At 45.7% G+C, this 203494-nt stretch overlaps 3 protein-coding genes across 5 annotated transcripts; 2 read left to right on the forward strand and 1 right to left on the reverse strand.

The window, feature by feature from the left end:
• Positions 1–2773: 2773 nt before the first annotated feature.
• Positions 2774–24526, forward strand: SERTM2 (serine rich and transmembrane domain containing 2). Of its 2 annotated transcripts, XR_009115135.1 has the most exons (4): positions 2774–3036; positions 5986–8119; positions 13470–13613; positions 24515–24526. XR_009115135.1 is itself a non-coding variant. In XM_058032920.1 (2 exons), exon 2 carries the CDS (start codon positions 6566–6568, stop codon positions 6839–6841), a length of 276 nt encoding a protein of 91 aa, XP_057888903.1. In that variant the 5' UTR covers positions 2774–3036; positions 5986–6565; the 3' UTR covers positions 6842–8850. The 2 variants fall into 2 exon arrangements, 1 of the variants encoding a protein (XP_057888903.1); XM_058032920.1 differs by lacking the exons at positions 13470–13613; positions 24515–24526 and having other exon boundaries at positions 5986–8850.
• A 239-nt stretch (positions 24527–24765) lies between these two features.
• ALG13 (ALG13 UDP-N-acetylglucosaminyltransferase subunit) lies at positions 24766–50044 on the forward strand. The gene is given in 28 exon segments (XM_058032947.1): positions 24766–24914; positions 25317–25488; positions 25670–25808; positions 27042–27143; positions 28749–28962; positions 29279–29362; positions 30087–30137; positions 30861–30907; positions 31930–32002; positions 33344–33425; positions 33771–33951; positions 34656–34731; positions 35439–35547; positions 36744–36808; positions 37688–37788; positions 38386–38510; positions 39176–39410; positions 39832–39939; positions 40140–40293; positions 42253–42385; positions 42622–42657; positions 42791–42846; positions 43487–43549; positions 43916–43976; positions 45333–45407; positions 48505–48545; positions 49440–49623; positions 49738–50044. Coding segments are annotated over 28 exon segments (3114 nt in total). The 5' UTR covers positions 24766–24833; the 3' UTR covers positions 50004–50044.
• Positions 50045–61939: 11895 nt separating this feature from the next.
• On the reverse strand, positions 61940–166660 carry TRPC5 (transient receptor potential cation channel subfamily C member 5). Of its 2 annotated transcripts, none has more exons than XM_058032918.1 (11): positions 166575–166660; positions 135988–136386; positions 118752–119273; positions 102278–102614; positions 98658–98797; positions 92943–93265; positions 87848–88043; positions 67944–68150; positions 67073–67114; positions 65299–65388; positions 61940–64668 (listed from the first exon to the last, which is right to left on the reverse strand). In XM_058032918.1, exons 2-11 carry the CDS (start codon positions 136363–136365, stop codon positions 63934–63936), a joined length of 2970 nt encoding a protein of 989 aa, XP_057888901.1. In that variant the 5' UTR covers positions 136366–136386; positions 166575–166660; the 3' UTR covers positions 61940–63933. The 2 variants fall into 2 exon arrangements, with proteins under 2 accessions (XP_057888901.1, XP_057888902.1); XM_058032919.1 differs by lacking the exon at positions 166575–166660 and adding an exon at positions 165064–165380.
• Positions 166661–203494: the final 36834 nt, after the last annotated feature.

Consider the following 203494-nt stretch of genomic DNA (forward strand, 5'->3'; position numbering starts at 1 on the left):
GCTGGTATAAATTGTGGCAGTATTTAAAATTCATCTGTCATTATTATACCCTGCCACAAAACAAACAAGAAATCCAAGTGCACCCACCCAGCAAGCAGCAGCTTGGTCCTACAAAAGGGAGAGATAATTTATTGCAAAATCAACAAAAAGAAGCTGGATGGCATGGACAGGGAGAGAGCCTTTCATTTCAGCACTGCTCATTAGCATTATATAGCAAGCAAGGATGCAAGGTTTCAACATATCTGTCTCTTCTGGGTCTCATAAATTCAACCAGCAACATAATTCCTGCTTAAACAGAGCTCTCACTTCTTTCTTCTTAAATACAAAGATGTGTACCAAGGGTTTGGAGGTAGTTTGTTGGTAAAGCAGCAGTTGTAGCAATTCCAGGGGAAAAATACACAATCTTCCTTCTGCTTTACCACTGTACTTTCATTCCTGTGTGCCTAGCAGGGAATGGTGGCATAGACTGCAATATTGGGGACAGCACTTGATATTGCAACAAAGGAAATATGAACGAAAGTCAGCAGTCAAAGCTGCCTTTTATGTCTTAGTTTACAGAGTTCATCCCTGCACAGAAGCATGGAGGAATTGGGGTTTCTTTTAAGGGACTATGTTTTATTTATCTAAAGAGCGCTGCATTGTAATAATACACTGTGCTTGTGAGCTCCAGAGACTGAAGAGCCTTTGGAGAGATGGATTTATAATGCATCCCAGGAGGATGAAAGAGCTGTGCAGCTCTGGCTTTCATTACCCTTTGGCCCCTCTGCTCAGGCTGTGGCCATGGGGAACCAGGGAGGGAAAGCTATTCTAGGAGACAGCTTGGAGATTAAATGTCTCTATTTTGTCACACAGAAAGCTGCAGAGACAGCGAATTAATAGGTCTTTCCAAAACGCCTGTGCAGGACCTACTTTTCAGAGGGGAAGTTTATTTCCAGTGCCCCAAACACGGGCCATGAACAACAACCTAGGAAATTCCACAAACCCAGAGGCCAGAGTGGAGCTGCGGGTGAGGTCCACCCCATGAAGGTGCCTCCAGCCCTTGCTGGGGCACAGGGACATCGGCACATGAAATACAGCTGCACACAACTGCCCAAGCTGCTCAGAGGTGCAAACTGCATCTCATGTGCTGGTGACACCCTGGGGACAGCTGCAGTCTGTTGGAACTCAATACATCCCTTTGGATACCCAGAGTTGCTAAGAACCTTGTCAGAGGGCTCAGAGACCCTGGCACACAGCCCAGAGCACCTGGGGATTTGATTTTGACCCTTGGAGCAAGTTGCCAACTTTGAGGACCTGAAAGTCACAGAGGTTTGAATGGTGTAATAACAAAATTATCACAGGGTAGATGCACACAGATACATCTAGAAAATGTAGATTTTAGGATTTTTGGTATGGGGGTTATGGGGACAAGATGGAGGAACTTGGGCATGTCCAGCCTTTCTTCTTCTTCTTCTTCTCCATTTTCTGGAGTGAGGTTGGCACTTTGGGATTGGTTTAGAGTAGAAGGGCACTGTCTAACACAGGTGATGGGTATTGGGAATTAAGTGTAAATATGTTATATGTAGTTTGTAGTATAAAAGGACAACACCATCTCAGGGGCGGTCAGAGTGCCTGTGGCTGCCCTGCTGAGCAGACCTCAGCTGGGCAGAGAGAAAATTTTATAGATAAGAATTAATAAACAACCTCAAGATGGAAAAGTGAAGAGTCCAGACTCGTTCTTCAGCTACAGAGCCGAAGCAGAAACATCCTGCACATCTCAGGGCAGCAATTAGCAACAGCAACCCGAGAGCAGTGCATCCCAGACTGGCATCTGTCACAAAACATCCCCACTCTGTCAGCCCAGGAGGGTGAGGAAATGCAGGCTGGGAGGTGTGGCAGTGAGAGGGATCCATGTGCTTTGGGTTCTCACTCAGCCCTGGCTCCTCCTGCCTCATTTCTGTGTCTGTAAATTTGTGCTTCACACATTCATAAATCAGCAAAAATCATTTTTGCCCACAACACTGCAGGGTTGGGGCTGTGCTTATTCTTGCAGTTCCAAACTACTCAGGGGGGTCAGGACCTGTAAACTCAGCACAGCCCTTCCCAAACCGCCGACCGGCAGGCACAGGGACAAAAATGCACCAAAACCTGCACGGCCAAAGAGCAACGCTTGGGGTCTGTCCTGAGGGCTGGAAGGGGACAGGTGTCCGTGCTCTGGACAGGATGCATATAACAGGGTCTCCTCCCCCTGCAGGGTCGAAGGATGTGGTGTTAAGGTCACGGTCTGTAAGGACTGGAAGGGACAGAAGTAGGCTACTGCGGTAATTAGGACTGATCGGGCAAATAGGGGGGTTAGGAACCCTCACCAGGAGGCACAAAACAAACAAAAAACCCCAAATTTTGAACTTCCCTAGAAAACGAGAGGAACCCTAAGCTGCTCTCCAGGGTGGTGTCTCACTCCTCAACCAGCGGCAGCGCAGCCTTGCGAGCACGAAAGGGTTAAACGGAGAGAGAAAGAGTTAAAGCGATAGAGAAGGAGTTAAACCGAGCGAGAAAGAGTTAAAGCGAGCCTCGCACAAACTTTGCAGCGAGCTGAGCTCAGAGCGTCCCTCCCTTCGCTCGGAGCCGGAGCTCGGCTCATCCCCTCCTGGTGCTGCCGAGGGAGGGAGAAAGGCAGGGAGGCTCTGCCCGCATCCATCCCACAGAGCAGCTCAGCCAGAGCAGCTCCCTGGCCCTTGCCCTGCCCCTGCAGGGACCCAGGGGTGCCCTCCATCATCAGCTGTGCCCTCCTTCATCAGCGGTGCCCTCCATCAGCAGAACCACCCTGCCCTGGTGGCATCCCAGGGTCGGGATTTCAGTGCCATCCCTGCCTCGGAGATCCACAGCAGAGGAGGAAAGTGCACTGGGGTGGAGGGCACTGTGCTGGCTCCAGGACAGCAGAGCCTTCTGCACAGACCCCACCGAGGAGATGCTCCCGGGGACACCAACAGCAGCGAGCTCATGGTGTGGAGCAGGGGCTCTGGAACCTCATCCCAGCCCTGCTGCCAGCTCTGAAAGGTAATTGTGCTTTATTCTCTTCTCTCCCTGTGCACCAGCACGGCCAGCACCCTCACAGGTGTTCAGCATGAGAACAAAATATCTCCTCTGCCACTAAAAGAGGAGACACAATCACCCCCCTACCTCTCTTCTCTCCCCGAGGGAGAAAATGCAAGCCATGGATGGAATTGATAATTTTGATGGTTTTTTTGTGTTTATCAGTGCTGATATTTTTCTGTAAAGGTGACCTGAACAGAGCACACCTGGTGCTGTGTGTTCAACCCCAAACCATCCTGGTGCTGTGTGTTCTGTTCAACCCCAAACCACCCTGTACTCGCCAGCCAGCTGGGTGCACTTGAAGAAGCTACACAGGGAATTGCTCTATTTTGTCCCACTCACCTGTTTGTAAGTTTGGGGACTGTCCTGAGGGCTGGAAGGGAGGAGAGGCCAAGGGGAGCTCAGCGAAGTTGCCTGCACTTCCAGAGGTGCTGTGCTGGCAAGTGGTGCTCACACTGAGCACGGGAGTAGAAGGAAGCAGGTGGGCAAGACAAAAATATTTACTGCAGCTGCAGGGTCAATTTGTACTGCCTGTGTGCAGTGTTTGGGGAAAATCTTTCTTTCTGCTCCCCTGTGACCTCCAAAGGTGCAGAGCAGAGCAATGCAGGTTTCATAAACGCTCCCCAGAGCTGAAGCTCCCCACACCCTGAGAGCTGCAGTGGGAGGCTGCTAATGTCAGTGCCCATGAAGTTTTGGCTGATGAATTTCCTGGCTCAGAGACACACTGTGGGGAAAAAACCCTTCTCCTGTTGTGTATGAAGGCTTCTATTTTCATTGCAGATTTTTATTAAATGAAATGTGTTGGGTTTGGGTTTTTTTAATTCCTGATTAAAAAAAGCCACAAACTGATAAAAAAACCTCCAAGTGTCTGCTTGGAATCAGTCTGCACCCACTGAGCACCAGTGATCAGTCAGAATTGGAGCATTGTTCAGCCAGAGAATGACTGAATCTTGGAAAATGAGATCACAGGGAATGCTCCTGTGTCCATGAATTTGAGGGCTCCTCATGGTCACCAGTGAGATTCTGCCTCCTCTAATCTGAGTCACACACAGCTTTACACACAGAATTATTGTCTACCACTTGTTTTCACATCATGTTGGTCTCTACAGTCATTCAGCTTCTCTTCCTTAGAGGGAAGTGTACAAAATCTGAATCTAATGGTATCCAAAGAGATGTGCTCAATGGGATAATTGGTAGATTGAAAAGCAAAAAATCTTTGGGGTTGCCTGGAGCTATTGAATTATTTCTGGCTCATTTCTGGAGAAGATGCAGTTAATGTTGCAGCTTTCAATAGTCTGAATAGTTGATTGCTCCTGACAAATCTATAGTTGAGCCTAAAACCCCCCAAACAGTGTCAGCTCCCCATTCCTGATACTTCTTACTATTAATCTGATCCTTTTTTCAATAAATACCCAACTGAGCTTTACTAATCCAGCATCTTGGTTTGTAGTTAATTACTGAACTTCAGACTAATGTCCTTAGCATTCCGCAGTCTAATTTTATGAAGGATATAAAGCAATTAGGCTGTCTGCTCGTTAAGGAGAGAAACCAGCTCTGGCTTTTTCTCTCAGCAGCAGAGCAGATGGGATGGGCAAAGACATGGCTCTGTGCTTTAACTCACACAAGTGTCAGATTCCAGGCTGGTTGCACTTCATTATCAGCAGAGAAATCACATTGTAAGAACAGAATTTAATACAGTTACCTTCACACCCTCTATTCCCCACCTGCTGTGTAACACGAGAATATTCTTCACGGGAGAAGAATTTCCATTTATAGATTCCAAGTGTGAAAATCACAGTTATTGCCCTGTAATTGAGAGCAGAACAGCCTGGCTGCCCTGCCCATACCTCTGCATCAGCACCAAGCCCTCTGCCAGAGTAACTACAGGTTAATACAGAAAATAAATACAGAAAATACAGCTCCAGAAGGGCTGGGTCAGCCCCTGCAAGAACATTGAGCTCAAATGCTTTGGTACTGAAGGAGGAGCTGGGAGGCAAAGTGTACCCAAGCCCCCATGTCCCTTCTCCAAAACACAGCAAATCAGATATTTCCTCATCCCATGAGCCAAAGCAGGTCTTTCTTGCTTGTAGTGAAAGTTTGAGTCCCTGGAAAGTCAAAATGTTTTGCAGCAATTTGTCATTTAGGTGAAATGTGTCAGAGCTTTTATCATATTGACCTCTTGTTTCATTTATTCTGATAATCATAGTATATTACCATGTTAATATTACTCTATTTGCCATGTTAATATTACTCTATTTACACCTTGTGTAGGTTTATAGGCAGTGGACATTATAAATTATTGCATCAGTTTGTTCAGTGCTTCCATTTTTGTTTCAGCTAAAACCAAAATTTTGGTCTTATCAGAGCAGACATAATGCTTTTGAATGCACCATTTACAGTGAAATTTCAGAATTTTCATTTCTGTTTCCAGCTGGAAGAACTGAAACAGCAAAAATGTTAAAATTCCCCCAATTTCTAGTAAATCGTACTGCCAGGAGAGGGAAGTGTCACATCCTGCAGCAGGGGGACAGGTAGGGCTCTGGACAGCTGCCAGGTGCATCCAGCCACAGAAAAAGAGGGTGCTGAGACACAATAAATGAGACACGTGGTGAAAAACACTGATTGGATTCATATCTCCCCTTCCTCTCTGACATCTGATTGCACAGCTTATGCAATAATGTATTACCCTTATATGTATTACCCTTAATAATGTGTTACCAGAGAGGACATCAACCATTAGATTTGCACTGTGTTTTTCTAAAGTTAAATACTCAGTGCTTCTCCTCATCTCAGAGTGCCTCCCAGGAGCATTACAGGGGTTTTCTTATCTGTTTGCTCTAAAGATACCACATCCAGGCTAGGCTATTTTGCTACCTGGTGTCATTTATCTCTCTCACGCTTTTTTCCCTTTAGAAATCTGACTTTTTGACCGTTCCTAATGAGAAACTCGGAACTCCAGACTCCTTAAGCCCTGAATTAGGAGAGAAGAGATCCTCCCAGACGTTTGGCAAAGCAAAAAACAACCTTCCCCAGCTCACCCAAGGATAAACCACCTGCTGTGGGAGAGAGAAGCTGGCAGAAAGCTGATTGCTCAGTCTGTCTGGAAAAACAACACTTGCAAAGACCAAAGCTGTGCCAACCTTCGCAGCTCAGCTTGAGACAAGAACCAAAGCTTTTCACCATCCAGAGGAGGTGACCTACCAAGAGGAGGCCCAAAGTATTTATAGGATGGAATAAAAGCCAGAAGGAAGTGTAAAGCACAAGTGTGATGCTCGTTGTCATTATGACAGCGAGGTGCAAAATGGTCTGCACAGGCCTGTCCCTCAGTTGTGTGAGCAGCAGCCTCAACACCGAGGGGATGGAGCAGCTCCTGCTGAAGCCATCCTGCCATCTGTGCTGAGCTTCCTCTCCTGACCTCCTCTGTGAGCCTGGTGAGGGGAGACAGGAGATCTGAAGGTAAATACAGAAAATGGACCAAAGCTGACAGAGAGCAATGACTGAGATTTATTTCAAGTTCCGCGGGAACCTGACTGGCCGCGTCCACCTTCCAACCCTGGCTACTGAAGTAGACACAACAGCAGACAAATATTCTGGCCTCTATGTGTACGTGGGGCTGTTCCTAACCCTGCTGGCTCTCCTCCTGATCCTGCTCTTCTCCATGCTCCTGCGCCTCAAGCATGTCGTGTCCCCCATCACCTCCCCAGAGAGCACTGAGAACGTGCAGCACTTCACGGACGTGGAAATGCACAGCAGGATCCCCACCACGTAGGGATCCCACAGCAAAGAGGGCTCTGTGCTTGGGAAAGGTGTTTTTTGTTCAGCAAAGGTGGTGGACAGAAGCTCTGGCTGCCTGCTGAGCCCCACAAGTTCTTGCAAAGCCTCAGCAGCATCTGGAGGGTGTCGCTGGTACCACGGGCAGCATGTGTGCAGCAGCCTCCATAAAATGGACATCACAGAAACCTGCTGCTGTCAGGGAAGGCTCACACACCCCTAAAAACCTTGCAGAAAATGGGAAAAGCCACATTAATGACAGCCAAAAACCCAGAGAAACATAGCAGAATGTGTCCTGGAGCCTGTGTTTGCTGACCTCTCTCTCTGAACCAACAAAGCTGAAGTGGTGTAAGTGGGAAGAGCCCACAGGGCACACACAGAAATTGTGGGTGGCTTGAAAATTCTCAGGCATTTCTCACATTCAAGAAGGAAAACATTAAATTGTTCTCTTTCACTTGAATGGCAATTAAACAATGGATCTTCACAAATATAGAAATCTTTCATCACCTGCTGGAACTACGTCTTTCTGACATTAGAACCCATTTAGCGAATAGTTGCACACCAGATATCATAAAGAGACAGAACTTTAAAGAGGAAAGAGAATAAAGCCAAAATTGAAGCAAGGTTTAAAACAAAAAGAAGCAGCAGCAGCAGGAAATGAGATTTAAAAAAATTATAAGACACTCTACCTCTTCCTTAGTCCTTCTTTATATTAACTGAGCAGAATGCAAACATTTTATGCTCCCATGCTTTTAGGCTCCCCAGTATCACTCAGTCATTAAAATGCAGTGTAAGTTTTGGGAGCCCAATTGACATTGCTCTCCCAACAGACTCCACTTCATAATAACATCTTCTCTCATATCCATATTGGGTTTTCTTCCTCAAAAGACAGACGAGTTCTTCTAAAGATTTTTCGTTTGTTTTCCTCCGAAGAAAGCTGAGGAGATGCCCAGGCCTGGCACTGCAATAAGGAATAGTGGGAACAGCTTTGGACACAGACTAACAGGGAACATGCAGATGAAAAATAAACTCACTGAGCACTGAAAGATATGATTGGATTCAAATATCCTGATGGAATCTCACGAGGGAAAGAAATGTTTATTTGGATTTATGGAACAACAATCTGACCCAGTCCTATGAGTGACGTACAGAGGTAGTCTTTGCTGCTGTGGATGGAAAAGATGGAACCAAATATGGCAAAGCACTCCTGGGACAGCCACTGCCTCTCACAGAAAAACCTTCAGTGAATTGTTTCAGCCACATCTCTAAAGGGCAGGTATTTCACACAGCTTGTCCACTTTATTACAGTCTAACTCTAGCTCAGCAATAAAATCCCCTGGATGTTTTCCACACATACCTACACTCTTACTTGCCAATTCTCCTCTCTCCAAGGGATTGGACAGTGCAAAGTCCTCACACAAACCCAGTGAAAAATTAGAGAAAACGCTGTCACTTGGACCTGTGATAGTAGCACAAAATTTTTCTTCAAATGCTCTGTGTACAACAGGTTCTTTTGCTTACCTTTGAAGGTCTGGGTGAGCTGTTTGGACTGGGGATACCTGGGCTTTTGCAGATGGTTGGGAGGGAAACAGAATAACAGGTAAACCCCCCCCCAGATACACTGGATCCATTGGCAGGACTAGTGCAACTTCTCACTGATGTATTGAGTACAAAACCATTTAAGCATTGCTTCCTTATACTGAATAATTCCTTTTACTTCACTAATCCCTGTGAATCACAGAATCCCAGAATGTTTTGGATTAGAAAGGAACTTAAAGATCACCTTGTTCCACCCCCTGCCATGGGCAGGGACTCTTTCCACCATCCCAGGCTGCTCCAAGCCCCAGTGTCCAGCCTGGCTTGGACAGTGAACCAGAACAGTGATTGTGTGAGGGAATACACAAAAAATTCACTCTCAGCAGTGTCTCTCCATGCCACGCTTGGCTGTGTTTCCCTGGAAAAATGGCAGGATGCAGGTTATCCTCTGTGGAGACAACACCAGGCAGGATCACAAGATTGGCTCCTCACAGGATCTGAAGATTGGCTCCTCAACTCTCAGAACTGCACAAGAGCCAAATTTTTTTGTGATGATCAGGATATTAATCCAACTAAGACAGATGGCTACTGAGTTAGACAGTGACATTTAAAATTAACAAAAATCCACGCTGCTCAAATTGGTTTGGTATGTGTCATTCATGAGGCAGCTCAGCCCAGGCTCAACATATGACTTGCCCTGGAAAACTTCTCCATTCAAAAGCTACCACTTACCTAGACCCTCTTCTAACTTACTGAATCAGCAACTCAACCACATGAGCTTCCCAGCACAACTATCTGCAGAAAAGCCTTGTATCCAAGAGTCTGCAGGACAGACTCAGCTTTTATTGATATAAAATATCAGACCTACTGATGGAAAATGACAGTATCAAATTCTGAGTGCTCTGACCTCAGCCCAAATGGCCCCTGAGGTACAGGTCAGGACTGAGCTTCTTTCCATCACACTAAGGAATGTTAATTCAGAAGAGTCCCACAACACTTTAAAACTTATTCAGTAACTATCCTTTAAATAAATGAGTAATCTCTTTATATATCAGATGGTATCTTTGGGCAGACTGGGTATTTTTATAGAGTACTCTTATGGAAGGCTGCCCTATCTTCTCACAGGAAAATGACAAGTTTTCCTTTCCAAAGCTTGATTTCACATAAAGTCTCTGTGTCCCACTTGACACATCTACAGTGGCACCCAGGGTGCCTCATTTGTCTGCAAAATGCCAGTATATTTTAAAACTTTTCCCACTGAGAAATAGAACAATCCTTTTCCCTTCTTTTCATTATCATTTGCAGTGTCCCAGACCTGAGGGATGTGTCTGGGAAGAGAGAATGTTTGGGTGTGCTGGTCTGTGCTTGGTGAGTGGCCTCTAGTGGAGTTTGGCATCCTTTGGCCTTCCGAAGTGGTTATTGGAACTTTCGTACAGTTTTGGAGCATCTTTTGGAACTTCTGCTGCATCTTGGAGCACTGCAGGTCTCACAGCCATACCCTTCCCCTCCTGCAGGCTGTTCCCTTCCCTCTTGTCCATGTGCTATAGAAAATGGGGTTTTTTACAAAAATAAAGAGGCACAGTGCTACCAATGCTGTCACTGACTGCTCTGTATGTCCTCACCTGTGGGTCTGGAGGACCAGCCCACAAAAAGGCTCAGGAGGTGCCGCTATTCCAAACCAACTGGGCAAGAAAACCCTCCACCACTCTGTGTGAGTATTACTTGAATCAACACAGTTTGCCCCCACCCTTACTCCCATCAGACACTGGGAATAGAGTATTGAGTAAATTCCTCACCTCCTCCACGCCCTGCCTGCGGGGGAGGACAGCCACCTGTTGTTGGGAAGGAGCAGAAAACACACCCAAGCATCACCACCAGTGTTCCCAAATCTCGCAGGGTTCTTAGCCTGGGAGCTGTCAGGAGCAGGGTGTGACTCCCCAAACCACACAGCATTAATCATTGAGTAATCTCACCCACGTGGTTTCCAGCCACAAGCAGGAATTTTCTGTATTGACAGACCCTTAGGGGTGGATATGTAGAATGTGTTCCTTCTCTATGTCAGAATAAACATAAATATTTTCATACCCTGTTGTGTTTGCAGGGTCCCCTGTGGCAGGGAGGAATGATGCATCTGACTCCATGTTCTCAGAAGGCTAATTTATTACTTTATGATACTATATTATGTTAACGAATACTATACTAAACTATACTAAAGAATGCAGAAAGGATACTTACTGAATGTTAAAAAGATAATAATGAAAACTCCTGACTCCATCCAGAGTTTTGCCAAATGAGTCAAAATAACTCACACCAGAATCCAATAAAACAATCCCCTGTGGGTAAACAATCTCCAAACACATTCCAAAGGAGCAAAACACAGGAGAAGCAAATGAGATAAGAATTGTTTTCCTTTTTCTCTGAGGCTTCTCAGCTTCCCAGGAGAAAAATCCTGGGCGAAGGGATTTTTGCAGAGAATGTGAATGCCACAATACCCTCTTAGAGCTGCAGAGAAAAACTTGATTTTGCAAACAACATAACTCAGCAGAGGTTCAACCCTGATCCTTGATCCTTCCCAAAGGATCTTTTTGGATTTTACTTGAAAAAGAAATTAAAAATGTTCAAAGCCTCAAAATTTTGTGAAGTCACCCATACATTTAACTGACAGCATTAATGGAAAATTCGATGTATGATTTATCCTGACTAGGAATTGATATTTCCTTACATATCTTTCCCTGGAGTCACTGATGAGGTGACTGCTGAGGAGGGAGGCACAGACAGATAGCTCCAGCTTTAGGGCAGGTTGGGGAGCAGGACACATGCAGACAACTCCTCTGTGATAATGCCACAGATCTGCTTTTGCTACAGGTTGGGCAGCAAGGGAGGTGAAATTGTGGAATGGCTGCACTTTTTTCCAAAGAAATGCATCTTTGTGTTGTGTCTACACTTCAGCTTAATTCTGGTATGGAAAGAAAGTTGGTTCAGTTTATTCATGTGCCTGCAAAAAATGGGAAATGGCATTCATGACTACAAATTCAGATGCAGATATATCTGGAAAGGGGAAATCCCAAACAGTGTTTTGTTGGTGCATGAGCTGTAGACTCAAATGTTGACATTTTAGTAGAAAAATAAAGCTGGAGATGGTGAAGTCTGCTTGATCTTTGCAGTGGGCTCAAAAAAAGGCTACACAGAATGTTAAGGAAAAAAGAGAAATACTTGTGGATCAGGGAAGGTATTTTCAGTTATGGTTCCTGACACAGATTTCACATTTGTTCACAAAAAGGAACTGCATGTTATGCATTCCATCTGCCAAAACCTTACCCCATACAGCCTTCTCAGATCTTCACCTTCCTCAGGCTTTTCCAGAAGGTTGTGAAGTTCCAACAAGGGTAAGAGCAGTCTTCAGCTCCTGGTGTTCACTCATTCATGTGGGGACAAAGATATCAAAATTAAGCCTAAAAAACCCACAGTGATCATTTGGTTTCTTGTACACTTGCTCTCCAGAATGTGATATATGAACATTCCCTCCTCAGCCCTTTCATTATCAAGAATAGTTAAATTGTCATCTAAATTGACTGATGTTAAGAGTGGAAAAATAAACTGGATTTGAATTTTGATGGATTGGACTTTTCACTTAGAATTTCTTCAGCTGAAGGCAAAAAGAATTTGCCCAGCTGTAGTCAAAGCTAAGTTGTGAAAGCAGATCTGGCTGCAAGAGGGAAAGGTCTGTGCAACTCATATGTAATTAATAAATAACCCACTCCTTATACTCCCACCTGCATTTCATGGCTATGTAAACTTGTCAAACAAATGATGAATAATTCAAAATACCTTCTCCTCCCTCCCTGCTCCTCTAGATTTATTAACCCATTTTCAAAGTATAATTTGATCAAGCTAATAGCCACAGACTTCCTAAGCTGACTCTCTCTGCATTAATTCTCTCTGCATGGCCATAGTCCTACTCCCACAGTACCAGCTAATAAAAATCAATTACAAAACAACAAAAGGCACCTGAAAGCCAAATGAGAGCTCAGCAACATTCTTTGATGCTTGAAGTCTGTTCTTCTCTGCAAGCAATAAATTTAGCTTATTTAAGCTGGGCTGTTGTCCTGAAGCCAGTTCCTCTATAAGTCCTCAAACACTTAGCTACTGGATGAAGTTTATTTATGCAGTTTTGGTAAAAACAAAAACAAAAAAAAAACACCAAAAAAACCCCAAAATAACCAAACAAACAAAACAAAAACCCACACACAAAAACAAAAGAAAAAACCAAAACAATACAAAACAAAATAAGAAAACCAAAAGAGACCCAAACCAACAGTGCTGAAGGATCAAGGAGGGCCTGTCTGGGATATTTCTGTGTGATATTTTGCTCACATGTGTGAGCAAACAACAGGCAGAGAAGCTCTTCCTTGCAGTGCAGGGTTGATTTGGAAGCAAACTGGCCCTGGGCTGCCCTTTGAGCTGTGTGGGCAAGCAAGTTCTGCACTGGGAAACTCTACAGGACAACACCTGAGCTGCATTTGAGTGTTCCACAGGCTTTGGCATCCTCCAGCTTCCCATTCTTCTTCCCATACCAGAATTCTGTCTCACTCACAAGTGAGTGTTTCCAGTTTACTCCTTCTGCCTTAGCAACCCTAATTCAAATTAATTCATGCTCCCAGCAGTTACATGCAGCACTTTTTGTCATGTTACTCCATAATCTTTAGGTAACAAGGACGTGTCCAAGTTGGTGTGGCATGAGCAGCACACAACGCCCCAGGAAGCTCAGATCTGGGCTGGGGTGAGGTTTGCTGCAATGGACTCAGTGGCAAATCTCACAGCTTGTCACTGCAGAATCAAACTGACGTGGGCTTGCTGTTGTTCACAAATTTTTCATGCTTTCACACCCCGGGAAAGCTCCCAACAGCCCTTTCAGCACTGACTCTGTCAGGATGGGAACACCACAACAGTTTGCACTTCATGTTGGCACCTTCAGGGGAAGAAATGTGACTTCTTTGTGTCCAACAAAACAGAGGAAAGCAGGAAGCACCCTGAATGCACCTGGTTTGGGCTAATGCTGGGCTGAATTCCCAAGCTGTTTATTCTTTCAGAGCATGACCAGCACTGAAGGGATGGGTAACAGATAACCCCAGCACAGCAGTATTCTCCACGTGCGCTTCTGCAAGCTTCTCAGGAAGAAAGAAACCGCTGGGATCAGAGTGCTGAGGCTGCTTTTCCTTTGTTTGCCTTTGCTGGTAAGTATCCATCAATTTACTAGAGATACATCATCGTTCTGCTGACCTGCTTCCCTCCACTCACACTGCTCAGATGAATAATAATTTGTGCAAAGCAATTTAGAAAATAAATGCTGACAGGCTGAGGGTATACTTAGCCTAGGTGAGATTTTGTTCTATTTCTACTTTTTCAATGAATTTTGCTGGATTAGAATTCTAAAAAGGTCTCCAAAAGGAAACTGCTTTTGTGGAAATTCAGTGCTGTCACTATAGGACATGAAACAACACAATGCACACACACTGCTGTTTTTAAGGTGAAAAAAGGGAAGTTTATTTTCTGACTTAAACATTTATAGATTTCTAAAACTGATAGTGGATTGGAGGGTGAAAGTACTACCTCTCCAATGACACTGGACAAACTAAGAGTTTATTAAATTTCTCTTTTTTAATAAAAGAATGCAAAACAATAAGTTCTTTACAGAAAGCATGTGAGAAAGTTTGTTACAAGAATGTAAACATCAGAAAGTTTAAAAATCTTTAAAAATTAGAGTAACACAGTGCCTTCAAGGCCCATGCTGGACAACAGCAATTACAAAGAGATTGGGAAGAGTTTATCATACTTTGAGTAGTGGGATGTCTTGAAGGCCTTTCTCTAGAAAGCTGCCTTCCATATCCATGAGCAAGTCACAGCTCCGACATAAAGCTTGTAGACAACAGCTTTGCATTTGGTGTCACTTCTGTCACTTAAAAGCTCAGATAAGCCTTTCTATCTTATGAATACTGATTAGTTCAGCATTGTTGCCTCTTTTTTTTTTATCCTCCTGAGGAAACTTGAGAACACAGGAATTATTCATACCTCAAGAGCAGGGGACAGAAGAAGATATTTATAATGAAAACTTTGGGTCAGAGTGTCCAGTTCATGCAGGCACACAAGTACCCATGACACAGAGAATATTAATCCATAGAGGAGGTGTGCAAGGCCAAGGAAGGTCTGTTGTGGATGGATGTGTGACTGTAGCTTTCTCCTACTGTTTTACCCATAATCCAGCTGAATCCAAACACAACAGTAAATCACAGGAAGGAATCACAGCAGAGTGCCAGCAATGTTCATAGAGAGTAAAAATACATGTTAGGATACATCAGACAAAAAGCCCAGACATTTCTCACTTCAGAGCAATGTGCCCTCCCTCTCAGCAGGGAGCAGATGCTGAGAAACCAGAAACAGCCAAACCAAATGCAGGAGTCCAAGCTGCACTGCCAGCCTGGGACTTGGGAATGCAGACAGACCAGGAGTCTGCTTTCTCTAGCTATGCCCTGCTTTGAAAATCTTTTGGGACAAGCAGCCCCTTCCACTGAGGTCAGGTTCAGGAGCTGCTGCTTGGCTGTGCCCCGTTTGCCCCTCCACACATTCCGTGTGCTGCTCCTTCCATTTTCCTTGGCACATCACTGTGACAACCACTCCCAGAAGAACACAGCAAACTGAGAGCAAGGAATTAGCTAGATAAAATCTTTGAATGTAATTTAAAGGTAAAATAAGGAGAAGACAACCAGCTCTCCCTGGACTGCCCCTACATGGTTTGAGTTCAGTGTTATTGAGGCAGGAAGGTCTGAGAATTGCAAGGGCTTCTTGTCTTTCTGGGTGTATAAATTCTCTCAATGGTTTCCTTGAAGGAAAGACAAACATGACAAACATCCCTACAGCCAGGAAGCCTGAGAGCTGTTGTCACCCCCTCCACGCGATTAGATCCAGCTGTACCAGGTTTTCAGTTCCCAAGGTATCATTTTTCAGTAGTAATCATCATTTGGTTTGTTTGGTTTTTTTTAGCAGACCAATTTGCAAATAAATGCAGTCTTGCTCTGGGGAAGGCTGTTTATTCTTTCTTGTAAGTGAGTCTGAAAGATCTTTCATTCAGTGTTATGAAGTATGAACATATATTGCTTTCTATTGAAGGAAAATAAGAGCTTGGATTCAATTTCACCAGACAGCTGGGAAAGGCAATTTCAATATTAAACATTGCCTCTTTATTTAATACTGCTGGTTTTAAACTCATAAGAGAACATCAGGCAAAATAAAATATGTGTATGGGGAGTTTTCATCCCCGAGTGACCACAGCCTAATCTTTGTCATTTTCATCCTCCGCTGTGCCAAAGAAGCCTTGCAGCTCTTCTCCCTTTTTTGTCACTCAGCAGTCTTTTGAACAACCCTCAGCAGAGCTTTGCAGCTTAGTGAACCATCTCAGATCTGCAGAAATCCAATCAAATCAATGCTGGAATTTAGGATGTAGATTAGAGCTGTGAGTGAGGAAATCAGAGTTTTTCCCTTCTTGACCACAGGCAACCCATTCTGGGATGTAACATGCCTGGTGACAGAACCACTGGTCCCATTATCTCAGAATTTCTTAGTGATGTAGAACATGTTTTCAGCCATTTTCTCCCCAAATTTCTCAAATCCAACAATATTTCTTGATTGTATGTCAATAAATCCATCAGCAATCAATTGACAGTAACATTTCATAGATCAGTCATTTTATTTAATACAAGCCTAGGTAAAGTATGAGAGGAGTTTATACAAACTATTACACATTCCTTCTTCGTCTCCAGGCTAGTCCTTCATGGTTTTCTGGGGGCTTTCTTTGAGGGTTTTTTTTTGTTTGTTTTGTTGTTGTTGTTTTGTTGGTTTTTTGTTTGGTTGGGTTATTTTGGTGGGGTTTTTTTTTGGGTTTTTTTTTTTTTGTGTTGTTGTTGTTGGTTGGTTGGTTTGGTTTGGGTTTTTTTGTTGTTTTGGTTTTTTTTTTTTTCTGTGGCTGGCGCAGGCTCTCTTTATCTATTGCAAAATTCATTGTAATTGGAGTTCTTTAAGATTTTTTTGCATTTCTAAGGGGAATTAGTTCTTCACAGAGGAAGGGTTTCTCCATTGTGGGATTCCTACCATAATTAGACAAAATGATGGGCTAAGTCCCAATGGAGAAAATGCACTGTAATTGGTGTTCATTTTTGTTACATAAACCCACAGAGATCATGCTGGCTCTCCTCTTGCAGCCACTTCTGAAGCACAGAGTTCAATTTAAAACTGATGTACCACTATTATCTAGAACTCACAAATATCTTCAAAACTTTCATCTGAGTCTGACATGAACCTCCTTCCTCTGAGCAAAATAAAATTTAAGATCAGTTTAAGGCATCTGCATTACCCAATCTCAGAAGCCACAGATTACAACCAGCTTTGCTTTGTGTTTGTTGAGGCATCCTTGAAGTCAGAACACAAACACAACACCTGGCATGGCAGAAATGATATTTGTATGTCAAAGTAAGGCACACAGAAGAATTTCTTCCAGCCTGCACAGCACCTGGGACATGAAAATAGCTGGTGACAATCACAGAACAAAGGTACCAACCCCTAAGAACAGATCTTACTGAGTGCAAATAAGATGTGGCCAGATTTTGTGGAAGATAAACAAAAATATTTAAATGTGTTTATTGCATCTAACAAACCCTTGTTGAGGATAGTTGTTATTAAGAATTAACTAAATATTTGTAAGTAGTTTTTAAGTGAAAAATACCAGTCTCACAAATTTTTGCCATTGCCTTGCTGATTTCAGAAAACAGAGGATGTTCACAATTAAGCCAAGTCACATCAACCCCAAATGTATTTTTACAGAGGAACAAACCATGCTCTGTGTACATGCAACTCCTGCAGCTAATTAGCACCTTGGGGTAGGTTGTTCATAAACAGAAAACAGTAAGGGATCACTACATCCCAGCAGTGCCTTGTGTAATACCAATCTCAGAATCAATGAAGATTTTACCTGAATCCTCACCAAGTCACTGCCTCAAAATAAAAAATAAAACTCCAGGTTCAAAGAAACCAAAGGGAATGATTTTGCCTATGATGACAGAGATCTAAGGCCCTGGAGGGACATGGGACACTCCTTCAGAAGACATTTCCTTTTGATCTTAGGCATGAATCATTTCTTTAATATCGAGCTCATTACCTTTGGAAAAATTAATTTATTTTACTAGTTATGCCACAAGTGTCAATATATAAGTGTAGGTGCTGCCAGGCAATTCCATCCTTTTGATAAGGGACAGAAAAGGAACAACATTTGCTTCATGGCAAAGACATTGGGTCAAATTTAGCACTGGCTGACTGCTGGTGGCACAGCAGCCTGCAAGGGTCCCCAGTCCAATTTCTGGTAGCCAGCTGCCCACACCCACACTGAAACCTCAGAGCCATCACCAAAAGGATCAAACATGGACCATGCTGCAAAGTGGGAAGAATTTTTCAGCTTTAATAGTTCCACCTTCCAAGCCAGGCACATAAAGCTGAGCTGTCTGTACATCTGCCATGCTTCACCCCACTTCTGAGAGATTTAGGGCTTCAGCCATCAGCCCAATCTGTGATACACTTACATATCAAAAAACAAAACCAAGGCCCTTCTTTTGGATGGATTTAACCATGAATCACCATTTTAAGATGGCACAGGAAATGTTGGTACACAAAGCCTCATTTAATGAACACAAACATTCAGCAGCTGAACAGCTCTTGGTTTCAGCAGGGAAAGAGGAGAAGGAGAAGGAGAAGGAGAAGGAGAAGGAGAAGGAGAAGGAGAAGGAGAAGGAGAAGGAGAAGGAGAAGGAGAAGGAGAAGGAGAAGGAGAAGGAGAAAGAAAAGGAAAAGGAAAAGGAAAAGGAAAAGGAAAAGGAAAAGGAAAAGGAAAAGGAAAAGGAAAAGGAAAAGGAAAATTACTGTGGATGAAGTACAGGTGGCCATGCATAAGTGTGCTAAGGGTGAAGCAAACAGGACTAATTTGAGTGCAGAAGATTTCTCTAGAGGCAAGATAATGAAAAATATTTTTGTTTTGACATTAGTGCATGCAGTAATAATGGCTCTCCCAATTGTAACACCAAGCTCTGATTTAGATCTAAGCTAGTTCAGTCACACCTGGGATGAATCTGGTCCAATATCTCCCAGCAAGTTGTAGAATGATGATTTATTTTAAACAGCTTAATGTTATCCTGGAATTATAACACAAGAAATCCTGAAAGAAGATTCACCTAAATAGCAGATACCTAAATAAGAGGATTTATTTGTAAAGTACACATGCACACACACTCAAAACTGTTTTCCAGGCATAAATATGACTTTAGATGTCTCTTACATGTCTCTCTGCATATATCTTTAGAACACTAATATATAAGAGCCACAATTTTTCATCTTTGTGAAATTCACTGCATACCATTAACCTCCTGGTTTGACTCTGCATAAAACATTTCTAGCATTTCTGGTGATAAAAAGAAGGCCATAAACAGGAAATGCATGCAAAAACATTTCTGGTATTGATTCTTCTCAGTATATGCTGTATATCATGCACACAAAAAAAAACCTGGTGGCCCAGAGCTGTTAAAGAATCTCCAAATTGAGCTCAGTGGTTTTGCTGAGTACCTTGTGGCTGCTGTGATCCCTAATGTCTGATGGAAACTAGACTGCTTGCAAATAATAAGCTATCATCTTGTTAGCACAAACAAACAGCAGAGAGAAATGAATCATGACTGACACTGCTTTTAGCACCCCTGCTGCTGTGGCAAAGCAGCAGGGGATGATGCAGAGGGCACAGACCCTCTGAACAGGACTGGCTGCAAACAGGCAGGCTCAGTCCATGAAACATCACTGGATTCTCAGACCTTGAGCAGATCTGTGTTGGCTGTGGCTGGGAAGTGAGCCTCAAACGCTTTCACTGTTTCTCTTTGGTTCTGAGAGGCGGATTGGCAATTAAAAGCAGGCTTTGCAAATGGGAAGATGCTAATGCTGTGCAGGAAAGATGGAGCAAAATGGAGCCTGCAGGCTGGGTGCCCTCACTGCAGCGAAGGCAGGCAGCCCTCTCCTGGTGTAAACACACTGCTCACGTCTGCCCAACAGCCCTTTGCTGTTCTGGCAGAATCACAGCAGCTTTTCATTCATTGTAGGGCATTTTCAGCAAGTCTGCATTTTTCCAAAATCCATTTACTTCATCAGTGGGCTGACTTAGGAGTCCCTGGATGCTTCTGGAGAACAATTCAAACTGTCTACATAGACTGCTGCTGTCTCAAGCCAGCTTCTGGAGAACAGCAGGCAAATGGACAGAAGTGAAATTTAGTCTGAGTTCACACTGGGTTCACCTCCTTACCCATTTTTGTGCTGTGTGACAAATAAAGATATTCGTATGCACTTGGATAATTGGGACTGTCTGGGAAAAGGAATTTGGCTCAGTTGGAGTTCCTTCCTAAAGATCTAAAACTGTTGGTTTACTTGAGCATAATATTCTAATTTCCTTTAAAAATGCACATCAAAAAGAATAATTGAAACATGAATTCCATTTCAGTGCTTGTAAAAATGCATGCAAGGCACCTCAGGATTTGATTATATTTGCACCAGCACAAGTTGCCCTGAGAGAACAAAGCTCAATTGATTTCAGGGAGCCTGATTTGCCTGGATGGGAATGAATTTTTAATAGATTTGGTTGTCAGAGGGATTATGCAGGAATATGAAGCGGCAGGGTGCTGCTGTGGAGGTGTGTGCTGGTGGCCAGCAGGCAGGAATGGTGGTCAGTGTTTTCCACAGACAGCAAGGAGCATGATTCCAGGGGAGCTGAGGGGACCAGTTGCCAGGAGACACCACAACACCGAGTCCTCCTTGCAACAGACCTGACTCCCTCCTTGCTCTGCACACTGGCCTGCTTTGCCACCGCTCTTCAAATTATTTCCTTTAATCTCCCAATAACCCAAACACTACTGCAAACAGACAGCTTTGAGAAATTTCATTTATTTGATATGAAGCCCATTTTCTGGTTCTTTAGGTGAGCATTTCATTTATGACAGAAAACTAGCAGAGGCCTTGAGCATCAGTAAGGATCCAGCTCCAGGTACCAATCAGCCCAGCCACAGTCCTGTAACAAGGATTGAAACACAGCATGTGCTGTATCCCAGGGCAGAGATGCCCTCCTGCTTCATGGCAGAGCAAAGGCCAGCAGCACTTCACTTCCATAAATGAGTAAACACTCAGCTTCCTGAAGCTCAGGTCTACATGGATCATTACATTGTTTAAATAGGGAGCAAAACAGGAGTAACAAACAGATACATAGTTATAGATCTCCAACAAATTTTGTTTGTGTCCTGAGAGTCACTGAGTGGTTTTCCGTCTCTTCTTCAGAAACATAAAGCCTTAAAAACTATGATTCCATAGTTCTAGAACTAGGGGCCTCAAGGCACACCACAAAATGTGGCAAAATTCAGAAAAATCCATGAGAGCTGTCAGATGGTGGACACTCATTCTGGCTGAGCCACAGCCTCCTGTTCCACTCCACGTGTGAGATGTTCAGTCAGAGAAGTTCCTCCCTGTACTTTGGTGTCTGTCTTCTGCAGTCAGCCCTGAGGAGGAGGTGATCCAACCTCTCCCTGTCTCCAGCCAGCCTGAGCCTTTGTGTCAATCCAGCTGCTAAATAACAGCCCCACAAAGACACAATTCAAAGGATGTAGAAATGTGGTGAAATATTTCAAATTGACATTTGCCTGACAAATGCTACTCTGTTATTTTCCCAGGCCAAGCATCTCTGAATCACAGTAATATGAAGGAATTATTCCCCAAAAGATCCTCCATCTGATTTTTAAAGCTCCCTACAGTAACAAAAATATCAACCCTCAAAGGTACAGCACTATATCTCAATGTGAGAGGAAAAGGAAGCAAATATTTTTTCAGTTCAAATTTATATAAAGCAAATCAGAAAGAGAAGTAAGACTACCTTTACTCTTTCTGCACATTTATAAACATAGAAAAATGATAAATTTAGTGTGGAGAAGTCTAATTGCTCTCCTGTGCTTCATGTCATCCACTGCAGCATTATATCACAAGCCATATGGAGAATCAATCTGTGCACAAAATACAAGGGAAAGGAAAGTCAATAACCAGCCAGTCATTGGCTTTATTTCCTTCAAATAAAATCAAAGTTTGTAGACTCATACAGGTTTCTTGTCTTCCTGTTGGTGTGTATTTTTTAATGACTCATTATTTGATACATGTGCTCCATGCATTTCAAGGGTCATCTGAGTTTTTTCTCCACTGTTGTGGGTCAGCCTTTAGACTTCAGGAACAAACTAAAGGCGGGATATAGTTTTCAGAAACAAAGATGTGAGCTGACTAGTTTATTTTCATTCACCTTCTTACCCCTGAATAACATAATTATAGAGCTTTCTGGGCAAATTGTGGCAAGCTGAACTGAATACAAAGTGACAGTGCTCAGAACTGAGCCATCCAGAAACATTTCAAACACCAGCTCAGGAGAAGAGGGGAGGGATATGTCATTCCTCCCTCAACAAAAAACAGCTTGCACTCATGACATCTTCACTTGCTTGCCCAGATGTTGTCACAGGAAGAAAATATGAGAATATAAATTATGCCCTATAAAACACAGATGGGAGCAAGCTCTCACGAGCTATTTTCCATTTCAGCCCTATCCTAGCCCCTCCCTGGGGCCCAGGACCACGTTATGTCAGATTGAGCCCCTAGTTCTGGACTGTCCTGCTAATACCACACACATATAGACTGGAGAGAGACAATTGGCACTGCAAAGAGAGACTGGCCAGCCCAAGCAGGGCTAGGTTCACACAAGGTTTGCCCCAAAGCTATGGGCACTCAGCTGCCTGAGCCACAGGGCTCAGAAAATGTGCCTGCAGCTTTGGCCAAAAAAAGATGAATGCAAGTGCAATCCCCCAGTGTCTAAAACAGACTAAATCCAATGTACCACAGCTCTGCCACCTCCCTGTGCTGGCAGTGCTGCTTGTGCAGCCCAGTGAGCTGATCTAACTGCAAACAAGTCACTGGCAGCTCAGTTCTGTGACCACTCTGTGGTTTATCACAGAGGCAGCAATGAAACAATACAGAGCACCAAGCCTGGATTACATGACCTCTACCTGCCTCAAAACTGCACAGGCTCAGCTCCAAGCACCTCATTTTGAGAGTGATCTGTAGGTCTCACAGACCTCAGCCTAAGCACTCATGGGCAAAATTCTACTTATGCCCTACACAGCTTCTAATTAAAACAGCAGGTACAAATTAGCATGAAATTGAGTCCCTTAATGGATGGTTTTCCCTTTTCTCTTCCATTTAAAATCACCCTAACAAGTCTTATTCAATGTGCAAGTGGAATGTATCCTCCAGTGAAAATTCAAATTTAAGTCACTGCAATTTTACATGTGAATATTTTTTCTTCTAACCCCTATATAGCATGAATCTGGAAGTGCTAGCTGCAGAGGACACTAACTTCTAGTGACACACAGAAAAAAAAAACAAACAAAACACAAACAACCAAAACCTCTAACATTTAATTATCCTGTTCTTTACCAGGTGCTGAACCTTTTCTCCAATACCTGAAAAATTTAGCATTTTCCTTTTCATCCCAAATCTACCTTCTTCTCCCACAGCTGCCAGGGCCCTGACTGCACTATTTGTGCGACCAGTCTCAGCTGGAGCTTCCACTCACACTCTTGGACAGGGACTTTATTTAACCTTGGGGTTTAAATAGAACCATAGAATGGTTTGGGTTTGTAGGAACCTTAAGTTCATCCAGTTTTAACTTTCTGCCATGGTCAGGGACACTTTCCTGTTCCAAGCCCCATCCAGCCTGGCCTTGGATGCTTCCAGGGATCCAGGGGCAGCCACAGCGTCTCTGGGCACCCTGTGCCAGGGCCTCACCACTCTCACAGGGAAGAATTAATTCTCAATATCCAGCCTAAATTTTTCTGCCCTTTTTCAGTTTGAAGCCATTTTCCTGTGTCCTGTCACTCCAGGCCCTTGTCCAAAGTCCCTCTCCAGCTTTCTCTTGGAGCCCCTTTAAGCACTGGAAGGGATTCCAAGGTGTCCCTGGACCCTTCTCTTCTCCAGGCTGAACACTGAGCTCTCCCAGCCTGGCTTCCAAGGGGAGGTGTTCCAGCTCCTGAGCCTTTTTGTGGCCCTCCTCTGAACCTACCTAACCATGTCCTTCTCCTGCTGGGATGACAGAGGTGACTCATGGGTGTCTTTGCTGCTAATTCTGTTCATGAACTGCTCTTTGGGTTTCCTGGGGCTGACATTGTGTCCATGTCCTTGCTGGACTGTGCCCTGTTTGTGAGGTCTTTACCTGGCTGGTGTTGTGGTCACCCTCAGCTCCCAAATTCTTTTTCCTGAGAGACAATAGCAAGAGCTGGATGAGGCTGGGCAGAGCCACTTGTCCCTGTGCACTCAGGACACCAAAAATGTTTTGTTCTACAGCATTTTCCCCCCAGACAGTGTCTGCTGTCAGCACTATTGCTTTAATCAAAAAATAAGTACATTTCAGCGTGGCTCATTAGGCTAAATGAAAACAACAGGGGGCTAATGAGCATTGTGAACAAGGTATTAACATGGCAATCAGAGGTTTCCACGAGAAGCTGCATCCCTCTTCCAACACCATGTATACACAACTGTGTATACAGTTGTGACCTCATCTGTTGACTTTAATTCAGGGAATAAATAGATTTAGATGTCTAACTTTGGTTTATCTTTGTGGCAAATTATGCATTGTGTTACACTTACTAATAAGAAACAAAACTGCCAGCTCAGTTTGTGCAACTGTTCAGGGGTCATTCTTACTCTTCAGTGAACACATTTAACACATCTAATATTCATAACTGTGTTAGCACATTTAATATTCATGATTTTGGAGTAGAAGTTAAAGTGTTACTCCCTCAATAAGTGTTGTGGGAGGCTTGGACCAGTGTCAGTCTGTACAGGGAAGGTGGCTGTGGCCCTGCTCTGGCAATGGCACTTCTGAACACACCCACCCAGGCTGTTATGTGCGTCCCCAAAGCTGAAATAATACGTGGAGGCCAAAATCTCTTTTTCAAATTTATTTTTTACCTCTTCTCCTTTGAAGTCTAAAAGCGTGAAACAGCCTCTAAACGCTGCCGGACAGTGGGCTCGTTAAAGCGGCCACCATCGCTGCTGGTGTGGCACCGAGAGGGAGAACCCCATAGCGCAGCGGCTCCAGCCCCGCCGAAACGGGCGTACAAGAAAACATCCGTGCAGAGAAGCCGCGGGAGTGGACAGGGAGGGCCGGGCCCGTGAGGGAAGGAGGCGTTCCCGCCCGCCCCGTCCCTCCCCTCAGCCCGGCCGCCATTTCGGGAGCTGTGCGCGGGCGCACGGCGCCCTCTGGCGGCCCCCCAGCCGGCCCGGCCCGTCCCGTCCCGGCGGCCATGAAGTCCGTGTTCGTCACCGTGGGCACCACCAGCTTCGATGAGCTGATCGCCACGGCCCGCTCCCCGCCCGCGCTGCAGGTCAGCCGGCCGAGACACCGACAGCGGCACCGCGCCAGGCCAGGCCTGCCCTCCCGGGGCTGGCGCCTGCGCGCCGCGGGCTGCCCCGCCCTCCCTGCCGCGTCCCGGCGTGCCTGAGGGCGCCGGGGCCGTTCGGGGATTCCCGGGGGAGAAGCGTGAAGTGTTGGCGGAGGAAGGGGAGGGACGGTCTGTGAAGCCGGGAGGGACGGGGAGGGGGCGGCGGGTAGTCGGGAGCTGGGCACACCCCTCACACGCCTTCTCTATCCCTGCTTCATGTCCTTCATTCTACCTCCGTTATCCCCCTCTTCTCCATCTCTCTCTTCATCTTCCCCCACCCTGCATCTCCCCACCATCTTCCCCTACCCCCGTTATCGCCTCCATTCACCGGTGCCGTGCCCGCAGGCGCTGCAGAGCCGCGGCTACCAGAAGCTGGTGCTGCAGGTGGGCCGGGGCTCGCTGCCGCTGCCGCAGCCGCAGCCCAGCAGCAGCCCGGCCGTGGCGGTGGAAGCGTTCCGGTTCAAGGACTCGCTGGCTGAGGACCTGCAGGGAGCAGACCTGGTCATCAGCCACGCAGGTACAGCCCGGCTGCCTCTGGGGCTGCGGGAGGTCCGTGGATGAAATCTCCCCGGCCTGGGGTGGGCTGGCTGGGAGTGCTGAGGTTCACACTAGAGTTGGGTTGTTCTAGAGGCTCCCCTGTTTCAGCAGCAAGTAGGGGGTTATTTGATCTCTCACCATGTTTTCTGTTTCTCTCATAGGTGCTGGTAGCTGTCTGGAGACTCTAGAGAAAGGAAAACCACTAATAGTAGTAATAAATGACAAGCTGATGAACAACCATCAGCTTGAGCTGGCCAAACAGCTGCACAGAGATGGCTGTGTCCTGTACTGTAACTGCAGGTATGGAGCTGCTGGGGCTGTTCCTGCTGGGCAAGAGCATTCAGTCCATGAGACTGCACAGCTGAGAATGCAGCAAGGAAATTTACATCCTTCTCTGTCATCTCCATCTGGATATTACATTTTCCAGAGTGAACAAACTAACACTAGGTAGAAATTTACCACACTTACCAAGCCTTTTTACCACAACCTCTTATAATAATTTTTTTTCCATTTGAGGTAACATGTACTTAGATTAAAAAAAGAAAAACACTTGGATTCAGGGGATTAATAAATCAGATATTTTCTGGTTAGTAACTTTAAGTACCCTTGTCTTCAAGTCCTCATTCAGGCTGCCCTTTTAACCAAACTTCCTGAATCCACCATACCCTCTGACAAGGAAATTCACAGATCTACTGCCTGTCACTTCAGGAGAAAAACCCACCCCACAAACAAACAATGCATGAAAAAATCCCACCATCACCAAAACCCCTAGCTCCTTTTTTTAGAGTTCATCCTGACTCCTGTTGGGTTTATTTATTCTCCTGGTTTTGACTGTATCTTACTGTTTTCTCTTTACTTGTGATTAACTCCACTCTAAAAATAAAAGATTACTTTTAAACTGAAGGCAGAAAAAATGTAACTCCCATTACTTAGTCTGCATCTTATTCCTTTGCCCTGCAAGCAGAGTTTCATATGTTTCAGAAGAGCTTTCTGAACAGACCAGGCCTGGCATTCATTTAAATTGAGCAAGTTTCTTAAGCTCATTATCTTGGTGCTTCTGTCAGCTTTGGAATTTTTATTTCTTTGTGTTGGGCAGTGCCAAGCATTTGAGCTTTATTTGCAGCCTGCTAATAGCAAGTAACAGATTGATGTAGCTGTTCTTTCTGGCTCTGTGATCAGGGGAGAACTCTGCCATGTGTTCAGATAGGATGGATTTCCTCTTATGGTTCATGGAGCAGAGCCTCAGATCTTGTTCAGTCTCCCAGCATTGCGACCACAGAAGATTAAAAAGTTTAGAAGTTGAATTTGTCTCAGAAAGCTGATGGAAGTGTGTTCTCAGCAATGCTGCCTATGAGCCAGTGCTGGCTGGGGCCTGCTGCTCTGGGCATTCTCTTCCTTTCCATACATACCCTTATTTAATATTTCCATGCTAAAGAATCATGTATGGATGCATGGAAAGAAAGCTGTATAAAAACATTTCCTGTGGGATGGCTGTTTCTTCTTTAATTTTTGCCTTTGGTCTGTTTTTTACAGCACTCTTGTGGAGACACTGCAATCGATGGACTTGTCAGCTTTGAAACCTTTTCCTCCTGGACAGCCAGAAAAGTTTGCTTCATTCTTGGATAAAGTTTTTGGGTTACAATAAACAAAAAACAGGAATATAAAAGTTGGAATAAAATGTGTCATCTCTTCCACTTAAGATCTGCAACTGGGCCAAACACTCAAAGAAAATATCATTTAATATTAACTGATATTAAATGCCTTCCAATTTGGCATCAAACTCATTCAGCTTTATGCATAAAAGAGAACAATGCCAACAATGAGGGAGTATGCACTGTCCAGTGGCATGGACAGACCTATTTCTATCACAAAAGCTGCACTGAGATGGTAATTCCACGGATGAGGACAAGCTAAACTACTTCTTTACAGGCATGGCATATGCCTTGTGGTCTCTTGACCTTTTTTGCCAAGTACAGGTGGAAATAAATTGTCCTTGTTGATGTTCCTGTGATGTCCTGCAGATGCCTTCAGCTCTTGGTTCGTGTGTTTACAGAATCACTGAAAAGAGAGCTTAAAAGTGAGCTATTTAAGGCTCAAAAGGGAAAAAGGCATGTGGTGCATCCAGGTGAAAAAAGTTACAAGCTGCCAAACTGCCGCCCTTTGTTTGGGTGATTTACCCACAAAACATAGGACAGGAATGGGCTTGGCAATGCAATTGCTCCTTTTGCATGGTGTTACCCCATCATAACCCAGTGTTTCCTATTTACATTATATGTAAGGAAGAAATTCTCCCCTGTGAGGGTGGGCAGGCCCTGGCACAGGTTCCCAGAGAAGCTGTGGCTGCCCCTGGATCCCTGGCAGTGCCCAAGGCCAGGCTAGACAGGGCTTGGAGCAGCCTGGTATATTAGAAGGTGCCCTGCCCATGGTAGGAGTGTTGAAACCAGAACTTTAGGGTCCCTGCAAACCCAAGCCTTTCTGGGATTCTTTGATGCTGATCAGAGCTTCCCATTTAGAGTATCGAATTTGGCAATGACGTGTTACATCGATTTCTTCAAGTAAATATTTTGAAAACCAAAGGGGGTTTGGACTTTAAAACCTCCATGCAGGTTCTTAGGTTTCTAATGCTCTAGAACTTTAGAAGTGTATAATTGGTGCTAATTGCCCTTCCCACAAAGACATTATTGGGGGGGGCGGTTGCTTTTGTTGTTTAAAACAAGAAGATGAAAGTCCTGAATTGGCCCATTAGATGTCTAAGTACAATTTTCATGAGGAAGTTAAATGTACATAGAAGCATTCAAATCAAGCACGATTAGCCACAGGTGGAACAAATCAGGCCGCACAGCTGTGCAAGGCTCAGTTTTGCCAATCCCCCAAAGTTTGCCCCAGATATTTGATTAGGACCCACTAAGATTCTTCACTCCCTTAACGATTTCTACGGAGTTATTTCAAACCCACTGCTAGCAACTCGCCTCCAGCTCGGCAGCTGGAGGAATCCTGGATAACCACCGGGGCGATGTCCGCGCTGGTTCCCCGCAACCGAGCCATGAAGTTGAGCTCAGCCAAGGCAGGTACGGGAGGAGCCGCTTCCCACGGGCTTGGGATGCGCACCCACGCCGGGCACCAGGCACTCTAAAAACTGCCCTAAACCAACCTAAAGTAACCCCAGCGGGATCCGAGGGGCCGGGCCGGGCTGTCCGTCCCGCAGGTGGGCGCGGTGCCTCATTAGCGGCGCCTTATTAGCGGCGGCCGCGCGCCCGGCGCCTCGCGCCTCGCCCGCGTCTCCGCGCCCGCCTCAGCCGCCCCGGCCGGGAAGATGCACAAAGGCTCCAAGAAGTACTTCGGGCAGAAGTCCTTCAGCGAGGTGGCCATGGACGAGTACCTGGGCAGCCTGGGGCTGTACCGCAAGATGACGGCCAAGGACGCCTCCTGCCTCTTCCGAGCCGTCTCCGAGCAGGTGCGCAGCCGGCCAGGCTGGGGGCAGCCGGGGCGCCTCAGGCCCGGGGCGGGCCGGGGGTGCCCCCAGAGAGCTCCTGGAGACCCGGCCGTGAGCCCAGAGCGAGGAGGTGGCACAGGGATGGCTGGGAACGTGTGTGGGGATGGGTGCGAGCGGCTCCGGGCGCTTGGGCTCCCCTCAGCTTCAGGTGTCCCCAGGTGTCCCCAGCCTCTGCACCGCCTCCTGTTGTGGTGGCGTTAGACTGGAGGATTCATGCCTAACGCGAGGCGTGGGTTAAACTATTGACGTTATCTCTTTGTTACCGTTATTTCCCCAGCTGTTTTCATCTCAAATTCATCACGCAGAAGTTAGGAAAGCTTGCGTCTCGTATATGAGGCAGCACCAGTCGAGGTTTGAATCCGTAAGTACCCCGAGTTCTGTGTCTGAGCTGGGTGCGTGCGGTTTGGAAGTGCTGTGGGAGGGGGTCACTGGTTTAGCACCGAGAACACGATGGTTTGGCGCACTTGATGCTTGAAAGACAGGGGAAATGACAGAGTGACTGCTTCCTTATGTTGAGTTGCAGTTACACAAGTTTTACTTGCCTTTGGTTCTGAAGTTTCTGAAACCACTTAGTAGTGAATGGGGCAAATTATTTGTGTAGTATATTGTCTGTGGAGTGACCATTGCAGAATTTAGTAGGTGGGAAATGCGTAGGTTTCTGGAGCGAGAAATTCATATCAAAAGATGGTGGGAAATTCTGGAATAATTACATAAAGTCATGGAGTTTTGAGATATGGTTTTTGGTTGGTTTTGTCCATGGCAGTTTGTGTGTGTGCATTGTGGTGTTGGAGGGTTTTGAGGTGTTTTGGGGTTTTTCATTGTTTTCCCTCTAATCACATTGAAGTGCTTCATTTAATCTAGGAGGAACTTGAATGCTACTTGGACTCATATCCTTAATATTTTTTTTTAGAATCTCTTGGTATTCTCACATTGATACCTCAAATCATTCCTATGTTCTATGTGCCTTGCCCCTTCCTAAACAACAGCTGGTAGCTGTTAAGTAGTCTTTAGGTTTAATTTTAACTTTGCTTTCTATCTGCTTAAGTTTTTATATCTGTTTTCTTCTTTGTTTTTTTTTTTTTAAGTATGTGGAAGGCTCATTTGAGAAATACCTAGAACGACTAGGAGATCCAAAGGTAAGCCTGATTTTAGACTTATTAAGAGACTTAAATTTGAAGAAACTAGAACAGGAAGGTGTTTAGATAGTTGTTTGAAATGTGATTATTTGAATTTGAGGGGGTTTTTTTAGATAGACCCAGATTTTGGGGAATTAATTACATAAGTAATACCAAGGGTTTGTACTGATAAATGTGAATAAAGTGTACATGTATAAACAATACCAGTTTTAGTAGGGAATTTGCATGGGTGCAAAGGAGCAGTCCAGTCTCTGCAGGCTGGACTGTAAAAAGCTTATTCCTAACTGAAACTCTTTAAGAAGAAAAAAAACTAAATATGTGGAGTACACCTTAAATGAAATGTCTGTCCGGCTTTACAATTCCCTGCTTCCTCCTTTACTGTTCAGACTTCTATTTCTTTAGTCTTTAACCAGTAACTTTGGTGAGTGCAGCAGTTTCTGAAACAAATGTGGGTTTAAAAAAATAATATCTAAAGTGATGTGTTGGAGCAGCTCAGTCTTAAAAATTTTGGTAATTGTGGCCACCCCATGTAGCAGACTTCTTTTACCTCACTCTCCCCCAAATCCTTGCATCTCAACTTTCAGTGCATTATTGCTTTAACAAACTGATGATTTTGAACAGATGTTTTAATAGTACAGAATTCTAATACTACAGAAATGTAGAATAGAGTTGTTGATGTTTAGATTCTCCTGCTGTCTCACATATTCTCATCATATTGCCTAGGAAAGTGCTGGCCAGCTGGAAATAAGTGCCTTATCAATGATGTACAAGTACGTACCCCTTTCTTAAGGTTTACTTTGTTTTGCCCTTTGGTGTGGGGATTCTGGCTCCAAAACTTTGTGTTTGCCACTGAGAGGTGAAGGTATGAAACAGGATGAAAAATGCTTCCCTAAAAAACTTAACTGACATGTAAATGGTGCCATCACAGCCCCTGTTCTAATGGGGGTTGAGGGCAGGGTCAGTTTCCAGAGATGCTTGTTTGCTATCATGTTGCTGGTATTAAACTTGAATGTCAGGTGTTTGCTTCTAGTGGCTGAAGACTGGAAAATGGGTGGAACTGAGGAGCTGTGTGCAGTGCAAACACTGTGTGGTAGTTACAAGCATGGCTAAAACTCGTGTAGGTGTTCTTGAAAGCTCCAGCAGTGAGGAGTACCTGCCCTACCTGGTGTGTAAACACTGCTATTTATTTCAGAGGTAACACAGAACTGTGCAGGTGCTGCTGTCTTGCTGAATTAAGCTAATTAAATGATGCCAATTGTAAAAAGCAGTCTGGCTCTCTAGTGGTGGGAGATAAAAGCCTCCTTTTGCGGGCTCACTCTGTCCCAGTACTAAAGGAGCAACTGAAGTTTGGCAGGAATCACTAGCTCCCTGCACTGAGGTTCTAGTCCTTTTGCAGGGTGCCTAAGTCACTTAGACTGAATAGTAAGAACAGGAATTAAGTGACTAGTAGAACAGTAAAGCAGGAATTACTAGCTCCCTGCACTGAGGTTCTAGTCCTTTTGCAGGGTGCCTAAATCACTTAGACTGACTAGAACACCCTTCTGTAGGTATAAGTACTTGACTTAATCTATGAGTAAGCATCATGGCCTTTCACAGATAATTTTTGTTTCCCCCTCAAGATAGGTTTGCTCATATGGCTGTTCCTTTATGGTAGCGTTCATTTATCAGGGAAAGTGCTTTGCTTGGTTTTTCTGTAAACCAACAGCTCTAAACTGCTCCCTGGAAATTTCCTTATAAGATGGTTTACTGAGAGTGTGCTCTTGCAAGTCTTGTTTTCCTTCTGCCTACCTAGGCGAGACTTCATAGTGTACCGGTACCCCGGGAAGGCACCCACACGTGCTACAGACAATGGCTTTGAAGACAAGGTCAGTAGAAGTGAGGGAAATTTCCTGCTGTTCCCCTGCCAGTCTGTTTCTTTACTTTCACTGAAGCTGGATGGGTTGTCTAATTTTTTCCCCGAGAAGGGGAAGTTAATAGGAAGGGATGATTGTAATAAATTGATTGATTTTTGTGGCCTGCAAACTGATCCCAGTTCAGAGTGAGAGTTATTGGAACAGCTTATGTACATCAGAACTGCTGATAGTAGTAGGAGCCAAAGGAAGGAGCATAAAGACAAATACTGTGTATTACCTTGCATCTGACCCCTCTGGAGCTGTGTAGATGTGGGTGCACAATTATGTGGCTACTTCAGGCATGATGCCAGTGAAGCTCCTGTGGCATGGATTTCAGTGTGGGCTGCTAGATTTGCAAAGGTGGCCCGTCTGCTCTGAACCTGTGCTGCTGCAGCTGTTACTGATCTGTTGACAAGCATTGCTGTCTTCATTACCTGTGCTTCTTTCTTCATCGACACAGTTTCCTGTGTAGCTTAATTTAATTCCAAAATGAGCTGAGTTTAAAAATCAAACAGCATGGTCTAAGTGCTCAAGGCTTTCCCACCAGAAGTCTCATTAAGTGTTGGCAGCTGTCTGGCATTACTCTGTTGAGTTTGGGCAGCAGCTCCTTCTGGTGTTGCTCCTCCTCGCCACAAGAGGAGAGCTTGTGTTGGCAGAATCCACAGAGCACCCAGAATGAAGAGTCCTGGCATCTGGGCTCCTTCTGGGAGCTGGTTTTCTGGGCAGCATCCTCGCTGGCAGAGTGCTGACAGCTGCCTCAGGGCTCCTGCCCATTGCAGTTGGCTGTGGTTGTGTGCCAAGAAGTTTGGTGGCACATGTTTACATGATGTGTCAATGCCTGTGATGCAGAAAGCATCTCTTCTGCTTCTAAAAAGCAAGTTTTTAAGGGCTAGAGAATTAAATGCTCTTCTAATCTTGCAGGCAGAGAAGGATGAAATGTGCCTTTGACACTTGGGATAGTGTGTCTCAGGGTGCTGCGTGCAATGGGTTGTATTTATTTTACCTCCTGAGCAATTAGTGGTGTTGGAAACAAATTCCTGTTTCATGTTCAATACAGTAGGATGTACAGATGGGTTTTTTTTCTTTGTATGATACAAAGTTACATAAAGACTTTACCTAAATTTCAGTTTTGAGCTGATGGTACAGCTCAAAAAAAGCTCAGCTTTTTCGTGTTTATATTGAGAATATTTACTGTTCTCTTGGTGAGTTGGTGTCAACTGTAGAATAAAAGGATATCAGAATTTACTGAATTCATCATAATTGATGGGATTACATCATTCCAGCCTTAAAACTTTGTTTTTTTAATTTTCCCAGATTTTACTGTGTTGTTCCGGTAACGGCCATTATGACTCTGTGTATACAAAACAATTTCAGGAAAATGCTGCCATTTGCCAGGGTAAACTTGAAATCATTTTTCTGTGAAAGAGAATTGTGTGTTTTCATATGTTTAGAGGCAGGGTTTGTTTAGTTTTCAGGGGTGGGGAGAAGAGAGATGGAAGCTCACTTCTGGTATATTTTTATGCATAGACTCATTTTTTTTTACCTGTTAAGTGAGTTTTTGAACTAAATGACTTCCAGAGGTCCCTTATTCCCAACTAAGTTACTTTATGATCCTGTCCTTAACTGCATTTGATGTCAGTATAGCCCTTTAACAGTAGATAATATCTGAAGATCTGCCTGCCTTAAACTGCAGGAGTTCTTATGGATCTCATATTGTCGAGCTTTGTGTTGGTTTGTTCAGCTGTATTATATGAGATCCTCTACAAAGATGTGTTTGGCATGGATGAGGAAGAATTAAGGTCTGCAGTTGAGGTGTTTCGAAGTGGATCCAAGAAGAACAGAAACAGTGCTCCTGTAGGAAGTGAGGATGCAAACTTTGGTTGTCTCCATGAAAAAGTGCCCCGAAATCCATCAGAAAAGAGGTAGTATTCTGGGAAGGGGATCTGGTAAGAGGAAAGCAAAAAAAAAAACACCTTAAAAACCTTGCAGAAGACAACTTTTCCAAGTTTCTATGGATTTTTGTGGAGTATTAACTCTTCTTTTCCTATGTTATGACACAAACACAAAGCTCAGGTATATCATTGAAGAGAGCGTGCTTTTCTTGGAATTGGGAATTGCCACATAATTGACTGTCCTCTGCTGCAGGCTGTTCTATAGTTGTGTGTTACTCTGTAAAATGACAGCTTATTTGTAAGCAAAATTGCTCCTTATTCATTAGAGCTTTTTAAATTATTTTTTTAATGAGAAACTTACTCTTCTAAGCCTCCATAGCTCTGAAAGGCTTGAGAGCTGCCTCTGAATGCTTGCAGACAGCATTGGTTTGATGGTACCTGGCACAGTGTCTTTTTGTCCTTGACAGTGCAAGAATTCTGTCAGTGGGATCACCTCCATCCTTTCCTAATGCAAGCCCTCATTAGGGGTGGGTATTGGAACAAGCAAAGGTCAAGTTCTTAAAGCTTGGAAAAGGCTGGTCCTGCACTGCATTGCACCTTGCTGGTGTTTAAGGCAAAATGTGCCACTTGATGGCACCATGGTGCTTTTTCAGCTTGTCTGAACAGTTGGTGATATTAATCCTGGCTGGAAATTGTGTGTTGTAGCTTTTGTAATCTTATTTTCAATTTTTTAGACTGGACGACTGGGAAGGCAATGATGCTGACAATCCACAGGAAACCAAGTTCAAACAAGGCATTGAAGAACAAAAGGTTTGGCACTTCAGGAAAAATCCTTCTGGTTTGCTTTTGGGGTTTTTTTCCTGTTGTATGGTGTTACCTTTGTTAGGGCTAAATCCTCTTTACCACTTTCTAAAAATGTATTTTTGGTTAGTAGGTGGTTTATTTCTTCCATCTACTTGTGTTTTGGTTTTACCCTTGAGATTCTCTTAAACTGGAAATGGCTCTTTTACTTTCTGAAATTCTCTAGTCCTTCTCTAGTTGATTTTTATTTCCCCCAAAAGATGGAGCTTAGCAGATGTTTCCTGATTTGTTTGTTTTTCCCAGAATATGGTTTAAATTAGTTCACTTTTGTCTTGACTGTAGTATAAATTGCTTCAGAATACTTCTGGAAATTGTGCAGAGTTTTCAGATGTAATAACTGAAATGCTCGCTTACTTTTGAAGCTGTGGCATCATTGATCTGGTTAGCTTCCTTTGATTCATTTTGAGTACAGAACAATGCCAAGTGTTACTCTTGAGCCTGTTCTGCTTTCCAGAGTCAGTTTGCTCAGCACCTGAGTGCCTGAATCTGTTTTCATACTCTTTGAGTTTTAGTTTTTAGGGAAATACAGTGGAAGTGAAAATTTTGGAAAATAGCATCTGTACTTTTTTAAATGCTGCACAGATGCTGGCAGAATAGAGACTGTGCTGAACACATGAAATGCACTTGTTAATGCTCCATTCCAATTCTGTTTTTAGCCTCCAGAAAATCCTCCAAAGATGCCTGTTCCTTATAAAGTGCTAAAGGCACTGGACTCTACCATCTATCGAAATGTGGAGTTTGATGTTTGGCTGGACAGTAGAAAAGGTATCTTTTGGAAAGGGAAAAGTCAAAAAGCTCTTCCTGTAGTAGGGTTAGCATTAAATTTATGAATCTTGAGTCCTGTCACCTGATTCTTCACAGCTGAAATGTGAAGGGTAGGGGTGAACCCAGCAGATAGCTGTAGGTAGGACATGCTCTTGGTGTCCTGTCTGCCATTCAAAGCACAAAATACCCAGCTTTGGATACTGTATAATGGTACAAGGTTGCTAAAAATCTGATCTCTGCTACTCATTGACTGTACACAGGAAATAGGAGGATTCACAGCAGAGCACAGAACTCTGTTGCCATTCTGTTGTATTGGAAAGTGTTCAAATGTGAGAGTTTTTGGTAGAGCATGTGTGCAGAGACTTCTTTTTAGAGCACGATTTTGGCCTCAGAATTGTATAATAATGAATATCTCAAATATAGCATTGAGATCTGTCAGATGAGTTTTTCTCCTGCCTCCTAGCCCTCCTGGGCTTGAACATTCTGCGGAGATTTTGTGGTTCTTGTGGCTTGGGAAAGGTTGGCTGTTTTTTGGCGTTCACTGTGGCTGATCTGTAAAGCAAGAAGTTACCAAGAAAGATAAGTTTTTAAGTGATGCTTGATGTCTGACCCAAAGTGCTTTGCATGCTGAAGAACTCCAGCATTTCACCACGGAGTAATCAGTAATGAGGATCATTAAAATTCTTGGAACAGAGTGTGGTAACCAATTATCTGTGTAGAATACTGACGTGCAGAAGAGCCAGGCAAGGAACAGAGGTAAAAAAAGTTGAAATCTAACAGCAAGGAGACTTTAGGCAATGTTAGCTTTTCCTGGATGACATTTCATGTTTGCCAAGTGCCACTGGGACTCTGGCAAGATAAGAGATGTCCAACATTTTTAATTCCAGGATTTATATTAAATGCAGGATTAGCTCTGTGCCGCCACAGAAGCTGCAGTGTTGTAGCAGTGCTGCTTGCTGCATTATCTGGCTGTTGCTGGTCTCATGTGACTTAGCCTGGTTATGGTCTATTGTAAGAGCACCTAGAGTTACTCCACTGTTACTATGGGGAATATTCAGGTATGCACAGGAAGTATTTAACTCAGTTGGCCTATAAATTGTAGTTGGCTGCTGTCATGAAGTATTTTAGGATATGTGAAGAAAGAACAGTAGCTGAAAGGCTTTTTCCCCCCCATTTATTTATTCATTTCTTTTTAGAGCTTCAAAAAACTGACTACATGGTGTTTGCTGGGAGACAGTACTACTTAGGAGATAAGTGTCAGGTCAGTACTCAAAGGAGATTCACTTCTGATCAGCTGTTAAAACTACTTTAAATGAACTGTGATAAACAATGAAGTCATTTGACTTCATAGAATTCTCTAATGCTTTTCTAATTCTCTTCCCTGTAGGTGTTCTTTTAAATGAAATTTCTTTCTGAAATCTACCTTTAAAGTTGGTAGTCTGATAGAAAATCAGTTTGGGGATTCAGTGTAAACCAGTCATCCACATTCTCTGAGTGTGGAAGTTCCAGGCAGAGCTCAAAATGCACAGGGGGTGCTTTTGATGTAGTTGACTTTAGGTTTTTCACTTGGGCTGAGCAACAATTCTGGATAGTCTTATGTTTCTCAAAAGTGAAGTAGCAAAATATTTTTATAAAATAAAAAAGGAAGAGCTAAAAAGGGAGGAGTAGAATGATCTGGACAGGAGATGCTGAAAGGAAGGTCTGTTTTCTTTTGTATTCTGATGTCGTATGTAGTGAGGGCCCATTTTTTATATCAATCTTTAAGGTCGTGCTAATTATTCACTCAGTGATTCGTTTCTTACTGAGCTGAGCTTTCCTTTTCTTACTTTATCTTCTGTTTTCCTTAAGTTCTTAAGCAGCAGTCTTCCTTGGCACTTATCTGCTGGGCACAGGCGATAAAAATAAGTTAGGGAGCTGGTATCTTGCCTCTCAGTTGCTCACAAGACTGATTTTGTCATTTTTATCCTCCCTAGAGTTAGTACACTGCTCTTTATTTTTGCTGTTTTGAAGAAATATTTGAGACTCCTGGGCCAGCTCACTAATGTGGGACTGGCTGGGAGCAGCCTTTTGTGTTAGTGGTTTGGGGGCAATATCCTGATGCAGTTCAAGTTTTTTAGAGCTTTCCTTATTCTCCCTCCAGGTGCGTCTGGAACCAGGAGAGAAGTATTACAATGCTCACATCCAGGAAGTTGGACAGGATAGCAACACTTTGACTGTATTTGTTGAGGAGCTGGCAGAAAAGTAAGCAGTGATGACTTTGAGTTTAAACTCTTTATGGTTGAGGGCTTTCTTTTTTTTTCTAATGACCAAAATCATTATTGTAATGCTTTATGTGAAACCTTGCTGCTTTTCCTTCACTGGAATGTAAAAGTGATCTTTACAGCTTGGGCTTAATTCACAGAGAGCAAATTGCCCTCCTCTGTTGGGTTTCTCTGGAGTTTTTATGCTGTACCCAAGCAACAAAATAATTGGCACTTCTGGTGAATCTAATCACTTTCTCCCCCTTGCTGTTGAATCATTCACCCTCCTCCAAAGCTGGGATTGACAACATCCTGCAAAAATTCCGTGTTGTACCCTGCTTTTAGGTGTACCTCTGGAGGCACACAGATGCAGGCTGGGGAGAAAGACTTGACCCAGGAAATAATAGTGATTAAACTAAAATAGTGTTTAACCTAAAGCCTAGCTTGTTTTTCTTATTAAACAAGTAGCAGTAATGTGCCAGAGAAGCAGATTATTTATTTTCACAAGCTATTTCCTCTGTCTTGGTGTTGCTTCAGCTTATGTTATTGTGCAGAGTGTATCCCTGGGGCACTGCTAACATGGGTGTCCTTCCTGCAGGCACACAGTTCCTTTGGCAAACTTAAAGCCAGTGTCACAAGTGGCTCCTGTCCTCGCTTGGAATATGGCTCACAACAGAAGAGGAGCTTATCAGAAAGTAACAGGTGGACACTTCTCAGGAATAGGTTTGTACAATGCTTCCAGAAACACTTCTTCCCTGGGGAAGCAGGGGAGTTGCTCATGGGAGCTGTAACTGTAGCAGTCTTTGGATATTGGAATGGACTCAATTCACCCTGTGATGTAAAACTTGGTCACTGTAGGGGTTTTATAGAAAGCTATCTTTCAGACAGGGATGAATTGAACTTTTCAATAGAGCAAATCTGTTGAAATACAGAGTAAATTTGGTATTGCTCAAAATTGCCCAGAACAAATTTGCCACTTGAGAACCATCTAAAAACACGTCAGTGAACCAGAGAGCTTGTCTGACCTGGCATTAGCAGAGATGCATAGATGGACCAGGAACCCACTTAAATATGGGTTCAATTTAATTTGGAGGAGGAATTGTGAGGTTTTTTTACTTTTATAAATAAACACAGCCTGCATAGAGAGATTTTAACACTGAGTACTGGTTGGATCAGCTGAAGCTGGGAAGGTGTTCCCGTGTCAGATGCTTGTATCATGAATTCCTGCTTGATTCTTTTAAAGAAATGTCTAGTGTCCATATTTACAATGCACTTTTTTCTGGAACATGCCTCTGGCTTTCTTCTCTATGGGCTCTTCTTCACTTTATCATTTGAGGCCATAGCTCAGGTTTAAGGTGTAAATCTTTTCTGTTTCATGGAAACTGCAGAAATGGATATGAAAACACGGAAGAGGATGCTCAAGAAGGTCCGTGGGAAGGAAGTGTTCATGGCTGTGGCTTACAGCAGGGGCCAGCCAGTGCTGCCCCCCAGGCTGCAGCACAGTGCTCCCTCAGGGCGCTTCCCTCCCATCCACTGCTCCCAGGGAGCTGCAGCCATGGCACCCTACAAACCCTATCACCAGCAGAACCCTCCCAGACAGCACCGTGACTCCGGCATGCCCAGGTAGGAACCTTTAAAAACATGAGCTGGCCACTTGTTTCCTGTTCACTCTTGCTGCACACTGGCTGGGAGAGAGTTTGTGCTATTCTGGTAAAACTACAGCTGAGAGGCACTTCTGGTAGTTGCACCTTTTCCCCTTTAAACTCGGGGGATCTGCCTGGTTTGTAGACATGGGTATGTACGTGGTTTGTAGACATGGGTGTGTATGGGTTTTGTAGACATGGGTATATATATATCACCTGGAGAGAGAACAAGGGAAGCTCTAGAAAAGCTTAAACTGCATAAGAATATAGTCACAAACCCCTAATAGCACAGGCTGCTCCCAGCCAGTCCCATGTTACTGAGCTGGCCCAGGAGTCTCATATTTCTTCAAAACAGCAACCAAAATAAAGAGTGCTGTACTAACTACAGGGAGGATAAAAAGACACAAAATCAGTCTTGTGAGCAACTGAGAGGCAAGATACCAGCTTGGCCCTCAGATAGCATTCTACCCCAGCCCAGGGGAGAGAGGCTGTCAGAGTTATGACAGCTTGTCCTGGTGAGTGACAACAAACCTCTTCCACCAAAAATTGCTCTACCAGGATGCTGGGGCACGAATTGCCTGTTTGCAGCAGAGTGTGAAAAAGCAGGTTTCTTGGTGGCTCTGCAGAAGGAGCTGGGTTCAAAGTGAGCAGCCAAAGGCAGGTGGAAGTGCAGGTGGTGGTGACTGCTCAGCCCTCTCTTGCTCCCCAGCTCGTACAGCCGCAGCCGCCGCCCGCTGCCGTGCCCGAACAAGGAGTGCCAGTACGGCTTCGTGCCAGGGGCTGCCGAGGAGCCCCAGGGGCCAGAGGAAACTGTCACCTTCTGTGAAATCGAAGGAGATGACACTGCTTTTCCTGCTCTGCCTGTGAGTTATGAACAAAGGGTAAGCTGAAGCCTCTCAAAGAGAGAGGAGGAGGGGGAAACTAAACACGTGATGATTCTTAACCAAAACAACATGCTGTATATTTAGGTATTCTTGGAGTGCAGTTTATCAGTGAATGCATTTTTGACAATGGAAGACTGAAATTAGTCTAGTTCCTGTAAAACCTGCTTGAAACTTCAGTTTTTCTAGATATTCCCTTCTTTGTAACCTCAGTAGCAATGCTTGTTTTCTTTTAAGCATCTTTTCATAAGCATAATCATGTTTCTCCTTTCTGTTGCGGTTTGAAAACAAACTATTTTCCTCCTGTGCATATCTGTCTAGCTCTAAACATTGTGGGAGAAAGCTTTTCACTTGTTTGCCACACTATAATTTATCATTTGGGGAGCAAGATTCAGAAACTGGATAGTGATAGCCTGGGTGTTTTTCCCTATGAATTTGTAGTTGTGATGTCTTGGATTAATGTGTTGTTCCTGACACAGTTTCTTCTGCTACCAAAACAAGGAAAAATTGCAAACCTAGACTTTTCTTAAAGCAGTCTTTCTGTTGAGTTGTAGATAAAGTGGCCAAGTGTATTCTTAAACTTTAAAATGCCTTTTTTTTTTCTTTATTTGTAGTCTAAACCCAGTCCAAAGCTGGGAGTGCTAAAAAAAAAATCAATTTATACTTGGGTATCTGAATAGGAAAACAGATTAAAAAAACCACAACCAACCTGGTATGTTTGAATTTTTTTGCTGTGTTGATGCAGTGAACTATTGTTAGACTCATATTTAAATGAGGAAGAGAGAATATGCTTAGGGCTGTTTCAGCACCAGTCATTTTTTCTTTGCTCCGATGTACTAGATCCGTAATCTTTGCTCTGATTTTTCCTCCAAGAGTGCCAAGGAAGAAGAAGGACACATTATCCTGCAATTTCTTTTTTCCAACATGAAATCAATACAGCTCAGTGGCTTTTTCTCCCCCTTTGCTAGACTTGCCTGCAGCTCCTAATGAATAGGTTTTCATGTTCATTCAGTGACTTTGTTATTGTCAATGCCAAAGCTTTTTCTCTGTCTCTTCCTTGTCTTGTTTAGTAAAGGAATGTGACATTTCCTGGGGAAAGATGCATCTCACAGAGGACTCTGCCATGCTGCCAGAGGCCTGGTGGGAGAATCTTCTGACTTACCATCTCTGCTTCAACCTTGGAAATCTTTCAAGCCTCTCTGAGCACTTTATCGATCTCGTAGTCACCAGTGGCTTCTGAGGAGAGTTTTGAGTGTCACCTTAGCCACCACAAGAGTGAATCAACTTATTTTACTTAAGCATCTCAACCCTACATTCCTCCTTCAGAGAACTGATTTTTTGAACTGGGGTGCAGCTAAGGATTTATTTCAGTGCAGCAGCAAAGGGCCTGTAAAAAGCTGAAGGAGTGCTGTGGGCGGCCTTGGGGTGTGCTGCTCTCTGAAATAGTCAGGGTTGCACATGTGGATCAGCCTAGTGCAGACAGTGCTGTCTATGCCAGCAGCCACCTTCTGGTTCCACTGGTTGGGACTAAAAATGACCTTTCTCCATGGTGATCAGTGTTTGGATGAGCTGATCTACTGCTGGTGTGGGTGGAATGCTCTGGAATGAGGAATGCACTAATGCAGCCTTGCCTGGGATCTGCTCCTTCCTTTGCAGCTTTGTTAGAGCTTGGGAAAAAGCTGGCTGAGTTCTGGGAGAGAGCAGCTTGACTGCCTGCACGGGACAGTGGTAAAGCTTCTGAACTGCCTTAAGTGTGCAAGGCAGAACAGGAGGAGAAGGAAAGAAATGTTTGTTGCATTAGAATGGACATACAGATGATGCTTCTAGTAAGCTTTGGTTGCAGCAAGCTGGGTCTGCCAGCCTGGTTCTGTGTGTCTGTCTACAGAGCATGGAAAGGTTCTAAATTATTTCTAAATGTGTGCTTCTGTCTTTGCTTTTCAGAGCCACACTAGCCATGCTCCCATTGTCCATGGTCCAGGGGCATTTTGGGTAGCAAGGAGAGGTCCAAACTCTGTTCCATCCAACAAGCAGACTCTGAGTGCCTTAGAGGAAGAGGAAGAAGCAAGTGAAAACGGTGAGTTCTTGAAGGATTAATAGACAAAAAAATGTTTAAGAGATTGTATCTTTTAGGAGATGTAAGGAACCTGCTTTTGACAATGAAAAGCACATTGACAAAATGAGATGATACTGAAAGCAGGTTATTTATAGATGCACTGAAGGATAATTGCAGTAACTCCAGGCTTGAGCTTTTTTGCCTTCCCTTTTTTTTTTGCCCCTGAATCAAAACTTCCTGTTCTCTTTCCCTTGTAGGGAAATTTCATGAGGAATATATCTATGTATCTTCAGGTAAGTAAAAGTTTAGTCTTTACTGATAGAACATTTGGTGAATGTAATACACTCAATTATGAGCTCTTTATATGTTTCTGAAGGATTAGATTTAGTGCAGCTCTTTTCAATTAATTTTGCTTATGTTCCCCAGATCCCAACTGTGAAACTGCAACCGTGTTTGGTTCACCAGAACCTGCAGCAAACTTGGTAAGTTTTACTCACAGACTGTTCAGTTTTGAGATCTTTGAGGTGTGTGGCATTCATGGAATGCCACACACCTCAAAGATCTCAAGACTTGGATGCACAGTAGGTTAGAGACTTAATAAAAGAAATGAAATCCGCATTCCTTTCTATATTCACCATCCTTTTCCTCTGTGAATGGTGTGGTTTTTATCTGAGTCTGCAGGTACAGTCTGAATTGCACTGGATGCATTAATGATTTTCCACCTTTCCCTCTGCAAAGAGGGAATGTGTATTTGAGTGCTGTTTACTTTTCTTTCTCTGCTCCAGACAGCACTTGCTTTTATCAGGCAACCCTTCAGGTTACATTCCAGTTAATCTTAGCCCTCCTCTGTGAGACTGGAGAGATCTCATCTGTAATAGAACTTATCTTGGAACTTAATTTTTTTTTTTAATTTGAAACTAAATCTTTAGTCACCTGCTGCTCCACAGTGGATGTGAAAGCAGTCCTGAACATGCCAGAATAGAACTGTGTTTAGTGGAGCTACAAAACACACTCTGGGTGTATACTCCATAAACTTAAAAATAAAAACTAGGGGTGTGGTGTGTGTGCCTTGTGGCTTGTGGCCACTGAAATGGACCATGCTGTGCTTTGGAATCCCTTCAGGAAGAAGGGCCAGTCTCGGTGTCACCTCCAGATGAAGTGGCTTCCTACAGCTATCCCCAGAAGGTAGTGTCTGGTACTCTGAACTGTATCTCACACTGCATCACACTGCACTGTGGTGGCCCTGCAGGGAGGTGACCACTCTGCTTGGGCTGTGGCACTTTCTGGGGACCCCTCACAGCCTCTGGCAGCAGAGAATGCAATTCCCTCTAAATACAAGCAAAGCAGAAGATGCCTTGCAGGTGTCTGCAACTCTAAACTGGTATTTTCAAGCCAATTTTTTCAGAGTTTGGATAGTTAGTGCCTTTACAGCTAGGATTTACAAGATGGATTTGTGTGAAGTGAGAATTTTTGAAGTGTGTGGTATTTTCATAGTTTTTGTCAAAGCCAGTTGCAGAGGCAGACTGTTGAATACTCTTGACTCTTTTCCAGGTGTTGGTGAACTCTGCAACAGTTTCCACCTCCACAGATGTTTATACTGCTCCAGCTACAGGTCTCTCTTCAAATTCTGCTGCCTCCACTCCAGCCAGTGTCATTACAGCAGCTCCCCCACAAACAGCAGTGCAGCCTGTCATAGTATCTCCCTTTTCTGTGGGGAGGCCAGGTAGAGTGTACAGACTGCAGCTGTGGACTTGGATTTCCAAGTTTTCAGTTACATTTTCCCTTCCCTTTCTCCCCCCATCCAAAACAAGTGTTAAAAGGCTTTAAAAAAAAAGTGTCACTTGCTTTGGTTTAAGATTACATAGCTGTAACTTGGCTGCTGGCTTCTTGTTTTGAAGGGGCTGTTGCCCCTGAATTTTTGTGGGAATTGGAGTTCTCTGCTTTGGGTTCCCCCCTTGCCACCTTTTAACCATTAATGCCAAGTGTTTGCTCGAAAATTCTTTTCAGAAGGCAGAAGTTCAGTGTGACTGCTTTCACCTCCCCTTTCCTACAGCTAATTTTCCTCTAGAGCTGAGGTAGCAAGCCTCTAGAGCACCATCACTTCCAGGAGAGTCACTGCCCAGGGTGTTCCAGTTTATTTTTGTGACCCTTAGTTTCCTCTGTGCAGGGAGATCAGGTTTGTGGGTGCACAGGGTGCACTCTCCACCTTAGGTCCTCTATTTGCTTTGCTCTTAGAAAATGGCAGTTATGAAAAAATTCTGTTTTTCTTCTTACAGAGAGCACTTTTCCTGTCTTCTGTAACTTTTCATTTAGCATCTAAGACATCTCCACCTTCCATTCTGCTCAGTTCTGTCTCACTTTTCTTGGGTTTTTTTTCTGCTCCTACTCTGCATGAGAGTTTAGTCAGCATGGTTCTCAAAGCTGTCTGCTCACTGGTGCCAACCTGCTGCTGTGTTAGAGGTGTGGGCTACCTAAAAGGATATTTAACAGTTGTCTATCCAGAAGATTTTTGTTCTGATATGTCTCAAGCCTTCCCTTGTTTTTGTGGGTTTACTGTCACACTTCTGAGGACTTTAGGTGATTAGCCTAAAGCTGTTGTTCTCTTACAACAGAGGAGTCTGGCCTGCCTTCTAATATGAAGAAATAATTGAAAAATACTTTTTTTCTTTAACTGGGATATACATCTTGCAGATAGAAGCGCAGTTAAGGCCTGAGAGATGGGAAACCTTCCTATCTAGTTACAAAAATTCTTCTGTTTGCCTTTTAAAGTGATTGCTGAACAGAATTTTGTTAAAGCCTGTATCTAGAGGCACCAAGGTGTCAAAGTGCATGCTGAGTTGTGTAAGTTAACACCTTACTCATTTGACATACCATGGCAAAGTTAACCTTTTGGGTGACATTTGTTTCCTTCCAATTGTAGCAGTTTCTTCAGTGCCATTCCCAGTTTACTCAGCTCCTCTTCCCCCAGTGAGTGAGGTGGGAGAAGCCAGTGCTGTGCTTCCAGCTTACTCCTGTGATCCCAGTGGCAGTGATTTGCCTCGAGGTAATTAATGATGGTGGTTTGTATTTTTACTCCTGTTGCTCTCCAGCACACTTCTGACTTGTGCTCTCCTTGGAAACTTAACACCAAGTGAGAATACATAGTGAGAAGAAATGGCTCTCTGCAACTTGCAGGGAATGAGAAATAATATTATAGGTACTTATGCTGAAACATTTTCATTCCCAGTTTGGAACAGAGAGTTTATATCTGACTCAAATATGTGATTTTTGCAGCTCTAGACAGCACCTTAAATAAATGAAAGCCCAGGGAGAGAGTGCTTGGCCTGTGTCATACTTGTTTGTGGCCAAATAACCACTTTTCTGACAACTGGTTAAAATAAGAACTGTGTGTTTATAAGTTGTGCTGTTGCACAGTGGGGTATTTTAGTTGTTTTCCTTTATGGCTCCAAGCTGTAATTCTGTGATATTACAAACCAGGGCTGAAGTGTGGGGTCAGCTTGTTCCTTGGGTGTGCAGCTTTGTCACACACTGCCCTCAGCTGGGACAGTGTCCCAGGTCCACGTTGAGCAGTGAGCGCAGAGCCCAAGCCTGCTGCCTTCACACTGCTGCTGCCGTGCTCTGCAGTTGCTCTGCTGCCTCCCCTGTGCCCTCAAATCCAGGATTTGTTCATCTTGGCTGTTCTGGCTCCCTTCCCTGCTGTGGTAGCATCACTCTGACCCCATGCACACATCAGAGCTCCTGCTTTCCAGCTGGAGTTGAATGCCCTTTAACTGAGGCTTTCTCCACTTGGGAGAATGGGGTGTGAAGTGTGTTGACAAGAATCTGGAGTGGATGTGGATTAATAACCTCTCCAGACCCTGCCTGGAGCTCTTCAGCTGAGTCAGTCCACATCATATTGGTCCTGTCCTTGGCACACGCTGTAGGAATTTTAAAGGTTGCTTGTTAAATGCTACATGCAGTACTGTTATGTTACACTGCTGGAGTATAATCTGGATGGCCTTTAAGTTAAGAAACCCAGCAGGTTTGGAGTAGGGCAGGGTGAAATATGTGGGTGTGCTTGATCTGGAGTTCTGTGTGCTTTGCTAAAGATGCCAGGCCTGGTATAGATAGGGAGCAGGACTTGTTAGTAGACTGGAGTCCTGGACCTGGGAGGAAATCCTGCTGTGGGCTCTAGCATTGGTTGTATCTGCATTTATTCCACTTTTCATAGCGTCTTGTGTCTTGTTTTAATGGCATTTAGGATTTGTCAAGTGTATTTATTAACCTCAAGTGTCCTGCCCTTGCATGGTGCCTTGTATTTGAAGGAGCTGTTGATAAAAGCCTGCTTGAAATTGCTGTGTTCCAGAAACGGAGTGTTCAGTTCTGGCCAGAGCTTCCCAACAGCACAGTGAAAATTCTATCACCAGATGAGATTTTTATCAGGCATCAGTGTGATCTTTATATTTTCATGTCAGAACGGGTAACTTTTTATGGCTTAGCTGTTGCTTCATAAGCAGCACATTTTACTGAAGATGGACTTGATTTCCAGACATCTGAAAGAGGAATCTAAACACAAACTGGTCTCCTACTGTACTGGTTCCTTTTCCATCATTCCACAGATGTCAGTGTTTCCAGTGTCACTTTGTCACTTCAGTCTCCCAGCAGTTCCTTTGTACTGTTATTGCTGCTATGGAAGCAGCTGTTTCATTCAGCTCTTATGCTTGCTTTGCATAGATTTGCATAAACAATTGAAGAACAAAATTGGGTTTTTAAAAAAACATCCAACTTCTTCCAGATGTAGATGGAATTTCAGCTAGATACTAAAAGGTTTGCACTTGTGTAAGCCTTTGATTTATTTTTACTATTTCACTGACCGTGGTCAGTGTTACAGCCAGACCACCAATACCTCCAGGACTAAGTAAGGAAGGATCTGTGAGCATTTCCTGAAACAGCTGCTTGGATTGTTGCCCTGATAATTGGGCTGAGCAGTAAAAGAATTGAGAATTGGCAGCAGCGACAAAGGAATAAATCCACATGCATTTTAAAATTGTGGTTTGCTTTGCTGATGCTTTTGCCTTCCTGCAGCAAAGCACAACACAAAGTGCCACAGAAGCAGGGCTGGGGAAGTGTGGGAGATGGGTGGGCAGGGAGGCACTGTGGAGCCTGGTCTAGGGCAGGGTGGGTGTTTGTGAGGATGGAATATGGTAGCTCTGGAGGTGTTGCTGAGTTGAATCCCTAGAAAGTTCCTTTTGAGTTGTCTCCCTGCTTTCCCTTGGCTTTCATACAGCTGGGAGCTCAAGGACTGTGCTGTGGAACAGGTCACTTGCTCTTCCTTCAAAGCCTTCAAAGCAAATCTGGATTGAAATCTAAGAAATCAATTTTTCTCATGCACAGTTCCAGAACTCCATCATAGGATTAAACACACACCCTCTTTTTTTTTTTTTTTTTTTTTTTTTTTTTTTTTTTTTTTTTCCTTTCAGTGGGTCAACTTTAAAGGTTTAAAGCTGCTTCACAGCTTTTGGACAGTTGGAAATGTGTTTCCAAGTTCAAAACCCTGTTGCTTTTGGAGAGAGGTTTCAAAGTCCCTTCACACACCTGGGACTGTTTCTCAGCATGTCACTTACTTGGCTGGGGAAAAATTATTCAGTACAGGGAAGAGAGAATAAAAGACTCTGCAAGACAGTAGGGAACTGAGTACCCTTGTGAGGAAGGAATTTATTCCTTATTCCTGCCCCCACTGAGCTTAATATAACAGTTGGAGGGGTGCAAAACTTGGTGAGAAGCTCTGTGTTAAGTCCTAGTTGCTTAGACAACTTTTTTGATTATTTTGTAAAAAAACTGAGTTATCATTTGAGTAATCAAGATGAAAAAAGCAAAACTAAAGCTAATGTAGTCATTGAATTAAATAATTAATTGGCCAGACAAATGCTCTGCCATTGCACAAACATCTAACTGGATTTAATTTAAAAGATAAAACTACTTTAACAACTATTTCTATTCAAGATACTTTCGTTACCATTGATATTTTAAAGAAAAGGTAGTGCTGAAATACTGTTATTCATTAAGTAAGAATAACTTCAGGTAAAATGTTCTTAATGTAAGTTGCTTTTGCTTCTTGGTTTATATTCCTCTGCTCTTTAATATCCTGTCTTTAATTTCAGATACAAAGGTCTTGCGGTATTATTTTAATATGGGATTGCAAGTAAGTGCTTTTAAAATGATTATAGCAATTGCCTGTAAAAACTGCTGGGTTTTCTGACAAATTTACTGATGTATTCAAAACTTCAAGTGTCCTAAATGTGCATTTTGTGCACTGGACTATTAATATGGATGGACTTTCTTGGTGGAGATTAAAGCCTGGCTCAGGAAGTAAAGTTCTACCACAAAATGTGAAGTACACCATATTAATTGTTTTACTGTGGGTTGTGGTGTTTTGGTTTTACTGTTAGCTTTTTGGGGTTTTGTTGGGTTTTTTGGGATTTTTTGTTGTTTTGTTTTTGGTTTTTTGTTTTTTTTTTTTGTATTTTGATGTTGGATAAGTGTTCTTTCTATGAAGAGAAGGGAAGAATCTGAGCCATATGAAGAGAAGGGAAGAATCTGAGCCATTCTTAAAAAGAATTTGTGTACTTAGATAAGAAATCAAAGACCACTTAGAGATGTGTGGATGGAGTCTCCTAGGGCTTGTGCAGCTGAGCTCAGACTGGTTAGCACCATTTCTGTGTTCTGGAAACCTGCTCTGCTGAAGCATTCTCTGTACCTGTAAAGTGCAGTGTTAGTGCTGCTGCTCAGGGAAGTAAAAAGAGCAACATGAGCTCCTTCAGCTGAAGAAATGGGAAAAATCTCTGAAAATGTGGCAGAGTTAATAAGTGGGAATCTTCTTTGTCTGTAAAGGCTTCACACACAACAGTAGCATGGCTGTTGCTGCAGGTATCTTTCCTTGTAGGCTATGTTGGTTTGATGGGTTTTTTTGTTTGTTTATATGTCTTCAAAGGGGTAGGGAGGAAAAAAAATGACTTTTCCTAACTTTAGCTCTGAAAGTAACAGTGATTTGAAGGAGGGCTGGTGAGTGTGACCATGTTTTTCCTTTTCCTGCAAGTACTGCCATCAGAGCTGCTGGCCTTCCATGATGTACATGCAGCCAGTGCTGCCTCCATCTCCAGTGGAAGTTTACCCAGCCTATGCTGAGCCAGCTCCTGTCCTGGATCAGTCAGTGCCCCAGCTCTTCCCTGATGCTGGGCAAGCTGAGGTCCACCAGGTCCCCTTGGAGGCATCAGCAAATGGTTTGTACTTGAGCAATGCTGCCTTCATACTCATGAAATCCTGCATAAAAAGGCCATCAGTGTGGCTGAAGTGTGTGAATGAGCTTTTTTGTTCTTTTTTTTTTTTTTTTTAAGGAAACTTCCAAAACACAGAGCCTCCACCCCTGTCCTATGGGCCAGTGTATTACCCAGTGGTGTCAGACCCCTACAGCCAGCAGCCTGTGCCTGGCTTTGACTCTCTGGTTCCTGCCTACCGCTACATTGGCACCTGGCATCCTGTAAATCCTCCCCATGGAAATTCCCCACCTGTGGCCAAGGCTGGGAGCTCAGGAGCACCACCCCAGGTGGGCTACATGGCCTCCCCTAACCCTGCACCTCCTGATGCACCTCAGGGAATGTAAACCTGGGAGCTGGAGCCTCCTCCTTGGCTTCTCCTTTCTTGTTTGCCAGCTCTGGTTAATACTGTTTTGTAAATGTTATCCTCTCTTAGAGGGTTGAGTCAGTTTGCTCAAACTGTGTTCAAATTTCGTGTTTCTCTTTAGGTTTATGCTACTGATAGATGACAAGATGTTGCTTTAGTTGATTAGGGAAGCATAGGAGAAAAGTACTGTAGTGCAGGGAACAGCTTGGATGTGAGTAGAGGAAGGATGTGAAAAAGCTTGCTGTGACTAAAGACATGTTGTGTGTCTCTGAGGGCTTGCACTGAGCACTTAAACACCTGGTTCTTGCTGAAGCACTGAACCACTGCCATCACAACTCAGGTAAACACTGGGCACAGGGTCATTAGAGGGGGATAATAATGTTTAAAGTAAGTTGACTTTTTCAGATTTTGCAAAACAAAGCTGCTTTCTCTAGCGGTCACATATTTGAAACACATATTTGTATTTCTTCTGTCTGACTTTGTGGTGCATAGGTTTCATGGCTGTGGAAAGTGCAAGAATAATGTTTTGATCTGTTGTATATTTGTAAGGTTTGTTTTGTGAAAGCTGTTGCACATACGGTGGTGGCCGTGGTGGTTAAGTTGCACTGACAGCACAAAATAAAAGCATTAAACACCTGAAAATGAGTGGTCATTTATCACTGGCAGGTAATGTTCCTGACAATGAGCTATCCCACAGCCTGGAGTGAAGAAATGCACTGGTGTGGGACAAGGCTGTTCTAGCCTTCTGTGAGAAGGCAGCAAAAGCTTTCAGCATGGAAATGGAAGCAGAATAATTCCTGGTAATTGCACCTTTTCCCCTCTAAACTCAGGCACAACATGCTTGGCCCTCAAATGGCATTCTACACAAAATTTAAATCAGCTCTATTGGCCCATTCTACTGTTTGGTGATTTTTTTTAAAAAATATTTTTTCCTTTCTGTAAAACGGGTGGTGGTGAAAAGGGGATTAAGCACAGAACTGGGAGAGGGGAAAAATTGTATTTCCTTTGGTATCCCTTTTTAGTAACCCTGGAAGCTAAACCACAGTAGGAAAAGGTGATTTGTTACATTTTTGTCTTAAATTCACGCAGCACTGTTGGTGTTGATAATGTAACTCTGTAGGAGCAGGGCTGCAAGCTCAGCTTTTAGTTTGTCTACTGCAATTTCTAATTGCTGTACATTTAATTTGGCAATTTAAAAATGACTTTTCCAAATGGAGCAGCCAGGTAAAAAAGTCAAAGCAAGATGAAAATGACCCCTGAATAACTAATTTGACTTTGAGCTGCAGTGCTGTTTTTAAAACAAAACATTTACACAAAACTGTTTATGAAATAATGGGTTGCCCTTTGTGTTTCTGCCTCTGGAGGAGCACTTGACTTGCACAGATGTTTTTTAGAGAAAATAACATGAGGATTTTTTTCTTTTTCTCTGAAATAGCATTCACTGGCCTAACCTCTTAAAGGAACTAGTAAAGGCTGTGATTTATTTGAAGGAATTGAAAGTGGCACTTACCTGAGCACAGTCTCCATGCTGGTGTCATGGAGTGTGGTTCCATCTGTCATATCCCAAGCAGCTTCTGTCAAGCACTGAAGGGAATTGGAATATCTTCCCCTTTCAGGCTGTAGCTCTGAATTCTGCCTCCTCTCTTCCTCTCTGTGAGACAGCCTTGCTGTTTTCTGTACACATGGTTATCACAGCACAGTGTTGGAGTTTTGTGTTCTGGTATAGTCTGTCCCTGGAAGTCAACGCTTTTTTTATTTTAATTAGAAAAGCTGATAATTCTGCTAGAATTCTCCTGACTTTTTTGGTTTTGCTTACCCACCTAGGACCTTGATTATTCACCATTAGCCATGGCTATTTTGGCCTTACTGGCCATTTCAATACACATGAAAATTACTTTAATTGATATAACAACATGCCATATGTGGCCAGTTAACTTATTTATGGATTTGATATACAGGAAGTACCCCAGTGGCCCGTTTTATGTATTTTTTCCAAGGCTTTTAAGCCTCAAAATCAGCTTTTTGAACTAGCAAACAGGAGCTGTGGGAAGTGGTTAGCACTGTGTGAATGCTGTCCATGGATAGGAAATGCCCCCTCTTTACTAACAGTAAAAGAGCTCAGAATGGCACAGAAATTTAAGTGATTGCTGGGGTCTTTCAATTCTGTTTCCCAGAACTGTGTTGCAGTACAACAGCTCTGCAGCACTTTTCTGAAACAAGAACAGCTGCCAAAAAAGCCACAGCTCTGCCCAAACCACAGCTGACCTGCTTTGTGCTCCAGCCCTGTCCTCAGCTGGGGCTTGCCAGCTGTGGCTGCAGCATCCCTGGATTAAAAACATCCCTGGATTAAAAACATCCCTGGGTTGGGGGCTCATCAGCCTTTCCAGGGGCTGTAGGATAATTCACATCAAAATTACACTGAGGGCTGGGGCTTGGTTTGAGAGGTTTGGGATGGTTTTTGTTGGGGTTTATGCACATTCCAGAATGTGGGCTCAGGGTCTTTTCTTTGGTGGGGAACCCAGTGTCAGCCTGGTGCTTTTCCAGACCTCTCTGGCACATGTTTTAGTGTGATTATTTTAGTTTGATTGCTGTTATAGTTTGGTACCAGACCAATGCTCTGGGTTTTTTATGCCCAGCAGAATTGCTGTGAATGGGGATATTGGAATACAGTTTGAAGCCATAACCATATTTTATCTTTAGTTAGAAGAATGAAAAAGTCCATGAGTATTGATTTCTATCTGGAATTAATTTTTTCTGCAGATCAATGTTTTAAAATTTTATTTTTATTGGACTTCTTGAATCATGTTGCCTAATAGTAAATTTTTTAAAGCAAATATTTGATCCTGGACTGGGAGGGTTTTTGGGTTTTTATTTATTTGTTTGGGGGTTTTTTGTTGTTATTTTGGTTTTTGATGGGGTTTTTTTTGTGGATGGCTTTTCAGCCTTGAAAAGGGAGAACAGAAGAGTTCAGCCAGGTTTTCACTAATCATGCTTGCCACCTTCTTCCCTTCACTGTATTTTTACAGATGAAAGGCAGAGGCTCAAATTAAATTAGCACCTGCAGGCTTTGTGAAGTGGCAGCACCATGGAGTGCTGTCCCTCCATGTGAACCCCTAGTGACAGAGGACAAGGCTCCAGCTGTGCCAGGGGAGGCTCAGGCTGCACACCTGGGAGGATTTCTCATGGGAAAGGTTCACTGATGAATGGGAGGTGTGGAGTCCCCATCCCTGGATGTGGCACTCAGTGCTCTGGGCTGGGTGACAAAGTGGGGATCACCCACAGGCTGGGCTCAGTCTTTGGCGTCTTTTCCATCCTGAATGGTTCTGTGATTCTTCTGAACCTGCAGGATGGACAAAGCAGTGACCAGCCTCAGGTGTGGCACTTTGGGGTGTTGTGCTTCTCAGTGTTTGAGTCTGAGGAGCAGGCTCCAGCCGTGTGAGCTGCCAGGCTCCAGAGTCTCTGTTATCTCTCTTATCTCAGCACCCCTCGCTGCACAGTCAGCCCACGCTGGTGCTTGCAGAGGTGTCACCTGTGTCACCCCCAGGGCAGCACCAGTCCTGCACTGCCAGCCTCTGCCTCTCTCTGATGGGACTGCAGTTCCATCTGTGCTTGAAGAAATGATAAATACTGCACGGACACCCTGCTGGCTCTGTCTCCAGCAGCACTGGCCGCTGGGCTGTCCCCTGCTAATACTCCTGTGCTGTTTTCCCCTTGCTCACATAACCAAACCAATGCCTACAGAAAGTTTGTTTTTCTACCTCAGTTGTTGTTTGTTTGTTGGTTTTTTTTTTAATTTCACTCCTAGGTTCCATTTCTCTCAGCAGTGCTGCTGGGATACCTTTTCTTATATAAAATTACACCATCAAAGGCTGCATTATACATGGGAGATACTCAACATATAAATCCACACCCAGAATTCCAAGTAACTGCTTTTTTCATAAGGGAGAAAGATAAAACCCTTGAACCAGAACTTTATAGCTTTGAAATAAGATCAGAAATTAAATTTTGCAGGGCAGACCTGTATCTAGGAGCTCCTAGCCACTGCTGCTGACCAGATTTCACAGTCAGCTGGGCTGCAGCACATAGGAAACAGCTCAGCCACAGGCTCAGAGCACGTTCAGGCTCTGAGTGCAGCCCAGCCCTCCCTCCAGTGGGGTGATCTGCAGCCCCAGAGCAGGTGCCTGAGCCCTGACAGGGTTTCTTTATCTCTTAGGCTCTGTTTATGGCAATACTTTTATTCCAGATGCTAAATCTTGCCTTCCCTGGAGCAGCTGAGCATTTTGCCACAAGCTTTGGGGCAGGTAAGGGTCAGTCTGTGCTCACAGCTGTGATGAGGGCTTGGGAAAATGGACTTTTAAGAGAAAGGGAATATCCCCTAATGATAAAATTGATGGATCATCCAACTCCCTCTATAATTTCCTTTATGTATTTTTTTCTATTCCCTACCCTCCCTGTTTTCATTTTCCAATCAATTGCAGACATGTGGTTTCTAACTCTGTTTAAACCAGTACTTTTTTCACATGTCATAGTTGAAAGCAAAAGATGTTTCTTTTGATGCTTGTGGTGTTTATTGAATGTGTGATTTGTGTAACTTTTCAGGAAGTGCAAGTAAGAGGAGTGTGCTGAGTCACTCCCAAGGAGAGGGTGGGAATCCCTGCCAGGTGAAGTTCAGTCCCTGTTTCTGGAACAAGGACCAAAACTGGAGATTCACAGTGCCTTAACTTCAACTTTTAGCTTTCTAATGTGAGTGGGAATGTGTTGCAGACATCTTTTCATGGAAAATCCTTTCCTTAGGATTCTTCCTCCTGAGAAGCTGGGAGGCCTCAGGAACAAAATGCAAACATTGATTATCTGCTGCTGTGGAATGCAACAGGTGCATCTGGGATTGGTCTCGTGTGGTTGTGTGTAATTAATGGCCAATCACAGTCAGCTGGCTGAGACAGTGGCCTTTGTTATTTATTCCTTTCTATTCTGTTCTTAGCCAGCCTTCTGATGAAACCTTTTCTTCTATTCTTTTAGTATAGTTTTAATATATATCATAAAATAATAATCAAGCCTTCTGAAACATGGAGTCAAATCCTCATCTCTTCCCTCATCTGAAAACCCCTGTGAACACCATCACAGGAATGTGCACATCCAACTGCAAAAACTCCTTTTGTATTAAAAAAAAAAAAGGCATAGCCTTTTGTTTTTATGTGAATATTTAAATTTCTGCCACTGTGGATGCCTGGATTTTGTACAGCTTTTGCCATGGTCAGTGTTAATTTGCGTGTCCACGTTGCCTCCCTTGTGCAGGAATCTTCTGCATTCCAAGGGAAGGGAATTGCTGTGGTTCAGCTTGTGGAAACTCTTGTTGTCCTGCAAGCTTGACCAAAAGCCTCTGGTCAGAGATGGAAACCTGAAATGTATCTCCAGGACTTTAATGAGATTTGCTGGAGGACAGCTTTCCAGGAGCAAATTATGTTAATACAGTTCTAAGTTGTTGCTTAATGACTCCCTTACACTATTAGCTATATTGCTAATTGTGTGGCCCATGCAGTTTTGCTGGGCTGAGGATATCTTTGGGGAGTAAATTAAAATGAAATTACACTTACTTAGACTTTTCTGTGCAGGAGTAATTGCATTCATGTGGTGAATTTTATTTACCAACACTTCTAGTGGGTTGCTATTTTCTGTTGTAGCCAAAATATAATGAATATTTTGGGGCTGTTTTGTTGTTTGGTTTGGGGTTTTTTTTCCCCCAAGCAGATGTTGTTCAGCTCTTGCTCAAATTTGGGTGATCAGCTTCACTGGAGGCAAGCAGGACTGTGAGATGTCATTTTTTTATTGAAATACCAATAAAGTCTCCATAGAATCAGAGCCTTTAAGTGCTCCTCTTACCTCTGACAGCCCTTGAGAAGTCTGTGCTGAACTTGTTTTTTAAAAACTCTAAAATGTCAGATCTGTTGCTGTTCATAAATGTTTATTATCAATAGGCAGCTGGAAATGTTACATCTGAAAAGGTAGAAACACCTTGATTTTTCAATAGGCTTACATTTTTTGGGAAAAAAATTAAATGCTTTTTATTTGGTTTTTTTTTTTTTTCAGTTTACAGTTAAGCTAAAAATACACATAAAATAAATAATTTCATTTGTTATGTACATAGTTTCATTTTGTACAGGTTATACGAGGGTCTGTCATGGAGTCTGCACTAGGGGTGGAAGAGATGCAAGTAGAAAAGTACATAAAACTAAGCATCTGTTTTTGCTTTTTGCTCTTGCCCTTGTCTCCAGGGGTGGCTGTTACCACTCAACTGGCAGATTCTGAGGTCCCCATTCTGTCTTTGCATACACAAAATTCTTACAACGTGTAAAAGCTCTTTTGCCTGGAAGAGGCCTTGGAGTTTTTGAGCAAAACTAAAATAAAGAAGAAGGGGGTGGGAGGATGGAAAAAAGCCTCATTTTTTTTTTGTTATTCCATGAAATAAAATGGCATTCTAAAATATGCTTGGGTGTGAAGGCTGTTTCTGTGGTTGCTTTTTTTATTAATGAAGATTTAATTTGACAATAAAACTTGATTGCTAAAAAAACTTCAGAGTCAGCCCAGGTCTCCAGGGCTCTCATATAGAAAATAGAATACTCAAGCATCTGCTACTGCCTTTTGCTTCTCAAAATCCTTAGCCCTGTAGCTCCCAGACCTGCCTTATAAACACCTTCAGGAATTTTTAAATAACTGTACAATAGCCAGAAAAAATAGCTAAGACCCAAAAGTGCCCCCTTGCTGAAAAACAGCTATTTATAGTCAAAAGGCCTCACTCTGCTGGCTAAAGGTATCACAGTGTTCTGTCAGCTCCTCCTGGGGCACCTCTGAGCCCTGGGCACAGCATCTCTGCTGCCTCAGGGGTGCTGCTGATGTGGGAATGCTTCCAATGGGATGGAAATTAAAAACATGCCCCAAACAATCCCCAAAGCAGGCTGTGCTGGTGTCCCCGTGGGTGGCACTGATGGAGAAGGGGCTGGCAGGACACAGAGGGTGGAACAGGGGTCCCTTCCAGCCCAAAGCAGGATTCTGTATGGGAGGAATGAACTAGATGTGAAATTCTGTGTGGTTTGAGCTCTATTGCTGTTCTGCTTGGGGGTTTCGTTTTGCTTTGCACACCTTAAAAAAAAACAAAAACAACAGAGCAGGTCAAAATGTTTCCCTGAAGCACAAAATGCTATCAAAGGTTTGGATGATGAGGATCAAATGCTTTTTGCTTTTTAAGTGTACTTCTTTAGATGAAACATGTTTTCTTTTTAGAACAATGGTTCTTGGTCATGAATTGCCTCCAGAGCAGTTGTTGGTCTGGGTGGAGGCAGTTACATGAATAGTGTAGAAATTACTCTTTTTGTAAAAAGGGCCTGAAATGGGGAAAGTGTGAAAACATAATTTAATCGAATTATAAATGTTTAGGAAATAAGCTGATGTGGCTAGCCCAGAGTATTCTCTGTCTCCTCCAAAAAAATCCAGTGAGGAAGTGACTTTATAGCTGTTTCAAGTCACACATTCACTGAAAACTGCAGATTCTGTTGGGGGACACTTTATTTTAGATGCTTCTCCAGAGAGTGGATTCATCATCCACCGCAGTCTTGCTGACTCCAATTAATTTCACCATGGCATTAATTAGAGTGCCTGATGCTTGCAGCACACCTGGGGAGGTGTGAGCAGCCCTGGCCCCTCCCTCAGCTGGGGCTGGAAATGCTCCTTGGGGGAAGAGGGGCAGGGCACCCATCCCAAAACCACCTCCAGGAGGGCTCAGTAGAACCCAACCCTCGTTCACTGCAGGCAGCCCTGGTGGCTGGGGTGGTTTTGATGGATTTTTGCCATTCTGTGTGTGGAATTGCAGCAGAGGTGGGAGGGGGGGGGTCCTGATCCTTTGGGAATCAGCCTTGGAGGCTGCACAGAGCTGTGTCTGCCTGTGGGACAGGGGTGGGCACTGCAGGAGGAGCTGACTGCTTAAAGGAGAGTTCAGCCAGCACTGAGCTCCTCCTGGTTAACTGAAATGTGCTTTTCTTTGGGATTTGGGTCCTTTGGAAAGGAAAGGAGCAACACCAAAGAGAAGGGAAGGGGGACAGAGACGTCATGGTGTGAGAGCAGTGAGTGCTTGGGTGGTTTCCAGCACCCCGGGGGTGATCCAGATCCTTGCTTACACTGCTGTCACTGTGCAGATATCCCTGTCAATGACATCCAGGTCCCCAGGGCAGGGACCTGCACGTGCTCCTGTCCCTGGCAGGGAGCTCAGAGTGCTCAGAGTGCCCTTGCCCTGCCAAGTCCCCTCTTAGAGCTCCTCTTGCTCAAGCCAAAGACCTTCATCCAGAGTGAACACTAAAGAAAACACATTGTACAGAGAAATCTGGGTGAGGAGCCCTTCCCAGGGATGCAGGGACAGTGTCCAGCTGTCCAGGCTCCCCCAGCAGCCACAGTGTTGGCCACCCTCTGCTGCCTGGGTGGGTGCCCAGAGCTGCTGTCCCCTCTCCTGGGGCAGAGCAGGCAGCAGGGCCACCCTGCTCCAGTCCCAGCCTCCCTCTGCCCTCCTTGTGAGCTGTCCTGCCAGTGATGGGGTGAGAGGTGATGATCACAGAGGTGATGATGTGAAATTTCCCCATAGCCCTACCCTGGTGTGCACCAGTGCTGAGCTGCCTTGGAGCCCTCCCCATGCTTAGAATGCTGTTGTACCAACCAATTTTAACCTCTTTCAAAGGTAAGGGTTTATAGTCATACATTAATATATTTATTTAAATACTCTTAATATTTACAGTGGCTGTTTTTGCTAAAAATCATGTTACAGGGGCTGTGGGGAAAGGGGTGGAACACAAATAAGGAAGGTGACATTTGGGGTGAGGCATAAATCACAAAAGCAAAGGTGGCAGAATTTAGGCTTCCAGGGTATGCTGCTCCTGCTCTCTGTCTACTGCAGAAGTACCCTAAATTCCCTTCATGGGGAAACCATGCGAGTTTCCTACATGGAAAATTATCATAACAGACATAACAGTAAAATCCTAACCTGAATTAATTGTAAGAAAATAAAAGTACCTACTACTGCTACCAGTGTTACCTACGTACTGTATATAGCGCCTTTAAATTGCAAAGTGCTTCTAAACACTGAACTAACCCCCCCTGCGAGGTAGGTGAGTATTATTATCCCTATTTTACAGATGGGGAAACTGAGGCATTCCAGAGGCTGAGTGACTTGCCCAAGGTCACAGGGGAGGCAGAGGCAGAGCAGGGAGCGGAGCTGAGCTCCCTCCTGGCTCTGAACCTGCCCATGCTTCCTCTGAGGGGACACGGGTACAAACACAGCACTATTTACATATTTACCAGCGAGTGAGCCATGTACAAATGCAGTTATCCAAATAACCTGCGCTGATAATTCGGTTGATTTCTTGTTTCTTGAAGCAATTTAGGTAATCTCTGACCTGAGTACAAACACTTCCCAGCTCTATTGAATTCTTAACCCTGGGTGTTATTTGTTAATTTTTTAATTGGTGGTGATGCCCTATCCCTGGAAATGTCCAAGCACAGGGCTTGGAGCAACCTGGCCTTGTGGAAGGGGCCCTGCCCATGGCAGGAGGGCTGGAAAAAGAACTTTAAGGTCCCTTCCAACCCAAACCATTCCATAATTCCATGACCATTTGCAGGTGTGCTGCTTTACAAAGCCAGGTGAAAATGACACTGGGATGGGAGGTGAGGAAAAATGCAACTTCAAGAGCAAGAAACCTAAAAAAGGGCAAATGGTTGAAAAATCTCTGTTATTCCTCACTCCAAACTCCTTGCATACATACAAGGGTCCTTCTTGAAGCCCACAGAATAAAGGCCAGGTGTGAACCAGCTGAGGCAAGGAAAAGTTTAACTCCTCAAGTGTTCCATCAGCTCCTACCCTGACCCAAGACAGCACAGGGGTCATTCACTGATTTCTCTGCAGGAAAGAACAACTTTCACTAAAAGATGCTTTCATTTTTGAGCAACTGAAAGCAGAAAAATACTGGTGCAGTCCCAAATACTGTGCTGCAAGTGAATTAAGCAATACCTGGGTGAGGTTTTTTTATCAAATGTATTTTTCAGAAGCTACTTCAATTTCACTCCCCTGAAGCTCCTGTTTTAGCATAATAATAATTCACCAGCTGCTCCAAAGTCTATTGCTATCTGCATGCATAGATGCAATCAAAGAGAATTTTGCCTTTTGGGGGGACCAATTTGAGTTTTTCAAATTCCTGGACATGTGTATTAATCACAGCCAAATCAAATATTGTGTTGAATTCCAGAGTCACCTCAGACTCGTTCATAGTTGGGAGCAAGGAAGGATCTCAGTCATGAAACAAAGCCCAGGGAGCCCCAGCCAGGGGACCAGAGAGCATCTCCCCCTCCAGATCTGCCCTCCACGGCCATGGGGCAGCTCCCAGCCCTGCCCTTTCTGCACCAGCAGGGCAACCTGACTCACACAGCCTGCAGGGAAGGGATTTTTGCATTTCTGGGGGCAGCACTGCTGAGTTAATTCCGTCTCTTTGTGCTGTTTGTACCTGGTGATGCATTGGAGTGACACCGTGTGAGCGTCACCAGCGCTGGGTGCTTGCTCTCACTGAGCACTTCAAAGCCTTTCTGCTGTCCAAGGACACAAACCCAGCTTCTGGCCCAATTTGATGTAATCTGCATAACTGGACTTGAATTGTTTTCATTCCTCCTCCTTACCCAGGAAATGCCACAGAGATTCTCTGGCCCCTCGTCAAGCAGAGTTCCCAGACTGCAGAGTGGGTTAGGTGAGGCACCAAAGGACCCAAATTCACCCACCTGCACCCCTGCAGCACCTCCTGCTCATGTTTATCCTTGCAGAAATGTGCTCAGTTTGGTTTCCTGACCTGTGGGGCGTTTATTGTGACCACTGCCTTGGTGGGTTCTGCCCGTGGCTCTGCCCCATCCATGGATTTGCTCCCCCAGCCAGGGGTGCCCGATTTCCTGAGGGAATGAATGATCAGCAAGCTGCTCCCCCTCGGGTTTTGCAATTCTCCTTGTGTACCACCAATGTCAGTTTGCTCAGCCTTCCATGAGGGAAGAGGAAATGCCGTTTTCAAAGACAACCCTAACCCTGCAATTAGTGTGAAAGCCCGAAATCTGTTGATACAAAAATGCCTTTCACTCTGCCTTAACTAACACATCCAGAGGCTTAAATATTTGGGGTTTTTACACTGCCTGTTGAGAACAAGACTGCTGTCATCATAAGCAAGGAATACAGAAATGGCTTGGAGTCTCTGCTCCTTGCTGCTGGTTTATTCCAACACCACAGAGGAGCCACAGAGTCTGCACTGAACACTGCCATGGGTTTGCACTGAACACTGAACACTGCCCTGGGTCTGCACTGAACACTGAGCATTGCCCTGGGTCTGCATTGAACACTGCCATAGGTTTGGGGTGCTTTCTCTCTCTGTTCCACTTGCTGGGTGAAGCTGCACGAGTGCCCAAAGGGAACACCCCACAATGGGGAGTTTGCCCCCACAAGAGAAGGGAGGCAGGGTTAAAATTCAGGCAAAGCTGCAGGTGTTGCAGCATCTCCCATCCCCCTGATCCCCCATGCTCCCAGCAGAGCTGCTCCTGCCCCTGCTGATGGAGTCTGACCCGCTCCAGGGGCAGGTGTGATTTTCCAGCATTCGGTTCCTCCAGAGGCAATTCAGAACCCAGCTCCCAGGTGAGGTGAGTGCTGGCAGCCACCCTGGGGAAATGCTGGAGCTCCTCAGCCCCTCCTGGGAGCAGAGCCCTGCAGGAATGGGGACAGGAATGGGACAGGAATGGGGCAGGAATGGGACAGGAATGGGGACAGGAATGGGGACAGGAATGGGGGCAGGAATGGGGGCAGGAATGGGGACGGGAATGAACAGGAATGGGGCAGGAATGGGGCAGGAATAGGACAGGAATGGGACAGGAATGGGGACAGGAATGGGACAGGGATGGGGACAGGAATGGGGGCAGGAATGGGAACAGGAATGAACAGGAATGGGGACAGGAATGGGAACAGGAATGGGACAGGAATGGGGACAGGAATGGGGACAGGAATGGGGACAGGAATGGGGCAGGAATGGGGCCAGGGATGGGGACAGGGATGGGGACAGGAATGGGAACAGGAATGAACAGGAATGGGGACAGGAATGGGGACAGGAATGGGGACAGGGATGGGACAGGAATGGGGACAGGAATGGGGACAGGGATGGGGACAGGAATGGGGACAGGAATGGGGCAGGAATGGGGCCAGGGATGGGGACAGGAATGGGGACAGGGATGGGGACAGGAATGGGGACAGGAATGGGACAGGAATGGGACAGGAATGGGGACAGGAATGGGACAGGGATGGGGCAGGAATGGGGACAGGAATGGGGACAGGGATGGGACAGGAATGGGGACAGGAATGGGACAGGAATGGGACAGGAATGGGGACAGGAATGGGGCAGGAATGGGACAGGAATGGGGACAGAGATGGGGACAGGAATGGGACAAGAATGGGACAGGAATGGGGCAGGAATGGGGACAGGAATGGGACAGGAATGGGGACAGGGATGGGGACAGGAATGGGGACAGGAATGGGGACGGGATTGAACCCATTCCTGAGCTCCTGGGAAGCAGCTGACCAAGACCAGCTCTGAGGTGAGTGCCAATCATCTCTGCTCCTTAGCAACACTGCAGAATAAAGTTCAAGTATCCCATTGTTAAAAACTTAAAATAACACCCCCTAAAAAAATCCCTGTTAAGAATTCAACCACCTTGCCCTTGATGTGGTTTTCCCCCACTTTGATGCTCCTAGGGACAGCAGCAGTGACAGTGCTAAGCTCTGTCCAGATACCCCCACAGCTGGGGAAATAAAAGATAATAAAAGATTCACCTCCTGGCACACTCCTTTTCGTTGCACCTCCGAGAAGGACCTGCAGAGCTGTTCCATGCTGCTCAGGCTGCTTTTCAGACCTGCAGCTCAGGGGCCCAGGGAAGATTCTCTCCCTCAGGAGATGGATTTCCCCTGGCACCCATCAGAGAGGCAGCAAAAAGTGAATGCAGCACTGGAAGTAAAATTAGGAATTGCAAAATAAGGGCAAGGCTTAGAGCTGGGTTTTGGTTCAGCCTATTAGAAACTACTCTGAGGGTTGTATTTCAAGCAGCCAGGGTTGTTTTAGGTTGTTTTTCTTTTCAGTTCATCTACACAGGAGTTGGAGGCAAGGCCAGGTGCCGGCTCCCACTGTCAGCCTAATTGGAAAGTCCTTCTGCTCCCCAAAAGGGAAATTAGGTAAATAAGCAAATATGTTAGCAACAAAAACATGTTCCAGGTGGATGATCAAAGGGGTTTCATATTCAGTAATACCTTACAATATTAATATATTGGCCTGAAAAAACAAGCACAACCAAAAGAAGTCATATTGCTTAAAGGGAAAAAAAAAAACCCACCAGCTATAGGTCAAAACCCTTTTAAAAACATTTTCAGTGTGATTCTCAGCCTCCTGCTGAGCAGCTGTTTGTGTTGATGAGGAGCACTGAGCAGGATGCAGAGCCAATGGTGCTGGACAGCAGCACTGAACCCAGCTGGGTGGGATGGTGATGGGAGCACTGGAGAAATCCTTTCCTCAGCCACCTGCATGCCTCAGGTCTGTGGGGTTTGGAGACTAAGACTGCATCCAGAGGGATTCCTGTGGTTTATGGCAACCTTATAAATGGTGAAACCATTATTTTAGTATTAGTGAGTGTAAAAAAAAGAAGTAAATTAAAAAAGGTGCAGATGGCTATAAAATAGGCTATAACATGAGTAGGTTTACACTTTTTTTTTCACCTGTGGACAGAAAGGAAACAGTGATGCTGAACCAGATGAGAGCAAACAATTACCAATACTTGGCTGAGTTTTGCAGTGAGAGTGAAGAGAGCTTTGCTCAGAGCCGGGTGGTAACGTGATCCTCCTGCCCATCTTTCCATTGGTTTATAAACAAGTCACAGGCCTCTCCCCACGAATCAAACACATCCTCTGACGAGTCTATGAGTTTGGAGTTAGAGGAACAGATACTGGAAGCACAGTGAAGGGAACTGGTACAAACCACAGGGCACTCCTTGCTCTGTCCTGTGAGTCTCGTGTTCCCACTGTAGGCCACCTCATTGAGGTTAATTTCACTTTTGGAACAATTCTCTTCTCTCTCTCTGTCCATGGGAGAATATTTAATGTCTTTCCACATGTAGTGTGGCTGGATGATGCCGTCTGAGATGGTGTACATGGGTTCTGAGCTGGGCTCGGGGACGTGGCCGTTCATCTTGGAGAAGAGCAGGCCCAGCCTCTTGAAGGATTCCTTCTTGGAGCTGGAGAGTCTCTGCACGCGGTTCCCGTTGCGCACGAACGAGCGCTTGCTGATCCCGTTGCTTTTTGGCTTCTCCTCCACCATGTTGATCCCAGACATGGTTTTAATCAGGGCAGACACGTTGAAGTCCTTCTTCTTGTTGGCTACATTGAAGGACACGCTCTTGGCTCTGGGTTTTTCCACAGCATTGTCCTCGTTTGTCTCCTCCTTTTGGGACACCTCTGTGCTGCTGGTAGAGTAACTTCTCCTCTGGGGCTTCCTGTTGCCCAAGAGGTCAAGAACTTCATAGCGAAAGCTCGAGATGTCCTGTTTTAATTCCTGGGGCAAGAGGAGACAGGAGTTACCCCAGCAGCCTAATCTGACATAAAGGAATGACCACATTCCCCCGGGAAGGCTCAGCTGTGCCAGTGGCTGGTACCAAATCACACAAGAACATCACACCCACGACCAGTGTCACAGAATTGGGACCTCACAAGGCTTTTGTCTCCAAAAGTTGGGGACTGGCCCTGTTGATCAACCCCCTCTGCACACCCCAAAAAGTCAGATAAAAGAGTTACAGAAAACTGCTGAAATATGGCAGGAATCCTGCCTGGCTGATAGGCCCAATTTTGCATTCATTGGTGACTGTTCTTAATATCCCCCAACCCATTCTTTGGCTCTGTCTGCATTAGGATTGGGAATGTGATGTTGACTCAAATCACATATTTCACTCCTACTCTTTTCCAATGCTCTTGTCTGCATAGCACATTGTATATTAAAATATGGGAAGTGGTCATATAGGAAGACACTCAATAATAACTCACTCTGCCCACAAAACCCCACATTCAGAGCTCCTATGTCACAATTCTATTTCCACACACCACAAATCACCCTAACGAGTTAGTGCAAACTCTGCAAGTGGCTGTTTGAATTAATAAAACAAATTATTATTGAGGAATAATAAATTACCTTGAAGTTTTCTTCAGTTAAACCTTCGTTGGTTTTGGAAGTTCTTATCATTGCAGCGACGTATCTTTTCACAAGATTTCTTATCACTTCCTGGAATAGGAAACAGTCCAAGTGATTCAATTGCTGGATCAGCCCAAACCCTGTTCTTGCTGTGTTTCCCTGAGCTCTTGCCAACAGCAGCTGTCCTGACTCTGCTGGTTAAAAACCACTCACCAGCAGAAACAAAATGCTTCCTTTTAAGAACAGCAAACCTTGGGAAGGGGTGATACAGCTCCCATCTTATGGATGCTCAGTTTTTAACTGTTAACTCAGTTTTAAAGGCAAAGCAGTTGTTTGGTGCTGGGGCTTGTAACTGTGCAAGTCATGGAGAAAAGAAATTCTAGGAGTGCTCTCTCCAAGCAGTTCTTGGATGTGCTCTTTAGTCTCAGCTGCTGAAAGGTTTTACAATTACCAATCTCATGTGCACACTGCGTATCGTGATGGACTAAATTTGGCATCTGAAGGTGGTTTATCAAGTATTTGAAGCCAAGGAGCCTATCTTAGCAATAAATAATGTGAAGAACAGCCAGGATCCCATGGGTCAATGGACATTCACCTCAAACCACATCTGCAGCTGCCTGAGTCTTCCCCAAGGGCAGAAACTCCTTTAAGGGTGGCTGCACCATCTGTGGGCAGCACTGGAAGGGCCAAATCACACTCTCAGTGACTTCTCCAGGGACTCTCACTCCTCTGTGTCACCCGTCTGCTACACCCCATGTTTTTGGTTGGATGAGCTCCGTTTTGCTCCACTCATGTCCCTCTCTGATGGCTTCACAGAAGTAAACTGGTGCTTTGAGCTTGCACATTTATGTGTGCCAGCCAAAACACACCCAGGCTGTTTGTGCCTGTTGTGTGCAGGGAAGAGACTGCTCCAAACCTGCCCTGTATCTCCCCCCCCTCACAAACAATCTGAGCAACACCAAGCTGAAGATGGTGTCTGCAACAAGGCTTTGATGGGAGGTTTTTCAGAGATCCCAATGTCGCAGCCCTAAGCTGTGCTGTGAAGTCAGAAAGCTCCATATGCCAGTTGTCAGAGGTGACTAATTATGTTAACCACCAACTTCTGATAAAAGTGCTCTTCAGAAAGCAGGAGATGTCTTAAGTAAGACAAATTACTAATGGCTTTTGGCAGTGCAGCCTAATGTACCACCTAACATTTTGGAGAATTTTTTTCCTTCCAGCGTGCTGGCATAATACATCCCACTGAATTCAAGGGCTGAAGTTGGTGTTTTTAATGAAGTTTCATCCTTTTGTAGGTTGAGTTTAATGAGTACTTGATGACAGGCAGGCTGAGAATAAACAAACCAGCAAGATTCAATAAAGGAATTATTCCTCCTTCCCGAGCAGTCCCTAACAAAACAATATCCCAACCACAGTCTGAGTTAGGGGTGCTTTACAAAAAAGAGCAAGAGAGGAACAACACAGGAGTGTAAAAATGCTGCAGAAATAGTTTTAATCAGGACGTCCTGATGGCAACGGGGATGTGACCTTGACTTCAGCAGCCACACTGATACCTACAAGTTTTCCACTATTCCAGAGGGGCTGAAAGGCAAGGACAGATTTACTGAACCATCCACCTCCAACGAGGAAATGCTTTAATCCATGATAAGCTAAATCCTCTTAGAGGACCTACACTTATCAACATATATTCTGGAAACAAGCAAGAACTGAAGTATTGGAAAATGAGGAGGAGAAAGAAACAGCAAATATAAACTTTATGTGCCCAAAAGTTTACCTGGTAATGTTGATTCTGAATCAGGTTGTCAGCGTGACGTTCCTGGAAAGAGAAAGGCACAGGGGTGTCACCTGTCTGATCCTGCCTTTAGAGCTCCCCATGGCTCTGAGCAAGTGTCTCAGGTTTAGCTGGGTGTGTGTTCTATTTGTTATTTGTCAGAGCTGGGGCAGTTCTCTGCTGTCCATGGGCAGTTTTTCCTTTCTCTCTCCCACACCAACCCTCCCTCCAGCAGATCTCTGCTGTCCATGGCCACTGAGTGTCCCTGCAGGGCTGATCCAATCCCAGCACCCCATGGGGAGCTGCTCCGCCCAGGGGAGGAGCCAAGCATTCCTACCTGGATCCAATCTGAGCCTGGCACAGCACAGCAGCCTCTGCCCCCTGCACTGCCAGAGGAGCAGCTTTCTGCTGCCCTGCATGGCCAGAGGGAGCCCAGGCCCATCTGCAGCAGCCCTGGAGCTGCAGAGGAAAACTCCCCCCTTGTGCAGGATCCCTGCTGCAGCAGAGCCACAGCTGGCACTGCAGGAGGGCTGAGCCCCCATGGCATGGGGCTGGGGCACCGCCCTGGCACACAGGGGGCAGGGACTGCTCTCACTCTGGCAGTGGGGATTTTTTTATGATTGCATTTTTATTTTATTTTTCCTAGTAAAGAACTGTTATTCCTATTCCCATATCTTTGCCTGAGAGCTTCTTAGTTTCAAAATCATAATAATTCAGAGGGAGGGGGTTTACATTTCCCAGTTCACAGGAGGCTCCTGCCTTCCTAAGCAGACACCTGTCTGTTCAAACCATCACAGCAAGTGATGATCCAGCAACCCTCTGCTGCTCCCTCACAACCCTCCAGAAACCAAGCACAAGCCCGTGAGCTCCTTACTGTGAATGTTTTCAGGTTTTCGTGCCTCTTCTGTTCGTTGTCAGAGTCATCTCCTGGGCACAGCTGGTTGTGGATCCACTTGCAAAGGTACCAGACCGACTTGGGGCTGGGGACAATGTTAAAGGGAGGGGGCAGAGTGGCGCCTTCATCAAAGTAACTCATCCAGAGCTTCGTTCGCGCAAACTTCCACTCGATGTCCGCGTGGTCCTGTGGGAGGAGGGCAGAGGCCATCAGCAGGTGCAGGCAGCTGTTCCTGGGGCCAGGCTGAGCAGGGGAGGCGTGAGGGATTCCCCCAGCTGCAGGCAGAGCAGTGTCACTCCTTACATCGCCCTCACTGGGGGTGGGCGTCAAAAAATTGGTGTGAAATTTAACCGGAGTGAAAAAATACCAACCACTGAGAGACCAGAGGAGAGCAATACCCAGGAAGGAGAATTCCCTGTGCTAGAGGCCGGAATAGAGCAATACCAGCAAGGAGAATTCCCTGTGCTAGAGGCCAGAGGAGAGCAATATCCAGCAAGGAGAATTCTGCGTGCTAGAAGCCAGAATAGAGCAATACCAGCAAGGAGAATTCCATGTGCCAGAGGCCAGAGCAATACCCAGCAAGGAGACTTCCCTGTGCTAGAAACCAGAGGAGAGCAATACCCAGCAAGAATTCCATGTGCTAGAGGCCAGAGGAGAGCAATACCCAGCAAGGAGAATTCCCTGTGTTAGAGGCCAGAATAAAGCAAAACAGAGCAAAGAGAATTCCCTGTGCTAGAGGCCAGAATAAAGCAAAACACAGCAAGGAGAATTCCCTGTGCTAGAGGCCAGCTTTGTCCTTAAGAGGTTGTGCTTATTAGCTCACCAATGCAAGAAGAAAGAAAACACATTTCTTATTTTGCTCTTTGCTAGCACTTTTATTATCACAAACCACTGTTCCTCATGTCTAAATCAAATGAATTCTCATATTCTTCCCTGGGAAAAAAGGTCTTCCATAGTGGTTTTTGATTTGTTTTTTATGGCCTCCATTAATTCTGCTCTTATAAGGAAATGACACATTTTATGTGTGCCGTATTTTACATCCTGCCTCTGCATTATCCTTACAGAAGCCAGGAGACACTTTACTCTTGGGTTGGTGGGTTTTGTGTTTATATAATCACTATGACATCTTGCTGTGCCCTGGTGTTTTTCACCCCAACAAAGTGGAGGTGGGAAGTTAACACCACCATTTCACAGCTGCACAGACAGAGGGTCCATACAGTCCAGAGCAAAGGAATGCTGAGCTATGGAAGAGACTGACCTTACAGACTTCAGAATAGCTGGGTTTGGGGAGCAAAATTTAGTCAATTTTTAATGACGGTGGAGCCAACCCAGTAACACAGTGCATATTCCCTCCAACACCAGGGCAGAGGCAGCTCCCTGCAGCCAGAGATGCTGCAGGGACCCAAACCACACCTCATGCTGCTCTGTGCTGGTTTTAAAGTAAAAAAAAAATGCCACTGCTTTGTAGGTTCTGCAGAAATTCTGACATTAGGCAGAAAAGGGGGGGAAATAATTAGTGCTGAACGCAGCTGACAGCAGCACACTGAGCAGAAGTGGTGTAGTGTGTGTTGTTACCTCTGCAGAGCAGCGCTAAGCTGATGGTTGTGACATTTCAGCATTTGCGCGAACGGTGTCTGACACCAGATTAAACCAGAGCCACGGTGATTCAGCCTAAGAACAGCACAAGGTGGGAGAAAAGGACAATGCAGGAGTTTAATTTTCTGAGGAGATTTCAGCGAGGCTGGAACAAGCAGCTTATTGAGCGAGGGGTGCTGGGCTGCAGCTCTGGCAGGCAGGCACTGAAGTGTAGGACGGAGTTTAATAAAATATTGCTGAACATCTACCCAAAAAATTACTACACTGGCTCTCTGGCCATGCTCCAGCGCCCTGACACGGGTAAAATATGCTCACATTTTGACAGTGAGGTGCAGCTGAACTCCATTTTGGTAATGTATTCAAATTACGTGCAGCCCTGGATTTAGAATGACTGTCTCAGTGGCCCAGGAGCACATTAATCTCTGCAGATGGTCTCAACCAGCCCAGAACATTATTGTCCCCTGCCAGTTTACCACAGGGGTTCTCTGCAAGCTCAGAGGTGCAGCCTGTCCTGCCCCTTTTTCCTCAAACACCATCACACCCCATAAACGGGTGAACTGCAGCATTGCTGTGAAGTGTCACGAGTTGATGCTGCTGGAAATGAAGTCCTGGGTAGTAAAAAAAAGACAGTTTGTAGCAGTGGGAATAACTGCCACCAGAAGGAAAGAAAATTAAAAGAGAGGGAGGGAGGGAGGGAGGGAGGGAGGAAGGAAGGGAGGAAGGGAGGAAGGGAGGAAGGGAGGAAGGGAGGAAGGGAGGAAGGGAGGAAGGGAGGAAGGGAGGAAGGGAGGAAGGGAGGAAGGGAGGAAGGGAGGAAGGGAGGAAGGGAGGAAGGGAGGAAGGGAGGAAGGAAGGAAGGAAGGAAGGAAGGAAGGAAGGAAGGAAGGAAGGAAGGAAGGAAGGAAGGAAGGAAGGAAGGAAGGAAGGAAGGAAGGAAGGAAGGAAGGAAGGAAGGAAGGAAGGAAGGAAGGAAGGAAGGAAGGAAGGAAGGAAGGAAGGAAGGAAGGAAGGAAGGAAGGAAGGAAGGAAGGAAGGAAGGAAGGAAGGAAGGAAGGAAGGAAGGAAGGAAGGAAGGAAGGAAGGAAGGAAGGAAGGAAGGAAGGAAGGAAGGAAGGAAGGAAGGAAGGATTCCTGCTCATTTTTAGTTCATTTGTCTCTGCCTCCAGAAGCAGGGCTGGCTGCTCCCTGCCCTCACCTGGAAGCTCCCTCATGCCCATCTTTCCACCTGAGCCTTCCCAGGTCTGGGCAGCCTGAGCTGAAACAAGAGGAACAACGGGCACTGCAGGCCAGGTGAGCCCAGAGGGACCAGGGAGGGGGGAGAGAAGGGGCCTCAGCTGCACTTTCTGTGCTTCACCTGGATATAGAATGATTTATCATGGAAAAACCCTCTGAGATCATCAACTCCAGCCATTCCCCAAGGCTACCACCACTAAGCCCTGGCCCCAAGTGCCACATCCACCCTCCTTTTAAATCCCTCCAGGGATGGGGAACCACACCACTGGTCTGGGCAGCTGTGCCAGTGCTGGACAAATCTTTAGGAAAAGGAATTTTTCCTGATAGCCAAGCTAAACCTCCCCTGCTCTTTACTCAGTGGCAGCTGCACGTTGCTGGTCTGAGCATCTACAGCATTTTGTAGGGGAAGATCTGCACGAGCCCAGGGCTGGATTACACAGCCCTGCTGGGGCTGAGCAGGAACTAAACCTGGCAGCACTGCCTGGGGCAGCTGGGGAGCTCTGGGCAAGGCAGGAGCTGAAGGATGGTGCAAAGACTTCTTTTGGATAGAGACGGATCTTTTGAGTTCTTTGTCAGCACAGGAGTTGTCGGGATCTTTAGCTGGTCAGAGTGACCACAAGAAAAGTTGGAAAGTCTCTTTTCCCAGCCTGGCACTTGAAGAAAGAGTCAGGGCTCTTCATTTCTCGGTCTCAAGGTTGTTTATTGTATCTTATCTATAAAATATTTTCTCCTGCCCTGCCGAGGTCTGTCCAGCAGGACAGTTCCAGGCACTCTGCCTGCCCTCAGAGCAGTGTTATGGCTTTATACTAAAAACTACCTGTACAATATTTACAATTACTTCCCAATACCTATCACCTATGTTAGACAGTGAGCTTCTACTCTAAACCAATCTGTGAGTGCCACCATCACAGCAGAAGATGGAGGCCAAGAAGAAGAAGGAGAAAGGCTGGACACGCCCAGTTCCCTCCATCTTGCCCCCTGAACCCCCATACCAAAACCCCAAAATCTACTTTTCCACCCCGTGATAACTTCACTATTATTCTACCTAAACTGTTGTGGCTTGCTGATCTTCATCTAAGGTTGGTAATTTGCTCCACGGGTCATAATCAAACCCACAGGTGTTCTGGGCTCCGTGCCAGGGTCTCTGAGCCCCCTGGCAGGGTCTTGGCCATCCTGGGCAGCCAGAGGGATGTTCTGGGTCCTGACAAGGAGTAGGTGTGAACGTGCTGCCTTCCAGCCCAGCATATTCTGTGATAAATCCACCCCTCGCCTGTACCAGAGCCCATCAAAGGCCTGGTATCAGTGTGGGATCTGGAGTTTCCTCCAGCACAGCATCAAAGGGCCCGTCCTGGGCTGGTGCAGTTTGGCACTGGATGCTGGATGCTGTTTGAAGAGGAAGGTAAGGCAAATCTCTACCTTGGGGATTGCAAATTTGTTTCTGGGAAAGGAAGGAAAAGGCTTAAAAAGCTTTTCTGCACAAAGTGGGTGGTTTTTTTAAAACTTTTTGTGCTTTCATTTTTAAAATAGCTGGATGGGACATTTCACCCCTGGAGTGTCCCAGGCCAGCCTGGGCAGGGCTAGGAGCAGCCTGCTCTCATGGAAGGTTTCCCTGCTATGGCAGAGGCTTGGAAAAGGTGATCTCAACCCAAACCAGTCTGGATCCTGTGACTGCACAGGCTTTCCTAGGGCTGAGAGCTGTGGAGCTCAGCAAGGCTTTTCCCTTGGGAAGTTTGGAGGCTGCTCTGAACAAATCCCTGCTGGTCTCTGTGTGCCTGTGCATGCTTCCTTCACCCCACCTGCATTTCTTCTTGTGCTGTCTCAGTCAACAAGTGCACCACAGCCTCTCTGACAAGACAGACCAGACCCTCTGTAAAAGCTCAAAGTGTCTTCACTCCCCTTCTCTGTTCTGCTGCTGCAAATTCCCCAGAGTTTGCAAACGCAGCCTGTCTCAATTATTCACCTTGATGTTTTGTGAACCTGAGCAAATCAGATGAGAGCTCCTGGCAGCAGTTTTGTGTTGGAAATATACAGCAAAGAGACACTTCAATTTTACTGACAATGTCTTTGCGTGCCAGGAAACCACCATTTTCTTGGTTCGAGCTCTCCTTAGTGCTGTAAGCAATAAAATCCTCACACAGAGCTGCAGCTCCCCGAGCTCTCCTCCCTGTGCTGAGCACCAAAAAACCACTTCAGTGTCTGTTCTGTAGCCAGTTCAAAGCTGGGACATACAGCCAGGACATCAGTCCCTGCAATGGCTGGGAATGTGGCCCCACCAGGTGTGCTCCAGGTTTGGGGCGTTTCCTCACTGACTGTCAGCCCCTGGGCAAGAAACACATTTTTGGGAGCTGCCTGAGTCTGAGCAGTGAGTGCAGCATCCTCCCAGCCCTGTGCTGCCTCATGCAGTGTTCTTAGATGACAACTCTTTGGGAACATTTATAATAAGCTCAAACCCCACATTCACCAGCTTTGCCAGCCTGACCTTGCTGCTTCAGGAATTTTCATCTAAGTTGGGATTTCAGTGTCCTCTCTTTGAGAGCTTCTGTCTCTCTCACCCTTGTTCTTGTCACCATTTCCTTTCAAGCACTGCTCAGCGTTTCAGCTATCAAACACTCCACACTTAAGAGGGCCGAGCCCTCAAGCTCAAAGAATCCATGAACTCAAAGAAACCAGCACTGGCTCTGCTGTGAGGAAAAAAAACCCGTCTCACTTCCTAGCACAATGGGAATGTGTCATCCTGGCCACATAATCCTCTTGCAAATCTCTGCCATTTGAAGTGAGAATTAATCTCCCACAAAGATTTCCCTGTGGGATGGCTGAAGCCATTTCGCTGTAGCTGTTGCAAATATTTTCTAATTCAGTCAAAGTGATGTATTCACAGATGTGCCAGATTTTAAATGATTACCTGCTACACTAATTATCCATGGTAATTCAGACATTAATCTCCGTCCTCATCTCTGTGTAGAAAATGTGTTGTTTACAGTTTCTGAGATGTTTTCTATAAAGATTTCCATCACCTCTCCTCCTTGGGCCACGCAGGTTGGGGCACACTTTGCCAGTGACAGCAGTGAGTCCTGACCCAGCTGTCTGGGAAGGTGCTGTCAGCTTTCTGCATGAGCTGGACACTCTGCCACAGGCTCCAGGTTCCTTTAGCTCCCCAGGAGTTATTGCACCTCCCTCCTGCCTGGGAGCTGGTACAGGGAATCACTGTGAATTCCTCTTAGCACACAGGAGCTGAAGCTCATCCCATGGAAAGCCTGTGGCAAATCAAGGCATGGAGTCCCATCTCCTGGCTCTTAACACCCCTGGAAGCCCTGGGATAGCTCTGAGTTTTGGTTGGCTCAGGGCTGAGATGGATTCTGGGCACCCTCTTGGTTTTGCAGGTGTCTCTGCACTCTGGATCAGCAGAGCTGTACTTCAAACCCTCAGCTCCCAGGGCAGGGTTAGATATTGAGATAAATTCCTTTACTGTGAGAGTGGGCAGGCCCTGGCACAGGTGCCCCTGGATCCCTGGCAGTGCCCAAGGCCAGGCTGGATGGGGCTGGGAGCACCCTGGGACAGTGGGAGGTGTCCCTGCCATGGCAAGGGGTGGAATAATGTTTTCATCTTATTGCAGAAGTTCCATCCTTCTTGGCAATTTCTCATGGGCATTTCCTCACAGCACTGACTCCTTCTTCTTCACAGCTAAGCTAACAAACTCCATCTCTCTTCTCCACCACCTAATCCACTCTTTTGTAGCATTCATCTTCTCATTGGACACAGCTGTGGCCTGTTAAGGGCAGGGCTGTTCCTGATCTTTGGGGATTAGTACAGCTGCAGCTCCTCAGGGGCGAGACTATCTTCTGCACTCTTTATTTTTTTACATTTTATTCCTCCACAGAATAAGATGATCTTGGAGGTCCCTTCCAACACAAATAATTCCAATGTTTCTATGAAATCAAATGCTGGGGTGATTTGATGCTCAGCAGCCAGGCATGCTGAGATCCTCTAACTTTTCCACTGTCAAACAATGCCAGGATGACCAGCTCCATGTTGGTCCATCTCCTCTGTGCCACTCAGAGGTGCCCAAGGGCTCCTGCCCCTTCCCCTGGCAGTTCCTGGGATGCAAATCCTCCCCAGAGCCACTTGGAAGGAACCACCTACAAAGATCTCTGTCGCAGACGTCTTTCATGAAAAAATCCTTTCCTTAGGATTTTTCCTCCTGAGAAGCTGGGAGGCCTCAGGAACAAAATGTAAACAATGGTTATCTGCTGCTGTGGAATGCAACAGGTGCATCTGTGATTGGTCTCATGTGGTTGTTTCTAATTAATGGCCAATCACAGTCAGCTGGCTTAAACACAGAGCCCGAGCTACAAACCTTTATTATCGTTCCTTTCTATTCTTAGCTTAGCTAGCCTTCTGATGAAATCTTTTCTTCTATTCTTTCAGTATAGCTTTAATGTAATATATATCATAAAATAATAAATGAAGCCTTCTGAAACATGGAGTCAGATCCTCATCTCTTCCCTCATCCCAGAACCCCTGTGAACACTGTCACAGATCTCCAGCATCGCTCTGGCTGGCACCGAAAGGGCTGTGTGAGCCTTTCTTGTGTTTCATTACACAACAGGCAGCGGGCTGGGCTGGGATCAGGCTGCTGCCTGTCAGATGCAGATACAGATGGCTCTGACAGTGCCCTGGGGACCAGGCTGTGGCTGAGTGCCTCTCGAGGAGGGCTGGGAAGCTTTCTGGCTGTGCCAGGAGTGCTGCAGTGATTTCTGCAGCAGGAGCAGCTCTCTGCTGCTGTCCCACCCTGGGAACAGCCACCAGCAGCAGCAGCCCCACAGGATCAGGATATGCCCAAGCTGTGCTTTGCTCTGGGAAGGAAGGAGGAGATGGAACATTTACCTTGCAGGCTACTGAGTAAGGGAGGCTGGCTGCCCCAGAGGCACAGCAACTTCAAAGGTGCCTTTTCTGCTGTGTAATTAGCAGTGCTGCAAAGCCTGAGAGAAGTCATTAGGCTCTATTCAATACATTTCTCTCTCCACGTGCCTCTTTATTGCTCTGTGCTAAACTCAGCGAAGGAAACTGCGCAGAAAATGCATCAGGGCTGGCTTTCAAGCACAAGAAAGATGCCCTTGTGTGTCCTGAACAGAAAGCACTGCAGAAAGAGGGTCAGGAGAAATTTAATCTTTACAGAGCTCCACACAGGCAACTCTTGCGCTGTTTCAAAGCTGTTAATTTTGTAATATGTGTCAGGCAAACTGGAAATAACATCAGCAGGGCTCGGGGGTTCGGTGACAAGCTCAGAGAGGCAAGCAGCAAAATTCCAAGCAGGGTATTTGACGTAAGTGGTGCTTAACATTTTTTCAAAAGAAAGGATGTCATAGAAAGAAAAAAGTCTGTGAGAAAATCAGGAAGCTACAAAGTCAATTAATGCATAGGTAATTCAGCTGCAGCTGGCAACAAATGACTTTGCTTTCAAAGCTGGGGATGACATACTGAGGGGTAAGAACTTAATAGGATCAATCTCCAAAATAATACAAGAAAAAATTACTAAAGGAGGACAAACTAGCATTAGGAAAAGCAATTAGAACAGTGAGGGGATGAGACAGCCAGAGAACAGATGAAAGCACTGAGGAGCACAAGGCAGGTGCTGGGCAGCAGCTGCAGGGGCACTGCCCTGGGACAGGCAGCCCTTGGCAGAGGAAAATCAGGGAAAACCCACCTGGAGCAGCAGCAGGCAGGGCAGGGCAGGGCAGGGCAGGGCAGGGGGGAAAGGGAGAGCAGCTCCCCAGGATGCAGCTCCAAGGGGGACACAGGGGAAATTTGGCTCCAGCACAGAAAAGAAGCAGGGGCAGGTCCTGGGGAAATGCTCACAAATAAATACTAGCACTGGGAAACAAGGAAAGGGAATTCTTGGACCAGGATGCAGGTAAATGACTTCAGGTAAGACCTTGTCTGGTGTGACAGTGTTCACAGGGGTTTTCAGACTGGGGAAGAGATGAGGATCTGACTCCATGTTTCAGAAGGCTTGATTTATTATTTTATGATATATATTACATTAAAACTATACTAAAAGAATAGAAGAAAAGGTTTCATCAGAAGGCTGGCTAAGAATAGAATAGGAAAGAATGATAACAAAGGCTTGTGGCTCAGCTCTCTGTCCAAGCCAGCTGACTGTGACTGGCCATTAATTAGAAACAACCCCATGAGACCAATCACAGATGCACCTGTTGCATTCCACAGCAGCAGATAACCATTGTTTACATTTTGTTCCTGAGGCCTCTCAGCTTCTCAGGAGGAAAAATCCCAAGGAAAGGATTTTTCATGAAAGATGTCTGTGACAGTCTGGCAAAAGGCAGCAAGGCTCTTAGGAAAGCAAACAACACAAAGAAAGAAAAAAACTCAAATGCAAAGTTTTATACAGCAGATAAACCTACACTGGGACTGTGAGCCTTCAGAACCTGAAAGCTGGGGAAGATCCCACATGGCAGAGCCCGTGAAAGAACACACTGTAATGGAGGAAGTGAGGAAAAATTTCCATAATTTTGCAGTGTCCAAGGCCCCTCACTTGGGAATGGCCAGTGAATGTCAACAAGGCACAGCACAGGACCTGCATTTTGTTATGGGTTGGGTAAAGGACTCCATCTCTGGAGCACAGCCAAAGAGGCTCAGGAATTATGGAAATGGGGTTGGTTGCAATGGAAAGGAAAACCACAAGTGGCTTCTGAGCACACCAGGTGGGTCAGAGAGCAGGGACAGCCCAGCAGATCTGTCACAGGAGCTGTGGCACTGCCCATCCCTGCCCTGCTTCTGCCAGCCCCAGGGAATCAGTTTGTTTGTACTTGGAAAATGCATGCTTTAGCATCTCTGCTATTTATAACTTCATGTGCAGAAGATATTCATAATTAAAATTTTTATTATGGCTCGCGATGTGCTGCATTCCACAATGTATTTAGGTTATATGTACATATATAGATATATATCAAATACTTTTCATCTCCCAGCAGCATCTTGGATGGAAGCAATGATAGCTAATGAGAAGGCCAGGGAATATTATATTGGAGAAAACACAGAGAACTGGGGATTGTGCTGGTTTTATTGCAGTTAAATTATGGGAACTGACACCTTTTTGTTTCTGCAGTCATATTCCAGTTAAGTTCAGTTTTTATTTTAATAGTCAAATAAATCTGAGCAGTGGGAAGGTCATGCAGAGAAGCAGCTCTCTAAAAGCCTCAGCAGGAAGATATCACCAAGGCTTTGTTCTTCCTGCCATCCATTCTCTCTCCTCCATCACTGCCTGATAAGAGCCTCTTTTCACGCTGAAGGTCAGAGAGATAAGGGGCATCTGTGCTGATAACTTCACCACCTCCAGCCAGGTCAGAACCAAGTAACTCTCACATGTCCTGGGGAACTGGAGGGCTGAGCAGGTATGGAGAACCCAAAGTGTTGGAGTGCTGATGACTCTGTTAGAGCTAAGGCAAAAAATAAACAAACTTAGCCTCATTTTTACTTGCCCTATTTCCAGAAGATTGTCTTTGATTTTTTTTCCTGCATAGCCAGTCAGGCTGGGATTTGATCTTCAAAGGTCTTTTTTTAACTCAAGCCATTCTAAGAATCCATAAAGTTCTCATTGCTAAAGAGAACTTTAGCAATGAGAAAGTTCTCTTTAGCAATGAGAACGTTATGGATTCTTAGAATGGCTTGGGTTAAAAAAAAAAAAAAAAAATCTGCATTACACTTGGAGATACTGCTGGGCTCAAGAAAGTGCCTGTTCCTCTCTGAGCATCCATTCCCAAAGCTTAGAATCAAACTGAGTTCTCTGTTCTGGCCTCAGGGTGCTCAGTCTGTCAGTCCAGGCCACCTTCTGCAGGTGGATGGGAGCCCTGGATTCCCTGCTGGACACAGCCAGGATGATTCCCTGGCACACACTTGCCCTGGCAGGAAGGAGCACTGCAGAATTCCCCACTTTTCACTCTGTGTGCAAGCACTTGGTCTGACCTTGGCTCCTCCAGCTGAGCTGCTGCAGGTGAACTTCAAAGGGGAAGGACAAACCACAGAAACCAAAACCCAGCCTGTGAGTCACGGTGTCCTGCTGAGGATGGAGCAGAACACTGTGGAACTGGGCTGGAACAGCCTCTGGGGTGTTCTGCAGGTGCCAGGCTCCCCCAGTCTCAGAATTCCCTCATCTCCTCAGAACCAAAGGCAAGGCTGCTGCTCCTCGTGTCCCCTCCCTGCTCCTGGCAGGAACACGGCTCTGTGCAAGTAATTCAGGCACCAAATGCCTCAGTGCTCTGCTCTTTTATGGCTGCCCATAAACTGCCTGTCCTCAGCACAGGAGTGGGGCTGGATTGTGTATTTTACTGAGCCTGCAAAGGTCACAGCACCAGAGGGAGCAGCAGGTGCCCAACACCTCTGCAAGGCAGCCTGCTTAAATGCAGCGCCTGAGCTCAGCTGCCAAAAACTGAGTAATTGCTCAAAAATTAAAAAATCTTGTGTCCTGACCATTTAAATCCATCCTTGAGCTAAAGGGAAGGGACAGATTATAAATGTATGAGATTGCCTGAGTCTGTAAGTGAACCTTGAGCTGTGCAGATAGCACTGACTCAGGAGACAAGACTCTGTTTTCTCCCCCAAAACTCAGGGATTGTAGCTGAGTGGCTACAGGGAACAGGACCAGCAAACAGAAACAGGTTATTAATCACATCCCCATTTAATTAGGAGTGATTGTGTGTATCCTCTCTCACCTGTATGATCAGCATCCATTTATTTGCAAGGTTGCAGCGTGTTGCAAAAGGAAATCTCTGAAGCACTGGCAGCTAAAAAGTCATATTTCAGAGAATTCTTAGTAATATAGCTGTTTCCATTGTTCAGCATCGGGGAAAGCTCTTCCCAGATAAATCCCTTTTAGTATTTCATTGCTTTTTCCTCAGTAATATTGTCCCTTTATCTTTCACTTTTCCCCTTTTCTCCTGCCTTTCTAACAAGAGTCCCCTCGATGCAGAAGCACAAGATAATGCTAATTGAGCTTGTCAGGCCTAAATAAAAGATGGGATAATGCAGGGGCTGCAACCTATGTGGTTCCATCTGGAGACTTCAACTTCTATCATGTAGCACGAGCAAACCTTGCTGTGCTGCTCACACGAAATGGGCAGAGAGTTATTGACCTGTCAGGCAGGGCACTGGGGTGTTAACCACACCAACAACCCCCAGAGCCCAGCCCTGAAAATTCCAAAAATAAATGCCAGCACTCCCTGGAATGTCTTACATCAGCCAGGGCTCATCTACAGATTGCAAGCTCTTCTTTCTTTTACTTGAGCATAACTTTTCTGCCCTGAATAAGCCCCGAGATGGTTTGGCCATGGTGGTTCCCAGGGACACATAAACTCCTGTGGTTTCAAAGATTAAAAGCCGCAGAAAGGCTGAAGCTCCTGATTGTGCTGCCAGTTCTCACAGGAGAGGCAGGATTGGATCCCAGGATGGAGCACAGGCTTTGTCTGGGCTAAGAACAGAAGATGCAGCCTGTGAAGCTGGAGCACATCGAGTGCCTCTATTTAGAGGCTCTGCAAACACCAGATGAATATTAACAATGCGATTCAAGTCCATGGGTTACATGTAATTAGGCCAAAGCCAGCAAAAAGACAAACAGTTCTACACCTTCAAATGAATCCTTTAGCTTGCTAACAAAAAGCAATTAAGCTGCCTGCCAGTCTGGAGCGAGGCTCCAGGGCTGATTTCACACACACAGGCTGCATGGGAGCATCCCAACACACCACTGCTGCATATTTCCCTTCACTTTCCAATAAAAATGTGCTGGGGTTCTCCCCACACCCAGCCCCAAGGTGCAGAGAGAGCACTCAGCCTTGGGAATCAATCCCACTGCTCTAGAGATGGGCTGCAGCTCCTCAGGAGGGAACAGGAGTGGGATCCAGCATTTCTTCACATGGGAATGGAACAGAAATCATGGAGTCATGGAATGGGCTGGGTTGGGAGATCTCAGATTTCTGCAGCTGGAATGGCTCCTGAGGTGTTAGAAAGTCTCTTTTTTCCCAGCCCCACAACCAAAGAAGTTGAGATTCCTCGGTTCTGCTTTTCAAGATTGTTTACTTTCTCTAATCTATTCCATTCTTTCTCTGACCTGCTGAGATCTGTCCAGCAGGTCGGGTTGTGGCACAGCCCCTGCCCTTGGGGTGGTGTTGGCTTTTTATACTAAGAACCACATGTACTTTATTTACAATAATTTTCCAATACCTATCACCTTTGTTGGACAGTCTGTCTCTCCTCTAAACCAATCCAAAAGTGCCACCATCACAGCAGAAGGTGGAGGACAAGGAGGAGAAGGAGGAGGAGGAGAAGGAGAAGGAGAAGGAGAAGGAGAAGGAGAAGGAGAAGGAGAAGGAGAAGGAGAAGGAGAAGGAGAAGGAGAAGGAGAAGGAGAAGGAGAAGGAGAAGGAGAAGGAGAAGGAGAAGGAGAAGGAGACATTCCCAGATTCCTCCATCTTGCCTCTTGAACCCCCATTCTAAAACCCCAAAATTCTACTTTTTCACCCTGTGACAAATTAACTATCACTCTACTCAAACTCTTGTGGCTTGTAAATCCTCACACAAAGTTGGTAATTGTTTCCACGGGCTAAAATCAAAGGCACAGGTGTTTTTGACTCTGTGCCAAGGTCTCTGAGCCCCCTGGCAGGGTCTCAAATCACCCAGGGCAGCCAGAGCAATGTCCTGGGTCCTGACAGGGAGGGACCTCAAAGTTCATTCCAACCCCCTGCCATAGGGACACCTTCCACCATCCCAGGCTGCTCCCAGCCCCAGTGTCCAGCCTGGCCTTGGGCACTGCCAGGGATCCAGGGGCAGCCACAGCTGCTCTGGGCACCCTGTGCCAGGGCCTGCCCACCCTCACAGGGAACAATTCCTTCCTTATTCCTGATCTGAACCCACCCTCCTTTAGCTCAAGGCCATCCCCCCTTGTCCTGCCTGCCTGTCCAGGTGTCACTGAAGGCACTGACTGAGTGCAGGAGAATTCCCCTTTCAATTAATTACTGCTGGTCCACAGATGAGCGCAGTAATTGAGATCTGGGTAAATAGAGCTGTGGTGTAGAATAAAGCAAAGGTGTGAGTGTGTCACCTGCACCTCAAACACTTCTGAATGTGGGCAGTGACCAGCAGATGTGTGTGCTGGTCAGCAGGAGGCTCAGAGGACCACAAAACTGAGGGGCAAAGAGGGGAATTTCACTCAGCTGGCAAACCAAGGAAGAGCCATTTCATCTTCTTTCCAGAACCCCCTTGTTTCACTGCACCATAAAAAGCTTCAAGAAATATTGATCCCAGCTTGTACTGGCAACACAACAAGAGCATAATTTCATTTCCTGCTGCATTACAGAGTTAAAAACTGATGGCTTAATTTCTAAGAAATTCAAATTAATGGTGCTGAAATGAGCCTGGGAGATGAACATTTCCTGATGCTTTAAAAGAGTTTAGTTCTGAGACCAGATTTAGGAGCTGGCCTTACCTCTACAGGGGAACAGCCACCACCCCAAAATCTGCCACATGCACGGACTGGGCAGCTGTTGTACTTCAAACTGAGTTTATTGATTCATAAAATTCCTCCTTAGCCAAACCACCAGGTAATAACTGTGCAGGTCGTGCGAGCAGAGGAACATTTTCTGACAGTCCTGAGGGTCACAAATCACAGTGGGGAACAGAATTTCTGCTGGTGCTGTGAATTAAACTGGCTAGCAATTACTGCCACGGTGCTGAGGGAGTTCAGCTGCTGCAGAAAAGTGCAGGAATCTGTGTGCTTTGCAGAAGAAGAAAAGTTTGAAAGTGCCACCTGGGGGAAATCCAAAGTTATCTTGGAAACAATGTAATAGGGAGCTGAAAAATCTTTATGTTTCTCTGAGCCTTAATTTTTAAGCTCTCTTGCCTGCAAAAAATGATAAAATTCCATATCTAATATCCCTATACTTACAGTCAAAGTTTTATTTATTTTTTAGCTGCACATGCCATGTCTGTTAAGTGTACAGCTTTTGTTTTGCTATGCAAAATATTCTTTTCTTCATTCTTGTCCTTAGCCACTTGTGTTAATCCACTCCATTTAATTTCATCATCTAAAACTGCATCCTGAGGTTGGTGCCCAATGCCCTGATTCCTGCAACCCAAACACTGGCACTAAGTTCCAATTTAGACATACACTACTCTCAGAAACATACTTAAAACTTATTTTTATTTTAAAGACTGCAGCCTTTTGCAGGAACAGCTGTCTGAGATGAGCCAGCTTGAAATCACAGAGATACCAACCAACAGGAGGATAGAAAATACAATATACAGAACAATTTTGTGACTTTATGCTGGCTACTGAAGTCATTATTCCAACATTACACACAGACACCGCATTACACACTCGAGGCTGCAACACCTTCCCACATGGGAGTTAGAGGGAATTTTTCTCAGGCTCCCTTTGGTGTTAAGTAATCCCAGAGGTATTAAACATCTCTGTACTTTTATCCCAGAACATCTGAAGGCTGTGAGGGCCCACATCTCTCTTTAAAGTGCAGAGCTGTGCACCATTCATCACCCCAGCTCACCTGCAGCTCTGCCCAGCAGCAAACAGCCCGTGGTTGCTGTTCTTACACTGGTACTGCTCCTGCTGCGGCACAGTCACCACTCCTGGTGCAGCTCCAGTGACTAATTCTTGCCTGACTCCCCAGAATAATCACAGGTGTGGCCACCAGGAACAGGCTGTCAGAAAATACACCGGAAATCCCCGCATGTGTTCCTGCACTCGAGTGTCGCAGACATCTTTTATGAAAAATCCTTTCCTTAGGGTTTTTCCTCCTGAGAAGCTGAGAGGCCTCAGGAACAAAATGTAAACAATGGTTATCTGCTGCTGTGGAATGCAACAGGTGCATCTGTGATTGGTCTCATGTGGTTGTTTCTAATTAATGGCCAATCACATCAGCTCACACACACACAGCTCGGGCTTGGACACAGAACCCGAGCCACAAGCCTTTGTTATCATTCCTTCCTATTCTATTCTTAGCTAGCCTTCTGATGAAACCTTTTCTTCTATTCTTTTAGTATAGTTTTAATGTAATATATAAATAAAATAATAAATCAAGCCTTCTGAAACGGAGTCAGACCCTCATCTCTTCCCCAATCCAAGAACCCCTGTGAACACCCTCACACCCAAGGGCACCCCCAGGGCCAAAATGCACCTGCACCCTCAGGAACACCAACTATGCCCCTTATTCTGAAAAAAAAATGAGCATCTGGCAGGAGGATTGTATGACATGATGAGAAACAGCCCATCACACAAAGTGTCCTCATCACCCACTCACTTACTTTCTGCCACTTACAAATGATGCAGCCACCTGGGCACCCTCACATCATTCCCTTGTCCTTCCTCTTGTGATTGTGACAAATTCCTCTTCCCATCCTCGGCTAATGGCATTTCTGTCATGTCTGGAAGGTATTGAGATGAGGGAGCTGGCAGTGCATAACATCCCACTGCATCCTGTGCTGCTTGTATAAAACATTCTGATCTTCCCATATTGAAACAGCACGAGAAGTATGGAAATCTGGGGCATTGCATTTGGATTTTGTTTGCTTTCTTGGTGAAAGATGGTGTCTGCCATAACCAAAGTATGGTTTGGCAAAGGAGAAAAATGGGCTGTCTGGAAATAATCGATATTGAAACTGCTTCAGGGCACTCCTGGAAGTATGTGTTTATTGAAGTCTGAAACAGCTGAGGAAAAAACCAACAAAATTATGGCAGAAAAGTTTCTCCTTCTCTGAGTCAAAAACCACTTGAAGCAAAGGTTTTACTCTTTGCTTGCCCTGCTCTGCCTTCCACAGACATTGGTGCTTTCGTGCTGTGTGCCTGCAGTGCCTAATTAAACACCAAGCCCTAATCCCCAGACTGGGGAGACACAAGGAAGGGTCAAGGAGGAGCAGCCCAAATTCTCCTTTCTCAAACCTCCCAGCCAAAAACTTATATGTGAGTACAGGAGAAAAGCTGACCTGAAAAATAACTGCTACAAATGCATTAGGTGTACTTGTCCCTGCAGGAGAGGAGAAAGCCTGTTTGCATTGCAGCAGTGCCTAGGGCTAATTAACAAACAGGATTAATGAAGATGTCCTCAGCACTCCACTGCAGGGAGTCAGCAGCAGAGATGCACTCTCATCTCATCCCCACATCTGTTTTATTGCTCTGCAGTGATGCTCAGGCACAGGATTTCCTGCTGATGCAGAGGAAGACCTGCACCCCACCCCAAGGACTCCTTCCCCTCCTTCCCCCTGGAATTCTGTCATTCCACGTGTACCCACTGCAATATAAATACCAGGAGGGAGAAATGCCCAGTCTAGCACCCAGCCTGCTGTCATTCAGCAGGGGGTGAACCTGATTACAGGAGGTTAATTAATGCCCCACATTTGTAAAGCTCAACGTTTATTAACGACTTGTTTTCTTCGGGGGAGAGATTAATTGATGTTTGCCCTGAGGAGACACTCGAAGGAAGTGTGTCCCTGAGAGGAAGAAGGATGCAGGAATGCAGCTGGGCAGAGATGGGAAGTGTCTCCCTCCTGCCTTCCCAGGAAATGTCACTGCCCTCAGCATCACCTGCAGCCAGACACTTTCAGTGACGACTGTCAGGGAAGATGAAACGGGAAAGCCTTATAAATATGATTGCCTGGCAAAAGATTTTGAGAATATGGAAACTATAAGCAAGATTGAAATGAAAGCAAGCTTTGAGATACCTCAGTTGCTGAACAACTGGAAAACAATGGCATGGCCAGCTGAAGGTGATCCCCTTTTGATGGAACAACACCCTCTGCTTGCAGACAGGCCCAAGGGTCAGAGCAGACCCTACAGCTTGGCAGAAGGGGCCCAAAGAGGAGTTTTTAGGGTTTAAAATGTATCACAGTATGGTAATGTAGTGATTCTTATAGGTTGTATGGAAATGCTATAGAATTTGTATCTTGACTGGTTAGTGAGAATTAGGATATTCAACACAGAAGAAGATTTATTGTGTTGTAACGGGAACCTCGCACTCTTACCCTTTTGCTCTCTTACCCTCTTGCTCTCTCCCCCTCTCTTCTCTCTTTGCTGCTCTGAGCTGTGTTTGGCAGCTCCCAGCAGGGCCCTGCACCCAGGCCCTTTGCCATAAACCCCAAATCCCAGCAGGGCCCTGCACCCAGGCCCTTTGCAATAAACCCCAAGTTCCAGCCCTGGCTGCAGAGATCTCTGTCTCGGTACATCCTGACCATCCTACCCCCAATGCTCCTACAGACAGCAAAATCTCCTGCAGCATTTCCAGCGTCATTTTCCCAAGCAGGGGCTCATGCTGCTCGCTGAACTCCATGCTTTGCCTCAGTTATCTGGAGAGTTCAGCCCTCCAGCCCCGGCTCTGTCAAGGGCAGACTCTCTGATGGGGCCAGTCCCTCTGCCAGCTGCTCCAGACACAAAACCATTACCACGACAGCCCTCCCTGGACCCTTCTCTTCAGTTAATTGTTATGATGGGTCCCTCTAATTCATGTGGGATTGTGTGTAATGTGTCATTGCATCACTGGAATTATTCAGGGGAAAGAATGATGAGTGGTTTGTGGCCCAGTGAATAGCAAATACTGCTATTCTTGTGCCAGTCTTAGGCTGGGCCTTTGTCTTAGTGACAAGCCTGTTCGATGACAATAAAGGAAAGGGAATTGGAGAAAATGGCCAAGGAGAGAATCTTTGTTTTCTGTCCCTCATTCCAGTCTCCCTGGAATGTGAGGAGTAGCAGTGAACAAAAAAAAAGCACTGGAAGCATTGAAACAGACTGATAAATGCCTTTGTGATAAACTGCTTTTCTGCTCATCTGGAAGGTCAGTGGTCCAGTTTTTCTCATACTTTTTACCATGATAAAGATCAGATGTCCAAAAGAATCAGCAATTTGACCGAGTGAATTTAGGAACCACTTGAATCAGCAGATAATCAACAACAATTGTGGAACCTGTTCAAGAAAACAACTCAATACTCCCCTCTGTGCTTCAGCCAGGAAAGGAACTCACCCACACACATCCCCGGAGACTTGTCCAGGAATTTGGAAATGGAAATTGTAGGAGAACTGCTTCTGGTTCTGTTTTTGCTCTGGTTTATCTTCCAGAATAAAACAAGAGTCACTCAAAGCAGAGGAGGAAGCTTCTACTCTATCTATGTGTACTGAGTGACCAGGCAGGGACACAAACAGCTTCCCCCATTCCTGTTTTGCTCCCAGATGCTGCAGCAGAGCAGTTCAGCACCTCCCTGTCTCCAAACCATCGTGTTAGTGGTCACAATGGAGAGTAAGTGCCCACTGATTTATCTGAACTCCTGTGCACACAAGATTTTGCTTCCTTCCATACTGTTCCTGACCTAAAGAGCCTTAAAATGCAGAGCCACGCTGCTTTAGCTTTCAGTCTGTTGACAAATTTAATCATCAAGGTACAGATTGGCTTTTGGGTACACAGAATGAGATTACAGTGGGGAAAACAGTTTTGAGCATTCAAATGAAAGTTCAGTTTGATAAAGGCTCTACAGCCCCGAGCTGCCTCAGCTCAGATCCATCCTGCACTGGGATCACTCAGGAATCTCACACAGACAGGAGACTCTGGTATTACACATGGACATGATCTAATTTCAAGTGGGAAGAGACTGTGGAAAAAGAAATTGCAGGACTGGGCTCCTGACACACATGGTTTCACATGAGAAAGCAGAAATAGGATAAAAAAATACACCACAACACCCACCCCCCAGGTTCTAACCAAACATCAGGAAGCAGTGGGAAGTTTCCCTTTATATACCAAGGTGGTCAGCAAGGTCCCTCCACAGGAGGAGACAGGGGCAGATCACAGCCCATGAGCCTTTTCCAGCTTTACAAACAGAGCAAAACCTCCTCCTCAGGCATGATTCAGGCTGCTGAGCAGAAATCCCAGCTACCTGCTGGCAGAACCTGGGGGCAGCGCTCTCCAGCAGCCCCGAAGGGACCCATGTGCTGCAAGTCAGACAAATGAGGCACAGAGGGAGAAATGCCAGCAGAAAGAGAAGGGGTAACTCACAGCAATGAGCTGGTAGGAGTTGTTCATCATGGCTATGAGCATGTTCAGCAGCACAACGAGGGAGATGACGTTGTAGGTCCCAAACATCGTGGCCCCAACAAACTCAGTGAACTCGTGTCTGGCTTTCACGTTGGTCACGTAGAGATTCAGCAGCCCAAACACAGACCAGAAGAGTGACTGGAGGGTCTCGAAAAGCCTGCAAAGAAAACAGATTTTTAGCTGGCTACCTGATGCTGGGGGGTGGAAAATGATCTTTTCCCACACAGATATTGGGAGACATCACCTAGCACAGCCTTTTATCCCTCCCTGGGGACAGCCTGTGCTCAGCCAGAGTGACCCACCAGCCAATGCATGTGAGAGCTGTCCCATCAGCAGCATTTGCTGTCTGTCCAGGAGCCCAGACCACAATCTTGTGAGATGCAGCGAGCACAACTTCCCCAAGGGACCCAAGGCTCCCTTTCCCACTCTGCACTCTGCACAGAACAGCCACAATATATTCCATTTAATTAAAATTGCCACGCTGCGATGCTGCTGCTATCTATAAACTCTCCTGTTTAATCAGTGCCTGCATCATTAACATGTCTGCAGGATAAATGCTCAGGGAGCCCATCCCCAGGCGTGACTGCAGCAGTGAACAGTGCACAACAACAAGGCACCACGAGGTGGGACATGGCAGAAATCACAGCATTTGCACCTTTGCTCTGTTTGGAACACACCTGCCCAAAACACTGCTCTGTTTGCAGTACACCTGCCTGAAATGCTACTTTGTTTGCAGTAGGTCTGCCTAAAATGCTGCTGTGCACCTGCCCAAAATACTGCTCTGTCTGCAGTGCACCTGTCCAAAACTGCTCTGTTTGCAATGCACCTGCCCAAAATGCTGCTCTGTTTGCAGTGCACCTGCCCAAAACTCTGCTGTATTTGGAATACACCTGCCCAAAGTGCTGCTGTGTTTGGAACACACCTGCCCAAAATGCTTCTCTATTTGCAGTGCACCTGCCCAAAATGATACTGTGTTTGCAGTGCACATGCACAAACTACTGCTGTATTTGGAATACACCCGTCCAAAACACTGCTGCTCTGTTTGCAATGCACTTGCCCAAAAACACTACTCTATTTGGAATATACCTGCCCAAAATGATACTGTGTTTGCAGTGCACCTGTCCAAAACTGTCCTGTTTGCAACGCACCTGCCCAAAATGCTGCTGTGTTTGGAATACATCTGCCCTAAACACTGCTCTGTTTGCAATACATCTGCCCAAAATGCTGTTCTGCTCACAAAGCACCTGCCCAAAACTCTGCTGTGTTTGGAATACACCTGCCCAAAACGCTGGTGGCTCAGTGGTTGGAGCAGCAGCTGCCACCCACCACGGGCAGAGTCCCTGGCAAAACCCTGCAACCACAGCCCGGTAATGACTCAGATGGAAGAGAGTCATCACATTAATTCAGCTCAAGGGTTTCTCTTCTTCTGAAGGCCTCCTTCCCTAGATGAACCAGAGCTGACCCCACTGAGCTGGTGAGATCATCCCAGGTCTCTGTGCTTCCAGTGACCTTTCGCAGTCACGTCAGATGCGCAATCAGCAATCGAAGTAATTGCTCTATTTGGGCATCTTTGTTTTGGCTTGCCAAAATATGGCATTTATATCATCCAAAAATGACATTTATATGCCTGTTTAAGAGTTCCCATTTTGGCCTGAGGTCAGCAGATGTTTTCAAATGCAACTTCTAGACACATCAATATGAATAATTCAGATGCTTTGCTTGACATACCAGGAATCTGTTCTCCCATCATCTCCAGGCATTTGTTCACATGTATCCCCATGCCTTTTATGAGGATTCTGTTTATACTTTGTGGATGTAGCTTATGTTTTTCACTGGCCAAAATCATAAAGATGCTTTAAAGCAAAAAACCTTTATCCCAAAGCTCAGGCTGTTTGTTAGGCTTATTAAATAACTAAGGTAGTAAAATACAGATTAACCAAAGAATGCCAAGCATTTCTTTACTAGAAGTGGTGGAGTGCTAGCCGTCTTTTAAAATATTTATAATATTTTTACTATTAATAGTAGAAATACTACTTGGGCTGTAGGTACAAGAGAGACAGGGGTTCTAGTCACTGAACTGAAATCAGTTTTAGAAGCGATCAGTGCGTTGTTCTGGATGCACAATATTACCCAGGTGTGTAATCTGGGCCCAGACTAAAGCAAATATGCACATGTAGTGCCCTTGACAAAGACACCAAGTGGTTCCTGCAGCTCTGCAGAGCAGTGAGGATGCTGTGAGGTGCTGTGTCCTCAGTGTTCAATGACAGGACAGGTCCACAGCCTCTTTTCACAGCCCATGTTTCAGGGCAGGCTCACACTCCTTTGGAGAAGCAGCTATAAAGAAACAGAATTTTGGAAATGGTGATTGAGAGGCTCTCATGTCTTGCTGAGTGTATTTTGAATCCTAATCAAACAGAAGAATTCTCAAAGCTCCACCACTCTCCATGGTGGCTTAGGGAGAGCAAGTGCCCCCTGTCCCACAGGAACCTGTGCCCAGGGAATGGCAGAGAGAAGGACACAGCAGGCAGGGAGGTGTGACTTCCTCCACCCCTTCCTCCTCTTCCTCACTCTCCTCTCCCCCCTTCAGTTGCCAGCATCACAGCTATAAACATATTTTCCAATCATCTGCCTAAGCAGCAGGCACTCTGCTTTCTGAGGGATGGCAAGGCCAAAGCAGAAAGCCTTAAATTATTCATTACTTCCCCTCGTTGCTGTCACAAAGGAATATTACTTTTCCATGATCTGTGTGTGCAATACAGAAAATTTCATCGCCAAGAAAACGTTAATCCCACCCTTTGAGAGTAATAGGAAATAACGTGGCAGTAAATAGGTGTCACACTTGACACAAGCTGCACACACACCAGGGGCGTCCTCTTTGCTCCCCTGGAAGAATTAGAGCTCATTGTGAGCCCAGGAATGCTGGTGGGAATCAAAGTGCACTGATTCAGAGCTTTGCAGATTTATTCCTTCATAAGGAATGAGCCATGAGCAAAGTCAGGGTCCCCAGCCCTGCCTGGACTGGCTCCAGCCTCCTTTGCTTCCCCCCCAAAACAACATTTGGATCTGCAGCTGCTCCTTCCCAGCCACTGCCCCGTGCTGTGCATCTGCTCCCCAGCCAAATGTCAGCTTGTGCCGGGGGTGTTAATAAAGACCATTTAAACTTTTAAGAACACGTTAAATAAATTTCTTAAGCGAGCCTCAAACAAAAAGTACCTGCAGAGTGTTCTGTCCCCTGCCAGGAGACCTCACTCCTAATGGATCCCCTCCCACTGGGACTTTGTTTTACACAAACCTCTGCCACAAACGCTGAGCCCCCTCAATTTCCTTTCTGTGCTACATTCCCCTGGCAGGGGGTTTAAATGAACGTTAGGGTGGCAGGAATTGTGGTTTGTATTTAAGCTGATCGACACACTTTCTGCTAAGTGTTTCTTGTATAATTTTTAGCTCTCAAGACATTACACCTTCTTACAGACTTCAGGATGGTTGGTTGGTTGATTTGCTTTTTTTCTTTCCCTGCTGGCCCAATGTTCTTTTTCTTCAGTCAAATCCTGCTGTTGCTTTCTCCACTTACCTGACACAATGAAATCTATAAAAAACCCAGTGTGCAGAGGTGGCAGGCCCAAACCAGAACTGAACACATCTGTTCAGCACAGCTCCAGAGAAAGGCAAGGTTTGGTACTGGATTTCGTAGGCTTGACCCTTCCTGAGGTAGAATTTACCCCTTTACACACACTGTGCTGGCCAAACCTTCCTCCCTCTGGCTGCTGCATCACTATGGACGCAGATCAAGGAATAATTTTGTTATTTAATTTAATTCCTTTGCCAGGGCAGCACAACACATTTCTGGGTCATGTGAGGCAGCTAAAACAGCAAAAGGTCTGAAATCTTTAATTCTGTTTTTCATTAGCACAATGCAGGTCCATTCACTTCCCTCAGACAGAGATGGGTTTCATGAGAAAATTAATCAAGCCCGTGGTGTTCCTGTTCTGCAGTGGGAAATGGCACATGTCTGCTGTACCAGGGCCTGCTGCTCTTGAAGGATGGGCTCTATCCCATGAAAATTCCGTATTTCTTCTAGGAGAGAGCCCACAGGACAAAGCTGGAACCTCTCCTCTCCCAACCAAGTCACGTGGCCTGAGCCATCATCTGTTTTTGATAACAGTGCAAATACATCCCAAATCCTGTCTTAACCCCAAACCTTCAGCTGACAGAGGGAGGAGAATTATTGGGCATCATTTCAAGTTTTATTTAATTTAGCATAAAGTGGTGGACAACAGTTTTGTTTTGCTTGTTTGCAGGGCGTGGGCCTTTTTCTAGCCCGTGCTTTATTTATTTCTCCTGCCATTGTGAGTTAAGTACTGTGCAAGCAGCAAGAACAATCGGGTGGGGGCTGATTATTATAATTATTTCTACTATTAGTAATTAAAACAAATACATCAGCAAGACAATTCATGTCATTTTTCAGCATGTGCTCGCTCTTTCAGCTCTGCCAGATGTCCTCACAGCAATTTCCATGCCAGCATCTCAGCAAAGTACCAGCAAAAAAAAAAAAAAAAGGTTCTGCTGGGATTTTAGTCTGCAAGGAAATCAGAGAAGCCTGCAACATCACGTATCCATAAAAATGGTCTAGGTGAGATTGTTGTGGTTGCTGCAGGCACATTATTTATTAATAAACAGGTTTATTCCTTATTTTCTTCATTTTATTCAGGTTCTCCTCCTTTCTTCAGTAACTAGGTAAAACAATCACTGTGGCAAAATTACACTTCCTTTCTCAAATCTACTGAAATTGTGCATAGTCATAACAAGATTCAAGTTGCAGGATCATGCAGGGAAACCCCTTGGGCCAGAACTAAAAGGTCTCCAAGTGCCAGACCTGAGCGAAAGTCTGTGACAGCAGAGCTCAGCACAGTGTCTGCCCCACTTAACTCCCACCTTTCCTGCAGGGCCAACCACCTCACCTGGCACTTGCAAATGAATAAATACAGGCTCTGTCAGTGCAGTGACAGGCAGGGGACAGGCGAAGCAGCCTCAGAAGCAGAAAGAGAGGATGTCTTACGTGGAGAAGGCATTGTTCTGTTTCTCACATCGGATCCCCTTGCAGTTGTTGGGTTCCTCCGAGGCACTGGTCTCATAATAAAAATAAAGCTGGTTCAGTCCGTTGGCAAAAGCCAGAAGCACCAGGCAGTAGATAAAAAGGAATTTGAGGATGTCTAGCAGCATGCGTCCCAGAGAAATCTGCAGGGGTCCCAGGTGCGAGTTGGCTGTAAACAGGGAGATGAGGCGCAGGGAGCTGAGGATGTTGGATATTGCAAACAGAGCTTCTGCAATCAGGGTCGGGTGCCACATCTCCCACTCCTCCCGCGGGCGAGAGCCGTTGTACTGGCAGGAAGGAACAAAGAACAAGGGCAGAAAAGTGAGATGAGGTGTAATGACTCTGAGGAAACTCCACTCCAAGGTCACACCCACTGACCCAACACTTTGCAGGTAAATCCTAACCAGGTACTGTGGCACAAAAAAAGCTTTTAACTATTGTTGCAAGGAGGCCTCAATGCTGGGAATAATGTGCTCTGACTCCATGATTCAGAAGGCTGAACAATGGCTTTATTAAAACTATACTATATTACACTATAGTTAATTTTAATATATTACACTATATTCACACTAATTAAAATTAAACTAATTATATTACACTAATACTACATTAAAACTATACTAAAAAACTATAAAAACTATATTAAAACTATACTAAAGAGATACTATACTATACTATACTATACTATACTATACCATAGCATAGCATAGCATACCATACCATACCATACCATATTATATTATACTATACTATACTAAAGATACTAAAGAAAAGCCTGTGACTGTCTGAGACAGCCAGGACACAGCTTTGAGTGACTGGCTAATCACTCAAAACCACTTTCACCCATGTCCAATTAACCAAGTCACTTTGGGTAAACAATCTCCATAACACGTTCCACACGTGCAAAAACAGGAGCAGGGAATAGAGATAAGAATTGTTTTTTCTTCTTCTCTGAGGTCCTCATTGCCTTCCCCAGGAAAAATCCTCTGTGAAGAGAGCTGAGGCCACATTTAACCCCTTACACCCCAGCTGCTGTCAGGCTCATTGTCAGGATTCAGGACTGAAGCTGACTTGATGAGGGTAGAAATGAAGGTTTAAAGATGCTTTTTTATTAATTGTGGCTACTACATTATGACCCCCTGATGGTGAGAGATGTAGGACCAGTTTTTCTTTAGAGGCTTTGGGTATGTTGGCTGTTTTTAGCCTAAACTGAAAAATTAGGATTTTTAAAAATTTGTTTTACTTTTGAGTTCACAGTCTGTGGGTTCCTTATGTCCATGGCTTCATACACAACCTCCTTATCTTTCAACGTTTAAAGGGGTGCAGATTTTAGCATGTTTCAGATGTAAATTTCCAATTACTTTTGTTCTTTCTCCTGCTAAATATGTCTGCACATTATAAACACTGCACATTCCAGGAACAATGGGAGGCAGGGAGAAGGAAGGGAAGAAGAAAAGCAGTGAACTATTGGATGCTTTCCTTCCCATGTAATCTCAAAAAAAAAAAAAAAAAAAAAGCAGGCAGCCCAGAACCAAAAGGCTTTTTTCGTATTAATTTTCTTATTAGTTAATTTGTCATGGCAATTTTAGGAGAGTTGCTAAAGCAGAGGTCTTAATTACAGCTGAAACTGGGTACAGTTGAGTGCATCAATTACAACATTAACTGGGTTTGTAATGTAGCTGTAAAAGCAGAAGCATTTTCTGAGCAAAGTGCAGCCAGATGCGAGCAGGTACCACAAAAGATTGGTTCTGTAAAATGTAACTGCTCTGTGAAATGTGAAATGTAACTGCTCTGCCTTAACGACAGTGGCACGGAGAATGGAGTCAAAGACATTTAACATCAAGGAATAATTGTCCTTTTAACATTTGTCTCCGCTCATTTACCATGCATAAAAAGGCAGAACTGCACTCAGGATAACACAGCTCAAACCATAACCAGCGTGTCTGGGATGGTTTAGGGCTCCTAAAATAATTCTGCTACCTCAGAAAAGGAAATGGCACCAATATCACACTGACAGTTCGAGATTGCAGAGACTTTCTATTTAAACCTGAAGGTCCAATACACAAACTCCAGTGAATTCAAGGGCTCCCAGTTTTTTCAAGGGCTCAGCAAAAAGCAGGTTGATATTTCAAACTATCCCTCTGTATGAAGGAGATGAGACATGATACAAAGGCATTTCAGCATGACCTCGGATTGCTTCTGACATTTCCAAACTGTTCTTTATTACATGAACATCATGGCCTGAGCCTGTTAACTTGATTTGAAGATGGGTCTTCAAATGCCTACAAACAGGCAGAGAGGTGAACTTTTTGTGGATATCCAGCAGTGGGGGTGGGTGGGATTGGGAAGCAGATTTGCTTCTGGACAGCAGATTTGCACAGTTATTCCCAATTCCCCTCTTCAGGCTGGCTGGATACAGCAGCCCAGGGCTCTCTGCTAAGGTTTAGCACAGATTGCACATAAAAGTATGTGGAAAATAGCTTTTTTAAAGGTATTAGTATTTTTTAAAGTATTTAATATTTTAAAATATTGCCTTAAAAAGAGGTGTGGCACACTCTTCTGTGCAATATTTAAAGCAATAAATAAATAAAGCAATGTTTATGTCATTAATGTAATATTTTAGTCCTTTATGAACTGATGGTATCTCCTCGCTTGGCAAATAGCATCAGAGCAGCCTGGCATCACAGGTAACAGAGAAACAGCAGATTTCAGAGTTATCTAATGAAGCTGGGTATCTGGGAAGGCTGGAGTAGTTTGGTTTTGTGTCTGTTCAAAAGATGAAACACAGCAGAGATATACACAGACTTGTACAAATAAATTACACCATGCTGTCCCATTTACCTTTCCTCATTACACGATAATTCAATGCAGCAAATGGAAACTGATTAAGAAAGTATTTCTACCCTATAATTAGACTGAAGATTCCATTGGTATCAGACAATATTAGAGCCAGGTCTTGGAACCAGTCAAATCAAGGAAAAAAAAGTCTTCACATAAAAACAAGGATGGAAAGCATTTAGTGTCAGTATGCAATTTATTTTTTCTGCTATTTGGCAGAAAGTTAAATGTCCATGTAATCCTTTGAAGTTCTAAGAAGTGTTAGAATATGGTATATTGGCATATATCCCAGCCTCTTCCAGCTCAGGGCTGTTCTATAAATAAAAAATCATGTTGCAAAATGTTTTGTAGCCATTATCAATGTTACAAACCCTCACACTGCAGAGCACACTGAGTGACACAGGGCAGAGGGGACTTCTGTGACCACATGTGTCACAGACATCTTCTATGAAAAATCCTTTCCTTAGGATTTTTCCTCCTGAGAAGCTGGGAGGCCTCAGGAACAAAATGTAAACAATGATTATCTGCTGCTGTGGAATGCAACAGGTGCATCTGGGATTGGCCCATCTTGGATGTTTGTAATTAATGGCCAATCACAGTCAGCTGGCTCGGACAGAGAGCCAAGCCACAAACCTTTGTTATCATTGTTACCTATTCTATTCTTAGCTAGCCTTCTGATTAAACCTTTTCTTCTATTCTTTTAGTATAGTTTTAATGTAATATATATCATAAAATAATAAATCAGCCTTCTGAAACATGGAGTCAGATCCTCGTCTCTTCCCCAATCCGAAAACCCCTGTGAACACCGTCACAAATGTGTTTCAGAAGATTTTCTGCACCTCTCAGAATTGCCTGGCATGGCCCTCATCAGGAGCTGACCTGAGATGGGCCAGGTTTAACCCAGGAGGGTTTGATCTGGGCTCAAACTGATCTGTTCCTGCCAATCCTCCTTTGTGTGCTGGCCCGTGGGGTTTTGGGGTTGGCCTGCACGTTTCTGTGGCTGTTACAGGGAGCACAAACAGAGCTGCATCTCCTCTGGGGCTGGGCTTTGGCTGGGAGTTGCATCCCAGTGTGTGACTGCACAACCCCTGGATGCACAGCTCCTCTAGCAATTTGTGTGTGAGGAAGAACCAGATTGGTAACATTTTTAGTTTTGTCCATGCATTTTACCATTTCCAGCTTTTTTTTTTTTTTTTTTTTTTGCATTGCTTATGGTTTAAAGACCAACCTTTCAAGTCTGTAATTTCCTCCCTGGTTCTGAATGCTGGGAGAATAAAAGACATAATCTGTTCCTGCTTTGATGCTGTTACAGAGCTGCCTCTTCAGGGAGCAGCAACCAGCTTAAAAGCTTTTCCCTTTGAAAATCTGACTCACCAGGACTGCAGCCTCCAGGATTTAACAAAGGCCCCATAGCAGGGCTGTTTGCACTCTGGAGTCAATGGGCTTGGGGAAATTTTCTCCTCTTCTTCCCTTCTGCCTGCTGGGCAGGACTAAACAAGGCTGCTCTGGGGAAGGGCTTGTCCTGCTTATTGGGAGCTGGGCTGGCAGAAGTGGAGACCTTACAAAGCTGGGAAAAGTGGCCAAGGAGCAGATCCCAGTTGCTGATTTACACCTGAGTAATTCCACTGACTGCAGAGAAGCTGCTGCTGATTCATAGCAGGGGAAGAAGTAGGCCAAGCACGAAGCTCCAGCTGAAGCCAAAGAGAGCTGTTGCATAAGGAATTTTACTTTTGTGTCTTGCCTTTGAAAAAGGGAGACAGAAGGAAAAGTGCTTCAGGCCATCCCCTGGCTTCAAACCCTGTGCATATGCTAATTTGGAGCATCAGAAGTTTATAAATGTTTTTTTGATAACTCTTCATGGTAAATTTGATAACTCTTCATGGTAAACAACTTCAAAAACTATTTCTCATTAGCTTTTTTTTTTCAGCTCTATTAGACACTACTGTAGTTAAAAATTGAAGTCCTAGGTTTTAAGTGTGATTTTCAAATTAGCTATCACACCAGCATTTGACCAATGCACTAAGTGTGAGGGGATTTGTTTTCCAGTTACTCTGAAAATAAAAACACTTCCTTTTATCTGGGCAACACAACACAACTATCAGCAGTCTATAAGGCCAAATCCAAATTGAGCATAGCACCAACAGATACACTGAGAATCATAATTATAATAATCATAATTATAATCATAATAAGGTGCTTTTGAGAATGAGCTCTGATGTGGGCTCTCACCGCAAATGGAACATGACAGGGAAGAACCCACAGGGTGTTAAAGCTCCAGCTTGCTCCTTTGTCACTTCCCTGCCCACAGGTTACATATTGAAGAGTGACTTGACCCCTTTATATCAGATTATCAGAGAGAAGCCTCCTAATAACAGTCTTGCTCTTCTCAGTAGACCTGTCACAAACTTTTGATCACTAATCTCCAGATCTGTAGGATCATACAGATTATGAAGCTTGGTTCTAGAAGTTTTCAGGTAACCCTGTTCTTGTTTTCCCTTTACCATTTTATTTAAAAGCCATGTTTTCACTATGCATTGTTGAAGGAGGTGCCAGCACAGAAAACAAAAAGTGCCTTGGCAACTGAGTAGCTGCAAAAGGCACAGAAAGTGGAGAAATTTCTCCCCAGTGCCCAAACAATCTATTTAACTTTTAATCAAAGAGTCAGAACGAGCAGGATGTTCATTCTCCAAACAAAATAGCTTTCCAGGTGAATATTCAAAATTGGACTGCTTGAAAAGCTGCTATTTTCTTTGCTTTGTGATTTTGATTTGAATAGTTTGTACCCTGTGTACCACAGCTCTCACCAGCACATTACAAATTCCCTCTCCCAAGTCACTGTACCTTGACATAGGCAACAATTTTGAGGGAGATAGTGGCAAGATAGAGGGAGTTCATTGCAAAATCCATCAGATTCCACCAGTCATGCACGTACTCATTGAATCCACCATCCCACATTTCCTTGATTTCTCCCCAGATGAAACCTGTAGAAAGAAAGGGAGTTCATTACCATGACAAGGCATTATTTGCCATTAAAACCCTGTGTATATACACATGATGTAACAGCAGACAATTTGAAATTAACAGCTTGGAAAAAATGCCTCATCCCTCCTGCCTTCCACAAAGCACAATGCTGCTGATTATGAGACATTTTACAAGTCTGTGGGGAATGCAGTCTGGAGAGAGCTGAAAAAGACCTTGGTTTCCTACCCAGGGCTCCAGATATGCACATGAGGAGACTGCCTGAAACACATGTTATTTATAACCAGGACGAGTGAATTGGCTCAGCTGAAACTTGCTCTACGTGAACAAACTCTTCAAGCAGCTCTATTTGGTATAGTTCCTAATAGATTGTCTGCTCTCACAGACACTGTGAGCAATTCATTGCTCTGTTGGACAGCACTGATTTTCCCTGACTTCCTCTGGCAGCACCAGAACCAGCACAGCTCCTCCCTGACCTGGAAATATCACCCCAAAGGAGGAAGAAAATGGATCCATTCTCTGCTCAGCCCCTGCACTGATGCATCCTGCTGCAGAAAAAGCCCACAGGGATTATTTGTGAGGAAAGGTGAGACTCAGCAGGAAGCAGGGCAGTGACTCACCTCGTGTCAGATATGGCTGTGGGGTTGGTGAGCTGTTTGTTCCCAAGGATACGGCCAGAGCCCATCATGCCAACCCTGAAATGCCTTCTGGTGATCATTTTGGGCACTTGCTAATGCTCACTGTACCTCCCTGCAGCTGAAAGGGTGAAGGGCAGCTTCTGAAATTCATCACCAAACTGCTAAACCCACATGACACAGTTCTGATTATAAGTAACTTCCATGTCCTTCCTTGCACAACTGTTTAAATATTTCTGAAAGCCTAAGTCCCATCAAAAATCAAATGGCAGCTCCTTCATGCCCTGGATGCTTCTGAAAAAATGACTTTAGAGCCCCAGGTATTTTGAATTACCCACTTGACATTATCCTGGAATGGGAAGTGGAAATGTGTGAAGAGGACACAGAACAAAGCAAAGCAAAGCAAAACAAAACAAAACAAAACAAAACAAAACAAAACAAAGTACACCTCCAGGTGCATTACCAATGTCATTACTCAAGTGCTGCCCCTGCCTAACCACAGGATAGTGCAGTGGTCACTGATGTGCTGCTTGCAGCTCAGCTTTAAGGACCTGGATGCTCAATCTGAAGAGCAGCAAAGTTGCAATGAGCTGCTGCACGCCCCCAAATATCAATCTGAGCTGCTCAGCTGCCAGCCAGCAGGTCAGTGGCCACACCAGTAAAATGTCAGGGCCAGCCAGGTAATCCCATTACAGTTGCCTCCACGTCTCTGCACGCACACAAACCCATAAAATAAAATAAATCAATGGAGAGGAGCCTGTTGAAGAACTCGTACACTGTATTTATAGTGAGTTATCATTGCTGGTTACTATAGCTACAGCAATGCTGTGTGTGCCTGCTCTCTCTCCTTCTGTAGTGGAAAATATTTTGTAAGTAATAACCTTTAATCTGGTGAAACTGTTCTAATTTCTCTATTTAATAAACAGTCATACAATATCTCTATTTATCTGAAACAAAGGAACTCAAGAACAGACAGCTGTAAAAAAGGTTTTTAAAGGGATTGTGCTTTTGAAAGGTTTTTTAAAATGGATTATCCTTCCTTCATCTGCAAATCAATTTTACTGAAATGCCTACCATTTCCCTCAATTTCAACCATGAATTTAAAGATAAAGTGAATATATGACCTAAGCTCAGAAAAGACATTTAACCCCCTGAGCTTACTCTGAAGTTTCCACCAACATCTGCCTTTGAGTGCATAAATCAGCTCCATCAGATAATGGTGGAGCTGTGCAAGGAGCACAGTGCCCTGGGTCAGCACCCAAAGTGATTTGTGAACACGTCTGCAACTCTTTCTTTCCTTCCTCGTTTTCCATCAGCAGCTTTGGGTTTGGCACAGGAACAGCTGGGTTTGCTCAGCACAGAGCCAGCCTGACCCAGAGCCAGAAACAAAGAGCAGAGTCCTGGTGTCACCGGGACAGGGGAGCCAGAAAGGCATGGGGAAGCAGGAGAGACACAAAGGTGTGGGGAAGCAGGAGAGCCACAAAGGTGGGGGGAAGCAGGAGAAAGGTGTGGAAACCTCTGCCCATGAGCAAAGTGCCTGGTGACACTCCCAGCTCCCAGGGGTGGCACGTGAGGGACATGGGAGCTGATCAGGATCCTGATGGAGCTCCCAGGCTTCCACTGCTGCTGTGCTGGAGCTCACTGTGGAAGGGTGAATAGCCCTCTCTCATCAAAAACACACCCATCTGGCTTCTCTGTCCTTCTCTCATCCCATCACAGTGCCTCACCTGAGCATCCCCAGCACACAGACACCTCCTCCTCTGCCCAGCTGCCCAAGCCAGACTGCAATAAGAGCCTCACATGTAACTTCAGACAATCAACACTCCTCCTCCTCCTCCTGCTGATATCAGAGCACTTGATGCTGATGTGGCCAGTGATTATCAGCAGAGAGTGAGCCTTATCTCCCCTCTCCCGCATTCCTGCAGCTCATCTGGGAGGAATAAGCCAGGCTGGGGGCAGGTCAGGGAGCAGGGAGGGCAGAGCCAGGCTCTGGGCACTGCACAGGCACAGGACAGAGCCAGCACAGCAGCAGGGACACTGTGTGTGACCCAGGAGCTCCTCCCAAGCTGCTCCTCTCCTCTCACCCAGCCTGGGGAGGCAGGAGGGAGTGCACCGTGCATCTGTCACAGTGCACTGGGGTCATGGCCAAGGGCACATCAGGTGGCACAGAGCAGCAGAGCATCCCTGGGCCAGCAGGAGCTGCTGCTGCAGGAGGAGCCCAGCTGTTCCAGCTGTTCTGTGCAGCTCCTGCAGCTGCCTGACACAAATCTGCACTGCTGGGCCTGGGAGGGGGCCCCACAGCTGCTGTGGGGGAGAGTCAGGCCCTACTCAGTGGGGATTTATGGGATTTACCTAGAACCCAGGGCAGGATTGGGTGTGGGATTTGCCTAGAACCCAAGGCAGGATTTGGTGTGAGATTTATGGGATGTACCTAGAACCCAGGGCAGGACTGGGTGTGGGATTTATGGGATGTACCTAGAAGCCAGGGCAGGATCAGGTGTGGGATTTATGGGATGTACCAAGAACCCAGGGCAGGACTGGTTCTGGGATTTACAGGATTGGATGTGGGGTATACCAAGAACCCAGGGCAAGATTGGGAGTGGGATTTATGGGATTTACCTAGAAGCCAGGGCAGAATTTGGTGGGGGATTTACGGGATCAGGTATGGGATGTACCAAGAACCCAGGGCAGGATTGTGTGTGGGATTTACAGGACTGGGTGTGGGATATTCAGGATTGGGTGTGGGATTTACCTAGAACCCAGGGCAGGACTGGGTGTGGGATTTACAGGACTGGGTGTGGGATTTACCTAGAACCCAGGGCAGGATCAGGTGTGGGATTTACCTACCTAGAACCCAGGGCAGGATCATCCACTCCACGATGGTGGGAGGCGGCCCCTGCATGTGGAGGTCAGTCCTGACGATGTGCTGCGACGCCAGCAGGAGCATGAACAGGAAGGTCAGGTAGGAGCCGGTGTGGCAGATAAACTTGATAAATGGCTTTTTAATGAACAGTCCCAGCCTGCTCTTGGGTGCAATCAGGTATGCCACGGACAGCACGGGGAACAGCAGCCCAATGGTGACACAGGTCAGGAGTTTCACTGCCCAGTGTTTCCTCCTCCAGCCTGGAAAGCCGTCGTACCACAGCGTCGCCAGCAGCTGCTGGCAGTTTGGCTGAGCAACAAACTGGGGAGGAAAAAAACAAATAATAATTAATAAATTATTACTGACTGGTACGTCACTCCCCCTCACTTATGTGTTAGAGCCCCCTCAGATTATGTTTGGGGCCAGCTATGGGCTGGAAAAGCACATTTTGGAGATAAAGGGAAAACAGGAGGGAAGTTTCACTCTTCTTTTTCTATGTAGGATTTAAGATTCCTGTTGGGAAGGATGAAAGTTTGACAAGAAAGTCTCACAGATATGTGTGCTTAGCAGAAAGATTTTTAAATGTAGAATCTGATGAAGGAATAGAGATGGAAGCAAGTTTTGATACAGAAGAAAAGAATTGCTGAGCCACTCTTACTGGATAACCAAGGAGGCAAAGGATGTGTTAGTTAGAAGGGGTTTTCATGGCTTAGAGCAAAGGATAAACCCACCCCAAACAAGAAGATGTTTTTACCAAGCAGGAAGAGAGCACAGGCAAACAAGTCAGCAAAGCTGCAAGTAGAAAAAAGGTCTCAGAATTTTCCACTGCAAGAAAACTGAAAAACAACTTCTAGCTTAAACTGTAATGTACTAACTTTTAGTGATTGGGGAACAGTAACATGAATATGGTAATTACAGTAGTTATGATAGGCTATAGATAATAGTTAAGGTATAGATTGGTTCTTCTGTATGAAGATGCTCAGCAAAGAAAAGTCTATAATGCATTGTGACCAAAACCAAAGGGTCTCCAGGCCTGCCCGCAGCTGGAGCTGACAGCTGTAGGCACAGCTCCCTGTGATGCTGTAACCTCTTGGATACAATAAAGTGCATTTTGGAGAGCCCTTGGAGTCCCACATCCCTCATTCTGGCTCTTACAGATTCCTTCTCATGGAAGAAATGTTTTTCTCCTTGCAGCATCCTTCTGCAGATCAGGCACTCACCACACACCCAGCCTCGTGCCAGAGCAGCACCAGCAGGATTACTACAAGCTGTTTCTCTCCCCATGTGTTGGAGCACGTTCCTTTTCACAATGTTTCAGGTCCAGACTGCCTGGAACAAGTCACTGTCAGCATCCTAAAGGAGTGACTCAGGGATGAGGCAGGAGGGAAAAGGTGCAAAGCTCTGAGAGTGTTGTGTGAGAGGGAGAAGCGGAGTGCGGGGAGTGCTGCAGAGTGTGTGTGTGTGGGGGCTGGCATGAGACAGCCAACAGCAGCCTGAGGTGTGGCCAGGTGACACCTGGTGGGAAGCAGGACAGCACATTGGGGACCTGCCTGGCTGCTCAGCAAGGGATTAAACAGCTGTAAAATGCAGCAGGGATTAAGCAAAAACCAAAATGAATCTAAGTGACATTTGACAGTTCACTTTCACTCTGCGAAAACCAGCATTGTGGTGGTGATTTTGTGCATCTCACCCACACCACACCACACAGGCTCAGGGTGCAACTCCTTCAGGCTGCTCTCATCCCAAACAACCTCTGGGATTTCAAACATAGCCATGGTATTTCTGCTCAGTGCCAGAAGGCTTCATGTTCCTGGTTATAGCTGGACAGCCCTGTCACAGACATCTTTTCATGAAAATCCTTTCCTTGGGATTTTTTCCTCCTGAGAAGCTGGGAGGCCTCAGGAACAAAATGTAAACAATGATTATCTGCTACTGTGGAATGCAACAGGTGCATCTGTGATAGGCTCATGTTGGATGTTTATAATTAATGACCAATCACAGCCCAGCTGGCTCGGGCTCTCTGTCCAAGCCACAAACCTTTGTTATCATTCCTTTCTATTCTTAGCTTAGCTAGCCTTCTGAGGAGAACTTTGTCTTCTATTCTTTTAGTATAGTTTTAATATAATATATATCATAAAATAATAAATCAGCCTTCTGAAACATGGAGTCAGATCCTCATCTCTTCTCTCATCCTCAGACCCCTGTGAACACGGTCAGCCTCATGGTTCTCAAGCCTTTCCAGACCCAGAACTAACCAAAGATGTCTACAAGACCAAGACAACTCTCTTTTTCTTCAAAAATCTTTAGCCCACACCCAGTATTGGGAGGACTGCCCAGTATTGGGAGGACTTTTAAGCACAGTTCTCAGAATGCTCTAAACAAGCAGAGCACTGGCACTGCCATGCTCAAAATGACTAAACCAAGGTCAAACAAAAGGACAAATTAGTTGCTTGTTCTGATGAAGTCATTCACTTCTGTAAGTATTTTTAGATTTTGATAATACATTTTATATGTCTTAACAGGCTGTTTACATCAGAATCAGACCATTTTTGGACTGGGTAGCTCAAATCTATGGAATGACCCAAGCTAGCAGAGAAAATAAGCTCTCCAAGGGAACTATCTGGCATTTATGAAGCTGGATTTTGATGTGTTATTACAACAATAAGCTCTTGATTACTTCTGCATTGGCACATAACTGAAGACACTCTGCTCCAGAGGGCTTGGGAAAATAATATCAGAAGAGTGTGTGATTTGGAATCAACCAGCACATGCAGCAGCTGAAAATGGGCCACAGCTCGTGGGGTGATGGTCTCCAGAAAAAGCCAAGACCTGCTGCTTGTAGTGATGAGAAAATATTGTAAAATCCCATATATGGGGAGAATGAGCATAGAGTCAGAGAAGCCCAGAACGGTTTGGGTTGGGAGGGACCTTAAAGCTCATCTCATTTCCACCCCTGCCATGGGCAGGGACACCTCCCTCTGTCCCAGGGTGCTCCAAGATCCATCCAACCTGGACTTGGGACATTTGCAGGGATCCAGGGGCAGCCACAGCTGCTCTGGACAGGTAAGAGAAACAATTCCACAGAAACTGGAAAACCACCAAGCAGTAATTGGAGTTTGTCTGTGTTGTAACTCTGATTTCAGAAGGGTCAGCGCTTTGTGTTTAAAACCTGGAAGAAACAAAGAGTTGCACTGCTCTGTTTTCTCAGGAGCTGTTCCTGGATGTGTTCTGCAGTGACTCACAGGGCAAGAGATGCTGCTGCTTCTCTGAGATGAGGCACAACTTTTTCTTTTTTTAATTTTTTTTTGAGGGAGAAAATGTTATAAACACATTTTCTCTTTATCACATATGATAGAAGGCTCTGAGGGGAGAATAAAACTGTTTTTCCCTTGAGTCAAAGTCAAAGTCATTTGAGAAATCAAATGACTGTATGTTCCTCTGGTTGCTGTGCAACTTGCAAGCATCTTAAAAGTGCCTCTTCTCTGCCTAATAGCTCATTTCTAAAATCTGCTTTCTCAGTTGTATCTGATGTTAGTTCTTCAAATGGAGACAAATTCACACATCATGAAAGAGCAGCTTTAAAGAGCAGATTGGCAAAAGGGAATGGAAATGGAAAAAGCCATTAAATTTTCCAATCAAGCTGATCCCAACCTCAATGAAAACTGCCCAAGGGAAATTTAAGCACACCACACAAAGAGACTCCCTAATGTCATAAACCACCAAATGCTGTGTTTATTAAAGGTAAGGCCAAGCACTTACCAAAGTTGACTTTTACTAACTTGTATTAGTCCAACTTATTAATCACAGATCTGAAATCAGTAAGCACTGATGCTTTTATCTCCAGTAGTGCAGCTGGCTGAAAAATAAAATTTCCAGTGTGCAGAAACATTGGAATTCTGAATTATAATGAAGAGGGAAACCAAGCCACTGGTGTGCTGCCTAAAGAATTTATTGGTTTATGGTGAGTTTGCTCCTAGGTGCTGTTAACTAAACTAAACCCCCAAATTCATTGACCAGACTAATCCACTGAATGCTCAACTTATTAAAGATTGTCTAGGAGTCATAGTGCTAAATCAATTCACACAAAATACAAAAGTACATTCTTTTAGGTGTGAAGTACCCTGAAGCTCTGATAATACTGTGGAACTTTTGTTATCCTCCATAATTTCAAATTTCTCCATAAGGTTAAGGAAATTTCTACTTTGCAAATAGCAGAGCAGAGAACTGGAAAAGCAACTTGACATCTTCAACACCACTTTTACCAAGGCTTTTCCTGAGCAAAAGTTAATTTTCCAAAGTAACCCCAAATGTATTTTTTTCACATTTTTGCAAAGCCTATCATGTGCCACAGCCTGAAATAGTGCCTGTGTGTATCACAGCCTTTTATCATTCCACATGAATGTACCGTGTGTGACAGCATTTGGCATCAGTCAAAGTTTCTGCACAACAAAAAGGGTTTTTTTCCTAAAAACCTGCATTTTGTCCCAGATTTGTGGATGGGCCAGAGTCACAGGCAGATGCACTGCACCAGAAGCTCTGCTAGGAGAACACATGGCTAACAAACACTATTTCTCCAACACTTGACAAGCATTTTATCCAAGGACTGCTGCATTTCAGGAGCCTCCAGTCTGTACCACCAACAGCAGCACAAGGCATCACCCCACAGGCAGGATGGAGAATGTTCTGACAGCTGCACCAGTGAAAAGCAATGACACCAAGAGGTGGCATTTCTGAGCATTTCTGCTCAGCTCAGTGCATGCAGGAACTGAACATCTGATGCTGTGCAGGGTTTGGTTGGGCTAGAGTTAATTCTCCTCACAGCAGCTGGGTTTGGTTTTGTGCTGATAACCCAGGGATGTTTGAGCTCTCCCTGAGCAGGGACTGCACACAGCCAGGGCCTGTCCTGCTCCTCACCCTCACCATAACCTCTAAAACCCTCTAAATAACCTAAAAATAATCCTCTAAATAACCTCTAAAATCCTGCCACTCTTCCATCGAAATTCACGGGTTTAACACCTTCAAGTTGGATTGGCTTCAATATTTAAATGAAAAGGAGGAGCTGGGGGGCACAGCCAGCACAGCTGATCCCAGGGATATCCCAGACCTGACGGCATCACCCTCAGCACACAGAGCTGGGGGAGAAGGACGAAGGGGGAACATTCTGGGTTTGTCTCCCCAAGTCACTGTGACAGTGATGGAGCCCTGGGGATGGCTGAGCTCCTGCCTGCCCATGGGACACAGTGAATGAATTCCTGCTTTTGCTCTGCCTGCACACATGGCTTTTGCTGCACCTGTTCAAGCTGTCTTTATCTCAGCCCACAGCTTTTCTCACCCTGCTCTTCCAGTTCTCTCCCCATCCCACGGCAGGAGTGGGCGAGTGGCTCCTGGGGCTGAGCTGCTGCCTGGGGTTAAAGCACCACAGAAGGACCTGTGGTTGTACAAAACACTGCCCAGCATGGTCCCCACCTGCAGATGCATTTCTGGAGGAGCTAATCCCAAAAACAAACTCCTTGCCCATTACCTGTTGAGCAGAACCCGTCCCTAGCTGAAGATACAGTTCACAGGGAGGTAAGACAACACCCCTGTGATACTTGTGAGCAAGGTGCTGAGTCTCCTGGCTTTTGAAAATGGGGATAAATATCTTTTCCTTTCCAAGAAATGAGATCAGCAACTCCAGTCATAGTTGGGAAGCACTCTAGAGATTACTGCAGTACAAAGTCTTTTATATTCTCTTCTTCTTCTCTCAGCCTTGCCAGGGTCTTTGTGTAACATTTGGCTCGCAGGTGGATTGTGCTATTAGAGAATTTCATTTTCAATGTTCATCACGCTCATTGCCACATAATCCTATACCAAGGGGGATATTTTTAAGGGGAAAAAAAGCAACTGCTGGATGGAGTGTCTTTTCCTTAACAACTAATCTTTACTGATATTTTTAAGTCACCTAAATTCCGCTTCTCAGGAATTAAATGCTTTCTGCATGCTGTCAAACACAGAAATTATGTCCCACCCCCCCTCCCCTCATCTATGGGGAAATCCCTGATCTCTCACAGTCATCAGTAATTTAGGATCAGACACAGATGGGTTGAGATGTGAATGCCTCAGGGAGCAACTGAAATAGCTCCCTGATAGACATCACAGGGGCTGAGCACAGCATCCCTCTGCCTTTATTCTGATTATTGTGGCTGCTGCCAGCAGCCTCTTGTTTGGAGTTTGCTGGAGTTCTTGTCGCTGCTCTTGCTGCGGATGGCGAGAGCGAATCCTCTTCATAGATGAATAACCACTAATTTAGAACTGCAGAGCTCTGTCTTAATCAGCAGGACCCAGTTCTTGTATCAATTAACTCCAGCAGCTCCCACAGAGGTCACCAGTGAGAGCCAAACACGGCCTGGCAGCCATGAAATCACCTTTGGTTCCTCCCAAAGGTCAGAGCTCACCAACATCCCTGCAGCCCAGAGCATCTCAGACCTGCAAGGCTACTGGGTAACTATTCCAGATTGCAAGGCAAGATGTTTCCTATTATCATCTGTAATAGAAATATATCTATACAGATGTATGGCAGATTGTCTTTGTCAAGTGAGCAGTTTGCCTTATCTCTCTCTTTGAGTGACCACATTCACTCCTCCCTTGGGAGGGGACATTGCTGATAACAGCTATTGAATGTCCCTGTGTGGCTGATAAGAACTACAGCATCCCATTGGGAGATGGGAGCCCAGAGGGAGGAGCCAAGCATTCCTACCCAGATATAATCCAGAGATTCTGGAACACCAGCACGGCTTCTCCACTGGATTCCCCAGAGGAACAGCAGCTGCCTCTCCTCCCACTGGATCTTCAGAGGAAGAATCCATCCTTCTCTACAGGATCCCTGCTCCAGCAGAACCACCCCTGACACTGCAGGAGGGCTGAGCCACAATTCCAATGGGACTGCTGCCAACACCCTGACCCACAGGGTGTCAGGTTGGGTTCTGACTCTGTCAGTGTTGTTCTAGTGAACTGCATTGTTTATTTTATCATTTTATTTTTTTTTTCCTTTCCCTATTAAAGAACTGTTATTTCCTGCTCCCATATTTTTGCCTGAGAGCCCCTTAATTTAAAATTTATATAAAATTTATAGCAATTGGGAGGGGTGGGGAGAGTTTACATTCTCCTCCTGCCGTCCTTAGCAGACTCCTCTCTTTCCAAACCAAGACAGTAACACTGCATGGTGCTGGCCTCCACCATTAAAGCCATTCAGGCTTTGGAAAGGCAGATTTTCTCAGATTTTGCAGCCTGTGTGCAGTGTCTGATGCAGCAGCATATCTCAGTGAGGTCTCTGAAGAATGCAAGTTCCCTGTGAATCCCTGTCTCCCATGAGAAGGAGAAATGCCACTGCCATTCTCCACTCAAGCAGCACCACATACTTCCAGGGCCACACCAACCCCTCTGCCTGCATTTTTACCAAGAACAAGATCTTCTGAGGAAGAATGGAAACATGGTGGTTGCAGCAGGCTGATTGCTCTTCAGGGAAATTCCAGTGGGCAATATTCAAAGAGCCTCATTTCTAAATTAGCCCAAGACAGGAGAGAGAAACTCTGTGTGGCCTAATTTGATGGCTGCAGCAGAGAGCCAGTGAGCCCTGTGAGACCACATATTCCAGAGGAGAAATGCCAGCCTCCTCAAATTTGCAGTGTTGCAAACAGTGAGTTGAATAAGGAAACCCTCTTTTGTAGCACATTTCTTTTTAAAGTTCAACCTTGTTAATGACTGCAAAGTTATTTACATTCTGCTGCCGGAGTGTGAGCTGCAGAGGGTAAACACCTAATGGCTGTTCATCCTGTTAATTAAGTACTTTCTGCAAGAGGAAAGAGAAAAAGAATAAGGAGAAATGAGACAAAGTAGTTGGAGAGGGGGCTGTGTGATGTGGGGGAAAGGGACTACACAACTCAACATTCCTCATCAGACACTTCCAAGACATGACAGCTTTTTGCAGGATGAATATCCTATTAAAACCATAGCTGTGAGGAGCAGCAGTGAAGCACTGATGAAAATCCAAGTGGCAGCATTCCTGCCATGAAGGAGATCACACAGCTGAGCTGGACCAGCCCTTCAAGGAAACCAGGTGCTACCCAAACTGCTCCAACCCTCAGCTGGCGAATAAAACAAACTCCAGATCCTCCACAGATGAACATATGGCCTCAAATTAGACAGGAATTTAGTTTAATCTGTTCTTAAAATATTTTAAATTATGATGACACATGAATCTCAGCTAAAGGTCTCTTATCCATAATAGATCTCTCTGGTGGTAGCAGACATGAACTCAGCACAAGTGGCAGCAATTGGAAATTCAGCAGTGAGGTGAATGCTGACAAAAGGAAAGAGGGAATAACCTCTAAAATCCTGCCACTGTTCCATCAAAATTCATGGGTTTAACACCTTCAGGTTGGATTGGCTTCAATATTTAAATTAAAAGGTCCCACATATCCTAGGACAAAGACAGATGCTTGCAAATCCTGCATACCAACCCGTGGAAGAAGCAATTATAAAGTCTTTAAGCTTGAAATTAAATCCATCTCTACCCCGAGTGCTTAAATGTGTGTTTAGTTGTAGGTTTGTATTTGTGGCCTGTGTCAGCAGGATTTGGGTGCATTAATTCTGCTCTGAGCCAAGGCAAAGTGCTCTTGGAGCAGAGACACCCAGCAGAACAGATTCCTCTGGGAACAAGAGCCCAACAGAACCAGGATGTTAAATACTTTAATAAATATAATAATAATGCTTTCCAGTATTTATTCCAGCAGACAGCTATAGCTGATAAATAAATTTATCATTTAAAGGGATGTATCCCAGCAAACCTCTCAGGATCCAGCTCTTTTACAAAGATGCAGGAGCTCTGGGCTGGCTTTCCAAAGGCAGAGTGCTGAAGTGACGAACAGGAGCAACACAGCCCACAAGGAGTTAATTCCAACACACACCTGGGTCCCAAGAGCTGAACAGGGGATATCAGACACAGAAGCACTGGAAAAACACTAAAAAGTGTTTAGAGACAAATCTACCAGCGTTTCCTGAGTGCTCTTTGAGGCAGCACTTCAGGAGTTACAGATTTTGGCAGTGAATATACTGGGAGCTCTAAGGGGCTAGAGCAGAAGTGGGGAAGGTGTTGACTTTTAAGTAAAAGGCTGGGCACATTCTCTAGTGAATTACTAACATTTACATTAAATGAGTGATAACTAAAGCAAACATGAAAATTTTAAAAGCCATTTACTAGTATTTTAAAATACAAACTTACTTTACCCGATTAGTGTTAATAAAAAGTCCCAAAATTAGTTTTCCTTTGCTTCCTTTCTGTCCTGAGACACGTTTACACTGAAACTGTGTAATTTTGGATTCCTTTTCCTTTCTGCCTTACCTTCTCCTGAATGAGTAAATGTATTCCAATATCCACAAAAGAGCAGAGTAGCAGACTACAAACACTTCTCACCTCCCTGGGAACTCCCAAAGGCTGCCCCTGCTCCTGGTTGTACCACCCTGGCAGAAAATACACTTTGCTGAGGGAAGTTTGCTCAGCCAGGTGGGGTTTGGAGAGAATAAGAACAAAAACTGCAGTCACAGCTTTTAAATGTCAGTCTGCACAAGAGCTCAGTCTGGGGGGGGTGTCATGACAAACCCATCTATTCATCTCACTTCTCCTGGAGCCACCTGTGAGGTGGTGGCTGAGAACAGTCACCACTGAGATGGTGATGGACCTGATTTGTACATGAGGTGAGAGGAGTCAGTTCTCTTCTGAAAGGAGCTTCATAACTCACTTCTCTAAGCCACAGGAGTGAAGCTGAAATTCTCAGAAATCAGGTAAATAACAATGATCACTTCTTAGTCCAAATGAGAGTATCCATGCCCACAGTTTTTCCCCAGAGTTTATTACTTCAGAGTGTCATTCAAAGTATGAAATAACATGATTTACTCTTCTCCACTGACATAAAGCTGACTTTAAACACACTTCAGCCCTTCAGATGTGGGCACACTGAACACTTGGCTGTTACCACACACCAGGCATCACTTGTCCTCTCCAGTTCCTGCTGTCTATAGAAAGCCCATCAATCATGTCCTGTACTTTGGCTTTGGCTTCACAAGCTTCTTCTCTGGCTGGCAAGGAGACTGATGGGAAACATGAAGTTTAGGGAACTGTCAAACTCACTAAATCACTCTTGAATGCTGTTAAAACAGTGGCGACCTCTTTAGCTTTCAACATATTTCCCATCTTTGTCCAGGAGATCATTAAGTAAGAGGAACAAGACACCAAAAATGACTTAAAGAATGATCCTGGCATTTTCTGCCCACTTCACATCACCATAATGCAATCCAAGTCCTTGTCCTTGACCTACATACCAGTCTTAGGGTGCTTTTTCAAATTGGTGCATGACAAGATTAGTCAGAGATGATTTTGCTGTCAAAAGACAGTGTTCTGCAGCTCTGTTCAGTGACAGCTGCAATATGTGGCTAACCTTCATCAAGCGAGAACGCTTTGGCGTTACGTGAACGATGTACCAAATAATGCTGCTCCCTCAATAAACACTCCAGCCCACTTTGTCAGACCACTGAACCATCAGCCCGCTGAATATTATTTCTTCTTCCAAGTTCAAAGAGGAGTTAAGATTTAAGAGTTAAGATTAAAGAGCCACTTGTCCTGATTTTTGTAACGCACCGATGCAGCCGTACAGGTTAAATTTCTGTGACGATTTCCCAAACTGCACAAAGAGATCTGGCAACTGCACAAGCCCGTAGAGGAGGGGCTCTGAGTCATGCACCACCAGTGATCAGCAGGGATGGCTCTTTTAAGGCTGCAAATATAGACAAATATCCCCTCCTGCCACCCCAAACTCTGCCTCTGAGGCTGATGATAACAGCTCAGTTAGTGCCACGTTCACACAGGATTTTCCAAGGTGGTCAAGTGCTGCTGGGATGGAGTTTGAGAGAAAACAGCTTCATTTAGCACAGGCCACTGCTCACACACCAGATGGGAACACTGCTGCAGACAACAGTGAACAAATGAAAGGATGGCTGTTGGAAAAGGGAAGGTCACATTTGGACACTCAGTGCTTTTGAAACCCCCAAACTTACGTTCAGGTTTGTGGCACAGGACAGACCACACCATCCTCACCATGGAACACACTACGGAATATCAGTGTTGCAGACCACCAGAAACCAAGAAAAGCTTCCACAGGGAGCAGCTCCACTTCCCTCACCTAGTCCTAATAAAGATCTTTTCACAACCTGATTTCCTTCTAGAAATCTGGAAGTAAAAGCCTCTTTATTACTCTTCTGAGCTGTGCAGGCTCAAGCAAGACTTTTCATTGTGCCTTTGAAGAGCACAATACAAATATTCAGCCCTCTATCATTATTCCTCCAGGCAGTATGGCAAGAAAACAGACAAACCCACAGGAGAATAACTGAGCTTTGCCTGCAAGCAAAGAAAGATCTGTGGCCATCCATCAAGATACCTGAATGGCTTTCAAATCGGGTAAACAAGGTGCAGGCGAGGAGCTTTGATTCTCACAGACCTCGCACTTCATTCCTCATGCATCTCTGATATTTTTATAAGCTCTTTTTATACACTAAGTGAAGTGCCCTCAGAAATTTCCCAGGTTTATGCATGCTCCCTGGAGAGGGATGCTGTGCTTCTGACTGCAGCCACACACTTGACAAGAGTCAAGACACAGCGGAAAAATATGCGGAATGGCAGGAGTGATTATTCATTCACTTCAGAACTGCATCTCAGGAGGTGCTTGTCTATGTAAATGTCCTGGGAAAAAAATAAAAAATGGAACTGAAGCTGTTGAAGCTTCATCCTGAGGAGAAAAACGGCAAAGAGCACTGTTTTTGAATTGGAAAAGCAAACAATTCTGCTTCTGTCCTTTCCTGCCATTGATTAGAGCACAGTGAGGAGATATGGGGGTTAAGGGGTTTTTGAGAAGGAATTTCTTTGTGCACTCCTTTGATCTAATTCTGTGGAAGTGCTAAGCAATAGAGTCATAGATAAAATAATGGGGTTTTTTTCTGAGTGCCTTGCATTGTGCAGGCACATAAACTAAACCTGCCCAGCTATTTGCCAGCACCAGAAAAACACATTAAAACCCCCACTACTGTGATGTTTCACTTCGTTTTGGAGATGGCATTGACCTGTGATGGAGAGCAGGAATAAGCTGAATGCGTATTGCTGCTCTTTTGGCTCAGCAGAATGTTAAATATGAGCAGAAATCTGCCCTTTTAGACCTGATTCACTGCTACACTGTGGATGTTTTACATTATTGGCAAAGGAAAAAAAAAAACTTAAAGGACATCAAAATTTTCTTTGCCTGCTGCCTCTGCTCTGATTCCCTAAATCAGACACATACCCTGAATACACAACTGTGCTTTACAGGACTGGCAAGATCCTAAGAGATGACTTTTCCCTATCTTTTCTTAGAAATGCAAACAAATTAACAAATGTAGAGCTAATTTGGTGCCAGGAGAGCACAGTGAAGACTGATCCTCAACAGCTGAGCTCTGCCTTTTCCTATTAGGCCCTCAGTACCCTTTCTCCTTCCAAAATTAGTCATGAATAAAAGAACTAGAAAAGGGATAATATGAAGACAAATGCCACACACTACAGAACATTTATGAAAAGCCTGCTGGTCTCTTAGACCTTAATTACTGCAATCCTTGGCAAATAATTTCTTTAACATTGGACTGAGAGAACTGATGTGTCTGTACTGGGTCTAACTCATTGTGTTCCACAGTGTTTTGTGCTGTCCTCATTTTTTCCCCAGATTTTGGGACTGCCATGCAATCAGATATCACAACTATTAAGTCCTTCCCATCTCCTACAGAAATTATCACAGTGAGTTGAAACTGAGTACACAGCCATTCTACACTTCACATGAGAAGGGAGAGGGAGCTTGAGAACATTGCACAGCATGTTTTTACCATTTAGTGCCATAAAATATACTACAAAGCTACCTTAGGGCACATTTTAATCTTTCCTGTGTAATTGATTTTTTTTTTCTCCCCCCGTTCTGTGTAAGCAGTAATTTACCTTCTAGGATTTACAGGCTTATTAAAAACAAACAGGAAAAGCAACAAATTTATTATAACTCCATTGTTTTGGCCCTCCTCCAAAGAAGAATGGTCTTCTTCCTCATGAGCAACACGTTTCTCAGTTTACAAAATATTTAGCACATGTCATGTTTGGGAGAAATCAAAATTTCTAAATTCCAAGGGGATTTTTGGGAAAAAACCCCAACAAAACAAAATGGGAGATTTTTCTTGCCTTTGTAAAGACAAACCCCATGATCTCTTCACCCATCTCCCCTTGAGAGCTTCTCTGAGAAGAACCTTGAAGTTGACCTTATCTGCCTGATTAAGCTGAAATGGAATAATTTCTTATTTTGGGGAGAAATTTTCAGGTTCAGCTCCATTTCACTCAAAAAGAAAAAAATCTGCAGGAAATTTGTCTGAAATCAATATGAAATTACACATTCTTTGTGCAGAATATAGACAACTAAAAACTGTAGTAACAATTGACACTCCAGAAAATGGCACAAACTCCATGGTGGATTCTTCTCTTAGGCTACCAGAGATTTGACTTTATTCTTTGTCAATTTTCAGGTGTAAAAACCCTCTCCATCCAATCCAATCCCATTTAACGTTAAGACATAAAAAGCTTCAGCAGAACAAGATGATCTACTTTTAAAAGTCTGCTGTTTTTCTCTGCAGAACCTTCTTTCATAAAAACCAAACTCCCTTCTGTTTTCCTTCCTGTCCCCACAAAAATCCTCCCAGTCTGATACTCTTCAGTCAGGACTGAAAAACATTTCTCAGTGTCTCCCTGGCAAAGGTTCCTACTCATTTTTTCAGAAGCTGGCAAGGGTGTTTGTATCTTGCTTGATGTTTTGTGTTGTGCTAATTGCCACGATAAGATGGCCTAATTATTATGGTAAGAAAACCCCAGCCACCCTGCAGGATGCTTCAGGGTTTTGTGAATAACCAGGTGGGATGGAAGGGATCAGCAGCTGCTTCCCCAACCTCATTCATTTGCCCCTGCCCACCAGTATTCCACCTGAAAAGAACACTGACTTTAGCTGGCAACACAGAGCGTGTTTGCTATCATTTTTAGGCTGGAACTGTCATGAATATGTCACAAAACATGGAATTTGTCCATATGCTTGGAATTCAGTCAAATACGCCTTAAAAAAAAAAAAAAAAGATAAAAGCTGTCAAGAAAGCAGGCAACGATTAAAAAAATTAAAATTAAAAAAGCTCCAGCACTGTTCAGCACCACGTTTCAAACACAGTGAGCTGCTTCAGCAGCTCCTGAGTGTGAACACAAGACAAGAGCAGGCACAGACTGACACATGGATGTCACCAGTGACCCAGTGGGACCAGCAGGGACCTGCACACAGGAGCACTGGGGTGATCTGGAGCTTGTGCCTGCCAGGCCAGTGCACAACCAGAAGCAGAATCTCTGCTCCTTCTCAGTTCCAATGAACATTGACCTGATTACCTGGGCTGCCCTTCTCCAGAGTAACTCCTCACTGCTTGCCCATGTCCCTAGAGCACTCGTGGTGTTACCCAACCCTGTCACAGAGCAAAACCCAACCTGACATGACACCAGCGAGCTGACATTCCCCCAGAGCAGCCCAGCAAGAGCAGGGAGATGCCAAGTGATGGATTCCAGGAAGTTTGAGGCTTTGGCTCCAGCTTATTGCATGGAGGGGCTGGCACTGGGGGGCACAACATGAAAGGAAATCTGCATTTTTCACCTCTCAGCCCTTCACACCATGCTGGGTCAGTGTTGGATGAAAAGAGGAATGTGGCAACATTTTCTGCCACTCAGGTGACCCTCCAGACACAGAAGAATGTAATGCACATTGAAATTCAGTTGAATTCCTCCTTCAGATAACCTGGAACATCGCTGGCCAACAGCAATTTATCATCTCCTAAATTCTGTCTGGATTTGGAAAGAGAAAGGAAATCCAGAGCCAACTAATGAAACTGCTGTCAGCATTCTCCTGGGGTTTGTGGCCTTTATTGAATCAATTTATAAATCTGTGGATCTGAGGGCGTCTGAAAGGCTCTGTGCCCTTTAGCTGAAGTGTGGCTTCCCTCTCTGGAACTTGGGACAGGAGTTTGAATTTCTGGGAATTGCTGCTCAGCTCCTAAAACAGAGATGGGTCAAGAACTGAGGATCAAGAGGTGTCACAGGTGTGAATAAAGAGTTGCACCACATGAGTGTTTTCACAAGACTGCTGGTAATTTGGAGACCTGGGACTCTGGGAGGGCTCCCAGCCTCTCCTGCTCTCTTTAGCTGCTGTCACATCTCTGGCCCTTTAGAGTTGGTGCTGAATGGGTGCCTGGAAGTGCTTGGTGGCTGCAGGAAGTGAATTGTGTGCTGTATGATTTCCATGAGGGAGCCAGGCAGCCCCTTCAAGCTCTGGGCTCCTGTACAAAAGCAGCCACTGGGAAAAGCTTTCAGAGCGAGCAGACCTGGGAATGTCTGCAGACTGTTCTTTGCAGGGGCACAATGAGCTGGGATTCAAGCAGCTTTGAGACAGAAATTATTGGCGCTGTAGAAGCCACAGCCCACTGCAGCAAGCCCCAGTCCTGTTACCCTCAACTGCTGTCAGATTCACGCTGTCACCAAGGCACCCTGAGCCTCCTGGTTTGTGACCAATCCCTGTGCATATTAAAAAATCCCACCTGAGAGCCAGCACTGAACAAACCCACAGTGTAGGATTGATGGGGGGGTAGGATGGTCAGGACAGACAGAGACAGAGATCTCTACAGCCAGGTCAGGAACTTGTGGTTTATTGCATTTATTGCAAAGGGCCTGGGTGCAGGGCCCTGCTGGGAGCTGCCAGCCACAGCTCAGAGCAGCAAAGAGAGAAGAGAGGGGGAGAGAGAATGAGAGGGAAAGAGAGTAAAAGGGTAAGAGAGTAAAAAGAGTAAGAGAATAAATGAGGTAAGAGCTAAGAGCTAAGACCGCAAGGTTCACATTACAATACAACAAATCTTCTTCTGTGTTGAATATTCTGATTCTCACTAACCCATCTAGTACAATTTACAAATCCTATAGCATTTCTATACAGCCTATAAGAATCACTACATCACCATACTGTGTTACATTTTAAACCGTAAAACTCCTCTTTGGGCCCCTTCTGCCAAGCTGTAGGGTCTGCTCCGACCCTTGGGCCTGTCTGCAAGCAGAGGGTGTTGTTTGATCAAAAGGGGATTGCCTTCAGCTGGCTATACCATTGTTTTCCAGTTGTTCAGTAACTGAGGTATCTCAAAGCTTGCTTTCATTTCAATCTTGCTTATAGCTTCCATATTCTCAAAATCTTTTGCCAGACAACCATATTTATAAGGCTTTCCTGTTTCATCTTCCCCAACACACTGAGCAACTCAAGAAATTAATTCTTTCACCCAACACCTTCACATTTAGGTGACTCTTACCTCTTTCTGGTGGTACTTTATTGCTACCTTCAGCTTTGCCAAGTCGTGACACTTCTGGGGATCCAGCTCCTCGCTCTGATCGTCCCTGTGATTGAGAATGATCTCCAGCTCCCGGGAGCTCCGTGCCTGGTCCAAAAGGTCCTTAGCAAAACGCTTGCACTGCTGGGACAGCTCCTCATACTCAGCCTTGAACTCATTCTCCACCTTGCTCAGCTCCTTCAGCTCCCAGCCCAGGCGGAAGGCGGTCAGGATGGGATCCTCGCTCGATAAGGCAATCAACGAAGGGCTGGCTAAGGCTTTGTAGATGTTCAGCCTCGACCTGGAGTGCCTCAGGCTGTCCACCTCGGAGCTGGAGACACATTCCACGCAGTTGCACCGGATCTGGTGCGGCCGTGGGATGGTCACCCGCCTTTGCACGAGCAGTTTGATGATCTCGTAGTTGTTGGTGTGAGCCGCCAGCATGATGGGGGTGATGTCTGGGGTGAACTCTGAAAACTGGGTGTCCATCATCAGCGTTGGAACCTGCATGGAGGGATAAACCACCAGGGGAAAAGTCACACCTCAACGTGGAGCAGCAGGATTTAGATGTCCCTCATTCATACTTTGGGAGTGACATTATAACAAAATGGGTTTTATGGCACCCTCTGTGCTGTAAATGCTGCTGTAGGCAGGCTTAGCCATACACTGCTATTCTGGCAAAACCATTTTGCCCCAAATGCTGCAAATCTGCCTCCTGAGCACTCCTTCCCAGGCTGGTGTAAAAGTCAGTCCCATCCCCATCCAAATGTGAATCTGGTGTGAAGTGGGTATGGGCTCATACATTCATACATCAAACAGAAAAACAAAAAACAATAAAACAAACAAAAACAACAACAAAAAAAAAACAAAAATCAAATTTAAAAAAAAGCAAACAAAAAAAAAAACACACACAAAAAAAAGAAATAAAAACCAAAAAACAAACAAACAAACAAACAAGCAAAAATCAGGAAAAAAAAGGAGGACAAAAAAAAGGAAGAAAAACGGCCCAGGTAATTACACAAAAAGAAAGAAAAGTCTAGAAAAGACTGAACACAGAATAGATTTCCATAACTACTATTATTGCACTATATATCTGCGTCAGCAGGCCAAGAACCTGCTCAAAGCAGGTCCTGCACACACCAAACCCTGGTCTGCAGTTGGGCAGAACTCTTCCTCACTTTTGCCTACTGTTTTTATTTGAAAATATTTTTCAGTGTAAGGATACATTACTTAACTGCCCTCAGAATAGACTTTTTAGGTTTTTTTAGAACGAATTTGAAAAAAATTAAATGTAAAATTAATGAGCCATAGTCCACTACAAATAAGCCACTCCAGGGTGTGCATTTTCCAGCTACTGCTGCACTTCTCAAAGGATGAGCTTAATGCACACCCTGTTGTGTCTTATTACTATATGCAGAGTGTAAAATTAGCTGGGAATGCTGTTAGATGCAAGCACCCAGTGTGTTTCCATTTGCAGGCAGGCAGCTCTCTTTGCTGCGTGTTAATCAGTGCCCACCACTCCTGCCCTGGCACATCCTGCTGCTCCAGGGGGCACAGCTGGCCTGGGGGAACAGGGGGTCTGCTCCCTTGGCAAATATCAGAGATGTCTTGGAGAAACTGCTGCCAAAGGGTCCTAATGGCTGGAAATGCTCCTCAGCCTGCCTAAATCCAAGAGCAAAGCAGTGGTGGAGGAGTGTGAGGTAAGAAATCTGCAGGACACACCTAAGGCTGGTGGTGAGACCTCCAGGCTCGGAGTCTCAGTTTCCTGGGAGTTAAGAGCCTGTAGAGCACTAAAGAGCCAAAACTGATCAATAAATTCTTACATGTAGAAGTGTGACAGCTCACAACACGCTCCCAAACGTGCTCACCACACTGTCAGGTCAGTCACAAGAGGCCTGCAGGCATTTTGGGGCACAAAATCTGCTCCCCTGGCTGTGGCACATGAGGAGTTAAATCCCTGGCACCTTGCAGGCTTTGGAGAGGCTTTGCTGAGCAAGCTGGTGCCCACAGAGGCAGGAGGGAGGGAAAGCAGTCCTGAGGATTTGCTGTGGGTCATGGAGGGCTTGGTGGCCCTTAGCAAGGTTGGATAAATGTATTTTAAGATATCCAGTGACAAATGGCTGAAAGCAGCTCTCCGTGTAAGGTCTTGCTCTCTCTTCCTTTCCCTTTGCTTAGCTTGTTTAGGTAGTTTCTTAAATGTCAAGAGAAAGGTGTGGGGTTTTCTTTTTTTCTCTTTCTTAGAAGCTTTTTTTTTCTTCAAGACCTGATGCTTGACTATAACTGCATTTATCTTTCTCCCTGCCCTTTTTCAATCAGTGCCTGGCTGCTGTATTCAGAACCTGTGCCTCAAAGGAAGAACACTTTTCCTCCTCTATCACTTCTATTACTGTCAGGTTTAATCTTGTTTTTCTATATGGAAGTTATTGTACCCAGGGCTGCGAGAAGGATTTTCAGCTTTACACAGATGAGGAATTCATGTTGCTCAGAATATGAAATGGGCACTGGAGGAGAAGGCAGTGATGTTACAGGTGGGGATAGTGCTAATCCTGTCTGCTCCACAGGCTGTCTAAATATGGATCTGGAGCACTCAGAATGGTTTGGGATAGAATGAAGTAGTGATCTCCCATCCTTATTCTGGCTGGGATCACAAGCCCTCAGCCCCAAATCAGAGCAGTGCCTTGTGAGGACTGGAGCACTGGTAGGGAAGGTGTGTTCTTATCACAGACATCTTTTATGAAAAATCCTTTCTTTAGGATTTTTCCTCCTGAGAAGCTGGGAGGCCTCAGGAACAAAATGTAAACAATGGTTATCTGCTGCTGTGGAATGCAACAGGTGCATCTGGGATTGGCCCATGTTGGATGTTTGTAATTAATGGCCAATCACAGTCAGCTGGCTCAGACTCTCTGTCCGAGCCACAAGCCTTTGTTATCATTCCTTTCTATTCTACTCTTAGCCAGCCTTCTGATGAAACCTTTTCTTCTATTCTTTTAGTATAGTTTTAATGTAATATATATGATAAAATAATAAATCAGCCTTCTGAAACATGGAGTCAGATCCTCATCTCTTCCCTCATCCTCAGACCCCTGTGAACACCACCACATGTTCTCCTGGGCACCTCACAGAACTTTAACTTAAGGGATAAAGGGGGAAATGGTGGTGCAGGCACCCAGAGGCTCCAAGGAGCAGATCAGAGCAGGGTTCAGTCACTGGAGTTATTTCTGATCAGCAAAGCAAACCAGCACAACACAGAGCAGGGACAGTGTGACCAGGGGCGGCTGCAGCCTCTGTTCTGTGTCTGCCTGACCCAAGGGCCATGGATTGGCCCAAAATTGCCTGTCTTGTGATAAATATCCTTGTTGTCTTCTCACACAGTGTTTTTTGATAACCTGCATCACAAACCAGCTATTTTAAAGCTGTGGCTATGCAGAGCCTTTGCTAAAGGGCTGTGCTCTGTCACTGGAGAGGCAGCAGAGATCACAACAGCACTGATGTTCCTCCTGTGATGCTCTGCCCAGCTGAGTTCATGTTTAGATCACCTTCTCCTGTGCCTTGGGCTAACCTGCAGTGATGGAAGCAGAAGAGGAATAATTTATTCCACCCCAAGGGCTCTGCTGAGCTCTTCCAGGGTTATTTTCATTAAGTGACCTGAAAAACAAAATTCTTTTCCATTAACCTCCTCACCTGACACCAGCTGCTAACCCCAGTCCCTCAGAACCTTAATGCCACCACAGGAGCAAACACCTTGTCTGCATTTCATCTTGGTTCTTTTCATTTGAGAAATTAATGCTACTGTTGACAACAAGTGACTGAGTGCTTGTTCTCACCTACCTAGACTTAATCCTCATAAGGTCCTGCTTACCCCTGTACCACTGCTGCTCTGAAAGATGCTGCAGCAAGTGAAAAATCCCCTTTATTTGAAAAGGAGGGTGAAGAAACAAGCTTAATTCATTAAAGGAGAAGGATTAGCTCACATAAAAGTGCTGTTCAGTACAGCTAAGCTCTCCTCTGAATGGAAAAATAAGTTTTCCAGCAAAATAGTGCTGGAAAGAAGCTCTGGATAGAAAGAGAGCAGGAATCTCTGCTCTTAGAAAGGAGTACAGTGTAAGAGGAATTAAACTGCAGAAGGGAGGAAAAAAAGAAAGAAGCTGGCACAGAAGATCTGGTGGCCTTGTTGTGGGTCTTTTAGGAGTTTTACTTTGAATTTAATCTAGTTTGGTATCTGTCCCTGGAGCAGCTCCTCTGGTTTAGTGTTGTGTAAAAGCAACCCAGCCTCGAAGACTGCTCAGCAATGGGAACCACGCTGCAATAAAGGGGAAAACTGAGGAGATTTAGCTCAAAAACATTCACCCTCAGCCAAACTAACAGCAAATGGAAGTGTACCTTTTGCCTTTTATGGACAATAATATTTTGTCTGTAAATAACTCACAGTGCTTTTACCTGTAACATTTGCAATTGCCATGTTTTCAAGCCATCTGTATTTCATAAACCATCATCTCCCCTGGATCAATGCAATAAATTGTAAGTATAACCATGATAAACTGTAAATACATTAATCTGTAAATACATTAATCTGCATTATTTTCAGCTTGTGTAGCTTTTTGACTCAGCTGTGCTTTATAGAAGATTTTCTGATTGCCAACACGAACTTGGGGAAAGCTACAAATCTAATCCAGCTTTCTTGTAAGCTCCCTTTAGGCACTGGAAGCAACCTTGTGTGGGACCCTGGGAAGGTGGTACATGGCTGAATAAATGTCAGCATTTATTTCAGGTGATTCAGCAGTGTCTGGTATCAGAGTGATGCCAGAATTTATATTAATAGGGAGTTTGTGGTTTTTTTCTCTCAAGAGCAATTCATTGACTGAAATGATGTAATTTGGTTAATGAAATATAATGAACAATACAAAGTGCTACCTAAAAATGTCATGTAGTTTAAGGGCTTTTGTATTGGTTATTCACAATCTTGGTGAATATGGCACACACTGTAGATGCACTTATGGGCAAACTCTGCTGTTATTTTAGTGTTCCACTGTTTCCAGTACAGCTGTCCCAGAATATCCAGCTGAAAAAAAGGCTCTTCCTGGTCTAAAATCTCCTCAGTGACTTACAAATGTGCCTGTAAAGCCAAACAAAATCTCTGCTCCTCAGACTGATACTGCAGAACAGTGACAATTAGTACCTTTTACTGCCTTGCAGCAAGCCAAATGCTGATACAAGGTTACCAGATGGTGCACATTAACTCTAAAATAGGTATCTCTGAATTTAAAAAAAAGCATTCTGTAGAATCACAGAACTGCTAATAATTGTTAATTATTGTAATGCATGAAAGAATGTGAAAAAGTAGATCAGTGATATCTGTATAACCAAATAACCTTCACTACAACCAGTAAACAGGGGTAAAATACTGATAGACCTGCTCTAGATCCTTCCAGTTTCAATCTGGCTTCTTATCCATGTGTTTAGAAATGGAGGTGGGCCCAGGGGATTCGTTCTCAGGGCTGAACTGAACCCAGGGCACTTGGCAGGGGCAGAGCTGCACCAGAGCCTGTGCTCAGCCATGTGTGCATGAATAAAGCACAGCCACAGAGACTGTCAAAAGATGTCACCAATCGTGCCTGATGCCACATAATAACTTCTGCTGGGGATTAAAAAAAAAGAGAGGGACTCGGAGAGGAGCCTTCAGGAGGAAAGGACTTTGCAAATATGCATTTTAATGGCTGTGGCAAGTTCCTGCAGCCAGAGCCCCCTCTGTGTGTGTGTGTGTCTGTCTGTGTGAGTGTGTGAATCCACAAAATCAGAGGGTTTGGGAAAGTTGCAAAAGGCAGGCCTCAGAGACAGCAGAACTGTGATTAGAGCTAAGCAGTGGCCATAAAATAAGGCAGTAGAAAAATTATGTAAAAAGTAGAAAAGGACAAACAGAACAATGGATTGTGTATTAACACTTGTCTAGAATAGCTCCTTAGGCTGCAGAAAAGTTTATCTAGTGAGATATTAGGAAGTTCTAAGTTTAATAATGGAGCTCTGTGCATTGTGTTTTAAGGCTTACAAGCAGATATTGTATTTGAAATAAGCAAGCATTGCTTTAACAGAAGGTACCTGTGCTTATAATGGTTGGATGGAACTACTGTCAATGTGCTTTTGCTTTGTGTGATTGGTCAAAAAACTTTTATAAAGTGAGCTGTAACATTAAGTTCTTTGTCTGCTGCCTGGGATGTGAGCTGCTGGCATCTTCCCATTGTCATAACCATGGAATGAGACTGATGCTGGAAAATAAAACAGCTCAAGGCATGTTTCCAGTAGTCCTGGTCCCATTGGTGATTCATACAGAGACCCAGGCTGGTGATACGTGTGTGTGTGTGTGTGTGTGTGTGTTTGTGTCTGTATCTGTGTATCTCTGTGTCTCTGTGTGTTGTGTGTCTCTCTCTCTGTGTCTCTCTCTGTGTCTCTCTCCTGAGCCCTCTCCTTTCCCTGTGTGTGCAGGAGATGAGATGAGGCACTTGATGATGATGAAGGAATGCAGAGTGCAGTCACTGTGGCTGACTCTGCGAGTCACAGGGGGACACTGACAGGAGTTACCTCATGTTTGAACCTCTTTTGCTGAGCTGGAGTGCAACTGAGCTCACTTTGCCCTGAATTCCTGTGCCTTGATGCACTTCAGAGCCACTGGGAAGAGCAGAACCACTTCAGAGCAGGGAGATGGGCTGGGAGTGCCTACAGGAGCTTTGCCACAAGGAGCTGCAGCCTCTCCTGGCTTCTCCTCAGTGCAGGAATGTTTTACAAGCCTGCTGCAGTCCTAATTTATCACATATTTTATCCTGATTTATCACATATTAAGCGATGTTATCTCCAGGGAACCGTGGCTCCATCACACCCCTGCATGGTCTGGGGCTCACTGAGTGGGGACTCCTCCAGGCAGAACAAACACAGCACAAAAGTCCAGGACTGTGACAAATCCAGGCAAAAATGAAGCTGCTGAAGTGGCCCAAGTGACATGGGGACCTGGCTCACAGGGTGCATTGGGTCTACCAAAAATGCAATATTCTGGGTCTTCCCAAAATGCAGAGATTCCCTGGCTGCTTGCTGGAGCTTTTCCTGAGACTGTGACACCAACACAGGTGTAAGTCCAGAATTACTGACATGGCAGTGAACTGAATTATCTCCTCAAGACTAGACAGGCAGACTAGCTGGCTTATTCCTGATCATTGGTACTTTTCCCCCTCATTTGGAAACACGAAATGCTGTTTGTTTGGGTTTTTCCACCTTTCTTCATTACCATTTTAAGAGTTACTCTGATAGGAGCAGCTGTTCTGAGTAAAAGTTATTAGGGTTTATTCTTTATTTTTAATGTTGTTTTTAAGCTTTGAAACTAATTTTATTAAAAAACTTGCCTAATTCAGTCCTATAAATTTCTTAACTACTCTAAGGACCTTGCAATATTGCTGCATCTGAGATATTTTTTCACTTTATGGACAAGCTTTCCCCTGACCCCAAACACAACTGAAACAAAGACAGCCCACGGTTATCTGGAAATTTGCAGGCTCTGTCTTCAAGGTAATCTTTATTTTATTATAGTTACTATTTTTCTAATATTTTTCAGGCTTTATTCTAGGAGGGAGAGCTGTCCAGTTTTTTGACTCATTTTTCATTTTTCTTGGTCTCTGTATTATCTATTCTTAGTGGTAACAAGGACAAGATGTGCTAATATAGGTTAATAATCATGCTATCTACAGCCTTTTATATCATCTTTGTACATAAAACATCCCCTCTTCCTGTAATCCATCACCTTGCGTGGATGAGAGATGTTTCATTAAGTTTAGGTGAGGTAATAAGTTGCTGACAGGGCTTGAAGAGGGAGGGCTTTTTCCTTGGGTTGCATTCATATTCAATCACATTCCTTTAGAAAAAAATTTAGATCAGATTGGATCATGAGACAGCGTCAGGGAAGGAGTGAGTTACTGCCCCTGGCGCCAGCCCAGCGCTGCCTGATGCTGCACAAAACACAAATCCTGGTGCTCACAGACCAGGAGCTTCATTATTCCCCATTCTGACTACCAAGCTGTGCTTTTGGTGATGCCTCAGGTTTTAGCTTTTATATTTTTCACATTCTGTGCTGCTTTGGTGTGTAGATCTGGGCTTAATATGAGGGGATGGTGAGCGTAGGGAGACAAAACAATTCCTGCTCCAGCTGGGGACCAAGGACAAATGATCCAAATCTCAGCCCAAGAGCACAAACACCGTGGGCTGAGAGAAGAAAACAAGAAGCGTGGGACTGCCTGGGCTAAAGCTGGAATGGGACAATGAACTGCAAGATGCAAATAGAGCTCACTGATCCAAGGGAGAGACCCCGTGCCTGGTTGAGAATGTTGGGACCATTTTGGTTCATCTTGGGTGCAGCCCTGGCTGGGCTCTTGTGCTGCCCAAGGTGGATCCCTTGAAGCCTTTTAATAAATCCCTGCTTTATTCTTTAGCTCTGTCCAGCCTCTGTTTTAGGTCAGCCCTCACAAGGCATCATTGGCACTGTTGTTTTACCAACCAATGCTGTGGCTTCTGAAAAGACCCCAGAGTTTGGAACAAGCAAAGAAATGACAACCTAGACAGGTGACAGGGGCTTGCACAAGAGAGAAAAAAGATCTGAGTGGTTGAGATCTTCCTTTATTCCCACTCTGTCAGTGACTCCCTCTGATATCCCCAGTGCTGGGAAATAAAAGCCTCCAGGTAATGCTGTGCCCCTGCTGCTGCAGAGCCTGGCACTGCCTCATCCTCTGCTGCCTGAGGAGCACTTGGAGCACACCAGCCCTCCCTCACTGCCATGAACTAAACACCAACAATTCACATGGCCCTGAGCCTCTCAGCAGTTTTCCAGCATCCTCCCAAGGCAATGACAGAGCAAAGACCTTGGATCGCAGTGTTCCCTCCCTGCAGCAACTCAGACAAGAAATACTGCTCCCAGTCAATGCCTCTTTGATATTCCACCACCACTGCCACCAAAGTGCTGCCCCACCAGGCTGTATTTTGCCATGGGACAGCAAAATACTGCTCCTACAGGGATAAACAAGCCATAAATGTGATTTTGCCAGGCCAGCACAGCTCTATTCGACAGCGAGGTGAGGCTGAGGGACTCCTGCTAAGCTGCCCTGCAGTTCTTCACAGATCTTTATAGATCCCAGAGCTTTGTTTTGCAGGAGCCTGTAATTTGTGACATTCACTCTTCCCACTGAGAGAAGCTTCCCTTGGAAAAAATGCTTTGTAACTATTGCACCAGGAAGAGTCTCCCACAAATCTGTACCAGGGAATCTAAACAGCCATGTCAAACCTCTGGGTTTGGGGTTTCAGACAGAGCAGAGGCAAATATGTTTTGGGTGATGTCAGGGGATGCTGTAATTGGGGCTTAGGAGCAAAGGGAGATGGGTACCTAGGCACATCTATGGATGATGGGTAGATAACATGGATTTTTTAAACTAAGCTCCTTAATCAGCACATCTACAGAGAGCCCTGAAGTTCACTTGTGTAGCAGCACAAACAGGACTTTTTTGCCCTATAACAGTTCATCCACCCAGTTGAATCCTGAGAACCCATCACACCTGACTGAAAATTCTATGTACAGTGTGCCCAGAGCAGGCAAGTGCTCAGAATCCTCCCACAGATCAGTAAGGACAATTCTCTGGGAAGCATCTTGGATAATCCCTGACTTCTCATCTGTCTGTGTGTTCAATTACAAAGCATGGCAGGTTTGTGCATGCTGTGATGCAGTTCTTAGCTTGACTCCCACCAGCACTCTAGAAAATAATAACAGAGTTTATGGTGACCCAGGAGAAGAAGCCAGTGCCTTATTGCCACTGTTAGAAACCTGGTATCTGCAACTGCCTTCATCTCCTGAGTCCAGGAGATGTTTCACCCAGTTCTTTTTCCCTTATATTTAAGATTATCTGGGGACTGAGGCAATGGGGAGGGAGGAAAGAATTTCCCAGTTAAATGTAATCATTAGCTGAAGTGATCTTTGATTCCTCTGTTGTTTAGTTTAATTAGATGGAATTCATTTTGAAGGCAGCCACCAGTGTCAAAGGCATGTTAACTATAACTGTGAATTATTACTGCATCAATAAAAATAATGAAAAGCTTGGGTGCTAATGGAGCCATTAGGCTTTGAAGCTGCTTCTCTGTTTTCAGACATGATCCTTCTTCCTTATTGTTCCTTTCAAATATTCCCACACTGAGAACTTGTGGCCGTGTTTTTCTTCACTGGTTCTACTCTTCAGAACCTCCTCTTGCTCAGGAGTGTTTCTGCCCTTCCTTTTCACTTTGGACCCTCCTGTTAACGTGGAAATGACTGGTTTGAGTCACACCCATCAGCCTGTTCCCCTCTGTGTTCCAGAGCTCCTCAGCCACCATTCAGAACTGCCACAGAATTCCTTCATACAGATGCCTGCTCCTAAACCTCTCCTCTTTCCAACTGCCTGCATAATCTAGATTTTATACTGTGAGATTTTGGAGAACTGAACTGTTTCTTTTGACTTAAATGGTCCCATCAGTGGTAGCACAGGGCTGGCAATGAGCTTGTACCAGCAAGTCCAAATTCAAGGCCTGTCAGAGGTGAGGGCTAAACTTTAAACTGGTTTCTGCACACAGGACAAAAAACCCTGTGTGAGTAAGGAAATTAGGCTAAATCACATTGTCTCAAGAAAGTTATTAGATTTGGGCAAGAATATAATGGTTTAATGCAACCTTTATTTTCTGTTTCACAAAAGGGTGTCTCTAGGCTGTTCATCTGTGGGATCTGAACAAAGATTAAGGTGGATTTTCACTCATCAGCTTGCTTAAGAGAGGATTTTTGAGGTCAAGTTTTAGGATCACTAACACTATCTAGTGCAGCAATCTTCTACCAATTTTCACTCATCAGCTCACCTAAAAGGGGATTTTTGAGGTCAAATTTTAGGTTCACTAACACTATCCAGTGCAGCAATGTTCTACCAATCTGATGATTAGCAACTAAGACTGAAAAGTTGCCTTTTATTCTCTATACATTCCTCTTCACAGCCATACTCTTCCAGAGGCTGTACCTGCAAACTCCTTCTTTTGGAACACATATGGATGGCACTGACTCAGAAGGACCAAACAGATCAGAACAAACCAAATCACAGCCATAAACCCTAAGATCCCTTTTCTCTTTTTATTCTCATTATTGAGGAATTGCATTTGTAGTCCCATCTGTGAACCAGCTTAATTTGGAGCCATCTGCCACGAGAGCAAATTGCTAAGTTTGCCAGCCAGCAGAGAGAGATGCTGGTACCCTCCTTATGCAAACAGCTGATGTCAGCTCTGATTGCTGTGAAGGAAACAGCCACCGTGGAGGTGCTCACGGACCTGGAGCCATTCAGATGACTGATTACAGCTCCTTAAAGGAGGGAGGAGGGCTCAGCAGGCAGCAGAGTCTGTGTCTGGAGTGCTGCAAGCACAGCCCTGGCAGGAGGGCAGAGAGGCAGGTGAGACCTGAGCGCTCTGACGCACCTCCTGCCACCACCCCACACACACAGCTCACACCAATGGGCCCCTGAACGCCTCATCTGGAAAATTTGTACTGATTTCAACAGGTTTCCAAGTGTCAGGAAATACAGCTATTACTGGTAAATTGAGGGTGAATCAAATGCAGGGGGAAATGGGAGTTTTCAGACATGAATTTCCTGCTCTTTGCTGGCGAAGGTTAGGTGCAGCCTCCAGCTTGGCTGAAAGCAGAACTCACTGTATTGATGTTTGTATAGCAAAAATAACCATCTGATAGCACTTTTAGGGGGAAAATAAACAGCAAAACTCAAAAAGATTAGATAGGTTGAGAGACAGAAGATTTTACAGGGAAGGAGAATTCATTCAACAGGCTTCATATATACATTCCCTTGCTTGTACAGTAGTTCTGAATTAAGAAACAACCCAATAATTTAAAGTTCCCTGTTAATTTCAACCCCATAGGATGCCAGCCAGATCTCTGGTTTTGCTGTGTGCCTACTGCCTTGTTTTGCCATTGCATTTACTGGACCTGTCCCATGCACAGACAACTTTGCATTTCAACATTTCCCCCCCACCAAAGAGAAAAGCCTCTCCCAAAATCAATACTGCATTTGCAGCTGCTCAGTTTTGCTATTTCAAACCTATCCCTGCACTTTCTGTTGGTTATTCAGTGGTTTGTTGTCTTATTTAAATAACATGACACTCATCACTCAGGATGGATTGCCATGCCAAGTACACCTATATTCCTCCTCTGCCCCCATGCAATACAACATCAGCCTCTGCACTGCCCAGAAAATCAAACAATAACTACCACAGCACCAGACTAGGCTCACTTTTATTTCCTGAAAAATGCATGTTTGCTGACTACAAACCTCTGCAGGAAAAACAACACTTGCACACCCTCCAGGTTCCTGGAATATTAGTTTGTTTTGTTGTTCCTCTTAATATTCATGAATAGGTTGCTTGGTTTCCAAGTGCCTGCCATGAGTTTGGGAAAAAACAAGCTATGCCATGGTTTAAGGGACCAGCTGTGTGATGGGTCAAAGAGATCTATGGTTTATAAAAAGGAGTAATTGGAGTAAATTATGTAACCCTTGGAAGTTAACCTGTAAAAATCACAAAATTAGGAAAGCTCTTTGGTTACTGAAGAGGAGGATGGGTCATTCAAGCCTCGGTTTTACTCTCTGATCTGCTGAAGCAGATCAGAAGATGTCTATGCTCTTCCCATGGCTGCACCATGATCACTTTCTCACTGACCCCAAAATCTCCCACAGCAAACAGCATCTTCCAAGACAGCTCTAAGTTTATTAGCATTATCCTGCCTGTAAGTGGTGAAGCCTCCTCCCCAGCTCCACCGGCAGAGTCACAGCTCAGTACCCAAAACCACAGTTCTAAGTTCACAGAATTCACAAAATTCACAGAATTCACAGAATCACATGGTTGGAAGAGACCTTCAAGATCATCGAGTCCACCCCAGCCCCAACACCTCAGCTAAGCCCTGGCACCCAGTGCCACATCCAGGCCTTGCTAAACACACCCAGGGATGGGGACTGCACCACCTTCCTGAGCAGCCATTCCGGAACTTTATCACCCTTTATGTAAAAAACCTTTTCCTGATATCCAGCCTGTACTTCCCTTGGCACAGCTCGAGGCTGTGTGCTCTGGTTGTGTCAGTTCCTGCAGACAGAGCCCAGCCCCAGCTGAGCACAGGCACCTTTCAGGAGCTGTGCAGAGCCATGGGGGCACCCCTGAGTCTCCTTTTCTGCAGGCTGAGCACCCCCAGCTCCCTCAGGGGCTCCTCTCAGGGTTTGTGTTCCAGCCCCTCTCTCTGGATGTGCTCAGTGTCCCAAGGTCCTTCCCAAGCTGAGGGGCCAGAGCTGGGCACAGCACTCGGGGTGTGCCCTCACAGTGCCAGGGACAGGGGCACGATGCTCTCCCTGTTCCTGCTGCCCACACCATTCCTTGTTGTCTGGACTGGGCAGCACGGATTGGATAAGAAACACTAAGATCTTAAAATAGCCCACAAAGCTCGGTTGGAGATAACCCTAAAAAGAAGCCCATCTGCTGGAGCACATCGCTGCTGATCTCTGCTGTGCTCTGCAGCATCCTCTGGAGCGAGGTGGCTCTCCCCATGTAAACAGAGCAATTTGCTCCTGCGCCGAGCCCCGGGTTGTTATAGTTACTGCCTGTGACTTACCCCTGCCATTGTCACCGCATTCCCAGTAAATGCCGCTTAAACAGCAGGCTAGCAAAGGTTTGCAGAATAATGACTCAGAAAAATTCACTTAATGACAGGATCCCAGCCCCTGAGCCGCCCAACCCCTTCATCCATCCCCACCCTGGGCCTTACAGCATCAACGAGACCCTGATTCTCTTACATAAGGCGCACAGCAAAGGTGTGCTCGAAAGGTTTTCCACTTCTGCTCCCTGAAAAGGTCATCCTACAGGTGGAAAAGCAGAGCTCTTTCCCTCGGGCAGCTCTCAGAGCCGGGAATGGAGCTCTCCTCTTGGAGGCTCTGTGGCTGCTGAGTGAACCTGCCTTGGCTGAGCTTCCCACCTTGTTCTGGTCCCTTTTCCAAACCACACCCAGCCACTGCCACTCCACGAGAGGCTGGAACGAGGCAGCTCTAAGAGCTGCTGTCAGGACTGTGGCACGCTGATAAGGCTGAAGATACACACCCATGAAATGGATTATGCTGGATGATGCTGCTCAGCTGCTTTGGAGATGCAAAGACAACAATTAACAGGGCTGACGTGAACAGACGCAAATAGGAACAGCTCTCCATGCCCAGAGAGACACCAGGCTCGGGGAGAGAGGCAAGAAACCAGGAAAAGGGAGCCAGCAGGTTCTCCCAGAGCCCAGGCTCAGGTGAATGAACATTCAATAATACAGAGCATTCAGAGGATGCTGCCCCTGCACCTCTGCCCAGAATGCAGCAGAGACAGCCAGACCCTGATGGCACACACGAGCCCAAAAGCTGTCCCCACACAGGCTTGTGCAGGCAAACTGAACCCTCTGTACATTTAATTAATCGATTATACTAAATCTAATATGTAAGAAGTGCAGTGATAGCATCTTACAAATTTCACAGCCAGACAGAAACCTTCCTATGAGGTGCGATTCTTTGGTTACTACAGGAACAAAAGAGCAGCGTTTCTACATGTTTTAGAACACCTAAGTAGCTGATGAGGACAAAGCTGTGCTAATCTGCTTTATCAGGTGCTTTTTGTGAAAGCAATTAGGTGTGGGGCTCCCAAAGGACCTTCTGAGAAAGGGTCCAGCAATGACAATTAATGAATTTATATTGATACTGCTGCGGAATTAGCATCAGGAGCTCGTGCTCAGAAACCCCTCCCGGAACAGCTTTGGGATTTGACAAAACAACCAATTTTGGCCTTTAACAAAATAACCAACTTTGGCCTTTGACAAAATAATCAACTTTGACCCAGCTTGTCCTATCACCACACACAAAATAAATGTTCATCCCCATCACTGCATGAGCAGTCAGTGAAAGAGCTGCAAGGGCAGCCCAGTCCTGCAGCCCTCTACCAGCAAACTCTTCCTGCAGTCCCCAGAAGAGCCTGAACCCCAGCCAGGGAAGTTAATCCGAGTTTGTTCACAGAATCTTGCACCAAGCCAGTGCTAGTTTAAAATACACTGACGAAATCTGCTCTTGTAACAAACCTTGTAAATAAAGCTGAAACTGGCACCGCATCTTCTCTCCCCCACACATGCTCTCCTCCAAGTTGTAAACCCTGCAGCAGATACAATTCGAGCTACAGAAGGAGAGGTGGCACGGAGATAACAAAAATGGAACAGGCCTACTATGAAATGGATCGCTGAACTGGAGACACCGGGGCTGCATTTCAGCTGTAATATATCAACCTCATTTCACGGACCTCTGTCTCTGCCCAGTTAAGCCAGCAGGGATGGGGATTTGAGTGGACACAAGTTTTGGTATTCAAGGGATGTTACAGAAATCCACATGAATCCCATCACTTGAATCCCATCACTTGCTTTCCATGGCATTTCAGGAGAAACTTGTCATTAGCTTGCTATAATCAGTGGCAATTCCTTGTGTTGCTGAAAAGAACTTTTCTGTTCTGCTTTCTGTCCTGCTGAGCTGCAGGATGCTCAAATTTCTAGAAGACCAAGGTAAAAATGGCTCATTCTTAATGGATGGTCTGTATTTTGCTACTTACATTTTGTCAGACTAAAACTCAGTACTAACACTTGCATTTTTAGGTCAGATAGAGGAGTCTCGTTATCTCTCTGGTTTTCAAACCACACATTAGAATCACATTGCTACAAGCATGCACAATGCTGCAATTTCTAAATAATAAAGCTGAGCACTCTTGAATTCTGTCAGGGTTGATCCCTATTGTTTGCTTGGCTACATGAAATTACTATTGAAAAACAGTGTGCCAAGGGGCCTATCCACTGAAAACGTTTTCTTCCGTGATTGATTGGTATTAATCCTTCACACACAGAGGGATGTGTTCCCTTCAAAAGAGGCTTGATATATAAGGATTATCCAAGTTTTGGATGTTCCTTTCTAAGCAGTGAATATGCAAAAATTACTAGTGGTCAGCAATGTACATAAATTATTCTAGTTATTGGCAGTAGTGCTTACAAATGAAAAGAAGAAAATCGGAAAAAAAAAAAGTTGGTGACAATAGTTGACACTTGAAGTGACAGGATTCAAATTTGGTGGTTTTTCCTACGAGATCCTTATGTAACTCAGAGGTGGCTTTGCAGCCCAGGATCCTTCCTACAAGTCACTGCTGTAAGTTATGTCCTGACTCAGCATTTCTGCCCTGGAGCTCTCTGGAGAGGGAGACCAAGATGATCCATCTGCACTACAGCAAAGGACTGAAACCCAGCAGACTGTTTGCTTGCTTGCAGCTGTAAATAAGCTTGTGTGCTTTCAGGATTTACTTATGAAAAGCAATTCCACTTAATATCAGCACAACAGCGTGGCAATAGTTCATATTTACAGATTGTAATATAATTTCAGAGAGCCACAAATTCCTTTAGAAAGTGCTCATCTATAAATCAATCTATAAATCAGTGTGTCCACAAACACTGTGGGGCTGGAAAGAACACTGAGTGAGAGAGAAAAAAATGAGTGTTTAAATCAGGCAGAAAATGTTTGCTCAGGCTGGAGATTACCATCCAAACAGGACTGCCCAGGTGTGGCATTCACATTCTCTGAAAAATCCCTTTGCTCAGGGTTTTTCTCCTGGGAAGCTGAGAAGCCTCAGAGAAAAGGAAAACAATTCTTATCTCATTTGCTTCTCCTGTGTTGTGCTCACGTGGAATGTGTTTGGAGATTGTTTACCCACAGGTGATTGTTTCATTGGATTCTGGTGGGAGTTGTTTTCACTCTTTGGCCAATCAGGATCACACTGTGTCAGGACTCTGGAAAGAGTCACGGGTTTTCATTATTATCTTTTTAGCATTCTGTAAGTATCCTTTCTGTATTCATTTGTATAGTATAGTATTCTTTAATATAATATAGTATCATGAAGTAATAAATTAACCTTCTGAGAACATGGAGTCAGATGCATCATTCCTGCCATCATCAAGGCATCCCGCGTTTTGCAATACCCAGGTCTGCTCTGGTATTTAAAGCCACGGACCAACACCAAGGACTTTGAGCAGCAGCACTTTGCTGAGGCAGGATAACAGCTCAGAACTGAAGGGGAACACTCAACCCACCTGTTTTTCACCACTGGGCTTCCTGTAGTTGAGCAGCAGCTCCACAGCTCCCACCACCTCCTTGCGTATGGCGTAGAGCAGCGCGTCCCCCACGTAGACGCTGTGGCTCAGCAGCAGCTCCATGATCTCCAGGTTCTCATTCTCTATGGCTATGAGCAGGGCACTGCGCCCCAGAGGATCCATGCAGTTGATGTTGATGTTGTAGTAGATCTCTGCCTCCTGCAGGGCATGTTTCACGCTGGCATAGTCCCCCTTCTCCACGGCACTGAGGTAGGCTTTCTCTTCCGACGAGAGCTCTGCCTCCGCTCGCACGATCTGCAGTGGGATCCGGTCTCGGTACGGGGAGAAGTTGACCTTTTTGTAGTATAGCTGGGCCATGGTTCATAGTGACCAGGCAACCTGTGAGGGAGGAGAACCACGCATCAGTGACAGCACAGCCCCACGGGGGACAAAATTCCAAAGGGCCATCACGGGAAAAGCTCCCCGTCCCTTTTCAAGATGTTGTATTCATAACACCCCCTCAGCAACCCCACCTCAAAGGCTACCTGAAAGCAGAAAGGTGGCACCACTCACAATGACAGAAACTCAGTATAATTTTTCATCTTGTTTAAACACTATGCCATTGATGTCTTTGTCTGGTCAGAAGCACGTCTCGATGTTTATGGGTAATCCAGCACACGCAAATAGTGGATTTCTCATCTTTGCTTTACTTCCCACTCAAAGTTCCTTTTATTTCCTCCCTTTCCACTGCTAAGCCAGGTCCTCAGCATCTCTGAACTGTCAGTGATGGGAGCTGCTGATTTACAGCCTCCTCTTTACAGTAATAGATTCATTCTGAACATTTTTGCTGCTGCTTCTCTGCTTCCGTCTCTTAAAACAGTCTTTTATTCTTCCTTACTGTTTACTCTTCGACTAGGTCATGGTTTTCTTTTTAAAGCTTGCATGTTTTTAAACATTTTTTCTCACTCTCCTCATTTATAAATAGGACCTAAAGACAGGCTGATGTAGAAAGCTCCCACCCTTGCTCTCCAAAGGCAGCAATGTTGTTTTGTGGTCTAGGAAAACAAGAAGTAAATCCTGCCTTGGAAAAAGTGCAGCAAACTGAATGAATTGAGGTTCCTTGCCACGCCTCAAAGATCCCAGCAGGTGACTGGAGTCACAGGAGACACAGGCTGGGTAAGGAAAAAAGGAACCAGGCTTGTCTACCTCTGCTTGGCTTTGACAAAGGACACCAGGCCAGCACCAGGGCCACCAGCAGCCATGGCTAATTGGGTGACTTATTCCAGCTCCTTGCTCAACAGCTTCCTGCAGCCAATTAGCTGGAGTTTTGGCACATTATAGTGCCCTGTCCTGGGGTAAAAGGAGGCGCTGATGAAGGGTGGTGATGAGGAGGCTGTGGTGGTGCAGAGGGCTCTGCAGGTGCCGCCCCAGGCAGCCACAGAGCCCCACGGCATTTCTGCCTTCCCAGAGTGGGTGGATCTGAGCTCCAGCCCAGCTGACACTGCAGAACAGTGGGAGGCTGTAGCAGACAGCAAAGCTGCATCTGAGAACTTCCTGGGGAGCCAGGGATCTGCACCAGCTGCTTTGGCACCTCGGGGAATGTGCTCGCACAGGATCTTGCTCTCCTCCCAGTGCCAGAGAAGTTTGTGTTTGTTACTTACCCAGAGATGCTGGCACAGTGCTCACATGTGTCTCTCTGTACAGGCAGAACCACAGAATCCAGTGGTTCAACCTCAAGACACACACAAAGGCACTGGAGGCAAAGGGACCCAAAATCTGATTAGAAACCATAAATATATTGTCTGATTTTCTGCAGGAACATTATGCCACTAAAGCTTTTAGAGCTAAGGAAGAATCTCAGTGACTCAGAAGCTTCAATAAACTGCATGTAGAACCAACTACTCTGACTTTGAAAAGCACCAAGCATCACAGGTCATTTTCAAATTTTGTTTTTGAAAATGTTATTCCTTTGGGAATCCTTTGGGATTCCCACTGAAACAGGAGACAGAAGGATGCAGCACAGGTCTGGTAACAACCAAGGACCAAAGAGATCTTTGGGAAAGTAAGGAGAAACCCAAATGGGAAGGGAAATGTGTCCTTGTGTGGCAGTCTGGCTGATGGGAGCAGGGAACACCAACCAGTGGGACTGGTGCCAGAGGACAGCAGGCACCATGTAAAGGTCTCCTGGGGGAATCTGTTGGCTCCAAAAACCATGAGGGATTCTGGCAACAAGTGCTGCTGCTAAAGTGGAATTGGATATTTTTCACTGCTCTTTAGTTTAATTGGACGTTTTGTAGATGGTGAGTAACATTTGCAATGAGTTATAACAAATGTCACCTTATGAAGCATCATGCCAGCATTGCATCCCTTTCCTTCCCAACAGTTCTGGAGAAAGAAAAGAAAGCTTCAAATGTCTCAACTCCTCAGGGAGATCTCATCTCCCAGTAGAACCCCAGCCCAAAGAAAGCCAATAATGTTAATACCTCAAGCATATAGGAAGCTGCAATAAAACCAAACAGGAAAGACTCACAAAATTAATGATCTTCCTGAATTCCGCTCATGCCAACGCCTGCATAGCCTGACAAACACATGCTGCTGACTGGGTTTGGAAATAATAGCAGGCAGGATTAAAACAAAATAATAAAAATGCCTGCCTGGAGTTCATGGAAGATTTCAGCAAAACCTTTATCTATTGAGGTGTCCCTCAGCCAGAGATCCAGCAAAATTTACAGACCCAACGTCTTTGTCAACCAAAATCATTTAACAAAGCATCAGGCACACCTGTGGATGGAAGGAATGAGCACAAGGTCCCTGCTCCAGCTGTCCCCTCTCAGCACCACCAGGCTCCCAGGGCAGCATCTCTTGATGCAGCAAACTATTCTGGTAGGCTTTACACACTTGTGTTTCCCAGACTGGTCCTGTCTCCTCCTTAACAGACCAAAATTACAAAAATATTGATGCAATCTAGGTAAGAGAAGGGGAAGGCAATGCACAGGTGCTGCCTGGGGAAAAGCAGCAGTGATATTCCTGAAAGGTAGCAAAAAATAGAAACACAGTCACACTAAAATTTTGGAATGGGTGCAGAGAGCCTGAAAACACACGTTTTCCATATGAATTCTCCTCACAGAGAGGCATTTTCTGCTACTTGGGTTACTATTTGGGGCAAGGAGAATTCTTCCAGCCTATGCCTGAGTGCAGATGCCTCAGACAATTTGCAGTGACTGGTTAATGCAGTGGTGATACCTGCACCACAAACAGGTGGAGAAAAACAGGAGAACCATAACAAGAGAAATATAACAAACTACTCAAGATAGAAGCAGGAGGACAGCACTCAGTTTGGACTCTATCACCTCTCTCCAGCAGAGATGCCCTTCATGTGTTGGCTTTAAACTAAAGGCTTCTCAGATGGGGTCAATAAATGGTGTGGGATGTCAGATTAGTTTTCTCCAATAAAACAATCCTTTTTTTCCTTTTAATCTAGAAAAGCCATCCGTAATGCTGAGCTGAGGGACTGTGCTATACATCGTAGGAAACAAAACAGCCTTCTACCTGAATTATTAGTCCAAATCTCCAAGCCTTTTCAGCCTGGCACAAGAAATCAGAGTTTTAGCCCAGGAACAGCTGGCCTGGTATGGGGAAGGAAAGTTTCTGGCCTTTTGCCACTAAAATTTCCATGAGCTGTTGCTACAAAAGGATTTTAGGGTCTGTTGGGAGTTGAGGCATCCCTCAGTTCCCACTTTCCCCACACCCCACACTCCCACACAGCCCTGTCTGAGGGGAGTCAGGGTGACCCGGATGAAATGGGATGAGCAGAGCTGGAGGGGAGGCAGCCAGAGCCAGTTTACAGCCATGTGTTACCAGGACCATTATAAAACAGGGCCTTCCTGGATTTTATTTGCTTTGATCATCATCATGAAGCTGATTCAGAGGTGGGAAAGCCCCATTGCTCCTGATGGCTGAGCTGCCTCTTTAAGGGAGGCACAGAGACTCTGGGGTATTGAATTTAGCTGCCAGCTGACATCTGAGGAACTGATCAAACACCGGTTTTGGACATGAAATGAACAGCAAAGAGTTACCTTTGCCACATGCTGGGACTCTGAATCACACCTAAAAGCAGCCAGCAAAGCCCCCACCAGGCAGGCTGCTCAGAGCAGGGCTGGGTGCTCCCTTACACCAGTGTGCCAGATTGCACTGCCAGATGTTTTCTATTACCAGCTGTATGGCAGATTACCTTTGTCAAGTGGGCAGTTTGCCTTATCTCTCTCTTTGAGTGACCACAATCACTCCTCCCTTGGGAGGGGACATTGCTGATAACAGCTATTGAATGTCCCTGCATGGCTGATAAGAACTACAGCATCCCATTGGGAGATGTGAGCCCAGAGGGAGGAGCCAAGCATTCCTACCCAGATATAATCCAGAGGTTTTGAGACACCAGCACGGCTTCTCCACTGGATTCCCAGAGGAACAGCAGCTGCCTCTCCTCCCACTGGATCTTCAGAGGAAGAATCCATCCTTCTCTACAGGATTCCTGCTCCAGCAGAGCCACCCCTGACACTGCAGGAGGGCTGAGCCACAATTCCAATGGGACTGCTGCCAGCACCCTGACCCACAGGGTGTCAGGCTGGGTTCTGACTCTGTCACTGTTGTTCTAGTGAACTGCATTGTTTATTTTATCAGTTTTTTTTTTTTTCCTTCCCTATTAAAGAACTATTATTTCCTGCTCCCATATTTTTGCCTGAGAGCCCCTTAATTTAAAATTTATAGCAATTGGGAGGGGTGGGGAGGGTTTACATTCTCCATTTCAGGGGAGGATTCTGCCTTCCTTAGCAGACTCCTGTCTTTCCAAACCAAGACAACCAGCAAAACTCAGTGTGTGAAATGCCACTGCACCTTCTCTCAGACCTGAGCAGGGTTTATGTGCTGCAAAAGCCACCTGCATTTATCAGCCCCATCAAAGAACTGATCCCTTGCAACACATCTTGCTCCACTGCTTCCCCCCATGCTTCTTGCCAAGGCTGTTTTATTCTTTTTAGTCTTTCAGGGAGAGCATTTTCCTCATTTTGCAATTCTAATCTGGACTCCAGGTCTGGAAATCACGGCCCATAACTGTGAAAATGGCCTGACTTTCATGGTGCTCACACACTGCCTGCTCAGTACTATTGATCTGTTTAAAAAAGGTTATCAACCTGAGCTATGAAATGGTCCACAAGGGCCACTTAGGTAAATAATATTACATGTAGTTAATGGACCAATTGAATTTGTGATTGGATCCTTCTTTTAAGTGCTCTAGATCTTATTTACTAACAATGCCTGGCTGAGCACAGTATGAGGAAATAAAAGTGACTTTGTAACGTTCTGCAATTCCCTTCCTTCTGCAAAGATACCTCCTTGTTCCAGAAAATTGCTTTTTCCATGGAGTTCAGTGGGAACCAGATTACAACCCTAAGTCTCACTGCCTCTCATGACATCTCACCACAGAAGCAGAAATTTTTCCTGATGCTTTTAAATGCAAAGAGAGCCAAGACTGAATAAATGTATGACTTCAGACATGTTTTAAAATTATAAAATTGCAGTGACCTTCTGGTTCTATGGCTGTGTAAATTCCTTTTAGCTAAAGCCCTGTGATCTCAGAAAGTTTATATCCAGCTCATAAGTTATATAAAATATATCACTGACTGGAGTAAGTGCTGTCCAAAACTTGCAGGGCCACAGCACAACACAAAAATGAGAAAGTGACAGCTAATAAAATTGGGGATGAGTAATCCACTTTCACTGCCCAACATGAAGAAAGGAAGAGCACTAATAGCACATGTGATAAAAATGCAAGGCTGCAGTGATTCACAGTGGAGATATGTCCTCAAAAAACGCAGAGAGAAATTCCCTATGAAGTGTTTTTCACTCATCCTCACTCCAGGCCTGGGTAAGAACACATCAATTCCCTGGGTACAGCACAGAACCTTCCAACCCAGAAGTGTTTGTGAAGAAAGACAAACCTCAAACTTCAGATTACAAAGTTTGCAGCCACCAGAAGAAAATCCTTTGTGCCAGTAACGCAAAATGTCACAATTTGACTCAAGTCCCAACTGCAAATCTTAACTTCCTGGGGAGGGTGACAATTATCCAAGATATATATGTTTGATTTGGAAAGGACAACTCTTTGGTAGAAGTCTCTTCCGCTGCATAATCAATTTATGAGTCATAAGCAACCCCATATGGGGATTTATAGACGTGGTTTTATATGTCTGTATGAGATATATAGATCTATATTTATGTGTACATATATATAATATAAGCTTCTTGCTGGAAGCTTCAGCTTTGTGTCCACTTGCAAGGCACTGAGGATTCACCTGCCTCGTTCTGTTCAAAGATGAGGAAGAAGCTCCCTTTGCACCAGGATGTTCTCCTCTGCCAGGCAGAGCATAATTCATGGATGGGGAATTTGGGCTGACCAGAAATCTCAAATGCTCAGAGCTCCCTCAAGCCTCCTGCATGTCCAGGGGTAGTTCTGTGTGTTTTGATCCACCCCAGGGATGGGATGAAGGTGGACATTTTCCCAGCGCAGGCCCACGGGTGAATTTCACAGGGCATTGATGGGGTGTTAACGATGCTAAAATTTCAGCTGAGCTGACGGGGAGAGCAGTTCTGCAATAAAAACCAGCTGCAAACCAGATTTCCCTGCAGCACAGCCAGAGGAATTATCCCTGCACCTGGGAGGAGGAAGCAGAGGTGCAGGAGCTGCAAAACAAGACGCAACTTTGGGAAGGATGACAGAAAAAGCCTCTGGTGTAGAGCCAAATGCAAAGCTCCTCTTTGGGATACAGCGGGAGGGGGAAGTACTGACCCAGCCATGGAGTATTTCAGTATTACCTCAACAGAAATCAGTCTGGGCTACTAAAATGATTAAAATTACTTCCTAGCGATGGAATGGCTGCGGAACATGCTTTTAGCTACTTTTATAATAAAGCATTTTCAGTCTGCAATTCTCCCACTTCTTTCCACACAGCCATCACGCAGGTGGTAATAAATAAAAATGTACCATTGTGAGAAGATTAAAAAAAAAAAAAAAGCCCTGGAATATATTCCTAGTACATATCTTTACAAATGCAGGCAGAACAGAAAGCTCATTTTGTCTGTCTGACGTCACTGCTCTGTCCCTTACTTGCTTGAGATGGGCTATGTATTCATTTTCCACAAAAAAGAGATGTCAACTGAACTGAGAAATACTGTCAAGCACGCTGCCCTGTTGTCTTATCTGCTAATGCAGCACTAATGTAGCATGGCATCATTATCATCTCCAGCTCTGTGTCCACTGCCTCTGTGCCTGCTGCTTGTAATCTCTGCCTGCTGCAGCTATTAAACAAGAGATTGGGGGGTTTTGTTGTTTTTTCTGCTTGTTCCCACTCTGGCTCATCACTCCTGCAATCAGCAGGATAATCTGGAGAGCAGTGAGGAGCGTCAGACCTGCCTCAGCCCAGCTGGAAGGGCAAGTGAACCACCCAGGCAGGAGGGGAAAGTGCAGAGGATGGCACAATGGCCAGAGAGGGGAAAAGGCAGGGGCAGTGAGCTCTGAACTACCAACAGCAACAGTCTGGGCTCCTTTTCTCATCTGCAATGAGTGGATTTATCAGAGGCCATTAGTCCCCATTTCTGAACAAGCTCTGCTGGGCTGTTCTCACTGGCACACCTGTAAAAACAGAGTCAGACCCAGCACATGGAGCATCCATCACCTGCAGCCCCTGCTCTGAGCCTCCAGGGTTCCTGTGCTGCAGGAATTCTACCTCTGGCTCCATTTTGGGTTCGTTCCCAATTCTGGCATTCAAACCTGACTGGAGGCTCTTGGAAGGAAGAGGCAAATTCGTGCGCTGAACTCTCAAATGAATGTTTTCCAGTTGCAAAAAATAAAAAGGTTTTTTTAGACAATACTATGTTCATCTCCAGCACCTTTTGGACATTAAAAAGTGCAAAACATGTGAATTCTACTTCCCAAGTTAAATTTTAAACAGTGGTAAATACAAGAGAGATTAAAAGCCAAATCCATTGCATCTGTAGAGCACTGGGGACAGGAAGACAAGGAATCTGTGCCCCATGGAGAGCAAGCACACCACCTTCACAGTTGTCTGAACAAATGGGGCCAAACAGAGAGCACTGGGTGGGCAAGGAGCTCACCCTGCTCCCATCTGGGTGCTGGTGCCTGGCAGTCATTGTGTGCCTGCCCTCCGTGCAAAAGGAACAAACCTCCAGACATTGCCCTGTTCTAAAACCTTCGTGGAATAAAAAAAATATTCTTTTGAGGGGCTTCCAGACAGAGGAAGAAAAATCTGAAAGATCCAAATACCTGTAGTAGTTAGAGCAGGTGACTGAATTAAATACAGCACAGCTTGGTGCGGGGAGATTCCATCTCCTGCAGCAGCTGCACACAATGCAGCTCTCAGTCCCCTTTCCATGCAGCCTCCTCACCATGCTGGATCCTGCCCAGCACAGGCACACCAAATCCCACAGTCTGAGCCACCCAGATGGTTGTAGAGCTGAGAAACAGAAACATTTCCACGAGCAAAAGGTCTCTCTGAATGAATTTTCGAAGGATGGAGACCGAGCATTACCATTACAGGGCAGCCACAGCTTGTCCCAGTCATGGTTTTGTCCTGGTCACCACATCCTTCACAGTCCCTGGACAAAGCAATTGCCTCAGCTTCATGGGGAGGTGGAAATGCCATCCAGAAAAGAGAAATCTTCATAGAAAGCAGGTGTGAGCGAGCTCCTCCTGACAGTGATAATAAACAGAATAGTCTGCAGATAAAATAAAGAAGCAGAGCCAAATCCTAGTTCATTAACATAGCTCAGGAGAGAGCCTAGAACTGCAGACTGGACAGTTTTTGAAGGCCCACAGAAAGGCTGCAGGCAGTAAAAACACATCCATTTTCAGTGGAAAAATGTTGTTCTCAAGAGTACTAAGCAGGCAAATCCAAAAGACTCCAAAAATGCTGCACAGACATAAAGCAGCTTGGGAGAGCTGTAACACTGTGATACTGCTTCTAAGTGAAGGAATGCTCAGAATCAGGGTTTTGCTTCCATGAATGCCCTAAAAGGTTCCTGAATAACAACTGCAGTATAAAACTTGCTTATCCAACCTCCAGATCATTCCAATAAAGTCAGAGATTTGGGTCAGAGATTTGTAGGAGTAACCACAGTTATTCCTTGATCTCTGCCATCCTTACATTGTGCCCTTTGGCTACCAGCAATAATAACACCCTGATCTTTTGAGCCACAGACTTGAAAGTCCTTTTTAAAGGACAGACAGAATTCATCCTCATGTTGTATGGGCTGGAAATCTGCAGCAGAACAGAAGTTATTTGTTTCATCCTTGTGACAGCAAGTGGTAACTGAGCAGGATAAACAAATAACCCCATAAATACAGATACACATATATATTCTATACCTAGACCTTAGCAGGTGTAACAGTTCTTTGGTGCCTGCTGAGACAAGCCCAGTGCCAGAGAGATCTGGAGTGCAGTAAGTGATGAAAGTGATGATAAAAACTAGAAATGTCCCATTTTACCAGGGAAAAACCTTATTTTAAATATCCCACAGGGCTACTATGTCACACACTGAAAAATCTGCAGGGCAGTATCTTGGCAATCAGTTGTTGGTCTTCCTAAGGGGAACTTCTCAAACAGGCACAGGATGCCTTTTCTCCCCCAAGCCTTGTCTGCAGTATACCTTAACGCCACTGCTTTTTTCTTTTCATATTTCCCCTCATCAAGATAATTTTCAAAAATTTTCTCCCATTTTCTCCTGGATTTAATTTTACAGTTTGCTGCCCTGTTCAGTTAAGTGTCGATTCAAGACACCTCAGCTTTCAAGAGACATCTGAGGTGAGGCTCATCCGTCTCTTTTCAGGAGAATTTCATTTCATGTGCTCTGGGGTTCAGGCTCAGCTACAGTACAACTGCAGGGGGTTCATGTTTAAATTGAGCTGCATTCCTTTGGCTGCAGGAGTGGGCCCAGGCAAAGGAAATGCACAAACCCATAAATAAGGCTTGGCACGATTCCCCTGCTCTACTTAATGCCGACATTTACAAGCTCTGTTTTCCCAAACCCCTCGCTTCCAAATCCCTGCACCTGCTAATTTGTTAATTCTGTTTTCACTGAGTTTAGACTTATGTATTCTTAATTATGCTAATGAAGAATAAACTACTTATAATATTAATGTTTTGCAAGCCTTAAAAAGCAAACAGTTAACAAATACCTTGCCCCTGGGGTCTGTCTTGACTGCTGGATTCACAGACCAGTCCAAGGCATTGCTTTTTCTCTTGAGGAGATGCCGTGTCCTCCCCTTCTCCTTTCTCCTCCCTCCCAGGTCTCTTCTGATACAGCCTCACTTTCCTTTTCTGTCTGACCTCTCTTGGGAGGGAGAGCTCACAGTTAAATGAAAATCACCCCCAAGGTGGTCATTACCTCAGATGTCTCCCCCAGTTTTCTTTCTCTCTCTTGGTGTTGATCTCTCCCATCCAAGGCTCTGTAAAGGCTCCTTGCCCTGCTCTCTGTCAGGAATTTTCCCTGCTGGGAGTTCCTGGGGCACCACAGAGCTCTGTCCCCTCCTGGTGCATCCCTCAGGTACCCCTGCTAGGCAGCAGAGTGACAGTTCTGGCAGAGGAACGAGGCAGGAGCTGAGCTCTCCTCCCTCCACGTGTGTCAGAAAATGCCCTTTACTGACCCAGAGATGGGGCAACTGAGAGGCATTTTCAAAACTTTTTATTCCATTTTCAGCCTCATGTGAAGGGTGAGACAATACTCGTTACAATTCACTCCATCACAATCAGAAGCCAACTATTTCCTAATAACAATACACTGTGTTTCTTGGCCTATCAGCTTTTTGCCACACCATGCTGTAAATGCCTTAAAGCCAATCATCTAAAATTACTCCTTGTGGGTACTAATACAATGCACCTTCCATAGTTCTATTTCTCCAAAGTACCACGTCTTATTTGTAAGGCCATCCTTTGAAACATTTTTTCGAGGTCCATTCCTCTCTCCATGGCATCTCTAAATCAGTATTTCTCATCGCAAGGTTTGCATACAGATGTACACTATGTGAGCCTTCTGCAAGACCCTGAGAACTCTCTACAGATCCATTTCCCACATTCATGCACCCACAACTTCACCAAATTCTCCCTTGCTCTCCCTGAACACTGCTTTGCACACCTGGTTTATGCTTTCCTGGCTTCTACCTAAACCAAAGGTCACATCATGGCAGCCATGCACCAAAATTGTGATTTACTGCACATGACAGGGATGGTGAGCACTGCACCTGCAGAGAGGAAAGCAAACTAATTGCTTCATTTCCCCAAACAAGGACTACCTGCAGAACGTCCCTGCCTGCTTGGGGTTCCTTCCTATCTGTGCACTCCTGATAAAAGCTGTGCTTTTCATGCTGCCAGCCTTTCCTGAACGTCTGCGTGGAGCTGCTAAATCGCAGATTACAACGTGTAGGATATCGTTCTCACCATCTCCCTGACAAGGCAGCATTGTTTCTTACAGGACAGATGGCTCACAAGATACTGATCTCTGCCAAGGGAGCAGCACTGCACTGTCTGCAAAGTGCCTCTGAAGTGACTCTGAAAGCAACAGTTTTGGCATTGAGCTTGAGATTGAGGATAAACCACCCCAAGGAGCAGGCCTGTGAGCAGCATCACTCCCAGCAGGGTATCAAGGAGCAGTTTCAGCCCAGGAGAGCAGCTTTCCCCAGGGCTGTGAGCTCCCCTAGCTGCTCACAGGCTGCACCACTAGACTGGATTACAGTCATGCCACGCTTGTCACTTCCCTGGGAGTCTAGCCACGCTTGCTAGGGTTTATTTTCAGCCCTCAGCTTTGGGAGTTCAATAATTATATGAGAATGTGTTCTTCTGGGGGGAAAAAAAAATAAAAAAAAAAAGTTTCTAGCCTCTGGGGTGTGAAGTAAAGAGTGTGAGTCACGGAGTGAACTTCATTGATGCAGAAACCAGACAGAAAGTGTCCCAAATTCTCTGGGTTTAAAAATCTTCCAACTTTAAGCCAAAGCTTGCAGATTTGAGATGTGGGACAGAGAGGGGAGAAATGGGAACAAGACTCACAGAAACACAGAGTCACAGAACATCCTGACACTGAAGGAACCCACAAAGATCAACCAGTCCAGCTCCTGGCCCTGCACAGACACCCCAAAATTCCCACCCTGAGAGCACTGTCCAAGCACTCCTTGAGCTCTGTCAGGCCTGGGGCTGTGACCATTTCCTGGAGCTGCTTCATTTGGGGATGCCAGATCTTCTCTGCAGCCCCTGCACCTCCTCTCAAGCCCCTTCCTGGCTGGAAAAATCCCCATCACGATCCTTGCAGCAAGGGATATGTCTGTGCTGTGCTCTGGCAGCAGGTCAGGGTGACAGTGGCACTTTGTGCACTGCCTCAAGCCCACACACTGCAGGGATTGCCTGCTCTGCTATTTATAAAGCTGAAAGGTGTTATCACTCAGCCAGCACAGTGCAGAAGCATCACTGGTGTTCTCCATGGAGGCAGTTTTGTAAATCCATTAAATCATTCCAGCCAGATATCATCCACCTTGCTCACACGGAGTGACAGAGGATCCCTCTGACTCAATCCAATAAAGCAGTCACCAATTTAGCAGCACTTTTGGCAGAGCAGAAATGCATTTCTGTACAGGCCTACTCAACAGCCAAGGTCTGCTGAAGCTCCTGTACTGCAGGACACCTCTGTTACTGCCATGCTGGGCTTAAAATCAGCTGTAAAATATGCTGCACACTGGAGATCTTGATTTAAGTGTGGCTACAGACAGAAATGCAAACATCACCCGACAGGCCCTCCTGCAAACCCTGCCCACTGACACACCTGGGCAGGGAGCCCTGACAGAGAGGAACCATCACCCCCATTTTCTGAGGAAAGCAAAGCAGGAGACACTTCCAGCTTCTGAGGGAGCATCCAAGGCAGTAAAGAACCTCATTCCACTCCACACTTCAAACACTGACTGACAGCTGAACCCCTTGTGGGATTCTGCAGCGCAGATGAGACCTCCCTGCTGATGTTTTCCCTCAAATCAGGCACTGGAGCAGCAGATGTGCAGTGATGAGGCACTGCTGGTCTCCTCTGACAAGCAGTGTTCTTTAAATCCTCATTTTCTTTTGGTTCCCTCTTGCTTCTTCATCTGAAATCTTTCATCTTCTATGGCTCTGAAGGGTCTGAAAATTCAAGTATCTGATGCTTAGACAGCTACAGGAGTTACCAGACAGCCTGGAAAGGAACAAAGGGTTTGAACAGTCCCATCTATCTCAGGGAGGGGTTTAATCCTGGGGCACAATTCCAATCCTTACACAGCAGAGGAGATGGAAAGTTACCAGTTTACACTACCTTCCTTTTTAGCATCCTTATTGTATTTTTTACTCCATGCCTGGGTGGTTTGAAGACACCCTCACCTATTTTGCCCCACCTAAATGGAGCTACGTAAATAAAACTTGTGCAAGAAGTGAGCTGTGATTAAGGTGTTCACTGAAACACAGGAAACAGAGAATTTAAGGAACTCTGCAAACTGCTGGAGGCACCACTGCAGGTGTCAGACATCACCTGGACATGGTTTCACGTGGCATGTGCTTCTTTTCCAGCTCTTGCTTGCTCAGGCTGACTCCACTCCTGGACCTGAGCCTCCTCCTGCTGTGAGCACAGAGTTCAGAATGCAATCCTCCCTTCCCAGGGCTGCTTCCAGAGCTGTCACAGCTCTCAGCACTGGCTGAGATCCCCCTGCACAGCCTTTCTGCACTCCTCCACAGCTCCCAGCAAAGCAGCCAAACCACACCAGCCCAGCTCCCCACAGACCATCATGTCCATGGCAGAACAGGCAGAATTAATGTGCAGGAAATGAGATTAGTGCCCAGCTCTGCCCTGACTCTGGTTTCTCACACCAGTGATGTGAATGGCCTGGTGTTCCACCAGAGTGGGTCTGTCAGGAAGCACAGCCCATCACACATGGCAAAATAATCTGTGGGTGCCATCCCTGAGGTACCTGAGTGTTGCAGATGACTTTTATGAAAAATCTTTTCCTTAGGATTTTTCCTCCTGAGAAGCTGAGAGGCCTCAGGAACAAAATGTGAACAATGATTATCTGCTGCTGTGGAATGCAACAGGTGCATCTGTGATTGGCCCATGTTAGATGTTTATAATTAATGGCCAATCACAGCAGGCTCAGACACAGAGCCCGAGCCACAAACTTTTGTTATCATTTTTTGTTATTTTATTCTTAGCGAGCCTTCTGATGAAAACTTTTCTTCTATTCTTTTAGTATAGTTTTAATGTAATATATATAATAAAATAATAAATTAAGCCTAATGAAACATGGAGTCAGATCCTCATCTCTCTCCCAGTCCAAGAACCCCTGTGAACACCATCACACCTGAGAGCTTCTCTGGGGCTGAAAAGCAATCAAGACTCTCACTGGGACTCTCAGCAGCAGCATTTGATCCATCTCACATCCCAGGCACTGGGGACTGCTCCACTGCCCTTCTGGGCAAGCAGCTTTTCATACCTGCACTTCTGTTTTCTCCTCTCATCTGGATTTAGGGTGTGTGGCACCACTGGTGCCTGCAAGCAAGCACAACCTGCTCTTGGTTGCTGTGACAGGAACCTGTTCTGTTCCTAGAATTCAATTTTTGCTTCTTCCTATTTCCAATAAATTTCACTGCACAGCTCTCCTCTTCAATGTCAGCACTCTTCTTTCCAGATACAGAAAAGCAGATAAAGTGTCTGATTAAAAAACAGATACAAAGGGCTAAACCCAGCTTGTATAACAAGCAACTGGCAGAGATAATGAATGAAGACCCGGGGATTTTCTCCCTTACTCTTTCAATGGACATTGGCATAATGAGCATGCACAGCTCCATAATTTCAAGCTCCATGGTTAGTTTTACACATTTCCTTGTTCATGTAATTAGCTGTTAGCATCCTTGAACATTGTCCATTAAATTTTATTACCCACAATCTAGTTTTCATAGAAGAACAGCAGAAATTACTGCAGAAATAATATCCATGGAAGACATGTTACATGCATCATCACAAGGGAAAATTGGGACGTTCCTCAAATTCTGAGCTGTTCCTAGACAGACTGCATGATTGATTAAAATACTGAGTCTGATCTTGCTTCTGCCACAAATCTAAAATTAATTCTTCAACTCTTTAGGATTACCCTGCATCCCTGCTAGCTTAATTACATATAGGACTTAATTTTGATTCACCAAAAGTATTCAGGTTCACAATTTCCTCAAAACCTAATTTTTCAGGTCTCTTTCTGTAACTGTACTAAAGGAATGGGTTTGCATTTAGTAGCTAGTTACCTCTGTATTCATGAAAAAAACAAAACCAGAACAAATTTTTTCCTCTGATGAACTAACGCCAAATTCTTCTCAAAGCACTGAGGTTATATTCCCTGGGCCCTGTGTTCTGAAGTGCCACGAGGGACCTGATTTTTGCTTAGTGTTACAGTATTTGCAGCCTGTCTAAATTTCCTCAGCTTCTTCAGCCTATTTCTCTGAGATTTCCATGCCCTGCTCATTAATTACCTTTGCCAGCTCAGCTCTCCAGTGGGACGCCAGATTCAGAACCAACTTTCCTGTCTTCTCCAGCAGGAAACCTTGCACTTTGTTTTCTTAGCTGGATCTTGCTGCCAGTGATGACCTCTTTTCAATTCTGTCATAAATGCATTAGGCCAAATTTTCTGTTTGCTTTCTTCACCTACCTTTGGCCAAGGTCTGACTCCTTCCTCCCTGTCTTAGGCTGAAAGATTTAGCTGGGGGTGTGTGTTCTATTTTCATCTAATAAAGGTGGGGCAGTTATCCTCTGTTCATGGGGCAGTTTTTTCTTTCTCTCTCCCACACCAACCCTCCCTGCAGGAGATCTCTGCTGTCCATGGCCACTGAGTGTCCCTGCAGGGCTGATCCAATCCCAGCATCCCATGGGGAGATGCTCCGCCCAGGGGAGGAGCCAAGCATTCCTGCCTGGATCCAATCTGGGCCTGGCACAGCACAGCAGCCTTTGCCCCCTGCATTGCCAGAGGAGCAGCTTTCTGCTGCCCTGCATGGCCAGAGGGAGCCCAGGCCCATCTGCAGCAGCCCTGGAGCTGCAGAGGAAAACTCCCCCCTTGTGCAGGATCCCTGCTGCAGCAGAGCCACAGCTGGCACTGCAGGAGGGCTGAGCCCCCATGGCATGGGGCTGGGACACTGCCCTGGCACACAGGGGACAGGGACTGCTCTCACTCTGGCAGTGGTTTGTTGGTTTTTTGGTTTTTGGGGTTTTGTTGTTTTTTTTAGTTTGGTGTTTGTTTTTTGGGGTTTTTTTGTACTATTGCATTTGTACTTTTATTTTTCTTAATAAAGAACTGTTATCCCCACTCCCATATCTTTGCCTGAGAGCCCCTTAATTTCAAAATTCTAATAATTCAGAGGGAAGGGGTTTACATTCTCCATTTCAGGGGAGGCTCCTGGCCTCCTTAGCAGACACCTGGCTTTTCAAACCAATACACTCCCAGAACTGCAGCTCAGGTCCACCCTACCTGATTTCTGATCAAAACATGGAGGAGTGGATTTTACCAGCTGCAAGCACCTCTGGGGAGCACAAACACTGCTCTCCTGGGCATTTCAGACTATCTGTGCTGGCAGGCACTGACCCCCAGGTGAACACTGCATTGACCTGAGGCTGTGGAGAAGCTTCCAAAATGGAATTATAGAACTGGGATTGTGGGTGTGGAGTTTGAATAGAAGTATGTAATATCACAGGGTGGAAAACAAAGAGTTTAAGGGTTTGGAATATAGTAATATATATAAAGCAAGATGGAGGTTTTAGGGCAGAGGCCACTCCTTCTTCTTCACCTTCTTCTCCATGGGTTTGGGTGGTTTTGCGTAATTGGATTTAAAAAGTCCCCACTGCAGCCACGGGTGGTTGGTCATTGGGTTAAAAGTCAAAATAATTTAGGTGTCATTTCTGAATTGGACAGTTTATCCTTAAAAGGCCCTGGAGAGAGAGAGATGGGCTCCATTTTCAGTTTGTTAGAGTGAAGTGCTGTAGAACTCAGCATTTGTGAGACTGTGACAGAGATAAGAACTAACAAACCTCTGAGTCCCAACAAAAAAGTAGTCTTGTGCATTTAATCCCAACCTTGACAAAAAAGAAAGAAAGATTCCACACACCTATGGACAAATCCAAGCATTTTGTATTTGTTAGTAAACTGTTACTTGAATGGACAAATTTGCTTTTTTCCCCACTGGTTTCCCTGGATTTCCACAATGAAGACGAGGAGGGCCAGAAGCCATATGGGCTCTACCCCTATGATCATGGTGACTACAGCTCTTCCCTCTGCCCTGCTTTTGCTCCAAGCTTTACCTTAAAATGATTAAAGGTGCTGCTTGCTGCTGACCCAGCTGACCCTGGCAGCTGCTGTGCATCCCCCCTGCACCAGTCCCTGCTGAATTTGCCCCCTCAGCCCTGCCTGTCTCTGCCGTGGGAGGATGGCTCTGCAGTCCTTGTCCCATCCCAAGGCCAGGCCTTGACCTTCCAAGAGCTGTTTATTCAGTGTGCAATTTGGAGGGATTCCAAGTTGCAGATGCTTCTCTACCTCAAATCTTTATTTTTCCTGCTGGTACTCTCGATTTTACTTCATCCCTGGGGTGTCTCAGAGCAGTCCACCCTCGCTCAGTCATGGATGATTTATTTTCCTTAGTAAAATCTTTTGCCTAAGGGTATATTCTGCACCTCAAAGCTGGGTTTGGTGGGATTTTTTTTTAATATAAGGATTATTAGTTTTCCTTTATTCATACTTTGAGTTTTCTGTGGTACTTTTAATGACAGTAGCACTCAAGCTCACTGTGGATGTGCTGCGTCAGGTGAAGCAAACAGTGTCACACTTGTGAGATGGTCTCTGAAGCCAAAAACCATGGATCACCTTCCAGGGGAGCTACAGGATGAAGGGCCTGGGTGAAAGGAGCTCAAGTCCTCCAAGAATTCCCTGTATTGCAGGAGAGCTCCTGAGGCTCCATGCAAACCCTTAGCAGGACAGTCCAGGCTGTCACACTGTGTCTGACAACAAATGTCACTTGGCTGACATTTCAGGTGGGAAAAAAGTCAAATGCTACCTGTATGTTTCCCAAATTTCTTTCTGGACTTCAACATTCTACAGAAGAAAACAAAGGGCAGTGACAGCTCCAGGGATGCTGCCTGGTGAGTTTGTGAGGGGTCCCCAGGATGAGGGGAGAGATGAAAATCTGACTCCATGTTCTCAGAAGGTTGATTTATTATTCTATTCTATTCTATTCTATTCTATTCTATTCTATTCTATTCTATTCTATTCTATTCTATTCTATTCTATTCTATTCTATTCTATTCTGCGATACTAAAATTTTACTAAAGAAAGAGAAGAATACAGACAGAACAAGAATGATAATAAAAACTCATGACTGACTCCTCAGAGTCTGGCACAGCTGATGGTGATTGGTCATTAAGTAAAAACAATTCACATGAAACCAATCAGACATGCACCTGTTGGTAAACATGTCCAGACCACATTCCAAAGCAGCCAAACACAGGAGAAGGGAATCAGATAATTATTATTTACATTTTTCTCTGCGGCTTCTCAGCTTCCCAGGAGAAGAAGTCCTGGCGAAGGGATTTGTCAGAAAATATCACAGTGACAGTTGCCCTTGTGCCCAAGATCCCAAAGTCTGATCTGCTCACAAACACACACCAGTGCTGCTACAAGAGTGAGGGGGAAACTGCCACAAAGTGTTCAGCATAACTCAAGAATGAGCTCCTTAAAGCCTGGCAAAGGTGACACCACTTTGTGCAATCCCAGGGCACAGGGAATATTTCTCTGGCTGCTCTGGGGTGTCCTGACCCCCAGGGCAGCACTGACTCTGACCCTCATTCATGGAGAAAGTTTCCCAGACTTCAAGATAGACTGGAATCCACAAAAGTGTGAAATAGATTATAGAGAGCAGTGTAGGTGTGTCACTGGGTGAGAAATTGAGGATTTGGGCTTTTTAGTATGTTGTGGATGGAAGCAAGATGGAGGGCACAGGGTGTTGTGCTGGGTTTCTTCTTCATGCTTCTTCTTCCTCCTTCTTCTTCATGGGTTTGGGTGGCATTTTGTAATTGAGCAGAAAAGTCCCATTTTGGGCTCTGTGAGACCAGTTATTGGGCTAAAAGGGAAAATAACCCAGGTGTCAGTTCTTAATTGGAGAGTTTAGTCTTAAAAGCCCTTGTAACAAGAGATTGTTGGCCATTTTGTGCCTTCTAATGAAAAGCTGCCAAGCTCATGGTTGTGAGACCATCAGTTTTACTGATCAGAAACAATAAATATCTGAGTCCCAACATGAACCACCCTGTCAAGTGCCTTCAATCCAGACCCAGAGAAACCCATAACTGGAACCATCACACCACTTCAGCAGACACACAGACACACAGACAGACACCCCATTGCCCACCCTGGTTCATGCAGGGCTGGCCACAGCGCCAAGCAGGAGCTGTGCAGCTCCCAGGTCTGTCCTGGCTGGCTCACAGCAGCAGGGACACCTCTGTTGCAGCGCAGCAGCAGGTCTGCACTTGCAGAAGCTGATAAATGCTAACTCAAGGTGACTCCACTTCATGGATTACATTAGCATCAGCTGCAAATCCACAGGGCACAGCCTGAGCAAGCAACATCAGCAACTGCAAGTGACACAAGCCCGGGGAAATGCTCCCTGCTCACACCTGGAGCCAGGACAGCATCTCAGGGAGTGTTTGCAGCCTGCTGGGCTCAGGGCAGAGGCACTGAACACACCGAAGGCAGGAGGGATGAATATTGCCTCTTAGAGACACCTCCTACATGGTATTATTACTTTCCATTAAATTGAACAAAAATACCCAGGTTCTGGAAACACTGTCTCATTGTAACACCTGCATGATTGGATGAATAAATCTGTTTTAATTAACTGCCTTTTTTATAGTAGGCTGTAACAAAATATTGTGAGAGAGTGAGAGGCTGATAGTTGGCTTTGAGATTTCAAATAACCCTCTCCTAATTAAATCTGTATATATTTATATGTCATCTTGGAGCACAAAGGCACTTAGACCAATCCAGACTTTTAACTTCCTTGCCTATTTTCTTTCCTAGTGTTAGTTATTAATTAACTATGCTCTCACTTCCCTTTTCTTCAGCCAGAGCCGAGCCAAATTGTTTCAAATGCATTTTGTGCACTCTGAATTTCACTCTGCCTATGCAGACCCACTTGTCTTGCAGGCTCCAGTGACATAACTCCTAATTGCACAGCTAAAACTGAGAAGTCACTATCCTGGGCTCCTTCCTGCTTTTTTGCACTTGTGATGCCATTGACTAGAGTTTCCAAACTAAAACTCTCCTCCAGCTCAGCAGGGAAGGTGCTGCAAAGCTTTGGGAGCACATCAAAGCATCTCTGTGCACTGCTGCCCATTTCATGTCCCACCAGTGTGGTCTGTCACATGCTGCCACTGAACTTCTCCACTGCTCAGCCCCAAAGCCTGCTAAGCTTTGAGTTAAATCTATTGTCACTCTCATTTCTGGGCTCTATCTGCTCTCCTCAGCACCCAAAAAAATAGGAAAAGATAACAATGAGGAATATGTCTCTATCCATGCATCACCAGTGCTGTGCTGGGCTTGGGTGTGTGCTGCCTTAGGGGGAGTTTTAGAACCCAATAAAGCAGAAATATGGACCAAAACAGAACCATCTCCTGGTGCCTTGTGCAGAAATAGGGTTTGGGCTAGCAGGAAACGTGGAGGGGGCTCTGCAAAGACTGTTCTGACATTACCCTGGAGGGTGAAGATGCTCAGGTCATGGACCATTCCTGGGCTGTAGCAAACACAAACAGGGTTCACTCTTGCACAGTCACACGCTGCTGGGTTTTAATATTTCCTCTGAACTAAAGCTGTGCTTTTCTGCCCCATAAGGTCTCATGAAAGGCACTGTCAGCAGTGCTACAAACACATCCTGGCTGCTCCAATGCCAGGAGATGACTGGGTTTCCACCAGGAACAGCCCATCACTTTGCAGCATCCATCAGTTCTGAGGGATTCAAGCACTCATGCAAAGTGCAGTCATGCTCCAAGCATCTACAAAAACAGACATGCTCCAACCAAAAATCCTGGTATTCAAACACTCCTTGTGCCTCCAGCATTTCCACTGCACTGAGGAGATTCATGTGGGATAGGAAAACCCTGCAGTCTGAGCAGGCTGATTCCAGAGTTCATTTTTCAGGTGCAGGACGTTCTCTTCAGCAGCAGCTCTTGATAATGATAATTGATCCACATGGATTAAACAAGAGTGCTGGATGAAAAGCATTAGATTGGGCCCCTGGTTTCCAACCAAGATAAAGGAAGAATTTAAATGAGGCACGAGCAGGTCTACTTACGTGTTTGTTAATTTGGAAACAAACCAGTACTCCTGAGCAGCATCAGTTACCCATTATACTTATAAATGATCTTCCCTATAAGAGACTTCACTGCCACTGAAGAACTGCCCATACTCTTCACTTTTCACATCTGAAGTCTCAGTTCTTTATGACTTGATTCCCCATTTAGTACTCACAAAGGCATGTTCTGTGTGCTGAGATGATAAAAGATGAATAAAATGAGAATCCATCCATCACAAAATCCACACAGCAGGATGGTGCCCCTCATGTATCCACATTTTCAGCCGCACACTGTTCATTTGCTTCTGAGCTAATAAACTGAACTCAGTGACAGCTTTGTGTGGCACAGCCTCAAGGAAGGAAGAAACCTAGCTTGGGCTTCTCAATCTTGCTGCTTTCTCTCTCCTTGCCTGTAAAATGGGTGGAAATGCTGCTAATCTATCCTAACTCCACGCTAAGAGGCTCAATCCATAAAGCCGATTTAAGCTGCAGTATGGGCACAGTAATAATGCCATTAACATACTCCAGATTTTCCAGAGGTGAACAAGAACTGAAAGTCTAATTTTATTTCTTTTTTTTCAACTCTGCATTCTCCTCACAATGCTTCAGCATTTAAGCACAGGAACGTGCTCTGGGCCAGGACTCAGTGCTGTGTGGATGCTCTCCCTGCATGCCCCAGCTGCTCCCACTCCAGCCTGGTGATCCCTTGGAAAGGGAGGAAAACCCACCCTTCATGTGTGTGACAGCTCTCACCTTGCCACTGTGACCAGAAGGCATTTGAAATGGCTCTCAGGCTCAAGCATCACTGTCTGGATCAAACAGAGCCACATCCTGTGGCTGCCCAAAATCTCCTATAAGCATCACAGAAAATGAGAGTCCTACCTATGAGCTAGCAAAAACACGTTTGGCCAAACATCCAGGAACACCAGGGCCATTTGTAGAGCCTGTATCAGGGTTTGAAATGGCCATTAGCAAGGAAAAAAAACCTGTGTAACAGTGTTGTTGCTGTAAATAACCTGACAGCACAGATTGGACAGGTGTTTGTGGTTATATCCTGGTTTAAATGTTGGAACAAACAGGCACAGCATCCTCTCACAGCCTCAGTGCTCCAAGTTTGGCAGTTAAAGGACTTCAGCCAAGCAGAATAACCAGATTAAAGGACTCTGAGAGGGGCTCTGCAGCAGGACTGCATGGATCACAGATCCTCTGTGACTCTCAGCAGCTCCTCAGGTCCCTTCACCTCAGCCTGTCACAGCACAAAACAACACACAGCTTTTACCCCATCTGTAATTCTGTGCTTCCAGAGGGCTGAGCCTGATCTCCTGCCCAGACTCCCCCATTCTGGGAGGGACAGAAGGATGCCCCTGAAGAGGTCACTGGCACAAGGCAGATGTCCCTGCTCCACACACACCTCTGGTCTGCATGCAGAAGCAGCAAAAAACAGCTCTGAAGCTAAAAAAGCAAACTCACTGAACAGTCCTGAACTGGCCTGCTCTGCACAGGTCAGTGACACAGGAAGGGAAGCCTTGTTTGCAGCTGGTTTTTGCAGGAGAGAAAGATTAATCCCAAAATGTGCAGGAAGGTCACGGCAGCAGCATCACTCTTTCATTACACCCCAAATGCTTCACCCAGAATTTTGGTGCTATCACACAGTGTGCCCTAAGAAAGAATGAAAACAAACCATTCAGAGGACAGTGAGAACTTCTGAAATAAAACATTGTTCTTCATGCCCAGATCTAAATCTTGCTCAATTCAGTGGGAATTTTTTCATTTCCCATTGCTGCTCCCGTGCTCAAAGAAGGGCCCTTCAGTTTTCACCAACAATTCAACCCATAGCCAGCCCCAGGACTGGTGAGAGAGAAGAGGCTGATTAGAGCCACAGTTCCCTTCAGCCTGGCAAGAACTGGAAATTCTGAGAATTTAACTCAGCCTTGGACTGGGAATGTCCCTGAGCAGGGACCAGGCAGAGCTAATAACTCTGACAAATCTGATCTTTATTCCCTAAAGAAAGACCAGTGTTGGTGGCCTGAATCCCAGCCTTTCCTTGTCTTTCCCCAGCTCTCTGCTGAGAGATTTAACTACCAGGCTCTCGGATTCTCTGGATGCTCCTCTTTGCATAAATAATTAAAAACTTTGGGAGCTTGCTGGCTGTTATGCCGAAGACTGGAGCGACATACCAGGAATCTGTAAGATTTTTGTAGGACAAAACCACCTATTTTAAGTTTTGCTCCATTCATGAGTACATTCAAATCTTTGTCAAAATCAGAGGACAACCCAAAAGATCTGCTCATTTTTGTGTTCCCTGACCCACTCTATAGCTGTATGGCCAGTGTAGACGAACTATTTTTGACTGGAGATCATCCAGAGACCCTTGCATGTAAAACACTTCTAAAACACCTCCCTTTCATCCAAATACAGCATCCTGCATTTCTTTTCAGCCAAGCCACTCTTCATCCTGTCTTTTCCCAAACTATTTCAGTCAGTCAGCCCGGGGTTCATGTGGCTCCTGTGGACAGCAATGGGTTTATTTTGGGAGGGGTGCCTACCCTTCCCCATTCCATTTTGTGCCAGTAGCTGAAGTGATGGCTTGTTGACTGCTGATATTCCTACTCCTGTCTTTGACAGGCAAGGCTCCCACTCACCAGCTGCTCAGCCTGTTTGATTAGGTTACAGACAGGGTGCAGGGAAAGCTGCAGGAGATAATGTGCGAGCGGAGCTGCTCCGGCTGCGCAGGCGCGGCTGGGCAGGACCACAACAAACCCTTGCCAGCTCCCAGGCTGATCCAGCACTGAGCTCCTGGGCACCCTGCAGCTGGGGGAGAAGTCAGGAGAGCTGGGAGGGCACCACTCCAAACCTGGCATCAGCTCAAGATCCACAGAAAGACACAAATGTCAGAACATTTGCCCTAACAGCCCAGAAACGCGGAGCTCCGCGCTTAAACAAAGATGTGCAATTTAAGGCAGAAGTTTAGACCTTGGTTTAGACCTTAAATCTGAGAAGCCTGGAGCCCTTTTCCCAGCTACAGAGCATCTCCCTGTCCTGGTCTGGGTTCAGCTTGTGCCGCTTAAATCCATGGCACAGAGGAGGGACTCTGTGTCTGTCTGGAACAGGGATGCGGCATCTCTTTCCTCCTGTGCATCCAAGCTGGCCATGGGGGACCAGCAGGACCTCAGAGGAGCTGCTGCTCTCCCTGCCAAGGAAGCAGGAGGCTGCTGGAGCACAGGGCTGTGTCTGGGCAGCCCTGGTCTCCCTTCAGCAGTCCCTGTGGAGCCACTGGGTCCAGCCAGCTCCAGTATGGCCCCCATGGACTCCCCCAAGAGGAAAGTTCATCTTTGTTTTCCTGCTGAAGAAATGAGATACTGCAGCAGAAGCAAACTTTTAAGATCCTTCAGAGGCTCAGTCTGCTCTTCCCAGATGAGGATCCCCTGATGGTATTACACAGGACAGAAAGATCTGGGAAAAGGCTTTTCACTACAGCCCCTGCAGGGACTTTGCATCTTTTTGTTCAAACATTCTCTGTGCTCTCCTGCCCTCTTCCATAGATCACATCTTACTTCCTTTGTCCACATAACCTCTTCTTTTCAGTTAGAAAATCCCCTTTTGCAGCAGATGCTTCTCTTTGAATCAGCCTCCCCAGCAGCTCCCCAGGGACCCCCTCAGAGCCCCCTGTCCCTTCACTGACCACATCCCTCAACCTCACAGGAGAAGGGGGTGACAAGGCACTGCCATCCTAGCAATCCTTATCCCTCTTGCTCCTGTTATGAACAGCTTTAGGGCGTTAGGACAATTTTATAAACCTGGAGGTCTTTCCTCCTGGAAATTTTCAAATACCCCAATACACAAAATACAGAGATTTCCATTAACTGCAGCTCCAGGCTAAGTAAGAGATCAGCACCTCCATTTCGTAATGCAGCACAAACCAGAATGAACAGGACACAAAGAGTGAATGAGAGACAGGAATTATTTCATCTTGTGGTCCCAGCAAGAGCCCTGAGCCCCAAATGACTTCATCCTCTCACTGCTTTTGTCAGTAAGGCTTCACACAATGAAATTCTTGCAGCTTCCTATGTTAATCCATTAATACCTGTGAGAGCATGCTGAAATCTCTACCCTGGTTATCATTCTGGAGCCAAAATGCCCAATAAACACTGTTCCATAGGCACTGTTCTATCTTTCCCTCCCTATTTTACTGAGCAGAAAGTGAACTGCTGTTTTAGCAAGCTGTGCATGTCAGAGCTGGGAGAACACAGGAATGGATTAAATCCATGCTCCTTCTATCCCAGGATGCCATCCCTGGTGATGGGCAGCAGTCTGGGTGCCCTTCTACACTATCCCTGCATCTGGAAATTCCAGGGAGCCAGAGGTTACACCCAGACCTTCCTCCTTCTGTCCTCTCTCTGTGCATTGTGAACTCACCTCGTGTTTTTCAACCTGCTTGTGCTTTTGGCCTCCACAGCATCCTGTGGTAATGAGCATTACAATTTAATTAGCAGACATGATAGGGAACCTGTCTGACTCTGTTCAGGTGCTTAAGCCAGTCTTTCCCAAAGACTGAATCAGATTGCTCTCTAAGGATGTAAAAAGGGATGCAGGACACGTGAGAGGGGCCAGGAAATTGCTTCAGTTCTCACTGGAACATGTTCAGTGCACGTGAAGAGGGAGAGAGAGGGAGAGAAGGGAGAAGGGAATAAGGACAAAGCAGCTTCCTGGCTTGAATCCAGAGACTGAGCTGAGAATAAATAATAATATGTGTCTAATGAGCTAACAGGGGCACCCATCATTCCCATCAGCACAAACCACCCTGCTGCCTAGGTCAACCCCCCTATCATGGCCACTGTGATCAACACCACATAAAATGTGATGTGCTCTAAAGAGCATAAAAAATGGAGGAGAACATGAGGACCCAAGTCTACCTGCTACTCACAGGCAGAGAGAAATAGTCCTTGTCACTCCAGTTCCTCCCCTTACCAGCCACCACCTCACAGAGAACAGTGCAAGGATGCCATGCCACACTTCACTCACTGCTCTGCAAGGCAGCAAACCTCAGGAAGAAGAGCACAACTTTTATGTTGAAGAGCTGCACACAACAACCCAGCAGCCTCTCCACCATGATGATAAAAGCAGCCAGAACATGAGGCAGGTTATCCAGCAGGGAGGCAGAGCTCCAGGGAGCTGATCCTCATGCAGCAGCAGGAGGGGACCAGCCCCAGCTCTCCTCATTTCAACTCTGGATGCCAACACATTTCTGGCTTCCCCAAGAGGGAACTTAACCTAACTTAGCCTGAAAACACACTGAAGCGGAATGGCTCAGAGAGCTGAAAGGAACAACAGCCCTGCCCCAGCCTTGCAGCCACTGCAGCTCCCTCTCACAGGGACAGCTCCATCCTCCCTTGAGCCCGAGCTGCACTGGGCCTGGCCATCCAAGAGGAGCTGGCTGGCAGGATGCTCTGGTGCAGTGATTTGTGCTTACTGGCCATCTCCCTTGGCAGGAAAATCAACTGAGAGCAGCCTCTGTCTTGCTCTGATTTAGTGTTTGTCTAGCTAAGAAACCCACAGTTGTTTAAAAGCCACTGACCTGCTCTGGTACTTCTTAATCTGAACAACACACTGGGTCTGCAGTTATTCACACCAATTCCACATTGCTCACCAGGATTTCCTGCTCAGAAACTTTCAGGAATCATTTGCTAGCTTGTATAGCACAATTCTTTCCCCCAAACCAGACACTGTAGGGATGAACAGCCATCGCTGGCAGCACCCTGTCTCTCTGGGACAGGCAGCACACTGGGTTCCCAGCTCTCAGCCTCTGAAAAGTGCCAGACGCAGGTGCTGAGAGGAACCTGCCCACCTTTGTACCAGGCTGTCAGCCCAACCAACTGCAGAACTCTGTGCAAAACCTGCATTTAGGCACTCGCTCCACACAGGTGCCTCTCATTTCCAGAGATGAAGCACCGAGGCAACTCCAGACCTGAGGTTTTCTGATGGTTGCACCCTGTGCTGAACTTGGTGATCCCTGCTAAACATGACTTTATAAATGTCTCATCCTGCAGGTTGGCTTTTTTCTTCTCATGTTTTCCTTTCTCTGTCTCTAGCCAGAAATGATTTACATGTTTGTTTACTCTGAGCTACATTCATCTGAGTCATTCAGCAACCCTCTACCCACAATCACATTACAGCAAATTTGGAACTGGAGTCTCAGGGAGTGAATATTATGCTGTTGTCAAGATGAGAGTGGGGGGCCATATTCTGCCACTGGGTTTCAGGAAAAACTGACTTTTGCAAGCCTGTCAAAATCCAACAGCCTCACAATCCCCTGTGTTCTGCATTTCTTCTTAAAGAAGGAGAAAATCCAGGCAAATAAATTACTCTATATTTACACCAGTTACAGTGTAACAATTAGTAGGATTTGGCTCATTTTGTACAAATTATACTACTGTACTTGTAGGAATAATCTATTCTGTTTCAAACTAATTTTAGCCACCCTTGACTGCTCTTCCATCTGTTGTAGGAAAAAAAAAATTATTTGCACATAGCTATTGTGAATTTTCTTCTCCAAGGTATGTTTTCAAGAACTACATCTCTCAAAAAACAACCTAATCATATTCTTAGCAAGACTCATAGCTCAGCTGACAGTACCTTGTCTATTAAATCCACAACATGAAAAGACCTCAGAATTGACATTCTAAAGGATTTTTTTAAGGTTCCCTGAAATAAATCTTTGCAGAAAGGAAGCTGATCAAAGAATTTTGAGCTTTGCATTACCTTTAACGCAATCCTAGAAGCTATTCAGAGATTCTACCAAAGCAGAAAGGGGTTATGAAAAGTAACAACACCTTTTAAAAAAACACATTACAAAACCAATGAGATTTCAATACTACAGTGAAAGTGATGCACAATAAAACAGAAATCATTCTCTCAGAAGCCTCAGTAATAAAAATAAGGAATTCTATTAATGTTCTATGCTCTTGCAAGATATATTAAGACTGATCAGAGGTTACTCTCAAGCTCAAGTCCTTTTCCATCTAGTTTCTCTTCACCACTTTACAAGAATAAAAAAACAACTAAACCAAAAACCAGCACCTCGACCTTTTTCTTTACTTTTAATTCTAGAAATGTGCTCTGTAGCAGTATCTGAGGTACAGTTCTTGCCCAGGAAGTCTTGCACCTAGCTGACAGTGTATTGATCCCCGCTGTACCTGAGAATAAAAGTACAACCAGAGGAGGAGCAGAGCCCCAGCACAGAGAGCAGGGGGCTCACAGAGGGCCAGGGGTGTCGTGGTCAGGGGAAGCACCTTCATGTCTCCATCCACCAAAGGGTCTGGGGCTGAAGCATTTCTTCAGCTGATAATTACTGCCAAGTTACATGCAGGGAAACTGGGAGTGAATACTCATGGCCAGAACAAAGAGTGACACATCTGATGGCACCCAAATAGGGGGTGCTTTTCTGCCTTTTCTCCAGAAACAACACTAGATTTCTTTAGGAGGGAGTATTAGTCAAAATGCCAGTTCCTTTAGTCTGCTTTAAGCTCCCTGAGCAGGCATTTGGCTACAAGTTCCAATGAGCTGCCTAAAGATACCGCCTTAACTTCTGAAAAGCATTTTTAAAGCAGCAATACAGTAATTTGCATTTACACAGTACCTGCCTGGCTGAAAAGTGTTCTCAAGGGCTTCTGAGCAGCTCCACGGAGCCCTGGGAAGCAGTGACACACGACATCATTAAGGAGAAGGCAATCAACACTGAAGAAGCTTTGCCCAGGATCGGGGAGAACGTCCTCAGAGCAGAAAAACCCTGCTCAGCTTTCCGTGGGGACAGGCACACACACACAGAGGCACGGTGACCACAAAGACAATGCTCTTCCCAAAAATCCTTCCTCCCAGCTTCGATCCCGGCGGGTCCCTTCACACCCGGGAGATTCTGTGCTCCTTGATCCCCTCCTGCATTCCGCACAGGGCACTGCATTACATAAGCTCGCCTGCACGGAGATGCACAAAAACTTAGGGTTCACATCTGACCCGCAGGAGGACCAAATGTTTTTTACAATGCGGTGGAAAAGTTAAGAAGAAGTGGTCAAACAGGCTGGGAATTCAAAGTGATGCTGCTCGGGAACGCAAGACTTGGTAGGTGACTGTTCAACCATGTTACCTTAGAGCATGGAGAATTTAATGGGAGACTCGCACATTACCATATTCATAACCATGACTAACAAATCTGTTGTCAATGCCACCAAAAATATCACACAAGCAGAATGTTTTTATACCAAAGAGACCACTGAAGTCACTGCTCCATAGTAAACAAATGAACTTATGAAGAGTCTTGAAAATCAGCCCTTTTTTCTTTTTTCCTTTTTTTTTTTTTTTTCCCTGCAGAATTTGAAACACTATGAACTGCGAGATGCCTGGTAGTTCAAAGAGGGGTCGATAAAAAAAGCATTTTTCTTCTGCAAGCATCACAGCAGCGAACACCCCTCCGGTACCACTGTCACCTTTCCCATGCTGAGGGCACGTGGGTCACCCAGATGACTCACAGCCAGGTCAAGGGCTGCCGAAGGAATAACAATTGAAACCGGCATTTAACCCGCTCTGTGAGGGTGCAGGTGCTCGGTGCGGGATGTCATTTAGGGCAAGGGCAGACAAAATCCAGCACCGTCCTTCGGGATGCGAGTCCCGGTGCTGCCGGCAACTCCCGTGGGGGAGCGAGGCCACGCATCCCGTCCAGTCCCGCATTCCCCCGGCTTCGCATCCCTCCCGGTCCCGCATCCCTCTGGGTCCCGCATCCCTCTGGGTCGTGCATCCCTCTGGGTCGCGCATCCCTCCCAGTCCCGCATCCCTCTGGGTCGCGCATCCCTCCCAGTCCCGCATCCCTCTTGGTCGTGCATCCTTCTTGGTCCCGCATCCCTCTTGGTCCCGCATCCCTCCCGGTCCTGTATCCCTCCCGGCCCCGCCGCCGGTAAGTTCAGCGGGAGCAGCGCTCCTCGCCGGGGCAGGCACTGCCGGTGGCTCCGGGGGATGCGGGCACGGAGCAGCCCCGACCCCCCGCGCCCGGCACTCGGGGGCTCGGGGCTCCAAGTTCCGAGAGTGACCGCGGAGCTCTCGGCCCGGTTGTGCCCGGTTGTGCCCGGTTGTGCCCGGTGCTGCCCCGTCCCCGCTCACCTCCGCGCCGCTCCGTCAGGCGGTTCCCGCCGGGGTGCCCGCGGGCCCGGGGCTGCTCCGCGCTCCGCCGGGCGCCCCCATTCCGCTGCCCGTGCCCCGCTCCCTACGCCGCCGCCCGCGGCCCCGCGGCTCCGCGCCGCCGGCGGGCAGGGCAGGGCGGCCGCCGCATCGCTCCGAGCCCGGCGGGCAGCGCTGCCAGCCGCCTCCCGAAACCCCGCCGGGAGCTCCCCGCGCTGCCCCCGCCGCCTCCGCCCGTCCCTCGGCGGCACCGGGCCCCGGGCGAGCCGAGCGCAGCGCAGCCGAGCCGAGCCGAGCCGAGCCGAGCCCAGCGGCCGGGCACACGCCGCGCCCCCCGCACCCGCTCACGGGCACACGCCGCCCCTCGCCGGGAGACACCCGCCCCGCACACGCACACAGCGACACACACACCCAGAAACACAGCGACACACACCCTACACACAGAGACACACACCCCATAGACACACACACCCCGCACACGCACACAGCGACACACACACCCAGAAACACAGAGACACACACCCCGCACCCTACACGCAGTGACACACACCCTACACACCAACACACACACCCCGCACACAGACACAGCCCACACACCAACTCACGCACTACACACAGACACACACCCTACATCCAGTGACACACACCCCACACAAACACAGCCCACACCCCGACACACACACACACACACACTCCTCAGACACACACCCCGCACACTGGCACACACACCCTACACACACCACACACCCCCCAAGACCTCCACACACACACACAACCCCCTGATGCACACCCCACTCAAGCGTGGGCACAGCCGCACCTCACACATCCAGCCACTCCATTCACACCCTCACATGGGCACAGCAGCCACACACACACCCCTACACTCACACACACCCATTCACACCCACACACAAACACACCCATTCACACCCGCACTGTTTGGGCTGGGGACAGAGTGAATTCTCCCCCAGGATGTGGTGCAGGCCCTGCGCTGGGGTCCGTGTGAGGATGGGGATGCTCACAGCCCAGTGTGGCTGAGCAGGGCTCACCCCAAGCCAAGGCTGTGCAGTGGGCAGGGCACAGGGAGCCAGGACAGCCAGCCTGGGCTGGCCAAGGGGACACCAGAGTGTCCTGCCCAGTGTGGGAACTGGGGGAGCTGGCCAGGTCACTGTCACTGTCACTGTCACTGCTGGAAGACAGGCAGGATGGACATCTGTCAGCAGTGGCCCATGTCTGCATTGTGTGTGCAGCACTGACCTTCTTAGAGCTTATTCCCGTCTCTTTTGTCACCTCCCTTTTCATTACAGTTGGATGATGAAGATGATGATGATGATGATGTATTTTATTTCAGTTATTAAGCTGTTTTTATTTCAACCCACAGGTTTTGCCTTCTTTCCAGTCTTCCACCCCATCCCATTTGTGGAGTGGGTATGAGTGAATGCTCTGCATTGTACATTGTTGCTGTAAACCCCAGCACCCACACGCCCACACACATCCACCCAGCCACTCATGGTTCCATCACACCCCTCAGACCCACAGCAGCCTGGTCCTGTCACAGGGAGGTTGGACCATGAGTGTCCCAGAGCCACCAGCACAGCACTGGGTGACACCCTGTCCAGGGACCAGCTCTGGACCCGAGCTCTGCAGCCACCTCAGGGCTCTGAGCCCACATCTCCTCCTCATTTCCCAGCCACTTCGACTCATGGATGTCCAAGTCTGTAAGACAACTGATCAAGGCTCCTTTAAAGACAGAGTGAACCCAGTGAATTCCAGCTTTCACCTCTTCCCTGGCCAGGATAGCTTGCTGTGGCCAGACAAAGGAACTTTTTCCTCCTTCCCTTTCCCACTGACCCCACCAGGTAGCACTGGGATTCCCTTCTCCCCTTTCTGCCCCTGCAGCTGAATGCAGGACTTTCCTTGGGTCAGGAGAGAGGAGCTGCCCTCTGAAAGGAGCCAGCCAGGAGAGAGGTGCCACTGATCCTGCCCCCACTGCCACACTGGGACATTCCCACAGCCACATCCACATGGGTAGCACCAAACCTACAAGGGAGATTGGTCCCCTGGCCCCCTGTCCTCAGTATTTTATGGTGCAATTGTGGTTCTGTCATGAGCACAACATCACAGCATTAAATTCCTTTTCCTTTTTAAGCACCATAATTGTCACAATGAGCCTTTCTTGCACTTCATGCTCTGAGTCCTGATGCTCAAGAAGAGCCTGTAATTGGCCTTTTAGACACATCAAACCCATGTCCTGCCCTTTTAATGATCAAAAACATTGCCAAATTCCCCTAAATTTTGCTTTGATATGGTTAAAAGATGAATAATATATACTCACACTCTGAATTTGCTGTACCTCATTCATGCTTCCCTTGAGGAAAGAGTTTCCTTGCTACAGCCTGTGCACAGGGACCACTTTGTGTGTGACAGAGATGCAGCCACCTATGAGGAGAAATGCAACCACAGCTTTAACGGGGCACAAACACATGACACAGACAATGGCTCAAAGTTCCAGAGCCCACCAGCAGCCCTGTCAGGGAGCCACCACCCAAATCTGTCACAGCACTGGGACAAACTCTTCTTCCCCTGCAAGCAGCACTGGAGTCCACTCAATATTTCATGGTGCAAATGTTGAGCTGCCCTCCCTGTCCTCTGAGGTTCTGAGCAGCGCTGAGTAAATAATTCACAGCAAATCATTTATTCAAAACTCCTGCCGTTGTTTTGTGTCAGTCCAAGAACACAGAATTATCTTCTCCTTGTTCAGGTTGAGTCAAGCTGTGTTTTAGGGTTTGGGTTGGAGTTCCAAGGGCTGGGACACGTGGGGGGCTGCTGCAGGGATGTCTTGGTTTGAAAAGCCAGGTGTCTGCTAAGGAAGGCAGGAGCCTCCCCTGAAATGGAAAATGTAAATCCCCTCCCACTGAATTGTTATAATTTTGAAATTAAGGGGCTCTCAGGCAAATCACACAAAAAAGAGTGTCATTTTTGAAACACCAACCCAAACTCCATTTTCAAAGGCTATATATGTCTATTCCATTTGGGAATTCCTTCTTCTGGAACCACCTGAGCTCAATTAACCATTGATATGGGAGCAGGAGTAACAGTTCTTTATTAGGGAAGAAATTTTAAAAAATAAAATAAACAATGCAGTAATACAAACCAACCCTGCCATAACAGGAGCTGACCCCTGTGTGCCAGGGCGGTGTCCCAGCCCCATGCCATGGGGGCTCAGCCCTCCTGCAGTGCCAGCTGTGGCTCTGCTGCAGCAGGGATCCTGCACAAGGGGGGAGTTTTCCTCTGCAGCTCCAGGGCTGCTGCAGATGGGCCTGGGCTCCCTCTGGCCATGCAGGGCAGCAGAAAGCTGCTTCTCTGGCAATGCAGGGGGCAAAGGCTGCTGTGCTGTGCCAGGCTCAGATTGGATCCAGGCAGGAATGCTTGGCTCCTCCCCTGGGCGGAGCAGCTCCCCATGGGATGCTGGGATTGGATCAGCCCTGCAGGGACACTCAGAGGCCATGGACAGAAGATAATTAATAATTAATAGCCCATTATCAGAAGAGATCTCCTGAGGATTGGTTGTGGGAGAGATAAAGAAAAACTGCCCAATGGACAGCAGAGAACTGCCCCAGCTCTGACAGATGGTGATAGAACACACATTACCTTGCAATCCTGGACAAGGGGTCCCACTGCACTGTCCCTACGTGTGTGTGCTGAGTGGGTGCAGTTGGCTTTGTGAATTACATCCATTTGTCCCTGCTCCCATGGGATGAGCTGAATTTACTGCCAGGGAGCAGCCTTGAGCCCAAGGAGAGAGTCCATTTAGCTGCCAAGATTAGGTTCAGATTACAGACAGAGAACAGTTCTAGTGAGAGAAAAAATTAAAGCAAAAGTCTCTGGTTATTGTGTAGAGAAAACATAGGAGGAGCTTCTCCAGCCTTCCTTTCTGAGAGGTGTTAGCAGGGGAACAGGGCAAACCTGCCCCAGGGAAACTTCCCTCAGCAATGCAGAAGACCCCCAAAAATTCCACAAAAAGAAGTGTCATTTTTGAAACACCATACCAATCCAAACTCCATTTTCAAAGGCTTTATATGTCTATCCCATTTGGGAACTCATTCCTCTGGAGCCACCTGAGCTCAGTTCAAGGACCAGATTTCCACGTACACCAAGCTCTGGCAGAATCAGAATCAGGCCCAGTGGGGCACTGACAACCCATTTTGTATTACAAAAGTTGTCTGGTGCCTGTAATCTCAAGAACAGTAACAAGTAAAATGGACAAAATTATTTATTTCCCATTTCTTTACCAGAAAGTGGACAGTTGCTGAGCCCTAAAAATGGAAAGGGGAGCAGTCAGCTATCCTCAAGAATAAAGCCTTTGGAAAAATTCCTTTTATCTTGCTGGGAAAAAAGTGTTTTCCTTCATTGTGCAGAAAGGCAGATTTTGCATATTTTAATTAGATCAGTTGAAAACTTGGGAAAAAGAGAAAAAAGAGAACCTGCTTTGCTGTCAAGCTCCTTAGTGAAGAAAAGTTCTGAAAGTTCAGGAACTTGGAGAGAACTTTAAACCTCCATGGCTAAAAATAATCCATCCCTTAAGAAAATGCCAGATTTTTTTTTCTTTTTTTTTTTTTTTTATCATTGCTGCCTTAGATGACTTCAGGTCATCCAAACATGGAAATTAAAGTAGGAGACTGAAAATCTTTTTCTTCTCAACTTTCTGGTTCTTTTCAGAACCTTTTTGCTGCTAACTGGGCAGAGGGTAATCCCTGCAGGGCTGCCATTCCACTTGGATTTGCAAGGAGTGGTGCAGCTTGATGAAATCGAGCTTGACAAGATGTTTGGAGCTACAGCTGGTGGTGCAGACATGAGCAGGAGATTTCTGCACCTCCTCCTCTTCAGTAGTTTTAATTTTTCTCCGGAATTATTAGCATTATTTTAGATTCTGGATTTTTGCTCCACTGAGCACACACTGAGCAGACTCCCCAGGCCCTGCTGGTGGCAGAGGGGACAGCTTGGCCCATGACAGTGGCAGAGCCTCGTTCACCTCAGGGGAAGATCAGGCTCCAGGACTTACACCTGCTGCTCCCACTGAGCTGAACAGGAAAATGAGTTTAATTCCTGTTGTCACAGCGTTCCTTCCATCCTGCAATGGATCACAGAGTCGTGGAATCAGCAAGGCTGGAGGAGATCTGCAAGACCACAGAGTCCAACCATTAAACCAGCACCATGTTCACTGCTAAACCATGTCCCCAAGTGCCACATCCACACATCTTGTGAACTCCTCCAGGGTTGGTGATTCCAGCACTTCCCTGGCCAGCCTGTTCCAGCTTGACCACCCTTTTGATAAAGGAATTTTTTGGAATTCACAGAATGACCAGGTTGGAAGAGACCTTCAAGACCATCGAGTCCACCCCAGCCCCAACCCCTCAGCTAAACCCTGGCACCCAGTGCCACATCCAGGCCTTGTTAAACACACCCAGGGATGGGGACTGCACCACCTCCAGTGGTGGATGTGGTTGGGAATGGGAACAGGACAGGATGGGAATGGGACCAAATGAGTCCAGAACTTTATCACCTTTCTGTGAAAAACTTCTTCCCAATATCCAATCTGTATTTCCCTTGGTGCAGCTTGAGGCTGTGTGCTCTGGTTCTGTCAGAGATGCCTGGAGAAAGGCAATAATAATAATAATATTCAATCTAAACCTCTCCTGATGCAACTTAGGCTGTTTCCTCTTGTCCTGGCTCTTAATTGGGAGCAGAGCCTGACCCCCTCAGCTGTCCCTTCCTGTCAGGGAATTGTGCAGAGCCACAAGGTCCCTCCTGAGCCTTCTTTTCTCCAGGCTGAGCCCCTTCCCAGCTCCCTCAGATGCTCCTCACAGGACTGACTCTCCAGACCCCTCCCCAGCTCTGCTGTCCTTCTCTTCACACCCCCCAGCACCATCCTGTCAGCACAGAACCAATTTTGTCACCACCACTTTCTCAGTGCTGTCTGTACATTTTTTCCCCCTGCTCCTGGTGCTCCAGTCCTGTTGCCCAAGGGGTTTGCCTCCATTCCCTTTTTCCCTTTTGCTAACAGAGGATCCACATTTCTGCAGAGGACACACTCCAGGCTGGCTGGCTGCCCTCACCAAGCTGGGGGATTCCTGACAGGGCTGATCCTGAGCATGTCACAAGGGCTGGCTCCTGCAGGGGCCAGCAGGGGACAGGTGACAGGAGCAGCAGTCACAGGGGTCCTCAATAGACTCCTGCTCATTCCTGCTGTTTGCTCCTTCTGGGAGTGCCCCATATGCATCACAGAGGATGATGTGTCTGCTCACCATCCCTGGAAGAGTTCACAAGGTGTGTGGATGTGGCACTTGGGGACATGGTTTAGTGGTGAACATGCTGCTGGTTTAATGTTTGGACTCAGTGTCTTGGTTTGGAAAGACAGGAGTCTGCTAAGGAAGGCAGAATCCTCCCCTGAAATGGAGAATGTAAACCCTCCCCACCCCTCCCAATTGCTATAAATTTTAAATTAAGGGCTCTCAGGCAAAAATATGGGAGCAGGAAATAATAGTTCTTTAACAGGGAAGGAAAAAAAACCTGATAAAATAAACAATGCAGGACACTAGAACAACACTGACAGAGTCAGAACCCAGCCTGACACCCTGTGGGTCAGGGTGCTGGCAGCAGTCCCATTGGAATTGTGGCTCAGCCCTCCTGCAGTGTCAGGGGTGGCTCTGCTGGAGCAGGGATCCTGTAGAGAAGGATGGATTCTTCCTCTGAAGATCCAGTGAGAGGAGAGGCAGCTGCTGTTCCTCTGGGGAATCCAGTGGAGAAGCCATGCTGGTGTCTCAAAACCTCTGGATTATATCTGGGTAGGAATGCTTGGCTCCTCCCTCTGGGCTCACATCTCCCAATGGGATGCTGTAGTTCTTATCAGCCATGCAGGGACATTCAATAGCTGTTATCAGCAATGTCCCCTCCCAGGGAGGTGTGAATGTGGTCACTCAAAGAGAGAGATAAAGCAAACTGCCCACTTGACAAAGGTAATCTGCCATACAGATGGTAATAGAAAACATCTTGCATTGCAATCTTCAACACTCGGTGATCTTGGAGATCTCCTCCAGCCTTGCTGATTCCATGACTCTGATCCATTGCAGGGTGGAAGGAACATTGTGACAACAGGAATTAAGGGATGCCTGCACCCAGTGGGAGTGCTCAGAAATGTCCCAGCGGTTCCCCCACAGACACACATGTGGGTTTGGTACATGCTGGAATTGTCAGAAAAGGAAGCAAAGAGCTTGACCTGGCAATAAATCTGGGAAGAGCAGGGTGTAATGGCACACAGTGCCAGGGTACTGCACAGGGCTCGGCAGCCAGGAGCACTCAGCAATGTGACACCAAAAGAGTAATTCCTATCTTCCCACAATTCACCTCTAATTTTAGCCTTTAGGACAAATCCCTTTGAAGTGTCTCCTTTATGCTCTCTTGCTCTGGATATCTGTCTTCAAACCTGGCCTTTTCCTTAGTGTGCAAATATTAACTCTTGTTAAAAGAGAATTTTGGGTATATTAGAAAGAAATTCTTCAACTGTGAGGGTGCTGAGGCACTGACAGAGGTTTCCCAGAGCAGCTGTGGCTGCCCCTGGATCCCTGGCAGTGCCCAAGGCCAGGCTGGATGGGCTTGGAGCACCCTGGGATAGTGGAAGGTGTCCCTGCCATGGAAGGGGTGGCACTGGATGAGCTTTAAGGTCCATTCCCACCCAAACCATTCTGTGATTCTATCTATAATTACTCTGGAGCTGGGCATGGTTACTTTGCATTAAGTGACTGGGACTGTTTTACATCCCATCACTGCCTGATGGAATTGTTTTTGCTATGTTTAGTTTTGGTTCACAGACTTCCTTTCCCCAGCAGCTCTGAGCCACCCTGCATTTCACAAAAACAATTGGAATCTCTTGATAGAACTGGAAATGTAGTGGTAAAGTCATTGCTTTCACCCCATGCCAGCTGGGCAAAATCAAATGCTGAGAGGGCAACAAGAAGGGTTTGCTCTCAGCTATACCTGCAGAGCTGCAGAGTTTTTTATTTCCCCCAGCATCACATTGCCCATCCCCAGCCACAGGTGAAGAGACACCAGAGGCAGGACAGGAGTGGGGATTTGGGGTGCAAACTGCTTGAAATGGCAGGAAGGAAGGGGATCCCTTCTGTACTGCATGGTCTGTGCCCAGTGCTTCAGAAATAGGGGGGTCATTGCAAATTCCAGGTGGTTTCAGGTGCTCAGCAAAGGAATTTTTGAAGGGGATCTGCTGTGGGGGGTGGCTGCCAGGTGGTGTGCATTGGAGAGTTCAGCCAGAACTTCCCAGACAGTATCTGAAAATGCTGTGGAACCACATAGCTCTGTACTGTGCCTGTCCCAACATAATTTATATATAGATGGATATATAGATATATAGATATATAGATATGAAGATACAAAGATATGAAGATATAAAGATATAAAGATATATAGGGAGTTTCATTTCGTTTTGGTTTTGGTTTTGTTTTGAGGTGTTTTTTTCTTGGATTTTGGGGGGGTTTTGTGCTGCAAATAGATGCAGCCTACACTCATCTGTATTCAATTAGGATTTGCATATTGGGGACATCAAATCCTGTGCCCTATCCCTCTCAGGGCTCTGTTCTGGCAGAGCTAGAGGAAAAAAGGCAGAAAATCACATTGTAGATGCAAGGGGAATAAACAACCTGGAGAAAATCTCCCAATCTCTGCTGGCAATCAGCTTCTGTGCTGGAGCAGAAGGGATTAGATCCCTCAGAGAAAGATAAACTTCTTCTATCTGAATCGGTGGAGAAAACTCTCACTTCACAGATAAATCTCCCTGTGTGCCATCTTCAGGGCTGTTTATCCTCTGTGCATCTCCCAGGCTAATTGCAGGCTGTGGCTTTCTTTGTGTGCAGGGTCCTGCAGTTTTGAGCATTGTGCTCTTGGGATTTATGTGCCATGAAAATCAGGGGCTCAGGAGAAGTCTGCAAATGCAGAATATGCAATAAACGTCCATGAGTGTCCATCCTTCTTTCTGTGAGTCTGTTTCACCTCCCCAAACTGAATCATTCCCATCTTTTCTCTCTTCCCCTCAGCAAGGACATCTATTTTAATTCAGGATTTTGTCTTTTCATCTCTTCAACCCTCAAGTCTCTCCTACTGAAGCAGAATTGTCCAGGTCCCACCTGGTGTGCCCCTGCAGTTCTCACCCACAGCCAGACTCTGATGTAATTTATGCATTGAACCTGAGCAAAATATTGATTTCAGTGGTGTTTTTCATGATTTACATTTGTGTAACAAAATTGTTTCTGCTACAAATATCCATTTTCTCTCCAATTTAATGGAAATATGATTCTGGGAATAATTCTGCTTGGCTTTTAAAACTGGCTGCACTGGGGACTGAGTTTATCAAGTAAAAACCTCATGACTTTGATAGTCCAGACTACAAATTATTTTTTGGCAATAGGAACCTCTTACTTTCCTGTGTCAAACTTTTCCAAAAGGAGTCCATTAAGTCATGTTGTCACACCTTACCCAGTTATTAATGAGCTCAGGGATGGAGACACAGTAGAGGGGTAATACACTAATGATCCTTTATTGATTTAATTACAAACCTGCAGGTGTCATGGGATTTTAAATTGCATTTGAGGACAAAAAGAGCTATTTTTGTAAGGAATCAGCATCTATTTGAAATTTAAAGCCATGGTATCCAAACAGGTCCTTTGGTAGGAGCCTTTAAAGTAATTTCCTTTGCTTGTGCAAAGCCTCTACTACTTTGCTCTTAGTGTTTCTACCCATTATATTTTACTGCCTCCTTTCCTTTTTATGACCCCATTTTTATTTACAGTACAGCCCTTAATTTAGTAGTGCTGACACAGTTACATTTGCAGCAATAGCTTAATTACCATATATTCATGAATAGGGTGGTTAGGGATAGTAGCTACAAAAGATGACAGATTCATTTGCATTATTATCATTAGCATGCTGCACAAACGAGTTTATGTTAGGGAAGGAACCGTTTAATGGGGCTATATTGGTTCCATAAGAACCCAAGACTGGAGGAGAAGAGTGAGCTGCCACCAGCACCACCCTGGCCTGGAACCTCTGCAAATTGCACTGTGATCATGCTGGCAGATGGCATCCAATGCCATTTTCCTACTCAGCAGAAAATGGAAAAATATAATAAAGACACGACAGAGATTAGAGTCTTTATCAATGAGACTTGAAATCTAGTGCACCATATGCTTGGTATAAAAAGAAACATTCATCTGAAAAAATTAAAGCAGAGCATGGGCTGAATTTATCTGTTACTCTTTGCAGACTCCGTGGTTAGGTTTTAATCCCTGATTTTAAACATGAGTGTAACTGCAGTGAGTGATAACATGGTGCTCCAACATCCTCCCTGCTCTCTAGTAGCAAATCCTCCCCTCACAGCTCTCAAAATGAGACTCTGTGTGTGCTGAGGTGATTCTGTCAGCAGGAAATGGGCTGGAGCTCATTTCTCCACACCCATTTGTTGGTGGCAGATCCGAGGCAGTGCCCAGGGATCTGAGCCAGCAGAGCCTGACCTTCCTCTGGCAGAGGCCAGGAGATGCATCCCCACACAGCCACAGCCAAGGCTGCTGCTTCTGCCAGCGTTGCTGTGGCTGCTCTTTGCTGGGTGTCCCTTAGTGACAACAGATGCTGGATGCTTGAAATGTGGGCTCACAAACTCTGCTATAAATCCATCCCTTCAGCACCATGCAGGGATGGGCACCATTCCTGGCCAAGTGCCAAAGGCCACTTGAGGTGCATGGGACATTCTGGGCCTCCTCTGAGTGCACATGATCCATCCCTGGGCACAGCTGACTGCACAAGGACAGAGGCACAGGGCTCAGGTCACTGGGATGCTCAGGTGAGGACAGGAAAGTGCTGAGTAGAGGGAAATGTTGAGTACAGGATACTCAGGTGAGAGTACAGGACAGTCAGGTGAGTGCAGGGAAGTGCTGAGTACAGGAAAGTACTGAGTACAGGACACTCAGGTGAGTACAGGATACACAGGTGAGTACAGGATACTCAAGTGAGTACAGGAAAGTACTGAGTAACAAGATACTCAGGTGAGTACAGGAAAGTTCTGAGTACAGGATGCTCAGGTGAGTACAGGATACTCAGGTGAAGTACAGGGATGTTCTGAGTACAGGACACTCAGTTGAGTACAGGAAGTTCTGAGTACAGGATACTCATGTGAGTACAGGGAAATGCTGACTACAGGATACTCAGATGAGTACAGGATACTCAGGTGAGTACAGGAAGTTCTGAATACAGGACACTCAGGTGAGTACAGGAAAGTGCTGAGTACAGAATACTCAGCTGAGTACAGGATACTCAAGTGAGTACAGGGAAGCACTGAGTACAGGATACTCAGGTGAGTACAGGGAATTTCTGAGTACAGGATGCTCAGGTGAGTACAGGGAATTTCTGAGTACAGGATGCTCAGGTGAGTGCCTGATGCTTGGCACAGGAAAAGCCCCACTGGAGTTGCTGCACTTGCTGAAATCAGGTATTTACTGAAGTGCAAACCCTAATCTGGAGCAGGGATCGGGTCTGAGGGAGCAGGGAAGCCAAAATGCTGCTCTGGGTGTCCCTTGAGGATGTGAACTCTGTTTATGGCATGAGATAAAAGTGGCTGGGAAGGCTGATGACACAGACAGCAGTGATGACTCTGCTCCCACTGGGGCAAGGGGAGATTTCCCAGCCTTAGTGATGAATTTGCAACACACAAAACTGGTGATTTGGGAATGTAACCATTTTCCCCCTCTTAACCCTACATGTTAGCTTGTTCTCTGGGGTAGGCAGTGGTCTGAACAGCAGCTTCTTTCAACCACACTCACCTGAGAGAACAGGAATTTGCTTGGAACAGGTAGAGAGGCCATTCAGCCCATTTTCATTCTCTTCTGACACTCCAGAATAAGACAAGAGAAGAGATCTGTTTAGTTTTGTTATTCATTCAGATGAGATTGCTGAGAAAAAAAAAAAACACCCAAACCCAAAAACTTTACCTGGCTGAGCCCTAGGAAAGCTTCATCCCAATCAATGACTATAAAGATATAAAGACACAGTACAGCTTGTGTGGAAAACTGGTGTGGGGGAAGATTTTTGGGTTAAAACCTGAGCTCATCTCTGTTAAGGAGCACTGAGGTGCTGGGTCTGTACCTTGCCAGAGCTCACTCATGAGTCACCACTCAAGAGGGCACCTCCATCCTGCTCACACCTGGTTTCCATGGCATCACACCCAGGAAATCAGTGCCTTATCTACGTCAGGGGTCTTATCAGTTTAACCCAAATTCCCTTGTTCTTTTTGTCCCTGAATCATGACTTAGAGACCCTAAATCCCATTATTTCTTGCTGGTTTAGGTCCACACTGGTTATGTGCAGCAGGAGTGAGGGATAAACCCTTTGTGACAGTGTTCACAGGAGTCTGAGGATGAGGTAAGAGACGAGGATCTGACTCCATGTTTCAGAAGGCTTGATTTATTATTTTATGACATATATTGCATTAAAACTATACTAAAAGAATAGAAGAAATTCTTTCATCAGAAGGCTAGCTAAGGATAGAATAGCAAAGAATGATAACAAAGGTTTGTGGCTCAGCTCTCTGTCCAAACCAGCTGACTGTGATTGGCCATTAATTACAAACAACAACATGAGACCAATCACAGATGCACCTGTTGCATCCCACAGCAGCAGATAACCATTGTTTACATTTTGTTCCTGAGGCCTCTCAGCTTCTCAGGAGGAAAAATCCTAAGGAAATGATTTTTCATAAAAGATGTCTGCGACAACCCTTCCCTCAGAAGTTGGCAAGGTCCATGCTGGATTGTGCTGGAGGTCACTCTGGCAGCCAGGACAGACTGCAAAGGGACAAACAGACAGCAACACTTTCCTAGGAAATGCTCCCAATCCCTCACATGCAGCTCTGGCACTGCCCAGCCCAGAGATTCTGTCCTGGTATTTGAGATCCCTCCATGATGTTTTCTTCTGTAATTTACCCCACTTGTTTTTGAGCTTTGCAATCTCCTAGCACCCACAGCACCCTGTGGCAAGGAGTTCCAATACTAATTCACATATTCTCATAAAAACTCTTTTTTAAACCGATTTTCTGCTTGTTGTTTTCGATTCCTGGAGTTTTGATTGACTCCCCACAGGCCATCCCATGACCCTGGATGTTCCTGGCTGTAGGATGTGTCAGCAGGATTGTCAGGGTTGCAGAAGAGTTCCATTGGAATGAGGCTTGGTCTCTGCGTTCCCAAGCAGCAAAAACCCACTGTATTACTCAGCAGTATATTCATGCTATAAATACACAATTTTTTTTCGCATTAATTCATCCTTATTTACCACAGCAGATAACAGAACTCCGGGCTCAGATCCACACAGCAATAAAAAACGACAGAAATTTCTCCCAGATTATAAAGATTTGTCATGTTGTCACTGCGTTTATTTTCTCCATCTATTTCTCTCCTTTCTGTGCATTGCTTTATGCTCTGCAGGGCCCTCAGGGGAGGCAAAGAGGGTATTGTTTTGAAAAATATAAGGGTTTTTTGATTAAAGGATACAAAATTAATTTGCTTCACAGAGCCTGGAAGCATATTATTTGACAACTGTACTTCACTGAACAAACACAGCACACATGGCCAAATTCATCATGTTGATCACCAGACCCTGGCCATTTGTTCTCCAGACTGGGGTGTCTCTTTTGCAATTAGAGAATGTGAGTTTGGTAAAACACATGGAAACAGGGGCTGTTTTGTTCACCAGCTTGCACAAGGTTGGAGGAATGATGTGGCTTCAGCTCCCACTTGTAGTTGAGACAGAGACAATACAAAGCAACACACTGCATTTTCAGAAGGCTTCAAATTGTTGTTTTTATAGCCTGCATGCTTTTTATACATTCTAACAAAAATCATCAGTTTACACTTTACTCATTGGTCACGAGAGATAAACAAAGTGCTCATTGGAATAGGCATTTTTAGGTTTCTCTTATTTATCCTTCTGAATTATCATCTTCACAGCATGTTCTTTGAGGGTCCATGCTCCAACCCACCTGGTGATTGTATCACCCACTCATCCTCCTTCAGCTGTGGAGCCACCCATCCTGTTCCTTCCTATACACTCCAGATAAGACTGAGCACAATGAGAAAAACCCCACCAGGGCCATTCTCTGTCAGAACACACATGTCATGTTATTAATTCCACTGCGCCAGTCCACCTTCCAGTAATCAAACCTTTAACCCATATTTCTTTCCTGGTTTCTATGTCAACAGCCTTGGTAGAAAATTCTTTCAGGGGTAAACGTGAATCGTCTTATCAAAAATGGATCCTCTTATCAAACGTGGATCCTCTTATCAAATGTGGATCCTCTTATCAAACGTGGATCCTCTTATCAAACGTGGATCCACTTATCAAACATGGATCCTCTTATTAAACTTGGATCCTCTTATCAAATGTGGATCCTCTTATCAAACTTCTCTCTGGCTCACAGAATTTGCTCTTCCACACCCACTGAGCTGGGAGGAGTGCTGGAGCACAGCACTGACCATACTGGGGATACTGGACACCACAAAGGCCAGTGCTGGAGACTGAACCACCCCACTGGGAACCCCAAATTAGGTTCATTAGCAGCGTTTAATTTAGGGTTAGGTCCTAATTAACCAGCAGAGCTAGAAATTGGGAATTGAGGTTCAATCACATCTGAATGCACCAGAGCACCATCACTGCCCTCATGCTGGTGCCAGGCACTGCTCTCTGAGCTTATTTTGGATATAAACAAACAGAGCACAGCCAGTCCTTGGGCAGACACTGTTACCAGCTGGGAAACAAAGCTGAAGACAATTTGCTTTTTTTGGGTATTTATACACCAGAAAATGGGGGAGAGAAATCAGTGTGTCTGCCCTGCCCTGCCCTGGGAAGGCACATCTGTGCTGTGCTGTGCTCCATTGGGGCATCCCCTTCATGCACACAGTCACACTGCCTGCTCAGCCTCTGTTTCACTCTGTGCTTTGGAGTGCAACAAAGAAGAGCCCAAAATTCCTCACACAGGCAGAAATGTCACTATGGAAACCAGGAGACAGTTTAGCCTAGTTTGGCCAGTATTGACAGAGCTGCTCTAATAACCCAGAAGATGCTGTGACCCTGGCTGTCTGCAGAGCTCCTGAGGAGCACAAATCCTTAAATCTTCTAGAATGTTTCTACATTGGCCCTAACAGATATTAACAACTCTTTCCTATTCTCACAGTGCCTTCCCATAGTTAAAGGGCTTTAGGAGTGCACAGATGGGCTGGGACTTGAGCAAACCTTGTGAAGACACCCTCTTTTCCCATCCCAGCCTTTCCACTGGCCCAGGTGTGCCTCTCCATCAGTGTGGGTTTAGGATTCACATGATGTTCACATGCACTGGGCAGTTCAGGTCTGTTTTCTGCAGCCCCAGCCTGGGCTCAGGATGGAGAGTGTCCCAAGGCCCCTGCAAGGACCAAACACACCCTGGTGGGGCACCAGCACTGCCTCCTGCCACAGCAAACACATCTCCTGTGCACAGCACAACCAGCTCTGTCAACCCAAGTGAAAATAATGTTACAAAAACAAGCTGGATGAAATCCTGCTGCTTGTGAGCCCTGGAGAGAGTGCACGTCCCCATCTCCCTTCTCCACATGATTTATTGGCCTGCATTTGCCTCAGTCCGTGCAGAGAGCTTTCAGGAGCTGCTGCTGTAACCATTTTTCTCTGCAGATGTGTTCTCTGTGGGGTCTCACCCTGTGGCCACTTGTCTGGGAGCTGAACATGAGGAATGCATGGAGAGGAGACCCTTCCTGCAGATCAGCACCAGCTCTGCCTGCCAGCACAGGCTCTCACACCTCCTGTGCTATGAAACTAATTTAAGTTGAAAATACAATTAGAAGCAGTAATTCTTCAGAATGCCAATGTTTTAAATACCTTCCAGACAATTTTGTACCCAGGAAAAAACCTCAATGTAGCATCCAAGTGGATGGTCCCCAAAAAAGGATTAGTGAGGCTCCTAAGGAGCCTCCATGAGGGAAATTTTGGATCTTTATTCCTGCCAAAGGTGGGCAACATGCTCAGAGCTCTCACTAATCCCAGAGACCCTCAGCTTGAGCCAAATTCCCTGTGGCAAACAAAGTAATGAGTCAGATTGGGATGCTTTTGCTGGTTTTATTGCTTTTGGGGGCAAATTATTGGTGAAGACGGAAAAGAGAAGGAAAACAGCTTTTAACCATTGTGGACACATCAAACCTTCTCTGTCCTGGAATACCTGAAGTGCTTGGTGGCCCCAGAGTTCCTGCAGGGAGCCAAAACCAGACCTGATGCATGGGAAGAGTTTCCAGCCCTGCTGGGAGCTGCTCTCCCTTAAATCCACCCCTAAATCCACAAGCCACACTCAGCTGTAGCTCAGCCTTGGAGCACAGAGCCTGCACAGTCACCATCCACCCCTGGAACAACAAGAGAAAGCAAAACCCTTCTGTCTTTTCAAGCCTTCCCCCAGCTCAGGTCAGGGATGATTTTTGTCACTCTCTCCATGGGAGCAGCTGAGCCAGTGCAGAGGTGGGAGCTGAATTTGGGGACAGGAGTAAGAGACACAGACATACTCCCACCTGAATTTCCTCAGAGGATGCTTTCAGTACAGCCAGGGAGCTGTGATCAAAGGTTGGCACCATTTCAGAAAGACACTATTTCCTCCAAAATTATATATAGTTTTTAAAGATAATTAATTGACCCATTTCAGCTTTTGCTTTTATTCTTTTTTCTTTTATCTGCTATTTCCGCAGCCCATCACTCCTAATCTGTAACTGTGTCATCTTTTACATAATCACATTTCTTACAATAGGCATCTTAAAAGAAAATTAATCCTAAAGAGTCAAATCTATCCTGGTCCTTTCTGGGCTCGTGTTTCTGATCTGATCCATTTTTTCCATGCTGCTCAAAAGCAGTGGAAACAAATCTTCCTGCAAATCACTGCCTCCTTCAGCCTGTGATCCCTCTTATATGATTCATTTAGCTCTGTATAGGAAATAAAATGAGGCAAGATGATGATTTTTTTTTCCCACTGAGGCGAGTTTATATTGGGACTTCCTGGAGTCCAGCGCTTCTTACTCTCCTTACTCTCAGTGTGGTACTACCAAAACCACACAGGAAAGGGAGCTGGTGAGGAAGAGCTGTGAAAAATGTGAGGGATCTGCCAGGTTTCTCCATGTTAGGAAACACAAGGGTTTTGTCTCAGGCTGCTCTAGTAAACAGAATGTAAAAATGCAGAGTGAGAGATAGAATAATCTCCCATCCACAATATAATTTCTGTGGGAGGGAGACGTCTGCACTGTTAGTTACATTGAACAAGTTCTGCTTTGCCTGCACTGTGCTTTCCAGTCTTGAGTCTCAGGAAGATTCCCCTTGGAGAACATTGAAATGAAAGACTGAATCAAGAATGAATTAATTGTGCTCAGTAATTGTAGTGCTCACGTTGCCTGGTCCTTGGGAGCAGTGGGAAGAGCAGCTGCTGCTCTGCCCTGGCAGGTGCTGCTCCTGCAGCCAGGGAACAGCTGAATGTTGGATTTTATTCCTTATTCCTGTCCCAGCATCTCTGGCAGCACGTTTTGCTGATGCCAAAGGAGGCTCTGCCCTGGGATGAGCCTGGGCAAAATGCAAGGTCCTGCTGAGCTGTGCCAAGGTCCTTTCTGCTGCAGAGGCACTTCACACTGAGCCAGGAAGGCTCTGGTGGAGGAGCACCACATACAGACTGGTATTTCAGCACTGGCAGGCCCTGGTGAAGGAGCATCACATACAGACTGGTATTTCAGCATTGGCATGCCAGCTTTCAGCCCTTTTCAGCTCTCCAAGTCCCTTTACAGACTGGAGGCCACCGTGGCAGGTTGATCAGGGTTGCCACCAGTGGCCTGATCACCTTCCCTCTGGTGACCCTCCCATCCAGCCTACCATGGCAGTGAAAATGGCTTTAATTTAAGGCCCAAATAGTGCTGTGACAGCTCCATTCTCCCACTGAATATCATCTTCCCAAGCCCAAGGCTCTTGCCACCACCCGGGGCAATGATTCACCTTTGTTGGACACTTTGGTGTGACTCTTTGGTGCGAGGCAGGCAGCTTCTCCTCTTGGAGCACCATTTGGCTTCACACACAGCATCCTCTGGGCCTGGTTTGTGGCCAAGAAACCAGTGGGAATGTCTTGGGTGCATGCTGAGGCCTCAGTGTACCTCGTCCTGGAGAGAGACTGTGGCGTCCCTTGTCATCAGATGTGGCAGGGAGCACTCTGTGAAACTAGATATGAAAATAAGAAGGCTCCCAAAAGGCATGTGTCAGTGTCATTGCCCACAGAACCTGCCTGCTTTCAATTTTGGAAGTGTTTCTGCTGTGCTGCTCTGAGCTGATCAGATCTTTCATTCAGCTCTCTTTGACTAGTCCAGAGGTTACTGAGCACTCAGGGTGTGCAGTGGGCGAGAAGCAGAGAGAAAAGACATCTGGAAATTGAATATTCCCTGCACAGAGGTGTTCTTTCTCACCCACAAATCAAGAGCTATTTGAATTTCCAAGGCTCACCTCCTCTTCCAAAGGGGCACAGAAAATCCCCAACCCCTCAGAGGAGCCTTGTGCCCATTGACCTTGCAGCACATTGGAGAACAATCCATAATGAACACAGATCATCAAAAAAGCCACAGAGATCAGCCTGGGTGAACATTTTGGCTCTGGATGCAGCAGTGCCAAGTCAGAAGACAAGCAGACACACAGAGTTTAACTTTTCTCCTAAGAGCACACTTTAAATGGATGTCATCCCTATATATTTTTAGCTTTTAATGTGAAATTTCACTACATTAAAATTAACTTCACTCCTGACATATAATGATGTGATTGTTCATCACATCTTTGATTCTGCATTAGCTGTTGGAACTCAAGACTCTTTTTTCCACTTTTTTGAGTGTGCCTGAATAACAAAGTTCAGTTTAAAAAAAATTAAAAATTTAAGGCTGTCCTCATATGCATTTCCCATGCGTGTGTAAAACTCACAGGCAGCTTCAGAGCTGCCTCCTGATCTGAAAGCCCTCCACGAGCTTTCATAAACTCTCCAATCTATTGCTGTCATTTGGTGTCTAACAGCAGGTGCTATTAAAGGACATAAAAGATGTCAGTGTAACCCTGGAGGGAAGGGGAGAGCAGCGTGGCGGAGCAGAGCTTTGTGTGCAGCAGCAGCAGAGTGACAAGTGGTGGGTGTTTGGTTCTGGCACGTTCCCCTGGCAGCCTCCTTGCCTCGAGGGGTGCAGAGCTGCAGCACCACCCATGTGGCACCAGCTCCTCACATAGGAATTGCAAATTTGGATCCTCCCTCTTTTTGGGGGGGAGTTTTTATCTGGGAAGGAGGCAGGGCACTACTTCTTGTTTAGCAAACAGATCTCCTGATGTTCCCCCAAAGGGGGAGGGAAAGGAAATCCCTAATGATACAGGAGTCATCAGTCACTGTCACACGGCATCAGCTGGGGTGTCAAGGCATCATTATCATATCAGTGACACCCCTGGGCTCTGGGAGAGGGTGGTGACACACCCTGGGACAAAGCCAGAGAATCCCAGAGTGGTTTGGGTGGGCAGGGACCTTAAATCTCACCCCACTCCAGCCCCGCTGCTATGGGCAGGCTCCCCTTCCTCCAGGCCAGGTGGAAAGTCTTGGCAGTCTCACCAATGGGTTTTACTGCAAGCTGGAAAACTTTTCCCAAGCAGTAAATAAACTTGGAAGAGATAGAAGCAGGAAAGATTCTGAATTTAGATCCCATCTCTGAATTTCACTGAAGCTGATATATCCCCGAGGCTCTGAGCTTGGCAGAGCAGAGGGTGCTGATATTACCTGCATTTCCCAAGTGCAGGATCTCTCCTCTGCACTTGTATTTCAGACATTTGATGAAAAATATAAAAAACCATAAAAACCATAAAAAATTCTCAGTGGTTCTCTACACACGTATGTATATTTATACAGATATATATATATATATATAAAAAATATATATATTCATATGTGTATATTCATCCTTAGTATGAATCTAGAGCACAACGTCCCTCTAGCCCAAATTTAGATAGAGGGCAAAAACCTGTTTTTCATAAAGTGGTTTGGGTTGAAAGAGACCTGAAAGATCTTCTCCTTCCAAACCCCCTGCCTTGCACTAGGCCAGGTTGCTCAGAACTCCATCCAGCCTGGCTTTGAACAACTCAGGGATGGGGAAGTGTTCAAGTGCTCATTTCATCCTGGCAGCATCCAACAACAGAGGCTTTGTGCCTTTAGGAATTTTCTGCTCCAGCTGGGCTCTTGCTTGTACTGCACATGGAATGCAAGCTACAACCTAAAATACTCAGGGGAGTTAAAAGCATAAAGGCTGTGGAGTTGTAAAGTGAGGGAAGGAAAACATTGGTTCACTGGTAAAAAGAAAGGAGGATTTATTTCCTATTTCCTTCTTATTACATTGTGGATAGTGTCAGTGAAGGCAAAATGCAAATGGCACCAGGGAGAGCAGGAACTTCCCCTAAACCAGGTTTCTCACTCTTTAGGGGTGGCAAAACCTACCCAACCTCAATGGTACAACAGTATAAATGTATACACACACACACACAGGTATTTATGTGCACCTGGGCCTGATAAAATGCAAAAGGTAAAAGCTGTTACAGAGCCACGTTTTTGTGTTCTTATGTTCTCAGTATTATATAGAGGACAACAACAAAAACAGGGAAGGAAGCAGTGATTTTTGCTCCAAGCAAAATAACTGCAGCTTTTGACATATATTTAGCTGGGGAAAGGCAAAATTATATTAAAAGAATAAGAAGAACAGAAAAGCAAAGCCCATTTTTCAAGTTAATTAAACAACCAGAGCAGCCCAACTTTTGGTAGACTCCTTTGAACAGTTATCACTCTTGCTTTAAAGCTGACTGCAAAGCACATCCTTTATCTTGGCTCTCCCAGCCACCTGCTCTCTGCAGAGAAGTCCAGCTGCAGCCCGAGGAATTGCAATAAAACACTGCAGGTGGAGCAGGGCAGAGGAGAGAGGATGGCTCCATGTCACAAATCCTGGGATCTCCTGGCTCAATACAAGGACTCAGTCACAGGGTGCTGTCACTTGTTGGGGCCTCTCTAGCTGCTCACAGTGACCCCGAGAAAAGTTCCAAGGTCTCTTTTCCCAGCCCGGTGCTTGAAGAAGGAGTCAGGGCTTTTCATTTCTCAGTCTCAAGGTTGTTTATTGTATCTTATCTATAAAATATTTTCTTCTGCCCTGCCGAGGTCCATCCAGCAGGACAGTTCCAGGCACTCTGCCTGCCCCCAGGGCAGTGTTATGGCTTTATACTAAAAACTACATGTACAATGGTTACAATTACTTTCCAATACCCATCACCTGTGTTAGACAGTGAGCTTCTGCTCTAAACCAATCTGTGTGTGACAACATCACAGCAGAAGATGGAGGCCAAGAAGAAGAAGGAGAAAGGCTGGACACGCCCAGATCCCTCCATCTTGCCCCCTGAACCCCCACACCAAAAACCCCAAAATCTACTTTTCCACCCTGTGATAACTTCACTATTATTCTACCTAAAATATTGTGGCTTGCTGGTCTTCATCTAAGGTTGGTAATTTGCTCCACGGGTCATAATCAAACCCACAGGTGTTCTGGGCTCTGTGCCAGGGTCTCTGAGCCCCCTGGCAGGGTCTTGGCCATCCTGGACAGCCAGAGGGATGTTATGGGTCCTGACAGTCACTGACATCCTTTACAAAAAATCCCTTCTCCAGGATTTTCCTCCTGAGAAGCTGAGAGGGTCAGAAAATAAATGTAAACAATAATTATCTGATTGCTTGGAATGTGGTCTGGAGGTTGCTTACCAACAGGTGCACCTTTGATTGGTTCCATGTGAATTGTTTTAACTTAATGACCAATCCCAGGTCCAGCTCTGTCAGACTCTCTGGTCAGTCACAAGATATTATTCATTCTTATGCTAGCCTTCTGATGTCTCCTTTCTCTCTTTCTTTAGTACAGTTCTAATATATCATTTTCTCTTAATATAATATATATAATAAAATAATAAATCACCCTTCTGAAACATGGAGTCAAGATTCTCATCTCTTCCCTCATCCTAGGGACCCTCAAACACCACCATGGGGTACCCTGGGTGCAGCTGTGTCCTCTGAAAGCCCCAAACATCCCCAGTGAATGTGGCCCTCCAATAAATTTGCCCCACAGTGCTGGAATGGCTCCAGAGCCTGCTGGGGTGCTCACAAGGGGAAAAAATGGCATTTTCACTGTCATTTACCAAAGCAATCCATTTCGTGCAGCCTGCTCCATCTGAAGCTCTCCAGCTGCTCCTGCTGTGCATTAATCACTGACAGAAAGCCTGTGGATGGCTGGAGGAGCTGTTTGAGGCAGGCAAGGAGAAGGAGCTGCTGCACACAACTGGAAGGGTTTTGTTTGTGCAGCACGGCTCGACTGCAGCCAGGCTGCAATTTTTAATGTGCCTGTCATCTAAGGGCACAGAATTACAGAATGGTTTGCGTTGAGAGGCGTCTTCAAGACCATCTAGTTTCACCCCAAATCATCTCATTTCATGGGCAGGGACACCTTCCATTGTCCCAGGGTGCTCCAAGCCCTGTCCAGCCTGGCCTTAGGATCCAGGGGCTTCCACAGCTGCTCTGGGCAACCTGTGCCAGGGCCTGCCGACCCTCACAGGGAAAAATCTCTTCCTAATTGTCTTGGTTTGGAAAGACAGGAGTCTGCTAAGGAAAGCAGGAGCCTCCCCTGAAATGGAGAATGTAAACCCTCCCCACCTCTCCAAATTGCTATAAATTTTAAATTAAGGGGCTCTCAGGCAAAAATACAGGAGCAGGAATAACAGTTCTTTAATAGGGAAGGAAAAAAAATAAAAGGATAAAATAAACAAGGCAGTACACTAGAACAACACTGACAGAGTCAGAACCCAGCCTGACACCCTGTGGGTCAGGGTGTTGGCAGCAGTCCCATTGGAATTGTGGCTCAGCCCTCCTGCAGTGTCAGGGGTGGCTCTGCTGGAGCAGGGATCCTGTAGAGAAGGATGGATTCTTCCTCTGAAGATCCAGTGGGAGGAGAGGCAGCTGCTGTTCCTCTGGGGAATCCAGTGGAGAAGCCGTGCTGGTGTCTCAAAACCTCTGGATTATATCCAGGCAGGAATGCTTGGCTCCTCCCTCTGGGCTCCCATCTCCCAGTGGGATGCTGTAGTTCTTATCAGCCATGCAGGGACATTCAATAGCTGTTATCAGCAGATGCCCCCTCCCAAGGGAGGAGTGAATGTGGTCACTCAGAGAGAGATAAGGCAAATTGCCGACTTGACAAAGGTAATCTGCCATGCAGATGGTAATAGAAAACATCTTGCATTGCAGTCTTCAACACAAATATCCAATCTAACTCTGCTGTGTGGTTTGTTTGCAGCAGTTTGCCTCAGAGGGCAGTGGGTTGAGGGTGCTGGTGGGTGCCCAGCATGTCTGGGGGCTGCAGAGCAGCGTTGGAGGCAGCAGATTTTGGGTGCCAAAGGGAGCAGGGGAGCTCCTTCCTCCTCACTGGAAAACAAGACATCTTCATAAAGACAGAGATTTATTTATTTTACTCACAACTTGCACCAGCACTGAGAGCCAGGGCAGGGGGCTGGGAGCAGGGAATCATTTGGGAGCTGGAGGAGCCCAGGGAAAGCCTGGCAAGGTCAGGGTGGATGCCCTGCCAGGGCTCAGGGCACCCCTGCAAACCCTGCCCTTTGTCCAGGTGGCTGAAACTGCAGCTTGGCAAGACAAAACCTGCATCATCCCACCCCACCAGATCCATGGAAGGAGGCCAGAGGCTTTCTGGCTGAGTGGATGCACATTCCTGGCCCAGAAAATGTTTTGGGGGAATATGGGCTTTGAAAGTGGTTTTTATCCATGCTGGCAACAGGTTTTTTTAATAGGGTCACTACCCAGAATGGCTGTGAGGGTATTTCTATTGTAATGTATATTTTGAAAGTGTAATTTGCTGGAATTGTCACATTTATGAGAAAATCAATAACGTTTTGAAAAGTCTTTAATGTTTTATGTCACATGTGCTGCTTAAGTAAAATAATGGGCTTCATTCTCATTTAGCAAGAATGATACCTTCCTATTGAAAACCAATGTTTTAAGAAATTCATTTCCACATCAGATTTGAAGCTGGATATTTAATATATAGATATTAGGGGTTTTGATTAATGTCTTATTTCCCCTGTTCATAGAGCAGTGTTATTAATAATGACAAGCAAAATGGAAGTATTTTTCATGCAGGTTTTTAATGGAAAATTTTATTTGAAAGTTTATCTTGGAACAACAGGCATTTCATACAAGAAAAAAACCCACAACATATTGGTTAGTTTGCAGGCAGTTATCCTACCAAAAATCTCTTGCTCAGAGAGGTTTTGCTGAGCTAAGGGCTATTTCCTTCATCATTTCTCCAAGGAGGCAAGGGCATCTCAGCAAATTCTGCTGAATAGAGCGTTGACAAGAGATGCAGATTGACATTACAGCCCAGAAAACGTCTACAAGCAGCTGTCACAGCATGTTCTGATTATCAAATCTCACATTTTATTGTCACCAAGACCGAGATGAAATCTTTATGGCAACATTTCTGTATCAAATGGGAGGTTCCTATTCCCACACCTAATGAGCCCTGGAACCTGCCAATGGCCCCAGGCAGAACATGGCCCGAGCTGGATTTCAACAACACGGAATCTTGATAGAAATTTTGCTTTTTAGGTGGCAAGAAGGGCACATTTCTGTGAAAAGTGACTTTGCAGAGCTGGGGAGGGAGCTGGGAGTGCTGCTACGTGCTGCTGCTCTGGTGGTCAGAGGTGCATCAGGCACACACGGCTCTCTAATTGACTGCATAAATAACAATATAGACGATCTGGGAATGCCAACAGCCCAGCTGTGATTTGTGCCTCCCACAGAGCCCATCCCCTCCAACCCACCCTCCCCAGACTCCTCTTTCAAAGGTGGCGCAGTCCAAAACCCTCACTTGCCAAAAAAAAGTTTGAAACTGGCAGGAGCCTCTCTCAAATCCCTTCTCCACAGCTGAATTCCCAGATCCTCCTGCAAGTGCCTCATGTGCTGTGAACGTTTTATTGGCTCATTCCCTGGAGCAACCTACACAGGCTCCTGCCCATCCCTGCTGGCTCCTGCCCTGGGAAAATGAGCCTGGAAATTCAGGAGAACCCTCCCAGGCTCTCAGTCCAGCCTCAACAGCAGGGTCCTGTCCAGTTAAACAGAGGAAGGTGAACTTGCATGTGAGCAGAATGGGAAAATAACAGAAAATAGAAAGGAAATCCTATATATTTTTAATTTTTAAATTTTTTTCCTTTTAGTTTTTTGGGGGTTTTTGGTCTTTTGGGGGTTTTTTTGTTTGTTTGTTTGTTTGTTTGGGGGTTTTTTGTTTGTTTGTTTGTTTTGGTTTTTTTTCTTTGGTTTTTTGGTGTGTTTTGGTCTGGTTGGGTTTGGGTTTTTTGGGTTTTTTTGGTTTTTGGGGTTTTTTTTTGTTTTGTTTTGGGGGGTTTTTTGTTGTTGTTTTTTGGGGGGTTTTTTGTGGTTGGTTTTTTTGTTGGTTTGTTGGTTTTGGTTTTTTTTTTTTGGGTTTTGGGGGTTTTTTTGTGTGTTTTTTTTTTTTTGCTTAAAATACATTTTCAGGTGCTACTGGTTTCTCCCTCAGATTTTCTCTTGCTGGACCATCCTGGCTTGCTGGACATGCTGCTTGAGCAGCTTCTTCTCAGGGCTGATGCAAACCCAAACCCCCCCAGCCCATCCCTCCCTCCCTGGAGGGAGAATTCAGCAGCAGAATTGAATAAAATGAGGATTTTCAGCCACACCGAGGTGATTGCAGCCAGAAGGACCAGAGCAGAGATTTAATCAGGGCAATGTGCTTTTAATTTGGTTTTTTTTTTCCCCTCTTTGTAACAGGCCCACTGAACAGCTTGGGAAGACGAATAATTAATACATGAGGCCTGGGAGCAGCCTGGATAGCAACTGCAAAAATTTCATAGAAAGCCAGGTTTAATTGTGCCTGCCAGCTCCCTTGCAGCAAAGTGCTGCCACACCAAGTGCTGTGCAGGGAAAAAGGGACATTTGCTGAGCAGCTTTGATGTTCTGGCCTTGCTCAGGCTGCCCTGGAGGGCATTTCATGGAATCACAGGAGGGTTTGGGTTGGAAGGAGCCTTGAAGATCATCTCATTCCACCCCCTGCCATGGCAGGGACACCTTCCCCTGTTCCAGGATGCTCCAACCCCAATGTCCAACCTGGCCTTGGGCACTGCCAGGGATCCAGGGGCAGCCACAGCTGTGCCAGGGCCTCACCCTGTGCCAGGGCCTCACACCCTCCAGGGAGGGATTTCTCACTGATTTCTGATCTAATTGGTGGATTTTTCTCTGCTGGGGAGCCACAGAGAGCTCCAAGTTCTCTGCCTCAGTGTCTGAGATGAAAACTGGGATGAGCTGCTGGGGAAGCATCCATGGGGCCTGAACCCAGAGCAGCACAGAGCTTTAAAGCAAAGCACAAAGGAAACATGACAACATGACCCAAGGCCTTGCCACAGGCTCAGGGGACAAAGCTGATGCTGTTCTCTTCAGACTTTTTGAAAACTTAAACGTTGGGTTTTGTTGTGTTGTTTTTTTTTTTTCTCTGTAGACCAGAGCGATTTTTTTGTTGCTGCTGATGAAAATCTAGGAGGTTCTGAACTCCTTCAAACAAATACAAAATTCCCCTTCTCCCTTTTGGCAAGCCAAAGTTGCTGCATGCACTAAAATGAGATTCACCAACATCAGTCCTCTGATCTGTATTTTATGAAGAATAAACTCACCTTCAAAACTCTCCTGGCTCTAGGCAAACCTGTAGGAAGCAAACAAGTGAGAAATTTTTGCCTTCTGATGATTATACCACCATTGGCATGATATTTTATTAAAATTCTGACCTGCCATGGCTACAGATTGCCCTCCACCTGCCCCAACAGTCCCTTTCCAGACTGTGCTGTCAGAGCCCTTAGGGAGGAATTTCCCATTGCCCTGCCCACTCTGCATTTGCCCTGCAAATTCTGCAAGTCTCTGGAGCATTTAAATCATGAAAGAGAAGAGGGAGGCCAGGAGCTTGTTGTGCTGCACACAAAATATTGCTTTTCTTTGCACCATTTTCTTCACACGCCAGCAAAGGCAGTTTTGCTCCCCCTCCAACTCTCATGTTTCATAAACTCTCTGCAGCTCTGCTGGAACAGAAATCAGCTCCCAGAAGAGATTTGAAGAGTAAATGGTCCCAAATTTCCTGGCAGGAGCCTGTTACCAGCAGCAGAGCAGCTTTTGAGGCCAAAGTTGCAGCTTTAACTCAGGTGAAGCAGGGGCTGTGTGTGAGCACTGGCAGGAGGCACTGCAGGAGCTGCAATTCCCTCTGACCCCACAGGAGAAGCAGAAACTCCCCCCAAGTCTTTAATTAACACCTGGATAATGAGAAATCTCAGTGTGGAGACAGTGCAGGAGCCCAGGGCAGAGCTCACACTGGATCCTCCCAGCTGCAGCATCCCCAGCCCTGCCTGCTCCTCACACACCACAGGAATTGGCACCAAGGAATTCCAGCCAGGGCATCCCCAGGGCCCTGCTGGTGACTGGCTCAGCCTCCAAACCTCACACTGGGAGGGGAAGACCAGAGCAGAGAGCACCAACTGTGCTGGCAAGCTAGAGGCAGAGGCATCATCCAGAAGGGAAATAAAATTCAGTGCTTAGTGCGGGGACATGGTCACTATAGGACATGAAATAACACGACATGGACATGCTGCTCTTTCAAGGTGAAAAGAAGCTTTTTAATTTCTGACTCTAACATTTATAATTTTCCAAAAGTGGACAGTGACAGTGCCACCTCTCCAATGACACTGGACAAACCAACAGTCCATCAAATTTCATCTCATCCATAAAAGAATGCAAGACAATAAATTATTTACAGAAAGTGTGTGAGGAAGTTCGTTACAAGAATGTAAACATCAGAAGGCTTAGAAAATCTTAAAAAATCAGGGTGACAGACACAGTTCCAAATTTCTCTGAGCTGCCTGAGCTCAGTAACTGACTGTGACAAATGTTCCTGGGTGGGATCAGTTTTTCCCAACTTGGACCTCCTCACTCTGCACAGCTCCTGCAAGGTGCCTGTGCTCAGCTGGGGCTGGGCTCTTTCTGCAGCAGCACTGACACAACCAGAGCACACAGCCTCAAGCTGTGCCAAGGGAAATACAGAGTGGATATTAGGAAAAAGTTTTTTAAAGAAAGGGTGATAAAGTTCTGGACTCATTTGGTCCCATTCCCATCCTGGTCCTGTTCCCATTCCCAACCTCATCCACCCCTGGAGGTGGTGCAGTCCCCATCCCTGGGTGTGTTTAACAAGGCCTGGATGTAGCACTGGGTGCCAGGGTTTGGTTGAGGTTTTGGGGCTGGGTTGGACTCCGTGATCTTTAAGTTCTCTTCCAACCTGGTGGTTCTGTGAGTTCTGTGTGAGATGGGCATCAAAACCCACAGCAGGGCTGGCTATTTGAGGATTCTTCTCTGGAGAACTGGGAAATCACAACAGCAAATGAAGTCACAGCAGAGCCAAAAAAATTCAATTTTTGAGCAAGAAGTTGTTACCTGCAAAACCCAGGTGGGCCCTTCCCTCCCCAGCACTCCCAGTGCAATGTGCAGCCTCCTGCTGCAGCAGTGGTGTGATTCTGTGTTCAAAGAGATCTTTTCAAAGGAGGAAATGTCTGCTTTCCTCCCTCAGGAGAAAAGGGAGACACAGTGGTGTGGGTGACACAGTGGTGTGGGTGACACAGTGAGGCCTGGCAGGGACAGCAGCAGATGAGGACCATGGGCTGCCAGCTCCCCCTCTGGGCTCTCCCAGCCAAACTCCTGCTGACTCAGGAATTATTTTCCATTTCCTTCTGAACCTCCAGCAGTGTAAGCTGTGGGGATAAGGGCAGTGTGATCCTCAGACCCAGAGTCCAGGCAGGTTTCTCAGTTCCTAAATTCTCAGGAAGATTAGAAAGTCATTTCTGTTGTCATCTTTAGGTTCATTAGTAGCCTGTCAGATCAATTATCTCTGATCTTGCTGATGACACTTGGTTGGGCTCCAGCTCCAAGCAAACCACAGCACTGCTGGTGGCTGACTCTGTTATTCCCAGCCAGTTGTCAGCAGGAGGAGAAAAATCATTACAGATTTTGTCACTTTCCTTTGGTCCAGATTGGACAGACTATGATGGAAACTTTACTGTCTCATGAAAACAGAGCCATTGACTGCGAGTGGCATTTGCTGGCTTTGCCTCTCTGTGCTCCGAGTTGTTTCTGAGCAGCAAAGGTTGGAGTTGGAAGGGCTGTCTGATGGCAAACGTGATCACCCCTCACCTGGCTGGGGGGTTCCTAGGAGAGACTGGACTTAAACTACAATAAAAGAGACTTAGATGGGGAAGGAATTGTTCCCTGTGAGGGTGGGGAGGCCCTGGGATCTCAGGATTCTGCTACTCACAGTGACCCTGAGATGTGTTAGAAATTCTCTTTTCCCAGCCTGGCACTCAAAGGAGGAGTCAGAACTCTTCTATTCTCGTTCTCAAGGTTGTTTATTGTATCTTATCTATAAAATTCCTTCTCTGGCCTGCTGAGGTCTGTCCAGCAGATCAGACAGAGGCACTCTGACCACCCTTGGGGCAGTGTTATCTTCTTATACTAAAAACTGCATGTACATTATTTACCATAACTTCCCAGTAGCTATCACCTGTGTTAGACAGTGAGCTTCTACTCTAAACCAATCTGTGAGTGCCAACATCACAGCAGAAGATGGAGGCCAAGAAGAAGAAGGAGAAAGGCTGGACACGCCCAGATCCCTCCATCTTGCCCCCTGAAACCCCATTCTAAAAATCCTGAAAACCTATTTTTCACCCCATGACAAACTAATTATTATTCTTCTTAGACTTTCGTGGCTTGCAGATCCTCATATAAGGTTGGTAATTTGCTCCATGGGTCATAATCAAAGTCACAGGGGTCTTGGGCTCTGTGCCTGGGTCTCTGAGCCCCCTGGCAGGGGTTTGGGCAATCCAGGATAGCCAGAGGGATTTCCTGAATTCCAACACTGAGACAGCTGTGGCAGGAGCTGGGGCTGCCCCTGGATCCCTGGCAGTGCCCAGGGCCAGGCTGGACAGGGCTGGGAGCAGCCTGGGACAGTGGGAGGTGTCCCATGGCAGGAGGTGGCACTGGATGAGCTTTAGAGCCCCTGCCAACCCAAAGCATTCCATGGTTCTATGATTTAACCAATGTGTGGTTGCAGGGAGACAGAATGAGAGTCAGAAATGATCAGCCCCAAAGCCTTCTGCCTTTTAATTTATTTGTGCCCAATGAGTGGCTCGTTGTTACAATCCACTCCCATTTTAAAGAGCATTTTGGCAGGTTTCCACCCCCTAATACCATATAGATAATTCTCTCACAATGTACCATAGATAATGCAATTAGCCGAGAGTTTCCATAGACATGTTTTATATTATCTACTTAAAATAATCCTGTTTCTTTGCTGTAATCTAATCTAGCTGTGACTTGGTGTGCCCTAAACAAGATATATGGTTGAAGACAAGATAGAAATAATTAACAAGGGGAGGACAGGTGCTGTACCCTTGTTTTCCTATTGAGACACCATGGATTCAGAGTAGAGCCAATGCTACATCTGCCTTGGGTGGTACATTTGTGTGGCAGTGAATATTTTAAAGGCATTGCTGATCACAGAACCATAGAAATATGGTTTCTATCATATTTCAGAGATTGGAAAAGCCCTCTGTGGTCATTGAGTGCAGCCACTGCCAGCCTGTCGCAGACATCTTTTATGAAAAATCCTTTCCTTAGGATTTTTCCTCCTGAGAAGCTGAGAGGCCTCAGGAACAAAATGTAAACAATGATTATCTGCTGCTGTGGGATGCAACAGGTGCATCTGGGATTGGTCTCATAGAGTTGTTTGTAATTAATGGCCAATCACAGCCAGCTGGCTTAAACACAGAGCCTAAGCCACAAACCTTTGTTATCATTCTTTCTTTGCTATTCTTAGCCAGCCTTCTGGTGAAACCTTTTCCTCTATTCTTTTAGTGTAGTTTTAATGTAATATATATCATAAAATAATAAATCAGCCTTCTGAAACATGGAGTCAACATTCTCATCTCTTCCCTCATCCAAGAACCCTTGTGAACACCGTCACACCAGCCCAACATTAAACCATGTTCCTGAGCACCACATCTACACATTGAACACTTCCAGGTGATTCCAAAACCTCCCTGAGCACCTCTTCCAGTGCCTGACCACCCTCTCAGGTGAAGAAGTTTTTCTTCTCCAAGCTCAGAAAGATCAGAGCAGGCTGCTGTTAGAGTGTGACTGATCCCTTCAGCCAGTGCAGCAGCTCATGGCTTTGGGGAGAGGGCACTGGGATCTGTGCATCTTGTGAGAAACACTACTCACTTCCAAAATATTTTATAAGTTTATTAAGGCCTTATCAAAAATACAACAGAAGACTGAATAAAAAAATATTGTGGAGCTGGGAGCAGAGGATTTTTCACACCATGTGCTCATCCACACAATGGAGGTTTTGCCTTTTATCTCTTTAGCTCCCCCAAAGTTCTGTCCATTGACTCCTTTCCTGCCTAGTGGTGGAGATCACTGCCTTAAATCTTGATTGGAGCTCAGGTGCTGCCATAGTGACAATCTGACCCTCCCAAATGTCCCAAACCCAGGCCACCCCCTGATAACAACACAAGGGGGGTAAAACATAACTATAAATAGGAAGGAAGGGAGGGAGGGAGGGAGGGAGGAAGGAAGGAAGGAAGGAAGGAAGGAAGGAAGGAAGGAAGGAAGGAAGGAAGGAAGGAAGGAAGGAAGGAAGGGAAAATCCCTTGTTTACAGGTCAGAGCAGATTCTGCCTCCCATTTTCATGCACCCTGTGCACCCACAGCTCCTGTCCCCAAGGCAGAGACTCCGTTTTGTGCCCAGGGCACTGAGCTCTGTCAGTGAAAATCCTGGGAAGGGGCACTCATTCCTCCTGCCCTGAGCCACACAACCTACAAATGAGCTTTCCTTGTAGACATGTATATTTTATAGGCAAACATTCAGCCTGCACACTCCAAACATCATTTAGAGCTGTTGTTACAGCTGAAAAATCTGATGGATGCAGGAGGGCTCGCAGGTAATAATACAAACAGTGGTTTTGCCACAGTTTAGAGTCAGATTAGTCAATATAAATGGAGGGCCTGGTTGTGCTTGTAGCATCAGAGATGCATCATCTGCTCAAGCTTCTGAGGGCCCTGTTCAGCAGAGCACTGGTGTGGGAACCCAGGAAATTCCTCTGGCTGCCCTGGAGGGCTCGAGACCCTGGCACAGAGCCCCAGACCCCTGTGCCACTGATTTAGCCCTTGGAAAAAAACAATTACCAACCGTGTATGAAGAATTACAAGCCATGAAAATTTAAGTAGAATGATAGTGACTTTATCACGTGGTGAAAAATAGATTTTGGGGGTTTTAGTTTGGGGGTTCAGGGGGCAAGATGGAGGAATCTGGGCGTGTCCAGCCTTTCTCCTTCTTCTTCTTGGCCTCCATCTTCTGCTGTGATGGTGGCACTTTTGGAATGGTTTAGAGTAGAAGCTCACTGTCTAACATAGGTGGGTGTTGGAAAGTAACAGTAAATAATGTACATGTCTTTTTAGTATAAAAATATAACAACACCACCCTGGGGGCAGGCAGAGTGCCTCTGTCTGACCTGCTGAACAAACCTTGGCAGGGCAGGATAAAAAATTTTATAGATAAGATACAATAAACAACCTTGAGACCAAGAACTGAAGAGCTCTGACTCCTCCTTTGAGTGCCAGGCTGGGAAAAGAGAATTTCTAACACATCTCAGGGTCACTGTGAGCAGGTAAAGTCCCAAGGCACTGGAGCATGGGCTCAGCTGCAGGAACACCAATCCCATCCCTGCACCCTGTGGGATCCCTGGCTGTGCTTAGAGATAAAACAAAAACACCTCCAAGGTGGCTTCAGTACTCCATGAGCAGGGGTGAACTGGTTCTCTAAGCAGGTTTGAGTTTCAAGATGCTGTGTTTGTGTTTCTGCTTGTGTTTGTGTAGAAGAGGCTGAGGAACCAGCCCTGCTGTCACCTCAGTGTCTCCAAAAGCCACATTTGTTCCCCTCAGTCTGAGCAGGCTCACACCTGACTGTGATTTCCACCTGAATCCATTCACTGCTTTGGCTGCAGTGTCCCACTCCAAGGGCACACTTCATTCAACTCCCCTCCATTAGACAGCTGGTTTATCTAGCTCATGGAGATAAAAGAATATATACCATAAAAATAATTCCAGATTTAAACTTCTGCATTTATAACATTTCCCATCTCCCTCTCTTTTTTCCTTTCTTTTTTTCATTTTTTTCCTTTTGTTTTATTTTCTTTAAAATTACTCCACCACCACTGAACTGCAGTGTCTCTAATGCATGTGTGGACGAGGATGCAGGAAATCCAAAGCACCTTATTAACACACAGTCATTTCCAGAGCAATAAAAGCAGGCAGGTATTATGGCAGATGCTGTAAAGAAGCAGAAAAATCTAATAACTTGGAAAGGAAGAGAAAAGCATACTCCGGAAAGATTTTTCTGAGTTGAAAAAGTGTTAGGAAAATTAATCCACAAACACCAGAGGTTTATGTGCAAAAAGGAGACAGAGTCCTTTTTATTTTATTTGAATAAAGGGAGAGGCCATGGGGCATTCCCCTGGGACCTCTCCAATTTTTGGAGGATGCAGCCTCCTTTTTATCCCAATTTCCAGCCACATTTCCCTTCTCTCTTTCCCCATTTCTGAGGTAATTGAGAGGTTCAGACTTCCCAAAACACCTGATACCAGAGATTCCCCCCTAATATACAACCCTCCCTTTTCATTTTTAATTCTTATGGAATTTAGGGAGTTTTCTTCTCCATTGTTTCTTTCGTCTTTCAATGTCTAATTTCATTTACCAGCAAACCTAAAGTTTATTTGTAAAAGCAAATATCTTTTTCCATTCATCATTCAGTGGGATCCTTCCCATTGTTTCTTTTACCTCCCAGTGCTGGTTTTGTCTACCAGCAGACCCACAGCTTGTTTGGAAAGACAAATCCACCGTTCCTCTCAGAAGGATGATGTAAAACCCAGTGGGCAGCAGCACCTGGAGGTGAATGGGCACATGGAGAGGCTGTGGGGAAACACTGAGAGATCCCTGTGTGAAAAACGCCAATCACTTGATTTTAAAATTTAAAAAGTTTAATAGTAATAAAATGGTTATAAAAATAGTAATACAATTAGAGTAATAATAATTTGGACATTTTGAATTAGGACACTATGACGATAGAGACAAAGAGTTACAGACATTCCGGGTACCTCTTTCTGGGCAGCACAAGCCCGAAAAAGAACACACATTAACAGAGGATTAACCCTTAAAAACAACAGCCTGTTGCATATTCATACACCTCATACATGATGCATAAATTCCATTCAAACACGGGATTCTGTCTGGTCATCCTCTGCTTCTTCCTCTGAATCCTGACAGTGCCTTCAAGGCGGGAAGAAGTTCATTTCTTCTGATAAGGGAGCAATAAATTCTCTTTTTCTCTGAAAGATTCAGGTGTCCTGTGGCTGCTATCTCACTGCAAGTCCTTTCTTTAAAAAAAAATCTTACATAGCATCGTTTCTATTTTAACATTTTTTTATAACCTAAAACTATATTTACCACACTACTCAAGAGAATTAACACAGCATAACTTTCTAACACAACACATATAATATTCATTCTAATATTTGCAAAAAGCCAATCATAAAATACGCATTTTTCACCCCTGGCACGGCTCAGTCACCGCTTAATTCCTGGGGAAGGGTGGCTGGGAGAGGGTCCCGGCAGCAGGGCTGTCCCGAAGGCAGGCGCTGATGGCAGGATTTATCACTGCCAGCACGCCTCATTACCCATTGCTCGTTAGTGTTTAATGGAGCCAGAGAGCCTCCGAGCTGCCTTGGCCCCCGGGCGCTGGGATGGCACTTTAAGGGTTAATTTAATGAGCCCGGCAGTGTGACAGGGCTGCTTGGCCTGCTCGTCGGGAAATCGGAGCTGGGCCAGCCCTGGGTGGGATGTGCTGAGCCCCAGAGTGGGGACAGAACCACAGGTGGGATGACCAGAACCCAGGTGGGATGAGCAGAACTTGAGAGAAATGACAACCCCAAGTGGGATGCCCAGAACAGTGAGGACAGAACTCAGGTGGGATGTGCAGAGCCTCAGGGTGATGGCAGCCCCAGGCTGGACATGAAGGACTCTGAAGCAAAGGCAGCTCCATGTGGGATGTGCTGAGCCCCAGAGTGGTGGCAGAGCCCCAGATGGGATGAACAGAACCTCAGGTAGGATGTGCAGAATCCCGGGTGGGATGTGCAGAACCTCAGGTAGGAGCTGTAGCAGCCCCAGGAGGGCTGTGCAGAGCCCCAAAGAAATGACAGCCTCAAGTAGGATGCCCAGAACATGTGATGGCAGAACCCAGGTGGGATGAGCAGAACCGCAGAGCAATGTCCAGAATCCAGTTGGGATGTCCAGAACCCAGGTGGGATGTGAAGTGGGGCAATGCAGAGCCCCAGGGCAATGGCAGCCCCAGGTGAGATATGAAGAACTCTGAAGCAAAGGCAGCTCCAGGTGGGATGTGCAGAATCCCCCAGAAATTACAGAATCTCAGGGCAGGATGGGATGTCAGAGCTCTAGAATGATGGTAGAACCCAGATGGCATGAGCAGAACCCAGGCAGCATGTGCAGAACCTAAGGTGGGATGTGCAGAACCCAGATGGGATGTGCAGAACCCAGGTGGGATGAGCAGAGCCCCAGAGTGGTGACAGAACCCCAGGTGGGATGTGCAGAACCTCTGGTTGGATGTGCAGAACCCCAGATGGGATGTGCAGAACCTCAGGTGGGAGCTGTGGTAGCCCTGGGTGCGGTGTGCAGAGCCCCAAAGAAATGACAACCCCAAGTGGGATGCCCAGAACATGTGATGGCAGAACCTCAGGTGGGATGAGCTCAGCCCAGCTGGGATGTGCAAAACCTCCGGTATGGATGTGCAGAACCCAAGTGGGAGGTGCAGAACCCAGGTGGGATGTGAAGTGGGACAATGCAGAGCCCCAGGGCAATGGCAGCCCCAGGTGAGATATGAAGAACTCTGAAGCAAAGGCAGCTCCAGGTGGGATGTGCAGAATCCCCCAGAAATGACAGAATCCCAGCCCGGGATGGGATCCCAGAGCTCCAGAGTGATGGCAGAACCCAGGTGGGATGAGCAGAACTTCAGAGAAATGACAACCCCAAGTGAGATGCCCAGAACAGTGATGACAGAACCAGGTGGGATGTGCAGAACCTCAGGTAGGACATGTAGAACCTCAGATGTGATGAGCAGAACTCAGGTGGGACATGCAGAGCCTCAGTGTGATGGCAGCCACAGGCGGGGCATGAAGAACTCTGAAGCAAAGGCATCTCCATGTGGGATGTGCTGAGCCCCAGAGTGGTGACAGAGCCCCAAATGGGCTCAGATGGGATAAGCAGAGCCCAGGTGGGATAAGCAGAACCTCAGAGAAATGACAACCCCAGGTGGGATGCCCAGAACATGTGATGGCTAAACCCAGGTGGGATGAGCTCAGCCCAGCTGGGATGTGCAAAACCTCAGGTTTGGATGTGCAGAACCCAAGTGGGATGTACAAAACTCCAGATGGGATGTGCAGAACCCAAGTGGGAGGTGCAGAACCCAGGTGGGATGTGAGGTGGGACAATGCAGAGCCCCAGGGCAATGGCAG

This window comes from Melospiza georgiana, chromosome 12 (genome assembly GCF_028018845.1).
Source record: "Melospiza georgiana isolate bMelGeo1 chromosome 12, bMelGeo1.pri, whole genome shotgun sequence".
NCBI classification, from domain to species: Eukaryota; Metazoa; Chordata; class Aves; order Passeriformes; family Passerellidae; genus Melospiza; species Melospiza georgiana.

Coding starts and splice junctions, on each gene's coding strand:
- TRPC5 (XM_058032918.1), bottom strand. CDS start 136,365: ATGGCCCAGCTATACTACAAAAAGGTCAACTTCTCCCCGTACCGAGAC. Junction 102,615..118,751: donor TAAAGTACCACCAGAAAGAG/GTAAGAGTCACC, acceptor TTTCCTCCCCAG/TTTGTTGCTCAGCCAAACTG. Junction 98,798..102,277: donor GATCCTGCCCTGGGTTCTAG/GTAGGTAAATCC, acceptor TTCTTTCTACAG/GTTTCATCTGGGGAGAAATC.
- SERTM2 (XM_058032920.1), top strand. CDS start 6,566: ATGACTGAGATTTATTTCAAGTTCCGCGGGAACCTGACTGGCCGCGTC.